Source organism: Amblyraja radiata, chromosome 10 (genome assembly GCF_010909765.2).
Source record: "Amblyraja radiata isolate CabotCenter1 chromosome 10, sAmbRad1.1.pri, whole genome shotgun sequence".
NCBI lineage: Eukaryota > Metazoa > Chordata > Chondrichthyes > Rajiformes > Rajidae > Amblyraja > Amblyraja radiata.
Genome location: NC_045965.1, coordinates 23,518,551 through 23,806,908, shown reverse-complemented (window position 1 = coordinate 23,806,908; position 288,358 = coordinate 23,518,551). Strand labels below are relative to the sequence as shown.

Sequence of the window (288,358 nt, the reverse complement as noted above, 5' to 3'; positions counted from 1 at the left end):
CAGTACGACAGAGACTGCGAGATACATTGCAGCAAGCATGGCTGTGAAAGCCTTTTATAAACACAATCTTTGTTGCATAATACTTCCCCCCCCCAGTTGCTAGCAATGGTTAACGATCATGGGGAGAATGATGGGATCCAAATAATACAAGACACCCAAACAGGGAAGAAAAAAAAATTGCTGCAGATTTAAACAAGCATTTTGACGTCGGCTTTGGCGAAAGCGGAGGTAAAAGGCAGACGACAGCTTTAATTTCTGTCAGGGACTCATTTATAAAAATTCCTGTGCAAAAAAAAAAAAAATGATTGACTGCAGGTGGAATCAGATAGGATTTTAACAGGTTATTCTCCTCAGTACTAACCCCTCCTGTCACCGCAGCTGTCAGCTAGTCGACGCTGATAATGAAAGGAAAAATATTATATTCAGATTTATTAATTGTAAATTAAGCGTGTCTGCCAAGTTGAGGACAGCTCCCTGCGATCTGTCAATGTTGAGGCACATGTTGTGGGCTTCAGGAGCCATTTGTCTTGTTGTGTCTGACAGCAGTGGCTTCTCTCCGCTACAAGCGCAGACTGTCCTGGGAGTTTACAGCTGGAATACACATCGATAGACAAGCCACACCATGGTTTAGCAATCCACAAGATCTCTGGCCGTGGTTGACGTGAAGGGGGTGCAGATCAAAGTGAGGAGGTTGTGAAGGGTGGGTAGTTTTCTGGCTAATCCTCATAGTCAGAGTCATACAGCGTGGAAACAGGCCCTTCAGCCCAACTTGCCCACACCAACAAACATGTCCCATCTACACTCGTCCCACCTGCCTGTGTTTGGCCCATATCCTTTTAATACAAATAATAATAAAATGTCTGAAGAAGGGTTTCGGCCCGAAACGTTGCCTATTTCCTTCGCTCCATAGATGCTGCTGCACCCGCTGAGTTTCTCCAGCTTTTTTATGTACCTTCCCCTTAATACACCTTTGTCCCATACACCCATCACCTTTGTGTGAAAAAGTTACCCCTCAGATTCCTATTAAATCTTTCTCCCTTCACCTTAACCCATGTCCTCTGGTTTTCGATTCCCCTACTCTGGGCAAAAGATTCTGCGCACTTACCCTATCTATTCCTCTCATGATCTTGTACACATCTACAAGATCACCCCTCATCCTCCTGTGCTCCAAGGAATAAAGTCGTAGCCTGCACAACCTCTCCCTACAGCACAAGCCCTAGAGTCCTGGCAACATTTGCATAAATCTTTTCTGCACCCTTTCCATCTTAACATCAATTTTCCTACAACAGGGTGATCAAAACTGAACACAATACTCTAAATATAGCCTCACCAATGTGTTGTACAACTTCAACATGACCTCCCAACTTCTGCACACAATACTCTGACTGATAAAGGCCAATGTGCTAAAAGCCTCTTTGACCACCCAATCTACCTCTGATGCCACCAGCAAGGATCTATGTATCTGCACTCCTAGATCCTTCTGCTCCACGCCACTCCCCAGAGCCCTACCATCTTCCTTGCTCACTTGAATCTACTTCCTCACACTCTGCTGCCAGTAACCATTCTCCAGATTCCTCGACCTCCAATGTATCTGCTCTGCTGGTGAGACTATCCACACAAGTATTGTGGAAATGTCTTCCAGAATCATGTCTTTCCTTGTAGCATAGTTGATACAGACCATGTCTGCATCTCACCTACTTTCCCCAGCTCAACCCTTCAGCTCCAGCATTCAGTGTTAACAAAGTTAATCTCCTGGACAATGCAGAAATCAAATGCAGATTGGCCGACTATTTTGCAGAATACCTATTTTCAGTTTGCAGGGCAGTCCCAAAATTCCCGGTGTCACTTACAATCCTCTTCGCACTCTGAACTATCAGAGTGTGGCCTCCTGCACTGTTACAATGAGGCCCAACACAAACGGTTGTTTTAATAAAGTCCTATGTTAACCTCATTTGGTGGTCTTAAATAATTGAAAATAAAACCTAGAACCTAGATACAGCATGGAGACAGGCCCTTCGGCCCACTGAGTCCATACTGACCAGCGATTCACATACACTGGCACTATCCTACATACTAGGGACAATTTACAATCTTTACCAAAACCAATTAACCTACAAACCTGTACGTCTCAGGAGTGTGGGATGAAACCGGGTCACCCAGAGAAAACCCACGGGGTCACGGGGAGAGTGTATGAACTCCGTACAGACAGCAGCCACAGTCAGGATCAATCCCGAGTCTCTGGCACTGTAAGGCAGCAACTCAACTGCTGCGCCACTGTGCCGCCCGCTAGAACAGTACGCAGGAACAGGTCTTCTGTGCTGATCAAGATACCAATTTAAACTGCACATCTACCTGCACAAGGTACAAACCCGTCCATCTCGTCCCAGTTTTAAAGCTTCTTAAACATTGTCCTCGAATCTGCTTCCACCTCCCCTGGCAGTGCATCCCAGACATCTTGTGTAAAAACCTGCCTTGCAAACCTCCTTCAAACTTTCCCCTTCTCACCTTAAATCTTTGGCACTCTAGTATTTGACTTTTTCCACTCTCGAGAAAAAAAAGACTGACTGACCTTATCTATGCCCCTCATCATGTATATACTTAATGAATAGTGAAAGATCTGAAGATGGCGAGTGTTAAGAGGATGTTTCCTCTAGTGGGAGAGCCCAGGACCAGAGGCCACAGCCACAGAATAAAAGGATGTACCTTTAGAATGGAGATGAGGAGGAATTACTTTAGCCAGAGGATGGTGAACCTATGGAATTCATTGCCACAGACGGCCATGGAGGTCAAGACAATGGATATTTTTAAGGTGGAAACTAACAGATTCTTGATTTAAATGGGAACCTAGGGTTATGGGGAGAAGGCAGGAGAACGGGGTTGAGAGGGAAAGATAGATCAGCCTATTAGGTCACCCTCAGCCTCCAATGCTCCCAGAGAAAGTGGTGGCACAAGTAGAACTTGTGAACTACTATTAGGTCGCCCCTCAGCCTCCAATGCTCCCAGAGAAAGTGGTGGCACAAGTAGACAGTGTGGTGGAGAAGGCTTATGGTTTGCTCGCCTTCAGTGGTCAGGACACTGAGTATAAGAGTCAAGATGTCATAATGCAGCTCAACAAGGCATTTGTTCGGCTTCATTGGGAATATTGCGTGCCCTCTGCTCACCCCATTACAGAATGGATGTGGAGGCTTTGGAGAGGGTGCAGGGTAGGTTTACCAGAACGCTACCTGTATTGGGGGTATTAGCTACACGGAGAAGATGGATTGTTTTAGTTCAATTTAGAGATACAATATGGAAACAGGCCCATCAGCCCGCACTGACCAACAATCGCCCATACACTAGTACTATCTTACATCCTAGGGACAATTTACAGAAGCCAATTAACCTACAAGCCTAGACGTCTTTGGACTGTGGGAGGAATGGAGCACCCAGACAAACCCCACACACACAGGGAGAATGTAGAAACTCCATTCAGACGTAATCAGGTTCGACACTGGGTCTCTGGCGCTGAGAGGCAGCAACTCTACCGCTGCACTGCCCCAGGTTTTCTCTCGAACACTGCAATTTGCGGTGAGACCTGATAGATGTATATATGAGAGATATTGACACGGCAGACAGAAGGTTTTTTTCCACAGGGTGGAAGTGTTAAAGACTAAAAGGCATAGTTTTAAGGTGGGAAGGACAAAGTTTAAAGGAGATGTATGGGGCAAGTTTTATCTTTACACAGAGGATGATGAGTGCCTGGAACACACTGCCGGAGGCAGGTAGGCACATTTAGATAGGCACATGCATATGCAGACAGTGGAGGGATGCATGCAGATAAGATTAGTTTAGCACAGACATTGTGGACCAAAGGGCCTGTTCCTGCTGCTAATTCATAAGGCAACACATTGAATTGAAGTGGAGAAACACTGCCAGTGAGGGAGGGGAGGAAGGAAAGGACTGCCCATCAGCAACCTTCTCCCACATTGACTGTAGACCAGAGGTAAGAGTGTCAGACACAAACTGGTGTAGCTGACAGCCAACCTGGGAACTTTGTGATGGGGTGAGCATTTTGAGAGGATTATGTTAATACGGCCCCAGCACTCAATGACTTGAAGCAAGTTCCATCTGAGACTGATTACATGTCGATCATTAAACGTGAAGGGAGCACACAGTTGACAGGTCTGATCTCTGTGACATATAATCGATGGCTCATTCAGATGGTTGTAGCCCCGTGTTGGAGCCCGGCACCTGACCATGCAGAATCTCACCAAGCCTGAGGTTAAACAGTTCTGCAATGGAAAGATCTTGCCACCCACTGCCAGGAACCTCAGAATGCAAGCACAGGTCGGACACCGAGCAGGCTCATCAAAAGCTGGAAAGGGTAAGGACATCCAGCTTTTAAACACTGTGTGAGCAGCCTGGTTATTTCTTTTAGACCAACATTTTCTTATCTGCGAAATATCGTGCCAAGATCCTAGGGTTGTCTAAAAAATTAAGTCTTTCCGAGCGAGAACCTCCAGACAAAGACAAGCTACCAAAAAATGCTACCTAATGTAAATGCATGACCGGGTAGTTCTTCAAAGTAGGAATTCGTGAGGAGTCCTTTCACAATATTAATTAATTAACTCTCTAGTGAAGACTTTACTTTATTAATGCTCTCCCTGGTGCCCCGTCCCATAGAACATGGAACAGTACAGCACGGGAACAGGCCCTTCTGCCCACAATGTCCACATAGAACATGATGCCAAGTTAAACTAATCTACCCTTCCTCCACATGATCAATATCTCTCCATGCCCATGTGAGCAGGAGTGGGAGATGGGGGTGGGATATGGTGGGGAGGAGATTTGGCGAACATTTCTAGGGAACCCTTCCAGATGCTGGCAGAAGAATGTAGTTTAGTTTTAGAGATACAGCATGGCCACAGACCTTCGGCCCATCCAATCGGCTCCGACCATCGATCACCGGTACCCTAGTTCAATATTATCCCACTTCCCCACCCTACACACTAGGGGCAATTTACAGAAGCCATTTAACCTACATGCCTACACATCTTTGGAATGTGGGAGGAAACTGGAGCACCCAAAGGAAATTCACATGGTCACAGGGAGAACGTGCAAACACCACACGGACAGTACTTGAGGTCAGGATTGAACCCGGTTCTCTGGCGCTGTGAGATAGCTGCTCTACCCGCAAAGACCTATCCAGGATGAACACACCAATGGAGAGACTGAAACAATGGATCAATGATGAACCATACCCAATATTAGCACATCAGTCAGGAGCCCTTCCCCACATTGACACAACTGAATACTCATCATTAACACAAGTAACAATATCAACAACTCGAGGGCCTGAGCAGGCTAGAACTTTATTCCTTGGAGCGCAGGACAATGAGGGAAGACCTTCTATAAAGGTATACAAAATCATGAGAGTAATATATAGGGTAAATACACAGTCTTTTACCCTGAGCAGGGGAATCATGAACCAGGGCACACTGGTTTAAGTTGAGGTGGGAAAGATTTAATAGGAACTTGTGGCGTAATTATTTTTACACAAAGAGTGGTGAGTATATGGAAAGAGCTGCCAGAGGAGGTAGTTGAGCCCAGGTACTATTACAACATATAAAAAACATGTGGACAGATACATAGATAGGATAGGTTTAGAGGGATATGAGACAAATGCAGGTAGGTGGGGCTAGTACAGATGGGGCACATTGGTTGGCGTGAGCAGGATGGGCCAAAGGGCCTGTTCCACTCTCAATGACTATTTATAATCACAGGATACTCGACCCAACATTGAAACATTAATGGCAAACCCTACCCAACAATGCTAAACTAAAGGGATCCAACATGTAACAAGGAATCCTCGCCAATGGGGCAACATTAAGCATTACTAGAACAACAAACTGAACATTGTCACACTACTAGGGAACCTTTCCCAATACTTGCTCTTTAATAAGAGCACTATCATTATCACCTTAATGGCAAGTCCTACCCTATATTGACACAGTAATGTGGAACCATACCCAAAGTAACACAATAATAGGAGCCCAGAACAATATCAATATCCTGACTGGAGCAATACCCGACATTGACAAACTTATGGGCAACCCAAAAAAAAGGATGGATCTATAAATGTTTAACTTTAATGTGGCCGACAATAACATACCATTGAGGCAACCTAGCCACAATTAATGGTTGAATGTTGAGTTCAAATACAATACACACAATAATAGAGCCCGAACACAAAATCAACAGATTAATGGTGAGTCCTACACAATACATCACAATAATAGAGAACTCTGTACAAATATCAGCTTATTGCAATCCTGCAAAATATCTTGTATTAATGGGAAGTACTGCACAACACATTGCACATCATGATGCAGACACAATATAACAATTGGTGGACACTAAACATCATCTCACATTAATGGAGATCCTTGCATGATAAGTCACACCAATGGTGAGGCCAGCATACTACATCACGTTATTGGATAGCCCTACACAATATTTTACATTTACAAGTAGTCCTGCATAGTTACCATGTTATTGGGTCAGCCTACACACAATACATCAGAATAATGGAGAGCCCTACACAATATGTATTATTTTATTCGTGAGCCCAGCATAACATAACATTAGTGGAGAATGGTACACAATATAACACATTATTGGGAAGCTTAACACAATAAGCCACATTATTTCAAAGCCATACACACAATATATATATATATATATATAATACCCACAAAACATATCACAATAATGCATAACCTCACAGAATTTATCTCATTAATGTGCAACCCTACAAATTAATATATCACATAAATCAGCACGTCTTAACATTTCAAAATATGGAACACTACATAATATATCACATTAATGTGGGGCCTTACACAAACTATCACATCATCAGGGGAGCTTTACACAATATAGTCCATTAATAGTGATCCATACGCAAGATTTCACGTTACCAGGTACCCTACATAATACATCACATTATTGGGGGAGCCCTGAGCAATACATCACATTAATGGTAAGCTGCATACAAAATAGACAAGCTATCACATTAACAGGTGGCCCCACACGATGTAACACATTATTGGGGAGAACATTCACACAATAATGTTGAGCTGATCCAATGTATCAAATTAATGGAGTCTCCTGCACGATGCATTATGGAATTGGGAAAAAGTTTATCACATCATTGTCAAGCCTTATAAAATGTATCACAATTATGGCGAGCCTTACACAATATATCACATGTTTTGGAAATGCTACAGAATATTAGCACATTGATGTGGCACCCAACCTTGCAACATAAATAAAGCACCCAGCCAAATTGTTGGGCCTACTCACCATTACAACTTGAATGTGGAGCCTTTGCCAATTTCAGCATATCAATGAGAGCCCACCCACTGGTATCATGTCATCATGGACCCACGCTCAACATGAACAAGTTAATCGGCAGCCCTACGAATAATAATAAGCCATGCAGAAAATTAACAGGGTTCCCATTATCTAGGCCTTATGAACCATTGTGTTAATGGGAACCCTGTCCAACATTACCGCAACAAATAGTGAGCCCAGCTTCATATTAACAGAGAAATGTAGAAACAAGGAACTGCAGATGCTGGTTCACAAAAGAAGATACAAAGTGCTGGAGTAACTCAGCAGGCCAGTCAGCGCATGTGAAGAACATGGATCGGGACCCTTCTTCAGAATGATTGTAGGCAGGGGAAAGAAAGCTGGAAGAGCGGAGGGGCAGGACAAAGCCTGGCAGTTAATAGGTTAATACAGGTGAGGTGATACAAATGAAACATATTAACAGATGAATGGTGACCCCAGACCAACATAACACACCAATGGAAGACCAATCAAACCTTAATGCACCGTAATTAAAATCTAAATTAGTAGAGCAATGGGGGTCGAGTCCAATGTTTGCACATTAGTTTGGAATTCTACCCAAGAGTAACAGACTAATTGGCAACTACTGAGTATAAACCCATTAATGTGTCTTAATGGATGCCCAATTCAACCTTAACACGTTAACAGGAAGACCAGCTAAAGGTACTTGATAAGGAAGGATCTCATACAGCCTGAACAAACTGATGTGGAGCCCTACACAACCTGAACAAACCGATGGATAACCTCAGCAAATGTTAAAGACTAATGGGGAGCTATGTCCAATTTGACAGATTAATGTGGAACCTGACCCACGGTTGATAAACAATTGAGGAATACTGCCTCTCACTGACATATTAATGAAAAGCCCTCTCTGAAATTGACAGATTAGTGGAAATATCTGCCCATTATTAACATATCGATGTGGAACATTACTGAGGAATTATTTTCAATATTATCACACTAAGAGGGCAACAGATTAATGGGGAACTGGGCAGTGTTAATAACGGGGAATTTATACCAAATATCTATACAACAATGAGCTTTGTATAATATTGATACATTAAGGGAGAGTTTTACCAAATATTAACAGGTTATTGTGAAACACGACCCAAGTTATTCTACTCAAAATTAATATTTGGTTTGGGAGCTCTACTGAATATTAGCACACCATGGAGTGCCTATGCAACCTGCACACACCAATGTAACATTGTCCTCAATATTAATACATTAATGGGAACCCAACTCCATGTTTACACATTAATGGGGAACTCAAGCCAGAATGATGAGTTTAATTGAGAACCCTACCAATATTTACACACCTTCTCAATATGAAGATATTAATGTGGTGCACTATCCAACAACACACGCCTCTGGGGCACTCCAGTGGACATTGGCATTAGTCCAAACATCCAAACAATAACAGACTGTCGGACTGCCCTGCCCAATGCTCCCAGGTTAATATGGAGCCCTTTTCAACATTAACATGGGTAAGCCAACCTCAACACATGAATGCAAACCCCTTTCCAAAATTCACATATTAATGAGGCTCCCGACCCAACATTAGCAGAGCAATGGGAACATCAATACATTATGCAAAGCCCCAACCAAAAACAGTTCATATAGCGTCTTCCTCAATATTGACATTTACTGGGATGTCCTTCCCATTATTAACATAATATGGTGGGGTTGAGGGGCCACCGAGAACAAAGGATGGACCCGGCGGGGGGGGGGGGGGGGGGGGGGGGGGGGGGGGGCGCCGAGAATGGGGGGGGGGGGGGGGCGCCGAGAATGAGAGGGGGGAAAGAGGACTGTTCGGTGAACTTTTGTAGCTTTGTCAGCACCAGAATGGTGGCAACTCTTGTGTACTGCCGACATGAGGTGGTGGTCGCTGAATAATATAGGACTCTGACAACATGCACTCTTTTCCAGCCACATTTTATTTACTCGCGTACAGGGAGGCCAGTACACTCACAAATACCACACTGCTCTGAATTTGACTTGAAGAATGTCAACCATTATACAGACGTTTAATCAATTGTAATCTTGTGCGCTACCTACTTTCTAATTCGCACTGTTCTGTCCGGGACGGTGTGGGATGATAGGAACAATTGGCACACCAGGGAGAACCTTCCATTCTTTGTTGACTGTCCCCTCTGAAAGATGACATCGCGTGTGGCCTGATCAGGGTCAGGGATGCACTCATCTCACAGTTTGCTGCTCACTGCCATCTCAAAGATGTCATCCACACATCATTCTCCAAGAGAGACTGTATGTACTCTTCCTTCAGCCCATAGGGGTGTGCAGAACAGACTAGCTCCTGCAAAGAGCAGGCAACACATGTCCTTTCACAGAACCCCCAGCAATCTCTTGCAGACATCCCACCTGTGAAGCAGTAAATGTTGGATACACTGAACAGCCCAGGCAGCAACCATGGGGGAGGAATGGTGGCCTCACCACAACCTGATTGGAATATATGGTTGACCAGGGACATTAACCCTGTCTCTCTCGCCACAGACTCTGGCTGACCTGCTGTTTGTTTTTGTAGAAAGAAGGAAATGGGTATACTGGTTAATACACAAAAGGGCACAAAGTGCTGGAGTAACTCAGCAGGTCAGACAACTTTTCTGAAGAACATGGTTAAGTTCCCGACCTGAACCTAGGGTCCCGACCTGAAACATCACCTATCCATGTTTGCCAGAGATGCTGCCTGATCAGCTAAGTTACTCATGAACTTTGTGTCCTCTGGTTTGTTTTTGTTTCGGACTCCTTAACAAATGCTTGAATAGTTCTGATCTTTCTCACTTTTTCCCTCTCAAGCTTGTCCATTATTTCTACCTATCTCAAAAGTGTAGAGCTAGCTTCTAACTCCATCCACAGTTGTCCAGCTTGCTGGTGGACCTCCAGGATTTAGGCAATGAAGGGGTGCAGTGTAATCAAGGCAATGGTCTAATCACCATTGTGAATATAAAGCTCCAGGTAGTCGGGTGTGTGTCCAACATGTGGATGAGTGTTGCTAACAACCCTGCCTATAATTCATAGAGTCATACAGCACAGAAGCAGGCCCTTCTGCCCAACTCATCCGATGCTCACCAAGATGCCCCATCTAAGCTAGTCCCATTTGCCCGCATTTGGTCCACATCTCTTTAACCTTTGCATTCCCAGGAATAAAGTCCACGCTTGCCCAACCTCTCCCTATATATACCTCAGGCCCTGGGGTCGTAGCAACATCTTCGTAGATCTTCTCTGCACTCTATCCAGCTTTATGACACCCTTCCCATAGCAGGGTGATGACATTCCATACAAAAATACGTCACAAGCAGAATGCTGATGAAAGTATTTGGAATTTGTTCCAGCCCTGTTCTCCGGAGGCTGTGTATGTGTGTCGGGAGGTCACCTCATCGTACCTTTCCTATCAGCTCCTACCTTCCCCTCACTCTGTCACTAAACGTGCCACCGCTTCAATTAAAACTCACCCCAACAGCTGCAGGCAACGGAAGTGCCAGGTAGCTCAGAGACGCAAGGCCACCACCATCTGGCTGATGGACTGTATCCCTTTTAGATTAGTTTAGAGACACAGCATGGAAACAGGCCCTTCAGCCCACCGACCATAGATCACCCGCTCATACTAGTTTTATGTTATCCCACTTTCACATCCACTCCGTACACACCGGGGGCAATGGACCAACAGACACTGACAGACACAAAGTACTGGAACAACTCAGCAGGTCAGGCAGCATCTCTGTAGAAAAAGGATAGGTGACGTTTCGGGTTCGAATCCTTCTTCGGCAGAGCTTAGTTTAGTTTAGTTTAGAGATACAGTGCAGAAACAGGCCATTAGGCCCACCGAGTCCACGCCGACCAGCAATTGCCCGTGCACTAGTTCTATCCTACACACTAGGGACAATTTACTGAAACCAATTAACCTACATACCTGTTCAAAAGGGAACTGCAGATGCTGGAATATCGAAGGTACACAAAATTGCTGGAGGAACTCAGCGGGTGCAGCAGCATCTATGGAGCGAAGGAAATAGGCGACGTTTCGGGCCAGAAGGGTTTCGGCCCGAAACGTCGCCTATTTCCTTCGCTCCATAGATGCTGCTGCACCCGCTGAGTTCCTCCAGCAATTTTGTGTAACCTACATACCTGCAAGTCTTTGGTGGCATGGTAGCCCAGTGATAGATTTGCTTCCATACAGTGCTGGGGACTCGTGTTCAATCCTGACTGCGCCCACACCAAGTCACAACTAATGCAGCCAATTAACCTTCCAGCACATTTTTTGGAATTTGGGAAGAAAACGGGGCAGCTAGAGGCAAAACACATAGTCACAAGGGAGAAGGTGCAAACGCTATGCGCACAAACACTCACACACTTTCGTCACACATTTAGATTTTTTTAGTTTAGAGATACAGTGCGGAAACAGGCCCTTTGGTCCACCGAGTTCGCACTGACCAGCGATCCCAGCACATTAACACTATCCTACACACACTCGGGACAATTTACACTTATACCAAGGCAATTAACCCGCAAAAATGTCCGTCTTTGGAGTATGGGAGGAAACCGAAGATTTGGAGAAAACCCACGCGGTCACTGGGAGATCGTAGTACATACTCTGTACAGACAGTGCCCGTAGTCAGATCTCTGGCACTGCAAGTGCTGTAAGGCAGCAACTCTACCACTGTGCCACCCTGTCACCCTGTGTGTAGAAAGGAACTGCAGATGCTGGTTTATACAGAAGATAGACACAAAGTGCTGGAGTAACTCAGCAGGTCAGGCAGCAACTCTGAAGAAAAAGGATGGGTAACGTTTCGGGTTGGGACCCTTCTTCAGAATGAAAATAGAGGGGTTGGGGGGGGGGGTGACTAGAGGCGAGAAAAGGCCAGAACAAAACAGGGCTGACCAGAAATGTCAGTCCAAAGAAGGATCCCGACTCAAAACGTCATCCATCCCTTTTCTCCAGAGTTGCTGCCTGACCCATTGAGTTACTCCAACACTTTGTGTTTATCTTCTGTGCCCACACATGGCCAGACTATGGTAAACTTGTCAAAACTGCAGTGTTTAGATTACCATTCATTCCTTTTAATAACTGATGGTCCCAGCCTAAAAAATAATGTGGTTTATGTGCAGAATCCATTCAAAAATCTGCAAAACAACAGGATAAAAGAATGAATTGTAGTATCATGTGTTCCCCGAGCCTCTTCACATTTATATACATCCAGCAGTGTTTTGCGAAAGAGGCTTACTAAATTAATATGTGATTAATTAGTGTCTTTATCTCATTAAGGCCAAAGTAATTTGCAGATAAAATTGTTTGGAATCCCTCTTACATAATTACACATTATGTTGGCGTGCATGGCCCTCATTACTGACTATTTAGTGGAGCGAGCAGGCAGTGTTTGAAGGGGGCTGAAGTTCATTGAGCAGAGTATGATTGATGCTCCCCACACCGCCTGCTGTCCCATCATTCAGCCACCAATGATACACACTGAACTTCCCCACCCCTGAGGGTTCTCGGGAATTACAACTATCGGTCTACGGCCATGCTAGCCTGAAAACGCATGATTTTGTCTGATCTCGGAAGCTAAGCAGTCTCAGACCTGGTTATTAGTTGGATGGGAGACCGCCTGGGAACACCAGGTGCCGTAGACATTTAAGGGTGGCACAGTGGCCCCTTACAGCTTACGCTGCTGTCTTACAGTGCCAGGGACTTGGTTCGATCCTGACTGCGGGTGCTGGCTTGTCTGTATGCACATTCACCCTGTGACCTGCCTGGGTTTTCTCCGGGTGCTCCGGTTTCCTCCCACACTCCAAGATGCTGCCTGTTCCGCTGAGTTACTCCAGCTTTTTGCGACTATCTTCCTGAGAAGAAATTGATTTGCACGGGTGTCAGGGATAGATGGGGAGAGTTATGCCCCTGTCCCAGTTAGGAAACCTGAACAGAAACCTCTGGAGACTCTGTGCCCCACCCAAGGCTTCCGTGCGGTTCCCGGAGGTTCCCGGAGGTTTTTGTCAGTCTCCCTACCTGCTTCCACTACCTGCAACCTCCGGCAACCACCTGCAACTTCCGGGAACTACCTGCAACCTCCGGGAACCACACGGAAACCTTGGGTGGGGCGCAAAGTCTCCAGAGGTTTCCGTTCAGGTTTCCTAAGTGGGACAGGGGCATTATTTTAGATCAGCCATGATTGAATGGTGGAGTAGACGATGGGCCAAATGGTCTAATTTTTCTATCACTTATGAAGACTCCTGTCAGCTGTGAAACACCCAGCCACACAGATCCCAGAGGGCAGTGCGGGGCTGAAACTCCCAGAGGGCTGAGGCCTAAAGGGGGAAGCACTGAGTCGGTCCCCCACAGCCGAATACAGCCCGGCAGACCACGGCCTGGAGGGGGGTGCCCACCGAGCCAGCCCTGCTCATCCCCTGAAGACCAGAGGATGGAGCCAGATGAAGGCGGATGTGATGGACAGGGAGCGGGGCCGGTAGGAGAGGAGAGGAGAGGTACCAGGGTCTAGCTACAGGAGACGCCCCCTGGGGAACAAAGATGGACGGATGAGGAGAGGGACGTTGGTTTGCTGGTCCATACGTCCAAGGAAGGTGATGGCTGGAGGCCCTGCAGCCTGGGACTTGCCTGGGACTGGCACCGCTCATAACAACTGGATAAAACATGGCACCTCTGGCACGCCGGGTAAGTGGACTATTTCTATACACTTGCTAATTAATGATATGCATGGGTATGGCAATACTCTACTGAACTGCAAGAAAATAATTTCACAGTGCGTTTGCACTTTACACATGTGACAATAACATCACCATTGGACATGTGCAGTGCTTTTGCAATGATCAGTCAGTGGAAGAATCTGGGGAACATTGATAGAAATATGTAGAGAATAAAAAAGTAGGATTCATGTTGGATTATTATCAAGAGATGGTAGATGATTCTGTGGTTTAATTGACTGCTGTAAATTGATAGTAGGGTGTGGGTGAGTGATAGAATATGGAGATGTGGTCGAAGGCTCTGTCTACTGTTATAAAAGGGAAGTCACAGTCCTGGAAGAAGCACGAGATTCCTGAAGTATCCTGTGTAGGAAGTCTCATCATTGGAACAAATGCAATGGAGAAAGAGATACTGATACTGATATTGGATTATAATTGTTTTTTTCAGTTTAGAGATACAGCAAGGAAACAGGCCCTTCGGCCCACCGAGTTCGCACCGACCAGCTATCCCCACACATTAACACTATCCTACACACACTAGGGATAATTTACACTTATACCAAGCCAATTAACACACAAACTTGTACGTCTTTGGAGTGTGGGAGGAAACCGAAGATCTTGGAGAGAGCCCATGTGGTCACGGGGAGAACGTACCGACAGCACCCATAATCAGGATCGAACCCGGGTCTACTGGCACTGTGAGGCAGCAACTCTACTGCTTTTCCACCGTGCCACCCTATTGTCTTGCGTGCTGAGACAAAGTGAAAACCTTTGTTTGTGTGCGACCCAATCCAATCAGATGATACAGTACCTGAATACAATCCAGCTGAGAGTGGAATGAAGTCCATGAAGTACATGGATAGCCAGTGAGGTCCATTTGTAAATGGTGCAGACATGAAAGGTAAGGCATTGCCTTCTTTATTCAAGGCTGCTTTTGTCAAACTTTCTATAAAAAGTGTTGCAGCCGAGAAAGCTATTAGTCACATGACACCATTCTCAAAGAAGTAACAAGCATAAATTTGGTGATTATTCATCTAAATCAACGTCATCGCGACCACAGGGCTTCATCAGTAGCTAACACAGCACGGGCTGGGAGCTGGAATATCGAGACAATTAGAGAGCAGATGGGATAAGAAATTTAGTGTTAATAAAAGATCTGCTACTATAAATAATGCAATATTCTTGGTTATTGTTCCGGCTAAGTATTGAGTGCTCCACAGTCGACTGAACAGATGGGATTTAAGCAGGCTGTTCTTCAAAAGCAACTACATTTTATATGTTAGGGCAACAAAATGTGAGTGAGTGGGTCAAAATGTAAATGGTCCCTAGATTTTTTTTGTTGTCCCATTCTGAGTTTATTGACAGTGAATGAGACGTGCATCTACTTGAAGTGGATAATTGTGTTCAGTCTTCTGCACTGTGGGCCAGGGAGGAGTGAAGGAGGAATGGAAGGAAGGGAAGAGACTCTCCTACGGAGGGATGGAGGGAGGGGAGGATGCAGGGAAGGGGGGTGTCTCACGTGAGGCGGGGGGGGGGGGGGGGGTGAGGGAGTGAAGCATCGTACCTGAGGGGAGAGTATTGGGGGAAGGGAGGGGTTTCAGACAAGATGAGACAGAGTGATAATGCTCACCTGAGGGGAGATGAGGAGCTCACCTGTTGCTCATCTACAGGTGTCGGGGTTATGGGGAGAAGGCAGTAGAATGGGGTTAGGAGGCAGAGATAGATCAAATGGTGGTAGACAACGGGCCGAATGGCCTCATTCTACTCCTATCCCTTATGACCATATGAGGGCGATGGGGTGAGGGGGAGAGGGAGATGCTCCTGATTGCAGTGTGGCATAGATATGTGAATGTTCGTGCCGGGGTGTGGTTGGGCCATCCTTGGGGGTCTCTCCTCCTATGGCTGGTGCTTGCGTTTTGAAGCCTGTCGATCTTCTTCATGGAGCGTGGCTCCATTGTGAACAGCGATTCTCCATATCGCTCTGTCCTGTGCCGAGTCCTCCCAGTTGGTGGCGCTGTTGGGGCACTTTTTGACATTCGGCAACCACCGCTGCCCCACTGTGCCGCCTCAACCATTGACCATTATTACTTTTTTCTCCTTGCAGTTCCCTGGGTATGAGCATGACTTGCTTCCACTTCAGGTGGTGTACTGGTGTTTGTTACTGGATGATTTTAGTCTGGAGTGGAGATATTAGTTACAATTACAGGTGTCTATATTAAACCATACCAGCTTTACCTTGCATACAGTTGTCTCCTGTCCCAAAGAAGAGTATGTTTGATATAGAAGGGGTGCAGCAAAGATTATCCAGACTGGTCTAGCACTCCTTCCCTACTGTATCGGAGCCATTAACAAATCCCTCTACTCTCCATCCAGCTTCAGTTACACTCACCCATTACAAACTTGCATTACACACCTTATGCTTAAAACCAGGATCCATTACATTCATCCCATGACCATTACTGTCTCCCATTACGTAGAAACATAGAAAATAGGTGCAGGAGGAGGCCATTCGGCCCTTCGAACCAGCATCGCCATCGATATGATCATGGCTGATCATCCAGAATCAGTACCTCATTCTGGCTTTTTCCCCATATCCCTTGATTCCTTTAGCCCTCTTGAAATCATCCAGTGATTTGGCCTCCACTGCCTTCTGTGGCAGAGAATTCCACAGATTCACAACTCTCTGTGTGAAAAGGTTTTTCCTCATCTCAGTCCTAAATGGCCAATCCCTTATTCTTAAACAGTATCATTCTATGACAATGACTCTAGGTGAGCCCCAGGACTCTCCCAACATCGGGAACATTTTTCCTGCATTTACCCTGTCCAATCCTCTAAGAATTTTATATATTTCTATTACAATTACAGTTTGCTAATTAAATCTATGCATTACAATTCCCATTAATTCACCCCATGTTCAATTTCAACACACATTGCATTCATTATTTGCTGTTTACCAGAAACCAAAACAATAATTCCAAATACATTACAAGCTTCCACTACACTCACCCCATTTCTATTATGCTCCCATTACACTCACATTATACCCATTATATATTACCAGCTTCTATAAAACCTGTCCATATTATCAAATCTCATTTCCATGAAGAAGGGTTCTGACCAGAAACGTTTTCTTCGGAGATACTGCTTGAACCGCTAAGTTACTCCATCATATTGTGTTTATCAAATCCCTCTACACTCACCATTCTCCCTATTATCTACTCTGTCTCCTCTGCCTATTCCTCATGACTTGTTACTCCCTTTCCCAGTACTAGCTCCAGTTACACTGTAGTGTCCTTTATTATCACCACTCTTCCCATCACCAACGTCTATCCCTCCTTCTTCCCAAGTATAGCTCTAAAGGTGTCCATCACATCTGCTAGTACCAACTCCCCTTTTCCCATTCCCCAATTTCCAAGGAGATACCAGCAAGGTGATACCAGCCATCTTCCAGAATTGGTTAACCTCAATGAAACAATGAAAGGAGCCTCCACTGCAGAACCTCTCAAGCAGTCCACTGGGGAAAAACAGTGAACCAAAATTCACCATGGTTTAATAGTTGCTCAATGATGCTTTATTCGTCACATGTGCAACTGCACAGTGGCATTATTTTTGCATATTTACGCATGTTCGTGCCATTTCCATAAATCTAAAGGCCAGTTCACCCACGCGCTTGTAGCAGTTCCATATCCAGGTAAGGGCGGCACGATGGCGCAGCAGTGGAGTTGCTGCCTCGCAGCGTCAGAGACCTGGGTTCGATCCTGACCTCGGGTGCTGTCTGCGAGGAATGTGCACCTTCTCCCCGTGACCGCATATGTTTCCTCCCACATCTCAAAGATGTGCGGGTTTGTGTGCACAAAATCATGAGAGGAATAGGTCGGGGGGATGCACAGAGTCTCTTGCCCAGAAACGGGGAATCAAGGACCAGAGGACATAGGTTCAAGGTGAAGGGGGAAAGATTTAATAGGGATCCGAGGGGTAACCTTTTCACACAAAGGGTGGTGGGTGTATGGAACAAGCATCCAGAGGAGGTAGTTGAGGCTGGGACTATCCTATCATTTAAGAAACAGTTAGACAGGTACATGGATAGGACAGGTTTAGAGGGATATGGACCAAGCACAGGCAAGTGGGGCTAGTGTAGCCGGGACATTGTTGGGACAGTGTGGGCAAGTTGGGCAGAAGGGCCTGTTTCCACACCGTATCATTCTATGACTCTAGGTGAGCCCCAGGCTCCTGCAGGGCCTTCCTCCCGACTGCTGAAAGACTCATCCATGCCTTCATCTCCTCCCGACTGGACTACTGCAACTCACTTCTCCTTGGCATCAGCTCCACCTACATCAACCGACTCCAACTGGTCCAGAACGCAGCTGCCCGACTCATCACCCACACCAAATCCTGGCATCACATCACTCCAGTCCTCAAACAACTTCACTGGCTTCCCATCTCCCACCGGATCACCTACAAAATCCTGGTCCTCACCTACAAAGCCCTCCACCATCTGGCCCCCCCATATCTCACTGACCTCCTCTCCCCGTACCAACCCTCACGGTCCCTCAGATCCACATCAGCCGGTCTCCTCTCCATCCACAAGTCCAACCTCTGCAGTTTTGGGGACAGAGCCTTCTCCAGGGCAGCTCCCAGGCTCTGGAACTCCCTCCCCCAACTGATCCGCAATTCCGTGTCCCTCACCATCTTCCAGTTCCGCCTCAAGACCCATCTCTTCACCTCTGCCTATCCTTAGCCCCACATCCCCCTCCCTTTTCATCTGTGCTTGAATTGCCTCATATTGTGTTTTGAACTGAATTTCTGTCTTTAATTTGTGTACTAGTCATGTCTCTACTATTTATTTCATTCCGCTTACATGTTTTTCCTCTACTTGCTAAATTTTTGTAAGGTGTCCTTGAGACTCTTGAAAGGCGCCCATAAATAAAATTTATTATTATTATTCCTCCGACGACTTCTGCTGGATCGGCCTGAAAACGAGGTCCATTCCTCGTTCGGCCATCTTATGCCCCGGAGGTTGCAGGTGGTTGCAGGTAGTGGAAGATCTTACCTTCCAAGACCTTCCACCACCTGCAACCTCCGGCAACCACCTTCAACTAGCATCGCAACCGGCTTCGACTGAAAAATTGCCGATTTTTTAGACGGCAACCTATTTTTAGTCGCGGCCAGTTTTTAATTTTTTGAAATTATCGCCGGAACATAGAAGAAGCGGAAACCACTTTCGACCATTAGGGAGACTGACAAAAACCTCCGGGAACCTCCGGGAACCGCACGGAAACCTTGGGTGGGGCGCAAAGTCTCCAGAGGTTTCTGTTCAGGTTTCCTAAGTGGGACAGGGGCATTAGTGTCCCGGGGCACCTCCCACGGCTGGTCTTGGAGGCACTGGAGTCATTAGCCCAGTTCACCCTCCTACCGGCTCCTGCTCCTCGCGTCCGATATCTCCAGCGGCTCCCTCCCAGTACCATGGTCCGATGAACCTTCAGGTCCTCTGGGCAGATTCCTAGTTCCTTGATCAGCTGAGCCTTCAGGCGGGTTCTGCAGCCCGCAGAGGGTTCAGGTCTCCCAGGAGGGCACCACGGAACCTCGAGAAGGCCTTTGCCACGCGGCACCTCGGGAAAACCGTGCATGAGTGCATGGAGCATGGGTGGGTTAATTCGCAGCAAATTCACTCCAAGCTGGTGTTTACTCATAGCTGCTGGTATTTGTTGATTTCTACATTGAAACTCATCGTAATTCCACACAGACTCCAAGACTTCCCATGCACAGCTGTCAAATCCACTCACCTTCCTGCAAGGTTTGCTTTCAAGTGAGATTAATCATCAACTTATGAAGATATTAAAAATTAATGCGGGCTTATACTTTATTTAAGTCTGTAACCTTCTCAGAATGAGTTTTGAGTTTGGCTGTTGGTTGCAAACAGGATTCCGAATCGGTGAGGCTAGGATTAGGCTTCAGTGAGCTTCACAATAGTGAAAGACAAGGGTTTTGTTGGTGTTTCTTCGCCTTCCTAATTGCAATGGAGGCAGCGCACACAAGCCAATCACCTGGACAAAAATGGGATTCATTCCTGATCACATCTTAGGAATATCTGTAGCAGGGAACAGGCACCTTCCCACTGATGGAATATTTAAGATCCGTTCAGCAATTTTCATGCTGAATTTTAACTCCTTAGTTGCATGCGGCCAATAAAACAATTGTTGCCAAACTCTTGGCTACCCAGCCACCTTATAAACAGGGAAACACCTACAGGTCTATCAGACTTCATCTCTCTCACCTCACCATGCATGTTTCCTCCCCACTAACTGGAAGGCAGAAAAACTCCTGTTACAACTCAAGACCTAGAAAAATTCCTGGTGATTAGGGGAAAATAATCTAGTGCATCATTCTCTGTTGGTCGGATTGAAAGGTTACTTAGCCACCATCAATTGGCTCAAGTGTGGATGAACAGGAGAGTTTTTTTTGGAGAATAAAGTGAGATTAGTGCAGGATTGGTGAGAATGGTGCTTACTGGCGTTCATGGTGGGCCGAAGGGCCTGTTGGCGTCTTGTATGACTCCATGCCTCCAATGGTCCTCACTTGCCCTGGGGATTAAAACTAGTCCAGGACTCCACTCTGCCTGAGAACGTGGTGCTGCACCCACCTCTGGTATGAGATGCAACTCATACTTGAAGGGATCCAATTAACAGTATCTGTTACAAGACCTGGTGAACGGTTCTTCAGGTTGACTTTGGCTTGCAAAGACCACCTCCTCACACCAAATCTAATGGCAATTTCACATTGTGCAATGTCAGAATCCAAGGCCAACCCAAACCTTACTTATGGCGGCACGGTGACACAGTGGTAGTGTCGATGCCGTATAGGGCCACAGACCCGGATTCGATCCTGGCTACGGGTGCTGTCTGTATGGAGTTTGTACGTTCTCCCTGTGACCTGCTCCGGTTTCCTCCCACACTCCAAAGATGTGTAAGTTAATTGGCTTGGTAAAATTATAAATTATAAATTGACCATAGTGTTTAGTTTAGTTTAGTTTACTTTAGAGATACAGCGCGGAAACAGGCTCTTCGGCCCACCGAGTCCGCACCGACAAGCGATCCCCGCACATTAACACTATCCTACACACACTAGGGACAATTTACACATACACCAAGCCAATGAACCTACAAACCTGTACGTCTTTGGAGTGTGGGAGGAAAACGAAGATCTCAGAGAAAACCTACGCCATCACAGGGAGAACGTACAAACTCCGTACAGACAGTACCCGTAGTCGGGATTGAACCCGGGTCTCCGGCACTGCAAGCGCTGTAAGGCAGCAACTCTACCGCTGCACCACCGTAGCTGCCCATGTGTGTAATATAGTGTTAGTGTATGAGGATCACTGGTCGCTGTGTGGAAACTTGTGTCTGCACTTTAGGACCACACAAGGCTCCATCATGTTAACAATACCAGGAATGCCCCCACTAAATGATAAGCTATCCGACCATCAGCTACCTCCCGCCCTGCATGAGAAAGGGTCTGTACCTCAGTACACATGACAATAAATAACCTAAACTAAACTAAACTAGCTAGTATTGGAATATCAACCATGACACCAGTTTCATCCAGTCCAATTTCACTGCTGGCACAACTTACACCAGCTAAAGGCAATCTTGTATTGCAGAGCAATGAGGAGTATTGAAGAATTGCACAGTGCCACCCAGGTTTGGGAGAATTACATTTTCTTTCAAAGGAGTGGTATAATGGACCATGTGAGGAAGAACGCACAAAACGTTATTCCCTTATCACGTATCCATACACTGTAAATGGCTCGATTGTAATCATGTATTGTCTTTCTGCTGACTGGATAGCACACAACAAAAGCTGCTTCATGGCAATAAACTAAATTGAACTGAACGGAGCTGAGAATGGTGTCCGTTATCACCAATTGTCCACTTTAACCGAGTAGGACATTACCACTGTATATGTAGCTAGCAGAAACAAGGAACTGCAGATGCTGGTTAATACAAAAATGGACTAAAAGTGCTGGAGTATGTCAGGCAAGCAGCATCTCCGGAGAACACGGAGAGGTGACATTTTGGCTCGAGACCTTTGTTCAGTCTCTCAGTCTGGAGCTGGGCCTGGAATCCATGTGTGTTACCGGCCCTGGGCTGCTGGCAACCGGGAGGGAGAGGTGAGGATGGGCAGGGGCACTGGTCGTGGCCTGAGGGTGGCCAGAGTGCAGGCAAGTGGCAATGGTGTCGCAGTCCTGCCTGGAAGCGGCCATGGAGGCAGACTGGTGGTGAAGGGCGGTGGGTCTGTCCACTATAACCAAAATCTGTTATAATGAGGTCCCTGATAACAAGGGTAGGCTCGATTTGACTCATGGTGACCTTCCATTAATTGAGAAGGATGTACTTTCCTTGCAGGAGTGTCAGCATTAGGCCAATTTCCTCATTTATCCAGAGGGATTAGTCTTGACAATGTTCACTAATTGACTGGTCAGTCCTTTAGGTTGGTCATTGACTTGTGCAAGGTTTGTAACCCAGGAGGATTACCAATTGATGAGTTAATCCAGGGAGATTTCTCTTCAAGGGTTGACTAATTGACCAGTTAAACTAGAGAGACTGCCTGTCAGGAGACTGATGAACTGCCTATGCAACGACTGAGAATGGAGTTACTATATCGGACCAGGGACTGCTTGGTCAGTGCACTTCTGGCACTGCAGGAAGGACGTCTTTCATCCCACTGAAGGGATGCTTGAAGCTGAACATCATAGAAAGGTCATAGAAAAACATAGAAAACATATAAAACATGGAAAAATAGGTGCAGGAGTAGGCCATTCGGCCCTTCGAGCCAGCTCCGCCATTCAATATGATCTTGGCTGATCATCTAAAATCAGTATCCCGTTCCTGCTTTTTCCCCATATCCCTTGATTCCTTTAGCCCTAAGAGCTATATCTAATTCTCTCTTGAAATCATCCAGTGAATTGGCCTCCACTGCCTTCTTTGGCAAAGAATCCCACAGATTCACAACTCTCTGGGTCATTTGGCTACCCCCTGTGGGGCTAGTTGAAATGCAAGCCTTTAAGTTTATTTGTTTCTGCTCAAACTGCATCTTCATGCACTGCAGCCAAACTCTCAAAGAGCATTAGGTTTCTTAGAAAAACATGGCGCATGGTGGCGCAGTGGTAGAGTTGTGCATAACAGAGCTACAGACCCGGGTTTGATCCTGACTACAGGTGTTATCTGTACGGAGTTTGTATGTTCTCCCTGTGACCTGCGTGGGTTTTCTCCAGACGCTCTGGTTTCCTCCCACACTCCAAAGACAAAATTGGCTTCTGCAAAATTGTAAATTGTCCCTAATGTGTGTAGGGTGATGTTAGTGTGCCAGGATCTCTGGTCAGCACAGACTCGGTGGGCTGAAGGGCCTGTTTCCACGCTGTATCTCTAAAACTAAAAAATAAATAAAGCATGGCCAAGAGTAAATAGAGATTGTGAGGCAGAGTTTTAGGACAGACATTAAAGGGAAATTAAAGCAAGGCAGCTGCAGCCTCAGCTGTCCCTAGTGGGGTAGTTTAAGACAGAGATGCTCAAGAGGACAGTATTGAAAATGCATGTGTATTACTTTAGTTTAGTTTAGTTTAGTTTAGTTTAGTTTAGTTTAGTTTAGTTTAGTTTAGTTTAGAGGCGCTGTCCTGTACGGCTGCCTGTCCTGCAGCTGTCCGTTTTTTTCACTTCTTTTTTATTATTTTTAGTACGTTAAAGTGTGTAGTCAGGGGGTCTAATCTTTTTATGTGTGGGGGGGAAGGGGGAAAACTGTTTTTTCAAGTCCCTACCTGGTCGGAGAGGCTGCCTTCCTCCGAGCAGCACCTTCGACCTGTCCTCGCGGCCTACAAGCGGGTCCTGGAGCGACGTTTCCTGAGGGGACCTGGCCAGAACCTCGGCTTTGGCGGCGGCGCAGCGCTGGAGCGCTATTGGGGAGCGGGCGATGCCTTTCCTGGGTCGCCGTGCTGGAACTCCAGGATGCTGGGACCGCCGATGAAAAACATTGTGGAGCCGCGGTTCTGTGGAGCGGCCAGCTGCGGCGCTGAACTTTACATCCCGGAGCCTGGGATCTCTTGCCGAGATCGCCAGTGTGTGGAGCTCCGTCAAACGCGGTCTGTTGGCTTGGAAGCCGCGGTCTCCGGTAAGAAGGCGGCCGTTCCTGGCACCCCAAGCCGCTGAGGGTTCTCCCGACGCCGGAGCACCATCACCCGGCGAGAACATCGGGCGCCGTGGCGGCAACTGTGGAGGCCTCAATAGGCCCGACTGGGTGGACAAGAGGATGGGGACTGGACTTTGTGCCTTCCAGTGGGAACCACTGTGGGGGGATGTTTTTGTGTTTTGGTGTTGAACTTCTTGAATGCTATGTTGTATTTTTATTAGTGTGCTGCAAGGACATCTGAATTTCCCCAGAATAAGGGGATTAATAAAGTAAATCTAAATCTAAATCTAGTTTAGAGATACAGTGCAGAAACAGGTTTGGCCCACCGAGTCCACACCGACCAGTGATTACCTCGTGCACTAGCACCATCCTACACACTAGGGACAATTTACAATCTTTACCCAAGCCAATCAACCCACAAACCTGCACACTCTGGATGTGGGAGAAAACCTGAGCACCTGGAGAAAACCCACGCAGGTCACGGGGAGAACGTACAAACCCCGTACAGATAGCATCTGTAGTCAGGATCGAACACGGGTCTCTGTGGCTGTAAGGCAGCAACTCTACAGCTGCACCACCGTGCTGCCCCAACTTTAGAATAAATATCCAAAGCACTGCTCGCCACGTTTTGTTGGGCGTATTGAAGTAGAGAGCATCGTTCCTCTTGGTATTTAAGGTGAGGACAATCAGTCAACATTCAAAGAGGCTAGAAGAGGTTACAGGAAGCTTGAAGGAATATAAACCCAAATATCTGCCACAGACTCCCAGCGGACAAGTGTCACTGCCAGCAGCAACTATTTATAAAGTTCACCGCCTTGCCAGTAATTTGAGTCAACAGCATAATCACACATTTCTTAATTACAACCTCTCTAATTATAAACCACCAGGAAGTCACAGAGTGCTTAGAAAGGGCTGTCTCGTTCGCCTGGAATCTGTGTCATGGAAGTAGTTAAATGTTTATCCCCTACGGTTAGATCTTCAGTTATTTTTATCAGGCAGCCGACTGTGGTGATAATTCACGACTAGAGCGAGGATATGCATGAGATGGACATGTGTGTTCAGTGTGGATTCCCCACAGCCTTTATTTCCAAACCCCATCCCCTCACACAACACGGCTCAAAGCTCCGTGAGGGCATGTGCAATGAACCCAAGAAATGAACAGAATCTCTTGTCACTTTTATGGTATCTTATATTCCCATATAATTATCCCTGCACTTGCAAAAGCTTTCTTGGAACTTCTGATTTGAATGGCATAGCCTCTTTATGTGAATAGCTTTGTCCTTGCCAAATGCCTAGTGTGAACTGCGAGCCTGAGAACAACAGATGCTGGATAAATCCCAACATAGCCAATTAGTAATTCTGAAGCTAAAGGACCTCAGGATAGCAGCATTGCAGATGATGGAATTTAAGCATTATGTCCTCCCGATGATATAACTCTGCTCCACCAACTCGGCCTTGGATCACAGTGTGAGTGTGAGCTATGCTGTGGACTAGCAGCCCCCAGAACAGGGAGCTGGAATCACAGGAAGCTTGGCCAAGCTAAACTTCGGCAAGTGGAAGACCAAATCCTCCAAACAGACTGGCCCAAACGTTTTTGTGTAGGGAGGAACTGCAGATGCTGGTTTACACTGAAGGTAGACACAAAATGTTGGAGTAACTCAGTGGGTCAGACAGCATCTCTGGAGAAAAGGAATAGGTGACGTTTCAGGTCGAGACCCTTCGTCAGACTAAAGACTGAGTTACCCGCTGAGTTACTGCAGCATTTTGTGTGTATCGTTGGCCCCCAAATTTTGGCTGAAGTGAAAAGGAGGAACTCAGCAGACCAGGCCGCATCTGTGGATGGAAATGGAGCGCAGGAGGATGAGGGGTGATCTTGAAACCTAGGGTCACTGTTTAAAAATAAGGGTCCGCCCATGTCAGACACAGATGGTGTGAATTTGTTTTCTTTCTCAAGTCAAGATCAGTGAAATTTTGTGACGAAACCAGCACTTCTAAAAAGTTGAAAACTACATTGATATACAGCAGCCAATAGAGGAACCAGACTGTTATGTGGCTATTGATATCCTGTCCACGCAAAAAAAACATCGCTCAAGGTAGTTTGTTTTTGGAACTCTCTTCCTCAAAGGATGGTGGAATGTTTTTAAGGAAGAAACATTTACATACAAGGAGGTAGGTGTGGTTGTGTGGTTGGGACTATCACCAGTATAACCCATGATCTGACTAAACAGTGGGCCAGTCCTGACCAACTCCTGCTTTTACCTCATGCTGGCTTTGCACACAAAGTGCTGCAGTACCTCAGCGGGTCAGGCACATCTCTGGAGAGCATGGATAGGTGACATTTCAGGTTAGACAATAGACAATAGGTGCAGGAGTAGGCCATTCGGCCCTTCGAGCAAGCACCCTGTTCCTGCCATCTCCCCATATCCCCTGATATCTTGAGACCGTTGATATCTAGGTTGAGACCGTTCTTCAGACTGATTGAGGATTGGGGGTGTGGCAATACCCTAGTGAATGGCCTATTCTGAACTTCAGGGCATCAGTACTTTGAAGTGAATGGTCAGGGTATTGGTCATTTGTCTCGAGTATATTCAATGACTTGCCTCCATAGCTTTCCAGAGCTGTAAACCCTGCCTCTGCATTTCCCAGGTGTCGAGAACATCCTCCTTGCATTGACTCTATTCAGTCCTTTTCAAGTTTCACAGGCTTCAGTTCTGCTAATTCTAAATCTCATGGAAACCAGACTGATCCACTCATTTTTCGGTCCTGCAATGTCAGCAATCAGTCTGGTGAACCTTCGCTGAACTCCCTCCAGGCCATGAACATCCCTCCTCAGTGCGGAGGGCATGTAGAGTCCTGACAATCCCTCACCAAGGCTCCTTTATGACTGAGCCAGACTTACCAGCTCCTGGACTCAAACCCTCTTGCAATGAAGGCCATGGACCATTTGCATTCCCCACTGCTTGCTGTTCCCACACACATACTTTCTTATTTCCCTCCCTCTCTCTGAACCCTTGGTTCCCTCATGTATCTGTAAGGTTATTTTCATCTGTGTTTGTGAAACCAGAACCAAAGCATGCGTTCACTTGTTCTGCCATTTCTTTATTTCCACTTATATGTTCCTCTGTCACTCGATCCCCCGTACCTATGTCTGTCCTCACTGACATTTGTCTTCTGACATATTTATGGAAACATTATGTATTCTGTGTTCCATGCAAGATATTCCCTTACTCCATCATGCCCCTTTTAATCACTTGTTGCCTTTTAAACTGAGATGAGGAGGAATTTCTATAGTCGGAGGGTGTTGAATCTGTGGAATTCATTGCCACAGATGGCTGTGGAGGCCAAGTCAATGGATATTTTTAAGTCGGGGAATGACAGATTCTTGATTAGTACGGGTTTCAGGGGTTATGAGGAGAAGACAGGAGAATGGGATTGAGAGGGAAAGATAGATCAGCCATAGATCAAATGGCGAAGCAGATTAGATAGGCCGAATGGCCTAATTCTGCTCCTAGAATTTATGAGCTTATGAACGGCTGCCGATGATCCGACCTGCTGCTTTTTCTGGCAAGTTTAGATTGAATACCATCACTAATTTATTTCAAGAGACACCCTTTGTCCTGACCCCACACGTGTCCCAGTCACAATTGAATAATCGCTGCTATTCATACATGTGCTCTTTAAATACATTACATTGCCTGTCGCCCAATACCACATTCAAAGAAGTTGCCCAATCACCCTCTTCCTTCCCTCCAAGTTCCTTTTATTCATTCTCTGGACCCTGGCTTTTGATTCAACAATTTCACTCTTGATTCAACACATTAATCGAACCCTCCAAGATTTACCGTAATATTATTAGTTTTGTTTTAGCTTTAGAGACACAGGGTGCAAACAGGCCTTTCGGACCACCAAGTCGACGTCACCCATAGACTACTTCTATCCTACTCACTAAAGATCATTTACAGAAGCCAATTAAACTACATACCTGCATGTCTTTGAAATGTGTGGATGAAACTGGAGCACCCGAAGAAAACCCACGCAGTCACGAGGAAAAAATGCAAACTCCGTACAGACAGCACCCGTAGTTAGGATTGAATCCAGGTCTCTGGTGCTGTAAGGCAGCAACTCTACCGCTGCACCACTGTGCCGCCCCCTATTAATCTGATCTGTCCAATTTACATTGACGACTGCTTTGGGGCTACCTCCTGCACCTACACACAACTGACTGACTTCATCCACTTCACCACCAACTTCCATCCGGCACTCCAATACACCTGGACGATTTCCGACACTTCCCTACCATTCCTTGACCTCACCATCTCCATCGCAGGGGACAGACTCCTGACCGACATACATTACAAACCCACTGACTCACATGGCTATCTGGACTACACGTCTTCCCACCCTGCCCCCTGTAAAGACTCCATCCCCTACTCCCAATTCCTCCGCCTACGCCGCATCTGTTCCCAGGATGAGACATTTCATACCAGGGCATCGGAAATGTCCTCGTTCTTCAGGGAACGGGGATTCCCCTCCGCCACCATAGATGAGGCTCACACCAGGGTCTCATCCATACCCCGTAACACTGCTCTCTCTCCCCATCCCCGCACTCGCAACAAAGGCAGAGTCCCTCTGGTCCTCACCTTTCACCCCACCAGCCGGCAAATACAACACATAATCCTCCGCCATTTCCGCCACCTCCAACGTGACCCCACCACTCGCCACATCTTCCCATCTCCCCCCATGTCTGCCTTCCGCAAAGACCACTCCCTCCGCAACTCCCTCGTCAATTCTTCCCTTCCCTCCCGCACCACCCCCTCCCCGGGCACTTTCCGTTGCAACCGCAAGAAATGCAACACCTGTCCCTTCACCTCCCCCCTCGACTCCATTCAAGGACCCAAGCAGTCGTTCCAGGTGCGACAAAGGTTCACCTGTATCTCCTCCAACCTCATCTACTGCATCCGCTGCTCTAGATGTCAGCTGATTTACATCGGGGAGACTAAGCGTAGGTTGGGCGATCGTTTCGCCGAACACCTCAGCTCAGTCCGCAATAACCTACCTGAACTCCCGGTGGCTCAGCACTTCAACTCCCCCTCCCATTCCCAATCAGACCTCTCTGTCCTGGGTCTCCTCCATTGCCAGAGTGAGCAACAGCGGAAATTGGAGGAACAGCACCTCATATTCCGTCTGGGGACCTTGCGTCCGTATGGCATCAACATTGAATTCTCCCAATTTTGCTAGCCCTTGCTGTCTCCTCCCCTTCCTTAACCCTCTAGCTGTCTCCTCCCACCCTCCCATCCGCCCGCCCTCGGGCTCCTCCTCCTCCTCCCCTTTTCCTTCTTTCTCCCCCCCCCACCCCCCATCAGTCTGAAGAAGGGTTTCGGCCCGAAACGTCGCCTATTTCCTTCGCTCCATAGATGCTGCTGCACCCGCTGAGTTTCCCCAGCAATTTTGTGTACCTGTCCAATTTACTGTATGTGTAGATTATTTGCACTTGCACCACATGGGTTTTCTCCGGGTGCACCTGTTTCCTCCACTCATTCCCCACCACCGGGTGGCGCCAGCTATGGCTGCCTCGCCAACAGTCTGTTTGGCCCTTTTAATAGTCTGTGTTAAATGTATGTTTTTAGTGTTCTTTAGCTTGTTTTATGTGGGAATTTTTTTCTAATCTCTTACCTCGACGGAGATGCGATTTCTTTCCGTATCATATCTCCATCCGCTCTGCGGCCTAACACCGAGGAGTTGGCGGCCTTTGCTGGAGACTGACTTTTGAGAGCCTATGGAACTTTAACATCGCGGAACCCACGATCCCTTTGCCAGGGATCGACCTTGGTGCTCCAGCCGTGGGTGCTTGCGGACTTAACATCACGGAACCCGCGTTCTCTGGTCAGAGACCGACTTCGGGAACTCCAAGCCGCGGAAGTTTCAACCCTCCCAACGCAGGAGTTTCGATCGCCCCGACACGGGAGTTTCGACCGCCCCGCCCCGATGGTTCGACTGCCCCGACACGGGAGAATAAAGAGGAAGAATATTGGACTTTTTTGCCTTCCATCACAGTGAGGAATGTGGGGAATCCACTGTGGTGGATATTTATGTTAACTTTTATGTAGTTGAGTGTCTTGTTGCTTTTTCTTTCGTATGGTGTATGGTAATTCGCATATCACTGTAGCTTAATTGGTACATGTGACAATAAAAGACCTTTGAAACCTTTGTTGCATTCATCTCTCATTCCCTGTTTAATTCCATAGCCTACATCACCACTACTTTTTGGGAGCCAGTTTAAAAAATTCCAGAAACAAGATAATTTCCTTGCAAAGTCACCATCAACTAACAGGGGAGAAGAAAAAAATTTCTATCAAGTTGGATGATGCTATAGTAATGAATGCCTCCAGGTAATTAATTAGATGCTGTGCTTAATGGCGACATTGTATTCATACAGCTTCCCTCATTACAGAAGAATAAGTGACATGCATTTGATTAAAGTGAGTCTTATATCAATCACAACAGATTGGGCCGACTGTTACAAAAACGCTCCAGAGATGAGTCACTCTGAAATAGCAGCCCTTAAACAAACCCTTCGACAAACGGAAACAAAAGCACTCTTAAAGGTGTCATGTAGCGAGTTTGCCAAATGTGTGAAAGACCAAAGCGATTTACTTAAAGACCGGATGGAACTCTATAAATCATTACATCATGTTCAGTCAAGGATGTTATTTTTACTTAAAAGGAATTTTGGCGTCATTCTCAATATTTGGAATGTTTGCCACAGCTTGTGTTTTGTGCAAAGCTACAAAACTGAGCAACCAAGAGCCCTGTGGCTCTGTTTTTCAAAGTGGTGAGTTGTCGGTGCCCTGAACAGCTCTTTCAGGCCGTGAATGCCACATTTTAAACGTTTCCAACACCACTCAAAATACTTCCAAAACTTCCAAAATTCCTTTCCAATAAAAATTGCCACCTTACTGATGTTAGTGATGTGTAGATGTAAAATTTCATAGAATGGGATTTCAAGCGCTTTAAAATCCCATCAAGGAAATTAGAGTTGAGCAACGTCATGCATTCCCTCATTACTCACATCTAGTTGAGCTGCAGCCTCACAGCTCCAGGAACACAAATTCAATACTAACCTCAGGTGCCGTCCGTGTGGAGTTTATACGTTCTCCCTGTAATCGCATGCCTCACCTCCGGGTGTTCCGGTTATCCTCCCACATCCCGAAGACATGCGGGTGTTCGTTTGTAGACACAAGGAACTGCAGATGCTGGTTTACACAAAAAAACACAAAGTCCTGTAGTAATCAGCAGGGTCAGACAGAATCTCTAGAGAACATGGATAGGTAATGTTTCTGATTGGGAGGCTTCTTTAGACACATCCGCTGATTACTCCAGCACTTTGTGTCCGCCAGGTGACTTGGCTGCTGTAAATTAATGGCAACAAGGGGATTTTATGGGCCTGTGAGAGAAAATAAATTGCAGGGGTACAAGGAATCAAAGGGGCGGATGGAGCTGATGGGATTGCTCCAGAAATCCAGCATGGACTCAATCGGCTGAATAACCTCCTTCTGTGACACACGAAGAGAAGGTAAACGGACATACCTTTAGAAAGATGAGGAGGAATTTATTTAGTCAGAGGTGGTGAATCCGTGGAATTCATTGCCACAGACGGCTGTGGAGGCCAAGTCAATAGATATTTTTAAGGTGGAGATTGACATATTCTAGTACGGGTGTCAGGGGTTATGGGGAGAAGGCCGGAGAATGGGGTTGAGAGGGAAAGATAGATCAGCCATGATTAACTGGCGGAGGACACTTGATGGGCCGAATGGCCTAATTCCGCTTCTATAACTTATGACTTTTGCCTCCATCACAGTGAGGAGGTGCCTGGTGAACTCACTGTGGTGGATGTTAATTTGTGTTTATTGTATGTTTCGTTATTTATTATTATATGTATGACTGCAGGCAACAACATTTCGTTCAGACCGAAAGGTCTGAATGACAATAAAGGAATCCAATGAAATTATGAATTTACGAAGATAAGTTTATTTAGAAATGGTGAGCATGCATCCACATGGCACGAGTGAAGCTGTGATTGCTGCCCCACCTATTCTAACTGTGTAATCATAATCTCTAAATGTGTAACATGGATCGCTCCTTCCCGCCATATCAGTTGCCCAGGTAGCTTTTCTATGCCTGTGGTGTGAGGTAAGGGCCTATCTCTAAGCTGTCTGACACAATGATTCTCTCTTTGACGCTAAGAATCAAAGAAACTGATCATTTACATTTCAAAACCCCGATGGCCTCTTTAGTCAAAACCCATTTGGGAACCAGTGGTCCTAGAAGGGGAGGCCAGGTATTGAAGGGGACCGCTGGAGATGACTTCACAAAGCAGTCACCCAACTTAAGTGAGCCTCGTACCCTCCTCACCCCATCTACGTCTACTATCCACCACAGTTGCCATGACAAACCTCGTCTGTGATGTTTGCGTCCTGTACAGAGGAACCAACATCCATCTCTGGTTTCAAAAGGTGGACAGACATGGTTCCGCTGGACTGAAAATGACAAAATTAGCAAAGATGGTGCTGGAGCAAGGCGACTCTTTGTGTGCTGGTCCCAGAGGGGATTACCTTCCTCACAGTCAACAACGGGCCATTGTGGGCTCCACCTTTCCTTGGTCATCGTTGCTTCTTGCATGTCTTTCATTCATTTGTTCACCCAGTACATCAGGATCATCCAACGCACTAGGGACAGTTTACAATTTTACCGAAGCTTTTTAGCCTACAAACCGGCATGTCTATGGAATGTGGGAGGAAACCGGAGCACTCGGAGAAAACCCACACGGTACAAACTCTGTACAGACAGCACCCATAGTCAGGATCCACCCCGGTACTCCGGCGCTGTAAGGCAGCAACTCTACCGCTACGCCACTGTGCCGCCTCCACCTATTGTATTTGAGTTTGGCGTGCCTGTGCTTATGTATAGTATTATCTGATTGGACTGGATAGCACACAAAAGAAAGCTCCCACTCAGCCGGAAGCACTCATTGGACCCAGGCCCCGGAATACTGCCTGGGAGCACAACCTGAGCCACCTTCCCTCAACACCTTTTATCGCTCTCCGATACACAGAATCAAAAGTGGGATAACATATAACTAGTGTAAAGAAAGAAACGGCAAATGCTGGTATATACCGAAGATAGACACAAAGTACTGGAGTAACTCATCAGGTCAGGCAGCATCTCTGGAGAAAAACAAAACTAACGACTGGGGTAGGTTTGGGTGGGTACAATTGCTGGCAAGGATATGGTGGGCTGAAGGGCCTTTTTCTAAGCTGGCTGACTCAATGATTCTATCTTTGACGCTGAGAATCAAAGAAGCAGATCATTTGCTTGGTGCAGATTGACAACATGGACCTTACCTTATGTCATGGGTGTTCCATTGTTAAATTACTCCACTCATTAAATCTTGCTATAAAAATCATTCAACATTAACAATCAACTGTCAGTCATAAAACCCCAACCATTAATAACTGTTAGAGACGAGTTCGGCAGCGATCCAAATAATCGCCATTCTAACATTGACTATGAGCAGTTGAGGGGAAATTACCAAAGAATTGTTTCGCACGCCACCCATCAACTTGATGCTGAAGTTTAAAGCTGTTTCATGGTCTTTGGGCCAGGTATGTGCACCCATCATCCAACAAAGAGACAAAGAAACACTCACAGTACATCCACTTTAGAGTCAGACAGGCAGAGTTACTCAGCAGGACAGGCAGCATCTCTGGAGAGAAGGAATGGGTGACGTTTCGGGTCGAGATCCTTCTGTAGGGGCTCGACCCGAAACATCACCCATTCCTTCTCTCCAGAGATGCTGCCTGTCCCGCTGAGTTACTCCAGCTTTTTGTGTATATCTTTGGTTTAAACCAACATTGGCAGTTCCTTCCTATACAGGCAGCGTTACTCATTCATTCATTCATCATCGTTGAAAACATTAGCGATGCAGTGGTGCTGGTTTCCGATGGGAACGGTGACGGAGGCACCACACATCTCTGTCCTCCAGTTCCTGCGGACTTCCGCCGCTGAAAGTATAGGATTTTGGTGTGTGTGCTTTATCATCATTCCTTACAATGCTATGTACGACAGTGACGGCAACTTCTACTGAAGTGTGGATGGCCGTTGCTCGCTAGAAGCTCATCCGCCCTTTGACAGGTCTTGTTTTTGGTCCCCACAGCCCCCTTCTCACCTGGCAAACTAGATGAGGGAGATGGTTTAGTTGCCGACTATCCGACCATGGAGCAGGTAGCACGGGATTGCATGGTACCCGTGGCGGGGTGGGGGGAACTCCCGGATTTGTGGGCTTTTAACTGCTGGTGTTGAAAGCCCACAGCTAACCAGTGGATAAAAGATGTGTAGGAAGGAACTGGGACAAGATCTATTCCTTTTCAACAGATGTGCCGCCTGACACGCTGTTACTCCAGCATTTTGTGTCTATCTGAGGTTTTATTTAATATGTCATAGGTCGGAGATGGAAACAATGATATTGAGAGCTGAGACTGACGTCAACATTGCCCAGTGCATGCCTCCCTCCCTCCCTTCCTCTCCTGCATCAAATACAATCACACCGTGATTCCATTTCCCTTGACCGTATCTCTGCTTTTTTTCTCCATGTGGTAGTGAGTTCTACATTCTCACCACAAATCCTTCTGAATTGCTGATTGATGGCCTTCTTGTGTTTATAGCCCTTAGGTTTACATTCTCGATATTGTCTCGCCATCAACCCCACCATAAAGTTAAAGAGATCAGCCACGTCACCGCTCAGCTACTTAAGAGCCAGGTTCACTTTTCACTGACAGCTCATCCTCATAAACTCACTGATTTAAGGAAGGATGTTAATACAGTGGCTGCAGTTCAGGGAAAGTTTACTCGGCTTAATACCCAGAAAAGCAATTGTCTTATAATGAAAGGTTGGTCAGGCTAGGCTTGTATCTGCTGGAGTCTAGAAGAATGAGAGGGAACGATGGGAACTGAAGATGCTGAGGCTGGATGTAGAGAGCAATATTTTTCCTTATGTGAGAATCTAAAACTAAGAGGGATTTTCGTTTCTCTCTCTGGGTTTTGACTTTATAAATCTCTTCATCTTAGGGCAATAAAAACAGATTCTGGAGGGCAGAGGGACGTAGGTTTGTCTTACGTACGGGGTGAAAGGTTTTCTGGGGTGGCAAACGCATTGCAGCCATGTCCAGACTGAGAGTCGAGCTGTTATGTTAAACAGCAGAGCAGGATCAAGGCACCGACTGATCTCCCCCTGCTCCTGATTTGTGTGTTCATAAAGCTATTCTACATGGACTGGTGCTTACATTTCTATTAAACTTGAACAGACCATCATACTCTACATCTCTTCACTGAGACTCTACACTGAGGCCCGGCCTGGGTAAAGACCCGTATTCATATTTACAGACTTCCATGGCAATTTTGTCCATAAATACACAAAAATCACTCAATATGGTAAATGTGCCTCCACAGTGTTGTAATGAACCGCATCAAAAGCATGTAAGACTGAGAAGAAATAACAGGTTCTAAAAGTAGAGGGATATCTTGCACTAAATGTTGTACCCTTTATCCTTTCTCTGCGCGCTGTGGAAGGCATGTGTATAGGAAGGAACTGCAGATGCTGGTTTATACCAAAGATAGACACAAAATGCTGGTGTAATTCATCTGGCCAGCCAGCATCTCTGGGGGAAAAAATAGGCGACGTTTTGATTCTGAACACTCGCAAAAGGCCTCTTCTACTGTACACCATTCTCCATTTGCAAATGTGTTAATGAGATGGTAATATTTATTTAAATATTCAGAATATATTATGTGATTATGCTTGTTTTCGCTCTTCTGGGACAAGATCTTTATCCAGTTAACGACTTGTTTTGTTTATTATCTTTGATCATTACACAGAGTATTGTAGATACACAAAGGAGGTACCATGCTTTCCCCAACCAGGTCCGATGAGAGAACGTAATATAATAGTAAGATTAAACGAGAACTTACCAGTTTGAAGTTTGATCTTTATTTTATGAGGAGTAACGTTGAGGGAATACGTGAAGAACCCCGCCAGGACGCATGCGTGTCATTCTTCAAAGCAGCGGTGTGAAATCACAGCTAACTGTAATGACTAAACATAGCAAGATTAGACAACAGATACCAGTTCAGACTATGATCAAGGGTGGGAGCGGAGGGCACATAGTCCCTCAACGTTCCTCCTCATAAAATATAGATCAAACTTCAAACTGGTAAGTTCTCGTTTAATCTTACTATTTTACTTCGGAGTCACGTGAGTGACTACGTGAAGATTTTAAAGCTCTGTGATTTAATGCCGTGGAAACGAGTCCATGCATCACATCTGCCTTGACTGTGGGAGGAATTGTGTTAACATAATTTGGACATGAATTTGACATTGAAATCATAAAATTTGTTAACACAAATTTATAACCCCTTTTCATGGGTTTAAATGAATTTACAGAACTTAAAATTGTTTCTGCATACGTTCCAGGTTTCATTACTGGTTTATTATAAAATAATTGGAATGTTTTCCCCTCCAGACCATCCTGCTGCCTTGAGGATTTGGTCCATTGGTACATCCAACTGTATTGCTGCCAATGTAGCTGCAGCCCTGGTGGAAAGAGATTTTAAAATATCCACCCCAGCCTGTGTTAGCACCTGTTTCAGCCAACTTGAGATGGTCTGGACCGTCACTCTTGGTGTGGTTGCTAGTGGCTGACCAAAATGTGCCTTTTCATTGCCTCTTAGGATATTCGTTTTCTCCATGTATAACGACAGATGTCTTACTATACACAGACGGTCATCTGTTGGGTATGACCCAATTGTATATTAAGGCCTGCTGATCCCTTTCTGTTCTGCTTACTAACTCATAAATATGAAACGTAATATTTTCTGGTGAGGAAGTCATGTTGTCCAGTCTAGTTTATGCAGTGACTGTATCCTCTGTGCCGTGACCAATACCATTAGCATGACTGTTTTAATGTCAGTCTGTGTAGGGACAGAACTGTTGCTGGAGACCAATTCCTGAGCATCTTCAGGATTATTCTAACATCCCATATTTGGGAGTATCTGGTTCTTGGGGATTGTATTAAAAAATTCCCCTCATAAGTTTTGTACCAGTGGGTGAGTCCCAACTGTGTAATGCTCTGTCCCCTGCCATAGGTAAGTCGATAGGGCACTTCTGGCGTAGTTGATGGCACTGTAACTGAGCCCCTCATCATAGTGGAGGCCTGCCAGATATTCCAGAACAGACGGGATGTTCATGTCTCTGATACCATGTTTGATACCACTGGGAACCATAGTTGTGTAGGTCAATTGGGTACTACCAATACCAGATGCAGAGTCTTGTTGTATTTCCTTAATACCCGACTGATGAGGCAGGAAAAGGAGGGAATGCGTAAATAAACAATTCCCCCCCCCCCCCCCCCCCCCCCATGCAGCGAAAATGCATCTGTCGCCGCTGCCCCAGGGTCTGGTTCCCATGAAACATAATTTGATAACTGGTGGTTAAGTCTGGATGCGAATAAATCGATATCTGGTGTTCCATATTTGCTGTGATATCAGCAAATACTATTTTATTCAACATCCATTTGGTGTTTTCATTAAATTTGCCTGACCTGGTGTCTGCCACTGAATTTAGTCTTCCTGGTAGGTAAGTGGCTGATATCCAAATATCTCTCTGGATACACCATTGCCAAATTGTATACCCAGATTGTCACATGATGTCGATTTGTTTCCACCCGATGTATGCTACCACGGTGGTATTGGTATTGGTGGCTCCCCACCCAAGTGCACTGGCATCAGTTTGTAGTACCATGGAAGGGTTACTGACAATGATTGGATTGGAACAAAGCCAGATGTTATCTATCCACCATTTTAGTTCCATTTTAGCTTGATTCACAGATCGGTCAAAGTGACCTGCATAATTTAGAGTGCTTGTATTTTGCTCTCTGTAAGTTTTGGTAATGTAGAGGTCCAAATTGTTTGGCTGGAAAGGCAGCCATCATTATGCCAATTATTTTTGCTACCAATCTGATGGATGGTTTGCTGATGTCAGTGAGGTTATTGCAAGCCTCTATTAAATCTCTAGCCTTTCCCTTAGGCAGAGTCACCGACATGTGAACTGAGTCAATGGTGAGACCCCAGATAGTCCATAGGCGTTAGTTTAGATTTAACTGGATGAAAAATGAATCCCAGTTTTCCAAATAACCTTTTTGTGGCTGTTACAGTTTGTTTGGCCAATTCCAAAGTTTTGCCCACAATGAGTATGTCATCTAAATATGCCATGACCATGTGTGTACATTTCTGTAGAAACGCTAGGGCTGGTTTCAAAATTTTTGTGAAACAGCCTGGGGCTGATGAGAACCCATTTGGCAGTGCTTTATACTGTCAGAGTTGTCCCATCCAGTTAAATTTTAAGTAACATCTGTGGTCACCTTGTATAGACACTGAATGGTAAGCATCTTTTAAATCGATGCTGGCCATTGAAGTAACCTTTGGAAATTAATTGTTAAGCAGTAACAAAGGTTTCCATTTTGTCAGATCTATGATGATGCGATAACCATCATCTTTTTTGTTTTTGATAAATATATTGGACACGAATTCTAATGGTTCGTGTTGAGTTTTCTCAATTACACCTTTTATGTAAAGCCGCTTCAGTTCAGCTTGCGCTTTTGATTTTCCTTTATCAGAAGGCACGAACATTCGGTTCAGTATATGTTGAACTGGAGGGCTGTACTTGTGTATAAACTCTATTGTATATCCCTGGATACTGCTTTAGATGTAAGTATCGGTTGTTATCATGCTCCATGCCTTCAGAAAAGAGTGTAATCTCTTGTTCCTGCACCCCCTGCACACTTGTCTTTCCTTCTGCGGACCCCTCTTCCAGATCAGCCCAGAACTGACCCGCAGTGCTCCCCTCTGATGAGATAGAAGCACTGTGCAGCCCTTCAAGAGGTACTGCTGTGGGTTTATCATAGGGCCCACAGTGACCCGACTCCATCTCCCGGAGTCTGTCACGTTGGAGCAAAGCTCCATACACCGCTCCATCCGGCTCCAGCGCTCTCGGGCGCTGGCCGCCCGCGGTTGTTCAAAGTCGGACTCCTCTGAGTCCACGACCTTGTTTGTTTTGTGTCTAGCCTTTCCGCCCGGCCGCGTGGATCTGGCCGGTGCGGAGGCGACATCGGGCACAGCTGATCCCACTATCGGTGATCCGAGTGCCCCTCCCGTGGAGTGGATATGGCCGGTGTGGAGGCGACATCGGGCACAGCTGATCCCATCTAGCCCACCAGCTTTGTCGCAGCCCGTTGGTTTCTCCACCTGCAATCAGCATGGTAAAAACATAAAAAGACCGCAGCTCTTACCTGCAGGTCCAGGTTAAAATTGTCGCTACGGGTGAACGTCGTTCCACCCCGTCTGCTGCCGTTATTGACTTCCCGCCGTCAATACCTTGAGCACGTTTTGGATTTTGAGATCAGTGTTGCGGATACCTGTCCCCATATGTCTCCAGATACACTGGTTAACACTAGGCACTTGCAATGCCTTGCAGTTACCTGGGGGTAAATGCCGTGCAATGGCGTCAGACATAGCCTGTGTCTGTAGTTTGTTACTAGACAAATAGTCCACACTGGCTGCAATTTTGGGCTCCAGGTCTTCCCCGGTTAGGTCTGGCTGGAAGAATTGGTTCACCATATCCAGCATGCCTTATTTCACTCCAGGGCTACTGGGGGTATGTGGTTCTGTGACCCGTTCAGAGTCTACCCAGAACAGATCCTCCGTGTTCTCCTCTGATGAGGAGGAGACACTATGCAGCCCCGCAAGGGGTACCGCTGTGGGGTTTATTGGGTGCCCACTGTGGCTAGCCTCCCTCTCCCGGAGTCTGCCACTTTGGAGGATCTCCTGGAGCAACCGCTCTAACCGGCCCCCGTGCTCACGGGCACTGGCCGCTCGCGGCTGCTCCTCATCATGCAGCCGGTCAAACCGGCCCCCGTGCTCTCAGGCACTAGCCGCTCCCGGCTGCTCGTACTGCCCCGTCCGCTCGAACCGGCCCCGGTGCTCACGGGCACTGGCCGCTCGCGGCTCCTCAAAGTCCGACTCATCTGAGTCCGGCATTCGTGGGGTCTTTCTCTTCGCTTTCCCGCCCGGCCGAGAAGTGGAGTTTGCCGTATCGGGAGCGAAAGTCGGGCACAGCTGTTCCCATTATCGGAGATTAGCGTGCCTTTGGTTGCTGCTGCCGGCTGCCCGCAAATCCGCGGTCCTCCCCAGCCAGCTTCACTAGCAGCACTTGTGGACACTACTTTGTCCAGCTTCCCCTCCTGTGAAAAAACCAGCGCGGGGAATATTAGTTTTGCTTCCCTCTCCCGCCCGGCCCGGTGCGGGAGTGAGTCGGGAGCGAAAGTCGGGCACAGCTGTTCCCATTACGGGAGATTAGCGTGCCTTTGGCTGCTGCTGCCGGTTGCCCGCGACTCCACGTTTCTCCCCCGCCAGCTCTCCCGCAGCCTTCATGGATCCGGTCCATGTCTCCACCTAAAAGGTGAGTGGAAGGAACGCAGAGTCTTCTTACCTGCTGTTCCCGACTTTCAAATTCTGGAACGCAGAGTCTCCTTACCTGCTGTTCCTGGCTTTCAAATTTTCCCTTGCTGTGACTTGTTGCAATGCGTGTAGCGATATGACACGCATGCGTCCTGGCGGGGTTCTTCACGTAGTCAATCACGTGACTCCGAAGTAAAATCTGGACTGACACATCAGTAGTGCCGTGTGTTACACAATGTTTGGGCATTCCAGAAAGGCTACAACGCTGTAATACTATATTCTGCACTCTGGTATTTTTTCTCTTTGCAGTACCAGTTGTACTTATGTATGGCTTGATTGTATTTGTGTATAGTATGATGCTGAAGAAGGGTCTCGACCTGAAATGTCACCTATTCCTTTTCTATAGGGATGCTGCTGAGTTACTCCACTATTTTGTGTCCATCAATGGTATAATTTGACTCAATAGCTCACAAACAAAGTATTTGCTATACCTCGGTACATGGGACAATGACAAACCAATAACCTGCTTATTGTTATTCCTCATGAGACTTGCTTGCTGTATTGGTGAATATATATAATTTATGTTGCTGTTGCCAGCCCTTTCAACACTCTCCACTCTCCCCTCTCCCCTCACCCCACTCACCATCAACAACACCACAGTCACATCTGTGGAGTCTTTCAAGTTCCTGGGAACCATCATCTCCAAGGACCTTAAGTGGGGGGCTACCATCGACTCCACAGTCAAAAAGGCACAACAGAGGATGTACTTACCATAGCAGCTGAGGAAGCACAATCTGCCACAGGCAATGATGGTCCAATTCTACACGGCCATCGTAGAGTCTGTTCTCACCTTCTCCATCGTGGTCTGCTTTGGCTCAGCCACCAAGCACGACACCTGGAGGCTGCAGCGAATCGTCCGATCAGCTGAGAAGGTTATTGGCTGCAACCTTCCCTCCATTGATGAACTGTACACTGCAAGGGCCAGGAAGCGAGCGGGCAAGATCATCTCTGACCCCTCTCACCCTGGCCACAAACTCTTTGAATCACTTCCCTCTGGAAGGCGACTCCGGACTGTCAAAGCTGCCACAGCCAGACATAAAATCAGTTTTTATCCACGGGTAGTTGCTCTACTCAACAGCCAAAAATCTGTAGCCTTCCTTTGGTATTTTGTTGGTCCACATGCTTGATGAATTGTGTTTTATCATTAATGTTTTATTATTATTAACGTTTAGTGTTTTCTGAGTCATTCGTAACTGTCACTGTATGTCATGTTGTTATTTGTGGGCGGAGCACCAAGGCAAATTCCTTGTATGTGAATACTTGGCCAATAAACTTACGTACTTACTTACTTACTTACTTACTTACTTACTTACTTAAGGGGGCGCCGTCCTGTACAGGTATGGCTGACCAGCCTGTAACTGTCCGTTTTTTCATCTCTTTTTTTATTTTTAGTTAGTTGAGTTTTTGTTTTTCGGAGTTCTAGTCTTTTCAGGGTCCCTACCTGGTCGGAGAGGCGGCTTTTCTCCGGGCTGCACCTTCGACCCGTCCTCGCGGCCTACCAGCGGGCCTGGAGCGGCGTTTCCTGAGGGGAATTATCATAATTATAATAGTACTTTATTAGCCAAGTATATTTTGCAACATACTAGGAATTTGATTTGCCATAGTCATACCAATAAAGAGCAACAAGACAGCCAAATATTTTTTTAACATGAACATCCATTTTGATCATGAACATAACATGAACGACTCCTCCACATTCCTCACTGTGATGGAAGGCAAAAAAAACTTCAATCTTCTTTCCTTCTTTGTTCTCCCGCAGTCGGGGCACTCGAGCCTTCCGTTGACGAAGCGATCTTGGCTCCCGCTACCAGCGGTCGAGCCCTCCACGTTGGAGCGATCAAGCTCCCGCATCGGGTGGATCTCAGCTCCTCACGCCGGGCGATCGGACCCCGGGTCAGGGCAGGCCGAACCTCCTGCTACTTTGGAGCTTCCCGAGATCAGTCTCTACCCAAGACAGCGAGCTCCTCGATGGTGAAATCCGCAGGCAGCGGTGGTAGCGTTGATCCCAAGTAATGGATCGCAGGTTCCAATGGTAAGTCCACGGCCCCGCGGTGGGGCTCAAAGTCAATCTCGAGCAAAGGCCTCCAGCACCATGATGTTAGGCTGCAGAGCGACCGGAGATACGATCCGGAAAACAATCGCAAAAACTACCAGCAAGGTAAGAAATTGAAAAAAGTTTCCCCGGACCCCCTCCCCACCCCCCACATAAAACAAACCAGAGAACATTAACACATACTTTTAAAACACACTAAAAATAACAAAAAAGACAGTGCAAAACTAGAACCCCAATGCCCCCAGGTCTATGTAGTTCAGAGCACATTTGGAGCTTGTAGTGTTTAATAGCCTGATGGCTGTCGGGAAGAAGCTGTTTCTGAACATGGATGTTACAGTTTTCAGGCTCCTATATCTTCTTCCCAATGGCAGGAGTGAAATGAGTGTGTGGTTGGGTGGAGCGGGTCTCTGATGATGCTGCCTACCTTTTTGAGGCAGTGACTCCTGTAAATCCCTTTGATTGTGGGTTCTACAGTGGAGAGTATTTTGACTAGTTGCATCATCGTCTGCTTTGATAAATTGAACACCCCAAAATGTAGGAGACTGCAGAAAGAGGTGGACGTTGCTCAGACCATTACAGGTAATGACCTTGCCTCCATCAAAGGGATCTACAGGAACTTATTAAGAAAGAACTGCAGATGCTGGAAAATCGAATAATTGCTGGAGAAACTTAGCGGGTGAGGCAGCATCTATGGAGCGAAGGAAATAGGCAACGTTTCGGGCCGAAACCTTTCTTCTGTGAGGGTGTGGGGGCGGGAAGAAGAAAGGAAGAGGAGCCAGAGGGCTAGAGGGAAAGCTGAGAAGGGGAGGAGACAGTAAGGACTACCTGAATTTAGTGAAGTCAATGTTAATACCGCTGGGGTACAAACTGCCCAAGTGAAATATGAGGAGCTGCTCCTCCAGTTTCTGGTGGTTCTCACTCTGGCCATGGAGGAGACCCAGGAGATCAGGTTGGTTAATGCGGACCGAGCGGTGGTGTTCGGCGAAGCAATCGCCAAGCCTACACTTGGTCTCTACAGGAAGATTTGCCTCAAGGAAGCAGTTAATATCATCAAAGATCTACACCTCCCTGGATGCACCCTCATCTCACTGTTACCATTGCGAAGAAGGAACAGAAGCCTGAGAACTGTTACCTCTAGATTCAAGAACAGCTTCTTCCCGTCAACCTTCATCAGGCTCTTTAAACACGCAACACAACCCTAACCACAACCCTACCTCACCCCCAAACTACAATGGATGGTGTTTAAAGGTTGAAGTAGATTCAAGATTCAAGAGAGTTTATTGTTATTTGTCCCAGATAGGATAATGAAATTCTTGCTTTGCTTCAGCACAACAGAACATAGAAGGTATGAATACAGAACACATCAGTGTGTCCATATACCATTATATAAATATATACAAACATGAATAAATAAAACAGATAAAGTGCAAATAAACAGATAATGGTCTATTAATGTTCAGAGTTTTGTTTGAGTTGAGTTCAATAGCCTGATGGCTGTGGGGAAGAAGCTGTTTCTGAACCTGGTCGTTGCAGTCTTCAGGCTCCTGTACCTTCTACCTGAAGGTTGCAGGGAGATGAGTGTATGGCCAGGATGGTGTGGGTCTTTGATGGTGCTGCCAGCCCTTTTGAGGCAGCGACTGTGATAGATCCCCTCGATGGAAGGGAGGTCAGAGCCGATAATGGACCGGGCAGTGTTTACTATATTTTATAGTCTTTTCCGCTCATGGGTGCTCAAGTTGCCGAACCAAGCCAGGATGCAACCGGTCAGCATGCTCTCTACTGTGCACCTGTAGAGGTTAGAGAGAGTCCTCCTTGACAAACCGACTCTGCGTAATCTTCTCAGGAAGTAGAGGCATTGATGTGCTTTCTTTATGATTGCATCAGTGTTCTTGGACCAGGAAAGATCTTCAGCGATGTGCACGCCCAGGAATTTGAAGCTCTTGACCCGTTGATATAAACGGGACTGTGGGTCCCCATCCTACGTCTTCCAAAGTCCACAATCAGTCCCTTGGATTTGCTGGTGTTGAGGGCCAGGTTATTGTGCAGGTTATTTGGTCAGTCGGTCGATCTCTCTTCTGTACTATAATAGTTTGCACTATTATGGTCTGGTTACCTAGAATAACTGATAATTGCTTGTTTTATTATTTATTACTATATACGTTTATTTGCTGTTTTGTTAGCATTGGTTTAGTTCTCTTTAGTTTAGAGATACTGCGTGGAAACAGGCCCTTCAGCCCACCGAGTTCACACTGACCAACGATCACCCATATACCAGTTCTATCCTAAACACTAGGGACTATTTACAGAAGCCAATTAATCAACAAACCTACACGTCTTCGGAATGTGGGAGGGAATGGGATCACCCAGAGAAAACGCACGCGGTCACAGGGAAAATGTACAAACTCTGGACAGACAGCACCCGTAGTCAGGATCAAACCCAGGTCTCTGGTGCTGTAAGGCAGAAACTCTACCTCTGCGCCACTGTGCTGCCCCCTGGTTAATGTACCTGTAAAAGCTGCAACAAGTAAGAATTTCATTGTTCCGTTTCCATTGCCTATGACAATTAAATACTCTTGACACTTGATCTCTGCATAGTTATAGCCTCCTGTCCCCATCAGATGTACCCCCATCCATCCTTTTAATGTGAACTCGAGCCATCTGACTACAACACATCCACAACTGTTAATTATGTTCCACTTGTACTCACGACCCAATTATATATTTACAGAAGGATTTTTTTTCCTTGCTGTGTGCGTAAAGTTTCTGCACTGAATTTAGTTCAGGATTAGTTCCGTAATTAGAAAAACCCAATCTTTCATTTAACCCACTGCCATCTGATTAACTTTCCAAATTTTGTAACGTCTGCGCATTGCACTTTTTTGCATTGTGTTCCTGTATCTGGCAGGAAGATTAATAGAGATGTATTATTCCCAGTGAGATATCTTGGTCCTCTCTCTCTCTCTCTACCCAGACCACAAACACTTCACCCCACCCTTACGACTTCACTTGAAAGATCCTGATCCCTCATTAGTTCCAGCTCCATTCCTCAATTGCCCCTGAATCCCCACAGCCTGAGATGGATTTATAGCCTTCTCTATTTTAAAGCCCTCTGAATATTAGAACATTGATCATGGAACAGTCGCTCTCTCAAGAAGGGTCCCGACATAAAAGGTCTTCAATCCATCTTCTCCTGTAAATGGAAAAGGACACAGTGTGAGAAATAACTCAGTGGGTCAGGAAAAATCTCCACAGAACATGGAGAATTGAAAATTGGGAAACTTCTTCAGACTTCTGCAATTTTTTGTTTCTACATTTTGACATCTTCAGTTCCTTTATTTCTATATTTTCATCTCCAGAGATGCTGCCTGACCTGCTGAGTTACTCCAGAATTTTGTGTCCTTTTCTATAAACCAGCATCCGTAGTTCCTTACTTCTGCATTGTCCGGTAAATAGGTTGCTTGACGGCCAGCATGGACTCTATGGGCGGTAGGGCCTGTTTCCACACCGTGTGATATTTGTCCTGGACTACAGACAGGCCTGGGTGAGCGTGTGAGAGGCACAGAGGGTCTGGGGATCCCAGGATTCTTGGGTTAACATATGATGAGCGTCTGATGGCACTGGGCCTGTATTCGATGGAGTTTAGAAGGAAGTGGGAGGACCGCATTCAAACTTATTAAATAGTGAAAGGCCTGGATAGAGTGGATGTGGAGAGGATGTTCTCACTAGTGGGAGATTCTAAGACCAGAGGGCGCAGCCTTGGAATAAAAGGACATCCTTTTTCGAAGGAGATGAGGAGGAATTTCTCTAGTCAGAGGGTGGTGAATCTGTGGAATTCATTGCCACAGACGCCTGTGGGGGCCAAGTCAATTGATATTTTTAAAACGGAAATTTACAGATTCTTGAATAGTAAGCGTATCAGGGGTTATGGGGAGAAGGCAGGAGAATGGTGTTGAGAGGGAAAGATAGATCAGCCATGAGTGAATTGCGGAGTGGACTTGATGGGCTGAATGGCCTAATTCTGCTCCTATGACTTATGAACCTATGACAGTGCCGCCTGTAGCCACCGTCTCTGACAATTCCCCCTCAGCTTTTCCTTGCATCAAATGTATCTGTCAAGTTGCCGAGTCACACGAGCGGGGAGCGGGGCTGATGGCGGCAGTCGCCGACAGGCACCTAGTTAAAGTTAACCAAGCTTGAAATTATGTTTTAAAAGGAATCGGGTCTGAGCTGAAAGGCGGGACGGACGGGGGGGATGTGGATACGGTTCTGTCCGTCTGAGAGAAGGATTGTGAGAGCTCACCTCATCCAGCAACGGACGGGGAGGGGGGAGAGAGGGGAGGTCGTATTAAACTCCCCCCGCCCCTCTGCATCAGGCGGATACGGGTCTGTAACGGCTTCCCAGTGTCCCGTCAGCATAGAGGCGCTCCACTGTGAGTGGGATGGGGGGGTCGCTCCACTGTGAGTGGGATGGGAGGGAGAGAGCTCGTCCCCTGGGCCGGTGGAAGTAGAGCATCAACTGGGGACGGGCAGGGGGGAGAGGATGAGGGGAGGAGAGGAGAGGATGAGGGGTTGGTGGGCGCGCCCGTGGGCTGCCCAGTGTCACTCTGCGGGGGAGGAGGAGAATGCAACCTCCGTGAGGTTCCCGGAGGTTGCAGGTGGTTGCCGGAGGTTGCAAGTAGTGGAAGCAGGTAGGGAGACTGACAAAAACCTTCGGGAACCGCACGGAAACCTTGGGTGGGGCGCAAAGTCTCCAGAGGTTTCCGTTCAGGTTTCCTAAGTGGGACAGGGGCATAACAGCGGCAGAGGCCCGGGTTCAATCCTGAGCACGGGTGATGTCTATACAGAGTTTGTACTTTCTACGGCTCGGTTAATTGGCTTTGCTAAGAATAGTCAATTGTCCCTAATGTGTACTATAATGCTAGTGTACAGGGATTGCTGGTCGACGAGGACTTGGTGTGCCAAAGAGCCTGTTTACGAGCGCTATCTATAAACATGAACTGAACTGAAATGACAGCTGAGAGCCAAACTCAAGGGTCAGGAGTCACGTCTTAATTAAATTAAACCTTACTTGATCTACCCCAGATGTGCAAGACTTTAATTAACCAGATGAATTTTGATGACATCCAATAATTTCATTTTATTGTTAATGAGATGAGACTTTGCAAACACTAGTTTTATTTCATTACTTGAAATCTTGCCAAAGCGAGATTTGAACTAATATGGATCAATCGTCTCAGCTTGCTGGCAGTCCAGTAATTTAACCACTATGCTATCACATCCCAACCTACATCTCCAACTCTCTATCTCTCTCTATCTCTCTGTCTCACTCTCTCTTTCCAATGTGTCTTCAGGGGCCTCAGGACAAACCAAAATAAACTGTGCCAAAGGTGGTGCAGCGGTGGGGCAGCTGCCTTAGAGCGCCAGAGACCAGGGTTCGATCCTGACCACGGGTGCTGTTTGTACATTCTCCCTGTGACCAAGTGGGTTTTCCCCGGGTGCTCCGGTTTCCTCCCACACTACAAAGACATGCAGGTTTGTGAGTTAATTGGCTTCAGGAAAAGATTGCAAATTGTCCCTAGTGTGTAGGATAACGCTAGTGTACAGGGTGATCACTGGTCAGCGCAGACACAGTGGGCTGAAGTGTCTGTTTCCACGCTGTATCTCTAAACCAAACTAAACTGAACTAGGCAGCCTGGCTGACTAATTGGCATTTCAATTTTATTTTTATTGTTGCCCGTGAAAACATATTAGGCAGAAAATGTGTAGATTAAATGCAGCGTTGATACTGCAATCATTGACATGTCTCGCTTCAGACAAGCCAAGGCTTCAGGCAATAGCAGCAGCCCTGCAAACCTATTGCATTGCTTGTTCCTCCGTGAGCTGGCTTGTGGTTGACTTCACCCTTTGGGTCAAACCCGAATCCATCCTGTCTGAACGGCAGAGAGTGAATGGCAATCTGTGAATAGAGTGAATAGAGCTCCTGCTTCATGACTCCAGCGACCCAAGTTCACTCCTCACCTCCAGTGCTGTCTGTGTGGAGTTTGCATGTGGGGTTGAACCAGCGGGCTCCTATTTAAATTCTTGGCTGCAATAGTCCCGAAAACACTCTTCTAATTCCCCCAGGTATGGTTAAGATCCAGACTCCCAGTACTGAGAGGAGGAGGGGAGGTGGGTTATGCATTGAGCAAATAATGAATACCTTGCCTCAACTTACTGTTGCAGCTGCACAGCTAACGTCACCAGTTTAACCCGTTAGTTGGTCACCTCTGCCCCTTCCGTGTGAGGCATACTGTTCTCCGGTTGCTCCAGTTTACTCCCCCAATCCAAAGACCTACAGGTTTGTACGTTAGTTGGCTTCTGTAAATTATCCCCAGTGTGTGGGGAGTGATGCAAAAGTGGGATAACATGGAACTAGTGTGCAGGTGATCCATGGTCGGCGTGGACTCGGTGGGCCCAAGGTCCTGTTTCCACGCTGAATCTTGATAACTCTGTACTGGAGCTGTGAGGGAGCTGCTCTGCCACCTAACTCTCTATGTTTCCCTCGTCTTTGTTAAGGGTTTGGACACGCTAGAGACAGGAAACAAGTTACCGATGTTGGGGGAGTCCAGAACCAGGGGCCACAGTTTAAGAATAAGGAGTAAGCCATTTAGAACGGAGACAAGGAAACACTTTTTCTCACAGAGAGTGGTGAGTCTGTGGAATTCTCTGCCTCAGAGGGCGGTGGAGGCAGGTTCTCTGGATGCTTTCAAGAGAGAGCTAGATAGGGCTCTTAAGAATAGTGGAGTCGGGGGATATGGGGAGAAGGCAGGAACGGGGTACTGATTGGGAATGATCAGCCTTGGTCACATTGAATGGCGGTGCTGACTCGAAGGGCCAAATGGCCCACTGCTGCACCTATTGTCTATTGTCTATTGTCTATTGTCTTCCACTATAACGTTACCAACTCTTCACTTGTTGTGTCCTCACTGACAGCCACCTCGGTGTTGGGTTGAAGTCTGAAGAAGGGTCTCGACTCGAAACGTCGCCGATTCCTTTTCTCCAGAGATGCTGTCTGACCCACTGAATTACTCCAGCATTCTGTGTCTATATTCAATGTTTATGCCATTGGGTTGTAAGCCACACAAGTGGAATATTAAGTGCCGTGTCTCCATTTCCCAGTATACCGTGTAGTTGTCAATGGATCTCAGTGCTTGCAATATATCACAGTGCAGTGGTTATTGGATCACAACCATTTAAATTATTACTCTATGCACAGTGGGGGCATCATTATCATTGCTACAGCAGATGAGAAGACATTTACTGGGGACAAGTGTAATAGGTTGCCTCCGTGCAGTCATTAATATACACGACAGACTAGTGTGTGTGGGTGCACTGAGTTTATAACCAACCATTTCTGAGGAAAGTGAGTTAAAATTTCATTACTGCAGATCGGATTTGAATTGAATTGTTAAAACACTGCCGTCCGTGAAATAATACACATCCTGTTAATTGTCCATAAAAGCCTGAACTGCTGCCTGATGTTTATTCAGTGGTTAGCCTGGGGAAACCTCCTGGTGTCCTGTAATTCCGTTTTGAAAGGGTCGCAGGAAGGCTTGCAGCTGGCCCATCGCTGGAGAGGAGGATAAGATGTTGCCGGGACTCCCAGCAAGGATGGTGGGGATGGAGAGATCCGTGATCCAGAGAATTTCCAGAGCTGCAGACCAAGGAATGCCAGCATCATTCCCTGGTCAGCACTGCCCTCTGCTGGTCAGTGGAAGGCAGGGAGTAGAGGAGGCGGGGGGGTGGAGATGCCCAGTGGGTCAAATCAGGGAATGGTTTTAATCACAATCCTGCTGAGGACTCTTGATGGGTGTCCTTGCCACTGGCATTTTACACTGGTTTAGTTTAGTTTAGTTTAGTTTAGATATAGAGCCGACCAGCAATCATCCAGAGATTAGTTCTATCACACACATTAGGGACAGTTTACAGAATCCAATTAACCTACAAACCTGCACATCTTTGGAATGTGAGAGGAAACCGGAGCACCCGGAGAAAACCCACAATGACAGGGAGAACAGACAAACTTGATACAGACAGCACCCATAGTCAGGATCGAACCCATGTCTCTGTGAGGCAGCAAATCTACCGCTGCACCACTACTACAGCATTTTGTGTCTTGTTTAACAGAAAATGCAGGGGGGATGTGGTTATCTCATGGAGATACATGAAACTGGTTTTATTTGGCCTCGTGATGTCACCCAGGCTCCGTATGTGTACAATCACCGATGCTGTCTGTTCACACAACCGTTTAGATTCTCACACTTCCTTACAACATGGACAATGCTCATTGTGTCTGTGCCAGCTCAAGGGTCTGTCCCACTTACGCGTCCTTGGCTCGTAAATTACGCAACCTTGTGGTCGCTTGAGGCGTACGGGCATCGTACGGCCACGCAGGGCCGGTCCCACTTAGAAGCGCGGGGGGGTATGGAGTTGTACGGGGCCGGTCCCGACATCGCGCGGGGCTCCGAAATTCTTGCAGTGAACGAAATCATCGCGCGCCTATGGCCTGTCGCGGAACTGACGGCCAAAGTGGGACAGGCCCAAGACCCTGGCACGACGCAACGTCTCACCTTCAACAGCAGCAGAAGCAGGCAAACGATCGCCGAGCTCGGCCTGGGGCTCACGGCCGTTGCGTTCCGGATCCGCCCCCACTCTACTCCCAGAGCGGGGCCAAGAAAATTGAAGATAGACACAAAATGAAGGAGTAACTCAGCAGGATCGGCAGCATCTCTGGAGAGAAACAATGGGTGACGTTTCGGGTCAAGACCCTTCTTTTCAGACTGAAGAAGAGTCTCAATACGAAACATCATCCATTGCTTCTCTCCAGAGATGCTGCCGGTCCCGCTGAGTTACTCCAGCTTTGTGTCCATCTTCAAATGACGTCACGCGATCCAGAAGGCTGTGTGGGCGCATGTAATCGCGCTCGACCTTCGCTCGACCGTCTCGGCTCAACGCGACCACGAGGTCGTGTAATTAGCGTGCCAAGGACATGCAAGTGGGACAGGCCCTTCACAGAGCAATTCATTCCCCCACTATATTGTCCTTGCCCCTATTCTCATCAGCTCTATCCTGGATACCACCACTCACCTGTATCTGGGACAATTAGCTGCGGCCAATTTCCCACCAACACGCATGTTTTATGGGTGTGGGAGGAAATTGGAGCACCCCGGGGAAACCCATGCAGACACGAAGGGAACGCACAAACTCCACACTACTTTCAAAGTGGCCGCTGTAATTTACGGAAACAGAATCTCACAAGCAGCAAGCAAATTGTAAAAGGGGAAAAAAGCATACGGCTGGAAGAACTCAGTGTCCAGAGCAGCATCTGTGGAGGCAAACGAATAGTCAATGTGGCCGATTGAGACCCTGCATCAGGGCTGATCTTGACATGAAATGTTGACCATTCCCTCCACCTCCACAGATGCCGCTTGACCTACTGAGTAAATACAGCAGTTGGGTTCTTGTTCCAGGTTCCGGCATCTGGAATCACACATCTAAAATTTAAAGGACTTACTTTTGTCTAATCTCATACAACAAGATGATTTAAGGAAAGCAAATGTAAAGGAAATATTCATCATGGTCAGGCAGCATCGGTGGGCGGCGCGACTCTCGTCAGCAGCGGCCTCTGCAGTCCGTCTGTGTTTTATTATTTTTTGTCTCGTTTTTATGTACTTTTTGTTATTTTTTTTGTTGGGATATGTGTGTGGGGGTGGGGGTGGTGCGGGTGGTGTGGGGGGGAGGGGGTAACTTTAAAATATTTCCCCTGCACGGGAGACCCAACCTTTTCTTTGTCGGGTCTCCGTTGTCGTTGGGGTTGCAACGTGGAGCGGCCTCCAACAGGAACGACCTGGGGTTCCAGCGGCGGAGCTGCCGACTACTCACCGTCACGGGGCTGGCCGAGTCCGGAGCGGGTGGAGCTGTGGTGGACGCTGCTGCCACCCGACCTCCGGAGATTCGGAGGCTGCAACTGCGGGTTTGGCGGACGGCGGCACCGGGAGCCCGCGGGTCCCTGCTGGGTGACCGCTTTTCGGGGCTTCCGCAACGGCGACTTCTCCTGCCCGAGTTGCGGGGTTGAAGATTACCTGAGCGGGGCCTTACACCATCGCCCCGCGCGGCTTGGAATGGCCGCGGGACTCTGCGAGCGCACGCCGGGGGCTCTAACACCAAGACCCGGTGTGCGACCTTGCATCACCCGGCGTGGCTTTAATGGCCGCGGGACAATCGCCATCGCCAGCCGGGGGCTTTGACTTTGACTCTGACTCTGACATGGGGGGGAAGAGTGCAGTGGAGAGATAAGTTTTTTTTGCCTTCCACACAGCGATGTGATGGATGTTTGTGTAAACTGTGTTGTGTCTCGGGTCTTTTTGTTTTGTAATGTATGGCTGCAGAAACGACATTTCGTTTGGACCTCAAGGGGTCCAAATGACAATAAATTGAATTGTATTGTATATTGTATCTGTGCATAATGAAGCCAAGGCATTGTTTCCGATTGATGACCTTTCATCAATTCCAAAATGCTCCTTGTTGCCAACTACCAAATAGGGCAACAATTCATGAGAAAACAGTTCACTGTTAATTATGAATGAATATGTTTATTGGCCAAGTATTCACATACAAGGAATTTGCCTTGGTGCTCTGCCCGCAAGTGACAACATGACAAGTGACAGTTAGGAATGATACATAAAACATTAAACATTAATAATGAGCTAACTAAATCAGTCTGAAGAAGGGTCCTGAAGAAATGTCGCCTACCCATGTTCTCCAGAGATGCTGAAGATAGATACTCAATAGGTCAGGCAATATCTCTGGGGAAAAAGCTTGGGTGACATTTCAGGTCGGGACCCTTCTTCAAACTGACCTTCCCCTGAGATGCTGCCTGACCTACTGAGTTACTCCAGCACTTTGTGTCCTTTTGTGTAAACCAGCATCTGCAGTTCCATGTTTCTAACTAAATAAGTGTGTTGGCCCAGGGAGTTGCATAGTCCTGCAGCAAGGGAACAGGCCCTTCAACCCATCAAGTCCATGCTGACCATCAACCAGCCACCTGCATTAATCCCATTGTATTCTTCCCACCTTCCCACCAATTTCTTCCCCCCGCCCTCCCATCAGATTCAACTTCTCTAGATTCTACCACTGACTCGGGGCAACTTACAGTGGCAAATATACAACCTGCACTTGCTTGGGAGGTGGGAGAGAGCAGCAACTGTGCCACACAATGCTCTCCTCAGAAATACAGGGGAAGGTTGGCAGGAACAAGTTGTGTCAATGTCCGGGGGTCTCATCCTGGAGGCAGATGGGCGAACTGTAGCTGTAGTCTAGTTTAGTTTACTTAGAGATACAGCGCAGATACAGGCCCTTCAGCCCCCGACCAGTGATCACCCCGTACACTGACACTATCCTACACACTAGGGACTATTTACAATTTTTATCGAAGCCAAACTAACCTACAAACCTGTACCCGGGTCTCTGGCGCTGTTAGGCAGCAACTCTACCACTGCGCCACCCCTGTAGTTTGAAGAAGGTCCTGTTCCCTCCACAGATGCTACCTGACCCGCTGAGTTCCTCCAGCAGTTTGTTCTTTGCTCATAAATCAGACACCGTTTAAGAACGACTAACTCGTGAGCCATTTAACTGCATCCATCTCCGCAATTAGAAGCAGTTTAATTAAAAGCAACTTATTTTCTCTGCAGGGTGATTGCACAGGCTGTCGGTGAATGAAAGGGTGATGTTTCTGAGTGTCATAAAGCTTTAATTGGCCATCGTTACATCCCACACAGTGGTTCCTCTCCAGTTTGAGCTGAAGGGCTGCGTGCATTCGAGGTATCTCATGTTCCATTATTCTTACAATGAACAGGATTATGTGAATCCAATTAAGCTTTTATCCAGTTCAATAATAAGGTGTAATCCCCATGCATGGCAAATGAAAGAATTAATGAGGGTATGAATAAGATGCTGGTAATTAGGTACATTTTAATGATCCCGAGCTAAATGATGTGTTCGGCCGTACTAATCATGGTATGCAGTGCGATGTGAAGTTGCTCCATCGATGTACAGGAACGCTATGAGTGGGCCTGAAGAGAGGTACAGCGTACCTTAGCTCAGCTCCACGTCACGGGTGAGTGAACACATTGGAGTCATCCTTTCACCCTCACCCAATGCATCCACCATGGTAACTAACAATCCATCGGCTCCATCCACCCTTGTTGCCTCCTGAGCAGACAGCTGAAGGAATATGGTACGAAGCATGTTACTGTGCCAGCTGGACCACCTCTTGGACACAGGCACTGGAGGTCCCATGCTCTGAAGGTCTCAATCCCTGAATATCTCAGTCTATGAATGTTTCAGTCTCTGAACGCCCAGTTTCTGAATATCAAGCTTCTGAAGTCTTCCAATTCCTAAAGGTCCCAGACCCTGAAGGTCCCAATTCCTGAAGATCCCAGTTCCCGAAGGATATGGTCCCCAAAGATCCTAGTCTCCAAAGGTCCTGGTGTCTGAAGGTCCCAGTCTCCGAAGGACCTTCTCCCTGAAGATCCCGGTATCTGAAGGTCCCAGGCACTGAAGATCCCAGTGTCTGAAGATCCCAGTCCTTCAGACCCTATCCCTTAAGATCCCAGTGCCTGAAGGTCCTAGTATTTGAAGGCTTCCAATCTGCACTCCATCTTTAGAGGCCGATCATTACTCTCTTGTCGTTCAATTCAGGTGTCACATTTACCAGCACAACACTCTCTCACTCTCAACTCTTTCTCCATAATTCTGCAACAGCCTCGCTCCCTGTTTATTGGATAGAAGAATATGTACTCTAGACAATTGATCCACTTACAACAATGCTGAGCCCAATTATGAATGACTGAAAACTCATCATTTGTAACAGGCTCCACGAGTAATCCGCACACGTTGGGGCTACTGTGCTAATGTTTTGCCAACTTCTCATTTATGTGCTATCAGTTAGTTCAAACTAACGGCATATACTGTATAGTTAAAGCAATCTCCTTGGTTTATCAAGTTAAACCAATGTTCAACCTCCTCTGTCTGCACGTGATCCATATCGTTCCATTCCCAGCATATCCATGTACCCATCTAAAAGCCACGGTGGCACAGCGGTAGAGTTGCTACCTTACAGCACCAGAGCCCCGGGTTCAATCCTGACCACGGGTGCTGTCTGTACGGAGTATGCACATTCACCCTGTGACCATGCGGATTCCCTCTGGATGTTCCAGTTTCCTCACACACTCCAAATCCATGCAGGATTGTAGGTTAATTGGCCCCTGTAAATTGCCCCTAGAGTGTAGGATAGAACTATTGTATGGGTGATCATTGGTCGATGCAGACTCGGTGAGCAGAAGGGCTTGTTTCCACACTGTTTCTCCAAACTAATCTAAACTAAAAGCCTCTCAAATGCCATTATCGTATTTACCTCCACCACCACCAGGCACCCACCATTCACTGTGTACAAAACCTGCCCTGTATATCTCCTTTAAATTTTGCCCTCTCATAGAAACATAGAAACATAGAAATTAGGTGCAGGAGTAGGCCATTCGGCCCTTCGAGCCTGCACCGCCATTCAATATGATCATGGCTGATCATCCAACTCAGTATCCCGTACCTGCCCTCTCTCCATACCCTCTGATCCCCTTAGCCACAAGGGCCACATCTAACTCCCTCTTAAATATAGCCAATGAACTGGCCTCGACTACCCTCTGTGGCAGGGAGTTCCAGAGATTCACCACTCTCTGTGTGAAAAAAGTTCTTCTCATCTCGGTTTTAAAGGATTTCCCCCTTATCCTTAAGCTGTGACCCCTTGTCCTGGACTTCCCCAACATCGGGAGCAATCTTCCTGCATCTAGCCTGTCCAACCCCTTAAGAATTTTGTAAGTTTCTATAAGATCCCCTCTCAATCTCCTAAATTCTAGAGAGTATAAACCAAGTCTATCCAGTCTTTCTTCATAAGACAGTCCTGACATCCCAGGAATCAGTCTGGTGAACCTTCTCTGCACTCCCTCTATGGCAATAATGTCCTTCCTCAGATTTGGAGACCAAAACTGTATGCAATACTCCAGGTGTGGTCTTACCAAGACCCTGTACAACTGCAGTAGAACCTCCCTGCTCCTATACTCAAATCCTTTTGCTATGAAAGCTAACATACCATTCGCTTTCTTCACTGCCTGCTGCACCTGCATGCCCACTTTCAATGACTGGTGTACCATGACACCCAGGTCTCGCTGCATCTCCCCTTTTCCTAGTCGGCCACCATTTAGATAATAGGTTCTCACCTTAAAGCTATTCCTTCCACTCTTTGACATCTGCACATTGACAAATGGTTCTGTCTGTCTACAGAGCACTCCAAATGCAGTCTAACCAACATCCTATTTCTGACTCTTATACTCAATTCTCTACCTATGAAGGCAAGCATACCATATGCCTTCATTACCACATAATCTACTTGTGTTGCCACTTTCAGGGCTTGGTTCTCAAGATCCCTCTGCACATCAATGCTGCGTTCCAGCACCATTTCAGATTAAACAAAAGCACAAGGTACAATGAAAATCTTGCTTGCGGCAGCATCACAAGCACATAGGCTCAGACAAGATACAATACATAAATTAAAGAAAAGTTATACAAAGTGCCAAGGAAAATGACTGCATTTACGTCAAACACAATTAGTTCACGGAAGTGCAAGGGATGGTTGGTACTGATTCGTTTCCGAGATAGGATTAGGGTTGGTTCAAGGCCCTGATGGTTGTGGGACAGTAGTTATTCCTGAAGCTGGAGGTGTGAGACTTGAAGCTTCTGTACCTCCTGCCTGGTGCTAGCAAGTGCAGAGTGAGTAAGAGCATGAGCATTGTCGATTTACGGGAGCAACCTTTTTGAGGCAGCACCTCATGTAGATGTTTTCGATGGGTGGGAAGGATTGTGCCCATGATGGTCTGGACTGTGTCCACCGCTATTGTAGATCTGTGCAGCCTCCCTCCTCTACCCGCCTTTGACCACGGGATCCATGATACCCCAGGGCTCGACTCCATAAAGCCATCTTTGGCAAGATCTTAGGATAACACAAACCAGCAAGTTACATTTACACAGCCCCCATTTCACAAGAAAGTGTCTCACAGAGGAAGGAGCATTATGATATAAAGTTTGACTCAAGGCCACTTAAGCAAAATGTTGGTAGTGACCCAACTTTGGTAGTTTAGTTTAGTTTAGTTTAGTGATGGAGCATGGAAACAGGCCCTTCGGCCCACCGAGTCCATGATGACCAGTGGTCCCACTACACTAGCACTATACTACACACTAGGGACAATTTACAATTCTTACCGAAGCCAATTAACCTACAAACATGTATGTCTTTGGAATGTGGGAGGAAACTGGAGCTCCTGGAGAAAACCCACACGGTCACAGAGGGAACGTACAAACCACACGCAGACAGCATTCGTAGTCAGGATCGACGGTTGTGTAGCGGTAGAGTTGTTGAACGCGTAGCTTTTCTCCGGGTGCACACACACTCACACTTACACACACACAAACACACGCACACACTCACCACAAGACATGCAACTTTGTAGGTTCATTGACTTTAGTAAAATTGTAAATTATCCCTAGTGTGTAGGATAGTGTTATGCCCCTGTCCCACTTAGGAAACCTGAACGGAAACCTCTGGAGACTTTGCGCCCCACCCAAGGTTTTCGTGCGGTTCCCGGAGGTCGCCGGAGGTTTTTGTCAGTCTTCCTACCTGCTTCCACTACCTGCAACCTCCGGCAACCACCTGCAACCTCCGGGAACCGCACGGAAACCTTGGGTGGGGCGCAAAGTCTCCAGAGGTTTACGTTCAGGTTTCCTAAGTGGGACAGGGGCATTAGTGTACAGGGTGATCGCTGGTCGGCGCAGACTCGGTTGTCTGAAGGACCTGTTTCCACGCTGTAGCTCTAAGCTCTGAAGCATCCGGCCTGCGTATTACTGGGCCACCCACTCCTGCAGGTCAGTCCCGTCAGTGGGATAAAATGTACTCGGGGATTGTCAAGGCTGACCTGACATATTTGAACAAGTTGACATATCCAGCATGCTCCTCATCCACAGCCATATCCCTAACGGAGCAGTGAAACCACAGAACTCCATTCTCCTCCCACCACAACCCTCTCTTATGAAAACCAGTTTCAGGAACATCTTCTTCCCAATAACCATTAGGCTATTGAACACTATGAAGTCCAAACTAAACTATGAACTAAGGTACACAATAATGCTGGAGAAACTCAGCGGGTGCAGCAGCATCAATGGAGCGGAGGAAATAGGCAAAGTTTCGTTTCGGCCCGAAACGTTGCCTATTTCCTTGGCTCCATAGATGCTGCTGCACCCGCTGAGTTTCTCCAGCATTTTTGTCTACCTTCGATTTTCCAGCATCTGCAGTTCTTTCTTAAACTATGAACTGCCTTGACTGCAATAGGGACTTTGGGCTTTGTTTTCCTTTTGCAATATATTTTTTTAATTTATTGAACATTTTTTTAATGTTTGTTGATTACATTATGCTGCTGCTGCAAGCAAGAATTCACTCTTCCATTACGGGACACTTGTCATTAAAACACTCTCAGCCCCTGTGGTGGATGGAGCGGAACACAGCCAACCGCAGTAACCTGAAGCCATCACAGGGTGGTGCTGCAACCCAGGTAATGCAACAGTAACCTGCAGCAAACTGGAACCATTTGCACGATTACTTGGATTTCATGTTCGTAAGTGATAGGAGAAGAATTAGGCCATTCGGCCCATCAAGTCTACTCTGCCATTCAATCATGGCTGACCTATGTTTCCCTCTCAACCCCATTCTCCTGCCTTCTCCCCATAACCCCTGACACCCGTACTAATCAAGAAACTGTCAATCCACCTTGAAAATATCCATTGACTTGGCCCCCACAGTCGCCTGTGGCAATGAATTCCACAGATTCACCACCCTCCGCCTAAAGAAATTCCTCCTCACCTCCTTACCAAAGACACGTCTTTTTATATTCTGAGGTCACGGCCTCCGGTTCTAGACTCTCCCACTATCGGAAACATCCTTTCCATATCCACTCTATCCAGGTATTCAATATTCGGTAAGTTTCAATGAGGTTCCCCCTTCAATATTTGCACTACCTTTGACAATTCCAACAAAGTTGCTAAAGGGAATGTAAAATTAATAAAAACACTGCAGATGCTGGATATTATCTGAGTTCATCAGAACAGGGATCCTTGCTGTTAACTATGACTCTCTCTCCACAGATGCTGCTTGACCTGTTGAGTGCTTTGAGCATATTATGTTTGAAATGTGTGGAGAGAGAAATATAATGAATAGCAAGAATCCCAGTCCTGATGAAGGAGCTGCCACCAGAGTTTGTAGGACCACCACCTTTAGATGGCACGGTGAAGTAGTGGTAAAGTTGGTGCTTTGCAGCGCCAGAGACCCTGGTTCGATCCTGACTACGGGTGCTGTAAGTTTGTACGTTCTCCCTGTGACCATGTGGGTTTTGCCCAGGTGCTCCGGTTTCCTCCCACACTCCAAAGATGTACAGGTTTGTAGGTTAATTTGCCTCGAGGTAATTGGCTTTGGTAAAATTAATTGTAAATTGTCCCTGGTGTCTAGGATCCTGCTAGTGTATGGGGTGATCGAAACTAAACTAAACTAAACTAAACTGAACTGAACAACTGGACAGTCAGCTTTTACTGAGATGGGATGGGGATAAGAAGGAGCTAGGTCACCATGGAGAGCTCCCACTTTCTCTGACATCTGCCCGCAATGATGAAGGGCTTATTCTTTGTGCCACCAGTGGAAGATGCTCAACCAGCAGGCCGGAACTCCCTCAGTGCAGCTCCACCCAGGCCTCGAGATCAAACTGATATCCTTTTCCATCTGGGAACTTGCTGTGTGCACCTTGGTTGCCGTGTTTCCTACCTTAAAGCTGTGACCCCACTGCTAAAGCACTCTAGTCAAAGTCAGGGGCTGGGACTTGCACTTTCTGACCTAAAGTTTTGGTTTAGTTTAGAGATACAGCGTGGAAACAGGCTGTTTGGCCCTCCAAGTCCGTGCTGACCAGATCACCCTCTACACCAGCACTATCCTACACACTAGGGGCAATTTTACAATTTTAGCAAAGCCAATTAAACTGCACGTCTTTGGAATGTGGGAGGGGACCGGAGCATCCAGAGAAAGCCCACGTGGTCACAGGGAAAACGTACAAACTCCATACAAACCACAGCAGTAATCAGGATCGAACCCGGGTCTTTGGAGCTGTGAGGCAGCAATTCTACTGCTGTGCCATCCATGCGACCTTCTATTTTGTCCTTGCTGTATATAAATTGCTTGTCTTCACGTTAAAGCAAGAACCACAGTGTGAAAGCAGTTCATTAGCTGCTGCCGCCGGTGAACTGAGATTGTGAAAAAATGCGGAAGAAATCCCCCATCTTAAACACCCGGACCAACCAGCCATGAAAACAGAAGATGCTGGAAGCACTCAGTGGATTTTCTGCTCTGTTAGCCCAGATCATTCTCCCTGTAGAATTCTACAGAGGTGGAGTGGCTGAGAACGAGTCTTCTTGAGATCTTGGTAATGACCTTGATGGGAGACGGGGCAGGTGCTGATGGGCCACAGGATTGAGCCCAGAGGGGAACTGATACCCTGCTTAATGCTGACTGGGACATTAGCTCTCATGGCATTCACACTAAGGGGGTTTATGATGGCACTCTACTGATTGATTGAAAGATACAACATGTAAACAGGCCCTTTAGCCCATGGAGTCCACGCCAGCCATCAATCGCCTGTTCACTGAAGTTCTATGTCATCCCTCTTTTGCACTAGGGACAATTTACAGAGGACAATTAACCTACAATCCTGTACGTCTTGGGAGGAAACCGGAGCACCCGGTGGAAACCCACACAGTCACAATCCGAGGCAAGGATTGAACCCTGACGCTGTGAGGCAGCAGCTCTACCAGCTGTGTCAATGTGCCACCCAGTGCAGGGACAGGGGAATTTTAAATGAATGGTCAGCAGACATCTTGTTTTCTTCTGGAATCACAGGAGAGGTGGGGAGAGTGTGTTGATGAAAGCAGGAGGATTTTCTTTTTCTCTGCTCCTTAATGCCCCTGTCCCACTTAGGAAACCTGAACGGAAATCTCTGGAGACTTTGCGTCCCACCCAAGGTTTCCGTGCGGTTCCTGGAGGTTGCAGGTGGTTGCCGGAGGTTGCAGGTAGTGGAAGCAGGTAGGGAGACTGACAAAAACCTCCGGGAACCTGCACGGAAACCTTCGGTGGGGCGCAAAGTCTCCAGAGGTTTCCGTTCAGGTTTCCTAAGTGGGACAGGGGCATTACACTCTCTCGCTCTCTCACCTCACCTCTCTCTCTTTCACACACACACAAACTCACTGCAAGCGTGCCCACACCGTGGTCTAAACACTCAGCACTTAACACAAGAACAATTGAGGCTGGATGGTCTGTGAGAGTGATTCACCTCCTGACACCCCAGAGTCTTCACTCGATGTACAAGGCCCAGGCAAGGGACGAGTCAGGAAACTCTGCACTGGGCGGCAACAAATAGCTTTAGGTTCATTATTATCACGTGCAACGAGGTCCAGTGAAAAGCATTGTCTTACATGTTATCCAATCATATCAGATAATAATATACAACACTACAATCAAGTTAAACTCAAGTATAATAAGTAGAGCAAAGTGCAAGATACGGAGAGCAGAATATCGTTGTCAGAACCATAGCGCATCAGTTCCACAGACAAGGTCCAATGTCCGCAATGGGGTAGAGGAGAATCGGTCAGCACCCTAGCTGTGGAAGGTCCAACTGTCAAGAAACTCAACGCACTCTCAGTGAAGATTGCTTGTCCAGCACTTTCTTGAGAGCAATTAGGGATGGACAACAAATGCAGGCCTTGCCAGGGATGCCTTGACGCTGAGATGTAAATGGTACACTTGTGCTGGAGAACAGTTCTTGTCTCAGAGCAGCAGTTGGGCGACACAGTGGCACAGCGGTAGAGTTGCTGCCTCACAGTGCCAGACATCCCTGTTCGATCCCGACTACGGGTGCTGTCTGTGCGGAGTATTACGTTCTCCCCTTGACCGCATGGGCTTTCTCCGGTTCCTCTGGTTTCCTCCCACACTCCAAAGACGTACAACGTTGTACATTAACTAGCTTTTGTAAATTGTCCCCAGTGTGCCAGGCAGTGTACGGGTCAGCATGGACTCAGTGGGCCGAAGGGCCTGTTTTCAGGCTGTATCTCTAAACTTCTGTTGTAATTGGAAGGAGCTCTGATGGATTGCAATGGCCCAGTGTGATGGGCTGTTGCTTATGAATTGAGTGCGGGGAGATAGTCGGCCTACGGCCATCATTGGCGTTGTAAGCAGGCTGCTCCGTAGGAGTGGCGGTGGATGGAGGGAGGATGTTGGGTCAGGGTAACCCAATGTCAACCACAGCTTTGTTTAAAGTGGCCTGCAGTGTGTTGAATCAAAGTGCACATGAGCTGAGCAGGCCAGCAAACCAGAGCAACAAGGGAGGATTGACCGAGCTGCCATCTCTGCTTGACGATCAGTGTTCCCTTGTGAACTCTTACACTGCGAGCTCAACAGAGAGATTCCTTCAGGGCTGATGGGGCCCTAATAGACCGTAACTCACTCCAAACTCATGACCGAGTCAACATAGATAGCAGGGCCTTTCATAAACTTCCTCAGCCCTGTGTTTGAAGCCGTATTATTTTCCCACTACTTGTGTGATACTCAGGCTTTAGAATTCCAGTCATTGGGAATCAGCAGAAGGGTTACTAATCTACTGGGATTGTCCACGGTTTTCCCAGAACTAATGCTTAGCCTTGCAATCATTGCCTTGAGCAGCTGTCCTGGAGAGAAATAACAGCAGCGTTGTACCACTGTCTACACTTCCTGACAACATATTGCCTTGTGTTGATGAGAATAATGGGAATAGAGGTTGTCCATGAGGGGAGGTTGAAAGTGGGGCGTCTTGCAGTGGGATTTCTCGGAACAGGTCCCATCAGGGGTGGCGCAGTGGCGCAGAAGTCGTGTTGCTGCCTCACAGCGGCAGAGATCCGAGTGTGATCCTGACTGTGGGTGCTGTCTGTACGGAGATTGTACGTTCTCCCCGTGACTGCGTGGGTTTTCCCTCAGGTGCTCCGGTTTCCTCCTACACTCAAAAGACGTAAGGTTTGTATGTTTATTGGCTTCTACAAATTGTAAATTGTCCCTGATGTGTCGTATAGTGTTAGTGTACGGGTGATTGCTGGTGAACAGATCAAAACCAGGGGCAAAATCTCAAGAGCTCAGAAAGCTCAGAAAGCTCAGAAAGAGCATTAATGAGATCAACTCCAAACAGGAAGGTGTTTTTCTATCGAAGATAGACACAATTTGCTGGAGTAACTCAGTGGGTCAGAAGAAAAGGAAAAGGTGACATTTCGAGTCAAGACCCTTCATCAGACAGTATTTTTCCATGTTGTCGTGCCAACATGTTGTAAATCGATTGAAACTTGCAAGTTTAGGTTTAGAGGTACAGCATGAACACAAGCCCTTCGACCCAACGAGTCCATACTGACCATCAATCCCCCGTTCACAGTAGTTCCCTTTTATCCCACTTTTGCATACTCATTCTAAGGGCATTCTGTTAGAGGCCAATTTACCTACAAACCTACAAGTCTTTGGGATGTGGGAGGAAACTGGAGCACCCGGAGAAAACCCACGCAGTCACAGGGAAAACGTGAAATGTCCAAACAGACAGTACCCGAGGCCAGGATCAAACCCGGGTCTCTGGTATTGTGAGGCAGCAGCACTGCCAACCTCGCCACCATGCCACGCATAGATTGGAATGTCTCAGGGTTATAAAGTATATGAATGTCAACGGCCATGAAGAACGTATGTCATATTCCATGAAGAACGTATGTCATATTCCATGGCTTGAAGAGCTCACATCCCACTTCCAGCCAAGACCCAATAACGTTAAACAATCTGGAGAGTCTAATATAGGCCAAGTACGAATAGAAGATTGAAATAAAAAGAGAAATGCGTGAAAAACTCAGGTCAGATCACATCATGGAGTTATGGAGCCACGGAACAGGCCGTTTGTCTGGTCAGTTCTGGCCACGATCCACCCCAAAGTACTGGCATTTCCTGGCATGTTTTGTGCGTGTGACCAACACCCCAGAAATTATTGATGGGTAGAAAGGTCAGGGTGTACAATCTTTGTATTTAACTCTCATTCAAACATGGGACAAGTCAGATTGGACGTGAGAAATGTGTGTGATTTAAAGGGACACCGTTCTCATATTTTATAAATCCACTCCTCATCATTTCACTCCCTTAAAACTCTTGCTGTCGGCAGCCCTGAGCCCAGCTTGAAGCATCGGGGCACTGGCATCGACAGCTCGTGGGACCTGCTGTACAATGCGGGTCCGTGCCCGATCAGGTCTCTCCACAGCTGAGGCAACTACACTGTCAAATCCCTCCCCCTCCCCCACAACACCTTGATCCCATCTGCCTTCCCTCTCCACCTTCCAGATCTGTGCCAACCCAGCATCTTACAGGGAGAAATATCAATAAGGTTTTCTTAAAAAACAGAGGATGCTTCAATTTCATGATTCTTTATTGGTGACCCCTGATTTGATGTTGAGGCCAAATGTCACACTCACTTTGCGCAGCAGAAATAGGTGAACTCAAGTTTCCAGACGCCTGCGTTTTCCAACATCCTGCCAGTGTTTAGGGTTAGAACGGAGATGAGGAAAGACTTTTTCATAGTTGTGAGTCTGTGGAATTCTCTGCCTCAGAGGGCGGTGGAGGCCAATTCTCTGGATACTTTCAAGAGAGAGCTAGATAGGGCTCTTAAAGATTGCGGAGTCAGGGGATATGGGGAGAAGGCAGGAACGGGGTACTGATTGGGGATGACCAGCCATGATCACATTGAATGGCGGTGCTGGCTCGAAGGGCTGAATGGCCTACTCCTGCACCTATTGTCTATTGTAGGAAGGTTTAATTCATGACTAACCCACCTGCCCCTGCCCTGAGACTGCACGGTGTGTGTGTAGAGGGAGCTTTACTCTGTATCGAACCCATCAGTGCCTGTATGGGGAAAGCTTATGAGGGAGCTTTATGTTGTATCAAACTCATGCCGACCCTGCCTTTCGTTTTCCTTAACAAGGAGCTTTTATTCAGTTAAACACAGATACAGAGTAATAACAAAATCAAGACTGCCATTGGCAGTTTACAGACAACAATCAAACAGTTATTAGATTAAAACGTTGTCAACTTTATCTACAATGCACTCTAGCCCCCGCGGCGACCAGCGTTCACGGAGGGCCTCCAGAGACCGCATGGACACCACGTGTCCCTGGAGAGGGACGCGCGGGCACGGACGTAGGCCCGGAAGAGGGGCAGGCAGTCGGCTTAGCCAGGACCCGCGACTGCCCACTGCCTGCCGGCCCTGCCCTGGGAGTGTGCATGAAGCAATGCAGAGGGAATTTTAATCTGTATCTAATCCATAATGTCCCTGCTCTGGGAACGTGTGATGGGAAATGAAGCAATGCAGAGAGAGCTTTAATCTGTATCTAATCCATAATGTCCCTGCTCTGGGAATGTGTGATGGGAAAGTGTCGATGGCTCTGTATCTAACCTGTGCTTTCCCTGTTTAGATTTTTAATTTAGTTTAGTTTAGAGATACAGCACGGAAACAGGCCCTTCGGCCCATCGAACCCACAACAACCAGCCACCCCCGGTTGCACACCAGCACTATCCTACGCACTAGGGACAATTTTACAGAAGCCAATTAATTTACAAACCTGTACGTCTTTGGAGTGTGGGAGGAAACTGGAGCACAGGGAGACTGTACAAACAGACAGCACCCAGTCAGGATTGAACCCAGTTTTCTGGCACTGTAAGACAGCAACTCTATCACTGCGCCACTGTGTCACCCTGTCTTGGGAGTGGGTGACAGTTTTATTTAGTTTAGTTGAGTTTATTATTGTTACCTATACAGAGTGAAAGCGTTTTTGCTACTCACTATGCAGTTAACAAAAAGACTAAACATGTTTACAATTATTCCGTCCACCGTGTGCGAATACAGGATGAATGATACATCATTTAGTACAAGATAAAGTCAGATAAAGTCCGATGAAAGATAGTTCAAAGGACACCACTAAGGTCAGGAGGTCAGGACCGCACTCTAGCTGAGAAGAGGAGGGTTCAGTAAAGCCCATGTCCCACTAAGGAGACCTAAACAGCAACCTCTGGTGACCTTGCCCACCACCCAAGGTTTCCATGAGGTCACCGGAGGATTTGGTCACTCTCCCTAATGGTCGAAAGTGGTTTCCACGTGGTCGAGGCTTCATCTAGGTTGCTGCTATTTTTTCATCATGATTAAAACCGGCCTCGACTAAAAATAGGTTGCCGTTTTAAAAATCGATAACTTTTTAGTCGCAGGTCTAGTCAAAGCCGGTTTTCTTCATTGTCATAGGAAGGTTTTCAACATATGCGTGGTAGGAGGTTGCAGGTCACCTCGACCTTGATTTGTTTTTGGGGGGCGGCCAAGGTCACCAGAGGTTGCAGTTTAGGTCTCCTAAGTAGGACAGGGGTATAACAGCTGGGAAGAAACTGTCCCTGAATCTGGAGGTGTGCGTTTTCAAACTTCTGTACTTCTTGCCTGATGGGAGAGGGGAGGAGAGGGAGTGACAGGGGTGAGACTTGTCCTTGATTAATAATAATAATAATAATACAAATTTATTGTCATTTGAGCCCCAGTGAGACTCAAACGAAATTTTGTTTCCACAGCCATACAAACAAAAACAATGTCCTACAGACATACACACAATTAAGTTCACACAAACATCCATCACAGTGAACCCACTGTGATGGAAGGCAAAGATGCTGGTGGCCTTGCTGAGGCAGCGCAAAGTATAGATGGAGCTCATGGTTGGGAGGTTGGTTTGTGTGATGTCTGGGTTGCGTGCAAACCTCTGCAATTTCTTGCTATCTTGGATGGAGCTGCTCCCAAACCCTGATAAAATGCTTTCTACGGGGCATCTGCAGAAGTTAGTGAGGGTTGTTGGGGACATGCTGAACTTCCTAAGAAATTTATGCATGGACAGGAGGGTGTTAGATTTGAATGTGCAGTTCAGTGTAATTGCGGAAAGGACATGAGCAAGTAAACAAGGTGTTGTTCAGTGCTGAGTCAAGCAACTAATGCCAGCACATGGCCAGGCTGAGTCTCAGCAGAAATGTGTTGTTGAGGATGCCTGTGAATCCAGCACTTGCCACTTGCTGAAGGGCTCACTTTGTAATCACACTGCTTATTACGAGGTGAAAAGGGTAACAGAGCATGGGGGTCACGGAAAAAAATTATTCGCCATAGCAACCTGAGACTTTGCAGACATCCAATCCTTCTCACTCGTGTCTTTCGTGAGGAACTGTAGAAAAGTTTAATAAGTGCATGAACAACAACTCTGTATTATAAAAGCCTTCACCATGCCTCGGGCTGTGTGAAGGAGCGTTGCAGACTGGCGTGTAAAAATCTGCACTCAGAGAACAGAACACCAAGCAGTTCTCACCGAACAAAGCTCCCATGAATGCTACTCCCAACACTTCCAGGGACATGCATTGGGAAAGTAAGTGATGAATTCCTAACTGCTGATGCACTCTTTAATTTATAAAGTTCATGTTTCACGTTACACTTGTTGAAAGCACCAGCAGAAATGTAATTATGAACGGGTTGAGTTGGATCAAGTGATCAAGTCCTCGTTCCTTTCCCACCATCCCCCCACTTCTCCATAAAGCCCCTGTCCCACTTAGGAGACCTAAACAGCAACCTCTGATGACCTTGCCCGCCACCCAAGGTTTCCATGAGGTCACCGGAGGTTTTGGTCACTCTCCCTAATGGTCGAAAGTGGTTTCCCCGTGGTCGAGGCACCATCTAGGTTACTGCTATTTTTTCATCATGATTAAAACCGGCCTCGACTAAAAATAGGTTGCCATTTTAAAAATCGATAATTTTTTAGTCGCAGGTCTAGTCGAAGCCGGTTTTCTTCATAGTCGAGAAAGGTTTTCAACATATGCGTGGGAGGTGGTAGGAGGTTGCAGGTCACCTCGACCTTGATTTTTTTTGGGTGGCGGGCAAGGTCACCAGAGGTTGCTGTTTGGGTCTCCTAAGTGGGACAGGGGCTTTATTTATCAGCTTCCATCTAAATTATTTATCAGCTTCCATCTAAATTCCCACACACCCCTTAGTTACTCCATCAACCTCAATCCCTCGACATAAGAAAAGTGTATGACTTCCAGTCACAAAGCTTTTAGTTAACAGTAACTGAAAGCTGTGGTGGTGTTGAGAGATGCGCTGGCCCATCAGGTTACAGATTGTGTAGGTGGGCATTTTTGGTCCAGGGCTGGGGTTTAGGCTTCGGGAACTCCAAGCCGCGGGAGTTTTGAACGCCCCCACGCTGGGTTTCGATCGCCCCGATGCGAGGGCTTCGACCGCCGGCTGCGGGAGCTTCCATCGCCCTGACGGTTCGACTGCCCCGACCGCGGGAGAATAAAGAGGAAGATTGGACTTTTTTGCCTTCCATTACAGTGAGGAATGTGGGGAATCCACTTGTGGTGGATGTTTATGTTAACTTTTATGTAGTTGTGTGTCTTGTTGCTTTTTTTTTGTCGTATGGCTGTATGGTAATTCGCATATCACTGTACATTAATCGGTACATGTGACAATAAAAGACCTTTAAAACCTTTGAAACCTTTGAAGAGTCGCCACACTTCTAACTGACAAAGTTACAAAAGATCATAGCACAGTCTTATCTTCTCTCAGCTACCCCTCATAAGCCGTGGACTGCACCTATTGGATTCAGACAGAATGGTTGACCCAGAAGATTAGCAGTGACCTTAAGTGACTGCAGAGGAGGCTGCTGCTTCTGTTTCTCCTGACATTCCGCTAAACCAAAGCGATGGGATTCCAAAATCAAACCAGAAGATGCTTCTTCTTCTTCTTGCGTATGGCGTGCACAGCCTAATGTTGTAGGACAACTTGTCCAGAAGATGCTCATACATACCCTTCCATCTGAAACATGAGCTCTGCTCCTCTCTTCACAGGAGCTGCCTGACCTGCTGAGCATTCCCTGTGTAGGTTGCTGTAACTGTGTGATTCTGCTGCATTCAGTTACACTGGGCATCTCACAATCCCCCCGGCCTTCCTGCGCTCCAACTCTGCCTCCTCATCCACACCCTCTCATTCCCTTTAGCTGCCAGACTCTGCTCATTTGCACATTCCCCTTTGCCAGAAACTCTAAGCCTGCTTGGCGGCAGAGTCTTCCCCCACTCCCTGAAGTTCCTATCCTCTGCCTTTTCCACAAAGAACGTCTGCCTTCTCATACGAGCCCTCGGTCATCACTTCCAGACTCCACCTCCCCCCCCCATTTGCTCTCGCCACTGTGATTAATGAAGAAGTCTGGGACATTTCACTGATGTTATAGTCCTTGACTAATGATAAATGTTCACGCCGTGTTCTCCATTTCGCTGCCTGATTGGTTCAAGTTACGAACTTGGAGCTTATGGGAATCTAATGATGCCTAGCTTTAGCACAAGAATGTGTGCCCTTATCTATCCAAAGACTGTCGCTGTTTCTTGCCCAGTGGCTTTTAATTTAGAAGAAGGGATGATCAGAGTTTCTTGGCATCAATCAATCGGTGCAGTGCTCGTGAGGACTGAATGTGCTGGAGAGAGTCTTTGACAGGGAGTGTCAGATTATAAGGCTGTAGCTAAGAATGAATTGGGCCCTCAACAGGTTTGGCTTTTCTCCTGGTGATAGCTAACAAGCCTGTTCTCCATCAAGTTGTTAAATACATTCTGTCTGAAGGAAGGAAGCTAAATTTTATTGAACATGACTGAAGAAAAGCACAACGGAACAGCCTAGACTTTTGCATGGGCAGCATAGGTTGGGCAGGGGCAATGGTATGGTTGCTCATTTCTCTAATTTCAAGTAATCCATGCATTCCCTCCCTCTCCACCCCTCCCCCACCATTGTTCATCCTGCCAGTTCCACTGTTCGCATCCATATATCCCTTCATTATCACCTCTTCCACAGCCAACAATTGGCCATTGTGGGCTCCAACCTCCCTTGGTCATCGGTGCCGGCATCTGTGGTCAGGATTAAACCTGGGGCCCTGACGCTGTAAGGCAGTAACTCTACCGCTGTGCCACCATGCCACCCCCCCTGCACTGTACGTGCACCATCGTTGAGTCAAAATCCTGGAACACCCTCGATAACAGCAGCGGGGGTATATCCACAGCAGCGGTTCGAGAGGGCAGCTCACCACCACCTTCTCAAGGGCAAGTTAAGGAGGGGCAAATAAATGTTGGCTCAACATTCGAAGCACACTTCCTTTGACAAAAAATAAAATAAAGCTGGCCAATAACCTGGAGTAAAATCTTAGCTAGTAATGCCAGGGTAGGAATCTGCTCTCCACACCTTGTCTGATCTGTACCTAACATCCGTCCACCAAAGATAGACACAAAGTGCTGGAATAACTCAGCGGGCCAGGCTGCATCTCTGGAGAAAAGGAATAGATGACGTTCCAGTTCGAGACCCTTCTTCAGACTGAGCATCATATGCTGTCTGACCTGTTGCGTTATTCCAGCAGTTTCTGTCTATCTTCGGTGTAAACCAGCACCTCCAGTTCCTTCCTATACATCCGATCCACCACTGTGGTTGACTCACAAGCTTAGAGGATGTATCGCAGAAACAAGCCCTTCGGCCCACTGAGTCGACCAGCGATCATCCCGTACACAAGCACTATCCTACACACTAGGGGCAATTTACTATTTTATCGCAGCCAATTAACTTACAAATCTGTACGTCTTCGGAATGTGGGAGGAAACCAGAGCACCCGGAGAAAACCCGCGCAGGTCACGGGAAGAACATACAATTTTGCGACAGGCAGCACCTGTAGTCAGGATCGAACCCATGTCTCTGGCGCAGTAAGGCAGCAACTCTACCGCTGCACCACTGTGCCGCCGCTAGCTGAAGTGACCGAGTGAGCAACTTTGATCAGGAATAAACTTGGGATGGGCAATTCATGTTGGGAACTTCCACATCCATATCTCAGGAACAAATGGCCAATTAAATAAATGCGTGCTGCAGTCCTGATGATACAAGCGACCAGTTCTGTCGAGAAGGAGGGTGGAGGGTATTTTTACATTTGAATGGAGCAGCTGGTATCTCTCAATCTAATCGGTTACATTTCAGCCCGAAGGGAGCTGAGGCAGTTCACAGCATGGAGCTGGAAATCAGCCTCTGGGTCAAGGCTGCTGATCGCTGCTGTCAGTGCTGTGCCACCATGCTGCTTGTGCCTCTGCTTCTGTGGGTCAGCTTAGTGACACCAGATCCTGATGAGTGCTTGCAGTAGACCTATCAAACCACCACTTAAGCAGATAAAGTGGAAATGAGATAGAGAGGATATGAGTAACAGCTATATGCCATGGATCTGTCCATTCATTAGATTCAGATTCAGATTCAGATTCAACTTTATTGTCATTGTGCAGTGTACAGTACAGAGACAACAAAATGCAGTTAGCATCTCCCTGGAAGAGCGACATAAATATGAGGTAGAGTGTTGAGTAGTGTAACAGCCGCAGGGAAGAAGCTGTTCCTGGACTTGCTGGTCCGGCAACGGAGAGGCCTGTAGCGCCTCCCGGATGGTAGGAGGGTAAACAGTCCATGGTTGGGGTGAGAGCAGTCCTTGGTGATGCTGAGCGCCCTTCGCAGACAACGCTTGCTATGGACAGACTCAATGGAGGGGAGCGAGGAACCGGTGATGCTTTGGGCAATTTTCACCACCCTCTGCAGTGCTTTCCGGTCGGAGACAGAGCGGTTGCCATACCATACTGTGATACAGTTGGTAAGGATGCTCTCGATGGTGGAGCGGCAGAAGTTCACCAGAATCTGAGGAGACAGATGGACCTTCTTCAGTCTCCTCAGGAAGAAGAGACGCTGGTGAGCCTTCTTGACCAGAGTTGAGATATTGTGGGTCCAAGAGAGGTCATCGGAGATGTTGACCCCCAGGAACCTGAAGCTGGAAACACGTTCCACCTCCGTCCTGTTGATGTGGATGGGGGTGTGCGTGCCGTCCCTAGACTTCCTGAAGTCTACAATGAGCTCCTTGGTCTTCTTGGAGTTAAGGGCCAGGTTGTTGTCAGCGCACCATGCTGCTAGGAGCTGGACCTCCTCCCTATAGGCCGACTCATCGTTGTTGCTGATGAGGCCAATCACCGTTGTATCATCTGCATACTTGATGATGGTGTTAGTCCCATGTACAGGTGTGCAGTCGTAGGTGAAGAGGGAGTGGAGGAGGGGGCTCAGCACACAGCCCTGTGGAACGCCGGTGTTCAGGGTGAGGGTTGAAGAGGTGTGCTTGTCTAACCTAACAGACGCAGAGTGAACATGAAGGTGGGACATAGGAAGGCCATTCGACCCCTCATGTCTTCTCCTACGTTCAATAATATCCTGGACAGTCTTCCACCTCAGAACCACTTCCTACACCCCAATATTCCATTTAATATCAAAAAGTCTCCTCGAAATCCTTTGGTTTCAGTGTGAAAATAAAATGCTCAGAAACTGATTAATACCCACAGGCTCTGGCTTCATCATAGTAATATTGCAGGGTTTATCTTGCTGCAATGGGCAGCCCAGTGGCCCAGCGGTAGAGTTGCTGCCTCACAACGCCAGAGATCCGGGTTCGATCTTGACTATGGGTGCAGTGTGTGCGCAGTTTGCATGTTCTCCCTGTGACTGTGTGGGTTTTCCCTGGGTGCTCCAGTTTCCTCACATCCCAAAGACGTGCCGGTTTGTAGGCAATTTGCAAATTACCCCTAGCGTGGAGGGTGCAAGAGTGGGATAACATAGAGCTAGAGTATGGGTGATGGACGGTTGACTTTGTCTCTGTGAAACGAAGGGCCTGTTTCCACACTGTATCTCCAAACTAAAACTCTAAGTCTGAATGGGAGACACAAAATGCTGGAGCAACTCAGCGGGACAGGTAGCATCTCTGGAGAGAAAGAATGGGTGACGTCTCGGGTCAAGAACCTTCTTCAGTCTTGTAGATGGAGTTAGAGACGAATTTGTCCGGATAGTTGTGAATGTATAGGGGAGTGCAGTATGGACTGAAGATGCATCCTTGCAGGGCACCGGAGTTGAGAATCATCATGGAGGTAAGACATGCAGCCAATCTCCTGGTACCAGCTACTTTATTTTAGTTTAGTTTATTTTAGTTTAGCTTATTGTCACATGAAAAGCTTTTTGTTGTGAGTTAACCAGTCAGCGGAAAGACTTCATGATTACAATCGAGCCACTCACTGTGCACAGATAAATGACAAAAGGAATAACGTTTAGTGCAAGATAAAGTCCAATAAAGTATGATTAAAATTAGTCCAAGGGTCTCCAATGAGGTAGATAGTAGCTCAGGACTGCTCTCTGGCAGGACGATTCAAGTTGCCTGATAACAACTGGGAAGAAACTGTCCCTGAATCTGGAGGTGTGCATTTTCACACTTCTGTACCTCTTGCCTGATGGGAGAAGGGAGAAGAGTGTCCTTGATTATGCTGGTGGCCTTGCAGAGGCAGCGTGAAGTGTAGATGGAGTCATCCTTAGAAGATCTTGGTCCTGTCGATGTTGTGCTCAGAGCTGTGCTCGGTGAATCTGCTCCCCACTGAGTCACTGAGAGAGAAAATTGTACACATTCCTCATTCCACAAGCCGACAGAAATTCCAGAGGAATGTTGCAGAGAGATCTCTCCAAGGTTAATTGTGAGAACTGCCCCTCTGTTCTGAGCAACGTTGTGGGAGAGAAGTATGAAGAACATTGCACAACTGTGTTTGCTATGACCATGTGCAGCTGGATACGCTGACAAGATCAGCAGCCTGTAACGTTCTGACCTACAGAACTTGCCCTGGCTCTTCTTCCACTTCCCAAGCAGTGCTGTGGGTGATCCCTCAGTGCTGAGCACACACACAGAGCAAACAGCTCCTTTCCAGCAGGCTTGGAGAGGATGGGGAGTGCTGGGGTCCATCCATGGATCGAGCACTTGCCCGATATGTAGGGATGAGACAGGCCCTCGAGTGGGTGTTGAACTTTCACCTACTTGACCTGGCCTGGAATGAGAGGTCAAAGATCATTCCCATGGTAGGTGCCACCAGTCGAATTGCCAAGTCCCACTGATCAAATCTCCTCCTCATATGGCCCAGAGTGGGAGGGCCACTGGACAGGGGGCAGCATAATTGCAAATAGTTCGCAATCCTCTTCCCTATTGTTGATGTCGGCTCTACATATAACTATGCTGTCCCTATCCAAGGAGTATGTGATCTTTACTCTGCATCCACCCCATGCTATCCTTGCCGTGTGAGTGTTGCCCTGGGAGAGTGCTTTATGGGCTTGTCCCACTTAGGCGATTTTTCAGCAGACTGCTGTCGAATGTCAAGTTGCCGGCAGTCGCCTGAAAAACCAGCAACTAGAATGGAGACTGTCAGAGTGGAACACACACACAAACAAACACATCGTAAAGGCAGTGGCGGGGGGAGCGCTGTCTGAAATTCACACGGTGCAAAGCCAAGGTGATACTGACACACACCGCAATGCACAGGAGGGTTGGCACTGTAATTAAGATGGCTAGCACAATGTACAGTAAATCCTTTAAAAGAGTGGGGGGGGGGGGAGGAGAGAATGGGGGAGAAGGAGGGAAAAGGAGTGGAGACAACATTTAAGCCAGAGATACACGGCTGTGAAGCTCGGCAGACATTTAACATTACCCGGTCAGTTATCCTTGGTTCTGAAAACTACTGCTTACGTTTTTTTACCCCAATGAGCCAATGAAATTCACTGGTCAGCACCGGCTACAACTTACGAGAACCTAAGGGAACCTTCGACCGGTGGCAACCCACTAGGACCTCCTCGTGACACATCTACTGCTCGAGAATTCTCGCTACTCTCCATGGCGGCCTTATTCTCGGCGACCATAATGAGGCCGCGACTAGCTCCCAGAATGTGGGAACACCGCATGACCATGAAGGCGACTACCCGGCAACCACCCGCAAACATGTGGCGACTGCAAAGTCTCCTGCAGTCACCTGAAGAGTCGCATATGTGGGACAGGCCAATTACTCTGTATCTACATCTAACCCGTGCTATATCTAACCCCTGACTTGGAAGTGTGTAATTAGACTTTGAGATATATTAAATCAATTTATCACTACTCCTGCTCTTTAATGGAGGGCCCTCTCCATTCACCCATATTCTGTTGTGAAAATGCTGCACTCATATCTGTACACACTGCTCACCCCCTCACCAGCCTTCTACTGGATTTGTATGCAGTACCTTCATCCCCTTGTCATTGTGCAGTGTCCCAACATATTTGTACATTAATCTCTGCCCCGATCCCGATCTCGTTCAGGAGTAGTTGGATTCACCTGACTCCTGGTTATGCTAACAGGTATCTATAGACATCTCACTCTAAGCTAGAACCAAATTTTCTCCAGGAAACCATCATCCAGTTGTAGACAAAAGTGCTGGAGAAACTCAGTGGGTGCAGCAGCATCTATGGAGCGAAGGAAATAGGCAACGTTTCAGGCCGAAACCCTTCTTCATCATCCAGTTATCTCCTTCAGCCACCGTGTCCATACTGACATTTGTGCCACCTGCACTAATCCAGATGCTCACTTAGCTCCATATTCTTCGAATAACTAGCGTAGTCACTTTTTAAATGCCTCTTAAACACATCTGATTCAACAACCTCCTCTGTCAGCGAATTGCCGATCTTAATGACTCTCTGTGGGAAAGAGACCTCTTTTACCCTTCAGATTCATTCTAAAATCCCTTCCTCTCACCTTAAGCCAATGCCCTCCTATTCTTGATATCCCTGCCGTAGAATAAAAGATTCAGATGATCCACCCAATCAGCCACCTCATCCAGTTTATTCAAATAATTAGATAAGCACGAGATTCGAGAAGAATTATTTTTGTTGCGGCAAGGTGTAATCTGCAATACACTTCCATTAATTATTCAGCTGTCTCTGACAAGATGGGCCGAACAGCCTCCATCTCCTGGTGGCAGGAGGGGGAAATGGGAATTATATATATATATATATTTTTTTTTTAAACAGAGAACTCACAAGATGAAGGAAGAATCATTGTTGGCAAGCTATCAGTCTCCTGCTGTACAGTCGAAACACATGGGCCGAGGAACTTGTCAGTCAGCCTTGTTTGTGAAGGGGCTGATTAACGATGATTCTCCTCTCTCTGAGCGTTGACTGATGGCATGTTGCCTCGCTCTTTGTTGTCAAGTGGCCGGCTCCCTCTCCTGATCAAAGGCCAGGAAGGGAAACACAGATGGAGGAAGCCAGTCACGTGGTGCCTGTCCTTTGATCACAGGCAGCCAAGTGGGAACACCTCCCCAGTAGACCACCAGCTGGCAACTGTAATGAAAATAAATGGGGAATCCCCACCTCATCACAAGGTCGTTACATCGCCGCACGTGTTATAAATTTCATATCAGCCAATTTCAGCTTCTTTTTGTTTAGTTGGGAGATACGGTGCGGAAACAGGTCCTTCAGTCCACCGAGTCTGCGCCAACCAGCAAATCTTGTACAGTAGCACTCTCCCACACACTAGGGACAATAGACAATAGGTGCAGGAGTAGGACATTCGGCCCTTCGAGCCAGCACCGCCATTCAATGTGATCATGGCTGATCATCCCCAATCAGTACCCCGTTCCTGCCTTCTCCCCATATCCCCTGACTCCGCAATCTTTAAGAGCCCTATCTAGCTCTCTCTTGAAAGCATCCAGAGAACCTGCCTCCACCGCCCTCTGAAGCAGAGAATTCCACAAAAGACAATTTACTATTTTTTACCCAAGCCAAGTCTTTGGAGTGTGAGAGGAAGCTTGAGCACCTGGAGAAAACCCCCCGATGCGGTCACGGGGAGAACGTACAAACTCCGTACAGACAGTACCCGTGGTCAGGATCAAACCCAGGTCTTTGGTGCTGAAAGGCAACAACTCCACCGCTGCACCACTGTGCCGCCCCTGACTGCAATTGGAATTTATGGGAATTTGCTTAGAATTGCAGATATTCTCTGTGTGAAGTGCTGGCTTGAAATGGAGTCACGCATAAAATTCAAAGAGGCATCCCGGGTTGCCTTTGTTCAGCACTCCTGTGGTTGAAGCCACAGGCTGTGGGGTCAAGTTCCACGCTCCAACCCTGTCCACAGATTCCATGCTGACATTGGCGCTCAGTACCACCAATGCAGAGTTGCATTGCCCTGGGGAAACATTAATCTGAGGGTTCTTTCCCTCAGCAGGTACGAGTCAAAGATCCCGCTGTAGCGACACCTGGTGGTGATTTTGGGTAGTCAAACCCTCGGATTGGCTGCACCGATCACGTGGGCGATATTCGCGCGCTTTTTACCGAGTTGTATCAGTCTAGCGCCACACTTGTGGAAGTAGCATCGTGTTTTTGGCAGTCTTACCGACCTGAGTTTATTCATTGTTTTACCATTGCAAAATAAAACAATTTAAATTCACTCACTGTCTCGACTCGCCAAAACCATTGCAGTTAACTGAAGGCTAGCAATAATCTTTCTAGATCCCCACTCCTCACCCAACCATGCTCTGCACAGCATTCCCAAAGTTTGCTGCTGACAGAATCATGATCTGTGCAATATGGCAACAGTTTTCATATGCCCAACACAGGCGGTTCAGCTATGGACGCCTCTCACCAAAACCTCAATCTTAGGGCTGCAAAAGAAACTGGAGGAATGGGGAACATAAGTAAAAACTCAGAGGAAAGTGGAGAGTGAAATTTACCGTTAAAGGCTGTGTGTCAGGTGCTTGGTCAAACAAGAAAGGAAAGGGCAGCACAGTGGCACAGCTGGTAGACTTGCTGTCTCTCAGCGTCAGAGACCCGGGTTTGATCCTGACCTCGGGTGCTGTCTGTATGGAGTTTGCATGTTTTCCATGTGACCAGGTGGGTTTCCTCTGGATGCTCTGGTTTCATCCCATGTCCCAAAGATGTGTGGGTTTGCAGGTTAATTGGCCACTGCCAATTGCCCCTAGTGTGTACGCAGTGATTGCAAAAGTGGGATAACATAGAACCAGTATGATCGGGTGATTGATGGACTAACAATCCATAGACCTGAGTTCAAGTCTGAAGTAGGATCCCGACCGGAAACATCACCCACCCTTTTTCTCCAGAGATACTGCCGGACCCGCTGAGTTACTCCAGCACTTTGTTCCTTGCAGTTCCTTGTTTCCACACTTTAAAGGTATCTCCCTGGTTGCAGAGATTTGCCGAGATTGGTAAAGTCAAAACCCTTTCTAAATTGTGCAATCCAAGCCCCTGCTCGCACAAATTCGGGGGGGGGGGGGGGGGGGGTGGTTGGAATCATTGCATTATCTCTCGGTCACAGCAAATCTGACAACAGCAGTCTCTGGCTGAAGTGTTACGTACTGGGCTGCATCTTCTGGTATCATTACACTGACACAAATGTCAGATAACTTCCCTCCCGCACAGCTGATAACAACCCAATGAAAGGGTTGGCTGAGATAAACGATTTATCTCCTGCTCTTAATCTCAAGCGTAAGTGATGACTCGGTTACTGTCCGCAGAATTACGTCCCAGTATATGATTCCTTCTGGATAAATCTTCCACACATGGACCTGCTAAACCCCTCGATCAGACTCCAACCTGTAACTTGCTCCTAGGTATCTGTTATTTTCTTGAATGCCTGAATTACATCCCAGTCTGCAACTCATTCTGTATATAAACCACTGAACCTCTGATGAATTTTGGTTGTTAACACACTCCCAGGATCTGTTACTCTATATATATACACCCTGACTCAATTAGATTCCAGTCTGCAACTCACTCCTCAGTATTTGTTATTCTATATATAAACGTCCAAACCCTTCAATTAGATTCTAACCTGTAATTCGAACCCCAGTATCTGTTATTCTGTATATAACCCCTGAATCCCTGTGAGATTCCAGTCTACAACTCACTCCCAGATATCTGTTGTTCTGTATATAAACCATCAAACCCCTTGATTAGATCGCAGCATTTAACTCAATGCCAGGGACCTGATATTCAGTCTGTGAACCAAGAGTGCTCGTCAAGAGGCCTCATCTATAGAGATGTATTAAATAATGTTTCTACACATGATATTTCATGAGCCAGGAAAATAGCAGACACACTTCAGATAGCAGTTCAGAAGCTGACATAGTGCTGGTAAATCTTTTTTTTTACTAGTCATTATTTATTGAAATTACTGATCATAAAAATGTGGAACTTGGTTTGTTCTGGCATAAACAGGGCACAGAGATTGTTTTTCTGCTTGGTAGACCGATGAGCCTGTGTGAGAAAGAACTGCAGATGCTGGATAAAATCGAAGGTAGACACAAAATGCTGGAGTAAATCAACGGGTGAGGCAGCATCTGTGGAGAGAAGGAATGGGTGACCCTTCTTCAGACCCATGAGCCTAATATTCCCAGATGCTGGTTAATATACAAAAGGACAAAGTGCTGGAGCAACCTAGCAGGTCAGGCAGCATCTCTGGAGAATATGGACGAAAAGGTGACGTTTTGGGTCGGGACCCTTCTTCAGTCTGATCCATGTTTTCCAGAGATGCTGCCTGACCTGCAGAGTTATTCTAGCCCTTGTGATCTTGTAAATTTTCTCTGCACACTTTCCAGCTCAATAGCACCTTTCTTACAGCAAGATGGCCAAAATACAATACTCTAAGTGCGACTACACCAATGTCTTCTCCAACTGTAACATCACGTCCCAACTTCTAACTGATGAAAGCCATTGTGCCAAAAGCCTTCTTCACCATCCTATATACCTGCAACGCCACTTACAGGGAACTGTATACTTCTACTTTGAGATCTCATTGCTCTCCAACACTCCTCAAGGCACATTTCCGTTGACTGTTAAGGTCCAGCCCTGATTTAACTTCCCAAAATGCAAAACCTCACACTTATCTGAATTAAACTTAATTTGCTATTCTTCATGCCAATTGCCCAACCGATCAAGATCCCACTGTGACTCGACGACCATCTTCACTTTCTGGGATAACACTTATTTTAGTCTCCAGTGTTGAGGCTCAGGGTGGAGGAAATGTCACGACCAATTCTAACCGAAAGTGGTCTGCTGGGCAGGTAGCCCAGAAGCCAGTTGCAGATGAAAGTCCCAAGGTCAAGGTTTAGAGGTTTATAGATGAGCTTACACAGTATTATGCCGTTATTTTCTTAGAAGGCTTAGGATGTTCGGCATGTTCCCAAAAACTCTCATTAACTTCTACAGATGGGCCGTGCATCATAGCACGGTTGGAAATAGTTCTATCCAAAATTACGAGAAATTGTAGAGAATCGTGGACGCAGGCCAGACATTGACGACATTAACTCCACTTACACTTCACACCACTTCGGCAAGGTCACCAGCACAATCAAGGACCAGTCTCACCCCGGTCACTCCCTCTTCTCCCCTCTCCATCAGGCAAGAGGTACAGAAGTATGAAAATGCACACCTCCAGATTCAGGGGCTGTTTCTTCCCAGTTGTTATCAGGCAACTAAACCATCCTATCAACAACTAGAGAGCAGCCCTGAGCTATTATCTACATCAATGGAGACCCTCGGGCTATCTTTAATCGGACTTTACTGGGGTTTCTCTTACACTAAACGTAATTCCCTTTATCGTGTAGATGTACACTGTGGATGTCTCCATTGTAATCATGCATAGTCTTTCCACTGACTGGTTAGCACATAACAAAAGCTTTTCACTATACCTCGGTACATGTGACAATAAAGTAAAATAATGTCAACTAAACTAAAAGAAGAGCTGAAGTCAATGAATAATCAACAAAACACATTAGAATCATATACAGCACATCTGCAACTGCAGCAAACCCTGCAGCAGAATATCCTCTGCCTAATGCTGGAACGAGACACACACTGGACTACCGCTTTAAGCTTCCCATCCCATCCCATGTATTTTGGCTGCAAGGAAGAGGGCCCTGGGCGAGGGTGATTGGCAGAGGCAGCTGATATGTTTGCTGGATGTCTCTCACCCAGCCTTCGTCACGGTCGTGGTGAGGGAGAAAGTCCTGACGCGGCTGAAAATGCTGGCCGCTTGCACTTCTGGTGCTGGAGTGGCAGCAAAATAGAAACCTCAACCTGCTTCCTAACAGCTCCCTCCACCCTCCGGGTTCGCCGGATAATTGGTTGACAGCTCGCGCAGAGCGGCAGACAAATTCCTCGGCTTCTCTACGGCAGGAGCAGGAGGCCCTTCAGCTGCTCTATACTGTAACCTCCAACCCTTGCCCTGTGGAAAGCCACCAAGGCTCAAGTGTGTTACAATGCCATGTGCCCACAAATGGAACAATTAAATACTTACTTGCAGCAGCACAACAGATATGTAAACATGTTACTCTGTAAGCACCATAATAATTACAATATATATATATATATATATATCTCATATGAAGTCTGATTTGAGTGGATAGCATGCTAAGAACATTTTTCACTGTCTCTCAGTGCACATGACAATAATAAAGCAACACCAAGATCAACACCAATGTTGCCCCGAACTCAACCTGTGTTTACCACATCGCCCAAGTCCCTGATATTCTAATTAATCCAATCCATGGTATGGCGAACAATGGCTCAGTGTTCTCACCTCTTTCCAAGGATTTGCAGCCTCTGGGAGGACATTTCTCCTTATCTCAATCTTAAATGAATAATAATAATAATAATAATAATGGATGGGATTTATATAGCGCCTTTCTAATACTCAAGGCGCTTTACATCGCATTATTCATTCACTCCTCAGTCACACTCGGTGGTGGTGAGCTACTTCTGTAGCCACAGCTGCCCTGGGGCAGACTGACGGAAGCGTGGCTGCCAATCTGCGCCTACGGCCCCTCCGACCACCACCAATCACTCACACACATTCACAGGTGGGTGAAGTGTCTTGCCCAAGGACACGACAGTATGCACTCCAAGCGGGATTCAAACCGGCTACCTTCCGGTTGCCAGCCGAACACTTAGCCCATTGTGCCATCTGCCGTGCCGAATGTCTCCTGTGGCTTTAAGCATGAGGTTGTTTACATACAACCAAGGCAAAAGATCCCAGAAACTTGATTTGCACTGCGATCCAGGGAACTCCAGGTCATGGGATAAAAAATATTGCTAATTACCAATGTGACTCCTAAATGCCCAAAGTCGTAATCCCCAATGTCATTGTTGTGTTACTAGTGGCTCTAGAACGTTTACTAACATACTCTATAATTAGAGGCAGCCAATGAATATTAATCTAGTCAGTGCTTCACAATGAACCTTGAAAATGTATTCCAAAAGTCAAAAGGTTAATATGGCATTCCTGACTGTGTGTGAGTGTGAGCGCGAGAGGGGGGGGGGGGGGGGGGGGGGAGAGAGAGAGAGGATGGGGAGGGAGAGAAAGAAAGAGAGAGGGAGAAAGTGAGCGACAGTAAAGGAGATTGCTTGCATCCTTCAAGAATAATTTATAGGCAACGCTGCAGAAGTGGACTTTTACGAAATAAAATATGTTCTTTAATGGAAATTAATGGGAAAGGTGCTCTATCTGCTCATTAAAGACAAAATCCTAACCAAGCACAAGTAAAGAATAAACGCTGGAGGAACTCAGCAGGTCAAGCAGCATCTGTGGAGGCAAAACGAATGGATGGTATTTCAGAGCGGCTCCCTGTTTCCAGAGTGAGATTGGAGAGGGAGTTAGCCAGTATAGGGGTGAGACAAGAGCTGACAGGTCATATGTGGAACCAGATGAGGTGACGGAGGAGGGGGGGTGATAGGGAGATGGAGCAAGGTGCGCGAGGCATAGGGAGGATATGTCAAAGGAGAGGAAACCCAAGTGGATTGGTGCATGAGTGATGGGCAGGTAGAACCAGGTGGGACGGTGACAAATCCAGGTAAAGAGGAATAGAAAAGGTGAATAAAAGAGAGAACCTGAGTGAAAGGGTTGGAGTTGGAAAGGAACACAGGGGATGGATTACCTGAAAAAGGAAAATTCAATGGTCTTACTATTGGGCTGTAACATACACATGTGGAACATTTATTTAACAAAACCTTTCTGTTCCTCGTCTCATGATTTACTCAAGCTGAGATAAAAAATAACTGCAACTAAAGTCATCCTGCATGCAGAATCTCCAGGGTCAAAACAGAAGTGACTTCTTGATTAATTTACCCATCTCCTGAGGTTGCAGAGGGAGATGACCACTTTGGTTTCTGAGGGGCCATATCCTCTCTCTAGGTACCCTCTTTCCCTTCATGTACTTACAAAATATTTTTGTAAATTCTTTAATATTACCGGCCAGAGCTATCTCCTGTCCCTTACTGCTGACCTGTGCGCGGCTGCCCAGCCAGCAGCTGTCTGTCTTTTCATCTTTTTTTTTATTTTTAGTTAGTTAAAGTGTTTTTGTTTCTGGAGTTCTAGACTTTTTTATGTCGGGGGGGGGGGAAGGGGGAAACTACCTTTCAGGGTCCCTACCTGGTCGGAGAGGCAGCTTTTCTCTGGGCTGCAGTTTCGACCCGTCCTCGCGGCCTACCAGCGGGCCTGGAGCGGTGTTTCCTGACGGGGACCGCCCAGAACCACGGCTTCGGCAGCGGCACAGCGCTGGAGCGCTATCGTGGAGTGGGCGATGCCTTGCCCTGGTCGCCGCGCTGGAGCTCCGGTGAGCTGAAGACCGCCGGGAACAACATCGCGGAGCTGCGGGTCTGAGGAGCGGCCAGCTGCGGGCGGCGGCGATGAACTGTACACCGGGAGCCTGGGATCTCGCGACGAGATCGCCAGTTGTGGAGCTCCAACCGGCGCGGCCTTGTTGGCTTTGGAAGCCGCGGCCTCCAGTACGGAAGCGGCCGTTCCAGGTGTCCCAAGCCGCTGTGAGGATTCTCCCGACGCCGGAGCACCATCACCCGGCGAGAACGGCCAGGAACATCGGGCCTCCGTAGAGGCAATTGTGGAGGCCTCAATTGGCTCGACTATGGGTGAACTGGGGTTGGGGACTGGACTTTGTGCCTTCCCTCATGGTGGGAGCCATTGTGGGGGGATGTTCTTTATGTTTAAATCTCTTATTAATGTTATGTCTGTATTCTTTCTTTATGTGCTGCATTGGCAAGAAGCATTTCACTACACCTAGGTGTATGTGACCAATAAATAACCTTTGAACCTCCTCACTTACCAAAACTCTTCCAGATATTTAGTTGATCACACTTGCCTATAACCATCCCATGCTTAATTCAATTTCAAGACCAGAGCCTCAATTTCTCTTGCCATCCAAGCTTCCTTACTCCTATCGGAGTTGCCCTTCACTCTAACAGGAACATGCATGCCCTGAAAACCACTTTGCGATGTTCCTTTGCCCTACGTAATTCTATTCAGTAGAAGTGAACGGGAAAATAATCCGTATTGTTTGAACGATTAAGAAAGGTTTGTTTCTAAGTGGGATTAATGAGAAAGGCCTTGGTTTTGACGGAATTGTATATGATGGGATGGAAAAAAGTTTGATAACAGCCACATTCAATGGGATGGGTTGGCTTCAGTGGAATTCTTTCATTGGGATGTGTCATGAAGGGATTGATTCTTACATCGAACTTCAATCTGAAAGGATGGCCCGATAGAATTCCAATGGGCACCACTGAGTTTGAGAAGGGATTGATTTTGATGAAATCCCATTGGGAAGAGATTGAGTTGAAGATAATTTTAGACAGTGGAATTGATTAGGAAGCGGTTTGAATCTGTAGTAATGGAATTGACTTAGAAGAAATTGGTTCTGGTGGGATCTCAAGCATCAGGATTAAATGGGGAGATAGTGATTTTGATAGAATTGTAAAATGGTTTGATTGGGACCAGAGAGGCTCTTATCTAATTTGGTGCAGTGGGATTGTGGGTGTGTGAGTGGCTGTTGATTATGTTGGCTGCTTTCGTAAGGCAAGGAGGGTGGCACAGTGGTAGAGGTGCTGCTTAAAGCGCCAGAGACCTGGGTTCCATCCTAGTGATAGTGATACAGCGGGAGGTGTATTTTCAGCATGTTGAAAATTTTTCAGCGAGTAAAAATTGGTCGGCATGGTTCTTTTTAACTCATAGTGCAGTGGAGTGGGGTTGCTATTTAGTTACTGGCAGTCGAGGGCAGCCGTAGGCAATTTCCTTCGCTGACTGGGCATTTTGATTGGTTCATTGGAGCTCCAGGACCAAGGAAAACTGACCGGTAGGTAAAATGCCCGCTAAACTTTATTAAACTTCTTAGAAGTTTATCAAATCCTTCCCCCCCCCCCCCTTCTCCCCCCCCCCTCTTTTCTCCCCTTCTCTCTCCCCCCCGCACTCTCTAAAGGACCTACCGTACACTGTGCAACCGTCTTTTTCCTTCCTCGTCATCGCGGGTGTGAATTTCAGACAGCACTCCCCCGCTTTCCCTGGCCCCCACCTTTGCAATGTGTGTGTGTGTGTGTGTGTGTGTGTGATTGTGTGTGTGTGTGTGATTGTGTGTGTGTGTGTGTGTGTGTGTGTGATTGTGTGTATGTATGTGTGCGGTCAGTTACGATAGAGGAAGGAATCTTCAGGTGGTGGCGTTCCCTACAGCTCATGGCTATTGTCCCATCTTGGGTCTGGGAGGTATGTAGGGAGTGGTGACTTCAGAATAACCTCAGTAGCATTTAGTCACCCAACAGTCATTGTGCAGCACTGATGGAGAGTGGGTGTTTAAGCTGGTGGACGGGGTGCCATGCTTTGCCCCAGATGGTATCGAAGTTTCTGACAGTTTCTGTAGCGGCACAGTGGTGCAGCGGTAGAGTTGCTGCCTTACAGTGCCAGAGACCCGGGTTCGATCCTGAATATGGGTGCTGTCTGTACGGAGTTTGTACGATCTCCCTGTGACCACGTGGGTTTCTCCGGGTGCTCGGTTTTTTTCCCACATTCCAAAGATATACAGGTTAATTAGCTTCTGGAAATTGCAAATTGTCCCTAGTGTGTAGGATTGTGCTAGTATAAATAGCTAGTCAATGCGGACTCTGTGGAATGAAGGGCCTATTTCCATGCTGTGTCTTTAAAGTCTAGTTGTTGAGTCGCACTCAGCCAAGTAGGTGAATAGTTTTCCACCACACCCCTGACTTGCCCCTTGTAGATGACGAGAGGCCTTTGGGCATCAGGTGGCCAGGCTCCCAGTGGAGGATACCGAGCCCCAACAGTTTTCTAAATCTTTCTTGTCGTGATGTTGTGTCTACTTCCAACAACCCTCCTACAGGATCGGAGCTAATCTACAGAGCTCATCAGATACTGCTCACCATGCAGCAACAACATTCCAGGACTAAGGTCACCCAAAGCTCAGCAGTTGAGCTGCGGAGTGCATGCGACGATTGTGTTTTCAAGTAGTCAGGGGCTGCGCTCCAGGACCTTGTCGGCTCTTTCACCAAAGCAAACGAGATGAGTCCCACCCTCAGCATCCACAGCACCACAGTCCTCCATCAGCCTCTGCCCACTGCACCACTCTGCCCCCTGACAGTGAAACCACATAAAACACTTCCCATGTCTCAGGGACCACCTTCCAGTGACGGCGAACATCGGTGATGAAATTCAATGTGCCAGCACAGTGGCACAGCAGTAGAGTTGCTCCCTTACAGGGCCAGAGGTTCGATCATGATCTCCGGTGCTGTCTGTGTGGAGCTTGCACGTCCAGGTTTGTAGGTTAATTAGTCTTTGGTAACATTGTAAGATATTCCCTAGTGTGTAGGTTAGTGCTAGTGTACGGGGTAATTGTTGGTCGGCACAGACACGGTGTTTCTGCGCTGTATCTCTAAAGTCTAAAGAGACTCCAAAAACAGACACCTTCTCCTCTTCTCCTGAGATTACTAGATGGACAGAGGAAAAATTCAGCTGTGTTCAAAGCCTCCTTGAAATATTCCACATCCCCACTAATTGTTGGGACTACCTGGGCCATGGCCATACATAGTGGGGAAGAAGCACTGGTGATGGTGTTGAGAACTGGGAGACTGCCCACCAGGGACCCAGAGGAACCTTACACAAGTGGCTGAAGTAGTGCACCACCCTGCCAAACAAAGATCCTATAGCAAGCAAGATAGATCACTCGACGAAAAAGACGTAGTATGGTCATGGGCAGATTCATGGGTAATTTTCGGCCCCATTTCCGTAACCGGCTACTGTCTCCGCACCAAAGATCCCACAGGACAATAATGCGGAGACGGAAGCCGGTTACGGAAACATACAATATATACAATACAATATACAATATTTATTACATGTTATTTGAACCTCAGTGAGGCTCAAACGAAACTCCGTTTCCACAGCCATACAAACAAAGACAATTTCTTACATACACACAATTCAATTTACAGAAACATCCATCACAGTGAACCCACTGTGATGGAAGGCAAAGTCTCTCCCCTGTTGTCCATTTCTCTCCCGATGTCGAAGCCCCAGGCGGGCGATGATAAGTCCCACGGCCATTTTAGGCCGTGCCGGGCAATGTACGGCCCCGCTCCCGGTCTAAATGTCACAAAGTTGGAGCCCCCGGCAGGCGTTCGAATGTCCCACGGCCATTAAGCCGCGCCGGGCGATGTACGGCCCCGCTCCGGGTCGTTCCAACCCTGCGACAGGGGCTGGAGAAGTCGCGTTACGGGAGCTCCGGAAAGCGGTCTCTCACCCGGACCCGCGAGCTCCTGATGTCCCAGTCCACTGGACCTGCGGCTGCAGCTGGAGCCTCCGAGCTACGTGGTCGGGCCGCAGCAGCGAGCCACCACCGCTCCCCACGCTCCGATGCCGGCCATGTATGGTATGTCCGCAGCTCCGCAGGCTCCGGGACTGGGCCCCAACGACAACGGAGACCCGACAGGAAAAAGGTCGGGTCTCCCATACCGGGAAGAGATTTTTTTAAAGTTTCCCCCTCCCCCCCCCCACATATACAGTTAGAAACACTATTAAAAAACATTAACTACATTTATCTAGATAAAGAAAAACAAAAAAGACAGACAGACTGCAACAGAGTCGCACCGCCACTACATCCTAGTAAAAATAAAAGTTCTTTGGTAAAAATCTTCACCTCATTTTTAGAATTATAATTTATTAAGACAAACTGTTCCCCCGCAACGTTGATTACACTGCGAGTCGGGTTACTGAAATGGATGAAAAGAAAGGCCCACGTTACGCTCCGCTGCGTACTACACATCAGCCCATTGCATTTAGCAGGAGTGGTCTATCTTGCTCCGCTATAAGATCTTTGCTGCCCCAAATACCCACCCTACAACCCCACCGGGCACTTCCTGCCCCTGCTGTGGGAGGGTCTGCGGTTCTTTCTCAGTCAGATCTGGAACGGGAGATCAGGACACACAGGCTCACATCCCTCCAGCCACAGAGGCGGCCTCTGGTCACAAGCAGATGCTTACACACACACCTCTGGTCACAGGCAGATGTTTGCACACACACACCTCTGGTCACAGGCAGATGTTTGCACACACACACCTCTGGTCACAGGCAGATGTTTGCACACACACACACACACCTCTGGTCACAGGTCGGTGTTTACACACACAGAACATTCAGCCTCAATTCTGGGGTCAGGTGTCCAGAATGAACGCTTGACTTTATTGTTGTGAAGCAAGACTGCAAACCTTGAGGCACAGTTGCTATGTGACCTGTGTGAGTTGACTGATGGACTGGGATTAGCTGAGGACAATGAGCAGAGCATCTGAAGCCCTCCGATCAGTGGGGGCTGGAGACTGACTCAAGCTTTAAACAACCCAGCTCCCCGAAACCCACCTGCAACTCACCCCTTTCTCCAATGGAGAAGTCAGCAAAGCAGTCCTATCCATTCCATCTGCAGATTCCACCTGACCCGTTGAGTTCCTCCAGCAATTTGTATTTTACTCACGATTCCAGCATCGGCTGTTTCTTGCGTCTGAAAAGGCAGTCCGTTCGATTGACTCCTCACTCATTTCTTTAACCTTTCGCTAGCTCCATCACTGGCGATGGTAGTGTGTACCACCCAAACAATTCACCGCAGTTACTCGCCCAGACAACTCCCAAACCCATGACCTCTAACAAAGACAAGGAGAGCAGGCACATTAGAACACCACTGCCTCCAAGTTCCCCTTGAAATCTCAAGCCATTCCAACTTGGAAATATATCACTGGTCCTTCATAGTGGTAGAGCTGCTGCCTCGCAGTGCCAGAGACCCGGGTTTGATCCTGACCATGGATGCTGTCTAAGTGAAGTTTGCATTTTCTCCCTGTGACCACGTGTGTTTTCTCCAGTAGCTCTGGTTTCCTCCCACATCCCAAAGATATGCAACCATGTACGTTAATTGGCTTCTGTAAATTGCCCCTGGTGTTCGATGGTTAGCGTGGATTCGATGGGCCAAAGGGCCTGTTTCCATGCTGTACCAATGAACTCCAGACCTAGAGAAAGCTATGACATGTGCCCAGATTCAACAGCACCCGATCTTCACAACCCTCACTGCCTTGTTCTTGCACCACTCTTCACGGTATCCTTAAAGCAACACACCATTCCCGAGAGAGGATCCCTTCTCCATCGAACTTGCCATCCACTGAACCCACCCCATTCAATTTACAAAGAACAGTTTGAGAAATTGCCAATGATGTGAACAGCCAGTACATCAGTAGCACGACCTGTCACCATAATCAGTAGCACGGCCTGTAACTGAAATTAATGTGTGATCTGTCACTAATTGGTAGCATCATCCATCACTCTAGTTTGTAGCACATCCTGTTACCAATATCAGTAATACAAACTGTTACTGGAACCCATTGCCAAAAACTTTCACTGTAATCTGCAGTATGATCTGTCAAAATCATCAGTGCTGCTATCCAACACTTGAACATTGACTGATCTGTCACTATAATAGTGTGACCCATCACTGCAGTCAGCGGTGTGACGTGTCAGTGTAATCAGTAGTGATCTGTCACTATAATCAGTAGAGTGATCACTGATTGAATGAATAATTTTATAGTCATGTGACAAGTCAGTGTTATTCTTTGTTTTGTACAGCCAAAGAGTGGCCACATAAAGTGCGTCGATGAAGTTACAAAGTATCCCGCACCAGGTCCTCCTTTGTTACCCCCCCCCCTCCCCTCCTTTGTTCCAGGTGGCATGTCCATCCTCCAGCACCCACGTGGTCCGTCCTTGACCACCAGCACCATCCTCGACATCGACCACCAACCCTGACGACTGGCGACCTCAATTATCGCGACCTCAACGAAAGCTGACCTCGATGACCGCGACTCCGACGACCATCACCCTCAACGACTGCCAACCTCGACCAACCACGACCGCCGACCTCGACCACCTCCGACCTCAACCCCGCCGACTGCCGACCTCAATGATTGCGACCTCGACCATCGACCTCCTCCGTCGACCTAAATGACCGCCATCCTCGACAGTCGACCTCGACGAGTACCGCCGACCGTGATCTCAACGAACGCCGACCTCGACAATACTATACAATAATACTTTATTAGCCAAGTATGTTTTGCAACATACGAGGAATTTCATTTGCCAAGTCAGTCATACAAATAAAAAGCAACAGAACACACAAAATACATTTTAACATAAACATCCACCACATTCCTCACTGTGATGGAAGGCGAAAACCCCCCATTTCTTCCCTTCTTTGTCCTCCCGCGGTCGGGGGTCTCGAGCCTTCCGTTAACGGGACAATCTTACTCCTGTAGCTGGCGCGGGGTCGGGGCTGGTCGAACCTCTGCGTCGGTGGAGCTCCCGACATCTGCTGTCTTTACCCAAGACTGCAAGCCCTTGATGTTAAAGTCCACAGGACGCGGCTGGAGTGAACCCAGGCAAGGGATCGGCTCCGATGGTAAGTCCACGTCCCCGCGGTGGGGCACAAAGTCAGTCCCAGCTCCATGATGTTAGACCACAGAGCGACCGGAGGTACGACCCGGAAAACAATCGCATCTCTGGCAAGGTAAGAGATTGAAAAAACAAGTTTCCCCCGCCCCCTCCCCCCACCACATAAAACAAACCAGAGAACATTTGCACAAACTTTTAAAACACACTAAAAATAACAAAAAAAAGACAAAAAAACAGACAGGCTGTTGACGAGGCTGCCAATCGTGCGTCGACCTCCACGACCGCCGACCTCGGCGACCATCAACCGCGACGATCAACAACCCCGACGACTGGCGACCTCAATTATCGCGACCTCCACGAAAGCTGACCTCGATGACCGTGACTCCGACGACCATCGACCTCAACGACTGCCAACCTCGACAGTTGACCTCGACGATGACCACCGACCACAATGTCAACAAACGCCGACCTCGACGACCGTTGGCCTCCACGACTGCTGACCTTGATGACCGCTGACCTCCACCCGCGACCTCGATGACCCCGACGATCTCTGACCTTGACGACCACCAACCTCAACGACTGTGACCCCGACGACCTCAACAAACGGCAACCTCGACCGCCAACCTCGCCATCAATGACCATCGACCTCCACAACCTCGATCACCAAACTCAACGACCAACCTCGACAGTTGACCTCGACGACAAGCCAATAACTAGCTCCTTCATCTTGCTGACATTTAGTGGAGGTTGTTGTCTTGAGGAACCGATGCCCTCAACGACAGCCATCCTTTACCGCCGGCGCCCTGATCAAACGCCGCACCGACCACCGCAAGGTCCACTCCTGACTACTCTCCGGCACTGTCCCAGAATCCATCTGCTGTTTGGTCTGTCACAGTAATCAGTAGAATGATCTATCAGTGAAATCAGTAGTGATCTGTTACTGAAATCAGTAATCTGTCTGAAATCAGTAGTGATCTGTCACTGAAATCAGTAATCTGTCTGTAACCAGCAGTGATTAGTCACTGCAGTTGGGGTGGGAGATTGCAACCATCACGTGGTCTGCCCTGTTTCGACGAATGCAATCAACCTGTTGTGCACAATCAAATAAGATCAAATAGAACAAGTTGTCCTAGAACTGTGCACGCCATACGCAAGAAGAAGAGTTACTGCAATCAGTAGTGATCAGTCACTGTAATCGGTAGTGATCTGTCACTGTAATCATTGGTGATCTGTCACTGAAATCAGCAGTGATCTGTTACTGTAATCCGTACTTCTACTCAGCCTGTCATTAATCCTCCTGCTAATCATGTGACACCTTACTGCCAACATAATCTTATCATTCAGGTGGATCTTTCATCTCAAGTTACTTTGCATTACAACAATCACCATATTTCAGAAGTATGCTCTCTTTCTATGCTTGCTTTCAACAAAGGTTAAACATCTCCAGCCACTCAGACAGCCTTGATCCTCTGCAGTTCACCTCTCAGTCCACAGCAGACACCAAGTTCCTGGCCCAACACTCAAAGCTGGGACACCTGGCTAACAAGGATATCTACATTAGACCCCTGTTTATTGACCATAGCACCGCCATCAACACCATAATCCCAGGCAAATTCACCTCCAAACATGATTATCACTATTGATAACTGTCAACACAAGTGCCCTGTAGGGATGTGTTCTCAGCCCCTTACTATGCTGCCAACACAACACGACCATGTTGCCCACTTCTGCTCTGACTCCTTACATGTTTGTAGGTGGCACCACAGAAGTGGACGGGATCTTGAACAATGCCAAAATGGAGTTTAGAAAGGAGATAGAGAGCTTAGTAGCAAAGTGCCTAAACATCAACCTCCACTAAATGTCAGCGAGATGAAGGAGCTAGTTATTGACTTCAGGCTCCAGTCAGCATCAACGGTGCTGAAGTGGAGATCGTCCTGAGCTTCAAGTTCATTGGCATAAATATTACTGACAGTCCGTCCTGGACTAACCACGTTAAAACGAGGGCCAAGAAAGCACAACAACATCTGCGTCCGCTGGACTGGAGGGCCAGAGCTTCCGCAGCTTCGACCACCCCGGGCCGCGGAGTTGAATCGGCCCGTTCGCGGAGCTCGGATTCAGCCGCGGGACTGACATTACTTACCATCGCCCGGCGGGGTCACAACATCTGAAGTCTGGATCGCCTCGGCGCAGAGGGAGAATAAGAAGGGAAGAGACAAAGACTTAAGCCTTCCTTCACAGTGAGGAGGTGCCTGGTAAACTCACTGTGGTGGATGTTAATTTGTGTTTTTTGTGTGTTTTTGTCATTTTGTACTATATGTAGGACTGCAAGGCAACAAAATTTCGTTCAGACCGCAAGGTCTGAATGACAATAAAGGCTACTTTGACTTTTGACTTTGACTACTTTGAGATTCTCCAGCATTTGTGTCTACCTTCGATTTTCCAGCATCTGCAGTTCCTTCTTAAGCATTGCAGACCTTGCACTTTTTTACCTTTACTTTCTCTGCCACTGTAATGCTATAACGTTGTCTCACTGTATTCTGCATTCTGGTATGTTTCTCTTTGCTCTACCTGTTGTACGTGTGTACGGCTTGATTGCACTCATGTAGAGTATGATTTGACTGGACAGTCTGCGAACAATATCGTCACTGTATCCTGGTACGCATGATAATAATAAACTGACAATAATACGAAGTAGTACATTGGCTCACGTCATGCTAATGTTTTGAAATAAATAAATGCAAGCTCCTTCCTTTGTCTGTAACTCAGGGTTCAGTGACTTATGATACCAACTCCGGTTCCTGGAGCTACCGACTCCAGCTGCCTGACATCACAATTATAGAGGCAGACAACAAGAAATAGGCCCTTTGACTCACCGAACCAATGCTAACCACATTTACTCTTCACCTACATGAATCCTACATTATTCCATTTTATTCTTCCCACGGCCCCATCAACCCCCCCCCATATGTTCTTACAGACTGGGACCAATTTACCATGGCCATTTAATCTATCAACCACCACAGGCAGAAACTGGAGCGCCCAGAGGAAACCCATATGGTCACAGGAAGAATGTTGAAATTCCACACAGACAACAGGTCAGGAACAAATCCAGTTCACCGTAGTAGATGGCAGGCAGTATCTTTCTGGAAATTTGAGGAAATCTCACAACTACAATTCAAAGAGACTGCATTTATATAGCACCGTAAACTACTTCTGTCGACAAATACGCTCTTTAACATCTACAGGTACACAATAGAGAGCATATTGACTGGTTGAATTATGGCCTGGTTTGACAACTCCAACGCCCAGGAATAAAGGAATTTACGGAAAAATGGTGGGTACTGCCCAGTCCATACTGTCCTCCCCACCATCGTAGGCATCTATTGGAGGCACTGCCGCAAAAAGCATCAGCAAAGATCCACAACACCCTCCCAATGGAAAGAAGGTGGAGGAGTCTGAAAACTGTGACCACCAGACTCAAGAACAGCTTCTTCCCAACACCCATCAGGCTTTTGAATGCTATAAAACACAAACTAAATTATGAACTATGTACTAACTCTGGTTGCACTAAGACTTTGGGGCTTTTTTGTAGTAATATTGGGGGTTATTCATTTGCTACTTTTTTGTTTATTTTATGTTATCTACATGAGTAATGTGTTTACAGGCCTGTGATGCTGCTGCAATGAAGAATTTCATTGATCCGTTGTTGTGACAATTAAACATGTGACAATTAAACACTTGATTCTTGAAATGTGGTGAGTGTTGTAAGGCAAATTGAGATTAAAGGGATTGCAATAGAGGGAAATTTGCAAAGGTTCACTAAATTGAGTATGCAGAGGGATAAGACTTCAGGAATTTTCTACAAAAATGAGAGAAAAAACTGACGTGGGGAGAATGTTTACAACAGTGGGAGAGTCTAGGTTCAAAGGGCACAGCCTCAAAGTAAAAGGATGTACCTTTAGAATGGAGATGTAGGAATTTCTTTAGCCAGAGGGTGGTGAACCTGTGGAATCATTGTCACAGATGGATGTGGAGGCCAAGTCATTGAGTATTTTAAAATGGAGATTAATAAATTCTTGATTAATAAGGGTGTGAAAGGTTACGGGGAGAAGGCGAGAATGAGGTTGAGATGGGAAAACAGATCAGCCATAATAGAATGGTGGAGCAGTCTCGATGGACTAATTCTATTCCTATGTCATGGTCTTATGATCTAATTTAAATATATAAAATTGTTACAGAGCTTGACAGATTAGATGTGAAGTTGATGTTTCCTTGGCAGGGAGCCTCGGAGTCACAGCCTCAGAATCGATGAATGACCATTCAGGTTGGATCAAAAAAGGAAATTTCTTCAACAATAATAAAAACAGAAAATACTGGAAACATTCAGCAAGTCAGACAGCATCTGTGGAGAGAGAACCAGGATCAATGTTCATAATTGGAGACTTTTGTGAAATATTTTCACCCTGAGGGTGGTGAATTTTGACAAAAGGGCTGTGGAAGCTCCTACGCAAGTGAATTAACACAATTGTATTTTTAGATATTAAATAAATCAATCGATTATGGGGTTGGTGCAGGAAAGCCATAACCTTAATAACAGAGCAGATGGGCTGAATAGCCTACGTGCGTGTGCGTGTTTGATGCCTCCTGAGTATCATGGTAGAGGATAATGGGAAACGCATTGAAGCCTACAGTTGGCCCAGGTAACTGGCCCACAAGTACAAGTCAATTAACAGGTGCCATGTGGATGCCATTATAGGTCTTTGTGCAGTGGAGATGGGGGCAGGGAATTGTGAGTTGAGAGCATAGAATGGTTGACAGTGAGCTTCCTTGCCAACCAGCACTGGGTGTGGGGACATGAGGAGACTCCAGGCAAACAAGGGAGTTAGCGGCTCTGAACCACAAGCAGTGTGGGTGGCAACTGTATTGTGAGCAGGGGTGGCAGGTATGCCAATGTCTGTTGCGGGGATATGGTGGGTGGGTCAGGCATCACTCTGCATGGAGAGAGGAGGATTAATACAACCATCCAAGCAAACACCAGCAGGGCCCAGCCCAATGCAAGACGACTCACACAGAACCACCTCTCTGCCCATGGCACTCACGGCAAAGGGAGGGGGGGCAACCGGGGAGGGGGCTCGCTTGCATTGGCCACGCTCCAGGATGCCGTGAGGCCGGCAGCATTTTCTGGGGCAGCAGAATTCAGAGGGGCCGAATGGCTTACTTCTACACCTCGGCATCCTCCCCTCCCCTCCCAAAATCTATGTTGAACGCAACAAAAAAAATCCCCTGCCTCCACACCCCAGCAACGAGGGTAAATGTTTGAAGACACTGTTCCCTTCCAAATATCCCGGCAGGCCGATTCATTAAAGGTCGGAGTCCTCCCGTAATCCCGGAGAGAGGGAGGAGGAAGAGGGGAGCTGGCCAACCTCTCTATTTCTCTCTCCGTGCACACACACTCTTTCTCTCCCGGCGCCCCCTCCCCCCTCTCAGGGCCCCTTCTGATTGAAGAGGCTGAGCGCGGAGTGAGCCAGCGGCTGCGAGAGAGACGCCAGGATCCAGCCAGCTATCCAGCTATCCAGCTGCAGTCGGGCCCTACCGCGGAGGGCCGCCGGCCAATGCTCCTTCCCAGCCCCGTGCGGGCGGCGGGGATACACTCGTACGCCATGGACGCGGCCACCTACCTTCACCTCAGTGAGTCTGCCTTGCTTATCTTTGATTTAAAAACAAAAAAATAGCGTTGTTGGGGGAGGGAGGGTTGGCGTGGACCCCTCCTCCCGCTTCTGTCGGGCTTGTAGTGGTATGTGGAGAATGCATGCAGCCCCGGCTCTGTGTGTGTGAGTGAGTGACTGTGTGTGAGGATGTGTGTGTCTATGATTAACTATGTGACTGTGTAGGTGACTGTGAGAGAGGCAGACTGTGTGTATGACTATGTGACTGTGTGGGTGAGACTGTGACCAGTCTGTGTGTGTGTGCACAGTCGCTCCCCCCCCCGGGGGACAGTCACAGGCGGGGCATTGCTGCCAGGTCACACACAACTGACACCTGAACTCCCGGCCGGTCGACCTGCCTGCCTGCCTCCCCCCAACACCTTCACTAGACGTCCCACGCTGCTCAGCACAGCCCTCCACCCCGGCGTTGATACCGCTCAGCTCTGTCGGGGAGAGGAGAAGGTGGCGAGGTAGCAGGGGTAAGGGCAGGTGATGAATGCTCCTCACGGGGCTGCGAAGGGGTTAAACAGTCCCACGCTCGTCCCTGACTGGAGGAAGAGAGACAGTGGGGAGCCGGAGCACACAGGCAGACCCGGGGCAGGGAGGGTGAATTGAGGCCGCCTGGCAGTGACTGGTCGGTGATCTAGTCTCAGCACTCTACCCCCCATCCCCTGCCCCCCATCCCCTGCCCATCGCCCTCCTGCCCTCCCTGCCCAGGCGAACATGGGAGCCTCTCTCTCCCTCCCCCCCTCTATTTATTTATAGGAATCTCTCCCAGCCAAACTGGGTGACAGAAATAAACTGGTTAGCTCTGCAGCAATGCTGGGGAAGGAGGAGGGGGTAGCTGTGCAGTTGGGATGGAGATTGTAATTTAGGACAGAGTGGAGAGAGAGAAGGACAGGAGAGGGCAAGAGTTGATGTGAATAAGAGAATGGAAGGGAGGAGGAATCAGGGGAAGGAGTGGAACCAGACAGCCCTGAGGTTGACCTTGTTTCACCTGAGGCTGTTCGCAGACAGCTCACACAGTGGGTGGGGGGGTGGGGGGGGAATGATGATATCCCTGGCCTGGGTTTCTCATCAGTAGGAGCAGGAGGCCAGTCAGCCCCATAGGCTGATCTAGTTACCTCCACTGTGTAACCTCCAACCCCGGCCCTGCAGAAGGCCCGCAGACTCAGTTTTAAGGTGTCCATCAGCCCCTGCCAGAGGGTTCAGATCGACACCTCCCTTCCTTGTCACCAGTGTCAACGATACGGGCAGACTCTGCAACCTGCAGAGGAGACAGTCTCTCACCACCCACCCTCAACATGCACTGACATTATTAAAAAAGCACCTCAATTAAATCGTCCAGTGATCTAAACTCAAGGCGACTCAGCGGTGGCACAGCTGGTAAGGCTACTGCCTCATAACTCCAGCAACCCAGGTTCAATCCTGACCTCGGGTGATATCTGTGTGGAGTTTACACATGACCTCGTGGGTTTCCTCCGGGTGCTCTGGTTTCATTTCACATCCCAATGACGTGCAGCTTGGCGGGTGAATTGGCAGCTGTAATTTCCCCCTGACACCTGAACTCCCTGCTGGCCTTCGTTCCATTCCCTGCTCTCTCCCTCACCACCCCCCATCTGCTCTACAGACCCCCGGCATCATTAAGGGCCTGTCCCACTTGAACGACCTAATCCGCGAGTTCTGGCGAGTTTGCCCTCGACTCGTACTCGCAGCATGGTTGACACGAGGTCGTAGGAGGTCTTCATAACTCTCCTTCATGCTCGAGAGTGGTCTCCGCGTACGCGAGGCCTCAGCTAGGTCGCGGCGTTTTCTTCAATATGTTAAAAAATGCCCGCAAGTAAAAAAAGGTCGCCATGGGAGAGAGTTGTTGGGAATGTGGGGCGAATGAGAAATGAGATTAATGTGGGATGTGTGTAAATGGGTGGTCGATGTTCGGCGTAGGCTCGGGTGTCGAAGAGTCTTTTTCCGTGCTGCATCTCTGTGATTCGAGAAGCCAGGTCTGTGAGGCTTTCCCTCTCCTCGCCCTCGACAACGTGGGCAGGGGTCTATGATTCGGCAGTATCTAAAGATCAAACGTGACTTGATGCTGTTCACACAACCGCGCCCCTTGTTCTCCTCGGATGCTCCCCATCTGAACCACCTCCGTCTGCCACCCACTGTTAGCCATTTACTCGATGGCCCCAGACAGCAAGTTTTAGTGAGGATCACAGGTAGAAGCCTTGCTCTATTTGTCAGTGCAGAATCTCAGTGCTCTAATGAGAGTGGGCTACACTGTTGAACAAGCTCACTTTGAGCTGGGATGTTAATCAGGGCTCTTGTCCTTTCTCTTGTGCTGTATTTGAAACCCACCCCCCCAAGCCAGGCAGTTGGGGCCAATGTTAATCCTGGACAATTGCAATTAATGTGCCTATCATCTGCCTGCTCAGTGTGGACAGGTGACTTTTTGTTTTACTCATTCAAGGGATCTGGGCTGAGCCAGCAATTAACTCACATCTATCAATTTCCTTGAGAAACTGGTGATGAGCTGCTTTTCTGTGTGGCTCTACCCACGATGCTATGAGGAAGAGAGTTCCATGATTGTGACAGTGGTGATGAAGGAACAACGCAATATTTCCCAGTCAGGGTGGTGGGTGGCTTGGAGGGCAAATTCCAGGTGGTATTTCCGCCCTTGTTTGGCTTTGGAAGGTGCTGACTGGATAGTCTTTTTGACTTGCCGTGGTGCATGCTGTAGATGGTACAAACTGCTGCCACTGCATTGGTGATGGTTGTACGTAGAAACATAAAAAACATTTAAAAAAAAAATAGGTGCAGGAGTAGGCCATTCGGCCCTTCGAGTCAGCACCGCCATTCAATATGATCATGGCTGATCATCTAAAATCAGTACCACCCCTCCCCCCGTTCCTGCTTTTTCCCCATATCCCTTGATTCCTTTAGCTCTAAGAGTGAAATCTAACTCCCTCTTAAAAGCATCCAGTGAATTGGCCTCCACTGCCCTCTGTGGCAGAGAATGCAGTGTATTTATCAAGCAGGCAGCTGTTTGATCTCGAGCTTCTTGAGTGTTGTTGAAGCCGCTCCCATCCAGGCGAGGGGAGAGTATTCCATCATACTCCAGTCTTGAACCTTGTGAATGGTGGGCAGATCCGAGAAGTCAGGAGGTGAGTTATCCGCCACAGGATTCCTGCTCTTGTAGCCACACTGTGTATTTGGCCATTCCAAGTCAACTTTTGGTCAATAGTCCATCACCAAAACTCCACAGTGATCACACTTCCAAGAGCACTTTCAGGGCTTTCAAGGTCACTCGTAAGCTATAAGCATGCTCTTTCCACGGAGCAGGAATAATAAAAGTGCAATTTAGAACTTTTTTTCACAACAACATCTCAAAGTAATTTTTCTTTACAAAAGGCAAAACTTTTCTGGTCTGTAATCACTTCTACAATAATCAACATCTGCAATGTTAAAATTATTTTGTTCTAGACAAGGACAACATATTGTAGAAACAAAGAGCTGCAGTTGCTGGATTATACCATATATAGACACAAAGTGTTGGAGTAACTCGGTGGGTCAGGCAACGTCTCTGGAGAAAAAGGATGGGTCGAGACCCTTCTTCAGCCTGAAGGAGGGTCCCGACTCGAAACAACATGTATTGCCCATCCCCATTAGCCCTGGACAAGAGGAAAATTAAAACTCAAATGCTGAAAATATCAAATAAAAACAGCAAGTGATGGAAATGCGCAACAGATCAGGCAGCAGCTATGTAGAGAGAACCAGTGTGAATGCATCAGACAGATGGCACTCCACCGGAATTGGGCTCTTCTATCTGAAACAACCACTGGTTCTATTTCCACAGGAGCTACCTGGTGCACTAAAGTGTGTCCAACAATTTCTGTATTTGGACCTTGACAAGGTGGCGGTGAACTGCCTGGTTGAAAGTGCTCCCTCGGTGCTATTGGGGAGAGACTCCAGGGTTCACACCCCATGACCATGGGGACCGGCAATAGATTTCTGATGAAGGGTCTCGACCCGAAGTGTCACCTGTTCTTCTGCAGTTGTATCGGGCTCTGGTGAGACCACATCTGGAGTATTGTGTACAGTTTTGGTCTCCTAATTCTCTCTTCAGCTTAAACCAGCATCTGCAGTTCCTTCTCACACAATGAGACCCAACAAGATGACTTTGCAGCTAGTACCACTCGGGTGGGGGAGGGACGGAGAAAGAGAGGGGATGTTAAAGAAATCGATATTCATACTCAATCGGGGAAATTAGTTGATAACTGTCTTTAAATTGATATTTTGTTCATCTTTAAATGTAAGTCATGGATTCATGTATCACGGGAACAAATAAGCAAAGGCAAGATGGTAAATATAAACTAAAAATTAACTTAAGAAAATGAAACTTGTAGAGATGAACTTTGCCCTTCACTTTACAAAGATTAACCTCGGGGATTATGCAGTAAATGCCAGTCAAATACTCTGCAACCTTGGGATTATATTGTTCATGTTCAAATCCGATAGGTAAGTCTTCATTTGTTCAATATTATAATTAATTCAAAGATATAGCGTGGAAACAGGCCCTTCGGCCCCTCGAGTCCGTGCCGGCCATCGATCACCCGTTCACACTGGTTCTATGTTATCCCACTTTCTCATCCGTTCCCTACACACTAGGGGGCAATTTACAGAGGGCCAATTAACCTACAAACCTGCACGTCTTTGGGATGTGGGAGGAAACCGGAGCACCCGGAGGAAACCCACGCGGTTACAGGGAGAACGTGCAAACTCCACACAGACAGCACCCGAGACCAGGATCGAACCTTGGTCTCCGACGCTGTGGGGCATTAATTGTAATGCTAATACTTGGGCCTCCGCTAACACGCTGGGATGATTACCCATTATTACTGATTATTAATCCATTGTATTATTGATTATATATGTTGCGTCGGATCCCCTTTATCTGTACATTGTGAACGGCTTGCTTGCACTTACCGGATGGCATGCAACAAAAGCTTTTCCCTGTACCTCGCTATAGGTGGCACTAGCAAACTAAATCTATCTATTTACATGTACCTGTTTGTTGTTTCTTTAACCGGCCTGTTAAGGTGCAGCAACTGAGAATGTCATTGTTCTGATGTCGCTGCACGTGACAACTAAACACTCTTGTCTTCATTCTACACTTGAAATCACCACAATGACATTTAAACGGCATTTGGACAGGTACACGTGTAGGAAGGAACTGCAGATGCTGGTTTAAACCAATAGACACAAAGTGCTGGAGTAACTCAGCGAGTCAGGCAGCATCTCTGGAGGGAAGGAATGGGTGACTTTTCGGGTCCAGACCCTTCTTCAGACTGAAGGTCTGGTTAATTGGCTTGGTATAAGTGTAAATTGTCCCTCGTGTGTGTGTGTAGGATAGTGTTAATGTGCGGGGATCGCTGACCGGTGCGGACTCGGTGGGCCGAAGGACCTGTTTCCTCGCTGTATCTCTAAACTGAACCCTGTCCGGCTAGCAGGGCTATGTAGGGCCGAGTGCCGGGACACGGCGACATCTGGCTCTGTTCTCCACAAAGCCAATCGCGTATCGAGCAGCGCCGCAGATCAATGGGCCTCTGGTGCTTGGAGTTGGTCCACAGACACAGAGGAAATTGGATGTTACTCCGGCTTTTTGTGTCTATCAGCGACTTGGAGAGTGGGCTGGACAATGAGTGACACAGCTCCCCTGATCTACGCTATTCACATGCACCTATGGGCCTGTCCCACTGAGGTGACTCTTTAGGCAACTGTCAGGGACTGGTTTTACTAGCATTCACCTACAACATCTCGCGACAGCCTGCGACAGCCTCTAACAGCAAATATTGTTGCCACTGTCGCTTGTAGTCGCCCAGAAGATCGCCTAAGTGGTTCAGGCCCTTCAGGCTGCACCTCGATGCATCCTGGAGGACAACCAGTGGCTGCTGGAAGTAGGTACCAAGCACCTAGAACAATGAGATATGTGTCAGGCTGTCTGTCACAACATACAGCCCCGATAACCCATTATTTCCTTCAGTTAACCCTTCTTCAGACTGATGTCAGGGGAGTGGGTGGGACAGAGATAGAATGTAGTCGGAGACAGTCAGACTAGTGGGAGAACTGGGAAGGGGATGGAGAAAGAGGGAAAGCAAGGGCTATTTGAAGACTTCTGCCTTCTCTAACTTCAAATAGCTCTTGCTTTCCCTCTCTCACCATCTTCCCCTTCCCAGCTCTCCCACCAGTCTTACTATCTCTGACTACATCCTATCTTTGTCCGGCCCACTCCCCTGACATCAGTTTGAAGCAGGGCCTCGGCCCGAAATGTCACCCATTCCTTCACTCCAGAGATGCTGCCCGTCCCGCTGAGTTACTCCAGCATTTTGGGTCTACCTTCGATTTAAATCAGGTCTTTCCTAAACAAGTAATGGGGCCTGTATGGATGAGCAGTGTAATAATTAATTGAGACTTTAACCTTCATGTCTATAGGTTGGAAAGTGCCATCAGAATAAATTCATGGAGTGCAGTAATGTTTCTAAGAGCTATACATTATGGATCTAACCAGGGAATGGGGTGTGCTGGATTTGGTAATGGGCAATGTTTCAGATTAAATAAATTGCCCCAGAGTAAAAGATGCCCAAGGAAGTGGTGATCACAGCATGATCGAATTTTACATTTATTTTGAGAGAGGAAAAACTTGGATTAGAAGCAAATGTAATAAAAGGGACTATAATGAAATGAGACAATTGGCATCAATGGATCAGGTGAATGGATTGGCTGTGAAAAGAGAGGCAGTCACTGTTTCATTTTGAACATCCTTCACCTGGTGAAAGGTTTAGTACAGAGATACATCGTGGAAACGGGCCCTTAGGTCCACTGAGTCTACACTGACCATCGATCACCCGTACACTAGTTCTATGTTATTCCACTTTAGCATCCTACACACTAGGGGGAATTTACAGGAGCCAATTAACCTACAAACTTGTACGTCTTTGGAGTGTGGGAGGAAACCGAAGCATCCGTAGAAAACCTATGTGGTTAATAGGGAGAACGTACAAACTCCATACAGACAGTACCCAGAGTCAGGATCGAACCCAGGACTCTGGCGCTGTGAGGCAGCTGCTCTACCGCTGTGCCACTGTTCCGCGTTGTGTCTCGGACCTAAAATATTAACCCTCTTTCTCCTTCCACTGATGCTGCCTGACCTACTGAGTGATGCCAGCATTTTTGTTTTCGCTCCACGTTTTCGGCATCCGCACTAGTGTTTTGCTTTTCAACGGACAAACAAAGCAGGTAAAACAGTCGGCAATCTGTGACAGACGTTTAAGGAGATAAGAAGGTAGACAAAAATGCTGGAGAAACTCAGCTTGTGAGGCAGCATCTATAGAGCGAAGGAAAGAGGCAACGTTTCGGGTCGAAACCCTTCTTCAGACTGATGTGAGGGTGGGGGGTGGGGGGGGGGCGGGAGGAAGAAAGGAAGAGGTGGAGCCAGAGGGCTAGAGGGAGAGCTGAGAAGGGGAGGAGAAAGTAAGGAATATCTGAAATTAGAGAAGTCAATGTTCATACCGCTGGGGTGCCAACTGCCCAAGCGAAATATGAGGTGCTGCTCCTCCAATTTCTGGTGTTCCTCACTCTGGCCATGGGGGGGGCTCAGGACTGAAAGGTCGGATTTGGAATGGGAGGGGGAGTTGAAGTGCTGAGCCACCGGGAGATCAGGTTGGTTATTGCGAACCAAGCGGAGGTGTTGGGCGAAGCGATGGCCAAGCCTATGCTTGGTCTCACCGATGTAGAGCAGCTGACACCTAGAGCAGCGGATGCAATAGATGAGGTTGGAGGAGGTGCAGGTGAATCTCTGCCGCACCTGGAAAGACTTCTTGGGTCCTTGAATGGAGTCAAGGGGGGAGGTAAGGCGACAAGTGTAGCATATCTAAGCATTGAGATAATTTGTGATTCCTAGTAAAAAAAATCACAAATTATCTCCTTGTTTGGGGTTGGAAGTGGTGTGAACAAACCAGGGCTAACCAAGGAAGTTAAGGAGGTGTTAGGTTGAAGGTATTAGAAGTTAATGGTACACCAAAAGACTGGGAAGAAATAAATTCAGAATCCTGTGAAGGAGGACTAAAACATCAAGAAGTAGAAGGTAAACTACGAGGGCAAACTGGTAGGAAATATAAGCAACTAACAATAAAAGCCAGGAGGACATAAAGGTTTCCTGGATAGAGTGGATGTGGAGAGGATATTTCCACTCAGGGGAGTTTAGGACCAGAGGGCATAGGTTCAGAATAAAAGGACATACCTTTACAGAGGAGATGAGGAATTTCTTTATTGAGAGGGTGGTGGATCTGTGGAGGCAGTCAATGGATTTTTATAAGGTGAACATTGACAGATTCTTGATTCTTACATGTGTCAGGGGTTATGTGGAGAAGGCAGGAGAATGAGGATGCGAGGGAAAGTTAGATCAGCCAGAATTGAATGGGGGACAAGCCTTGATGGGCCGAATGGCCTAATTCAGAACCTATGAATTCCAGATGTTGAAACCTGGAGCAAAAAGCAAACCATGAAGAACTCAATACAGAATCTGTGGAGGCAGAGGAATGGTTGAGACACTGCATCAGGACAATAAAATCAAAGATGGCGATGTGAATACTGGCCCCTTGGGGATGAAGTTTCGGGAAATAGTTAAGAGGAACAAGGAAATGGGAGACAAAATAATCAGTTACTTTGCATTATTCTTCATGAGGTAAATACTATGACTATCCCATTAATACTAAACACTATGGGGAGGAATAACGACCATCACCATCACTGGATATTTAAGATGAGGCAAACTAATGGGGCTGAAGGCTGAAATGTCTCCTGACTCCATAGCTTGCACCCTTGCATCCCAACAGAAGTGACAACTGATTCAGTGGATGCAGACTTTAGAGATACGGCACGTAATCAGGCCCTTTAGCTCTGTCCTAGGAACAATTCACAATGTTTACAAAAGCCAATTATAACCTATAAACCAATATGTCTTTGGAGTGTGGGAGGAAACCCACACAGTCACAGGGAGAATGAGCAAACTCCGTACAGACAGCACCTGTAGTCAGGATCGAACCCGAATCTCTGATGCTGTTAGGCAGCAACTCTACCAATGTGCCGCTCTTAATGATCCTTCCGCAAGTGATGTTTTGGGTCAGGACCCTTATAATATTTAATAATAGTGCTTATAATGTGTCAAAAATTCCTTAAATTCCAGAGAACTACTAGATCGGAAAACTCTGCCAGTGTTATGCCTGAATCCAAAATGGATGGGAAGCAAAAATTGGGATAAAAACTGCTGGAGGAACTCAGTGGGGTCAGGCAACATTTATGGAGAGAAATGAACAGATGATGTTTTGGCTTGGGACCTTTTTTCAGACCCATGAAGAAGGCTTCCGACTCGAAACGCCACCCATTCCTTTTCTCCAGAGATGCTGCCTGGCTGCCTGAGTTGCTGCAACATTTTGTGTCTATCTTCAGTATAAACCAGCATCTGCAATTCCTTCCTACACTAAAGCAGAATATGGTGGAGACACGTGGCAGGTGAGGTAGCATCTGCGGAGAGAGAAACCAAAGTAATGTTTCAAGTGGATAACTTTTCGTCAAAGTGGGAGGACATAGATCCAATATCTTTTGAGTTATAGAGAAGGGGAGCGAAGAGAGGGGATATCTATGATGGGTTGGAGACCAGGAAAGACTGAAGTTCGAATGCTGGTGGTGAACGCAAAGAGAAGATGTGGAGGTTGTATTAATCGTGGCTGATCTATCTGAAGGAGATGAATGAGGACAGAAATAAATGTAACAACTCATGAGAAAACCGGGAACAGAAACGGAAAGTTTCCATTTGCCCTGCCCCCTATCAGAGGCAGCACAGCTTCATTGAATCGTACAGCATGGAAACGGGTCCTTCGGCCCAACTTGTCCATTGCCTACCTGAGCTAATCCCATTCCCCTGCTTTAGCCCATATCACTCTAAACCTCCACTATCCATTTAAACAGACATCCATTCACCACCCAGAGATTGCAGACAAAAGTCGAGCTAAGGATACAATCCACACCCGGGAAATTTCAAAGACCCCATTGCCTACTCTGGGAGTTGTGAAGCAGAGAGGTTGTTGTGGTGCAGAAGGTGTACGGTTAATATGGACAGAGCGGGATGACGCAAGCCGTAAACTGCCAATGAGCATATCCTCTCTGATGTTAGTTTGTGGGCTAATGGTGGTTGGGACATAAGGAGTCTTGACTGCAATCAAAACCAAATAAATAATGTATAGATGAGCCCCTCAGAGATCAGGCGGACAGCTCTGCGGGTGGTGCCCAGCAGCGTTGGTGCTATACCTCTGTAATTAAAGGCAATGATCTCAACAACATAATTCTCTAACGTGCCCACTGTGTGCAATTGAATTACTTTAATGAACTTCTAACAGTCCCTCTCTTCCCGTCAGAGAGCCCAAATCCCACATGATCCATAAAGAGAGGCATACGTGGCAATATATCAGGTCGCTGCAGCGTGCTTGCTGCAGATGAACACTGGGCTAATGCAGCCCTGTATCACTGCAGGGAGCTGGGGAAGTTGCATTCCAGGCAGTATTTTGGGAGTTGAGTGAAGAGCAACACTGGCAGTGTATCTGGTTGAAAAACTCATCACCATGAGTGGAGACGCAAGAAAATTACTGAGCATGGTATTGGTTTATTATAGTCACGTGTACCAAGATACGGTGAAAAATGTTCCTTTACGTACTGTCCAGTCAAATTATGTCATCCATAATAAGTGCATTAAGGTCGTGCAAAAGAGAAAAAGAAACAGAATGCAAAATGCAGTAGAAAGGAACTGCAGGTGCTGGTATATACTGAAGATAGATACAAAATGCTGGAGATACTCAAAGGGACAGGCAGCATCTCTGGAGGAAATGGATGGGTGATGTTTTGGGTGGGGTCCTTTCTTCAGACAACTAGACCATCCGTGGTGGGAGAGTAGTTGGCTGGTCTCTCTGGACAATTTACCAAAGCCAATTAGACCTACAAACGTGCATGTCTATGGAGTGTGGGAGAAAAACAGAACACCCGGAGAAAGCTCACATAATCACAGGGAGTACGTACAAACTCCGTGTAGACAGCACCCATGGCCTCTGGTGCTGTAATGGGCCTGTCCCACTTAGGCGATTTTTTTAGGCAACTACAGGCGACTAGTTTGTCGCCACATGGTCGCCGGGAGTAGTCTCCTCAGTCGTGCAAAAAGTCGTAGCGTCTTTCTGGTCACCGATACATTTTCAGGATGTTGAAACATTTTCGGCGACAGTGGATTTGACACCAATGAGCGTGGCTTGACTTCTCCTGACGTAGGTGCTGTGGTAGGTTGTCGCCAGGATGACGTGAGTTGTCGCCGGTTTTCCGGATACCTGCTACTACTATGACAGTCACCGGCAGTTGCCTAAAAAATTGACAAGTGGGACAGGCCCATAAGTCAGCAATTCTTCCGCTGTGCCACTGTGCTGTTCTATGGTGCATTTCTATTTTGCATCTATAGAAAATGGTAAGAGTTATCGGAGAGATGCCGAATTTAAAGTAGAGGCGTTGGTATACTTTCTTGGCTGCAGTGTCAATGTAGTTGGATTTGGACAGACTACTGTGGATATTTACACGAGGCAACTTCAAGCTTTCAAGCATCTCCATTTCAGCACCATTTATAGATATGGGCATGTGCTTCACCCTCCTTCCTAAAGACGATAACTAGCTTCTTCATGTTGCTGACATTGAGAGAGCGGTTGTTGTCTTAACACCGTGTTACGGAGCTCTCTATCTCCTTCCTTGACTCCATCTTGTTGTTTGAGTAACGACTCACCACAGTGGTGTCATCTGCAAACTTGTAAATGGAGTTCGAGGACAATTTGGCTGCACAGTCGTGGGCAGTAAGTAGTGTGTTTAATAAGGGGCTGAATGCACAGCCTTGCTAATTGCAGTCTGTAGATCTAAGGCGGCACAGTGGCGTAGTGGTAGAGCTGCTGCCTACAGTGCCCGACACCCAGGATTGATCCTGACTACGGGTGCTGTCTGTACGAGTTTATACATTCTTCCCGTGACTGCGTGGGTTTTCTCCTCGTGCTCTGGTTTCCTCCCGGACTGCAATGACGTGCAGGTTTGTAGGTTAATTGCCTTCAGTAAAAAAATTAAATTGTCCGTAGTGTGTAGGATAGTGCTAGTAGATGGGGTGATCGCTGTTCAGCACGGACTCGGTGGGCCGAAGGGACTGTTTCTATACAGTATCTCTGAAGTCAAGGATCCAGGTGCAGCGAAGGTTGTTAAGTCCCAGGTCCAAGAGTTTGGTTGGAATTATGGTGTTGAAGGTGGAGCTATCGTGAATAATTTGTTTCGTTTTAGTTTATTGTCACGTGTACCGAGGTAAAGAGAAAAGTTTTTGTTACGTGCTAACCAGTCAGCAGAAAGACAATACATGATCACAATCAATTACAAAGGCGTCTGAGGTGGGTGTCCTTGTTATCCCGATGCTCCAAGGATGACTGCAGGGTGCAGCAGATGATGTCTGCTGTGGACATGTTGCCAATGTAGTTGTTCGACATACATTCCTCGTCCTCACCTCAGTCTCTGAAGTTCCATTACTTAAACAATGTTAATAAAAGGGGAAATCAATACTCTTGTGAGGAAAGATGTGTAGGAAGACATTGCAGATGCTGGTTTATACCGAATATAGACACAAAATGACGGAGTTACTCAGCGGGTCAGGCAGCATCTCTGGAGAAAAGGAATAGGTGACGTTGTGGGTCAGATCCCGTCAGGAGAAGATCAAGCACTTAGTGTCTATCTGCAATAATAAACTGATTCTTTCTCTGTGCATCTGCCATAGTGGGTTGACCAGAGGGATCTGCACCAGAGAGATCCCAGAGGCTTGGACTACTAATCGGGGGACCAGAGTTCAAATCCCACTGTGGCAGCTGGGAATTTAAATTCCTCTCGTAATCTGGAATTTGGGGAAACAAACACCAGCAGCTCTTAGCTGGTAGACCTGCATCCTCAGAGTGCCAGAGACTCAGGTTCGATCCTGACCTTGGGTGCTGTCTGTATGGAGTTCTCCCTGTGACCACCCGGGTTTCTACCAGGTGCTCCAGTTTCCTCCCATATAGAGGGAAAAAAATTGCCTCTAATGTCTAGGAAGTGGATGAGAAAGTGGGATAACATAGAACTGGTGTGGATAAGTGTTTGGACTTGGTGGGTCTGTATCTTCAATCGTATCTTCAAAACGAAACTAATGGTGACCAGGAAAAATAAAACTCCTGCTGGTTCACTGATGCTGTACAAGGGAAGGAATCTGCTGGCCGCACTCAGCCTTCCCTGTATGTGCTTCCAAATCCTCTCTGCCGTATCATTACAGCTACATTTAATCAGGGCAGGGGATTGCCAGGAGTACTTCAGTGGTTAAAAAAAACCTCCATGTACCTCCCTGTGCTTTGCTTAGATCCACAGTCAGTCTGCAGATGGATCAGCATCTGCGACCAATTTGAGTTGGCATCGGGAGCCAGAGTCTACCCCAGGAAGAGTGAGCCCAACTCGGGTACGTCGAACAATCCTTGTTCAATACGTACCAGGGCCCCATCCCCGACTTCTACCTCCGCTACATCGACGACAGCTTTGGTGCCACCTCCTGCATCCACACACAACGGACTGACTTCATCCACTTCACCACTAACTTCCATCCGGCACTCAAATACACCTGGACCATTTCCGACACTTCCCTACCATTCCTTGACCTCACTATCTCCATCACAGGTGATAGACTTCTGACCGACATCCACTATAAACCTACTGACTCCCATGGCTATCTGGACTACACTTCTTCCCACCCTGCTTCCTGTAAGGACTCCATCCCCTACTCCCAATTCCTCCGTCTACGCCGCATCTGCTCCCAGGATGAGGCGTTCCACACCAGGGCATCGGAAATGTCCTCATTCTTCAGGGAACGGGGGTTCCCTTCCTCCACCATAGATAAGGCTCGCACCAGGGTCTCTTCCATACCCCGCAACACTGCTCTCTCTCCCTATCCCCCCCACTCGCAACAAGGGCAGAGTCCCCCTAGTCCTCACCTTTCACCCCACCAGCCGTCACATACAACAAGTAATCCTCCGTCAGTTTCGCCACCTCCAACGTGACCCCACCACTCGCCACATCTTCCCATCTCCCCCAATGTCTGCCTTCCGCAAAGACCGCTCCCTCCGCAACTCCCTTGTCAATTCTTCCCTTCCCTCCCGTACCACCCCCTCCCCGGGCACTTTCCCATGCAACCGCAAGAGATGCAACACTTGTCCCTTTACCTCCCCCCTCGACTCCTTTCAAGGACCCAAGTAGTCGTTCCAGGTGCAACAGAGGTTCACCTGCATCTCCTCCAACCTCATCTATTGCATCCGCTGCTCTAGATGTCAGCTGATCTACATCGGTGAGACCAAGTCTCCTCCCATCCCTCAGCCTTCGGGCTCCTCCTCCTCCTTTTTCCTTTCTTCTCCCTGCCCCCCCCCCCCCCCTCCCCATCAGTCTGAAGAAGGGTTTTGCCCGAAACGTTGCCTATTTCCTTCGCTCCATAGATGCTGCTGCACCCGCTGAGTTTCTCCAGCATTTTTGTGTACCCCCAACTTCCTAACTTGCCAACTTGCCCGACCGATCTTCTGTCGCCTTCACCATCTGACTACCTGCTGGGGATCTGGTTTGGAGGGGATGAGGTGTGCAACAAAAATTGGCTGGAACGGATAGCCAAGGTCAAGCAAAAATTGAGACTGTGGAAAAAGCGTTCCCTCACGATAACTGGGATAAATGTGGTCATCAGGTGTGAGGGGTCATACCTGGCGCAGGTGTGGCCCGCGCCCTGGCAATCATGCAGGCTGTCCTTCGATTCATCTGGGGATCAAATATGGATTGGGTCCGACTAGCAATGATGCACAAATTGGCCAACGTGGGGGGGAGAAAAAGCATGCCCAACATCACCCGCACCTTGATGTCCATCTTCATGTGTGGCTGCATCAGGCTGTGCCTAGAGTCAAAGCACGTGGGCACTAAGTGTTATTACTCGCAGAGGTTCTACTTGCCCCATGTGTTGTGAAGGATGGGTCTGGCACTGCTGCCGTGCAACGTGCCGGTCAGCTGGGCATTGCCGCACCTCCTGCCTTTTGTGGAATAGTTCTTCCACACCAACACCTTTGACACACGTCCATTGGACAACAGGCAGCATGGAACATCCTGCAGTCACTACAGGCAAAGGCTCGCCGGCCGGATCCTGCAGCGTGGTTCCTTGAGCAGGCTGCCCAGCTTGGCTGGTGAAATACCTCATAGCCAGACCTCACCAACAAGCATCACGTCTGGTGGTGAGAGGGGCCCTCCCAGTCAGACCCTACCTCCACCATCAGTCTTTTACTATCAATGCACGGTCCTCAGGACGGCTGCTACAGAGAGTTGATGGTTTCCTCTTGTGGTTTGTCGATCCAGAGCGTGGATTTGCAAAGTGGATATGGAGAATAATACAAGGATCTCCATCACAATTCATCCCAGCCGGCTCCATAACTGAGGACTCTCTGATTTATGGGCTGTTCCCAGGGACACATTCCAAGCTGGACATTAAGTAATGCTGGAAGATCATCCACTCTGTGAAAAATGCTCTTTGGTCTGCCAGAAACTTTTTGGCCTCCCTGCAGAGCGAGATGACCATCAGAGAATTTTGCTGACTGGCCCGTTCCAGATTGCAGGAATACATGCCGAGGGACATGCAGAAGCTTGGTGTAGTCATGCCAAGGCTCTGGGCTCGGTCCACAGTCTAAGGTCCTTCCAGTGCTGGGCATTGAAGAACAGAGTCTGGTGGGGGCATCCCTCAGACAAGGGCAGGGATTTCACCTCAGTGGGGACATAAGAATCTTTCGTTCAAAGATAGGTGCAAATACTACTGAGTATGACACTGATGGATGCATAGACTACAAATACTAAGAAGTATGACACTAATGAAAGTATAAAAGCTGAGAATGTGTGAAAGGTTTTTGCAGTTACTGTTTAGTATATATTTTTCATTCTGAATAAAATTCATTTTTAGGAAAAAGATGGTGATCCACAGCCTAGGGTCCTTTCACTGCTGGACATTGAGGGACAGAGTCCAGTAGCAAGATGCCTTAAACAAGGAGAGAGATATCGCCTCGGGTGCCTCAAGAGTAGCAAGGGTGTTTTCTTTAAAGATAGGCTTCAACCCTACTAAGAACGACACTATTAAAAGTACAGATCCTGAGAATGTGTGAAAAATTTTTGTACATTTTTTATTATGCACATTTTTTAAGTCTACATAAAATATATATTTTGGGACAAAAGAAGGCACCTCACCACCACCATACCAGAGGGTACTTAGAGGTGGGCAACAAATGCTGGCCTTGTCAGATTCCAAGCATTGAATTATGCACAAACAGTGCTTCCTGTAGATTTCCCACAGTATTATGCTTTCCTTCCTCTAACGTGAACATGCTCAGGTTTCCCCTTGTTCCCATCCACATTCACCTCTCTGCTCATGTGCTTAGTCATAGAGTGATACAGCGTGGAAACATGCCCTTCGGCCCAACTTGCCCACACCAGCTAACATGTCCCAGCTACACTCGTCCCACCTGCCCGAGTTTGGTTCATATCCCTCCAAATCTGTCCTATCCATGTCGGACAGGTTTGGAGGGATGCTGTGCCAGAAACCCAGATTCAACCCTGACTATGGATGCTGTCTGTATGGAGTTCGCATGTTCTCCCTGTAATCGCGTGGGTTTTCTCCGGGTCCTCCGGTTTCCTCCCACACTCCATAGGTTAATTGGCTTTTGGTAAAATTGTAAATTGTCCCTAGTGTGTAGGATAGTGCTGGTGTGCGGAGTGACCACTGGTCAACATGGACACAGTTGGCCAAAGGGACTGTTTCCACGCTGAATCGCTAAAGTCTAAATGTCTACATTATAGATTGGTCTGAAAGCTGGCGTGGATGCATGGACCCAATGTCCTGCTGCTTTGTCGTTAGGATTCAGAAATGGTTTAGAAAGCAGAGGGTTGTGTTGGAAGGTACATATTGGGGCTAGAGGAGTGTGACCAGTGGAGTTGCGCTGGGACCTCTGCTGTTTGTGATATATGTAAAGACCCGGATGTAAATGTCAATGGGTTGGTGAGTATGTTTGCTGACAACACCAACATTGGCGGAGTTGCAGACTGTGAGGAAAGTTATCAGAATATACAGCGATATATACATTAGCTGCAGAATTGGGCAGAGAAATGGCAGATGGGGTTTAACTTGAGCAAGTGTGAGGTGTTGCACTTTGGGATGAATGTGAGGAGAGAATATACAGTTGATAGCAAGACCCTCATCTATTGCATCCGCTGATCTAGATGTCAGCAGATCTATATCGGTGAGACCAAGCGGAGGTTGGGCGATCGTTTCGCCGAACACCTCCGCTCGGTCCGCAATAACCAACCTGACCTCCCGGTGACTCAACACTTCAACTCCCCCTCCCACTCCGTATCCGACCTCTGTGTCCTGGGTCTCCTCCATGGCCGGAGCAGGCAGCACCGGAAGTTGGAGGAACAGCACCTCATATTCCGCTTGGGGAGTCTGCATCCTGGGGGCATGAACATTGAATTCTCCCAATTTTGTTCATCCTTGCTGTCTCCTCCCCTTCCTCAGCCCTCCTGCTGTCTCCTCCCATCCCCCAGCCTTTGAGCTCCTCCTTTTTCCTTTCTTCTCCCCGCCCCCCCACCCCCGATCAATCTGAAGAAGGGTTTCGGCCCGAAACGTTGCCTTTTTCCTTCGCTCCATAGATGCTGCTGCACCCGCTGAGTTTCTCCAGCTTTTTTGTGTACCTTCGATTTTCCAGCATCTGCAGTTCCTTCTTAAACCCCTCATCTCTATTGATGTGCAGATGGATCTTGGAATCCAAGTTCATAGGTTAACTGTGGCAGCACAACTGGATAGTGTGGTAGAGATGGCATATGGGATGTTTGCTTTCATTGCTCGGAGCATTGAGTATGAGTTAGAAAGTCATGATGCAACTCTATAGGACGTTGGTTAAGTTGCATTTGGAGCATTGTGTGCAGTACTAATTGCCCCATTACAGGAAACATGTGGAGACTTTGGAAAGAGTACAGAGGAGGTTTACCAGAATGCTGCCTGTATTAGAGGGTTTCAGCTACAAGAAGAGGTTGGATAGACTTGGATTGGTTTCTCTGGAACGTCAGACATTGAGGGGAGACTTGATAGAAGTACATACAATTATGAGAGGCATAGATAGGGTAGACAGTCAGAACCTTTTTCCCCAGGGTGGAAATGTCCCACACAGGGCATAGCTAAAAGATTAGAAGGGGAAAGTTTAATGCAGATGTGTGGGGCAAGTTTTTTACACAGAGAGTGGTGGGGAACTGGAACAGATATGACAGTGGTTTTTGAGAGGCTTTTAGATTAGCATATGGAAGTACAGGGAGTGGTGGAATGTGGATCATGTACGAGCAGATAAGATCAGTTTAACTTACCATCATGTTTGGCACAACCATTGTGGGCCAAAGGGACAATCCTGTGCTGTAAAGTTTTATGTTCTATTCCATGGACTTCACGCCTCCCCATTTGTTTTCAGTGTTCTGTACTATCGGCCTGATAAGTAATGTCCTGCAGGCATAACCATCCAGGCATTTGGAATGTTTCATGGAGACTTGAGTGTGATGAGCATTCCACACAACATACACGGATCCGGGTCAGCTGCGTGTTCGACACAACCTTCATGCATGTCTTGTACGATCCCTGGGTAGCAAACATGCCATGCAGTGGAATCTGCCCAGGTGCATATGGTACATAGTTTTCTGTGTAACCTGTGGCACCGTACATGTATACCAGCATTGTGTGTGTGTGCTTGGATCGGTCTTTTCACTACTTGTATTTATAGTGATGAATTATTGTGTACTCCTTCTTTATGGAGACTTTATACAGCTTCATAGTGCAGTAAAGTTGAATCTTTCTGGCTGAATTCTGCGTGCACATTGTTTGTGTGTGCTGATTGCTAGGCTGGGTCTTTAGCGGGAGAGCAGTTTTTGTGTGTTTTGTACTGATGTTCCTGAGCTGCTCATGCTGCCACCCAGTGCTGGAGCCCCACATTTTCCAGAGTCCGGGAGCCTCTCGCACAGTAGAACACAATCTCTGAGAAAGATTGGAATACAAGGATGGCACAGTAGCACAGCGGTGGAGTTGCTGCCTTGCAACGCCAGAGACCGTGGTTTTACCCTGACTACGGGTGCAAGCTGCATGGAGTTTGCCCGTTCTCCCTGTGACCATGTAGATTTTCCTCGGGAGCTCCGGTTCCCTCCCACATTCCAAAGAGGTGCAGGTTGTTTGGCTTCTGTAAATTGTCCCTAGTGTGTCAGATGCAATGTTGGAATAATAAAGAATTGGTTTACGGGTGATCATTGGTCAGCACGGACTCAGTGGGCCGAAGAGCCTGTTTCCGCACTGTATCTCTAAATTAAATGAGGAACAAAAAATACACAAAGTGCTGGAGCAACTCAGTGAATCAGACAGCATCTCTGGATAACATGGATACGTGACATTTGGGTCGGGAACCTTCTTCAGTCAGATGAAGGGCCTTGACCCAAAGCATCACCTATCCATATTCTCCAGAGATGCTGCCTGACCTGCTCAGTTACTCCAGAAATGTGTGCCTTTTTTTCCATTCTGAAGTACACTGCCATTCCAATCTGATGAGCACCGAGATCGGCCCATTATTGATTCTATCTCCTCCCTGTGGCAGATCCGGTCGGTTACAAGGTTGCTACTTGGGGCTTTGTGCATCTCAAGCCATCCCTTGCATCTTGTTGCTCTGGAGTCCCGAGTGAAGTAGTGTGGAAGCCTTAGACAAGGTTTGGGAGGTGGGCATCCTTTCCCAAGACCATCCATGTACCAGCTGGCTCCTGACGTCAACCAAGAGCTAAACTAGTTTTGTCTGCTGTGATCACCTCCCCTCGGCACCATTTATATCCCTGTGTTTGGGCTATTCACCAACAGACCTCCTATGGAGTTGGAAGCAATAGCAGTAGGCAGCAAAATGTCCATCTACCCGCATGAAACCCAATCCTGTCCAGTGTCCACTCTCCCACACCGAAAGGTAAACGCACATTTAGTTCATGGCTTCAGCACATGCCCAAGCTCCTTACAATGAGTGGATTAGTTATAAAGGTAGAAAAACCATGACTGGTTTTCTCACAGAGGGCAGGTGTAACAGTGGCCACCTGCCCTCACTGGTCAAGAGTCCACAGAACCAAACCACACTACACTGCCATGGAGCTACCAACCAGGGAGTGTTTCCAGGGGAAAAAAGACAAAGTGCTGGAGTAACTAAGCAGATCAGGCAGCATCTCTGGAGAACATGGATAGGTGATGTTTCAGATGGGAACCTTCTTCAGTCTGTTTGGCAGGGGTAGGGGGTGGAAAGAAAGCTGGGAGAGAGGAGTGGCATGACAAAAGCAGGCAGGTAGTAGGTGAACGCTGGCGATGGGAGTTTCCAGGGAACTGTCTTTGAGCTAAAGATCGGCACAAAGTGCTGCAGTAACTCAGCAGGCCAGGCAGCATCTCTGGAGAACATGAATAGGTAAAGTTTTGGGTTTGGAACCTTATTCAGATTGAAAGTAATGGGGGGGGCGGGAGAGGCGCGAAGAATAGGAGGCGAGAAAAGAGCAGGATAAATCGGGGCCAACAACAGATGACTTCAGGAAGGGTGGTTCTCCCTGACAGGCCAATTGTCGGCTCGGGAAGGTGTGGTCTCAAGACGGATTCATTGTTGTGAACAATGGAACTGGTTAAATTAATTCAATGCGGCTCAGTGGCGCAACGGTAGAGCTGCTGCCTTATAGCGCCAGAGAACCGGGTTCAGTCCTGACTATGGGTGCTGCTGTAGTGAGTTTGTACATTCTCTCTGGGACCACGTGGGTTTTCTCTGGGTGCCACGGTTTACTCCCACACTCCAAAGACGTACAGGTTTGTAGGTTAATTGGCTTCAGTAAATTGTAAAATTGTCCCTGGTGTGGGGTGATCGCTGTTCGGCGTGGACCGAAGGGCCTGTTTCCGCGTTGCTTGTCTAAAGACTAGGGTGGTGGTTAGCTAGATTAGTTGACAGTTAATTATCGACGGGGCTCCACCTGGTTAGTGCGACCAGTGGCATAGCTGGTGTATGAATAGTGCCACTACTTGCATCCACCGGGGAAGGACGATGAGCCAGTTTCACGTCCCTTCGAGACGTCATTAGCTTCAGTCAACCTTCGAGTCAGCGGGTGGACACTGAAACTGCTCCTTGCCGGGGATTAATCAGCTGTGCCAGCCCACCCTGATTCCAAATCCTTTAGACTACTTCCAGCAGGCAAGGGATTTCATTCAGCAGGCTTCTAGCATGACAAAGACTTTCTTTGATACGGACATTCCCTTGTCAGCAAAAGGCCATTAACTCTAGGCTGCAGGGTAAAGCCACGTGCAGCACAGTAATTAGTTCACAAGTTAATGGGGGCCCCCGTTATGGATTGTATCCATTGCTCCTTGGTAATTATTCAGCTGGGTCAGCAAGGACATGCAACCAGTAACGATGCCAATGAACCTCTCGTGTGGAGCAGTCGGCCGGTTTCTCCCTTGGAAGCCTGTTCTCCTTCCCTAGGCCGGTAGGATTAGCACCGGCCTGTCATATTTTAATTCAGCCTGTTCCAACGTGCACAGTTGTTGGGAGGTTGCTTTTCCCCTCGTCCAGGAAGTCCATTTGAAAGTCAGAAGAAAAGATCTCTGATTGCCAGTCCGATCTCAGCCAGATGATCCCAAGGCAGCTGGCAATTAGAGACTTAAGGAGAGAGCCTGGTTTGGAAAGGGGAATCTGCAAGGCGCCTCAGAGTCATACGATCTTACAGGAAACAGGCCCTTCAGCCCATTGAGACTGTACCTGCCCTCAAGCATCCATTCACACTAATCCTACATCATTCCTATTGTATTGTCCTTTGGGCAGCATGGTGGCTCAGCAGTAAAGACCTTGGGTGCTGTCTGTTCGGAGTTTATACATTTTCCCTGTGACCGAGTGGGTTTTCTCTGGGTGCTCCAGTGTGTATTCTATATTGGACCTATGGGGCGGCACAATGGCGCAGCGGTAGAGTTGCTGCCTTACAGCTTCAGAGACCTGGGTTTAATCCTGACTACAGCTGCTGTCTGTACGGAGTTTGTACGTTCTCTGGCAGCTCATTTCATACACGTACCACCCTTTGTGTGAAAAAGGTGCTCCCTCAGTTGTATTCTGTGGGAGATGCAGGATTTGGACCGGGTGGCATAAGTTTAGTGGTGTTTCTTTCACCTCTTCTTCTGTGCTCTTGAGGCAGAAGTTCTAAAGTCCAACTGACCTTGGAGGAAATGCGGTGTCATTCAGCTGATGGGGAACAGAGCACGGTCCTCGAGGGATCGCCTCCTGGATATTCTCTTCAGCATCAGTGGCATGTTTTGTACTGCCTTGGACATGGGCAGAGCTATTTACTGCAAGCCAGCAGTCAGAGGAGAATGTCAGGCCTGTCAATACAATCAGATTCACGGTGCTTGAGCCTGGTTTAGAGCTCACCTGTGAGCAGAAGTCGCTCATGCTTTAACTGCACACAAGCGTTTATTGATTGATCCTGTCAACTGAAGCCCCCCCCCCCAACCAATCCTGGCTGCAGTCAAGGTTACGGAGAGTCTTGCAAGGTTTTGCCAAGTGTTCTCAGATCTTTGACTGTTGTGCCATGATGCTCGGAGCTGAGATGGTTACATGCTCTCCCCTCGTTACTTTTTGCACCTCACCACCTGGGGGCTTGAAGCGTTCAGAGAAATGTGAGGGAGATACTTGATCAGAAATCAAGCTGCTGGAAGAACTCAGCAAGTCAAGCAGCATCTGTGGAGGCAAAGGGTGGGTGGACATTTCTAAGTGTAGAAACAAAGAACTGCAGATGCTGGTTAATACACAATAGCACCGCAAGTGCAGGAGTAATGCAGCGTATCAGCCAGCATCCTTGGAGAACAAGGATATGTGACGTTTCTAATCAATAGACAATAGGTGCAGTAGTAGGCCATTTGGCCCTTTGAGCCAGCACTGCCATTCAATGTGATCATGACAGATAATCCCCAATCGAGGGAGATAACTTCATAGGACAGCAAATATAATCCTGGAACTGTATTGAGATACCCTATCCGGACAGCAAGGAAAGATGAAGCATACATTAATTTCTCCACTTTCTCCAACGTAGGATATCGTAAAAATACTTCACAAATATTTGGTGAAGAATAGTGGCAGTTCACCTAAAGCCACCTGATGTCATTGGCATTCTGCATGGAATCAATCAAACTTTTTTGTGTTTCACGGTGTGGCAAATATCTGCGGGACATGTGCATTTAACGCCTATAATATGCAAGGGGACAGTGTGTTAATAGCTTCAAATTAAACCTACGGAAATTAAATGCGGAAACAGGTCCTTCGGCCCACTGAGTCTGCGTGACCATAGGAAACTCCACGGAGCACCCAGAGGAAACCCAGTCATGCAAACTCCACCCGGATAGGAATTGAGGTCGGGATCGAACCTGGGTCTCCGGCACTGCCAGGCTGTGGCTCTAACCACTGCACCAATGTGCTAAACCTAATAATTTAGAATTTCTGCTCAACACACTTATTGTAGCCAATGTTAGCCTGATGCCACCGAGTGCAGGTTATACAACTGGGCGCAGGGTCTCAGCCCGATACCTCAACCACCCCTCTGGCTCAAAGTGCTGCTTAACCTACTGAATTCCACCAGTGGATTGTTTTTTGCATATGCACTGAGTGTGTAGACTGGGACACCGAGACAATTAGAAGCCAATCAATTTGTAGTCGGCTGTGATTGCGTTTATTTGCCTGCTCTAGTGAGTGACCGTTCATTCATAAAGTGGTATCGGCCAGCGTTGTACAAAATGGGAATGCAAAGAGATTCCCGAGATAATCGTCCGCTGTACTTTAATTACACGTGCTAGCCATCAGCAATTAGACCGCTCTCCGCCCACTATTAATCCAGTCATTGTATTCTAAGGATGAGGGAGGGTATAAAGAGAAATCCATTTGGAAATAACTGGCGGCTGTGATATAACTAGTAATGGTAGCACTGTCTCCTTTATTCAATGGTGAAAGCAAAACTGTTCCCAATACACATTGCAAACACTTAAGTAATTTTATGAAACGCTGTAATTCCAAAACATTTTAACTGGACTGTTCAGACCATGTACCACACACATACATACATACTAACACTAGGAACGAACAGCACGAGAAGGCACACTGCTGCAAACCTGCTCCTCCATTCATTGTGATAATATAGATACAAGGAACTGCTTTACTAAAAAGAACATAATGCTGGAGTAACTCAGTAGGTGGCGTTTCAGGTTGGGACCCTAGTCTGAAGAAAGGTACTGACCTAGTACGCCACCTATCCATGTTATCCAGAGGTGCCTTTTTTTAAATCAAGATAAGCCTGATCTAATTGTGCCATTTTCCAGAATCATTCTCTTACCATCACAGACCACCACACAAATCCAACCTCCCTTCCATTGACTGCATCTACACCACGCTGCCTCGGACGAGTCTCACCCCTGTCACACCCTATTCTCCCCTCTCCCGTCAGGCAAGAGGTACAAATGTGTGAATATGCATGCACACCCCCAGATTCAGAGACAGTCTTCCCAGCTGTTATCAGGCAACTGAACCATCCTATCAACAACTAGAGAGCAGTCCTGAGCGACCATCTACCACATTGAAGACCCTCAGACAATCTTTAATCAGACTACTGGACCTGTTCTTGTATCTGTTACACAGTGGACGGCTTAATTGTGATGATGTTTAGAAAATACATAACATTTATAAAAATACATAGAAAATACAGAGGCACTGTGATGCACTGATAGAGTTGCTGCCAAACAGCACTAGAGACCTGGGTTCGATCCTGACTACAGGTGCTGAGTGTAGGGAGTTTGTATGTTCGCCCCGTGACTGTAGGGTTTTCTCCAGGTGCTCCGGTTTCCTCCCACACTGCAGACGCACAGGTTTGTAGATTAATTGGCTTTGGTAAAGATTGTAAATTGTCCCTGGTGTGCAGGATAGTGTTGGTGTACGGGAGATTACTGGTTGGCACGGACTGGGTGGGGCGAAGGGCCTGTTTACGCGCTGTATCTCTGAACTAAACTAGTCTTTCTGCAGGCTGGTTAGCATGCAACAAACAGCTTTTCACTGTACCTCGGTACACCGGACACAAACTAAACTAAACTTATCCCGCAGTTTCCTGAGCGTGCAGAGATTTGCGGCTCTCTGTTTTGCGTGAACACAGTGACAGCCATCTCGGGGAGAGAACTCCAAAGATTCATCACCCTCTGAGTGAAGAACTCTTTCTGCATCTTCTCTGCTCTGTGACTGTGCGCCCATCCCAGCCTCTTCTTCATCCTGGTCAAACATCGTTCCCTGCATCCACCCGGACGAGCGTGTGCGTTTTAAATCATGTGCCGGCGCTGCGCTCCCAGAACCGCGGTGTTATTGACCGAGCATCCGCTGTGCACTGCTGGTCACTGGCCAAGCATCCGGCTTTGTTACTCTGCTGGCTGCACCTCTCCTGAACTGGAGCTGTTTTGTAGCATTGACCGAAGGGATGTTGGTCCTGTCAGCCATGCGGAGACAGTAATTAGGCTGCAGCATCTGCTTACGCAGATAGTGCGCAGAGTCTTACCAGAAGATTAGTTTGTAGTTGGAGATAAGCTGGCCCGCTCTCCCCAGGGCCACACTCCCTCAGCACGGATTACGGAAATCTCGAGTGCAAGGCTTGGCATCCCAAGAGGGCTCTGTCCGGCTGCTTCCTATCACAGAGCTGTCACCTCCTGCTGCTCTTTGTTTCGTATATATTTCACCCTCGTGGCTGTAGTACTCATGAAGGATTGTGAGAGTTCCTACTGACTCTGTGGAAGGGTGTGGGTGTGCTTCAGAGGCTAAAACAGCTGTCTTCTGCCCTCTCACACACTGGTACACACACTCACTTATACACACTCACATTCATATACCCTCATGCACGTACATATATACGCTAACACACACACACTCACAGACATCATACGCACACTGCACACACACATACTCACATATACACACTCACATACCTCTATGCACATACACTACTCACTCACACACCCTCACGCGCATACATATGCGCATACACTCACTTATACACACTCGCATGCCTTCACATGTACACAAACACACACGCTCACAGATGCACTCACAAGCCTGCAAACACACCCCCCTCCACACATTCATTCTCTCACACACACATCCCTGCACATGCACAGACCACATACACTATCTCACACGCACCACTCCCCGCACACCGCCTCTCACACACCCTCCCCGCACACCCTCCATGCACCACACCCCATGCACCCTCCTAGTGCACCCTCCTAGCGCACCACTCCCCGCACACCACTACCATGCACACTCACCTCACGCACACCCTCCACGCACCACTCCTCACGCACCACTCCCTGCATGCAAGCACACACACATGCATGTCACACACAATCACACACATCACTTCCCACACACATCACTTCCCACACACATCCCAGATGCCTACAACCACATCTGAAGAAGATAAAAGACTAATGTTTAAACCTTTAATTGAGGTGATAGTGAACTGCTGTGGCTGGTAATCCTGCAGATAGCACAGGAGCCATTAAATACTCAAAGCAATTAGCATTTCCGCTCAATGCGGATCTTGTTTTCCCAGGAATTAGCTGCGGATGACACTAGTGTGGAGGGCCATAACCACACTGCTCAGCCGTACGTGGGTCCCTGCCCCTGTCACATGTATATCACCTCTTGCTTCTGCCTTCCCATCAGCCCAGACACACCTTCCGATAGATGGAAAGTGCTCATTCCATACACCTATCACCCTCTGTGTGAGAAAATTGCTCTTCAGATTCCTATTAAATCTTTCCTCCCTCACCTTAAACCTATGTCCTCTGATTCTCGATTCTCCTACTCTGGGTAAGAGCCTTTTTGCGTCTACCTGATCTATTCCTCTCATGATTTTGCACACACCCGTGATCTACTACCTGTAGCTTGGACGTGGTGAGAGTAGTTTAAATGTGTGTGAGAGAAAGTGCCACCCCCGACAGCTCAGTGCATCCTCTGTTCCACTCAAAGTATCCTGGACATGGAGCACAGATTGAAACCATGACATCCCAGCACAGAGGCACTGGTGCTGCCCGCAGGCCAGGGCTAGAGGCAATAAATGGAACCCTGCCCATTCCATAGCAGGGCTCTGGGAGCCACAGTGAAGCCTTGGCACTGTGTGCGTGCGTGCGTGTGTTCCCATAGGTGCGGGGATGTATGTGTCTGGCGCGTGAGTGTGAGTGAATGAGAGTGTGTGTGGAATTGTGTGAGTGTGTCTATCTGTGTTTGTGTGTCTGGTGTGTATGTGTATGTATGTGTGTGGGTCTATGTGTGGTTTATGTGTTTGCATGGCTGATCTATCTGGTGTGTGTGTTGGTGTTGTGTCTGTACATGTGTGTACATGTGTGTGCGGCTGTGTAAGTATATGTGTTTGCATGCACGTGTGGGTGTGAGTCCATGTTGGTGTGCATCTGTACATGTGTGTGTGTGTGAATGTGTGGGTGTGTGTTTTTTTGTTGGTTAGATTAGGCATCAGCGATTGTAATCCGGTCCCTTTGCTAATGGTTCCTTTAATGAGGCTTCAGACAATAAGCTGTGGATTTACAAGGAAAACGGCTTGTTCGTTCTGGGCACCCAGACTTTCAATAGGTTAAGCAACTGGAGATGCTTAGCGAAGGATTAGAGGATTTGGTGTCATTACTGATTAGACTCACAGCCTGACTCTCCGTCAGTGGATATACATTGCATTGGCTGTAACATCACGCTCCGTCTCCTCAACAAGTGTTTTTGCAGCTTTTCGACATTTGTTGTTTAAGTGCTTTTCATGTACATGGATAGGAAAGGTTTAGATGGATATGGGGCAAGATGTGGGCAAATAGGACTAGCTTAGAGGGCAGTGGAGGCCGGTTCTCTGGATACTTTCAAGAGAGAGCTAGATAGGGCTCTTAAAGATAGCGGAGTCGGGGGATATGGGGAGAAGGCAGGAACGGGATACTGATTGGGGATGATCAGTCATGACCACATTGAATGGCGGTGCTGGCTCGAAGGGCCGAAAGGCCTACTCCTGCACTTATTGTCTATTGTCTTAGTTGTGGTATCTCGGTGAGCATGGACGAGCTGGGCTGATGGGCCTGTTTTTGTGCTGTATGACTCTATGACTTGACACTGCTTCCTTCTCCATCCATCACCTCTAGTGATCAGTATTAATGAAGGGAAACAAAACAAAAATCATTTGTCTTCATTTATTTTCTATTGAGCCATGTACCCATTCCTCCCTTTCCCGTGAGCAGCCTGATGCTCCAAGATATGTACTCCAACAGATGCATGGATGCGTTATTATCCTTCCTCATCACCACTGCTCCGGGTGTGTGCCTTGCCCCGGCAATAGGCTGGGCAGGAGTACGCAGCATCACCAGGGATGTGAAAAGTGGCAGCGCTGCACACCATGCATAGCCTGGGAGTCTGCAAGTTTGGTGTTAAATGGGCCGGACATAATGGGAAGGAGAATGGATGTGGCTTGCAACCCGGAGCTGCAGCAGATCTGGCAGACAGAGCACAAGTATTGGACAAAGCAATCGCCTAGTCTATGTTTGGCTTCACCAATGAAGAGGAAGCCACATCAAGAGCCGCTAATGCATGGATACTGTCTTGATGCTGGCAAATGCGATTAGTGTAAATGGGCAAAAAGATCAGCATGGACGTGGTGGACCGAAGGGCCTGTTTCTATGTTGTGTAATTCTAAAATCCTGGCACCTTAAAGATTTGCACCTTTAAGATCAAAGGACATCAGAGGTTCATGGCAATGTGGCTACCTACTTCCTCACTTTGAACTCCTATGAGGTTCACACAGAGTGTTTGCATTCTGAGCCTGGTACATAGCTCTAGTGAGAAACGTTGACCCATCCAGGGCTCTAGGACACTGCTAGAATCCTTTAAACACCATTCAGAGAGCCGAATGTTGGAGCTCAGACATAAATCAGTGCCCAAGTAAAGACAGACACCCTCTGTAGCGACCAAAGGCAACGCACACCGATGATGTAATGTGACTTTCTTAACAGGACAATTGTTCCCTGCAAGTTATGTTCGGTGGTAATGTTTTCCAACCCATGAACTTTCTCTAACTACTCCCCTTGTGGTGTGGCATTGTTCTGGTTCTTGAGTCATCCACCAGACTGCAAAATCTGAAGGAAAGGGGGGATGAGATTACATTACTCACACGGCTAAAATCGGAGACCTGTCATTCATCTGCAATGGCAACTGTCGTGAATCCGTGGAATTCATTGCCACAGACGGCTGTGGAGGACAAGTCAATGGATATTTTTAAGGTGGATATTGACAGATTCTTGATTAGTCAGGGTGTCGGGGGTTATGGGGAATGGGGTTGAGAGGGGAAGATAGATCAGCCATGATTGAATGGCAGAGTAGACTTGATGGGCCGATTGGCCTAATTCAGTTCCTAGAACTTATGAATTTATGAACTCGTGCACAATCTCTCCCCCGGTAAATCTCACTGACCATTCAAGGATGTCCCACCCAAAATATTAATCTTTGAGTTTTGGGGATATTCAGTTTATCACTGTCTCCTCAAGTTAGCATCTCTGACAGAATGGCACCTCTTCTGATCTGCTCCGAGTTGCCAGCCTGGAATGAGATCAGGCCTCTGAAGAAGACATTGAACTTCTCAGCAGGAGCACAAGGAATTAACTGACCTTACCATGGAAATAGGGTGCTGTGCATTCACATTTGAATCTCAAAGTGGAGGAACATTTGAATGCTCCATTTACTTAACCTAGTCTAATCACAGAAGCAGAGGCTATTCAGCCCTTCAAAGCCATTCCTTCATGCAATACTATCATGATGGAACTTCTACTCAGGACCATTGCGGATCTCTGAATCGTCTAATCAGATCCCTGCAAGTGTAACCCCAATGTTCGAGGGGAGGCAGAGAGAAGCAAGGAATGGCAACAATGCTATCAGGATATTGTGATAGTACCCTATCCCTTGCATGTCGCTCTGATCCCTATCACTGGCTGACTGACCAGGACAGGCGAATCCCCAACATTATTGGTAACAGCTGGGCCTAAACATTCGGTATTGGTTGGCTACTTGATCCTTGTCAGTCTGCTCCTTATAAAAACCCAGCAAGAGGGGGGGGGGAAGATGAGAGAAGAAACAAAGTGGCGCGTCACGTCACCCTGATAGTTGTGTTCCCCTGTCGCAGGTTTGAGGAAGACTGAGCCACTGGGAAAAACCCAAGGCCACCAGTGCCACTGTGTCGTCAGGACTGGGCTGCCAGCAAGAAACCCTAGACACCCAGTGCCTCTGCTGAGAGTAAGATTGAGTGGCCAGTTCAAGCCACACACGATGAAAATGGGAAATTGCATATCTCCTTGGGCCAAGATCAGACAGATCAGAAACTTGAGACTTGAAAATTGCAAGACGCAGCAGAATGTGGCGACTCTTTGCACGCTGCCCCCAGAAGAGGATCCACATGCACTTGTTTCGCTCATTTACTTGTGTATGATTGTATTCATGTATAGTATGATTCAACTAGATATCATGCAAAACATGTTTTTCAATGCGTCTCGGTACATGTGACATACTACAACTAAACGGAATGAGTCAGGATTGAACTTGGTGTTGTGAGACGGCAGCTCATCAGCTGCATCACTGTGTTGCCCTGAGAGTGAAAATAAGGAGACCGCCAGTCAGGGCTGAGATGAGAAGAAATTTCTTCAGCTAAGACACAATGAATCTTTGGAATTCTCTCAACAAGGGACCACAGAGGCTCAATCTCTTAATATACTCGGGCGTTGGGAGATATTAAGGAAATTAAGGTGGCGCAGTGGCGAATCGGTAGAGCTGCTGCCTTACAGCGTCAGAGGCCCAGGGTTGATCCTGACTACGGGTACCAACAAATAATCCTCCGCCATTTCCGCCACATCCAACGTGACCCCACCACTCGCCACACCCTCCCATCTCCCCCCATGTCTGCCTTCCGCAAAGACCACTCCCTCCGCAACTCCCTTGTCAATTCTTCCCTTCCCTCCCGTACCACCCCCTCCCCGGGCACTTTCCGTTGCAACCGCAAGAAATGCAACACCTGTCCCTTCACCTCCCCCCTCGACTCCATTCAAGGACCCAAGCAGTCGTTCCAGGTGCGACAAAGGTTCACCTGTATCTCCTCCAACCTCATCTACTGCATCCGCTGCTCTAGATGTCAGCTGATTTACATCGGTGAGACTATGCGGAGGTTGGGCGATCGTTTCGCCGAACACCTCCGCTCAGTCCGCAATAACCTACCTGAACTCCTGGTGGCTCAGCACTTCAACTCCCCCTCCCATTCCCAATCCGACCTCTCTGTCCTGGGTCTCCTCCATTGCCAGAGTGAGCAACACCGGAAATTGGAGGAACAGCACCTCATATTCCGCCTGGGTTGCTTGCTTCCGGATGGCATGAACATTGAATTCTCCCAATTTTGCTAGCCCTTGCTGTCTCCTCTCCTCCCCTTCCTTAACCCTCAAGCTGTCTCCTCCTATCCCCCCCCGCCCTCGGGCTCCTCCTCCTCCCTTTTTCCTTCCTTCTCACCCCCACCCCCCATCAGTCTGAAGAAAGGTTTCGGCCCGAAACATCGCCTATTTCCTTCGCTCCATAGATGCTGCTGCACCCGCTGAGTTTCTCCAGCATTTTTGTGTATCTACGGGTGCTGATTGTATGGAGTTTGTATGTTCTCCCTGTGACTGCATGAGTTTTCTCCAGATGCTCCGGTTTCCTCCCACTCTGCAAAGATATACAGGTTAGTAGGTTAATTGCCTACGGTAAATCTGCCTATTGTACCTAGTGTGTGTAGGATAGCTAGTGTATGGTGATCACTGGTCACCCTGGACTCGGTAGGCTGAAGAGCCTGTTTCCACACTGTATCTATAAAGTGTAAAGTCTAAATAAATTAATGGATATGTGGTTAGAGCGGGAAAGTGGGACTGAGGTTAAAGGTCAGCTATGACCTCACAGCATGGTGGAGTGGGCATGATTGCCCAATTATCTAATTGCCTCTTTTATATTCTTTGATATTCTTGGTATCAAATGAGGTTTTATATTAAACCATTCTGGAGCATTTGCTTGCATTGTAAGTGTTACAGAAATGCGAGCTATTGTCACTCGTCAATAGTGGCCATTCCTCACCCACACTTCTCACACGTGCACTTGTATCTGGAAGTGGCTATTGCCCAGGTGAGCAGGGGTCACTGGTCTGTGGTGTGCCTTGCTTGAGTACACAATGTTGTCACCGATCAACAAGACCAAAAGTGGACTCCACATACTGGAGTAACTCCGCGGGTCAGGCAGCATCTCTGATGAAGGGTCTCGACCCGAAACGTCACCTGTTCCTTCTCTCCAGAGATGCTGCCTGACCCACTGAGTTACTCCAGCATTTTGTGTCTATCTTCGGTGTAAACCACATTTGTAGTTCTTTCTTGCAGAAGATTAAAAGTAGGATGCGATGAATATTAATGTGACTGCCCTTCAATATTACTGTGTGAAGTGCATACCCTCAATATTTCCCTGCCGGCTTCTCTCACCATGTTGTGCATCAGAGCACAGATGGGTTGTGCATCGGAGACAGAGGCCGCTCTGTTACAGTGGTTGGCACATTCAGAGAGCTTCACTGTGCATACAGTGGGAGTGCAGCTTCTGTATAACATCAGTGCTGACCTTTCAGAGGCTGGGAGTGATCAGCCTGCGATTCCCCCTTCTCTGGCATCCGCACAGTGCCTGGGTAAGAGCGTGGGTTTCCATTCATCTCCTGGACCGTCACCTGGTCCTTGCAGCCTGATCAAATCGTAGCAACGTGATGAAACATTGCACCTCAACTCCAAGAGTCCAACCCTCCTCTCATCCATTCCACCCTGTATCTGATCGCATCACCCTCTTCCCCAATCCCCCTCCACCTCTTCTCCAATCCCACTCCACCTCTTCCCCAATCCCACTCCACCCCCTTCCCCAATCCCATCCCACTCCCTTCCCAATCCCCCTCCACCCCCTTCCCAATCCCACTCCACCCCCTTCCCCAATCCCATCCCACCCCCTTCCCAATCCCCCTCCACCCCCTTCCCAATCCCACTCCACCCCCTTCCCCAATCCCATCCCACCCCCTTCCCAATCCCCCTCCACCCCCTTCCCAATCCCACTCCACCCCCTTCCCCAATCCCATCCCACCCCCTTCCCAATCCCACTCCACCTCTTCCCAATCCCCCTCCACCCCCTTCTCAATCCCACTCCACCTCTCCCCAATCCCACTCCACCTCTCCCCAATCCCCCTCCACCTCTTCCCAATCCCACTCCACCTCTTCCCAATCCCACTCCACCCCCTTCTCAATCCCACTCCATCCCCTTCCCCAATCCCATCCCACCCCCTTCCCAATCCCCCTCCACCCCCTTCCCCAATCCCATCCCACCCCTTCCCAATCCCCCTCCACCCCTTCCCAATCCCACTCCACCCCCTTCTCAATCCCATCCCATCCCTTCCCAATCCCCCTCCACCCCTTCCCAATCCCCCTCCACCCCCTTCCCAATCCCCCTCCACCCCCTTCCCAATCCCCCTCCACCTCTTCCCAATCCCACTCCACCTCTTCCCAATCCCCCTCCACCCCCTTCCCAATCCCACTCCACCTCTTCCCAATCCCACTCCACCTCTTCCCAATCCCACTCCACCTCTTCCCAATCCCCCTCCACCTCTTCCCCAATCCCCCTCCACCTCTTCCCCAATCCCACTCCACCCCTTCCCAATCCCACTCCACCCCTTCCCAATCCCACTCCACCCCCTTCCCAATCACACTCATAGGGCTCTTTTATTCCAGTCCAACAGAAACATTAAGCAAAACAAGGATAAAGCATGGAAACATGCCCTTCAACCCACCAAATCTGTGCCAACCATCAATTACCCATTTTTATTCATTCTACCCTAATATTTTATACTCTCTCCCAACTGGCATCAATCCCCCTAGATTCTACCACTTATCTGCATTCTATGGGGCAATTTGCAGTGATCAATTAACCTGTCTATGTAGTGTGGCTTTGTGTTCTGAGGTCGTGAAGGTATAGAGAGCTTTGCATTGTAACATGAGTAGTAGATGTAATTGTACATGTAATGTACATGTAAGCAGCTCAGCGTTGTAACCATAACAGCTACAGATTCCATTTTGACAACTAACTGCATCTATCCTACCCGCTGCAAAATAAACTATAATCTGTCTGTAGAACGGTGCAGACTCGAAACGTCACCTATCCTTTCTCTCCAGAGATGCTGCCTGACCTGTTGAGTTATTCCGGCACTTTGTGTCTATCTTTGGTATAACCTAGCATTTGCAGTTCCTTGTGTTTAAGAAGGAACTGCAGATGCTGGAAAATCGAAGGTACATAAAAATGCTGGAGAAACTCAGCGGGTGCAGCAGCATCTATGGAGCGAAGGAAATAGGCAACGTTTCAGGCCGAAACGCTCGGGTTTCGGCCCCGAAACATTGCCTATTTCCTTCGCTCCATAGATGCTGCTGCACCCGCTGAGTTTCTCCAGCATTTTTGTGTATCTGCAGTTCCTTCTTCCTCCAGTACATCTTGTAACTTTGCTTTAACCAAGTGATATGCTAGAATACAAAAAAAGACACAAAATGTTGGAGTAACTCACCGAGTCAGGCAGCATCTTTGAAAAACCTGGATAGATAACATTTTGGGTCAGGACCAGCCTGAAGAAGGATCCCGACCAGAAATGCCACCTATCAATGTTCTCTAGAGATGCTGCCAGACCTACTGAGTCGCTCCAGCATGTTGTGTCTTTTTTTGTAAATAATCAGCATCTGCAGTTCCTTGTATCTACATCCGATAGTCTAGAATGTCTGAACTGATAGGTTATCCTACTGTAGCACAAGTTGGTTTAAATTTGACAACTTGAACGTGTATGTGGATGTGGGAGGAAACCGGAACGCCATGGGGAAACCCACGCGGTCGCAGGGAGAACGTGCAAACTCCACACAGACAGCACCAGAGGTCAGGATTAAACTTGGGACTCCAGTGTAGCTGGTAGTGTCCTCGTGCTCGCAGTTATTGCAAAACAACCCTGTATGGCATTGGAAATTAGTTTCTCTTGGCATGGAATATCAATGCTTTGGATTTTAATCATTGTTGGAGATGTTAGGAAATGTTGTTAAAAGTTCCAGAAAGCCCGTGGAAGGATGAGCAGTGATACATAACCAGACCCAGCAGATGTGCACAGACAGATTTGAGAGAGAACAGCCGGTAAAGAGGGAATGGACAATAGAGGCACAGTCATGGAGTTGCAGAGCACAGAAATAGCCCCTTCACCCCACCATGCTTTGCTGACCAGACTCCTATTTCTCCTCCTCCTCACATTTAATTTTCAGTGGAGACTCTCAAACTATAGCCACTTACAATCTGATCCCAATAGACCCCCACTCGCTCATTGACTCCAGGAGTTCATGTTCATAAGTGATAGGAGCAGAATTAGGCCATTCGTCCCATCAAGTCTATTCTGCCATTCAATCATGGCTGATCCATCTCTCCCACTTAGCCCCTTCCTTCTTCCCATAAACCATGACACCCGCACTAATCAAGAATCTATCTATCTCTGACTTTAAAATATCCATTGCTTGGCCTCAATAGCCTTCTGCGGTAATGAATTCCACAGATTCACCACCCTCTGACTAAAGAAATTCCTCCTCATAAAGGAACATCCTTTAATTCTGAGGCTATGACCTCTGGTCCCAGACTCTCCCACTAGTAGAAACATCCTGTCCACATCCACTCTATCCAGGCTTTTCACTATTCAGTAAGTTTCCACGAGCCTTCCCCCCCCCCGCCATCCTTCTAAATTCCAGCGAGTACAGGCCCAGTGCAGTCAAGCACTCATCATATGTTAACTCATTCATTGCTGGGATCATTCTCGTAAACCTCCTCTGGACTCTCTCCAGCGCCGCCACATCCTTCCTCAGATATGGTGCCCAAAATTGCTCACAATATGGGTATTGGACAAGTTGTAGAAGCAGTGAGATTTTGCGGGAACAAGGAAGCGGACAAGTTCGATAACTTTCTGAGGGCGCCGACAGAAGCTGGATAAGGCAAACTGTGGGATAGGGTTCTCCATTCTGTTAGCAGAATCACCATGCACAAACTTGCCCTTGTACGAGGCGACAATTATGACAACAAATCTTTCACAAATCGCTCCCCTCCTCCACCCTTAAGCCATTCAGCCAGCTCAAATCTCATTTTGAAAGATTCCCTGAGTCCTGAGATCTAAGCATTTATATTACGCTTAATGTAATAAGATCTCGCAAATCTTTTTATAGTTTAAGCTACTTTAGCATGTGTTGTGCAGTGGAGGTGGGGGTAAGGGGAGGGGGTGGAGAAGGAGGAAGTGGGGTGAGAGGCAGTGGGTGTGAGAGAACGTGGAGTTTGGAATGTAAGTGTTATGGGGCGGCTGTTAAAATGCAAGGCTGTTTATGTACTCAGCACACATGTGTACTGTTTAATAATTGACCCGGCGGAGATAGGGAGTTTAATGTTCCAAGTGTGGGCTTTGATTTGTGGCAGCGGATAATGAATGGATTTATGAAGAGCTCTGACAGTCTGGATTGAGGGATACCATGTCAGCCCGCAGTTTCGTTTAACCCCGGGCATCATCTGATCTTCCTGAGGAAGGCTGGAGGAGGTGGAAGGGAAGCGGTGCCGTTCGCGTTTTCTCTGTACGCCCTGACCTTTGGTCAAATCTGTTCAGCCTGTGTGGAGTTGCTGGGATTGTACTTGCATGGGCAACGTATCCACCCAAGCTGTTGTCCATCCTTCTGCCATCCCGTTCCCTCCTGGAGAAGCGATTGAATGCGTGCCTAGCGGGCAGAACTGCCACCTTGCTGCCCCGTGACGCCCGTGTAGCCTCGTGGTGCGGCCTCCTCCCCCTGGCCCCCCCGTCCCCCTGGCCCCACAGCACCCAGATTCCCAGCACAACCCCTCGGTGGCGATGGAGGACTTCTGGACGCTTCGGCCCTTCTATGGTAAGATCAGCTCTGTTGAGGTTCGCTTGCAAGAAGCGGGGACCGGTGTCCTTACACGGGTTACCTGGTACGTATTCAACTCATGGTTAACTCACCACAAGGCGAAGCAGAGGTGAGCAGTGGAATTCACCTGATGCCGGGGTCAACACTAGGACAAACTGAAGTCTCTGGTCCACCGGGTCCTCCAACACGTGGCCGTCTCACTCCCTGTAGACCGTGGTCTGGAGTTGTGTTGGCATTGAGTGTATTCCCATTTGCCTTGGGTCTGGAGTTTGGTTGTTGCTCCCCATCCTGCATCCCCTCCCCATCCCTCTCTATGCCACCTGCATATTGAATGTGCCCCATCTCCTCAGTCCAGCCAAGCAGCCAATAGAACCGGCCCTACAGAGGAACCGGGGGTTCAGAGAAACTTCATCGAGGTCTTCACCATTTTTTCTGCATGGTCTTAATGGGCCGGAGGGCCTATGTCCATGCTGATTGACTGTGAGGATGTGGGTATCAGAGGCAAGGCCAGCATTTATCACCCATCCTTAATGGGCCCCAGTGCAGACTGGCTGACCACTGGTGAGTCACATAAAAGCTGCACTGGGTGAGCTTGGCCAATTTCCTCTTCCGAGAGAGATGTGAACCAGAAAGGTTTTTATAACAATTCAACAGTCTTCTGATATGAGAACCAGCTGTGTGTTCATTTTTAAATTCCAGGATTGTTCACAAAATCTAAAGCCCAAAAGATACCATGGTGGGACTTGAACTTGGGTTATTACCAAACCACTATCCTTATGAAAGTTTAACTAGAGTATAGGGTGGTCGGTGTGGACTCGGTAGGCCGAAGGGTCACCCTTTAGTGTAGTAACTTTAAAGTTACTGCCGAAAGCTGTTCTGGACAGGGTGGCGCAGTGGTAGAGTTGGTGCCTTACAGCGCCAGAGGCCCGGGTTCAATCCTGACTACTGATGCTGTCTGGATGGAGTTTGTACATTATCCCCGTGACCTGCATGAGTTTTCTCCGGGATCTCCATTTCCTCCCACACTCCAAAGACGTATGGGTTTGTTAATTGGCGTAGGAAAAGACTAAACTATCCCTAGTGTGTGTAGGATAGTGCTAGTATTCGGGGATGGCTGGTCTGCGTGGGCTCGGTGGCTGAAGTACCTGTTTCTGCGTTTATCTGAGTTTATCTGTAAACATAATTAAACTAGACAGCAGTGGTTCAAGGAGACAGCACACCAGCACTAAGGGCAACTAGGGATGGGCAATAATGGTTCAATGGTGTTTTTATTGTCATTTGCAAATGTTTAGTTTAGAGATACAGCGTGGAAACTGGCCCATCGGCTCATAGAGTCCATGCCGACCAACGGTCCCCGCACACCAGCACTATCCTACACACACCAGGGACAATTTACATTTAGAGCAAGCCAATTAACCTGCAAACCTGTACGCCTTTTGGAGTGTGGGAGGAAACCGAAGATCTCGGAGAAAACCCACGCAGGTCACGGGGAGAGCGTCCAAACTGTGTACAGACAGCACCCGTAGCCAGGATCGAACCTTTAGATCTCTGGCGCTGCAAGCTCTACCGCTGGGCCACCGTGCTGCCCGTCTAGCACATACAGTCTGGCACAGTATTGCCATACCTAAGCACATCCTTGATTAGCAAAGTGTACAGAAATAGTCTACAGAACCCGCATGTGAGAGGCGCCATGTCTTGTTGCCATTTCCACCAGTCCGCTCTCTAGTTCTTATGAGCGGAGCACGATCCAGGCAAGGTCTGGGCTGCTATGGGCCTCCAGCCAACGCCATCCATGGATGTGATGTCCCTCTCCTCGCCCATCCAGCTTTGTACCCTGGGGGCCTCTCCCACAGCCGACCTTGTGGGCGGGGTTCTCCACTAGGTCTTGGGTTCAGTCACAGGGATGAGTACAGGCCGGCTCAGCCGCCCTCTCCCTGTAGTCTCTGGTCCACCGGGTCCTCCAACACGTGGCCGTCTCACTCCCTGTAGACCGTGGTCTGCCTTGTGCTCCAACTAGTAGCCAGTTCACTCCCTGTAATCCGTGGCCCGCCGGGTCCTCTGACTAGTGGCCGGCTCGGCGGCTCGCTCTCTGCAGGCCACGGCATGATGGGAGCTGGTGTTATTAATCATAATAATAATAATCTTAATCATAGTTTATTAGCCAATTATGTTTTGCAACGTATGAGGAATTTAGTTTGCCATACAGTCATACCAAAAAAGCAACAAGACAAACAACAACATAAAAAATTGACATAAACATCCACCACAGCGGCTCCTCCACATTCCTCACTGTGATGGAAGGCAATAAAGTCTTACCTTCTTTCCTCCTTTTCTCCCGCGGTCGGGGGAGTCGAACCATCTGCAGTCGGGACTTTTGAAGCTCCCGCAGCCGACGATTGAAGCTCCCATGTTGGGGCGATTGAAGCTCCTGCGGCTTGGAGCTCCCGAAGTCGGTCCTTAACCAGGGACCGCGAGCACCATGTTGATAAAGTCCGCAGGCTACCGCGGTTGGAGCTTCCCAAAAATATGATGCAAGGAAAAGTGATTTTGGTTCAAAGTGTGCTTTGCTAGTATACATTTAAGTTACGACAAAGTGCCTTGCAAATATTAGTCTTATCTTCCCGGCCGCAATGCCGTAACTTTATGACCTTTTATGAGCAGGTGAGCTGGCATTTATCCAAAACTCATGGGGCGGGATTATTTAGAGGACCTTGCCCTTAACAAAGCTTCCTCCTCATTTAGTATCATTAGAAGTACGAGTTTCTCAGATTACTTTAACAGTAAATGCAGATGTGAGCAAGCAGGTTTGCAACTCCAATAGCACGATGGCAGGAGATTAGTTTACACTTCATTACCGCGATTTGAAATAGGCACAATTACATTTGGAAAACAAACCCATCGTTCCTAAGATTGTGAAGTGCCAGTTAAAGAGGTATCCCAGAAAGAAAAATTGTGTAGAATTGCTTAAAAGAAGTGAAAAGAATTTCAGTGAGGGACAGCAGAGATGGGGTCTGTGGGGAATGGGGTGTTGTTTGTTGTTTGCTAGGAAGGAGGCATATAATTGTTCAAAGATTTCTTTCATTTGCTGTTAAGACATGGGCAGTGGTGGCAAAGCTGATATTTACTGCCTCTCCAACGGGGCCACTCAGAAGGTAATGGTAGCGGTTTGAACTTTATATATTTTCAGCGTGAATAAGAGATAGTCCTGTAAATTTTTAATTCCTGTAATGTCCACCATTGCCGTGTTATAGTCTGGTGCTCTGGCACTTCATCTCAATCAGGGAAGTGAGACATTAATTTTATGACACTAATTGCTCATTAATATGGTGCTCTTCACAGACAAAACCCCAGCTACAAATCTGACCTAGCAGGTTTATGAATCTTGTTTAAGAATAGGGGGATAGATGGCGTGAATGCGCAGTGTCTTTTACCCAAAGTAGGGGAATCAAGAACCAGAGGACATAAGTTTAGAGGGTTCAAGAAGGAACTGCAGATGCTGGAGTTGGAGTGGGGAAAGGTTTAATAGGAACCGAGCAGGCAACTTTTTCCACACAAAGGGTGGTGGGTATATGGAACGAGTGTCCAGTGGAGGGAGTTAAGGCAGGTAGGATGTCAGCGTTTACAAGACTTACATGGAGAGGAAAGGCTTAGAGGGCTTTGGGCCAAACACAGGCAAGTGGGATTAGTGTAGATGGGGCATCTTGGCCGGCATGGGTAAGTTGGGCAGAAGGGCCTGTGTCCTTGCTGTATGACTCTGACTGAGATCTGGGCAAGCCTTCTACTTCCTTCTGCAGCCACTTCCATTGTTATACCTTGTCTCTGCTCTTTCCCATTCTAATCAGCAAGTTCCTATCAGCAGTAACTCCGGTTTCCTCCCACATTCCAAAGACGCACAGGTTTGTGGGTTACTTGGCTTCAGTAAAAATTGTAAAGTGTCCCTAGTGTGTAGGATAGTGGCCAAAGGGCATGTTTCCGTGCTGTATCTCTAAAGTAAAACGAAACTAAAAGCCTGATGACAGAGGGGTAGAGGCTGTTCATGAGCCTGGTGGTACGAGCCACCGTCACAGTTTGTCCCACACCTCCTGCTCCAGGTGAGTATGGACAATGCTGAATACTCCCAGCATCATTCACCAGAATGATCCCAGCAATGAGTGGGTTAACATATGATGAGCTTTTGATGGCACTGGGCTTGTACTCGCTGGAATTAGGAAGGATAAGGGGGTACCTCATTGAAGCTTTACAAAATGATGAAAGGCCTGGATAGAGTGGATGTGGAGAAGATGTTTCCCCTAGTGGGAGAGTTCTAGGACCAGAGGTCATAGGCTCAGAATAAATGGATGTGCTTTTCGAAAGGAGATGAGGAGGATTTGTTTCAGTCAGAGGGTGGTGAATCTGTGGAATTAATTCACACGACTGTGGAGGCCAAGTCAATGGATATGTTTAAGGCAGAGATTGATAGATTCTTGATTAGTACAGGTATCAGGGGTTATGGGGAGAAGGCAGAAGAATGGGGTTGAGAGGGAAAGATAGATCAGCCATGATTGAATGGTGGAGTGGACTTGATTGGCCCGAATGGTCTAATTCTGCTCCTAGAACTTATGAACATGATAAGGAGGAGATAGATGACCAGTTACCACTGATCTTCCCAGCGATGCCCAGTTCCCCAGAATGAGTCGGAAGATTTAGACTTCAGTGAGTCAGGATCAGAGTTCACTGCACTCTGTGATGGGGAGATTTTAATATTTCAGGGCCTGGCGAGGCTTGAAGGTGAGGCAGACACATTGCAATCATGTAACACAGGTTTTATAATTTGTTAATGAGGGCGAGTTGTTCACATTGCATGATATGATAGTTGAATCTACCAGGAGTTCGGATCTCGTTACCAGTGCTGGTCGTCCAAACCATAACAGCAACATAGTTGCTCCTTAAATAAATGCACTTGATTGCCTCACAGATGCCAACTGCGTTCTGTTGCACAGGGTGACCCTGAGCATGCTGAATTCATCAGACGCTTTGGTCTCTTGCCCCCCCCCCCATTTCCATATTCGGTCCCCCCCAGCTTCCAGTCACTTCAGCTTCCGTTCTCCTCTGGTTCCACCTCCCACCTGTTGTATTCACTGGGCCATTCTCACCAGCACCATGACTACAGGTGATGTTCTCCCACCTGGTCTTTCCCCTGTCTGTTCTCTTCTCTTTGCCCACCATCCCTATCGCAAAGCTCCACAGGTTTTTCCTGGTTTATCAGGTTGTGGCAAGAGCAGAAGGGACGCACGGTGGCACAGCGATAGAGCTGCTCCCTTACAGCGCCGGAGACACGAATTTGACCCTGACCTCGGGTGCTGTTTGTGTGGAGTTTGCACGTTCTCCCTGTGACCGAGCTCCAGTTTCCTCTCATTATTCCAAAGACGTGCAGGTTTGTAGGTTAATTGACCTGTAAATTGCCCCTGGTGTGTGGGGAGTGGATGCGGAAGTGGGATAACATAGAACTAGTGTGAATGGGATTAATGTTTGCTGTGGACACGGTGGGCCGAAGAACCTGTTTCCATGCTGTATCTTTCCATCAATCAATCAATCAATAAGATACAGTCAGAATAACAAGTGAGGTCTTCACATTGGCTGATACTAAATGCAAGGCTGTTTCCAGCACTTCTTCTTCCAGTTTTTTTGAACTGGAAGAGAAAGTGCTTCCTCTGAGTGTCTATTTCACTTCTCCCAAGAGCTCTCCAAACCACCACCCATAAATATTTTTTCCCCTAGAATTCTACAAAGAAGTTTTAAAAGTTCTGATCCACCTGAGATAATTTCTCCACATTCACATCCTCGCCCTCTTCCAAGTCACATTCCCTGTTTCCTAAACCCAGGTTACTGCCCGCCTTTGGTATTGGAGATGCAACCTCTGTTAGAGAGAGAGAGAGAGGAGAGACGGGGAGAGTGATGATGGGGAGAAAGAAGAGAGGGAGAGTCTGGAGAGGCAGGTGGAAGAGGGAAATGGACAGAGAGTAATGTGGAGAGACCAAATAAAAAAAGACTAAGATAGAGGGAAAGAAAAAGAAAGAGACACGAGAGTGGGGGTGAACTTGAGTGAGTCCACCTGATAGACACAAAGTGCAGGAGTAACTCAGTGGGTCAGGCAGCTTCTCTGGAGGAAAAGGATAGGTAGTGTATTAGGTCAGGACCCTTCTTCAGACTTTCCATCTGTGTGAGAGAGAGAGAGAGAGAGAGAGAGAGAATAAAAAGAGAGAGAGAGAGAGAATAAAAAAAGAGAGAGAGAGAATAAAAAGAGAGAGAGAGAGAGAATAAAAAGAGAGAAAATAAAAAGAGAGAGAGAGAGCTAAAGATAGAGAGCAGCGGATATACAAACAGAGCTAGAGAGAATAAAAAGCTGAGGAGGAGAGAAGCTCCACCCGAGAAGCGAGCGCGCAATCACCCCTCGAGCTCTCCCTCCCCCCGCCGCGACTCTCTCGCGCTCCCCGCAGCTTCGCGCGCGCCTCCCCCTCTCGCGCTCTCGCGCTCCCTCTCCCTCGCGCTCCCCGCGCCCCTCCCCACGCGCGCAAATATGTGCCCCCTCCATGATACGGGAGACAGAAGGGGAAAGAGCCCAGAACCTAACACGAGAGATAGGGAGGGAGGGGGAAGGAAGGAAGGAAATAGTGAAAGAGGGAGTGAGAAAAAGAGAGTGTGCGCGTCTGCACTGTAAGCTCATGCTTATCCAAGCACCAGGCAAGCCTGAAGTGACAGGTTCTGGAGGACAGCTTGTTCCATTTTAGGACGCGCAGTCTATCGAGCAAAACAATCTATTTTTGGATGTACTCATTCATATTTACTTTTGAGCCCAAATGCACAGTTCTAATTAATATTTTCATGGCTTTTACATTTGTCGTCTCTGCCCTTTCTGCAGGCACATGGCAGCAGATGTGCGTATGTTTTATGTATTGTGTTTTGGTTGCACACGGAGTCATGATGAAGAATGCTCAGTGCCTGAAGATAGACACAACGTGCTGGAGTAACTTGGTGGGGTGGGGGTCATGCAGCATCTCTCCCAGGAAATGGATGGGTGACGATTTGTGTCAGAATCCTTCCTCAGACTAAATGTAGTGGGGAGGGGGTAATGGAGATGGAAAAAGGCCTTTTCCTACTTTCAGTGCCCCCACCCCCCTTTTACTTTCACTGAGGGCAGAGACCCTGGTTCAATCCTGGGTCACAGTTTAAGGTCAATCCTGGGCGACCCTGGGTCACAGTTTAAGGATAAAGGGGAAATCTTTTAGGACCGAGATGAGAAAATCATTTTTTACACAGAGAGTGGTGAATCTGTGGAATTCTCTGCCACAGAAGGTAGTTGAAGCCAGTTCATTGGCTATATTTAAGAGGTAGTTAGATGTGGCCCTTGTGGCTAAAGGGATCAGGGGGTATGGAGAGAAGGCAGGGATGGGATACTGAGTTGGATGATCCGCCATGATCATATTGAATGGCGGTGCAGGCTTGAAGGGCCGAATGGCCTACTCCTGCACCTATTTTCTATGTTTCTATGTTTCTATGTAATCCTAACTGTATGGAGTTTGGGGCTGTAGGGTGCTGTCTGTATGGAGTTTGTTGTACGTTGTCCCTGTGACCACATGTGTTTTCTCCGGGTGCTCTGGTTTCCTCACACATGCCAAGGACGTACATGTTTGTAGCCTAATTGGCTTGGTAAGATTGTAAATTGCCCCGAGTATGTAGCATTGTGCTAGTGTGTGGGGGTTGCTTGTCGGCACAGACTCGGTGGCCGAAGAGCCTGTTTCCCCGCTATATCTCAAAAGTAACAAAACTAAACTGCTCAAATGAGTCACTGCTTCCCTCACCATCTCAGGCAAGAGTTGGAAGAGTAGTCACCATTGCAATGCACGGTGGTTTGTGTGGAACAAAGTACCAGAAACAGCAAGCTGATGAAGACCAGATAATCCATTGCAGTAATGTTGACTGAGGGGAAGTCATTGACTGGAAATAATTATCACTGCTCGTCTTTAAAGTGCTGCTCTGGAATTTCTTCTATCTTCTTTGAGGTTAGACAGTGCCTCAGACGAATGTTTCATCTGCAAGATGCACTGCAAAGCAGGAGCCTGCACTGTGTCTCAGGAATCCTCCACATTCTACATAAGGCTTACTGAGTTCCTTTGGGACCCACTGTTCAATGCAACCAGAGGCCAAGTGTTCCACGGGGAATCACAGCACCAGCGGCTGGGCTAATGGGATGGATGAGCAAAAAATGGAGGGGGGGGGGATTGCTTACAGGACCAGAGACGCGGATTCGATCCTGACTACGGGTGCTGTCTGCATTGAGTTTGTACATTCTCCCTGTGACCGCGTAGGTTTTCTCCGGGCGCTCCGGTGCTCCTCCCACATCCCAAAAACGGGCAGGTTTGTAGGTTAATTGGCTTCTGTAAATTGTCCCCAGTATGTGGGATAGAGCTAGTGTATGGGGTGATTGTTGGCCGGCATGGACTCGATGGGCCAAAGGGCCTGTTTCCACGCTGTATCTCCCAACTAAACTAAACTTTACAGCCACTGCCATGTGGTGACATTACTGCCAGACAACACTGGTTAGGGAGACACAAGGAACTGCAGATGCATTGGAGTAACTCAGCAGGTCAGGCAGCATCTGTGGAGGAAATAGATAGGCGATGTTTTGGGTCAGGACCCTTCTTCAGACTGATACATACTGATGAATGTGGACTTTAGGAGGAGAGGAACACCTCTGTCCCCTGTCTCCATCAAGGGTGTGGATGTGCAGTTTACCAAGGAGTACAAATACCTTGGAGTGTACCTGGACAGTAAACTGGACTGGTCCAGGATCGCTGAGGCCCTGTACAAGAAGGTACAGAGTCATCTGGACTTTATGAGGTGGCTCCGCTCCTTCAACATCTGCAGTAAGATGCTGCAGATGTTCTACCAATCGGTGATAGCCAGTGCCATCTTCTTCACTGTCATGTGCTGGGGTAACAGGGCGAAGGCTGCGGACGGCAATAGGATTAACAAACTCATCAGCAAGGCTGACTCTGTCCTGGGGGCGGAGTTGGATTCATGGGAGGTGATCTTGGAGGGGAGGATGCTCATCAAACTGCGGAGCATCCTGGGCTATACAGCTCACCCCCTCCATGACACACTGGTCAACCTGAGGAGTACCTTTAGCAACAGACTGGTTGCACCAAGATGCAGCACAGAACACCACAGGAGATCCTTCTTCCCTGTGGCGATCAAACTGTACAACTCCTTCCCCTACTGTCGTGGGGTAGACTGGTACAGCTGTGGAGGCAAAATCAATGGATATTTTTTCTAGGCAGAGATTGACAGATTCTTGATTAGTACGGGTGTCGGGGGTTATGGGGAGAAGGCAGGAGAATGGGGTTGGGAGAGAAAGGTAGATCAGCCACGATTGAATGGCGGAGTAGAGTTGATGGGCCAAATGACTCGAACTTAAACGTATGAAGAAATCTGATTCCCACACAACATCCGCCCTCTGCAGATGAGTGAGTGCTCTCCCACATTGAATAATAGTGTACGAAGCAAGAGTGAATGGAAGGGCAGACTATGTACACTGCTGCCTGGCTGAATTTTGATATTTTCCCTTTAGCCTCATGGCTTCTTTCTGCAATGTTAGAAACCTTTTCCTTTGATCCCAAAATATCTTTAACTTAAGTTAACCACAGTTGAACCACTATTCCGCCTGTGTTTTTGTGGTTTAAGGGATATTTATTTGTTGTAAACTTGGTAGTATTTCGTTAAATGTTGGCCATTGTTTGCCCACTGACATACCTTTCAATATAGTTTCCTGGCTCAGCAGAGCCAACTCACATCTCATACATTTGAGGTTAGCTTTGTTTAGTGTAAAGTCTCTGGTTTCTGACTGAACTAAATCCCTTTTGGTGTTCATATAAAATTCCATCATACATGCCCTCTCTGGTTACAAGCACCCAACTTTTGTCCAACCTGCATAGAGTACTGAGTGTTTGGGAGAATGACAGGATGGATTTGCCAGCTGCAGCAGGATTGCAGGCATCTTCTGCTCTCTGGGAGCTGGGCTTGCAATAATATCTGAAGGGCTGAGTTAAATGGCCTGCTTGAACAACACTTTGCCCTTTGATGGCCTATGTTTTTATTTAAATATATTTGCGAGGCGACTGCATTTCCGACGTGAACTATTCGAGTTACGTTCAGTTCCCTGTCTCAAATGAGCGAGAACCTGTATTATAACGACCTTTCCCTAAGGACCCCTTAACTACTGAATTATTAATTAACCCTTGGTCGTTGCAAGTACTCGATCTAAAATAAACTGTTCACTCACGATGCAGGTTCTCGACCCAAAATTCTGACAATTCCTTTGGGCCTCCCCCTCCAGAGATGCTGCTCGGTCCGATGAATTCCTTCAGCAGTTTGTTTTTTTGCTCCAGATTTCAGCATCTGCAGACTTATGCTCACACATGGGCTTTTTACCGTGATGATCTAAAGATTTGCCTTGAATTCCAGAAATTGCTAATTATGTTCCAATGATAATAGTAAGACTAAACGAGAACCTACCAGTTTGAAGTTTGATCTGTATTTTATGAGGAGTTACGATGAGGGATTACGTGAAGAACCCGTCCAGCGCGCAAGCGCGACATACTTCAAAGCAGCGGTGTGGAATCACAGAAAGACACAGTAATTGAAATAAATATAGTAAAGAAAAGGAGAGCTTAGATACCAGTTTGATCTCTATTATTGAGGGTGGGAGCGGAGGGCACGTAATCCCTCATCGTAACGCCTCATAAAATACAGATCAAACTTCAAACTGGTAAGTTCTCGTTTAATCTTACTATTTTACTTCGGAGTCACGTGAGTGACTACGTGAAGATTTTAAAGCTCTGTGATTTCAAACCGTGTAACAGTTCATACTTCACTCACTGCCGAAGTCATTTGAGGGAGGAAGTATGTTATCGTAATCAACCATGAATCTGTTTGTAAAAAACAATAATGGTGTTTATTAACAATAACAAAAAAACAAATTGCTCCCCCCCGGGCTAAATTATATATTTGCAGATTGTAATATTTTCTCTGCAAATGAAGCAGGTTCTGCCAACGGCTTATTATAAAAAGTTCGAAACGTTCTTTCCCCAGACCACCCCGCTGTAGCCAGGATGTGGTCTATTGGTACGTCCATTCTCTTGGCCGCTGACGTGGATGCTGCCCTGGTGGAGTGAGATTTATAAATGTTAGTATTTATACCAGCGGCTTTCAGCACCTGCTTGAGCCATCTTGAAATGGTTTGGCTCGTCACCCGACCATAAGGTTTCTTGTGGCTGACCCATAAGGCTTTTTCTCTCCCTCGATGGATTTTAGTTGTGTCAATATAGTTCAGTAAGTGGGTCATGGCACATAACCGTGGTTCTGGTGGGTAGGCCCGGAATTCCATGACTGGATTTGATGTTCCTGGCCTGCTCTGTTTGACCAGCCCCTGGATAGTAAATGAGACATGGCCTGGTGTTATGATCATGTTGTCCAGTCGTAATAGGTGAAGTGACTGGACTCTTTGTGCTGACACAAGTGCCATCAGCATGACCGTCTTCAGAGTTAATTTTTCCAGGGTCAGGGACCTGGCTGGTGACCATCCCCTGAGGTATGTCAGGACCACACTGACATCCCAGATATGGGTGTACCTTGGTCTAGGAGGGTTGGAGTTAAATATCCCCCTCATGAGTTTGACCACCAACAGGTGGGATCCCGTGGCCTGTTGTCCTGGTGCCTGTATTAAATAGGCAGACAGAGTACTTCTGGCTGTGTTAATGGCGCTGTAGCTGAGTCCTTCATTATGGTGAAGGCCTGCCAGGAACTCCAGTACATTGGTTACTGTTGTGGTTGAATAAGTGGTTCCTGTATTCGAACAGTATTTCTCCCACTTCTTGATACTTGACAAGTATTGTTTCCTTGTGGATACACGGTGGGATGCTGTCATGGTGTTGATGGTGGTTTCTGACAATCCCAGGCCCAGCAGAGGCCTTTTCAAAATCTGCAACCCAGGAGTTTAATTATATCGTGGCATGGGTGGCTTATGCCAGATACTGGGTGGGTTAGCAATTCTGGGCTACTGGGAAAAGTCATTGGGGTCTCGACGATCATGTCGAGGAGCACTGGGAATCATGGCTGTGTAGGCCAGTCGGATACTATCAAAATACCTGAAGCTGAGTCCATTTGTATTTTGCATAGTACCCGACTGATGAGGCAGAAGGGAGGAAATGCATAAAAGAAGAAATTTCCCCAATCCAGCGCGAACGCATCTACCGCTGCTGCCTCAGGGTCTGGTTCCCAAGCGACATACATAGGAACCTGGTGATTTAGTCTGGATGCAAATAGATCGATATCTGGCGCGCCATATTGCTTGGTAATTTTAGCAAATACTTTGGGATTTAACATCCATTCGGTGTTATCATTGAATTTGCATGACCTGGTGTCTGCCACTGTATTTAGCTTACCTGGCAGGTAAGTTGCTGATAGCCAAATATGTCTGTCGACACACCATTGCCAGATTGTGTTGACCAATTTGTCACATGATATCGATTTTATGCCGCCCATATGGTTAATATAGGCCACCACCGTAGTATTGTCTATTTGTAACCGAACATGCAAGTGATGCATATTTGTTGAATATGCTTTTAATCCATAAAATGCACCCAACATTTCTAGATAATTTATGCCCAGTGTAAGTAGTAACGATGATTCTAGGTTAGTCCATCTACCACCTGTGCTGGATATGGAATTAGTTGCTCCCCGGCCTTGAGCACTGGCATCTGTTTGAATAATTAACGTAGGGTTAATGATGATGATAGGGCTGGAACTATGCCAAATGTTCTCTACCCACCACTGTAACTCTGATATTGCTTCAGTGGGTAATTTCATGATCCGGTCAAAGTGACCTGCGTGTCGTTTTAGTGCCTGCACTTTTGCTCTTTGTAAGTTTTGATAGGGCAGAGGTCCAAATTGTGTAGCTGGAAATGCTGCTACCATCTTTCCAATTGCTTTCGCCACTTGTCGAATGGTTGGTCGATCGTTGACCATTAAATTGTTACATGTTTGTGCCGATTCTGCTGTTTTGTCTTTTGGCAACGTTACAGACATGTGGACTGAGTTAATTGTGAAGCCCAGATAGTCCATGGTTGTGGATGGCGTCAACTTAGATTTATCTGGATGTAAGACAAATCCCAAGGTTTCAAACAATTGTTTGGTAGCTGACACAGCTGATATAGCCAATTCCATGGTTTTGCCTACTATTAAGATATCATCAAGATATGCCATGACAATATGTTTTTGTTTTCTTAATATTGCCAAGGCTGGTTTTAGTATCTTGGTGAATAATCTTGGGGCTGATGTTAACCCGTAGGCAACACTTTAAACTGCCATTGTTGCCCCATCCAAGTAAATTTCAGGTATCTGCGATGTTCCTTATGAATGGGTACTGAATAGTAAGCATCTTTAAGGTCGATGATTGCCATGAAGTATCCTTTGGAAATCAGTTGTTTGGCAGTTACAAACGTTTCCATTTTGAAATGTATATACTTAACAAACATATTTATTGAAGTTAAGTCAATGATGATGCGACATCCACCATCTTTTTTGGTTTTAGTGAATATATTAGAGACAAATTCCAAGGGTTCATGTTTGTTTTTTTCAATGATACCCTTTGTAATTAGCCTCACCAGTTCAGCTTGTCCCTCTCGTTTTTCTTTAACTGAGAGGGAAAAGACCCTTTGGGGTGAGTGCTGAACTGGTGGCAAGTTTTCTAGAGTAAACTCTATTTTGTATCCACGAATGAGTATATACTTGTCATTCGTGATAGACTTCCATGCTTGCACAAACAGGTGTAATCTCCCCCCTGTTAGTATAGAACCCCCACTTTTTATATGCTGGTAGGAACCAGACCCTTCTGTTTCTTTGTCGGACGATGAGTCTTCTGATGTGTTGTCTGATGTGTTGCTGTTGGTTGGGGGTGGCGCATTTTCCATGGGGTCCGCTCTGGGCCTTGGCCTAAAAAAGGCTTCCGGTGGTGATGTGCGGACCCCGAGCTTTCACCAGTCCCATAGGGTTGACGTCGACTGGTGGATGCGGTGGGGTACTGCCGCTTGGGTTTAGTGGGTTTGCTCGTCCTGGGGCCTGTCCTCATGAGGCCAAATGTTTTGGACTCCTCCTCCATGTCTTTTACTTTCTTGGAGAGGTCCTTGCCGAAGAGTGGGATTTCTGGCTCTGTGGTCGGCGTTTTGCACAAACCCGCAAATTTCGGGTTGAGGGCAGGTCTTATAATCTCCTTACGGAGGTTGTTAATTTCGAACTGGGTATTGCACAGCAGTGCGAGTGTATCCTGCTGATTCGTGGTCATTTCCACCCCATCCACGGAACGAGCATATGAAGTGATGGCTGACGTCAGGAGCCTGAGGGTCCGCTGTAGTTTGAGCTCTTGATTGCGGATGTTTGGCCCAACGTGCCCCCAGATTTGGCTATTGACAGCCGGCACGTTGAGCGAGGCGCAATTTTCTGGGGCCGAATACAGCTCTAGGGCCTCATTAACTACCTGCTCCTGTAGGGGCTTGAAGGACAGGTAGTTAGTGCTGGCCGCCAGTTTTGGCTCTAAACGGCTGTCCTACCACACCCAGCAGCTCTTCCTGGTCCTGTACCCCAAGCGTACACCCGACCAGTGACCCCTCTTCTTGACCAGCCCAGCCCTGGTCGCCAAAGCTGCCCTCGGATGAGGGGGAAGCGATGGCCAGTGCATTGTGAGGCACTGTGGTGGGAGTGCCTGAACTCCCTTTGCGAGACTGCTCCTCTCGAAGCAAGTCTCGCTGGAGCATTTGCTCCATGAGCCGCTCCATGCGGCTCAGGCGGCTGTCTCTACCCCGTGCGGGCGGTGAGACGTCCCCGTCCGAAGAATCGGATACCACCGGCCGGTTGGTCTTCCGTGCTGCTTTACATCCAGCCTGCTGCTCAGGCTGCGCTAACGGGACTGGGCTCGGCACGGTGTCGGGGATGGCGGATCGCTGGGTTAGCGGTCCTACCGCCTCTTGCCCCCCACTGATGGAACGCTCCTCCGTTGGAGTCGAACGGGGGGCGGACTTCTTGGTTTGTCTTGTTTTGCTCATTGTTCCTGGTGAGACAGAACAAAACACTTCTTTTTCGGAAAAAACGACCTCAGAATAAACTTAACTGACGGTCCGTCTTTTTTAAGCTGTAGCGGGAGCGCCTGACTCCCGCTGCGTCGCTGTTGCGCTGCGTGCTGTGAACGCTCATGTCGCACATGCGTGCTGGACGGGTTCTTCACGTAGTCACTCACGTGACTCCGAAGTAAAATTGTGTTATTCTCTTTACATGTTCCGCTCATTTCCTGAGTTTTATTGTTCTTTGTGGTTCTACGTACAACTCCCTTCAATGTCTTCTGCAATTCATTTTTTTCTCTACCCAACCTGATCTGACCCAAAATGTCACCCATTCCTTCTCTCCAGAGATGCTGCGACCCATTCAGTTACTCCAGCATTTTGTGTCTATCTTCGATGTAAACCAGCATCTGCAGTTCCTTCCTACATACACTGATTCTACCTTGTTTTTCTTAAGTACCCTCGTATATTTAATTCTCAACATTGATCAATTTGCAACCTGTCTCTCAAATGGCTGAAACAAGGAACTGCAGATGCTGGTTTACTAAAAAAGACAAAGTGCTGGTGCAATTCAGCAGGTCTGAAGAAGGGTCCCAACCCGAACATCACCCATCCATGTTCTCCAGAGATTTTGCCTGACCCGCTGAGTTACTCCAGCACTTTGTGTCTTTTCCACTCTCTGTAATGTCTGTTGGATTGCATCAATCATACAGAAATAGCGTGGAAAAAGGCCTTGTAGCCCGTTGAGTCCATGGCAACCATCAACCACCCATTACACCAGTCCTTAATTAATCCTATTTTTTAAATCTGAGTCACAGAGTATAGAAACAAACACTTCAGCCCACCGTGTCTGTGCCAACCATAATAATCTCTCTACTTTCTTACCAACCCCCCCTCCTGATTCAGCTTTACACGAGGGATCATTTACAACAGCCAACTAACCTATCAACCCACATGTCTTGTGGATGTGTGTGGAAACCGGAGCACCCGGGGGAAAACCCATGTGATTCCAGGGGGAATGTGTAAATTCCAAACAGATAGCACCAGAGATCAGGATTGAACCCTGGTCTCTGGCAGTGTGAGGCAGTGGCTCTACCAGTCATGCCCCTGGGCATCCCGTTTGTGCCATCAATTTATCTATCTTGCAATAATAATTACTGCTTGCAGACAGATAAAGTGTCTTCAATTTAGCTTTTTTTTTCAAATTTTCCTTGCATTGACATTAATTGGAGGTGTGAATTATTGCTGTGTGCCTGGTCCCTTCTTGACACACGTTGATTATCGTTACTAACTCTTCTCTTCAACACCAGATCCACCACCCCACACTGTGCCCAATGATCAGGCTAAACCCTTATCTACATATTGGTATTGGTTTATTATTGTCTTGTGTGCTTAGATACAGTGAAAAACTATGTTTTGTGAACCAAACACGAGTACAACAAATAGTGCAAAAGAGATTGCAGAGTAAAGACTTGCAGTTGCAGAAAAAGCACAGTTTTTTTTTTAAGTGCAAGGGCTGCAACAAGATTGCTTGGAAGATTTGTAATTTGTCCTTGGCAAATGGGAGTTCAAGCGTCTGATAAAAGCGGGGAAGAGGCTGTTTTTTGTTTAATTCTTTTGCCATTCCCTTACTCCAGAATACACTGACTTGTTCACCACACTCCTCCTGCTAATCCTTTCCTTTTGACATGTCCACAATCTGATTTAATATTTCTTATATTCTACTCTCACATTCCATTTTCCTTTCCTTATACATTTGTTGAAAATTCTTTGGTGAATTCTCCATTCATTCCCAATGTTTTTCTGGCAACGTTGTAAGCCCTTTCTTCAATTTAAAACTGTTTTTGCCTCCTCCTTTAATCCATTGTCGGACCTCTTGTCATGTTTTTGTGCCTTGGAAGAATGTGTATTTTCTGCAATTGTACATTAGTTCTATAAATGTTAGCCAATGCCTGTCCGCAGGCATTCACTAAAATATAATTTTGCCGAATTACTGAGGCCAGATTGCCCCAAACTATTAGAGAGTTTTCCTTGTTTGGTTTGGAAACCTCGGTGTCCGATTAATTTACAGCACGTTTGATGTTGATGTAAAATTCTGTCACATTATTGTCATTCTTCCCTCAGGACACTTTAATAACATGAGCATTAATTAACCCTCTCTGGTTGCACAGACAAGATCTAAAACAACATGTTCCCCACTCAGTTCCTGGGCACCTTTACCTGGAAATCTGTCTTGTCTACAGTTCAACATTCATTCTCTACAATGTTGGTGCTGATATGATTTGACCAGTGTTTATGGTAAATTGAAACCGCTTGTGATTATTGTATTACTCTTGCCACATGCGCCTCCAATTTCCTCATTGACATTATGCCCAACAACCATTATTACATAGTGACAACAGAAACAAAGAACTGCAGATGCTGGTTAATACACAAAAGGACACTAAGTGCTGAGGTAACTCAACAGGTCAGGCAGCATCTCTGGAGAACAAGGATAGGTGATGTTTTGGGTCGGGTCCCATTGTGGGTGAGAACAGGAGAGCTTCTTCAAAGTTCGCATATCTTAAGACATGATTAGGGTGGAGCAATCAGTACCACCAGGGGGCGCCGCACGAGGGCAGCCTCGCCAACAACCTGTCTGTCTTTTCGTCTTTGTTTTGTTATTTTAGTGCGTTTTAAAAGTTTGTGTTAATGTTTTGTTTGTTTTATGTGGGGGGGATTGGGGACATTTTTTTTCAATCTCTTACCTTGCCGGAGATGCGATTGTTTTCTGGAATGTATCTCCGGTCGCTCTGCAGCCTAACATCATGGAGCTGGAGGCCTTGCTCGGGACTGACTTTGAGCCCAACCGTGGGGATGTGGACTTACCATCGGAGCTTACGATCCATTGCCTGGGATTGACGTTCCAACCGCGCATCGAGGAGCTCGCAGTCTCGGGTGGAGACCGATGTCGGGAAGCTCCAAACAACGCAGAAGGTTCGACCAGCCCCGACCCGGGGTCAACCGCCCAGCGCTGGGGAGCTGAGATTCCCCCCCCCCCCCCCGATGCAGGAGCTTGATCTCCCCGAAGCGGAGTGCTCAACTGCTGGCTACGGGAGCCAAGATCGTCCCGTCAACAGAAGGTTCGAGGCCCCCGTCCGCGGGAGAACAAAGAAGGGAAGAGATTGAACTATTTTTCGCCTGCCATCTCAGTGAGGAATGTGGAGGAGTCACTGTGGTGGATGTTCATGTTAAAATGTATTTTGTGTGTTTTGTTGCTTTTTAATGGCATGACTGTAAGGCAAATCAAATTCCTCGAATGTTGCAAAACATACTTGGCTAATAAAGTATGGTTATGATGCAGAAACAAAGAACTGCAGATGCTGGTTAATACACAAAAAGGATACAAAGTATTAGAGTAAATCAACAGGTCAAGCAGCATCTCTGGAGGCCTATGGTCCTCAGAGATGCTGCCTGACCTGCTGAGTTACTCCAGCACTTTGTGTCCTTTTATAATATAATGACTGCACATTTTTCCGCCTCTCTTTTTGACCTTGGCAACAGTGCCCATGGTGCCAGGCTTCCACAATGTATAATGCCCTGGTGAGTGCACACCCGGAATATTGTTCAGGTATTTAGGTTTTTATTGTCACGTGCACTGAGGTACAGTGAAAAGATTTATTTTGCATGCCATCCAATCCAAACAGATAATACTAGACATAAATACAATCAAGCCAAACTCATGTACAATAGGTAGAACAAAGGGAAAAATACAGAGTGCAGAATATGGTTCTCAGCGATGTAGCATAATAGTTCAAGAGACAACGTTAACATCTGTAATGAGTCTGTGGAGAATTGGACTGTATCCTAGTTTATGGAAGCCTGTTCAGAAGCCTGGTAACGCAGGAGAAGATAGATTTGGTCCCCTACCTGAGGGTGTGATTGTGGGATAAAGCAAAGGTTCATCAAAAATAGTACTAAGACTGAGGTGAATGTCGTAGGTGAGAGATTAAGAGAAAGGATCTCATACAATGATGAGGGCTTGACAGGATAGATGTAAAGATGATGTTTACCCACATTGCTATGTCTCAAAGGAGTGGCACAGCCTAAGAAATTGGTTATTCAGGACTGAGATTAAATGTTTTCACTCAGGGTCTTGGACCTTTGGAATTCTCTACTCTGATGACCCAATGATGCTCAGTATATTCAAGAATGAGATCAATAGATTTTTGAATGTTAAACCAATCAAGCAATATGGAGGACGTGCAGGAAAATGACCTGGTCCTGTTTCTATGTTTTGTGTTCATGTATTCTGACACGGGCACTAGTTTCTTGGGCAATCTGGTCATTATTTGCCACTTTCTCTGGGAGCTGTGCTAAACGTACACCTGTCTGCGGTTTTCCCAAGTTACAACAGTTTAGAAGACAGGGAAGGAGATAGTAATAGTTCCATAGTTACAAAACATTGCAGGTAGAGATGAGCATTTTCCTAATAAGAACACCGAACCTTGAAGAGAATTGATCACAGAACTCTGGCTGGGGCTGAGTGACCATGCATAATCCCACAATGGTGTTGGATTGGTTCATTATTGTATCATGATGCAGTGAAGCACTTTGTTTTATTCTGCTGTCCAGGCAACATGTCCATGCATGAGTACAATCAGCACTCAAAAGAGAAACAGAGAGTGTACAATGTAACGTTACAGCTACAGATAATGTGCAGATAAATATAGTGCATGGGCTGGAATGCATTCATAGCATATCAGACCATTAAAGAATCTGATAGCAGGGAAGAAACATAGAAACATAGAAACATAGAAATTAGGTGCAGGAGTAGGCCATTCGGCCCTTCGAGCCTGCACCGCCAGTCAATATGATCATGGCTGATCATCCAACTCAGTATCCCGTACTTGCCTTCTCTCCATACCCTCTGATCCCTTTAGCCACAAGGGCCACATCTAACTCCCTCTTAAATATAGCCAATGAACTGGCCTCAACTACCCTCTGTGGCAGAGAGTTCCAGAGATTCACCACTCTCTGTGTGAAAAAAGTTTTTCTCATCTCGGTTTTAAAGGATTTCCCCCTTATCCTTGAGCTGTGACCCCTTGTCCTGGACTTCCCCAACATCGGGAACAATCTTCCTGCATCTAGCCTGTCCAACCCCTTAAGAATGTTGTAAGTTTCTATAAGATCCCCTCTCAATCTCCTAAATCCTAGAGAGTATAAACCAAGTCTATCCAGTCTTTCTTCATAAGACAGTCCTGACATCCCAGGAATCAGTCTGGTGAACTTTCTCTGCACTCCCTCTATGGCAATAATGTCCTTCCTCAGATTTGGAGACCAAAACTGTACGTAATACTCCAGGTGTGGTCTCACCAAGACCCTGTACAACTGCAGTAGAACCTCCCTGCTCCTATACTCTATTATACTCTATTATTACTCTATTAGAAGCTATTATTGAATCTGGTGGTTCATTTTTTCAGGCTGTTGTATCTTCTGCCCAGTAGGAGAAGGGAGAAGCAAAAGTGAGTTGTTCTTGATCATGTTGCCTGATATTCTAATACCCCTGTCCCACTTAGGAAACCTGAACGGAAACCTTTGGAGACTTTGCGCCCCACCCAAGGTTTCCGTGCAGTTCCCGGAGGTTGCAGGTGGTTGCCAGAGGTTGCAGGTAGTGGAAGCAGGTAGGGAGACTGACAAAAACCTCCGGGAACCGCAAGGAAACCTTGGATGGGGCGCAAAGTCTCCAGAGGTTTCTGTTCAGGTTTCCTAAGTGGGACAGGGGCATGTGGAAGCATGAAGTGTAGATGGAGTCAGTGGGGGGGAGGTAAGTGATGGACTAGGCTGCTTTGCAAACTCCCTACAGAGTAATTGCTATACGAGCTGTGATGCATCCCGAAAGAATGCTTTCAATGGTGAATCGGCGGAAATTGGTAAGAATCATTGGAGACATCCTTAGTCCTTTGAGGAGAGAGTGGTGTTGAGGTGCTTTCCTGGTCATAGTGTCAATATGGTTCTACGGGGACAAATTGTTGGTAATATTTACACCTAGGAACCTGGAACTCTCAACCAACTCGACCATAAGAAATTGCAGGGAATTGTAGACGCAACCCAGACCACAACCAACCTCCCTTCCATTGACTCCATTTATGCCTCACGCTGCCTCAACCAAGGCCACCAACATTATCAAGGATGAGTCTCACCCCATCAGGCAAGCGGCATAAAAGTGTGAAAACGCACACCTCCAGATTCAGGGACAGTTTCTTCCCAGCTATTATCAGGCAACTGAACCTTCCTATCAACAACTGGAGGTCAGTCCTGGGCTACAGTCTATCTCATTGGAGACCTCGGACTATCTTTGATCAGACTTTACTGGAAGGCAGATTATTATCAGAATGGTGTCAGATTAGGAAAAGGGGAAGTGCAACGAGACCTGAGTGTGCTTGTACATCAGTCACTGAAAGTAAGCATGCAGGTACAGCAGGCAGTGAAAAAAGTAATGGCATGTTGGCCTTCATTGCAAGAGGATTTGAGTTTAGGAGCAAGGAGGTCCTACTGCAGTTGTACAGGGCCCCGGTGAGACCACACTTGGTGTGCAATTTTGGTTTCCTAATTTGAGGAAGGACATTATTGCTGTTGAGGTAGTGCAGCGTAGGTTCATCAGGTCAATTCCCAGGATGGCAGGACTGACATATGAAGAAAGAATGGGCCGACTGGGCTTTTATTCACTGGAATTTAGACGGATGAGAGGGGATCATTCTTAAAGGATTGGACAAGCAAAATGCAGAGAAAATGGTCCCGATGTTGGGGGAGTCCAGAACCAGTGGTCATAGTTTAAGAATAAGGGGTAGGCCATTTAGGACTGAGATGAGGAAAAAGAAAGTTCACCCAGAGAGTTGTGAATCTGTGGAATTCTCCACCACAGAAGGCAGTGGAGGCCAATTCACTGGATGTTTTTGAGAGAGTTAGATTTAGCTCTTGGGGCTAAAGGAATCAAGGGCTATGGGGAAAAAGCAAGAACGTGGTACTGATTTTAGGTGATTAGGCATGATCATATTGAATGGCGGTGCTGGTTCGAAGGGCCGAATGGCCTACTCCTGCATCTATTTGTCTATGTTTTGATGTTCTATGTTCTATGGTTGTCTTGCACTATGTTCTATGATTATCTTGACGTTATTCAAGTCATTCTCTATAATGTATTTGTACACTGTGGATGGTTCGATTATAATTATGTATTGTCTTTCCACTGACTGGATAGCATGCAACAAAAGATTTTCACTGTACCTCGTGACAATAAACTAAACTCAAACTCCTCTCCCCCACCCCCCCCCCCCCCCCCCCTCTCCCCCACCCTCTCTCCATCTCCCCCCCCACTCCCATCACCATTTCAGCACCAGTGATACAGACCGGGGTATATACTCCTCCATGCTTCCTGACGGCACGGCTAGCCCCTTCCTTTTGCTGACATTGAGGAACAACACGGCTGAGCTCTCTATCTCCCGTCTTGTTGTTTGAGGTGTGGCTTACTATGGTGTGGTGCTGTCGTAACCAAACTGGTCAATTGATTTTGAGCAGAATGTGGCCTCACCGTCAGGAGTGCATGGAGTAGAGGCATCTGGTTGCAGAGGGGTGCGCTGAGTCCTAGATCTAAGTTTGGAGATGTTTGGCTGGAATTATGTTGTTGAAGATGGAGTCAGTCTCCAAACAGGAGTCTGATCTAAAAATAGATGCAAAATGCTGGAGCAACAGGGGGCAGGCAGCATCCTTGGAGAACATGTATAGGTAACTTTAGGGTTGGGACCGCAACATGTTCCCCAGGGATGTTCTCCAGAGATGCTGCCTGACCTGCTGAGCTACTCCTGTAGGTCGACACAAAATGCTGGAGTAAGTCAGCGGGACAGGCAGCATCTCTGGAGAGAAGGAATGGGTGACATTTCGGGTCGAGACCCTTCTGTACTTCTGTACTTACTCCTGCACTTCGTGTAGTTGCTGCAGTTCCTAGTTTCTCCAGGAGTCTGATCTAGATGTCCTTGTGATCCAGATGTTCCAGGGATGAGTGTAGGTTCAGGGGGATGGTTTCTGCTGTGAACATGTGGCGGTATTAGGTCCACAGTGGAGGCCATCTGGCTGATTGCGTGGGTTATGTCTCATTTAAGTGAGGCTTCCAGCTGTTTAGTAGCTGAGGCAGTCAGGCCGAGGGGCTGAACGCCGGGCTCGGCTGCTGGTGCTGGTGCTGGTGCTGGTGCTGGTGCTGGTGCTGGTGCTGGTGCTGGTGCTGCCTTGTTCCTTTAAGAGAGCGGCGGTGCTCTGCGCTGCGGAGCGAGGTGTGCGGGCTCGCTGTCAGCGGCAGCGGCGGCTGGGAGACCGGGACGCCGGTGGATGTGTGGCAGCCGGGCGTGTTTAAAGCGGCCAGGAGCTCCTCGCATGTCCGGGAGCGGGCGAGCACCGTGCATTCGGCACCGTAGGACATGAGAGGCGGTCGCCGGCACCAAGTATGAAGCGCTAGTAGCAGCGAGGCAGCGACATGTACGGCCACTACCATCCCCTGGTGAAGCTCCCTGTCACCTACAGCCGTGAGTACAGCAGCCGCAGCTCCCCATCCACATCGCCCCGATAACCCTCTCCCCGCGATCTTTCCCTCCCTCTCTATCTCTCTTATTCTCATTCTCTTTCTGTCTCTCTTTCTCTCTCTTTCATTCTCTCATTCTTTTTTCTCTGTCATTCTCTCTCTCTCACTCTTTCTCTCTCACACACTTTCTTCCCCAACACTTTTTCTCTCTCTCACTTTCTCTATTTCCCTCTCCCTCTTTTACTCTCACTCTTTTTCTCTCTCTCACTTTTCACTCTCACTCTCCACCCCTCACTCTTTTTCTCCTCCCCCCCCCCCCCACTTTTTTCTTTTTTTTCCCTCGTTCTCTGCTCTCTTTCTCTTTTCCTTTCTCTTCTCTTTTTCTCTCTCTCTTTTCTCGCCTTCTCTCTTATTTGTCTCTCACCATTTCTTTCATCACTTTCATCCCCGTTATGCCGTTATCAAGTTTTATTAATTAAATCTTTCCTTCCACGTGTCTCCTCAGTAAAGGGGACATTTTTATCTTTTCCCATGTTCTTTTTCTGGGTGCATCTCTGGTCCCGGTACAAATGTTCCCTGAGATGGGACAGGGGATGGACACTGGGATTGGGTGGGGGTTTGGACAAGAAAGCTGTGGAATCTCCACTGCCAGGTTAGTGTTTGAGTCCTGGGATAGTTTGGTCGTTCTGCCTGAGGTGCTGGTCAAATTTGCAGTGAATAAAACTGGTGTTTCCTTTCCCAAGATCCCCTGCAGCATCTCCCCCTTCCCTAACCACCATTCCCCCTCCCACCCTGCTAGCACACATGTGTGATGGGATGGGGTGACCAGTCCCACCCACAAGAGGGACTTGGGACCAGCTCACCAGGCTTGTCATTGTGGTGTGTTCCTTGTTCCTTGTATATTCACCACAGACAGAGAACTCTACCAAGGCAGGATGATTGGCTACTCCCAGTGCTGGATCTGGAGCGAACATAGCGGGGGAACAGATCCTTCGACCCACAATGTCTGTACTGAACACAATGCCAAGACCAACTCTATCTGCCTGCACATGATCCACATTCCTCCATTCCTTGTATATCCATGTGCACCAAAAGCTTCTTAAATGCCACTATCGTATCAGCCTCCACCACCTCTGGCAGCAAGTTCCAGGCACCACCTTCTGTGAAAAATAAAAATTGCCCTGCACGTCTCCTTTAAACTTAGCAACATAGCGCAACTTCAACTAAATATTGATGTACAGCAGCCTCCATGGAGAACATTCTGGAACAAGCTACAGCACATACCCACCCCACTTCCTGTTGCTGCCATTTCTGGGCAGTAGCAACTCCTTTCATTGAAGGGCAGTTTGACCAGCAGGCAATATTCCCTCTCTGGGTTCTCTGAATTTGATGATGTTACAGCACACCATCTGTGTGATCACTACGTGCTCCTGAAAGTGCATTCTTTTAAATATCCCTATATCTGATGATCACTGATTTTTATTTTTCACTGTCCAGCAATATTCCGATAATCAGGCATGCTCTGGACCTTGATGCATTTATAACCATTTTTTTCTAGATTACTAGATGTTATTAATAGTCCTACACATTTAATTAGGTTTCTTGTTAGATGTTGCACAGTATTATACATTTCCAGTGTATTCACTAAGCTTCACTAAGGAAATGTGGGAAGCGGGGACCCAGTGCATTGCAGTGGAACGTGGGCTCCCGGTGAGTTTTCGGGCAGTTCGGGGCCCGGTGAGTTTTAGGGGTGCTGGGTTTCGGTGAGTTTTAGGGGTGCAGGGTCCCCGTGCAATGCAGGGGTGCGCAGAGCCGTGCTGTGTTTCAGGTGACATGCGGCCCTGGTGAATTACAAGGAAGTGCATCGTGTATCATCCAGTGAGCCAAACGCTGAACTATCAACATTTCCGAATGATCAGACAGCGGATTATCAGAGTTTAAATGTATTTCATGATGCGGCTTGTTACTATGAAGTACTTCAGGGCAAGGAGAGGATAAGTTAAATATAGTATAAATTGCCATCACCGTTAACCTGTAACATGTTGATGAGAATGAGTTACGGGCTGGAGCCGACTGCAGAGGTCTAGAGTGGTCGACCTTTTATTGCTCAATGGTTAATTGTTCAATGTGAATTCTCCCTCGCTTGTAAGGAAGTGAAAGAATGTGGGTGTGGATAGAATAAGATGGATTGATGTAACGCGGCTATTTGATGGCCAATGTGGACCCGGTGGTCTGAAGGACATGTTTCCATTCCGTCTGCTTCTTCATCCAATGTATCCAGGGTTCCCTGCCAAAATGTCAGGTGAAGTTCTTGGGGTGTCTATTCACACCGCTCTAGACTCTTGTGCTGCAAATTGAGTGGTAGTCCTCTTTGCGCATTGATTGTACCACGAGGACAACATTGCTTTCCAGGCAGAGTGGTGTTACACGATGTAGAAGTGGTCTATTCTACTGCAAAATTGCAGCTATGTGTAATTCAGTCTAAAGCCACAGGATGTAAATATTATGGAACCTTATGACCAACTAGAGTCCAATTAACTCTACAGTTAATTACTGCTCGCAGGACCTTTAATTGAAACCAATTTGTAAGTGGCTAGATACCGCTAAAGTCTAACATATAGCACATATCAGAAGTTTTAAACATTGACTCGCGTATCTGCAGTCCCACAGCTTGCGAGTTATGCTTGGAGTGGTGATAGTGAGGATTGCAAGACAGTTCAACAAGACTTTGCTGCCTGACGAGAGGCAGGTGAGACTTAATACTGAGGAGAGCAAGCACACATGTTTTGGTGGAACAAAAAAGGGAGACCATATGGGCCAAATAATATGGTTGTAATGTTTACTCTGGATTGGAGGGACTGAGGTACTAGAATCATAGTCATACAGCGTGGAAACAGGCCCTTTGGCCCAACTTGCCCAACATGTCCTATCTACACTAGTCCCACCTGTCTGTGTTCGGCCTTTATCCCTCTAAATCTGTCCTATCCATGTACCTGTCTAAATGTTTCTTAAACATTGTAATAGTCCCTGCCTCAATTATCTCTTTTAGCAGCTCATTCCATACACCCACCACCCTTTGTGAAAAAGTTACCCTTCAGATTCCTATTAAGCCTTTCCCCTTCACCTTAAACCTACATCCTCTGGTTCTCGATTCCCCTACTCTGGGCAAAAGACTGTGCATTGACCTGATTTATTCCTCTCATGATTTTACACACTTCTATAAATCACCCCTCATCCCCCTGCGCTCCAAGGAATAGAGTCTCAGCCTGCTCAACCCCTCTCTATAGCTCACGCCCATGATTCCTGGCAACATCCTCGTGAATCTTCTGTGTATCCTTTCCATCAATATCCATTTTTAAAAGTGGCAGAGCAAGTTGAGAGAGCAGAAGTAGAGCCCTATATATATGGAAATGATACAGAAACAGGCCCTTTGGCCCAACTTGTTCATGCTGACCAAGCTGACTACCTGATCTAGACCTATTTGCCTGTGCTTGGCCCACATCTCTCTAAACCTATTGAAATCCTTTCAAATGCTGTAATTGTACCTGCTTCGACTACATCCCCTGACAGCTCGTTCCATATACTCACATCATCCGTGTGGAAAAAGCCGTTCCTTAGGTCTCCTTTAAATCTTCCCCTCTCTGAAGGATCCTGACCCTTCACCAAAACGTTACCTACCCATATTCTCCAGGGATGCTCCCTGGCCCGCTGTGTTACTCCTGTACTTGGTGTCCTCTTTATTTAGTTCCGTGTTTCTACCTCTCATTTTAAACCTATGCCCTCTGGTTTTGGACTCCCTTACCTGGGGAAAAAGACAGATCATTCACTTTATCTGTGCTGCTTATGATATTACAAAGTTCTATAACCTTCAATGCTCCAGGCATAAGGAAGAGCATACTGGATAGTACATTGAACACGGTGGGAGTATTGCATCCAGTTCTTGTCACCACACTTCAGCAGCAAAGATCCTGGAGAAGCTGGGATTGCTCTCCAACATAATGGAGATTAGGCAGAGGTGTACAAGATCGTGTCGGGTTTGGACTCATTAGAGAGAAGCTGTTACCACCAGCACAGAGTTCAAGAAGGTATTGGTCTTTGCTGCAGACCAACAGCGAAGCGCATTCCTTAAACCCAGCTCAGGAGGTGAAATGTCTGATGACGGGTCACGACCCTAAATGTCGCCTATTCCTTTTCTCGGGGGATACTGCTTGAACCGCTGAGCTACTCCAGCATTTTGTGTCGATCTTCCTTCAGAGGAGATGAAAGGATTGAAGAGATGGATCTTAAACAATGGCTGGCAACGAGAACAGTTTTCGTAAGTTCATGTTATAGGAGCAGAATTAGGCCATCAGCCCATCAAATCAGCTCCGCCATTCAATCATGGCTGATCTATCTTTCCCTCTCAACCCCATTCTCCTGTCTTCTCCCCATAACCCCTAACACCCGTACTAATCAAGAATCTGTTCATCTCCACCTTAAAAATATCTATTGATTGGCCCTCCACAACAGTCTGTGGCAATGAAGTATAACGTTTTATTTTTATCTCCCCACATTCTCATCAACGTCTTCCCACACCACCTCCCCCACCAGACTCTATCTCTCATCTACACTAGTGGGAGTTTTCAGCAGCCAATTAACCTCCCAATGGACATATCTTTGGGATGCTGTCGGAAACTGGAGCACCCACAGGAAACCAACTGTGGGTGCATGCAAACTTCACGCAGACAGCACCCGAGGTCAAGCATTAAAGTGAACAAATGATCGAGGAGGGATGTATGGGATAAACATTGTTGCACAGTCTTTATGATGTGAACTTGCTGCCCTCAGGGATGGTGAAGCAGGCTTCTCAGAAAGAATTGAATTGATGTTCGAGATGCATTAATTAGCACGGCTGCAAGGAAACAGCCAAAGAATGAGACCGATGGGAGGCTCGACAAGGAACTACGGGCTGAACAATGTCCTAAAACAGAGCAGTTCATCACTAAACTAAATGAATACAAGGTTCCCTGAAATGCAAGTTACTGGCAGAGTTTGAGGAGGCACCTGATGTTACTGTTGGTTTTTCAGCTTATGTGATCATTTCTTATCGTGCAGTCTTGGTCAGCTTCTCTAAAGCAGACTACCTTGTGGCTGTGACATTACAGCTTTCGGAACTTGCTGTGACATTACAGCTTTTGGATCTTGCTGTGCGCAAACTGATTCCCTGCATTACTGCAGCAGCTAGGCATTGCGTAATAGAGCTGCATGTGAAGTGCTGCAGGAAGCTGGTGGTTGACGATGTAAGACTCAATGCAACCCCCTCTCTCTGCGTTTGGTAGAGTGGCGCATTTGCAACTGATAGCATTGTGATCCATGTTGATGCAAACGGCTCGCAGGCGCTGTGCATGGAAATATTACCAGCAATGTTTCTGACTTGTGTTGTGAATTCGCAGTCATCAGGCCTGACCTTCCCCAAGGGGCTGGTGTGTGCAGACAGTCACCAGTAGTTTGGACTAAATGTCATCCTTCAGAGCTCACTGCACATGCAGGATAAAGTCTGATGCTGGCAGCTGCGGCATCAATGGCACCACATTTAGGACCTCCTATAATGAGAGAGGACCTCCTATAACTGGACATTTTGGGTTAGGATTGGGGTAGGTGGAGATGGGGCCCCCACTGAGTGGAAACCCTGCAGAGGCAGACAGAGCTGTGCGCTCTTCTGAGCTATTAGTCCAAGAACCGCACTCTTCCTTCGCCTCCCAATTTCAGACTTTATAGATACAGCGCGTAATCAGACCCTCCAGCCCACCAAGTCCACGCCAACCACGATAATCACATATAGTCACACTTTCTTGCACGCTAGGGACAATGTGCAATTATACCTAAGCCCATTAATCAGCAAACCTGTATGCTGTTGGAGTGTGGGAGGAAACCGGAGCACCCGGAGAAAACCCACCCAGTCAGGGGGGTGAACGTGCAAACTCCGTACAGACAGCACCTGTAGATAGGATTGAACTAAGGTCTCTGACGCTGTAAGGCAGCAACTCTACTACTGGGCCACCGTGCCACCCCAGTTGCAGAATTGCTTAAATCCCAAGCTGAAAACCTACAGCAAAGTAAATTCCTTAAACCCAGCAGAGGAGGAGATGAAAGCTTGGGTGAAGAGATGGTTCTTAACTGAGAACTGGCAAAGCGAGCAGTTTTATTTTAATCTCCCCACATTCCCATCAATTCCCACCCATACCTTCACCTGATTATAAAGCTCATCTACACAAGAGGGAATTTTCAGCAGTCGATTGACCTCCCGATGGACACATCTTTGGGATGCATTAGGAAACTGGAGCGCCCATAGGTAACGGATGTGGTCACAGAGAGAACATGCAAACTTCACACTGACAGTACCCGAGCTCAGGATCAATTTTGGGTCCCCAGTGTTGTGGGGACTGATTCTTGATTAGTGCGGTTGTCAGTGGTTGTGGGGAGAAGGCAGTAGAATGGTGTTGAGAGGGAAAGATAGATCAGCCATGATTGAATGGCGAAGTCAACTTGATGGGCTGATTGCCCAATTCTGCTCCTTGAACATGAACTTATGAAAACTGATCTCGTTGCCAGCTCTTGTTTAAGATCTATCTCAACACTCCCCTCTTCAACTCTTTCATCTCCTCTGAAGGAAGATCGACACAAAGTGCTGGAGTAGCTCATCATCTCTGGAGGAAAAGGAATAGGTGACTTTTGGGTCGAGACCCTTCATCAGACATTTCACCTCCTGAGCTGGGTTTGAGGAACGTGCTTTGCTGTTGGTCTGCAGCAAAGACCAATACCTTCTTGAACTCTCTGCTGGTGGCAACAGCTTCCCACTACTGAGTCCAAACCCTTCATGATCTTGTACACCTCTGCCTAATCTCCATTGCATTAAGGAGAGCAACCTCAGCTTCTTCAGGGTCTTTGCTGCTGAAGAGTGGTGACAAGAACTGGATGCAATACTCCCACAGTGTTGACTTGATGGCCTAATGGCCTAATTCTACTCCTACAATTTGTGAACTGCACCACTGTGTCATCCTGCTGTACACAATGGTAAACTGCAAACAAGTCTACGTCAAAGGATGGAGGATCACCAGAGGGAGCAAATCATTTGGGTCTTTAGTCTTTGTGGGACTTTCGGGGATCTCGCAGACCTAAAGACTGACTGTGCACTATTATTTTATTAACTGTTGTGAACCCCTTTCATCTGCCCCACTTAATGTGAAGCAGAAACTGTGTAGCTTTTCTACCTGTACAGGATGACTGGTTTATGCTCCCTACCATCCTGACTAATAGTCGTCACTATCTCCAGCTCCCTCATGCAGTGGGACATCTTTCCCCGATGACTTGTTCCTCCATGTCGCTGCCGGCCGACCACAGTGGATGTGCATCCCTTGTTTTTGCAGAGGGAAGCTATTAGATCGCTGCTAACATTTTGAATGCGCTCCAAAAGAATTTAATTTTCTTTTGAAAGGGAACAATTTTCCTCATGCTTTCCACAGCTTCACAAAGCACTGTTCATTCAGCGAGGCGCTTTTGAAATGTAGTTGCTGCTGGAATGTAGGGAAAGCAGCGGCCAATTTGTACGCAAGTGTCTGCCAAACAATGAGACTATGGGCAGACAATCTGCTCTCAGTTATAATGATGGAGAGATTAGTTAATGGTCAAGATACTGAGGTACTCCGTGACGTACTCCGCTCAAGAGGAGGTAGACACGGCTTTAACATCTCGTCGGAAAGACCGCTCCTCTGATCCCGGAGGAATACTTTTTTTTGTACGCCTTACGATGTCAGCCGAGGATTTTCTGTCGAGTCCAGGGAGCAAGACGCATCAATCCTCTGACTCAGAAAATGTGGCCTTAACAATAGACCAGCCTTTATTTGCTGTTCACATTTCTGTTTTGCATGCGGTAGATTAGAAGAATGCCTCTTGGTATATGGTGCCTCCAATTTTAGGTAACCTCCAACAACCACCCCAAGCCTTCCTGATTCTCCCCCACCCCCACCCCCTTCCCCAATACCCCACCAGACTCACACAGATTTCTCCCCGCCCCCTCCACCTACATTCTTACCTCTGGCTTCAATCCTTTTGTCTCGCAACTTTTGTCATCTCTGACCATTGCCCAACTATCTGCCTGTCATCCCCCCCCCCCCCCCCCCACCTGTGTTCACCTATTACCTGCCAGGCTTTACCTTGTCCCTCCTCTCTTTTAGCTTTCTTTCCCCCAACCCCCTCCCTCATTCGCACCTACAATCAGTCTGAAGTAGGGTCCCAACCCAAAACATCATCTGTCCACGTTCTCCAGAGATGCTGCCTGTCCCGATCAGTTACTGCAGAATTTTGTGCCCATCTTCGGTATAAACAAGTATCCTACACATTTACTCAAGTCCTACACATTATGCCTGCTTAGTTACTCCAGCACTTTGTATCTTTTTTTTGTAAACCAGCATCTGCAGTTCCTTGTTTCTACATTAGGATAAGATAGCTGGATGATTTACATTTGAGCATGAAATTTGCACTCCCTCGCTGTTGTTCATAGAGGAGCAGAAACAGATCATCTGGCCCATCGAGTCTACTCTGCCATTTAATCATAGCTGATCTTTCTTTTCCCCCTCCAACCCCATTCTTCTGCCTTCACCCCATAACCCCCTGACATCCTTACTGACCAAGATTCTGCAATCAGTCTGAAGAAGGGTTTCGGCCCGAAACGTTGCCTATTTCCTTCGCTCCATAGATGCTGCTGCACCCGCTGAGTTTCTCCAGCATTTTTGTGTACCTAAGATTCTGCAAATCTCCACCTTAAAAATATCCATTAGCCTCCACAGCTGTTTGTGGCAATGAATTCCACAGATTCACCACACTCTGACTAAGGAAATTCTTCCTCATCTCCTTTCTAAAGGTACATCCTTTGATTCTGAGGCAAGACCCACTAGCTGTACACTGCTAACTGCACTGTCATCACATTGCATTGGCTTGGGATCATGTGTGTTGTGTTTTGAAGCATTGTGGGCAGTACAAGCTTGACAGTGACTAGCTGTGGCACTGTGCATATTTCCAGGACAATGATTTGTGGGTTAGTTAAGTCTGTCACAGGTATTGTTTATTGCTTAGCTCAGAGAGGTGAGTCATGCTTTTCCATAATTATGTCATTCGGGCAGCAGTCGACTTTGTACAGCGTGGAAACAGTAAGGCAGTAAGGCAGCAACACTACCACTGTGCCACCACCATGCACCACTCTGCTGAACCTTGTGCATTTCCTATGTCCCCCTCTCGCTCTTCCAAACTCCAATACGTCCAACTCAAGCCGTTCCTCATCAGAACAGCTGCCTGTTGCAGGTATTAGGCTGGTAGATCTCCAAAATATCTTTGCTTAAATAAGAAGACGTGTACGGTATACTGTACTTCAGATGTGGGCTCCCCAATCCCTTAAACAACTGAAGCATAACCCAATGTGCCATCTGGGCTGAGCAGGAGTGAACCATTTAGGTTTGTAATGTTGCGTTAGCTGCATCTGATAGCCGTGTTGTATAATTTTGTCGCAATGGATGGGAGTTCATGTTCCGTTGAGCCTACCATGCACCAAGCTTTCCAGATGACCTCTGCCGGGGAGCGGGTATTGTCCTCTTATTAGTGTGACTGCTGATGCCTCAACTGCTGTTCCTTTGGGTTATTTCTTGCCTGAGCATTGCAGGTCTGGTTTCATCGACTACCTCTTTGCATTTGTTGTGAATGCAGTAGTTTTGGGGTTAAAGGGTCATATGGTACAGAAACCATTGAGTCCCTGCTGACCAACCAACCTTTACACTAACCATACACTAAGCCCAAACTGCTATACAAACTCAATGGGATGAGCAGCATCTTTATGGGGGGGAGGGGAGGTGGTGGGGGTGGGGAGATTGGATTTATTGATTGAGGTTAAGAGTCTGTTTCATCCATCCGTAAAGAGTCATGATTCAAAACTTGGCAATTCCTTTCCCCTTACAGATGCTGTTCAACTCACTGAGTTCCTCCACCATCTGCAGTCTCTTTTGTCTCCATTCACTGAGCCCATGTTGTTCTCAACACATTCCTATCAACTGCCTCCAGTTTCTACCTCTCACCTAAACACTAGTGGCAACTCACAGCAGCCAATGAACCTGCCAACCCGCACAGCACAGGATTGTGGGGGTAAACCAGAGTAACCTGGCAGTCACATCGAGAATATGCAAACTCCATGTGGTCAGCATCAGAAATCAGGATTAATATCCAACTGACGAATCTTTGCAACAGCAAACACCGGCAGTGCACACAGCAAGAGGCACCTCGGGCAGCTGAATAGTGCTGGTTTCAAACACGATCCAGCGCCATGCAAATCACTCAATAAAGATCAGTCTAAGCCTGTTGTCAACCAGCCCTTATCATGGAATGGGATGATTTTGTATAAAAAGCTTTTAGTTTGTAATCTAATCTAGTTTGCTATGTCGTCAAATTCACTAACAGGGGCAGCACAGCTGTAGAGTTGCTGCCTTATAGCGCCAGATCCTGACCACGGGTGCTGTTTTTTAGGAGTTTATACCTTCTCCCCGTGACTGTGTGGGTTTTCTCCACGTGCTCCGGTTTCCTCCTCCTTCCAAAGATGTGCAGGTTTATAGGTTAATTTGCTTCGGTAACATTACCAAGTGTACAGGATAGTGTTAGTATATGGGGTGGTCGCTGGTTGGCATGGACTCAATGGGCTGAAGGGCCTGTTTCCATGCTATATCTCCAAAGTCTAACTTCATGATGTTGGATTCCAATTTGAAAATATCCATCGCTTCTGGAGACCATTTTGATTTATCAATGAATACCAAAACTGACTATTCAATGGAAATCACAAGCAAACAACTAGAGGAACTCAGCGAGTCAGGCAGCATCTGAGAAGGCAAAGGGATAGTTGATGTTTCAACCCAAACCATGGTCTATCCCGTTCCCTCTACAGATGCTGCACTCACTGAATTCCAGATTGTTTGCTCCAGATTTCAGCACCTGCAGTCTCCACTCAATTGAAGCCAACTTCTTGTTCTTTCATGTGATGTTGATGGTGTTGCCAATGGCAGCATTTATTGCTCATCCCCAATTGCCCTTTGACCCTCTGGCTCAATCCACTGAGATCTTTTTGATGAAGACCTTCCCGCAAATCCATTGGGGAGCGAGTTCCAGGATTTAGAATCGACAGCAGTGAAGATTTACTGAAACATTTCTATGTTGGAATGGTATTTGAGTTGGAGAGCCAGGTGCAGGTGGGGACGTTCCTTGTGCCTATTGTCTTATCCTTGTGTTAGCTGTTGTTGTTGAGGTACTTGACAGATAAGTTTAGTTTAGAGATACAGCACGGAAACAAGCCCAACAAGTCCACGTCAACCAGCGATTCCTGTACAGTAACACTATCCTACACGCACTAGGGACAATGTACAATTTTTACCAAAGCCATTTAACCTACAAACCTGTACGCCTTTGGAGTGTGGGAGGAATCCGGAGCACCCGGGGAAAACTCTCGTGATCACAGGGAGAACGTACAAACTCTGTACAGACAGCAACCATTGTCAGGATCAAAAGCGGGACTCTGGCGCTGTAAGGCAGCAACTCCACCGCTGCGCCTCCGTGCAGCCCTAATTTAGAGATACAGTATGGAAACAGGCACTTTGGCCCACCGAGTTCGCACCGACCAGCGATCCCCAAACATTAACACTACCCTACACAATGGGGACAATATACACTCATACCAAGCCAACTATTAACCTACAAACCTGTACGTCTGGTGTGGGAGGAAACAAAAGATATTGGAGAAAATCAACACAGGGAAAAGGTACAAACTCTGTGCAGCCAGCACCCTTATGGGCCTGTCCCACGTGGGCAACTGCAGGAGACTATGCAGTCGCCACATGTTCGGGGGTAGTTGCTGGGGTGTCGCCTTCATGGTCGTCAGGAGTTCCCGCATTCTGGGAACTAGTCGCGGCCTCATTATGGTTGCCGTAAAATTTCCAACATGTTGAAAAATTAGCGGCAACCAGAAAGAAGCCGCCATGGAGAATAGCGAGAATTCTCGTGCCATTAGTTTTTTGCAAATAGAACATCTTTGAACATAATTCCACTTCACTCACACCAGGAATGCCAGAGGCATGGTTATTCCTGGAGTACAAGACCTCATCACTGACCTCAGGATGTGGTCCATTCCAGAGTGCTCAGCTCCGAATGTTATACGGAATGAATCAAGTTGGCATCTGTGATGGTGAGAGAGGGAATGGATCATGAGCCCAAACCTTGCAGCTCAAGGTGCAGCCAAGTATGTCGGCTTCAGCCAGTGCATCAGCGTGTTGGGCTTCCCCATCACGATGGCTGGTGTGAAGGCTCTCTGTGATCACTGATCGCTGTGGGGACTCAAGTGCGTCGTGGATACATCTGACAAGATTGTAATCTGATGGTCAACATTTGCAAAGTGCATGAATAGCAATTGTGATTAATGCAGTACTTTGTAAACTGAATTTTGTAATTAAAAGCTCCTTGTTAAGGAAAAAAACAATCACTATGGCTGGGGGATGGCAATGGAGGCAGCTTCTGTTAAAATGTACGCCATCATCCACCATGTTGCAGTGGCACAGCGGTTGAGCTGCGCCAGGGACACAGGTTCGACCCTGACTAAGTGTGCCGTCTGTATGGAGTTTGTACGTTCTTCCTATGACCACGTGGGTTTTCTCCGGGTGCTCGGGTTTCCTCCCACACTCCAGAGACGTACAGGTTTTTTGGTGAATTGGTTTCTGTAAATTATAAATTGTCCTTAGTTGTCGAAAATGCTAGTGCACGGGGTGATCGCTGGGCGGCACGGACTCAGGGGACCAAAGTTCCTGTTTCAAATGTTGTATCTCTAAAGTCTAAGGTAAAGTCGAAATCTTACCCAATTGAAAACAAAAGTATGGAGCCATTGAAACAATTGAAAGATTTTTCCTTTCATGATGAGTGTTCCACAGAGAGAATCAACCAGCCAATACAAATCCTCATCTGGTTAAGGCAGTAGCTGTTGCCAGCTGTGGGTTTATGTTGAAAGAGACTCAGTCCGTGCAGGTGGTGCATGGGTTGTTTGACTGAAAGATATAATGTGAGCTGTGGATGAGTAGCATTTCTGCCCCAGAATTGGGAAGGCTTGTGCCCAGTGTAGGCTGCATGAGCACAATGCTAAATGAGAGGCCTTTTTTTGAAAGGTACTTAAGTTCATAAGTGGAATTAGGCCAATCGGCTCATCAAGTCTACTCCCCCATTCAATCATGGCTGGTCTATCTTTCCCTCTCAACCCCATTCTCCTGCCATCTCCCCATAACCCTGACACCTGTACTAATCAAGAATCTATCCATCTTGGCCTTAAAATATCCATTCACTTGGCCTCCACAGCCTTCTGCGGCCAACTTGTATGCCAATGGATTGAAGGAGTGTGGAGTTTGTGTAGTGACTGCATGGGTTGCCTCCGGGTGCTCCAGTTTCCTTCCCACGTCGCAAAGAAGTGCGGGATTGTAGGTTAATTGGCCTCTGTAAATTGCTCTAAGCGTGCACAGAGTTTATGAGTAAATGGGATAACGTGGAACTAGTGTGAATGGGTGAGCGATGGTCGCTGTGGCCTCGGTAGGCCCAAGGGTCTGTTTCCATGCTGTATCTCTAAAACTGAAAACAAAAAAACTAAAAACTAAAACATATAACTTTGCCTTAACTCACTCTGTTCTACAACACTGCCCGTTTACTGTGGGTGGACATGGTGGGCTGAGGATCCTGTTTCTAACAGACATGACATTTCCCCCTCTTACAGCAGCACATCCCTCCATACATGAAAGTAGACACACACTCAAGTTGAGGGAAGCGTAAACAGCTTGCAACATCAAATGCTCTTGTCCCAGCGAGAGATTCCCCAACGCTCCTTCAATCCTTTGCTTCTGAGGCTCCTCCCAACTCGACTCTTAGCAGGATGAGTCTCCGGAGAGCTGCCTTTAAATCGGATCTGTCCAAACCCTTAATCCTCACAGATGATGGCGTCTCCCATCTCCTCCACGGATTGAAAGGTTGGGGGCGGGAGTTCAATGGAACATTTTGCCATTGCTGATAGGACTTGCTTCAGGATTCTTCAGGTTGAACAGAATCCAACCATCAAAGGCTGGAGGCTGATGAAATAGGCTTACAGTGAGAAGTTCCTGTGCGTTATAGACAATAGACAATAGGTGCAGGAGTAGGCCATTTGGCCCTTCTAGCCAGTACTGCCATTCAATGTGATAATGGCTGATCATCCACAATCAGTACCCCGTTCCTGCCTTCTCCCCATATCCCTTGACTCCGCTATCTTTAAGAGCTCTGTTTAGCTCTCTCCTGAAAGCATCCAGAGAACCGGCCTCCACCGCCCTCTGAGGCAGAGAATTCCACAGACTCACAACTCTCTGTGTGAAAAAGGTTTTTCCTCATCTCCGTTCTAAATGGCTTACCCCTTATTCTTAAACTGTGGCCTCTGGTTCTGAACTCCCCCAACATCGGGAACATGTTTCCTGCCTCTAGCGTGTCCAAACCCTTAATAATCTTGTATGTTTCAATAAGATCCCCTCTCATCTTTCTAAATTCCAGTATACAAAGCCCAGCCGCTCCATTCTGTCAACATATGACAGTCCCGCCATCCCGGTAATTAACCTCGTGAACCAACCAAACAGCTCCAAAATATGTGGGGAATGTGTAGGAAGGAACTGCAGATGCTGGTCTTTACACCGAAAATATGCTCAGCGGGGCAGGCAGCATCTCTGGGGAGAAAGAATAGGTGACGTTTCGGGTCGAGATCCTTCTTCAGACTGTGGGGAATGTTGCGCTCTGGCCATGTAGCATGTGGAGATGTGGGCAGGCCTGCGATGCCCTCTGCCATAGTGCATGTGCCTGGGGCTGAGCAATGGGACCCGTGGCTCATCTCTGTAATCCTGTGCAAAGAGTGAAGGGCTTGTGGGTGAGTGGAGGACGTGGCTAACAGGGTCCGTTTGTGGTGACGAGGGGGGGCGTGGGCACATGTTTGCTCCAGCAGCAGACATGACAGTGAGGTGACAGAGCACAGAGTTCTCTTACCCACTGCCTCTACTCACATTGATCTTCATCGCCAGGTTGTGACGAAGGATATAGAGAGGCACAACACAAATCCTATCTCAGCAATGAAACACACACAGACGTCCTCTCTTGCATTACCATGGATTTGTTGTCTAATCGTGTTTTTGCACTAATGTCTTTTGCAGTCTTTTCCTTTTCACTGTACTGTAGAATTTGTAGTAATTATTTATGTTTTTGTGCATTGTCTGAGTCTATGTACCTGTGATTCTGCTGCAAGCAAAGATTTTATTGTACCTGTATCTCACCATATTTGTACATACGACAATAGACCTGACTTGTCTTGACCTTTCCAGATAACCCTTAAAATGCAACTCTTTCACCAGCCTCTGTAAAAGAGCTAACCTTTCTGTCTTGGGCCTCCTCCACTGTCAGAGTGAGGCCAGATGCAAATTGGAGGAACAGCACCACATATTTCGCTTGGGCAGCTTACAACCCAGCGGTATGAACGTTGATTTCTCTCATTTCAAGTACCGTATTTCTCGGCAATGAAGACGCACCAGCATCGAAGACGCACCCCCATTTTGAGTTGCTAAATTTTGAAAAAAGGCTGGCAGGACAGGGTCAAGGGTTTGGTTTAGTACAGGGGTTTCCAGATCGCGTGCGTGCCCCGGGAAGGCTGCAGTTCCCAGATCCCTCGCATCCCCAGGACTGGCTGCAATTCCCAGGTTGCCTCTGAGCCCCGGGACTGGCTGCAATTCCCAGGTCGCCTGCATGCCACGGGACTAACCCTCGGCCTCCAAGACGCAGATAAATTTTCAGGCCTTCTTTTAGGGTAAAAAGTAATGTCTTTATTGCCGGGAAATACGGTAACTCCGCATTTCTTTCAACTCCTCTGCCCCTCCCCCACACTAGTCATCCCACTAATTCCACTGTAGATAAAAATGCTGGAGAAACTCAGCGGGTGAGGCAGCATCTATGGAGCATCTATGGAGCATCTATGGAGCATCTATGGAGCGAAGGAATAGGTGATGTTTCGGGTCGAGACCCTTCTTCGGACTAATTCCACTGTTCACATCCTTGTGTCCCTGTCGTTATCAATTCTTCCCCAACCAACAATGGGCCATTATGAACTCCACCCTTCCTGAGGTCATCTGTTGCTGGCCCTGTTTTGTTCTAGCCTTTCAGCCTGAAGAAGGGTCTCGACCCGAAGCGTCACCTATGTCTTTTTTCCAGAGATGCTGCCTGACCCGCTGAGTTACTCCAGCATTTTGTGACTACCTTCTGGAAAGCAGCAACTAGTCGTAGTGGCAATGAGTGCAGTGTCGTGAAAGCCCATTGGGTTCACTCAGGCCCCACGGAGGAGGAATTATTGCTTGTCCACCTCATCTGGCCCATGTGAGACTCCACATCCACCCTGAGCTGTTGGTTCTTAAAAGCTGTGAAAAATGGCTCAGGGGTGCGACCTCGTCCAATAAAGGGGATGGGGCTCGTCGGCAGCACTCAAATCCCGATAACACACACTTAAACAAAGAAAAGACACAGAGGAGTGCCAGAGGAGCAGCTTAGCGGGTCAGGCAGCATCTCTGGTGAAAAAGGATGGGTGACACTTTGGGTCAGGACCCTTCTTCAGATTGAGTGTAGGATGGGTGTGGGGTGGGGTTGGGGGGAGATCATGAAGTAGGAAAAGGCCAGAACAAATCAGGGCCACCCACATTTGTTCTTGCCTTTTCTTACCTCTAGTTTCCCCCATCCCCCCCCCCCGCCCTACTTTAAGTCAGTCCTTTTCCTATCTCGTGTGTGTCCCCGTCTTCTTTCAGTCTGAAGAAGGGTTCCAACCCGAAATGTCACCCATCGTTTTTCTGCGGGGCCCTGACCCGCTGAGTTACTCTGGCACTTTGTGTCTATCTTCGGCATTTTCCAGCATCCAGTTCCTGCACATTTAACAAAAACTAGCTCTCCTGGCTGTGTGGCATCTTGAAGTCAGCTCTGTTAAAGACACAATGAAAAAGTGAGGTGGTGGCTGGCTGTTGTTGGTGTGGAGGGCAAGAGGTCAGGCAGAGGTCCCATCGCATGGTGAACCTCCCTCTGTGTAAAGATAATTCATTGATAACCTGACGTCTTAAAAGCAGACAACAATCATTATCCCAGTGTGGCTGCAGTCAAGTTAGGGGCAGATCAGCTCCAATTTGTAAGTATCCTCGTGATTGGTGCCGGCCTTAATGGTGTGGATTAGGAGTGAGCAGGTGCCTGACTTGCCTTGTAATCCAATCACTGCTCTTTTAATACCTGATGATGTTATTTTTGGTTGCTTTATTGGCCTCAGCAGACGACAAAAGTGGACCCTTCCTTTGTCACACTAGAAGCCGGGCTGATGCCGAGTTTAGTTTAGTTTATTATCACGTGTACTGAGGTACAGTGAAAAGCTTTTGTTGCGTGCTAACCAGTCAGCGTAGAGATTATACATGATTACAATCGAGCCATCCACAGTGTACAGTTACATGATAATGGAAATAACGGCTAGTGCAAGGTAAAGTCCAATTAAAGATATTCCAAGGGTCTCCAAAGAGGTCGATAGCAGCTCAGAACTGTTCTCTAATTGTTGAGAGGACGGTTCAGTTGCCTGATAAGTTCTGAGAAGAAACTGTCGCTGAATCTGGAGGTGTGCATTTTCACACTTCTGTACCCCTTGCCTGATTTGAGAGGGGAGAAGAGGGAGTGACCGAGGTGAGACCAGTTCTTGAATATGCTGGTGGTCTTGCCGTGGCAGCGTGAGGTGTAAATGGTGTGATTGGAGAGGAGGTTGGTTTGTGTGATAGTCTGGGCTGCGTCCATAATTCTCTACCATTTCTCACGGTTTTGGATGGAGCGGTTCCTGAACCATGCTGTAATGCTTCCCGATGAAATACTTCCTGGGCGTATCTGTGGAAGTTGGTGAGAGTTGTTGGGGACATGCCGAACAAACTTCCTCACCTTCTCCGGAAATAGAGGCGTTGGTGTGGAAAAGTGTTTGCAGAGCGTGGTCCCAAACCAGGAACTCATGCACCAGCAGAATCGGGTCCCTGTATACACACGCGCACACACACATGTACACACATGCGCGCGCACACACGCACGCTAGCTCACTCGCATGTGACAAGTGTGTGGGTCAGTTTGGTAAGATTTTGATCCAATAACTTGGTCAGGTGGATTGCACTTGTGATTCAGATGTGAGCACAATGGTGTGTGCTGGCACACTGGAGTGTGACGTGTGTGTGGGTCGGTTAGTTAAGATTTTACTGCAGATCACACACACCGAGCGATCTGACCGATTGTACTCTGGGATTCAGAAAGTGTTGATGTGATGAAATGGTCAATTCTTTAACTAGTTGCCGTTGTCGTGGTAACTGCATGAATTGGCCTCGTCTGTCAGACCATCTGACTGTGTCTTGTGTCACTGGTTTGCCCGTTATAAATATATCAAAAGCTGTCTTGAGATGCATGCCAGTTTTCTGGATCTCGGCAAACAATACTGTCCTTCTTGTGTGTAGTAGCTGATCTCCTCAGGCAGTGCACGTGAAGCAGCCAAGAGCGGGTAATATTGAGGCAGAGCGGAACATCGGGACGCATGTCAAATGATCCAGAGCATGTATGCACAATTCAGTTGCCTGTCCAAAACATGGGTATTCTGGCATTTAGTTTGTGTAGGAAGGAACTGCAAAAGCTGGTTTACACTGAAGATAGACACAGAAAGCTGGAGTAACTCAATATGTCGAGATCCCAAAACATCACCTATTCCTTTTCTCCAGAGATGCTGCCTGACCCGCTGAGTTACTCCAGCTTTTTCTGGCATTTTGTTTGCTCTTTAATTCTCTAGTGATGCTTCTGCAGGTTTCCTTAAATTTGGAAGTGTGGTGAACAATCAAATAACACACGCATGTTTTTGTAAATCCCTGTGAGACATGATGGAGTTTCCAATCCTGGAAAGCCTTAAGTTTGTGGTCAGTTTGGTTCCTGAACCTCCTAGTCATCGGCATCACGTTAGTCCTGGTGTTATCCGGTACCAAATCCACAGATGCCGATTTGCGTGCAGTGCAGGTGATGTGGACACTGGCTCCTGTTGCTTGTAAGTCATGATACTGTCTGTGAGGAGGCCAGTGATCCAAGTGGAGCTTCTTTTGCGGGTCCTTAGGATCTTCAACACAGATTTTTCTCATCTCTATTGCCATCATTGTTTGAGGAAAAGAAGCAGATAGATAAAGTAATGATCGATCTAGCAGATGTAGGTACTTGTCATGATGGGAATGTTCTTGGGTCTCTCACATGCACTTGGGGGCGGCACAGTGGTGCAGAGGTAGAGTTGCTGCCTTACAGTGCTAGAGACCCAGGTTCGATCCTGACCTCGAGTCCTTTCTGTACGTAGTTTGTACTTTCTCCCAGTGCTGGGTTTCTCCAGGTGCTCTGGTTTCCTTCCACACTCCAAAGATGTACAAGTTTGTAGGTTACTTGGCTTCTGTAAATTGTCACCAGTGTGTAGGAGAGAACTAGTGTATGGATGATTGCTGGTCGGTGCGGACTCGGTGGGCCAAAGGGCCTGTTTCCATGCTGTATCTCTAAACCAAACTAAACTAAACATGCCTGACAATGTACTATAGCAAGTTCCCATGCCATGAGGTGATGTCTCTCTGCAGTATTAGGGTGGATACTCTAAACCCCCACAAACAGCACCGTGGTGAACAACCAAATCATTTGCTTCAGTGACAATCATTAAGCCCATTTTACTCTCAGATCTTTTGTAAGCAGCTGTGAGGATATGGAGTTTAATCTTTCAGCCGCGTGATATACCCTCCAATGCTGTAACACTTCTTCTGTGCTGCTTGCCAAGGTCTCGAACTGTTTGGGTGGAACATTTGTGTTGCATTTTGAAACCTGGACCTTGCTGATGTAGGTGGCACAGTGGTGCAGCAGCGGAGACCCAGGTTTGATCCTGAGCTCGGGTGCAGTCTGTGTTGGGTTTACTCGTTCTCCCTGTGACCGCATAGTTTTCCAATGGGTGCTCCTGTTTCCTTCTACATCCAAAGATGTGCGGATTTGTAAGTTTATTGGCCACTGTAAATTGTCCCGAGTGTGAAGGGAGTGGATGCAAAAGTAGGATATTAGTGTGAAGGGGTGTTTGGTTTAGAGTTACAGCATGGAAATAGGCCCTTTGGCCCACTGAGTCCATGGCTAACAGCGATTCACCTACACCACCTCTATCCTACACACTAGAAACAATTTACAGTTTTTACTGAAGCCGATTAACCTACAAACCTTTACGTCTTTGGAGTGTGGAAGGAAATCGGAGCACCCAGAAAAAACCCACACCATCACATGGAGAGCGTACAAACTCCGTACGGGCAGCACCTGTAGTCAGCATCGAATCCGAGTCTCTGGCGCTGTAACGCAGGAACTCTATTGCTGCACCATCGTGCCATTCTATGGTGATCGATGGTCGGCATGGACTCGGTGGGCCAAAGGGCCTTTTTTCCAGGATGTACCTTTCAATCTATTGCATCGCATTGGTGCCTGCTGGCAGTCCCGCAGTCGAGCAGCATTTCTGCTGCAGAAAACCACGGGGCCTTTGAGACTTCATTCAAGTTTTCCAACCCAGGTATTATCTGTAAGTGTCATGAGGATCAAGTGAATTGGAGCAGACAGCAGCGCTGCGTCAGTAAGCTTCATCGCAGGAAATGAGGAGGGATTTGCTGTGGGATTTATTGCGTTTATTTCACAGATGTTGCCCTAAAACCGTGCTAGATTTTAATGCTGCCAGTCTTTTATGGCCTCAAACATGTTTCAAATATTTCACCGGGACTTGCAAGAGAAATAAGTCTGCTTGTGAAGTGGATCTTTTCAAAAAGACAGAAGCAGGGTGTTTTTGTTAATGGGGATGTTGTAATCCATTTCTTCTGGATCACTATGTCACTGGCCTTGCCAGTGTTTATTGCACTCTCCTCGATACCCCATGAACAGAATGGAGATATGAGATGCTGCCTGACACGCTGGGTTACTCCGGCACTTTGTGTCTGTCTTCGGCTTAACACATGAAAAGAATAACGTGTTTGCCCATGTCAGAAGAGAAACAGTAGTGGGTCTGGAATCACAAACTGGGCCAGACTTGGTGAGGATGGCAGGTTCGGGGGCGGGTGGGGGGATGTTCAGTGCATGTATGAGAGAGAACAAGTCACACAGACAAGTTATATACATGTGGGAATGGGATTGCTCTGGGGGCTAGAATCAGTGCAATGGGCCGATTGGACTTGTGCACTGTAACAATACAAAAATTATTCTCCAAGAACATTAGTGAACCAGATGGGGTTTTAAGCAATACAGTTGTTTAGGTATTGTGTCGTTAGTAATAGCTGGAGTCAGGATGTTTAGGCATTAAAAAACTCTGAAATGGGCAGGCAAAAAGGCATAATAAAATTACGAAAAAGGCATTTATTGACACAAAAAAAGGCATAAAAACACATGTTTTTCCACCAACAAAATATGGTTAAAAATGATAATCTAAAGGTATACTACATTAAATGACTAAAGTTGCCTGGTCGCACATAATTACTAGCATTTTTTTTCAAATTATCTGGTGTTAAACTATGCCGTCTGTCAGACAGATTATGCTTCAGTTGTGAAAAACTTATTTCTACCTCAGCTGAGGTCACTAGTGCATACCTGAAACGAGCTACAGACTCTATATTCATGTCGATATCTTGTGCATTACTATTACCTTTGAGAATTTTAGCTATGTTTTGTGTTTCTTCAAGATCTTTGTTACCTAAAATCACTCTCTCACATTTTCCTTGTATGTCTTTACCTACATCGCCAGGAATTTTACGAATATCGTCAGTTACTTTGTTAAAAACCTGCACATTATTCACTAATGTTTGCCACGTTTCTCAAGGGAAGTAATAGCTTGTGGGAAGTTTGACTTCCCCATACTTCCAATGTCAACAAATACTCCTTTGATGGTTGACCTGCCTCCAGTGTACCGATGACCATATTGGCAACATATCTCCCCACATTGGTTGTCTCGTCTATTGCGATCCATATTTTGTTGCATGCAACTTCATCTCTAATTTTCTGCACAACAATGTTGAAGTTGCTGTCAACATAATTCTTCCATAATGACGACTCCCTTGATATATGTTGTGTTTTTCTCTAAAAAACCTTTGAGAGATTTGTTTTCCAATTTCCATAATGGAATTCCAGCATCAATGAATGCCTTGCACAGATCACTCAAACTCAGATTTGCGACTGGAGCCAATAGTGAGGAGAAAGCTTGGGTATTTCGCTTGGGTAGTCTAAACCCCAGCCGTATCAACATTGACTAATTTTAGATAGCCCTTGCCTTTTTCCAACTCCACTTCCCCCTTCCCAGCTCTCCTTCTAGTCCTACTGTCTCCTCCTCTTCCTTTCTTTTTCCGCGCCCCTCCCACATCAGTCTGAAGAAGGGTCTCGACCGGAAACGTCGCCTATTCCTTCTCTCCATGGATGCTGCCTCACCCGCTGAGTTTCTCCAGCATTTTTTGTCTACCTTCACTTTTCCCAGCATCTGCAGTTCTTTCTTAAATAGATCTTGGAGAAGACTGAACCAGCGGGCAGCGGCACAAAGAAATGAACGAATGAACGACCGACGCCCCCGGTTTTGCCCCGGTGGTGGTGGACATTTTCTTGTAAGTTATACTATGTTAACACGTTAATAATAACATTAATATTAACGTGTTAACATAGAAAACATCATTGTAATCACGGTACAACGAGAGAAAATAGCACAACCTTTTAGCAAAATGGCAAAAAAAGTGATTTCGGCACTCGATCGTGAAAAAGGTGAAATCATCAAAAAAGGCATGAAAAGGCATATGGCACTTATGGCAAAATCCTGGCTCTAGTAATAACCATTTGACAAAATAGTGATATGAGCCCAGGTGGGGCATAGGGGAGGGGTGAAAGAAGAGGGGGGAGAAGGGGGGAGGGGGAGGGTTGTTAGAGATTACCCAAAAGTGAATTCAATGTTCATACCGCTGGGTTGTAAGTTACCCAAGCGGACAGAATATGAGGTGCTGTTCCTCAGTTTGTGTGTGACCTCACTCTGGCAAAGGGGGAGGCCCAGGATAGAAAGGTCAGTATGGGAATGGGAAGGAAGTTAAATAGTTAGCAACCAGGAGATCTAGTAGGCCCAAGCAGACTGAGGGCAAGTGTTCAGTGAAATGGAATTGGACACAATGTGAGTTAGTGGTAAGAGTTTAATTAATTTGGAATGGTATATTGAAGGGAATGAATGGAAGGGCAAGGATTTATTTCACTGGAATCCACTGTGGCCAACGTTAGTGCGAAAATGTTGGTACCAGGTGGCATGGTGGCGCAGCGGTAGAGTTGCTGCCTTAAAGGGCTTTCTCACGGTGCGACCTGACGCAAGACTTAATAAGAGTTTAACATCGTGGGAACCTCCTGCGATAACAGTACGGCATTCGTGGACCACCGAGGACCTCCGTGGCGCTAACGGCAGGTAGTCGTGTAACTTTGTAAGGTCGGGAGAAAATTCAAACATTTTTGAATTTCTCCAAGAGTGACTTGAGCACTTTTTGGTGAGCGTTGCAACATTGTATGAACGCAGATGCCAGTGCGATATCCGTAATGACTCTTGCGGGTACCGTGGGAACTCCTGCGAACGATAAACCCGGAAGCTTGACAGAGGGGACATAAGGTGAGTAAAAAAGGTGGTCTCAATATCGCCAATGGACCATGTGTCCATCGAGGACGTCCCACCTAATTGTCATTGTTTGAGAATATTTTTCACAGTAAGACTTGCAGATATGCCTCTCAGAAAAGCGCAAAGAAAGGGGTCAAAGAAAGTCAGAAAGTTTTTAGCCATGCAGGTAAATGAGGAGGAGACTCAGCAAGAGAGACAGGTGGAGAGGCAAGAGGAGATGCCAGAGATACCACTGCCTGTGGGCTCCTTGGAGCAGGGAGAGGGTGATCAAGGTGGATTTGAGATTGCCTCCCCAGTAGCTGTTGCCTCCCCAATAGCCTCAGCAGACGATAACATAAAGGGAAGATGGCAGAGGGTAAGGCCATATAACTTCAACAGGGAACAAGAGGGGGAACTGGTGGAGTGGTACCAATGCAATGAGATTCTCTATGACAAATCCAGAGAGGATTATAGAAATAGGGAGAGAAAGCGCAACCTGCTGGAGACGAAGGCTGCAGAGTATCCCGGGTGCTCATTTGGTATCCCGGGTGCACACCCATTTGGTGTGACATCTATAGTCCTTTGTAAATGTCTGTATGTTAATTTATGTGTCCTTTACTCTTGTGCATTTTTTTTTTCTGTTGGTGGCTCCGCATTTTATTATATCCTGAAGTGTGATAAAGCTTTTACCTCAGCATTTTGATTGTCATTGCTTGTTTACCTCACTGCTAAATAAATTTATTTTTTACTATCAGCTTGATGTCTGCAAATCGTCATTAATACATCACTACAAGATGAATGTCTCTAATGTTATAATCCCTCTCATGCTGAAACACAAAATACCTTAATGGAGGTGATATAATCACACTTTCACTCATTTACATTTTTGAGTGTGCAGGACCCTGAAATGTTCAGCTATTTAAACGTGTTCTTCACCTCTTGGTAGAAAATGAAATAAGACAATCAGCACGGTAAATGTGATACAAAGTCTTTATTCCTATTTGACAATATAAGAAGACGAATTCTGTCACATATTGAGAGGAGATGCATCACACAAAACATTTGTCTGTAAAAGGGCCTCGCAAACACGAAATACAACAAATGAGGCACGCGAGATTATTTAAAACACATTATATCCATCAACCTCCGCTACAAGCGTGAACTCAGGCATTTAAAGGGACAATGCAATGTTCTAAACGGCAGGTTTTGCGGACGAACACCTTATAGGAAGCACTTTTCAGAGGACAACACTAGGAAGTCAGCTTATAACATGCAGTAGTGTTCCTGTGGTCGGCTACCCATCAATATAGCTGTCCTGCCACGGCACACTCCCCAATTGTGAATTGTAGTAAGCGCAGAGATGGTCTCTTTGCTCTTTCACACTGGATGTGCCCGAGTTACCTTTCAAACGCTGCAGTGAGACCATTTTCAACTTGTTCGCACCACTTCTCCAAGCACCTAGTGTTACTTCCCCTGTGTCACTGTCCACAATGTCACCGTCCTGGATGGATGTTGCTGATCCAGCAGCTGCACCTCTCATTCGGATCAGGTTGTGCAGAACACATGCTGCATATACTATACTCTCCACATTCTTGGGCCTCTGCTCCATTGTCTTGAGCAAGCATCTAAATCTGTTTGCCAAGATGCCAAAATAATTTTCTACTACCCTCCTGGTCCTTGACAGCCTGTAATTGAAGATCCTCTGTTCCCTAGTTAGATTCCTCTGTGGATATGGCTTCATAATCCAGGACCGTAGTGCAAAGGCTTCATCAGCAACCATCGCATATGGGATGTCCGGGCTGTCTTCTCCTGACAGAGGTTCTGGATCAGGCATGCCTGCTGTTCCACCTTCCATTTTCTTTCCAAGCCAGGTTTCTTTCCAAATCCGGCCATCACCAACACTTCCAGGTGTGCCCACATCCACATACAGGAAGTTGTAGTTATAATCAACCACCGCCATGAGTACAATTGAGTGGAATTGCTTGTAATTGAATTAATTTGAACCACCTCCGGGTGGTTTACGAATTGCCACATGCTTGCCATCCAAAGCCCCACATGTGTGAGCAAAGTTCCACCTGTTTTCAAACCCCAGTGCAACTCTCTTCCACGCATCTGGTGTACTGGGGCATTCCATCACTTCAGCTGAATAAAATTGGATGATCGCCTCACAGGTTTCTCGGACAATACCACAGATGCTGTTGGTGGCGACAAGAAAGTTGTAAGATAGACTTTTATAAGAATCGCCTGAGGCCAAGTAGCGGAGGGTGATTGCTATGCGCAACCCTGGTTCCAGTGCCTTTCTCATTACAGTGTCAGTCTTCTTCAGCAGAGGTCCCAAATTATTCTTTCTCATTAAAGAGCTCGGGTGAAATTCTGACAAAGTTTTTGAATGCACTTTTATCCTCTTCGCACAGCACATATTGCTCATATTGTCCAAATTGAGGTCTCCGTTGAAACATGGGCTTAACCCAGTGAGACTTCCTCTTAATTCTCTTTTTAATTAATCTCACCCTTCTGCCTTCACGCAAGCGTTTTCGATGCACATGTTGCGCTAATGCATACAGCGCGTCAATGAAAATAACAACCAGCCTGTACTCGAACCAACTTTGTATAGGCATGTCTGCAAATGAGCCAATTCTACGAACGGAGGATATTTATATAGTGTGTGAAAAAAAAGTGACATCATTTGTGCCACGTGATTAACTACACTACAGTCCACGATGTTCATTCACGATTAACGGGAAAGATCGGGAGACGGACAAGTCACTCGCACAAATGACAGAATTGCCGAGTACCGTGGGAACTCTTTATCTACCCCCCGTTATATCGTGCGGAACTCGTGCTGGACCACGACCACTTCACTCGGGTGACATCTTGCGTCAGGTCGCACCGTGAGAACCGGCCATTACAGCGCCAGAGTCTCGGGTTCGATGGGTGCTGCCTGTATGGAGTTTGTACGTTGTCCCCGTGTACTCGGTGGGCCGAAGGGCCTGTTTGTGTGCTGTATCTTTAAACAATGGTAGATAGACACAAAATGCTGGAGTAGTTCAACGGGCCAGGCAGCATCTCTGGAGAGAAGGAATAGGTGATATTTTTGGGCGAGAAAAAGAGGGTCTTGACCTGAAACATCACCAATTCCTTCTCTCCAGCGAAGCTGCCTGACCTGCTGAGTTACTCCAGCATTTTGTGTCTAGCTTTGATGTAAACCAGCATGTGCAGATCCTTCCCACACATCCTTACCAAGGGTATAATTCCACTAATTAGGGTACATCTTATGATGTCTTTGGTGTTTCAGTCTCCCATATCCTAGTGATGTGCTGGTAGGAAAGACACAAATGCTGGAGTAACTCAGTGGGTCAGGCAGGATCCCTGGAGAACATGGATAGGTGACGTTTTGGGTCAGTTTGAAGATGGATCCAGACACGAAACATCACCTATCCACGATCTCCAGAGATACTGCCTGATCCAATGAGTTACTCTGGCATTTTGTGTCTTTTTGTTGTAACCCAGCATCTGCAGTTCCTTATCTCGACATTTTGATGTGCTGGTAGGTTGACTGGTCAACGTAAATTGCCCCAATGTGGGAAAGTGGCAAAAGCATCAAAGGGCAGTTGTTAGCATGTGGGAGAGACTGGGTTACAGAGCTGCAGGAGAGATGGGGGAAGGACACTGACGAGATTATTCCACTGGGAAACGGCACAGAGCGATGGTCCTCTCCTGTGTGTAGGGAAGGAAAGTTGTGACTCCAGCCCCCACATTGCAGCTGCGAATGTTTGTGTCGATCGCTTTCCCTTCTCTCCACCACCGGCCCAGTCACCGGGAGGGAGTTTGCAGCTGGGATCTCTGACGCCCATGGCTGCAGCTGCCTGCATCAGCTCTGCCTGAGCAACCGTGTTAAGCACCACCCTGGCTCCTGGTGCAAGAGGTGGGGTGTGGGGGGGGGGGGGCAGCCTAGAGAGCACACCGTCAGCAAGATGGGGATGGGGGACAGTGCAGCCGATGGAGGAGAGAATCGTCTGTATCCGTCCAACTACCAGCTACTGTGGGGTGGAATTAGCAGCCCTTGTTAAGTTGACTTGCCTTCCTCTCGACATTGATGAAGTGCTCGCTGGGACGAGCTCTTCAGACCCACTTCAGAGTGGCTTTTGATAAATGCCTCCCTGCCAAGGCAGCAGTGGAATATCTCATTTTCTGTCTTACAATCTAATCACGGCATGAATAATTCATGTTCCGTGGCTCTCAATATTAAACACATTTGCAGTAATGTCCATACTTTTCGCCATAAATCATTGGTGATTGATTTGATTTGAGCTGCTTCGAGGGGCCTCAGAATCTGGCTGATTAGCATATGTTAAATGGGAAAAATCCTGTCACCGTTCCCTCTTAATTCTGACCCCAAGATAAACATCTCAGCTGAAATAGGTTTACTTAAAGGTCTTCAGTTGGAGCCCCTGGGGCTTCTGTATCAATGCCTCTTCTTCATTCACTGCAGATGTGTGAGATATGCATTGTCCCGGGCCTTCTGTAAATACTGGCACACTCCTTGGTCTCTCCTGCTCGCTCGCATGCTGACAACTCTCCCTAGGAATCGTTTGCTAAATTTTACGATGGATCCGTAGATAGAGTCATGAAGTCATACAGCGTGGAAACGGGCATTTCAGCCCAACTCGCCCACAATGGCCAACATGTCCCATCTACATTAGTCCCACCTGCCTACATTCAGACCATATCCCTCCAAACCTGTTTTATCCATGTACCTGTCTAAATTTTTCTTAAACATTGCTATAGTACCAGCCTGAACTAATTCCTCAGGCAGCCTGTTCTATATACCCACCACCCTTTGTGTGAAAAAGTTACCCCTCACTTTCCTATTAAATCCTTCCCCCCCTCACCTTAAACTTATGTCCTCTGGGACTGATGACAGAAGTGGTTTGCACATGAGGCCGGAATATAGGGGTGAGCTCTCCTGCTCCCTTGGACAGTCGAACGAATTGTAGAGCCAGCACTTCGATACGTGCTGCCCCATGAGGAGAGGGCAGCAGGGCTGGGGGGGGGGGGGGGGGGGGGGGGGGGGCGTGAGGGCAGTCAAGGCTGAAAACGTCAGACCTAATCCTCTTGTTCAATCTAATTCCACGCACCAACAGACTCAGGAACAGCTTCTTGCCCCCCTATTATCAAACTTTTGTAATGTCCTTCCATAGGCTTGGGGTACAGTCCCGATTCTCCAACCCTACCTCATGTTGACTTTGGACTTTTTCCACTGAGACGGTTAGACTTTGCTGAGAACTGTATCTCTCCCTTCACTCTACTTTTTGCACTTGTATTTGGCTTGATTGTATTTATGTATAGGATTGTCTGATTTAATTGGGTAGCACACAAACAAACGTTTTCACTGTACTTCAGCACTCGTGACAATAATAAACCTTAAAACTAAGTGAGCGGTCTCATGGCCCTTCGTTTCTTCCTCCAACAGAACCCGGATCAATTTCCCTCTACTAACACTCTCCTCTGTCTGGGAGAACTTGTCCTCACCCTCAACAACATCTCCTTTGGCTCCTCTCACTTCCTACAAGTTAAAGGAGTAGCCATGGACACTTGCATGGGTCTCAGCTATGCCTGCCTTTTTATTGGTTACATCGAACAGTCCTTGTTTCAGGCGTACACTGGCCCTGAACCCTAACTTTCCCCCCGCTACCTCAGTGACTGCATCAGGGCTGCCATCGTGCGGAATTCGTGGATTTCATTAACTGGCAATTCACATTGTCACCTTTCCGTGTCTGCTAGAGATGCTGTCTGACCTGCTGAGTAGCCCCAGCACATTGTGTCCTTTTGTGCAGTATAGATTTGGTGTGTTGAAGTCCGTAACCTTTGGAGAGTCATTTTGGTTCCTGCCCGACCACTTACAGGGGTCAACAACGCTCTCAAATTAAACCGTTGCAAAGATAAAGTCCATCAAAAATGTTGCCTGGCACCATCAGTAGACCATTCATGTTGGGATTTCCAACTTATTTAAAAAAACAAAACAATATTCTCAACAATTTTACACCAGTATTTTCTTTGTGGATTAGGATGGGGGTGTTCCCACTATTTTGAAAAGAAAAGGAAGATGGTGATTTTGCTGATGCTGTCGGCTGCAAGTGGTTTCCTTGGAGACGAGTTATTGCTGTTAAGTGACTAAGGGGCAAGACATGAAGGCCGGCTACACCGTTGGTCGATCTCTGATTGGTCCCGCTGCACGATGACGAGACGTCACTAATGAGCACACGTCTAATTTTAACCTTCAGCCCTACAAGGAACGACTGGTAAAAAATACAATCTGGCATCTTGTTTACACTGTGCTAAAACCCTGCATCTAATGAATGGCTCTGAGGTGCCGCTCTCTGTTGCAAGGGTAGATGGAGTTGTCACTCTGAGCTCAGCAGGCAGGCAGGCAGGCAGCACAGCCAGTAACTGGTTAACTGGCCAGTTAGTCGGATGTTTGCAGTGAAGAGGAGAATTGGATTGGAAATGGGAGTGATCTTTCATATCCAGTTGGAACCCTGATCATACTTAGTTTTCATTTAGTTTGGTTTAAAGCTACGGTTTGGAAACAGGTTCTTCGTCCCACCAAGTCCATGCTGACCATCGATCACTCATTCACACCAGTTCCCTGTTATCCCACTTTCGCATCCACTCCCTGCACATTTGGGGCGATTTTTACCTACAAATTGGGCCAATTAACCTGCCGTGTCTTTGGGACGTGGGAGGAAACCAGAGCCACCCGATGGAACCCCACAGGGGGTTTGTGCAAACTCCACTCAGACAGCGCCTGAGGTCAGGATCGAACCCGGGTGCCTGGAGGTGTGTGGCAACTGCATGGAGGTTCTCCCTGTGTCCCACATGGTTTTTCCTGAGTGCTCCGGTTTCCACCCACACTCCAAAGACGTGCAAGTTTGTAGATTGAATTGGCTTTGCTAAAAAAAATTGTAAATTTCCCCCAGCGTGTAGAATAGTGTTAGCGTACGTGGCGATCGCTGGTCGCAACGGACTCGGTGGGCCAAAGGGCCTGTTTCCTGAATCTAAAGTCTAAACCTCAGTATCTACTCTGGCACGTGCACTCGGGAACTTGAACGTTCCAATAAGATCATCAGAAATTTGGAAGCTCTGTCTTTCCACTCCCTTAAACCTCACAGCCCCTCCATCCCCCCCCCCCCCCCCCCCCCCCCCCCCCCCCCGGCGAGACACCCCCACCCTCCCACAGCCCTGCTGCAACCCCACGCTCCTCTGATGTGAAGGTGAACATTGAGGGGCTATCAGAGGTCTCTAGGTTAGGTTGTGGTTTTACACTGAATGTGTAAAGTCCCTGCTTCTGAGTATTCAGTGAAATCAGATGGATCGCTTTAAATCCTTGAGTTTTCCTCATGGCTAATTTACATTGTAATTGCTGGTGATGAATGTATCCTCCCACGGTTTGGAATCAATATTCTGTCACTGGGTGTATTTAGCGGAACATTTGAACAACTGCTGGATCTAGCCAGGGGCACAAGCAGCTGGGGAATGTGAAGGAGGGGCTGGGGGTGGGGTGGGGTGGGGTAGGGGGAGGAAGGGCTGTGGAACCAGAGAGGGCGAGTGCAAGAAGGGGAGCAGGGACAGACTGGTGAGTAGGTGAAGTGGGAGCGGGGGGCCTCAAGATGCATGGAGTGGGGAACGAGCCTGGTGGCAGTTTAGGAGCAAGACCCAGAGTGGGGCTGAGTGTAGAATGGTGCGGCACAGGGTGTGCAAAATGGGAGGCGGCAAGTGGAAGATAGGAAGCAGAGCACCGGAGACAGAGGAGGGTGCGAGTGCAAGAGGAGGGCATGACGTATAAATGCAATGAAAGTTTAGTGAAACCATCAGCGGTTTTGCCTCTTGTCCTAACTGTTAGGAGAGTTAGGACTCTCCTTGCACTGCAAGTCCTGCAGACGTGAACAAAAAATCAGACATTATATCAAAGGCCGGACTTTGAGTACGAAGGTAAGCAAAATGGAATTAGGGGAATCCAGGGATATGGGGATGGTGCAGGAAAATGACACTGATGTCAAAACAAAACATAAAGTGCTGCAGGACCTCAACAGATCAGGCAGCATCTGTGGAGGGAATCGACAGGCCGGGACCCTTCTTCACACTGGGGATATAAGATCAGCCATGATTAAACTCAGGAACAGAGCAGGCTTGAGGCGCTGAATGGCCTACCTCTGTGTCTTTTATTCCTATGTAATCAGGAGTTGACCACTCAGCCACTTGGCCCTGTGGAGTTATTAGAGTCATAGAGTCTTACAATGTGCCCACCCCTGGATTAGAGTCATAAATACAGTGTGGAAGCAGGCCCTTCGGCCCTACCTGCCCAGACCAACATGCCCCATCTACACTAGTCTCACTTGCCTGCATTTGGCCCTTATCCCTCTAAACATGTCCTATCCATGTACCTGTCTAATTGCTTCTTCAATTTTACGATAGTCCCTGCCTCAACTACCTCTTCCGGTAGCTCGTTCCATATACCCACCACCCTTTGTGTGAAAAAGTTACTCCGTAGATTCCTATTAAATCTTTCCCCCTTCACCTTAAATCTATGCTCTTTGATTCTCAATTGCTACTTTGGGCAAGAGACACTGTGTCTACCCAATCTATCCCTCTCATGGTTTTGTACATCTCCATAAGATCACCCCACATCCTCCTGCGCTCCAAGGAATAGAGTCCCAGCCTGCTCAACCTCTCCCTATAACTCAGGCCCTCGAATCCTGGCAACATCCTTGTAAAACTTCTCCGCGCCCTTTCCAGCTTGACAACGTCTTTCCTATAACATGGTGCCCAGAACTGAACATAATACTCTAAATGCTGACTCACCAACGATTTATATGAATGCAAAATGACCTCCCAAGTTTCTACACTCAATACTCTGACTGATGAAGGCCAATGTGCCAAAAGCCTTCTTGACCACGCTATCTACCTGCGTTGCTACCTTCAACAATCTCCTTGATCCGTCTGCTCTACAGCACCCCAGAGTCCTACCTTTTACTGTGTAGGTCCTGACTGTGTTAGTCTTCCCAAAAGGCAACACTTCACGTTTCTCTGTATTTCCTGACTCCTAGCTGGGTGGATTGTTTACATCTGAAGCATTTCCAGAAGCCACCTGTGGGTTGTGCTATGAAGGCCACATGTTTGGTGTTGGCTGAAGCCTACTGTTTCTCACTGGCTTTGTGACATTCTGGTGTCTCATCCCATCAGTGTCAGAGAGAACCCAGATGACCGATTCAATAGAGGTTAATGTTCCACTGAAGGCAGTCCCTCAGAGCGCTGACGAGGCAGGCACTGTTAAGTCACACAATGGAGCTGATGTGGACCAGGCCTTTGCAAACACTGGATCCAATTGGACTAAAACCTGAAGCGTTCGATTTTAATTTCAATTTCCGTCCAATTGCACATAAATAACGGTGCTGCGGCGTAAATTCACATCACCGCTTGAGGAATTGTACGCTGTTACATGGTGTGCCACAGTAAAAAAACATCCATCAAGTGAAAATATACAATTGAGGGGTTATGGGGAGAAGTCAGGAGAATGGGGTTGAAAGGTAATGATAGATCAGCCATGATTGAGTGGTGGGGTAGACCTGATGGGCTGAATGGCCCGATTCTGCTCCATGAACATATGAATCCAGCTCGAATTCTAGTTGACTATTGCATAAGATGTATGCACAGCAAGATCCCACTCCCACGTCTGTGTCTGATGGGACCCAAACTTTACGTCCAGAGGGAGTATCAAGAACACAATTATTTCTGGAGTTTGGAATGGTGCTGCCTGAGTTGTGTTTTAATTGTGCACTGGGGTTCTATGTACTTGCACTACTGGTCCTGTGCCATGTTATAAGAGTGTTGCCGTTATTACCTGATATCAAGAGACTCAAGAGAGTTTATTGTCATGTGTCCCTGATAGGACAATGAAATTCTTGCTTTGCTTCAGCACAACAGAACATAGTAGGCATTTACTACAAAACAGATCAGTGTGTCCATATACCATTGTATAAATATATACTCGCATAAATAAATAAACTGATAAAGTGCAAATAAACAGATTATGGGCTATTAATGTTCAGAGTTTGTCCGAGCCAAGTTTAATAGCCTGATGGCTGTGGGGAAGTAGTTATTCCTGAACCTGGTCGTTGCAGTCTTCAGGCTCCTGTATCTTCTACCTGAAGGTAGCGGGGAGATGAGTGTATGGCCAGGATGTTGTGGGTCCTTGATGATGCTGCCAGCCTTTTTGAGGCAGCGACTGTGATAGATCCCCTCGATGGACGGGAGGTCAGAGTCGATGATGGACTGGGCAGTGTTTACTAGTTTTTGTAGTCTTCTTTTGTTGGGGCTTTTTGTCGCTCCAGGCCCTTTGATTAGTGTGCGTGTCAGAGGTTATGGGGAGAAGGTGTCTGATCCCTAGGAGTGTCAAGGGAGGGGAGCGGAGGGATTGATCACTAGGGGGAGTCCGGGCAGAGGGGAGGGGCAGAGGGGAGGTGTCTCATCCCTAGGAGTGTTAGAGGAAGGGGGCAGAAGTGATTGATCCCTGTGTGGGTGTCTGGGGAGAGGGAAGGCGGCCGATCACTAGGGAGAGTCGAGGCAAGGGGGGGGGGAGGGGGGGGGGAATGGAGGGGAGGTGAGTGAGCCCCAGTGGAAACCAAGAGAGGCTGTACCTCCTGGGCGGTGCTCATACTAAGAGAAATGTGAACTGCACTTGACGCAATGAAATCCAATAAGCCACCTGATCAATGGGGTCGGGGCTGCACCCTGCGGTGTAGGGAGGAGAGCTGCCCCAGTGCTGTTAAACCATCAGTGAAAGCAGAGATGAATGATGCTGAGAGCAGTCTGTGATTGATGGGACAGGTGGGGGTTATGGAGGCTACTGTGACAGACCTCGTCCGTCCGTGACTCGCTGTCGTTTTCCCTTGGGACAGTGGTCAGCTCTGGCAGGGTTTGCCTCCAATTCCCAGCACAGCTGGAGGGGAGGGGGGTGGGTGGGTTAGAGGCATCATTGGCCCAGGCCCAGACCCAGCTGTGGTCAAAGCTGTCCGCAGGCTCACTGCCTCCCCCTGCTGTCTGGGTATGGTAATGCTTGCGTCACCTTGGCCTGCAAGTCCCCAAGCACTTCACAACTGGGAACTACAGTACTCCCAAAGCAAAAAGGACATAGAGTGCGGGAGTAACGTAGCTGCTCATTCAGCATCTTTGGAGAACGTGGATAGGTGACGTTTTGGATCGAGACTTCTTTGGACTCAATCTTGGAAAGGCACACAGCAAGATTCTATGAACATGGGCCTGATCATTTCATAAGTTCTAACAGCAGAATTAGGCCATTTGGCCCATTGAGTCTACTCCACCATTCAATCATGGCTGATCTATCTTTCCCTCTCCAGGAAGGAGGATAGCCCTGCAGATAGTCACAGATTCATACAGTGTGGAAACAGGCCCTTCTGCCCAATGTACCTCCACACCAGCCAACATGTCCCATCTACACTAGTCTCGCCTGCCTGCGTTTGGCCCATTTCCCTCTAAACCTGTCCTATCCATTAAATCTTTGAACAGCAACTCAGGTTCTTGGCAGGTGGGTATTGACTTTAAATGACACTGCCTCCACTGACAGATTCATGATTAGTAAGGATGTCAAAGGTTATGGGAAGAAGGCAGGAGAATGTGGTTGAGGGGGAAATATAGATCAGCCATGATTGAATGGCGGAGCAGACGATGGAAGAATGACCCAACTCGGCCTTTGGTAATTACTGATGAACATGGAGCAGTATCAGTGCAGCCCAGGTTAAGAACACAGAACGCAGTGTTGCTGCCTCACAGCCCCAGAGACCCGGGTTCGATCCTGACCTCAGGTGCTGTCATAGAAACATAGAAATGGCAGGAGGAGGCCATTCGGCCCTTCGAGCCAGCACCACCATTCATTGTGATCATGGCTGATCGTCCCCTATCAATAACCCGTGCCTGCCTTCTCCCCATATCCCCTGACTCTGCTAGCCCCTAAAGCTCTATCTAACTCTCTCTTAAATCCGTATGTATGGAGTTTGTACGTTCTCTCTGTGATGATGTGGGTTTTCCCTGGATTTCTCTGCTTGCCTCCCACAATCTAAACACGTACAGGCTTGTAGGCTAATTTGCTTCAGAAAAAGATTCTAAATATTCCGTAGAGTGTGTAGGATAGTGTTGGTGTATGGGGGTGATTGCCGGTTGGTGCAGACTCAGTGGGCCAAAAGGCCTGTTTCCGCACTATATCTTTAAACTAAACTAAACTAAAACAAGACATCACAGAAATAGGTCCTTCACCCCACAATGTCTGTGCCAGACATAATGTCAAGATGAACTATAATAGTAAGATTAAACGAGAACTTACCAGTTTGAAGTTTGATCTGTATTTTATGAGGAGTTACGATGAGGGATTACGTGAAGAACCCGCTCAGTGCGCAGGCGCGGCATACTTCCAAGCAGCGGTGTGGAATCACAGATAGACACAGTTATTTGAAGTAAACATAGTAAAGATAAGGAGACATCAATTTATTAGTTTGATCCATATAATGAGGGTGGGAGCGGAGGGCACGTAATCCCTCATCGTAACTCCTCATAAAATACAGATCAAACTTCAAACTGGTAAGTTCTCGATTAATCTTACTATTTTACTTCGGAGTCACGTGAGTGACTACGTGAAGATTTCAAAGCTCTGTGATTTCAAACCGTGTAACAGTTTCATTTCACTCACTGCCGAAGTTCTTGAGGGAGGAAGTGTTATCGTAATCAACCAATTTGTAGAAAAACACAATGGTATTTTTTAAACAATAACAACAAAGAATTAAGTTGCTCCCCTGGGCTTAAATTAAATATTTGCAGTTCGTAAATCTTTACTGCAAATAAACCAGGTTTTGCCAACGGCTTATTATAAAATTTCTGAACGGTCTTTCCCCCCCACCATCCTGCTGCAGCCAGGATGTGGTCTATAGGCATGTCCATTCTTTAGCCGTCGACATGGATGCTGTCCTGGTGGAATAAAATTTGTACATGTTAGTGTTTATCCCAGCAGTTTCTAGCACCTGCTTGAGCCATCTCGCAATGGTTTGGCTCGTCACCCGACCATAAGGTTTTTGTGACTGACCCACAAGGCTTTTCATCTCCCTCGAATATTTTGGTTGTGTCTATGTAGGATAGTAGGTGGGTCATGGCACATAACCGTGGTTCTGGTGGGTAAGCCACGACTGGATTAGGTGTTCCTGGTCTGCTCTGTTTGATCAGTCGCTGGATAACGACAGATCTGGTCTGGAGCTGTGACCATGTTGTCCAGTCGCAATAGGTGTAGTGACTGGACCCTCTGAGCGGATACAAGTGCCATCAACATGAGCGTCTTTAGTGTAGCTTGCTCGAGGCCGGGGGATCTGGCTGGTGGCCATTCCCTGAGATATGTCAGGACCACACTGATATCCCAAATATGGGTATACCTGGGCTTAGGGCTTGATATTGTAAATGCCCTTCATCAGTTTTACCACCAGTGGATGGGATCCCATCGCCTGTTGTCCTGGCGCTGGTTTGAGATAAGCAGAAAGAGCACTCTGCGCTGTGTTGATGGCACTGTAGCTGATCCCTACATCGTGGTGTAGATAGGCCAGGAACTCCAGTATGTTGGTGGCTGTAGCTGTTGCGTATGTTGTCCCTGTTTCCTGGCAGTACTTCTCCCTTTTTTGATGCTGGTTAAGTACTGCCTCTTGGTGGATGTTCGAAGGGATGCCGACATGGTGATGGTTTGTTTGGACAATCCCAGTTCCAGGTAAGGTCTGTTCAAATTTGCAACCCAGGCGTTTAATTTTCTCATGGCATGGGTGTTTAGCTTACCTGGTAGGTAAGTAGCTGATAGCCAAATATGTCTTTCGACACACCATTGCCAAATCATGTTGACCAATTTGTCGCATGATAATGATTTTATGCCACCCATATGGTTAATATAAGCCATCACCGTAGTATTTATCAATTTGTACCCGAACATGCAAGTGCTGCATATTAGATACATATGCTTTTAAACCATAAAAGGCACCCAACATCTCTAGATAGTTAATGCCCAGTGTAAGTAGTAATGATGACTCTAGGTTAGTCCTTCTACCACCTGTGCTGGATATGGAGTTAGTCCCTCCCCAGCCTTGAGCACTGGCATCTGTTTGAGTAACTAAAGTAGGGTTAGTGATAAAGATAGGGCTGAAACTGCCAAACGTTTTCTGCCCACCACTGTAGCTCTGATATTGCTTCAGTGGGTAAGTTCATGACACGATCATAGTGACCTGTATGTCGTTTTATTGCCTGTACCTTTGCTCTCAGTAAATTTTTTGATAGTGCAAAGGTCCGAATTGTGTAGCCGGAAATGCTGCTACCATTTCCCCAATTACTCTTGCTACTTGTCGAATAGTTGGTCGCTCGTTGACCATTAAATTGTTGCATGATTATGCTAATTCAACCATTTTTGCCTTTGGCAAGGTAACAGTCATCTGGACTGAGTTAATTGTGAAGCCCAGGTAGTCCATGATAGTGGATGGCTTCAACTTAGATTTATCTGGATGTAGGACGAACCCCAGAGTTTTGAGGAGCTGTTTTGTAACTGATACTGCTGCCACAGCCAATTCCATCATTTTCCCTACTATCAGAATATCATCCAGATATGCCATGACAATATGTTTTGTTTTCTTAGTATTGCCATGGCTGGGTTCAATATTTTGGTGAATAATCTTGGGGCTGAAGTTAGCCCATAGGGCAATGCTTTGTACCATCCAGATAAATTTTAGGTATCTGCGATGATCCTTGTATATGGGTACTAGATAGTAATCATCTTTAAGATAAATGCTTGCCATGAAGTGTCCTTTGGAATTCAGTTGTTTGGCAGTAACATATGTCTTCATTTTGAAATGTATATACTTAACAAATTTGTTTAGTGATGTTAAGTCAATGATGATGCGACAGCCACCATCTTTTTTGGTTTTAGTGAATATATTCGATACAAATTCCAAAGGTTCATGTTTGGTCTTTTCGATGACCCCCTTTGTGATAAGTCTCACCAGTTCAGCTTGTCCCTCACGTTCTCTTTGACGGAGGGAGAAATACCCTTTTTCAAATTCCAAGGGTTCATGTTTTGCTTTTTCAATTATACCCTTTGTAACTAGTCTCATCAGTTCAACTTGTCCTTCTCGTCTCTCTTTTACTGAGAGGGAGAATACCCTTTGGGGTAAATGCTGAACTGGTGGCAAGTTACCTGATATAAACTGTATTTTGTATCCACTAATGCCATTGAGTATATACTGATCACTCGTGATAGACTCCCATGCTGCTTTAAACTGGTGCAATCTACCTCCTGTTAGTATTAAGCCTCCACCTCCCAAAAGTTGATAGGAACCAGACCCACCTACCTCCATGGTTACGGGTATTTCCTCTGATTCCCTTTGGTCGGACGAGGCTTGTGAGGTGTCTGATGTGGCGTGTTTGTTGGGGGTTGGCGCATTTTCCATGGGGTCCGCTCTGGGCCCTGGTCTAAAAAAGACTTACGGTGAAAGTAAGCGGACCCCGAGCTTTCACCAGTGTTGAATGGCGGATGTTTACTGGTGGATGCGGCGGGGTGCTGCCACTTGGTGGTGTGTGTTTTCAGTTTGCTCGTTTTATACCCTGCCTTCATGAGGCCTTGCCATGTCCTTCATGCGTTTAGGTAGGTCTTTCCCGAAGAGCAGCCTGTCTGGCTCATCGGCTGGTGTTTTACACAGCCCGGCAAATCGAGGATTGATGGCAGGTTTGATTATTTCTTTCCGCAGATTTATTCATTTCAAACTGCATGTTACACAACAACGCGAGTGTATCCTGTTGATTGGTGGTCATCTCGGTGTTGTTTATAGAACGAGCAAACGAAGCGATGCCTGCTGTCAATAGTCGGAGTATCCGCTGCAGCTTTAGCTCGTGGTGCCGGATGGTTGCCCCAATGTGTCCCCAGATTTGGCTGTTCACCGCTGGTACTTTTAGAGATTCACAGTTCTCCGGCGCCGTATAGGTATCTAAAGCTTCATTAATCACCTGCTCCTGCAGAGCTCTGTTGGAAAGGTGATTGATACTTGCCGCTAGTTTGGCCTCTAGCGGTTCCCCTGCACGGGGTTTTGACACGTAGCGGCCCACTACACCAAGCAGCTGTTCCTGCTCCTGCACCCCCTGCATACTCCCGAAATCTTCAGCCATAACCCCTTGTTCTGGACCAGCCCAGTCCTGGTCCCCAAAGCTATCCTCTGGAAAGGAGGATGCAATGGACAGTGCAGGAGGCACTGTAGAGGGAGTGCCTGACCTCCCTCTGCAAGAGCTCCCTTCCCGGGGTGCACCTTGCTGGAGCACCTGCTCCAAGAGCCGCTCCATGCGGCTCAGGCGGCTGTCCCTCCCCCTCCTGGGTGGAGAGACGTCCCCGTCCGACGAGTCGGATGCCACCGGCCGGTTGCTCTTCCGTTTGGCTTTGCCTCCAGCCCGCTGTTCAGGCGTTAGCGGGGCTGGACTCGGCTCGGTGTCGGGGATAGCGGAGCGCCCGGATAGCACTCCTACCGCCTGTTGCTGCCCCCCCTTCTCCTCTTGCGGAGTTGGACGGGGGCAGATTTCTTCGAAAGTCTTGTCTTGAGTGTGGACATTCTGCAAGAGAAGACAGCCGGCTCTTCTTCGGTAAGGAAAGCCGACTTCTGTTCACTTACCTGACGGTCCGTCTTTGAAATTGCAGCGGGAGCTGTTTGACTTCCGCTGCTGCTGCTGTTGCACTGCTGGCGTAATGCCGCGCCTGCGCACTGAGCGGGTTCTTCACGTAGTCACTCACGTGACTCCGAAGTAAAATCACATTACTTGCAATAATAGAATCAATTGAAGATATCACAAACGCTATTGACAATAAACTATATGCAGCTGGGATATTTATTGATATAAAGAAAGCATTTGATACGATCAATCATGATATTTTATTTAAAAAATTAGAAAGGTATGGCATCAGAGGTCTAGTACTGGATTGGATAAAAAGCTATTTAAGTAACAGGCAACAGTTTGTGAAGCTGGGCAGCTACAGTTCTACATGTGTTCAAAAGGGAACTGCAGATGCTGGAATATCGAAGGTACACAAAATTGCTGGGGAAACTCAGCGGGTGCAGCAGCATCTATGGAGCGAAGGAAATAGGCGACGTTTCGGGCCGAAACCCTTCTTCAAACTGATGGGGGGGTGGGGGGGGGAGAAAGAAGAAAAAGGGGAGGAGGAGGAGTCCGAGGGCGGGCGGATGGGAGGGTGGGAGGAGACAGCTAGAGGGTTAAGGAAGGGGAGGAGACAGCAAGGGCTAGCAAAATTGGGAGAATTCAATGTTAATGCCATACGGACGCAAGGTCCCCAGACGGAATATGAGGTGCTGTTCTACATGCTTGGACATTGCTTGTGGTGTCCCCCAGGGGTCAGTGTTGGGTCCAAAACTATTCACCTTGTATATAAACGACATTTGTAATGTGTCCAATGCCTTGAGGCTGGTCTTGTTTGCAGATGACACAAATATTTTTTGTTCTGGGGAGAATTTAAAACAATTACTGGATAAAATAACAAAAGAAATAGGCAAACTGAAAACATGGTTTGACAGGAACAAAATATCATTAAACTTGAGCAAAACCAAAATAATGTTATTTGGTAATTGCAGAACAAATACACAAGCAAATATAAAGATAAATGGGGTTGAAATTGAACGAGTTCATGAAAATAAATTTCTTGGGGTTATAATGGATGATAGAATCAGCTGGAAATCACACATTAAACATGTACAATCCAAACTGTCAAAAAGCATTTCTGTATTACACAAAGTTAAGCAGGTTCTGGATCACAAATCACTCCGCATTCTCTACTGTTCACTAATCTTACCCTATTTAAATTACTGTGCAGAAGTCTGGGGCAATAACTATAAAAGTTCGCTACATTCATTAACTATTCTGCAAAAAAGAGCAATACGTATTATTCACAATGTCAGGTATCTGGATCACACTAATCCATTATTCTTACAGTCAAAATTATTAAAATGAGCAGATTTGGTTGCATTTAAAACAGCACAGATAATGTTTAGGGCCAAAAATAAAAACTTACCTGGAAATATACAAAAATTATTCAATGAGCAAGTGGGGGGTTATAATTTAAGAAGAATATTTAATTTTAAGGTACAAAGAGTCCGCATGACCAGAAAAACATTTTGTATTTCGGTCGGTGGAGTAGGATTGTGGAACAGTTTGAATGTGGAGTTAAAGCAATGTCCAAACATGAACCAGTTCAAAATGACATACAAAAAACTTTTTTACACAAGGTACAGGGATGAAGGGGTTGGTGTTTGTTTATTATTTTGTTTATTATTTATTTATGTTTTTTGGTTGCTTCATACATATTACTTGTATGTGTATATCAGTTGTATGTATATATATGTCTGTATGCATCTCTAAAAATTGTCTGGGTATTATTATTATAAATTAATTAATTATTAAATATGGAAGAAGGGTTTAGGGAGAAGGGGTGAGATTAAATAAGTTATTCTTCTCACTCCTTTTCGAGCTTGTAAAGAAAAAGTGTTGGACATTTAAATTTTGCTTTATGCTTTTCATTGCTTTGCAAATATTGCCTGGAATGTCCAATTGTTTGACTATTTCGATTTTGTTGTTGTTATTTATTCCTATTTATGTCTTTACTTGTTCGGAACAAATAAACAAATAAATAAATAAATAAATCTGTCCTCACATGATCCATACCCCTCCATTCCCTGCATATCCATGTGTCTAAGTATAAAACCTCTTAAATGGCACTGCACCATCTGCCTGCACCATCACCCCTGACAACGGGTTCCAAGCACCCATTTTTCTATGTAAAAAAAAATGGCACATCTACGTTAAACTTTACTGCTCTCATCTTAAAGCTCTGCTCTCCGGTCTGTGACATTCCCACCCTGGGGAGAAAGGGTTGGGACTCTCCATCCCATTTATGCCTCTAATAAATGTATATACTCCTGTCAGGTCTCCCCTCAGCCTCTGCCACTGCCGACAGCCATCCAGCATCATTCGGATAACACTAAAAGTTGGCAACGTGTTCAGCACAGACATTGTGGGCCGAAGGGCCTGTTCTTGTGCTATATTGTTCTAAACCTGTCGGTGCCAGGTTTGTGTATGAAGGAACTGCAGATGCTGGTTTAAACTAAAGATAGACACAAAATGCTGGAGTAACTCAGCGTGACAGGCAGCATCTCTGGAGAGAAGGAATGGGTGACGTTTCAGGTCGAGCCCCTTCTTCAGACTGACGTCAGGGGGGGTGGAGGGGGAGAGATAGATTAGGAAGTGTGAAGGGTGCCAGGTTTGTCTCTGGGATGGAGCGGTGGAGCTGACGTCCGTATCTGGGCACAGACAGCGCTGCTGCAATTAACCTGGTCAAGAAGGCAACGGCCATATTGTAACAGTCGGTTCATAATAAAATGCACCCTTCGGATATTTTACTGACTGCCATTCTCTCGAATTGTCCGGGCAGTTTGCCAGTCGTGAGTGTGAACTGTGATCCAGGATATTCCTGGATTTTGAGACTTGCAGGGGAATTAAGGTGAAGTGTGTTCCCAATGCCGCATCAGGAGGGCTGCCTGCAGCTGTGAGCATCGCTGGGGGAGTTTCCAGTCGGCTCCCACACAGAGCGTGCCACGCTGGAACAGAACGGGAAACCTGGCAAAGCAGGGATACAGGCCACCTGGGCTGACGAGTGTACAGCACGCCACCAGTCTGCCAAGGGTGGCACAGCGGTAGAACTGCTGCCTTACAATGGGCAGCATTCTCAGCAAGGGAAGTGGCGGCACAATGGCATAGCAGTGGAGTTTCTGCCTTACAGCGCCAGAGAGCCAGGTTCGATCCTGACTACGGGTTCCCAGAGAAAACACGCGCAGTCACAGGGAGAACATGCAAACTCCGCGCAGACAGAGGGACCCTGCCTCAGTGGGTGGTGGAGGTGGGTTCTCTGGATACTTTCAAGAGAGAGCTAGATAGGGCTCTTAAAGATAGCGGAGTCAGGGGATATGGGGAGAAGGCAGGAGCGGGGTACTGATTGGGGATGATCAGCCATGATCACATTGAATAGCGGTGCTGGCTCGAATGGCCGAATGGCCTACTCCTGCACCTATTGTCTATTGTCTATTGACAGCGCCTGTAGTCAGGAATGAGCCCGAGTCGCTGGCGCTGTAAGGCAGCAGCTTTACCGCTGTGCCTATATGCAGCCCACCGACCTCAGCTGGGAACGTTGCCCATTGTAAAGGCACCGAGCTCAGTGTAAGTCAGTGGCTGGTACCAATCAGCTTCCTGTGCCTATGTTCACTCCACCAAACGGATGCCTTGATGCTGAGCAAGGGGGACAGTTGGAGGTCATTGAGCAGTAAGAAAAGATTAAACCAAGCTGACGTGCGCCAAGTAACATTAGCGGAGGGCCCACATCTCCCTGCCTTCACTGAAGCTGACAGAGTGATTACGTCCACTGATCGCGATTGTTAACCTTGATGGGGACAGCGACCGTGCTCACTCTGCAGACGTGGTGAATGGAGGCCAGCCTGAGAACATTCCCCCCTGATGACCCTGACATCAAGCAGGCCAAGAGCTCCAAGCACCCTGCCTGGGGTAAAACCCTGATATCATTGACCCACATCTCCACAAGTCTGCGAGAAGTCTCTTGGAGAACACCTTGGATAGGTGACGTTTCAGATTGGGGCCTTTCTTCAAATTGACCCGCTGAGACACCCCAGCACTTTATGCCTTTTTTGGTGATCCAGCAACTGCAGTTCCTTGTGTCTATACTTTCCAGGGATTCAGCTTGCTACCAGTTTCGATACAGGACTGTTCAGATTCTTGAAGCAGTCTGATTCTGAGCCAGGACGTGGGAGAGGTTAAATCACAATTATGGTCAGTAGTGGCAACACTTCCTCTATTTTTACTTTACTTAAAACCTTTGTTACCACTCCCCCCTCACTAGCTGACCAGTTAACTAATCCAGTTGCCCAAGGCAAATTGATGTTAACTACACGAGTTCAGTTCAGTGATTCTCTCTGATAGTAGGTAGGGATTTCAATCTGCTCTTCCGTTTACCTGAATTGAGCTCAATTTCTGTGCAAGAACTTTCAAGCCCCTAACCAATGCTTCCAACCCTGGCTGTGACTTGGGGAATGATACAAAGGCATGGGACAAAGAAATGCCAAATTTTTGCCAGTTTATTGACTCGTTTGGTGGCACGGTGGCGCAGCGCCAGAGACCTGGGTTCAATCCTGACTACGGGTGCTGTCTGCACAGAGTTTGTACGTTCTCCCCATGACCGCGTAGGTTTTCTCCGGGTGCTCCAGTTTCCTCCCACATTTCAAAGACGTACAGGTTTGTAGGTTAATTGGCTTTGGCAAAAATTGTAAATTCTCCCTAGTGTGTAGGATAGTGCTTGTGTGCGGTGTGATCGCTGGTTGGCGCGGAGTCAGTGGCCTGTTTTCACACTGTATTACTAAACTAAACTAAACTAAACTAAATATCTGCAAACAAAAAGATGTTGAGTTCACTATTAACACTATAATATTACAACATTACATTCTGTTTAGTAGAAAATGGGCCAAACACGGGCAGGGGGGACTAGTTTGTCTTCTTTGTCATCGCGGGCAGGTTGGGCTAAAGGGCCTGTTTCCATGCTGCATGACTCTATAATTCCATAACACAATGTAACAAGAGTATTTAATCACATTATAATTGGAGCTGAAGGGATTTTTTTTATTAAGTAATTGTGTTTAATCATTCAATTGGGAAAAAAACAATTGTGAGTTAATTGCATTGTAAAACGAAAATAGAATACTAATATATCTGAAGAGTTTTCCCAACCCACCCCAGTGCCAATTTATTGAAGTTCTTTGAAGAAGCACTAAGCTTGAATAAAGCGGAACTGATGAATTACAAGGATTTCCAAAAAGCTTAGGTGCTGTATCAAACGCGATTGCCGAAACTAAAAGCTCGTGGTGTAGATGAGGTAATGGCATTGTTAGAAGATAGGCTGGCTAACTGGAAACAGATTGTAGGCATGAATGGATCTTTTGCTAGTTGGCAAAATGGAACAAGTGATGTAGCAAAAGGATCAGTCCTGGGTTCGCCACCATTTTGCAATTTACAGAAGTGATTTGGATAAAGACATTGAAGATGTACTTGTGTAGGAAGGAACTGCAGATGCTGGTTTATAGCAAAGATAGCCACAAAGTGCTGGAGTCACTCAGTGGGTCAGGCAGCATCTCCAGAGAACATGGATAGATGACGTTTCAGGTCTGGACCATTCTGTCTGAAGAGGGTCAGGCAACGTCACTGGAGAACATGGATAGGTGGCGTTTCGGGTCGGGACCCTTCTTCAGACTAAAGAACGTCAAACGTCACCTTGCCCTTGGGTTCCAAAACGTCACCCATCCTTTTTCTCCAGAGATGCTGCCTGACCGGCTGAGTTACTCGAGCTCTGTGTTTATCTGAGGATGTACTTGTTCCATTTGCTGAAGATTCAAAACCAGGCAGGAAAGTCAGTTGTGAAAATAGATCAGGTGCTATAGAGAGATACAAATAGGCCAGATGAGTGGACAGGTGGACTAAAAAATGACAAATAGGAAACTATCCAAATTGGCAAGAAAAATGTAAAAGAATTTTGCATAAATTTGGGTGACTCTTTAGAAGTCTAAAACGCAAGAGGATCTGTGTGTCCCAATGCATGATTCACAAAACATGCAGAGAATATTTAGGGACGGGGGATGCGAATGCAAAAGTGGAGATGTTGTACCTCACATTATTTAGGGGATTAGATGATATCACATCTGCAGTACTGTGTATAATTTCAGGCTAACACCAGGTTGTCTTTTGAGGAAAGATTGGACACCCTGGGCTTGTGTCCGCTGGAGTTCAGAAGAGGGAGTAGATGCTTAATTAAAACCAATAAAGCATGTGGGGCCTTGTCACGTTGGATGTTTTTAAGGCAGAGGCAGAGAGATGCATGATCGAAGGGATGAATGAAATTCTTCCTGACCACCATCCAAATGGATGAGCTTATCCCGTGACCATGGACATGGTTGTAGACTTTCCATATCCGAGGGAAACGGCCTCTGTGTCAAGCTCCATCAGACCCTGCCTGTCGTGGAGCAAGACTCTCCACCTCCATGCAACAGATGACAACTGCAGCCTGCCATGCCCTGCCTGCTCTGCGGCCATGTACAGCTTGCAGTTCAACACCCGGTTCTGGATGCAAGGTAGTCTGGCCTCCGTGTCGCTGGAATGCGGAGATGGGCAGATCGATGAGAGGCTGTCACAAAAGGAAGAGTGTTTCTGAGACGGCACAGGGAGCTTGTAACATATCACAGCCAGAGCCAGCTCCCCACAATAGTGGCTGCAGGAGCTCCCACTTTGGGCTGGGAGGTACGTTACAGTCAACCGGTTGAGATCTGTTGACTTTGGGTGGGTCTGGGCAGAGACGGGGCAGCAGAGGACATGGGATGGATGAGACCAGCAGAAGGCTGGAGCGAACTGGTCTGTGACAACATCTGGGGCAGCGGTAGAGATGTTGCCTTACAGCGCCAGAATTCCAGGTTCGATCCTGACTACAGGTGCTGTCTGAATGGAATTTGTACGTTCTCCCTGTGACCATGTGGGTTTTCCCTGGGTAGTCTGGTTTCCTCCCACACTAAATAGACGTACATGTTTGTAGATTAATTGGCTTCGGTAAAATTGTCCCCAGTGTTTTCGACAGTGCTAGTGTATGGGATCGCTGGTCGATGCAGACCTGATGGTCTCGCTAAACTAAACTAAATTGTCTGAAGAAGGGTCTCGACCCAAAACGTTACCTATTCTTTTTATTCAGAGATGCTGCCTGACCCGTTGAGTTACTCCAGCATTTTGTGTCTATCTTCAAAACTAAATTAAACTCTGCTGCTGGACGTCCTCTCAAAACCCGTGCATGAAAAACGCATGATGTGCTGATAGGAATACATTGACTTGTGCCCCAGTGTAGAGTGGGCCATGGATAATTTGGTAGATCAGAGGCATGAACGCCCCAGGTTGCTCACTATGTTGTTGTGTCTCTGCAGACTCGGCCATACAAGTGAACTCCACGTCGATGAGCTCGTCTCCACACTCGACTGTGAACTCAGTGGTCAGCCATCACTCGATGATCGGATCCTCGATAAACGCTTCGCGCTCTCTCGCCTCCTCCATGGGAAACTTGGGCTCTCCGGTCAACGGGCTGGGATCGCCCTATCCCGTCATCACCTCGTCCATAGGTTCTCCCTCGGTCTCCTTGCTGTCTACCCCAGGCATCGGCTATGGACCGCTCGGCAGTCCCCAGGTAAAACCTCAGCTAGGGCAAAGGTTGCCGTTTTGGGGGTTATCTCAAATTAATGAACGGAACAAGGGTGATGTTATAGAGCCACTGCCTCTCTGTCACAGACACCCGGGTTGAACCGCCACCTCGAGTGCTCTCTGTGTGGAGTTTGCATGTTCTCCTTGTGGGTTTTCTCCAGGTACTCTGGCTTCCTCCCTCATCCCAAAGACTAGTGGATGGGCAGAAATTGGCCCCTTAGCCCACTGAGACTGCGCTGACCAGATATCCCCGTACATTAGCACTATCCTACTCGCTAGAGACAACTTTGCCAAATCCAATTAACCTACAAATCTGCACATCTTTGGAATATGGGAGGAAAACCGGAGCACCCGGAGAAAACCCATGCAGTCACAGGGAGAACATGCAAACAGCATCCAAGGTCAGGATCGAAACCGTGTCCCCGGAGGTGCGAGGCAGCAGCACTACTTCCTGCAGCACCATGCCGACATGCTGGCGGGCTTGCTCTGTTTGCCTGGTGTGGGTAGCTGTTTGTGATTAACACAGGCAGAGCAGTCCACACTGCACAAGACATCAGCTGCATGTAGCAAGACAAAAACACTCATTGCAAAAGGCTTAACGCATACTTTAGAGAGCCTTCTCACTGAGACATGTTCCTCATTGAGCAGTTGTTCTCTCAGCTGGACAGCAAAATTACTGGGAGAGGTGGGAGGGGGACAAAGCCTGTCCTTTACCCAGTGAGTGGCGCATTCTCAAAGCTCACAGATGTGTGCAGGGGTGAGGAAACAGCATGGATGTGTTTAAGAAGTAGCAAGGCAAGTGAACGTGGGAGCAGGAATGGGGTGTGATGACTGCGGGAGATGAAGTGACACAGGAGACAGTTCCTGTGGAGCATAAACACTGGCACAAAACTGTTCAACCCAATGGTTCTTTCTCTGGTATTAAATTCTGCACAATCCCTGAAACACTTCATGAAGAGTTTAAAAACTGCCTATGCTGGAAATCTGAAATAAACCACATAAAAGCAGTGGAAACACTCAGCAGGTCAGGCAGCATCTGTGGAGAAACAGTTTGAGTTTAGTTTATTGTCACGTGTACCAAGGTACAGTGAAAAGCTTTTGTTGTGTGCTAACCAGTCAGCGTAAAGACAATACATGGTTACAATCTAGCCATCCACAGTGTACAGATACATGATAAAGGGAATAATGTACAAGAATAATGTTTAGAGCAAGATGTACGAGAATAATGTTTAAAGTCCAGTTAGGTCAGAACAAAGATAATCCGAGGGTCTCCAATGAGATAGCTAGTAGCTCCGGACTGCTCCCTAGATGTTGCTAGCGTGGTTCAGTTGCTTGATAACAGCTAAGAAGAAACTGTCCCTGAATCTGGAGGTGTGTGTTATCACACTTTTATACCTTTTGCCCGATGGGGGAGGGAAGAAGAGGGAGTGACTGGGGTGAGACTCGTCCTTGATTATGCTGGTGGCCTTGCCGAGGCAGCGTGAGGTGTGAATAGAGTTTGCATGATGGTCCGCTCTGCGTCCACAATTTCTACAATTTCTTGAGGTCTTGGATGGAGCTGTTCCCAAGCCAAACAGAGTTAAACTTTCAGGTCCAACATCAAACACCTTCCCTACAACTTAAAACCCCTTGAAAAAATATATTTTACTCTTGAAATAGAGACACAAAGAACTGCAGTTGCTGATTCATTGTGGAGGTCATTTTGGCTGTAATAGTGAGATATGTAGGATTTTAAACAGGAACGATTCTGATAACAAGAGTTCCCCATCTCTGATCACTCAATGCACAGTCCTGGAGATGCCTCACATTCCTCACCGCTTTGTCCCTATACAGGGCCAAAGTAATTTGTGTCCTTCCCGGGACTGGATGTAGTCACAGCTGCTGTATAAATGATGCAGAGGAGCCCCCGGCATGGCTGGTGTCTCTCTGTAATTTAACGTGAGCTGATGTCGGCTCACGTGAGCACATTATATAACAGTCACTCTGCTGCAGGCCACTTGGCAATGATCCCAGCCAGCTGAAGCCCCAGTAAATCTGTCCGACAAACACAATATTGCCCATCACCCAGAATCCAGATACACACAATGTCCCACTAACTCGCCACCTCTGTGCTCCACATCAATGCTGGCTCCCTGTTTGATTGTGCCTCAATTTTCAAGCTCTGCGATTGGCATTGCTATCTCGTTCCTTTCCCTGCCTCCAGCCCTGCACCCACCCAGGTCTCTGTGTCCCTGTCTCTGTAGAAAGCATTCTTTCAGGAGGCATTGCAGCCTGGTTTGGGAACAGCTCCAACCAAGACCACGAGAAACTGCAGAGAGTTGTGGATCTGTATCTAACCTGTGCTGTCCCTGCTTTGGGATTGCGTGATGGGACAGTGTATTCTGTATATGAACCTCTGTCCTTGCTCTGGGACTGTGCGATGGGGTAGTGCAGAGGGATCTTCATTCTGTATCTAGGAGTGTGATGAGAGTGTAGTAAAGTTCACTCCCTGCCCTGTGAGTGTGATGGGACAGCGTTGAGGTAACTTTCCTCTTTATCCAAGCCGTGCTGTCCCTGCCCTGGGAATTTGTGCTGGGAGTGATAGAAACATAGAAACATAGAAAATAGGTGCAGGAGTAGGCCATTCGGCCCTTCGAGCCTGCACCGCCATTCAATATGATCATGGCTGATCATCCAACTCAGTATCCTATAACTGCCTCCTCTCCATAGCCCCTGATCCCTTTAGCCACAAGGGCCACATCTAACTCCCTCTTAAATATAGCCAATGAACTGGCCTCAACTACCTTCTGTGGCAGAGAATTCCTCAGATTCACCACTCTCTGTGTAAAAAATGATTTTCTCATCTCAGTCCTAAAAGATTTCCCCCTTATCCTTAAACTGTGAACCCTTGTTCTGGACTTCCCCAACATCGGGAACAATCTTCCTGCATCTAGCCTGTCCAACCCCTTAAGAATTTTGTACGTTTCTATAAGATCCCCCCTCAATCTTCTAAATTCTAGCGAGTGATGTGAGGTAATAGAGCTCTTTGCTTATCCAGCAGTGAAAGGCACCAACAGTTTGGTTCCCGAGAGTTGATGGGGAACTGAGAGGCATGAAAGATCCCTTCTATCATTAATTTTCGCCTCTGCCCCTGATTCTGCCTCAGTATATGGGACAGCACCCATTTCGCACACAGCCTCCTGTGCATCGCAGAATGAGCTGCAGCAGGTAGAGACACTGCCTCGCAGCGCCAGGGACTCGGGTGCAATATCAACTTCCGATGCTCTCCGTGTGGAGTTTGCACGTTCGCCCTGTGGGTTTCTTCCGAGTACTTCGGTTTCCCCCCACATCCCGAAGACGGATCAAAGGGTTCATTGGCTCTACATTTGTTACTGTTTTTTTAGACTTTTAGAGAAACAGGCCCTTCGGCCACTGAGTCTGCGCCGACCAGCAATCCCCACACAGTATCACTATGCTACATACTAGGGACAATTTACACATTTACCAAGCCAATTAACCTACAAACTTGTACGTCTTTGGAGTGTGGGAGGAAACCAGAGCACCCAGAGAAAACCCATGCAATCACAGGGAGAACATATAAACTCCATACAGACAGCACCCAGAGAAAGGATTGAATCTGAGTCTCTGGCGCTGTAAGTCGGCAACTCTACCGCTGAGCCAATGTGTCACCTGTGTAATATGTATGTGTGTGTGTGTGGTAGAATGTATGGGAGGGAGTTGATGGCTTTTGGGGAGAATAATAGTGATGTATGGGTGTAAATAGAGGTTGATGGTCAGTGTGGACTTGATGGGCCGAAGGGCCTGTTACTGAGCTGTAATTCTTTATAAGGTGAGCAGTATATTCCGTTATAAAGTGCCCACCCAGTGTGCAGTGAGGTCTGAGCAGGCTGTGCTGAGCTGTGAATTATATCCCCGAGCAGTGCAATCCATTCTCCCTCGGCCCAGGCTGTCAACTGCCTGTTCGGGCTGCTGGTTCAGTACAATGTTACAGCTGCAAGGGTTTGGCAGGCAGACAGCATCATGGAGTGGCCGCCACGTTGCTCACTCACCCCAGGCTTCCAGCCCCTCTCCACCTCCCTCCTGCTTTCAGCCCAGCACAGCTTGGCGCTCAGCTCAGCGGAGATGATTGCATTGTGGAGCCCGGGAGCTGTCCACCCATTCCAGGAGATCCACTGGCATGGGTGTGGTGTGTGAGTGCAGCCCCTCTGAAAGTGCCCAGGGCACATGTTCTGACTCCAGGCAGCGACAAGGCCTTCATCGGTAAGAATAACGAGTATAGAAGTTGGGTGGTCATGTTACAGTTATATAAGATGTTGGTGAGGCCACATTGTTGATAGACACAAAATGCTGGAGTAACTCAGTGGGACAGGCAGCATCTCAGGAGGGAAGGAATGGGTGACGTTTCGGGTCGAGACCCTTTTGTATTGTGTTCAGTTTTGGGCACCGTGTTATTAGAACGATGTTGTCAAACTGGAAAGGGTGCAGAGAAGGGTCACAAGGATGTTGCAAGGACTCGACGGCCAGAGCTATTGGGAGAGGTTGAGCAGACTAGGTGGATCAGGGGTGATCATACAGAAATGTACAAAATCATGGGAGGAATTGATCTCTTGAGTTTCTTGCCCAGAGTAAGGAAATCGAGAACCAGAGGACATAGGTTTAAGGCAAGGGGAAGAAAGATTTAATAGGAACCTGAGGGATAACTTTTTACGCAAAGGGTGGTGGGTGTATTGAACAAGCTGCCCAAAGAGGTGTTGAGGCAGGTACTATCACAGCGTTTAAGAGACATTTGGATGGGTATATGGATAGGATGGGTTTAGATGGGTATGGGCCAAACGCTGGCAGGTGGGAATAGTGTAGATGGAGCATGTTGGTTGGTGTGGGCATGTTGGGCCAAAGGGCCTGTTTCCACATTGTATGACTCTATGATTCTAATGACTCCACAGGGCCAAGGAGCTGACTGGTCGACTACGGATTACATACGAAAGAAAGACACAGAGGTAGGCCATTCAGCCCTTCAAGCCCGCTCCGCCCTTGAGTATAATCATGGCTGATCTTATATCCCCAGTGTGAAGAAGGGTCACGGCCTGATTCCCTCCACAGTTGCTGCCTGATCTGTTGAGGTCGTGTTGTGTTTTGACCTCAGTGTCAGTTTCCCGCACCATCCCCATATCCCTGGATTCCCCTAATTCCATTTTGCTTATGTTCGTATTCAAAGACCGGCCTGTGATATAATGTTTGATTTTCAGAGGGGGGGGGGGCAGCGGCAATTGGCATGCAGATGCCCGCAGAAGGTAGGAGATACGTTGAAGAGGATTCCTGTAACCGGCCTATGGGTGTAGGAGGTGCTATCACCAAAGTAAGCACCTGCCTGAGGCATTTGCCAATTTGTGCCATGCTGTTACATTGGCACGACTCAGCCACCCAGTACCTGTACCCATGCCTCCTAGTCCGCCACCCTGCACAGGTTGGTACTGCCATGTGGGGTGGCTCCACCGCCAGGGGTGCAGCCTTGCAGGCGATCCATTCCCAGTGGCTACGTGCAGCTCTTTAATCAGCATTAGCACCAGTGCTGCCACACATCCACATGCAAAGTGGTTGTGTTGTTTCTGGAGCTTGCCGTACCTGGCTGCGATGATGTTTTCCACTGTCTTGCAGAATGTACGTATAATCTATGTGTTGCTTTCAGTCTGCGCGTCTGTGGCTGCTGCAAACAAGATATTCATTGATTGAATTGAAAGATACAGCATGAAAACAGGCTCTTCGACCCATCTAGTCCACGCCTACCATCAATCGCCCTTCACAACAGTTCTATCCCACTTTCGTTATCCACACCCTTCCCACTTGGGGCAATTTATAAAAGCGAATTAATCTACAAACCTGCACATCTGTGGGATGTTGGAGGAAACCGGAGCACCAGGAGGAAACCCACGTGGGCACAAGGAGAATGTGCAAACTCCTCACAGACAGCACCCGAGGTCAGGATGGAATCTGGGTCTGCGGCGCTGTGAGGCAGCAGCACCACTGTGCCATGCATTGCACCCGTACCTCATTGTGTACCCTTGTGTAGATGACAGTAAACTCAACTGGACTTGGTTGGCTGTCTTGGAATGACCATAAAACACCTCCCGCTTCCCAAACAGTCCCGAGGCACTTGGGAACATCCCAAGGAGATGGAGAGAGGCTCCATGTGTGGTGCTTAAGCAGTGCTGCGTCTCAGAGAGATGTTGCTCCTGTGGTACTTAAACAGAGTTGCGTCTCTCTGGAGGTTGTTAAATGGCACTGAGCTTTACACTGCTTACTTGAGGCAGCAGCACCACAAGCAGAGAGGGCTGGACAGGGTGGAGCTGGCTTTACTGGCAACGCAGTGTAATTCCATTAGTGAGTGATGACAAATGCAGCCAGTCCCCGCAGTGCACTGCGCTGCTCCATCCCAGGGCTAACATTAATTGCCATCCCTCATCTTCATTTGGCAAGAAATCAATAGTTAATGTGGAAACTGTCACAGAGGGTTTTTTTTTAAATCTGACAACACTAGTTATTGCTGTAAATATTTATTAACCCCCCCCGCTCCCCTCCCCCCAGTTTTCCTGTATGCAATGCGGCCCTTGCCTTGCACAGTACTGCAGGACTGGGCGGGAAGTCTCAATGCCATGAAGAGGTTAAATGTCCCCAGCCAGAGTTTGCACTGCTCCTCCATAATAGCTCTGGGAATTGAACATTAATCTCCAACATCCTAATGCAAGCATAAAAAAATTAGAGGGCAATTCATCCATATGACAAACAATATTTGTTGTTTTTATGCTTTTATTTATTGCTGATTAATAATGCAAATACCGATCAAATAAGACTGACAGGTGAGCATTATTCAGTTTGGGGATGAAGAAGGCGGCACAGTGACACAGCAGTGGCATTGCTGCCTTCCAGCACCAAGGACCCGGGTTTGATCCTGACTACGGGTGCTGTCTGTACGTAGTTTGCACCTTCTCCCTGTGACCGAGTGGGTTTTCTCCGGGTGCTCCGGTTTCCTCCCACATTCCAAAGACGTGCAGTTTTGTAGCTTAATTGGCCTCTGTGGTAAGTTGGCCTTAGTGTGTAGGATAGAACCAGCCTGCGGGTGATCGTTGGTCAGCGCGGACTTGGTGAGCCGAAAGGTCTGTTTCCATGCTGTTTCTCTAAACTAAATTAAACCTGTCTGCTCCCTGTTTGTCTAGGAGGCAACCAATGGTGGGACAGTGAGGAAAGGGTGGTCAGTGGGAAAGTGGTAAAAACCTCCAATAATTCGCCCAATCACCAGGGTTAATCCATGGGCACGGTCGGTATAACCCTATACGTTTTAACATAGTTATGGATCAGGGTGAGAATGGAATTTGGTGAAGTGGTGGACACACAAGTGACTGCAGATGCTGGAATCTGGAGCAACAAACAATTTGCTGGGGGAACTCAGCTGGCTGACCCCTTGTGCTCTTCCAGCAGAATGTCTGTTGAAGGAGATGTACATGGTGGATCGTGAAATCTGGGAGGTATATGGTGAGATTCTAGGTGACATGTCAATATTAAGAATGAGGGTGCGCTGGGTCTCTTGGAAGAGCATTAGAGTGGATAGGTCCCTGGGGCCTGATGGGAGCTATCCCAGGTTATTGAAAGAGGCAAGTGAGGAGAGCTTGGGCCTTGATAGAGATATTTAGCCACAGAGGCGGCCCAAGAGGACTGGGAATAATGAATATTGTTTCTCTGTTTAAGAAAGGCAATAGGGACAAACCAGGAAATTAGGGGATGGTGAGAATTGTATCAGTGGTAGGGAAAATATCAGAGAAGTTTCTTACAGATAGGTTCTATTGTCACGTCTGGAAGCTATTTTCACATCTGGAAAAGCATAGACATATTAGGGGTATCAAAGACATATCTTTGTAAGGGGGAGATCATATCCTACAAAAGTTTTGATGAGGGAGGGCAGTTACTGATGCCTGGATAGAACATAGAACAGTACAGCACAGAAACGGGCTCCTCGGCCTGTAATGTTTATGCCGAGCATGACACCTAGTCAGACTGAACTCATCTGCCTGTACATGATCATAACCCTTTATTCCCTGCACTTCCACATGCCTAGCTAAAAGCCTCTTAAATGCAACTATTGCATCTGCCTCCACCACCACCCTTGGCAACGCGTTCCAGGCCCCCTCTGCACTCTGTGTAAAAAAAAACCCATGCCCCGTGTATCTCCATTATACTTTCTCCCACTCACCTTATAGCTATGCCCTCTAGTGTTGGATGTCTCCACCTTACTACATGGCCTTTAGTAAAGCATTTGGCCAGGTCCTTCATGGAAGACTGATCTAAAAGTTTAAAGCACATAGGATCCACAGAGATTTAGTGGATTGGTTTCAAAATTGTCTAGGCATAGAAAACAGAGGATAGGAGTAGAGAGGTTTTAATCTGATTGATAGGCAAGTAAAAATGGGTGGAGTTGTGGTTGGTAAGGAAGGTTGCCAAAGCATTGAGCAGGCTATGGTTCAGTGGAAATAGATCGAGAAAAGGCAGATGGAGTTTAATCTGGACAATTGTCAGATGTTGCATTTTAAGAGGTCAAATGTAAAAAGAAAGTATAAAGAAAATGCCAGAACGCTTTGGAGCATTAATGTGCAGAGGGATTTTGGGGTGTAAGTGCCTAGATCCCTGAAAGTGGCACCACAAGTGGATAGGATGGTAAAGAAGGTGCATGGCACACAGTCAGGCCATTGAGTACAAAGCCAGGAAGTCATGTTGTGGCTGTATAAAACTTTGGGCAGGCCACATTTTATTTCAAAGGTAAATGTGTGTACAAGTACAAAATGACAATTAGAGCACTATTCTAAGGAGACGTCAATCCAAAAAAGAAAAGAATAGACATACAAGTATCAAAGCAAAACATTATTACTCTCATCTAAGATGCCCTAATGTGGCTGGGCCACAATTGGAGCACTTTAGTGCAGTTCTGGTTGGCATGTTATCTGGAGGATGTGGAGGCTTTGTAGAGGGTGCAGGAGGTTCACCAGGATGTTGCCTGGATTACAGAATAATAGCATTATTTAGGGGTTGGACTAAGTTGGAGCATTGAAGTCTGAGGGGCAACCTGATTCAAATATATAAAGTGATGAGAGACACAGATATGTACGTATTCAGGCCTTTCCCCAGAATGGAAACCTCAAACACTAGAGGACATAGCTTTAAGGTGAGAGGGGGGAATTTTATTTACAAGGCACCTTATTTTACACGGGGTGTGGAATGTAATGTCTGTGGCGGTGGTGGAAGCAGATACAATAGCAAAGCTTAAGTGGCATTTAGACAGGCGGGCGAACAGGCGGAGCATGGAGGGATATAGACCAGTGCACGCTGAAGGATTTAGTTTAAATTGGCATCATTTGACATTCTTGCCATAGAGGGAGTACAGAGACATTCTTGCCATAGAGGGAGTACAGAGAAGGTTCTCCAGACTGATTCCTGGGATGTCAGGACTTTCATATGAAGAAAGACTGGATAGACTCGGTTTGTACTCGCTAGAATTTAGAAGATTGAGGGGGGATCTTATAGAAACATACAAAATTCTTAAGGGGTTGGACAGGCTAGATACAGGAAGATTGTTCCCGATGTTGGGGAAGTCCAGAACAAGGGGTCTCAGTTTAAGGATAAGGGGGAAATCTTTTAGTACCGAGATGAGGAAAACATTTTTCACACAGAGAGTGGTGAATCTCTGGAGTTCTCTGCCACAGAAGGTAGTTGAGGCCAGTTCATTGGCTATATTTAAGAGGGAGTTAGATGTGGCCCTTGTGGCTAAAGGGATCAGGGGGTATGGAGAGAAGGCAGGTACAGGGTACTGAGTTGGATGATCAGCCATGATCATATTGAATGGCGGTGCAGGCTCGAAGGGCCGAATGGCCTACTCCTGCACCTATTTTCTATGTCTCTATGTTTCTATCATAGTTGACACAGATGTGGTAAGTCCAGGGCCTCTTCCAGTGCTGTACTGCCCTCGGTTTCTAAAGCTAACCAAATGACGACATACTCAGTCCAATCTCAGTGGAACAAGAGAAGGTTGCATCGTGAATTGGACAGCACTGGGGCAGATTGCATCTTAGCCCGTTCTTGGCACTAAGCCACAAAAGGACTATTCAAACATAGGAGGCAATGCTAAAAGGCTGATTGGGTTCTCAGTTAATTAGAGAGGCTGGGTGGATGAAGACACTTCCACCAAGGAAAAAATGCTCAATGTGAGATGTGAGGTTGTCATGGCTACGGAGGGAGTGGGCATGGAACTCACCTGTAAATGTAGCTATTGGTCATTCTTCACACACGCAGTGATCAGCTCTTGGGTATTATGGGCCAACACCCTAGAATGTTTCCAGAGCTGATTAACAGTGGTGCATATGAGCATCTCCTTGGTCGGACTGAACAGGATGGGCTGAATGGCCACCTTTGGTGATGAGGGCGGCGCGATCATGAGAACTGGTCAGGAGACTGCTCCGGGTCAGTTGTCAGCTGGCAGGTTCCTCCATTTCTCCCAAATCCAGCCACTTCCCTGGGCATTGCCTTCTGCACAAGGAGCGAGGGATTTAAACTCCCTGCTGCCGCCGGTGTTGGCATAGCATCGATGGAGTCAGCAGGAAGGAGAGCATCACCTTCTATTTTTAGGGAGTGCCGAGGTGTTGCAGTGACAGGATGGGATGCTCAGAGGGCTCCCCAGCTGTCTGAGTAATGTAGTGTGACACCACTGGCCTTTGGGAGTCAGTGCCTGTGCTGCTAATGGATCCAGATCCTGGCCCCACTCCCATCACACGAGGATCCAGCTCACCAGAAGCTCCACATTAACTCCTGCACCTCTGCCTTCAGTGGCCACACAAGCTTTCCTTCCGCACTTGCCCGCCATCACTCACCCCTCCCGGAAGTCACTCCCTCTTTCAATGTCCTCTTACTGATGTCCACACCCTGTCTGTTTAACCACATAGACCATCACAGCCAAGTCATCGCTCATCTCAACCAATAAACAAACACAAAGTGCTGGAGTAACTCAACGGGTTAGGCAGCTTCCTGGGGGGCATGGATGGACGACATTTAGGGTGAAGACCCTTCTTCAGACTTCTCCTCCCGAGATGCTGCCTGACCTGCTGCGTTACTCGAGCACTTTGTGTGTGGTTTTTTTTTGTAAATTGGCATCTGCACTTCCTTGTTTCCTATTATAAAGTGAACATTTTTAATTTTTCACAAGGTACCACATTTTCCAGATCTGTGCCCACTCATTTTACATATTTATAGCCCACTGTAACCTCCTTATATCCACCATAAATTTTTTCCGACCTGTTCTGCACATCGTTGATAAATTTAGCAATTGTACATTCCATGTCTTCAAAGATATATAAAAATCATAAATAATTGAGGCCCTAACATCAATCTCTATAATACACCACTCATTACATTACATCTCACCTGCCAGAAAAATAAACATTTATCTTTACCCTTCGTTTCCTGTTAGCCATCCTCTCTTTAACCCTATCTTGGAACAGTACCGCACAGGAACAGGCCTCTCGGCCGATAATACCAGTGCCTAACATGGTGCCAAGACAAACTGGTAGCTGCCTGCACATGGTCCTTATCCCTCAATACCCTGCACATTTCCTTTAAGCTTTGCCCTTGCACCTTAATGCTATACCATCTAGTATATGTTATATCCATCCTGGGCAAAAGCTTCTGACTGTCTACCCTATCTATGCCTCTCATAATATTAAATATTTACATAGATACATAGATACATAGAAAATAGGTGCAGGAGTAGGCCATTCGGCCCTTCGAGCCTGCACCACCATTTAATTTGATCATGGCTGATCATCCGACTCAGTATCCCGTACCTGCCTTCTCTCCATACCCCCTGATCCCTTTAGCCACAAGGGCCACATCTAACTCCCTCTTAAATATAGCCAATGAACTGGCCTCAACTACCTTCTATGGCAGAGAATTCCAGAGATTCACCACTCTCTGTGTGAAAAATGTTTTTCTCATCTCAGTCTTAAAGGATTTCCCCCTTATCCTTAAGCTGTGACCCCTTGTCCTGGACTTCCCCAACATCGGGAACAATCTTCCTGCATCTAGCCTGTCCAACCCCTTAAGAATTTTGTAAGTTTCTATAAGATCCCCCCTCAATCTCCTAAATTCTAGCGAGTATAAGCCGAGTCTATCCAGTCTTTCTTCATATGAAAGTCCTGACATCCCAGGAATCAGTCTGGTGAACCTTCTCTGCACTCCCTCTATGGCAATAATGTCCTTCCTCAGATTTGGAAACCAAAACTGTACGCAATACTCCAGGTGTGGTCTCACCAAGACCCTGTACAACCGCAGTAGAACCTCCCTGCTCCTATACTCGTTCTATCAGGTCTCCCCCTCAACTTCTAGCATTCCAGAGAAAACAAACCAAATCTGTCCAACCTCTCCTGGTAGCTAATAGCCTCAAATCCAAGCATTAATACACTACCTCCTGCGTCATCTTACATTTTCCACAGCTATCGTTGGTGTAACTGCATATCAAATGCCCTTTTAGAATCTAAATATCATACATTTGCCAGTTCCCTTTTATCCTCAGCTACTGTAACTTCTTCAATAAACTCATATTCAATGGACAAACGTGATTTGCTCTCTACTAAACCATGTTGACTTTGCTTGACTCATTCATGTACTTGCCATGATGCCTTGGGGTCTCGTGCAGGACAGAAGCACGTGAGAGGCTAGAAGTTGGTATGGAGGGTGGTGTGGGAAAGGTTAGTGGGCAGAATAGGCAGGTGAAAGGCGGAGAGCGAGGAAGGAGGGTTGGTTAAAACTGCACGTATTTTAATGCAAGGGGCCTGATGGAAGAGGCAGATGAGCTTAAGACATGGATAGGTACGAGCGACTGGGACGTTGTAGACATGACTGAAACCTGGTTAACGGACGGCAGGTCTGGCAGCTCAATGTTCCGGGGTATAGGAGCTTCAAGAGAGACAGGGGTGAGGGAAGAAGAGGAGGGGGGGTTGCATTGTTGGTTAAGGAGGATGTCACGGCTGTGTTCAGAGGTGGCATTATGGACAGTTCGTCTAGTGAGACTATATGGGTGGAGCTGAGGACCAAGAAAGGGATGATCACCTTGTTGGGGATGTACTACCGACCCCGAATAGTCAATGGGAATTAGAAGAACAAATATGCCAGGAGATTGCAGACAGCTGCAGGTCAAGTAAGGTTGTTATAGTAGGGGATTTTAACTTTCCCAATATAGACTTGGGGAAATCATAGCGTGAAGGGTTTAGATGGGGTGCAATTCCTCAAAAGTGTTCAGGAGAGTTATCTTAAGCAGTATGTGGAGGCTAGGCACATGGCGTGAGTAATTACTCAGGGTAGGCAGTCAATCGGCTATTAAAAAATCTTAAACCGTGCATGCGCAGATTGTTCTCTCCGTAAACTGACAGTCGACTTTTATAAAGCAATTTGTCTTCAAAAGCCATATCTCTTAATAAAGTACTGTATTTCCTGGCAATGAAGGCGCACCTGCGTCAAAGACGCACCCCCATTTTGAGTTGCTACATTTTGAAAGAAGGCTGGCAGGACATAGAATTTTATTGCTCAAAAAAAAATAAAAAAATAACAATTCAATTTGCCCAAGGCTTCCATATCTCCTTCATTCTGAATTACTGAATGGGTAGGGGTTGGAGGGTGACAGCAGGTGGAGAGATGGTGGGAAAGACGGGAGCAAACCGGGACAAGTTGAATCAGTTGTGATCTTATTGAATGACAATACTAGTTTAAGGGACCAATTGGGGGGAGAGTTCCTTTCAGAGCGTATGGAGTCTGGCCAGGGGTAAAGTTGCGGGGAGGGCAGGAGCATTGAGAAGGAGGGGGTCGGGGATCATGCCAGTAACTCACTCACCGCTGCCGTGGCGTTCCGGGCGCGGAGCCACCGCATTGCAGCGAGGGAGGGAAGTAGTTCGGGTGGCTGCGAGCGGCCGCCAGGACCGGACAGCGGAACCAGCCGCCACCTCACCACCTTCTGCCAGCCCGCTCACCTCTTACAGATAACAGGACAGCGGGCCGTGGAGCTTACTGCTGTGTCAGCGCGATCAAGGGACCAATTGAGGTTACTCGCGCTAACACAGGCGTGAGCTCCACTGCCCGCTGTCCTGTTATCCGTCGCCCACTGATCCGCTCTTGAGCTTGTCCCCTCACTGTCCGGTCTACATTGAAAGAGTGAATGCTATGCAGTGTCACCCAGCGCAGCAAGTGAAGCCATGTCCTGCTCCCGGCGACAGTCGGAATTTAAGAATTTGCGGGAAGCGGCTGACATGAGCGAGGCCGGCGAGCAACAGGAGAGAGGTGTTCAGACGGAGAGCACTGCCAGAGGTGAGCGGGCCGGCAGATGGCGCTGAGGTGACGGCCGGTTCCGCTGTCCGGTCCCGGCAGCCGCTCGCAGCCACCCGAGCCACTTCCCTCCCCGGCCACAATGCGGGGACTCCTCGCCTGGAGCGCCGCGGCAGTGGTGAGTGAGTGAGTGAGTTACTAGCATGATCCCCGACCCCCTCCTTCTCAACACTCCTGCCCTCCCCACAACTTTACCCCAGACCAGACTCGCCACATGCTGTGAAAGGAACTATTCCTCCCCCCCACCCCCAGTGGCACTGTCCTTTTACAGCCGCTCCCATCAGCTGCCAGCAATTGTTCTTGATGTTGCTGTACTGAGGGATGGCCAAGTCTATCTTTCTTGGCAAACATCCTAACCTTCAGCCTCCAAGACACAGGTAAATTTTCATGCCTTATTTTTGGGTAAAAAATAGTGTCTTCATTGCAGAGAAATACGGTATTTAAAAACATATAGCTCAAAGAAATCTACTTACCACATTATTTGTACACAATCTCCATTCTTCTCTCTTTGTTTCTTAAGATACTCTTAAGATAAGTACAATCCATGTTTGAAAAACCTGCCAAGAAACTTGCGCTGCGCATGTGCAGTACGCAGTCTATGGTGCAAAGGCAGACTTTCAGCTGCCTTCAGCTACCCTTGTCATTGAAGGTTTGAAGCAGTGTCTATGGAACAAGCTGCCAGAGGAGGTAGTTGTGGCTGGGACTATCCCCCTTTAAGAAACAGTTAGACAGATACATGGATAGGACAGGTTTGGAGGGATATGGACCGAGCGCACGCAAGTGGGACTAGCGTAGCTGGGACATTGTTGGTGGTGTGGGCGAGTTGGGCCGAAGGGCCTGTTTCCACACTGTATCACTCTATGACTCTCTGACATATGAAGTTAATGAGTCTGCAGTTTCCTACTTTTTGTTGCCCGCCCTTTCTGAACAAACAAGCTACATTGACTATTTTCCAATCCAGGTTCAGGAACACCTTCTTCCCTTCAACCATCAGGCTATTAACCACCACAACCTCCAAGTAAGCTCCAAATTGTTTGTTCCCAGGGCTGGGGATGGGCATGTTCATGGAGCCTCCACGTCCAGTTGCATGTGTAGTAATCCACTACCATTCATGTCATTTTTCCTGGCAATCCTGAAGAAGGGTCCCAACCCAGAACATCACCTATCCATTTTCTCCAGAATTGCTGCTTGACCCGCAGTGTCACTACAGCATTTTTTTATCTCTCTTTTGTATAAACAAGCAATTGCAGTTCCTTTTCATTACATTATACCATTCATGACCAAATGCGTTAGGACTTAAGAGCTTCAATCTGATTCATTAGGTTGTGAGGATGTTTAGCTCAGTCTATTGCATGTAATTTTTGCTTTTGACAACACAAGCAGCCCTGTGTTATTTCACCTTGTTTGCCCTTCAGCACACTTCATTGAAGCAGTGTTGATGGCGTTTTAGTTATGGTAGAGTGAGGGATATTATAAGCGACAAGGCTACAGACTAAGGTTCTGTACTTAGCCTATTTATACCTCCAATGCTGGTTCAAAACTGCTGCATAGATTCTGAATCTATCCTTTATAAGACCAGTATCATTCCCATGCATAAGAAACGGGGTGGCACGGTGATGCAGCAGTAGACTTGCTATCTTACAGCGCCAGGGACCTGGGTTCGATCCTGACTACGGGTGCTGTCTGTGCGTAGTTTGTATGTTTCCCCTGTGACCACGTGGGTTTTCTCCGGGTATTCTGGTTTCCTCGCACATTCCAAAGACATACAGGTTTGTAGGTTGATTGGCTTTGGTAAAATTGTAAATTGTCCCCAGTGTGTAGAAAAGTGCTAGCATATGGGGTGATCGATGGTCACCTTGGGCCAAAGGGCCTGTTTCTGCACTGTATCTCTAAAGTCTAAAGTAACAGAGGAAACAAGAGCGGAAGGACAGAATGCCCCTGGAACCAGCTCTGTTATTTTATAAGATCACAACTGGTTTGCCCTTGGGTCCAGGCCCTGCCTGGTCCTTTGAATTCCCTTATAGAATTAATATCTGTCCATCTCCACATTGAATGTGGAAGGTAGACACAAAATGCTGGAGTAACTCAGCGGGACAGGCAGCATCTCTGGAGAGAAGCAATGGGTGACATTTCGGGTCGAGACCCTTCTTCAGAAACAAAGAATGTGTTCATTGATTCCACAGCTCTCTAGAGTAGAGAATTCCAAAGATGTGTAAAATCCTCTGGAAAAAGCCAGAGCTGAACATACTTCTCGGCACCTGCATACAATGGTATCTATCTTGTCCCTTCCTGTGTGTGGTGGTAGAAAGATTGGTGGAAACAGGGCTGTGACGTGAAGCCTCTTTCCTTGACCCCCTCGTGTCTGTTGTAAAATGGCAATGCCTTATTCTGAAACAATCCCCTTATTTCAAGATTGTTCCACAAGGGACTCAGTATTCACCCTGTTAATTCCCCTCAAAATCCTATATATAAATTTTTTTAAATTATATATATATTATTATTTTTTAAATTATTTTAATTAGAAGCAATTGTACAAGAATAAAACATTCGGCATATAAAATTATATAATCATTGTACAGCTTCAATTTTAACCTTTTAACGAAAATAAGGGAAAAGAAAAAGGAAAGAACAAGAAAGAGAAAAATTGAAAGGTGAAAAGATAGTACCCCTCGACTACCAAAGTAGTGTGGCCAAAAAATCCTATATATTTTAGTGAGACTACTTCTCCAAGGCTCCAATCATTCTTCCCACGGCAACTCCTTCATCCCAGAAATCGAGGCAGTGAATCCAATCGGACCTGCCTCTAATGCCAAAATTTCCTTTCAGAAGTAAGGAGACCACAATTGAGTGCAGTCACCATTGCCCTACAGATTGCATATTCCAACCTCCTTTGCAACAACACCCGGCTCTATTTGCTTTTCCGATTACGTGTTGCAGTTGTGTTTACATTCCTCAGTTTCATGTGCCAGGACCTTGAGACCCAGTGAGCTACGATGTTCTGTCGTCTCCCTTCACTCAAGTAGGGCGGCCACGGTGGCCCAGCGGGTAGAGCTGCAGACTCACAGCGCCAGAGACCCGGGTTCAACCCTGACCTCCGTCTGGAGCTTGCACACTCTCCCTCTCCTTGCGTGGGATTTCCCCGGGTGCTCTGGTTTCTTCCCCAATCCCAAAGACGTGCAGGTTTATAGATTAATTTGCCTCTGTAAATTCCCCCTGGTGTGTAGAGAGTGGATGAGAATGTGGGATAAGATTGAACTAGTGTGAACGGGTGATTGATGGTTAGCATGGAGATGGTGGATTGAAGGGCCTGTTTCCATGCTGTACCTCTAAAACAAAATACTCTGCTTCTCTATTCCTCATCCACATTGTGTAACCACAACTTCCTGTGTATGTATTTAATGTTCCAAATTGTTGCTCTCTTGCTTGTCCTATCCACATCCCCAGGCAGGTTTTGTGTCCTTGTAAGCCACTTATCCATCTGCCTAAGTATCATCTTCGGATTTGGCCACAGTGCACTCCAACCTTTCATCCAAGTTATCTGATCGTTAGCCAATTCTTTGTCCACACTGGTAATTTACCCTCTGTACTATCACCTCATGCAGTAAAATGCTTTTGGTATCACCTTCACTTTAGACTTTAGAGATACAGCGTGGAAGCAGGCCCTTCAGCCCACCAAGTCCGTGCTGACCAGCAATCACCCCGTGCACTAGCTCTATCCTACACACACTAGGAACAATGTACAATGTTCAGAAGCCAATTAACCTACAAACCTGCATGTCTTTGGAGTTTGGGAGGAAACCAGAGCACCCGGAGAAAACCCACGCAGTCGCAGAGAGAACGTACAAACTTTGTACAAGCAGCACCGTAGTCAGGATCAAACTTGGGTCTCTGTAAGGCAGCAACTCTACCACTGTGCCACCCCAAAGGCATTGCAAAGGCATTGGGGTGGGTGGGCTTTGTAATCAGAGAGAGACACAGGGAGTAGACAAAGATTAAAAGGATTCTGGTAAACGGAAGATGGCAAAATCACAAATTCTCTTGTGCCTTTCATGCTTTCTCTCAGATTAATGCAGTGAACGATGTCAGCAGCAGGGAGGATATTAAGCCACCCCCTGGCTTGGGCGGACATGGAAACTTCAACCCTTACAGCCCCAACTCAATGGCCAAGCATATCTGCGCAATATGTGGAGACAGATCCTCAGGTAATGCATACACGACTCTGAGGCTCAGTATTGGGGGCTGATGCTCCAGTCATTTCATGAGCCCTCTCACATTCTGGTTGTTAGGGTCCCCATTTCTCTTCAGCCATCATTATGAATGTAGACACAAAGTGCTGGAGTAACTCAGCGGGTCAAGCAGCAACTCTGGAGAAAAAGAATAGGTGACGTTTCGGGTCGGGACCCTCCTTCAGACTCATCATCCTCCCCAAGTGAAGATGGACAAAAATGTTTTATCTTATTGCATCCCACCTACTGTATGTCCAAGACACCCCACGCGCACTTTGACTCTTTAATGACTTTCAGTTTCCAGTCGCTCTGCACCTCCAACCCCCGCAGGGAAGGCTTCTGTCTTCCTCGCCCATCAGACCCAGCCAATTTCCCTCTAAGAATAATCTCCTCCACCTAGTGGACCTGCAAAAAAAACATTATTGCACCCATCCTTTTTCTCCAGAGATGCTGCCTGACCCACTGAGTTACTCCATATTTAGTCTATATTCGGTATAAACCAGCATCTGCAGTTCCTTGCTACACACTGTTATAAATATGTTCTGCCCGTTGCCCATTCTGGACACAGTGTCGAGGAAAGATCGAAATACAGGGCTAACATCCCAGAAAGGGATCATCTGGTAACCTGCATCCAGTACATTCTTACAGGAAGAACAGTGAACCACGGCGAGAGGGGGGAAAGGCAGTCTGCTTGGAGCTGGGGGGTGTGAAGTGAACAGGGTGGTACAGTGGTGCTTGATGGATCTGTGCAGTCGGTCCATATAATGATGGGTGGCTGAGAGATGGCTCTCTGCTGATTTTAATTATAGTGTGGCACAGGACTTCATAAGTTCTAGGAACAGAATTAGGCCATTCGGCCCATCAACTCTACTCCACCATTCAATAATGGCTGACCTATCTTTCCCTCTCAACACCATTCTCCTGCCTTCTCCCCATAACCCCTGACAACTGTACTAGTCAAGAATCTATTAATCGCCGCCTTAAAAATATCCATTAACTTGGCCGCAATTAATTCCACAGATTCACCGCCCTCTGATTAAAGAATTTCCTCCTCATCTCAGTTTAAAGGGCAAGAAGTGCTGCACTGTGGAAGGGGCAATACTGCTTCACTGTGGCAGGGTGATGCCCAGTGTTAAGGCATTGCTATGCCTGCTATGTTCAGGCACTGCACTCCCTCAACACCATGCCACCTGACATATCAACAGGGAATACTGTACTGGAAATACATCGCTGGTCAGGCAGCATCTTTAGTTTGCGGGTCTCATCCTGGTCAGGAGCTGCCCGAATCTGCCCAGAGAGGCATGGGGTTTACAATATCTACACCCTCTACACTGTCCCATCACACACAGGGCTGGGACAGCACAGATTAGATATACAGTATCAGTAAGCAGTCAGGACTGATCAACAGATAGAACAGAAAAACCGGGGAGCAGCAAACTGCTGGGGATGGGGAGCAGTCAGGGTCAGTGGAGAGAGACTTTTCTAGCATCTTTAGTTTTAGTTTTGTAGATACTGCACGAAAACAGGCCTTTTGGCCCACCGAGTCCACGCCGACCAGCGGTCCTACACACTAGGGACAATTTCTAGTCTTTACCGAAGCCAATTAACCTACAAACTTGTATGTCTTTGGAGGAAACCAGCACACCCGGAAAAACCCCACACCGTCACCGGGAGAACGTACAAACTGTACAGACAGCACCCATAGTCAGGATCGAACCCTGGTTTCTTGCCCCATGAGGTAGCAACTCTACCGCTGCGCCTCTGTGCCACCGTCTCTGTGGAGAGGGATACAGCATTAATACAGTCAGAGGTGTTGCCTTCCCCATACCACATTAAGCTGAGATACGGTCTCCCTGCGGGCTGTCTGGAGTAAACCCCATGGGCAGATTCGGGCAGCTCCTGACCAGTAGGATCCTCCTGTGCAGAAACCAACCGCCTGCCCAGTTTTAAGGCGAACAGGAGAGGCTGCGCCTGGGAATTGTTGGCCTTACTGCAGAGAGTCGTCGAGCCCGCTGAAGCTACGGACCCACAGCAGAAATTCAACCTATTCCATTCTCTTTTAATATAAATGAGAGCACTAGAGCTTTGAAATGTTTAAATCTTTGATGACCCCAGCAATTACATTCAAACGTGCTGCATTATGGATGTTTTAATTAGGGCGCTCTGCATTTGTGAGTGGAGTAGTTAGTAGCCGGCACCGGGTGCTCTGATTGATCCCATGAGGGCAAGGGGATGCCCGATGTAATGAGCAGCACGGGTGGCACGGTGGTGGCGCAGTGGTACAGTTGCTGCCTCATCTCAGTGTAACCTGTAACCTCAGTGTAATCCTGGCACCGCTGGCCCTCTCTTCACCACACTGGTTCTGACTACTTGCCTCACTCTGTGCAGGGAAGCACTACGGGGTGTACAGTTGTGAGGGCTGCAAAGGCTTCTTTAAACGGACTGTGCGTAAGGACCTCACCTACACGTGCCGGGACACCAAGGACTGCATGATCGACAAGCGCCAACGCAACCGCTGCCAATACTGCCGCTACCAGAAGTGCCTGGCCACAGGCATGAAGAGAGAAGGTAAGTCTCACCACAGCAGCAAGAACACCGCCAACAAGAGGCAGGGCAGAGTAATGCTCCTTCCTTCACTGTCCCAACACACTCTCACAGGGCAGGGATAGAGGGTGGGAGACAGAGTAACGCTCCCTCTACACTGTCCCATCACGGACTTCCCAGAGCAGTAAGAGAAGGTTCGATACAGCATTGGGCCTGTCCCACTTAGGCGACTGCCAGGGACTAATTTTAATGGGATTCACCTATGACACCTGGCGACAACCTACGACAGCACCTATGTCAACCTACAACAACAAACATTCTCCCCAATGTCGCCGAAAATTTTTCAACATGTTGAAAAGTTTGCGGCAGTCTCCTATAGTCGCCCAAAAAATCACTTAAGTGGGACAGGCCCATTAAGCTCCCTCATCACTTCTCCATCACATATTGCTGGGGCAGGGATAGCACGGGTTAGATACAGAGTAGAGTATCAGTAAGCAGACAGGACTGACCACCAGATCGAAGAGAGAAGCAAGAGAGCCACAAACTGGGAGCAGCCAGGGTGATTGTAGAGAGGCCTCCATTTTCTAGGCACTACAGGCATGTGAGATGAATACACGCCTGCTCTCCAAAGGCTTGTCCTGCCTCCCTGTGAGTTGTTTATGGGATGACCTGGACCCTCAGTGTTGGCAGAAGGACAATGTACGAGGAATGGGAGCAGGAGGGAGCTGGCAAGTGTGGGGAGAAGGGGGTGAGAGCTGCAGGGCGGCTGGAGACGGTGGGTGGGCGAGCATTGGCGCTCGGTGTGATTGCTCTTCAGTGTCAGTCCTGTTTCCCTTCCACAGCCGTGCAGGAGGAGCGGCAGCGGGGGAAGGAGAGGAGTGACAACGAGCTGGAGCCCAGCAGCAGCATCAATGACGACATGCCCGTGGAGAAGATTCTAGAAGCCGAGCTGGCTGTGGAGCCAAAGACGGAGACGTATGTGGAGGCCAGTCCGGGAAATTCGGTGTGTAGTACAGAATCCCTTCCACCTCTCTTTCTGCTTAACTTCAGGACAGGTGGATATTTGTGCCATTTAATTGTTATGCGTTTTATTCAGACTCTCCTCCTCTGTCTGGGCGGTCTCCTGTCTACCACCATCTTCGCCTGCCTCAGCCGGTGCCAGCACTCACTGCCGGGCACGATGCCCGTCACCCTATGTCGGATGGAGGGCTGACCCATCACTGCCTCTATCTCCAGCCCAGCAACCGCTAGCCAAATGACCCTGACCTCTGACCTGTGCCATGTGCATTGATGCCCTGACGTGATTCTCATAAGTTCATAAATTCTAGGAGCAGGATTGGGCCATTCGGCCTATCAAGTCTATTCCACCATTCAATCATGGCTGATCTATCTTTCCCCTCACAACCCCAAACTCCTGGCCTCTCCCCATATCTCCTGACACCCTTGCTAATCAAGAATCTATCAATTTCTGCCTTAGAAATATCCATAGACCTGGCCTCCACAGCAATGAATTCCACAGATTCACCACCCACTGACTGAAGAAATTCCTCTTCTAAAGATATGTCCTGTTATCTGAGGCTATGGCCTCTGGTCCTAGACTCTCCCACAAGTGGAGACATCCTCTCCATGTTCACTCTATCCAGGCCTTTCACTCTATTCCGACAATCAAATGCAGAGTGGCCGCTGACCTCGGTGGGAAATCACCCAGCACCTGGAGTGGTGACATCTCTGTGTTATGTAAACTGAGCGTCCTCCATCACTGCTTCGCTAGATTCATGCACTGAACACAAGGTCACCTCAGTGCTACTGTGGAGAGACATCCTGCTATGTGGGCCTGTTGGCCGGGGCAGGTAGGGGAAGCTTTTGTTTTATCCCAGCCACAAGGGACTGCAGATTGTGGAATCTTGAGCAAAACACAAAGTGCTGGGGGAAATCTTAAATGTTTAAGAAACATTTAGGTATGTGTAAGAAGGAACCGAGGATGCTGGTTTACACCGAAGATAGACACAAAATGCTGGAGATACTCAGCGGGTCAGGCAGCTTCTCTGGAGAAAAGGAATGGGTGACATTTCGGGTCGAGAACCTTCTTCAGACTGAAAGTCAGGGGAGAGGGAAACTAACAGTTTGAACAAAAGCTCAGAACAAATCAGTGCCGGCACTGATGGCCAAGGAAAGGTGGAGCCCACAATGGTCCATTGTTGGCTCTGGCAGAGGTGATAACAAAGGGATAAATGGATGTGAACGGTGGAACTATCAGAATGACTAGGGCGGTGGGGGGGGGGGGGGGGGGGGGGGGAATGGTATGTACCTATCCATGTACATTAGACAGGTACATGGATAGGACGGGTTTAGAGGGATATAGGCCAAACGCAGGCAAGTGGGACTATATTTACTGTTCAAAATGCTTATGATCGCACAATGGCAGAGAGAGTGGTAGAGAGTGTGTGTGTGTGTGTGTGTGTGTGTGTGTGTGTGTGCGTGTGTGCACAGATCAGCATGTCGCTGCCCTCTGGTGGTTATTTACAAACTGCCGATCCATCGCACTGAAGTTTGCAGGGATAGGAGGGAGACTTCCCCAGTGTCGTGGTTCAAGGTTGAGTTAAACCGTTCACAGTCTGCTCCAGCCCCTGCTTGCAATCCTGTGCACACAGTGTTCAGCGTTGATACATCATGCAGAGTTCATTGAGTGTGTAAACTGCTGGTACATAAACTAGAGGTCTCTGATTTGTGCATGAAAGTCTCAACTAATGTTCAGTCTGCTCGACCTCAGTATATATTAAAGAAGGAAGTTGCCTTGGTATCATTCCTCTGAAAATCCCAGAGAACTTAACAGCCAATGAGGTCCTCCCTTAGGAGCGTTGCAATGTAAGAAATGCAACGCAAGCTGCCAAATACTGCAATTAGATTTTTAAAAGTCTAGAATCATAAGTGTGTAATTGTCATATTCACCAGGATACTTGTTGCAGCATTACAGGCACAATGTACACAACAACACAACAAAAATAAAGGCAACAGCACACTTATAAACCCGGGCTAAACTCGCGACTCTGGCTAAACCAGATGGCAATTATGCAAGCCAAAGTACATCAATGCAGTCAAGTCAAGTTTATTTGTCACATACACATACAAGATGTGCAGTGAAATGAAAGTGGCAATGCCTGCGGATTGTGCAAAAGCTATAGAACAGAATCAGTATTTACATGTTAGAAAAAAAACAATTTTAAAAAGACACAACACAACAGTAAATTAGTCCCTGGTGAGATAAGAGTTTACAGTCCTAATGGCCTGTGGGAAGAAACTCCATCTCATCCTCTCTGTTTTCACAGCATGACAGTGGAGGCGTTTGCCTGACCGGAGCAGCTGGAACAGTCCGTTGCTGGGGTGGTAGGGGTCCCCCATAATGTTGCTGGCTCTGGACCTGCACCTTCTGATGTATAGGTCCTGCAGGGGGGTGAGTGTAGTTCCCATAGTGCGTTCGGCCGAACGCACTACTCTCTGCAGAGCCTTCCTGCCCTGGGCAGAGCAGTTACCGAACCTGATAGTGATCTTTAGTAGCCCAAAGTATAGTTTAATTTATTGTTACGTGTACCGCAGTACAGTGAAAAGCTTTTTTGCTGTTTATCCGGTCCGGGAAATGACTATACATGCTTACAATCAAGCTGTCCAATACAGGATAAATAACACAGTTAGAGTAAGAAATGCTGTAGTTCAAATAAAGATTTAAAAGAGTGGAGTGATTGTAATGAACAATTGCAGATCCACTTCTGGGACGAATATGCAAAGATTCACCTGGCTAAGGCACCAGATGGTGGCAGGACTTTGATGCTGAGGTAGAGTTATGATTACGGTGGTGCAGGGGGACTCAAAAATCTGCCGGTTGATGGGAAGAAGCTGCTCTAGAAGCTGGAGGTCACGATTCTCAGGCTCCTGTACTTTCTTCCCGATGGTAGCAGAGAGATGCTGCTGACTAGATTTTCTACTAGTCAGAGAGTCTAGAACCAGAGGTCAGAGCCTCAGAATAAAACATTGTACCTTTAGGAAGATGAGGAGGAATTTCTTTCATCAGAGGGTGTTGAATATGGAATTAATTGCCACAGAAGGCTGTGGAGGTCGACAATTAATATTTTTAAGGCAGAGATTGATAGATTCTTGATTAGAACGGGCGTCAGGTATTATGGGGAGAAGGCGGGGGAATGGGGTTGAGAAGGAAAGAGAGTTCAGCCATGATTAAATGGAGTCGACTTGATGGGCCGAATGGCCTAAGTCTGCTCCTATCACTTAAGAACTTATGAACTTCCCCTGCCTTTTGTCAGACCACCTTCAGACCCAGAAGGGACTCGGCAGTGGGGCTACCTGCGCTATTAAAGGAGGGCGAGAAAATGAGTCTGAGGAAGGGTCCATGGCTTTGTTTTAGCTTGTGTGATCTGTGGTAACATTGACTAAAACCGCTGTCTGTACCTTCTCCCCGGTCTTCCAGTCCAACGACCCAGTCACCAACATCTGTCAGGCGGCAGACAAGCAGCTGTTCACGCTGGTGGAGTGGGCCAAGAGGATCCCTCACTTCTCCGACCTCCCCCTCGACGATCAGGTCATCCTTCTTCGGGCAGGTGAGTGGAAGCTCCGAATCCTCGACCAGGCCCAGCCTCGCCTAGTGTGAAAGCATATATTCGTGAGTCATAGGAGCAAAAATTAGGCCATTCAGCCCATCGTCTACTCCACCATTCAATCGTGGCTGATCTATCTTTCCCTCTCAACCCCATTCTCCTGCCTTCTCCCCATAACCCCTGACACCCTTACTGATCAAGAACCTATCAATCTGCATCTTAAAAATATCCATTGACTTGGTTTCCACAGCCGTCTATGGCAATGAATTCAACAGATTCACCACCCTCTGGCTAAAGAAATCCCTCTTCATCTCCTTTCTAAAGGTACATCCTGTAGCAGGAGTTCAAAGCACAAAGGGGGCAGGGAGGAAAGGGGATTGGGAGACGGGTATGTGTAGCGGCTAAAGAAACAGATTGGAGTTTAATGGTTGAGGCTCTGGTTAACAGAGGGCAGGCGGGAAGAGTTGGCCAGGGGTGCAGAGGGAAGGAAAATTAACAAGAGACTGCAGATGCTGGAATCTTGAGCAAGAACCTGTGACAGAGGTTCACATGCACCTCCTCCAACCTCATCTACTACATTCGGTGCTCCCAATGTGGCCACCTTTATATCAGCGAGATCAAACATAGACTACTTTATTATAGTTTAGAGATACAGCACGGAAACAGGCCCTTCGGCCCACCAAAGATAGGCACAAAATGCTGGACAGGCAGGACAGGCAGCATCACTGGAGATCAACACCCTTCTTCAGAATCGATAGTAGGATTAGGTGAGAAGAAGGGTCTCGACCCGAAACATCACCCATTCCTCTCCAGTGATGCTGCCTGCTCCACAGAGTCACATCAGAATGTTGTGTCTATCTTCAGTGTAAACCAGCATCTGCAGTTCCTTCTTGCACCTTCGGCCTACTGTACACTAACAGTGTCCTACACACTAGGGACAATTTACAATTTTTACCAAAGCCAATCAGCCTACAAACCCGCACGTCTTTGGAATGTGGGAGGAAACCAGAGCATCGGTGGAAAACCCACGTGGTCACAGGGGGAATGCACAAACTGCGTACAGATAGCACCCACAGTTAGGATCGAACCCGGGTCTCTGCCGCTGTAAGGCAGTAACTTTACCGCTGCACCACCTTGCGCCAAATACTTTGTTGGGTCTGCCAAGGCCTGCTAGATCACCCGGGTTGCTAACCATTTCAACTCCGCTTCCCGTTCCCACACTGACCTTCCTGACCTGAGCATCCTCCATGGCCGGAATGAGGCCACACCAAACTGGAGGAAAGGAACCTCCGATTCCGCTTGGGTAGCTGACAACCCACTGGTATGAACATTGAATCCTCCAATTTTAAGTAACACCTGTCCATTTTCTCCCCCATCTCTTTCCTGCACAACCATCCACCCTGGTGGGCACCCATTACCCTCTCCCAGAGTGGGCCGAAGGGCCTGTTTCATAAGTTCTAGAAGCAGAATTAGGCAATTTGGCCCAGCAAGTCTACGCTGCCATTCAGTCATGGCTGATCTATCGTTCCTTCTCAACCCCATTCTCCTGCCTTCTCCGCATAACCCCAGACACCCGTACAAATCAAGAAACTGTCGATCTCCACTGTAAAAATATCCATGACTTGGCCTCCACAGCTATCTGTGGTTTCCATGTTGTGTCTCTAAACTAAAACTAAAAGGTGTGTCTGCTGTGGATTGGAGGCTCACCCTGTGTGTCTGCCCTGCAGGCTGGAACGAGCTGCTCATCGCCTCTTTCTCGCATCGTTCCATCTCGGTGAAGGATGGCATCCTCCTGGCCACCGGGCTGCACGTGCACCGCAGCAGTGCCCACAGTGCCGGCGTCGGCTCCATCTTCGACAGGTAGGGGAACCGCTGGCCGCGCTCCAGTGCCCTTCCTCCTCTCTCCCTCCTCCCTACGGCTCCCCGCCAGTCGCAGTCAGTGCGTTGGGAGACGATGCTTTACCCACCCTTCCGCACCACCCCGTACCCGACCCGCCGCCTCCCCCACCCTCACCCCTCACCCCTCAGGCCCATTCTGGAGTGCTGGTGCCCTGTGACACCTCCAGTGAGAGGGCAGTTGTTCGGGTCGGGTTCCCTTCACTGTGTGAATTCGCCCTGGTGTAGGGCAGCGGAAACAAGTGGCCGAGTGTGGGAGAGAGGAACGGGGAGGTCATTAGTGGGACTGATGGGCCTGCTCCACTGGGGGCTGGCAGGGAGTCGATGAGCTGAATGTCCTCAGAAGACTTGGTTACTTCAATTAATGGGTTTTTTATTCGTTCAGCCCATGTCTCTCCCTCAGGACACGTGACCCTGCTGTGTACCGTGTCTCTACACACGTGACCCTGCTGTGTACCGTGTCTCCACACACGTGACCCTGCTGTGTACCATGTCTCCACACACGTGACCCTGCTGTGTACCGTGTCTCTACACACGTGACCCTGCTGTGTACCGTGTCTCTACACACGTGACCCTGCTGTGTACTGTGTCTCCACACACATGACCCTGCTGTGTACTGTGTCTCTACACACGTGACCCTGCTGTGTACCGTGTCTCTACACACGTGACCCTGCTGTGTACTGTGTCTCTACACACGTGACCCTGTTGTGTACCGTGTCTCCACACACGTGACCCTGCTGTGTACCGTGTCTCCACACACGTGACCCTGCTGTGTATGGTGTCTCCACACACGTGACCCTGCTGTGTATGGTGTCTCCACACACGTGACCCTGCTGTGTACCATGTCTCCACACACGTGACCCTGCTGTGCCCTGTGTCAGGCACACTGGGTCCACTGGTGACCCTGCATCGGGACATTGGTGCCACCACACACTTTGCTTCACACTTCATTTCCGTGCATCAGGGAGACCAGAGCCCACCCTGACAATGGTGTTATGGAGGGCTCGACAGAGGCTGGGTCCGCCCTACATCACTCCCTTCCCTGATGACCCATGTAATCCCATCGCATGCTACACTTACCCTGACCACAGCGCAGCGCCCATCAGCATCTGGCAGCAGCTTAGTCGGGTAAGGGAGAGGCACCGAACCATCACACGATGACCTATGTACATTCAGGCCAGCACTTGGTTGATGAGTTTATTTTTCAGGGGACCTGTTGGAGGAGGGAGAGGGGGAGAGGAGGTTGCGGCGGAGGTAGCAGAAAGCTGGTGGTCTGAGGTGACAAGATGCCAGGGTGGGATGAGTGCAGGGATTTTGGATGGTTTTGGTGTTGAGGGGTTAGACAGAGTCCTGGAGAGGAGAGGGATTTGCCACAGAGTAACCATTTTATAAATTTAGTTTTGTTTATTGTCACGTGTACCGAGGTACAATGAATAGCTTTTTTGTTGTGTGCTATCCTGTCAGTGGAAAGACAATACATGATTGCAATCAATCCGGCCACAGTGTACAGATACAGGATAAAAGGAATAACGTTTCGTGCCAGATAAAGACCAGTAAAGTCCGATTGAAGATAGTCTGAGGGTCTCCAATGAGACAGATAGACTGCTCTCTAGTTGGTGATGGGATGGTTCATTTACCTGATAACAACTGGAAGAATCTGGCCCTGAATCTGAGCGTGTGTGTTTTCACACTTTTATACCTCTTGCCTGATGGGAGAGGAGAGAATAGGGAACAAAAAACGTAGCCCATTTTGAAATTGAACATTGGGAGTCAAAATGGCTAAATAATATATGAGATCACATACAAATGCAGCTCTGTAACTGATCCTTCTAACATCTCTACTAGGGTTTTGACCGAATTGGTTTCCAAGATGAAAGACATGCAGATGGACAAGACAGAGCTGGGATGCCTGAGAGCCATTGTTCTCTTCAATCCAGGTATGGCCTGCACCAACACTTTCACAGCGACGGATGAGGAAGGACCACGTGGGTGTGAGGACATCGCTGCCGAGGGGGGGAACAATGGGAACCCGATGTGGGGGGGCCACTGTGACGGAGGGGGGGAAGAACAATGGACAATGGAGGACCCAGCATGGGGGGACTGCTGTGAGGGAGGGGGAGGGGTAGAGAACAAAGGGAGACCTGGCGGGGGGTGTACTTTGTAACTTTGTAAGCACCCTCTATGTGGCGACTATTTGCATACCTTGGATATGCAAGCAAAGAAGTTCACTGATTTGTCACGTGTGTCAATAAAGTATTCATTCATTCAGCTAAGGATAGTGTTAGCGCGCAGGCTGATCGCTGGTCGGCACAGATGCTGGGTCCAGGGGCCTATTTTCACGCTGTATCTCAAAAGAGTAAAGTCTGACAAGACAGGCGGTTCTTCAGGGCAGGATGAATCAGGAAGGGGTTTGGCCGACATAAGTGAGAAGGATGGAGTGAGAAGGATGGCTTTTTTGGTGGAATGGTGTGTAGTGAGTGAATACGATGATAGTGCTGGTGAAATGTTTGTATCTGGCCTATTCTGTATGCCTGTATTTTAACTAACGTGAATATTTTCAATATGCTTTTTAGATGCTAAAGGCTTATCGAACCCAGGTGAGGTGGAATCTTTGAGGGAGAAGGTCTATGCATCACTAGAAGCTTTTACAAAGCACAAGTACCCAGAGCAGCCAGGCCGGTAAGAAACTCCACACATCTCTGCTCCTCTGTTGCTGTCATAGCTTCTGTGTAGGGCTGTATTCCCTTGTTCTTAACGTCTCCGCCGATCCTGTCCACAACACTGGCATCTACCCCACAGTGCGGAACATGGAAAAATGCCCAGGTATGCAGGGAAAATCCAATCTGACTGATTACTGCTCAATCAGTCACATCTCAATCTTCAGCAGGGTTGGAAGGTCTAGTTAATAGTGTGATCAGTGACACTTGCTCACCAATAATCTACTCATTGATAATAAGAGCAGAAAATGCTGGAAGCTCTCAGCAGTCTGGCAGAAACAGAAACAGTTAATGTTTCAAATGAATATAGACACAATATGCTGGAGTAACTCAACGGGTCAGACAGCATCTCTCGGGAGAAGGAATAGGTGACATTTCGGGTTGAGACTGAAGAACGGTGTCGCCCCCAAACGTCACACATTCCTTCCCTCCAGAAATGTTGCCTGTTCCGCAAAGTTACTCCAGCATTTTGTGTCTACCTTCGGTCTATCTGCAGTTCCTTCCTGCACAGCTAATGTTTCCGTTCTATGAAGGGTCCTGAACATGAAAAGTAAACTGTTTCTCTCTCCACAGATGCTGCCTCACCTGCTGAATGTTTTGAGCATTTTCTGGTTTTATTCCATATTTTCAGCATCTGCAGTTGTCTAATTGTCTAATTCCTTGTCCAAGAGAAGATGGTTGTGGCTGTGGGACATTAGTTATCCCGCCCCTAAGATATCACAGTGTGAACGCTTCAGGGCATTGTTCAAGGCCTCATCATCTTTAGCTGCTTCATCCACGACCTTCAGTACCATGCCAGGTATTGGTCACCTCCAACTAAAGAGAGTCTAACCACCTACCTTGATACTCAAAGATGTTACCATCATAGAGTCAGCCACTGTCAATATCCAGAGGATGTGTTTAGGACCAGGGATTCACTGCATCAAAATAACGGGTTGGCCATTCAGGACAGCAGGGCTGCAGGAATTCAAGGTGGAGGCTGGAGGATTTTTAGATATTAAGGGGACCAAGAATATCAGGAAGATGTGCTTATCTGGCGGTGTTTAAGATCACACTGAGTGATAGAACAGGTACGAGGGGCTGAATGATCTCCTGCTTCTACTTCATCAGTAGTCCCAGGTTAACAATGTTGCCTAATCAGTCGGCCGCTTTCGATGAATTTCAGATTGACTCGGATGTCAGGAAGAGACGCATCCTTGGTATTTAGAGTGTGACAAATTATTTCACAAGCCTCGACCCAAAAAAGTTACGTTCAGACAGCAATTGTTGTGATTTGAATTCAAATGGATTAAAAGCACCTGGTTTTATCCCTCGCTTTGGGAGCGGCTGCAGACATTACGTGGGCTCTCCACCACTATCTCCTCCATCAGTCTTGTCACACCAGCTACTGACGAGAACCTTCCCTCTGCCTCCCCAGGTTCGCCAAGCTGCTGCTCCGACTGCCGGCCCTGCGATCCATCGGCCTCAAGTGCCTCGAGCACCTGTTCTTCTTCAAGCTGATCGGCGACACCCCCATCGACACCTTCCTGATGGAGATGCTGGAGGCTCCTCATCAAATGACGTGAATCCATTTCCCGCGTTCCCCCCCCCCGCCCACCCTCCCTTAATGTCAAAATCTGTAAATATGTTCACTAATTGTGTGAATAGAACCAAGATAATGCCATCCGTCTAACTTGTAAAACAACACGTATTTTGTACCTTGAACAAGCACGGCCTAGCAATTATTTGATAGTTTGTTACAGGGATTTTAAAAGACAAAGTTCTATTTGGAGACGATTGAATCAGGTTGACAAATCGGTACCTCTCACGCTTCAGTCCGCACTGTCAGCTAGCTCCCCACTGCCTGGGTTCATGTTGCCTTGGGGCCCTAACTCACAACCTGAACCTGCAGCACATTCTCCACCACTGTTATCCACGGATGGTTTAAGCTGCAGGGCTCCCCCCCCACTTCACCACACAGCGGGCCAGCTCCCATTCAGAAAGCACCCTTGCAACCCAGTCCTGCTTCACTGAACCCTCTCCTGTTCGTTACTCCCATGCTCAAGATGTTGTCAAGGCTCCCCAGACACCAGCGAGCCACCTTCTTCTACCTGGCACTGTTTCAGGTTCAGCTGCCCCTACTCTCAGGTTCAGGGTCAAGTCTTTGAGCTGCTTATTAATCATGAAAGCAGCTTCAATCCCCTGCTGTGTTTGATTCTCCAGTGGCCCCGTGTACTGGGAACAGACTGGGGTCACTCTGGAATCAGTCGGGTGCAGGCAATCGGTAGCAGGATGGAGGGAGCTTGACAAGATGCTTGCATCCATTAGAGGATGGGCTAGGTGAATGGGAATGGGCAAGGGATGGGAGCTGGAATAAGCAGCATAAGTGGGAGGATGTAACCCCTTCACCGAGACTGTGTGCTGAGCTGCACCTCAATGTCCCGAGCACCTTTACGTATCCTGTCTTTGCACGCAGGCCCATTGCCTTTTCCCCATCCCTTGTCGCCCTGAGTGTGCGGATAAAACTCAGGAGCTTTTCACTTTGTCACAAAACTAGGAATTACCAGCGTGGGGAGTCAGGTTCAACATGTTGCTAAAGGTTTTCTATAGGGACTAGTGAACCAGTTGGATGTTTGTGTCAATCTAACCCTCAGTTACAGCTGTTGTCAGGGTTCTTCACAGTTCATGCTGCCCTGGTTAGATTGAACATCACCTTCCCGGTTTATTAAATGCACGTCAGCAGTGCGGAAATCAGTTGTCATCTCAGTAACATCTCCCAAATGCTCAAAGTAACAAACTCTTCTAGTTTTGTAACATTTAAAGTGATATTTTGGACTGCAGCCTCGTGAGCGTTTATTATGTCCCTGTGGGATCATCAGGCACCGTGTTTTATTTCCAATCGGTTTATCTTCATCCCACCCTTTAGGTGCTGTCCAAACTTCACTGACAACTCACTACCTACATCAGTGCTTTCCCCAGTGAAGACTAGCTAGATTGCTCCCGATGTCCCTGGCTCCCTCCCCTTCCCACTCCGCTGTCTGGTCCAGCTTATCCCTACACTGCCAGCTCTCAGTCCCCACTCTCATCAAATCTTCCTTTAAAACCCACTGCTTTGACCAGGGTTTGCGCCCCTCTCACCAACCACCTCCACCAAATGTACAACTATGGATGTTAAAACCAGCACTGCTAAGGCCTTTCAGCCCATCAAATTAGTCCTAATGCTTTGTAGAGCAACCCACGTTCAATCAGTCCCACTTTCCTACTGACAATGTTCCCCCCAGTGTCCATCCTAGTCCCTTTCAGAAGCCCTGACCGACAGCTCTCACCACCTGTACATGCAGCGATCTCTGGATCATGGCAATGCTGCTTTACCTCGCCTCACCGTACTGCCCTTTGGCCAGATAACGTATCTATCTGCCTGTTGCCACAAGTGGTGGGGTTTGCAAAACCCCACCTGGTGCTGCCACATCTTGCCTGAATCCCCTACCTCCATTTGCAAAGCACAGCTTGGACTTGGAGGCAATCTTATTCCCATGCCAACACATGTACAACCCCAGGTGGACTCCAATTACTGCTGGGTAGCACTGTGGTGCAGTGGGTAGATCCACTGTGTCATAGTACCAACAAACTGGGTCCAATGCTGACCTCTGGTGCTGTCTGTGTGGAGTTTGCATGTTGTCCCTTTAGACTTCAGGGATACACCGTGGGAACAGGCCCTTCAGCTCACCGAGTCTGTGCCGACCAGCGATCACCCCATGCACTAACATTATCCTACACACTAGCGACAATTTTGCATCTTACTGAAGCCAATTAATCTACAAACCTGTCCGTCTTTGGAATGTGGGAGGAAACTGTCACAGGGAGAACGTAAAAATTCCCTGCAGACAGCACCCGTAGTCAGGATCGAACCCGGGTCTCTGGCGCTGTAAGGCAGCAATTCCAACGCTGCTCCACCATGCCGCCCTGTAGCCATTCTCTCCTGCATGCTCCAGTTTCCCTCTACATCCCAAAGACGTGCGGGTTGTTAGGTTACTTGGCCACTGTCAATTGCCCCTGGTGTGCAGAAGTGATGAATCACCCTGAAGATTCAGGGTAGTGGGGGTGTTGTTGATAGGAATATGGACAGAATAGATTGCAGGGAGTATTCATGGAGATGCAGGACTGATGCGCTTGCTCTCTGAGCCCAACAAAATGAGTCCAATGTGTAGGAAGGAACTGCAGATGCTGGTTTACATCCAACATAGCCACAAAATGCTTTTCGAGTCGGGACTCTTCTTCAGACTCAGGAGTCAAATTACCTCATTGTTTGAAGTATGTAAAAATGAAATGCAGGAACACAAAATGTAGTGGCCCTCACTGTAAAGACAAATTGAAAAACTTGCTAAACAGTAAGGGATGTGACACTGTCAGGGGAGAAGGCAGGAGAATGGGGTTGAGAGGGAGAGATAGATCAGCCATGATTGAATGGTGGAGTAGACTAATGGGCCTAATGGCCTAATTCTGCTCCTATCACTTATGAAAACATTGTGAAAGATAACATACAGGCAGAAATATCTAATATACGCCTGGCCTTGATCCCAAGGAGGCTTGAATATAAAGGGAAGATCCATTTAAAGTGTAGAGAATGTTGGTCAGGTCCCACCAGGATTGGTGTAGTGGGGCCATACACCAGGGAAACGGGTCCCTTTAGCCCATCATGTCCACTCCAGCCACCAGTTACCCAATCCAGTTTCCAGTATCAGCGTGTGGCCTTTTATACAATGTTTTAGGTGGTCATCCAGATAATTGTCCAACATTGTGCCTGTTCCTGCCTCCATTAGCCCCCTGGGGTTGCAGATCAGAGAGTTGCCTGCCACAATGAAGGAAGATGCTTCAAAGGTTGAGAATGGTTTGCCTGAAGTTATATTCTTCTGAGTGTGAGTATTTGAGGGGTGATCGCAGTGAGGTGTTTAGGGTAACTAATGTGCTAGATTCCAAGAACTGATTTCCTATGTGGTGGTTTTAAAATGGGCTGGGGAACAAAGTGAAGGACAGGGGAAAGCAGGAATCAGCTGTTCATCCAAGTTTGAGAAACCAGGATAACTTCCTCCCCACCTCCCACAGAAAACTGAAAAGCAGTTGTAGTGTGCTGAATGTATGTAGTGTGTGTGCCGAGCCATGGGATACACAGCAAAGGTAGGGAAATGAAGAAGATGCATCGCAGCATCGGGGCCAGAGCTCCCTTCATTTTGAGCCCAGCCATTTTGTCCACGTCATGAGCTGTTTTTGGACACCGGATGTTAGCTTTTAACAATGAACAGCATTTATGTGGCACCTCTGATGCTGGAGCACTGCAAAGTACATCACAAGACCGTTATCAAATTAATTGCCTAACCGTTTATAGGGGAAATGACAGATCCTTGATCAGAGGGAGGTTTATTAGAGTGGCAACTGAATGCTCTTCTGCCTTTTCTCTTTGCCCTTTCCCTTAGATGACACCTGGACTCCCCAGTCCCTTTACCCCACATTTACAGTGGGTCAGAGAGGCAGGTGGGATCGCCGGAGTCTGAGGGTTGACACTGCAGCCCGTTTATGCCTGCCATGCACACTGTGCGTTACGTGGAACCAGACATACTCTGTCCCCAGCCATGCACACCCTGACTACAACCCACGCACTGCAGCAGAACACACGGTCACTCCACACTGTGTGCCCAACTGCTATTGTTGGTAGGTAGACAAAAGTGCTGGAGAAACTCAGCGGGTGCGGCAGCATCTATGGAGCGAAGGAGATAGGCAACGTTTCCCGAAACGTTGCCTGTCACCTTCGCTCCATAGATGCTGCCGCACCCGCTGAGTTTCTCCAGCACTTTTGTCTACCTTTTGATTTTCCAGCATCTGCAGTTCCTTCTTAAACATGCTATTGTTGGTAATTGTGCTATTGTTCTGCCTGTATATTTTATATATAATACATATAGTGTCTAGTTTATTATTCATGATTGAAAAGTCATCTCAAAAATAGCCCATTGCACCATGTGGCGTGCACCTTTGGGTCTGAAGTCTGCATTACACATCTTGCTTCCATTACCACATCTTTATTGCAAGCATCAAAATCACAGCCAGTAACACAAATTGAGAAGTTAATTGACAAAGAAATAAACTATGCACTGTATACGTGTGTGTGTGTATGTGTACACTTATTGTATACATATACATGCCTGTATACATACATATATACCCGCTTTGTTTATATTTATGTAGTATAAGTATGAAATAAATTGGCTGTGAGTGGAAGCTACTCTTATTCCAGACCGGGAGAGTCAGGCCTTCATCCAATGCTTGTCCCAGCTTGTATTCTTTCTGTTGTACTGCCACTGTACAGATTGTCCAAGAATAACTTTCAAAGAAAGGGCGACAGTTGCAGAGATTTGACATCCATTTTCCTTTCACCTGAACAAATGCTTATATTTTTGTACTGTACAAATCGGAGATAATGAGCCACTTGCTGCAAATTAGCTCCAAGACACTGCCCCAAGCAGCAGGCACGAGGTTTAACATGAAGCTTGACATCACTATATGTCTGTTTGGAGGAGTTTATTCTGTACCTGTCTGTCTTTGGACTGCTCTGCAGCATCTTTACAGCTTTGGTATAAACTCTCTTTTAGCAACAACAACAATTTAACTATTTTGTCTGTAATTGTTTGCTTTGTAAATACACTGTTTAAATTCTGCCCTGTTGTTTGGTGTGTGATTGCTTCTTCCTTCGGCAGTCTGAGTGAGGGGTTATCACTGACTACAAACAATCAAGTCTTTCCACCCACTTACCATGTAACTGGGGGCAGCACAGTGGAGCAGCGGTAGATTTGCTGCCTTACAGCACCAGAGACTCGATCCTGACTATGGGTGCTGCCTGTGTGTCACACCACATGGACCCAGATAAACATAGACTCACACAAACCGTCAGTGTTGTGAATGGGAATATTACCCTCTGCACCCGGACCGAACTCTTCTTGGGAGGAGGTGGGGGAATTGTGAGCTCTGGTTATTTAAATCTACACACAGATCGGCAACGTTGCACAACCTCATTGGCTTTCTGCGGCTGAACGAGAAAGATAGCATGTCTTTCCTATCCCTGACACGATGCTTCTGCCACAAAGTACTTTTGAAGAAAGGTAGCCTTGCTCTATCGATTATACTTGAGTTTGATGATTGTATTCACGTACAGTATTATCTGACCTGATTGGATAGCGTTAAAAACAAATCTTTACACTACCTCGTGACATGTGATAATAATAAACCGACACCCAAACCCAGGTGTTGCACGGTGGCGCAGCGGTAGAGTTGCTGCCTTACAGCGCCAGAGACCCAGGTTCAATCCTGACTACGGGTGCTGTCTGTGAGGAGTTTGTACGTTTTCCCTGCGACCACATGGGATTTCCCCGGGTGCTCTGGTTTCCTCCCACACTCCAAAGGCATTGGTTTCAGTTTAAAAAAAAATCTAAATTGGTTGATCTGAGAGATTAATGCTGGTTGATCGTGAGAATTGATGCGAGTTGATCTGGAGGATTAATGCTAGTTGATCTAGAGAATTGATGCTGGTTGATCTAGAGGATTAATGCTAGTTGATCTGGAGTATTAATGCCAGTTGATCTGGAGTATTAATGCTAGTTGATCTGGAGTATTAATGCTGGTTGATCTAGAGGATTAATGCTAGTTGATCTGGACAATTAATGCTGGTTGATCTAGAGGATTAATGCTAGTTGATCTGGAGTATTAATGCTAGTTGATGTGGAGTATTAATGCTAGTTGATCTGGACTATTAATGCGAGATGATCTGGAGGATTGATGCTGGATGTCAGTTTAGGTCCATGGTACATTCATACCAAGCATCAGGACCATGAGTGACAGTGGATGCGCCAAGCAGGGTGAAGCCTGCCTTGGCGTAGAGGGGCAGGAGTTGCAGGTGGCAGATGAGACAGATCCTCCTGGCGGTGGGGCGGGAATGTCGTACGACCTCCACAAAGTGCCGGAGCAGGCTCAGGGCGATCCCACGGCGCCGCCACGCCTGGTCAACACACACGGAGTGAATGCAGATGGTTGTCCCTGCAGATTCATGGACTTCCATGGACCTCTGGGTGAGGTGGTCTGCGACCGATCGAGTCCCACAAATAAATCCCACCAGCTTTCCGTTGATAAAATTACCTTGAAAGAAATTTAAATAGTTACTTTCAGATCACCGTCCCCATCCCCAACCGTGGATATTTCGGGAGGCACGGTGGCGCAGGTGAAGTTGCTGCCTTACAGCGCCAGAGATCCTGGTTCGATCCTGACTACGGGTACTTTCTGCATGGAGTTTGCACTTTCTTCCTGTTACTGCGTGGGTTTTCTTCGGGTGCTCCGGTTTCCTCCCACATTTAAAAGATGTGCAGGTTTATAGATTAATTGGCTTTGGTAAACATTGTAAAATTGTCACTAGTGTGTAGGATAGTGTAGTGTATGGGGTGAGCACCCGGAGAAAACTCACGTGGTCACAGGGAGAATGTGCAATCTACGTACAGACGGGATCACACCCGGGTCTCTCATGCTGTAAGGCAGCAACTCTACCGCTGTGCCGCCCATGAATGAGAGAATCTGGAGAGGGAAATGATGGACGGGACTGTGGTGAGAATAAGTTGTAGATGAATGCACAAGTTCACAAGTTATAGGAGTAGAATTAGGTCGTTCGGCCCATCGAGTCTATTCCGCCATTCAATCATGGCTGATCTCTGCCTCCTAACCCTATTTTCCTGCCTCCTCCCCAAAACCCCTGACACCCGTACTAATTAAGAATCTGGCAATCTCTGCCTTAAAAATATCCACTGACTTGGCCTCCATAGCCCACTCTGGCATTGAGTTCCACAGATTAACTACCCTCTGATTCAAGAAGTTTCTCCTCACCTCCTTTCTAAAAGAGTGCCCTTTAATTCTGTATGACCACTGGTCCTAGACTCTCCCACATCCACTCTATCCACATCCACTCTATCTATGCCTTTCATTATTCTGTAAGTTTCAATGAGGTTCCCCCCTCAACCTTCTAAACTCCAGCGAGTACAGGCCCAGTGCTGTCAAATTCTCATCATATGCCAACCCACTCATTCCTGGAATAATTCCTGTAAACCTTCTCTGGGCCTTATTCAGAGCCAGCACATCCTTCCTAATCTATGGGGCCCAATTTATCTTACAGTACTCCAAATGCGACCTGACCCGCGTTTATAGAGTCTCAGTATTACTTCTCTGTTTTTTGTATTCCAGTCCTCTTGCTATAAATGTTAGCATTGAATTTGCCTTCCTCCCTACGGCTATGACTTGCAAATTAACTTTTTGGGAGTCCTGCACCAGCACTCCCATGCCTCTTTGCATCGATTTATGTATTATCTTTCCATTTATAAAATAATCCACGCCTTTATTCTTATTACCAAAATGCATGACCCCGCACTTCACAGAATTTCATCTGCCACTTCTCAGCTCACTCTCCTAACCCGTCCAAGTCCTTCTTGATCAGAGGGATCTCAGAGTACAAGGAGCAGGTGGACATTGTAGTGACGAAGGCTTTTGGCACGTTGTCCTCCATTCAGTCAATTAATTAAGAACAGAACTTGGGACGTTATGTAAGAGTTACACAAGACGATGGTAAGGCTGCACTTGGAGTACACATTGTGTTCAGTTCAGGTCAGCCAACTCCAGAAAAGTTGCCTGCTCCGAATCAGACACTTTTTGTTGGAGGGGTCGTTGATAAGTGTGCGCAGAGGGTCGTGCAATTTCTCTCTCATCTGACAGTTTTCCAATTAAGATCCTGACAAATTCTGCATTGCTAACATTGCACGGCGGCCACGGGATTCAATCCGCCGGCTGGCCGCACACGCTGACGCAAGGTATTAGTAGTGGCCGTATACTTGCAATGGACAGAATGCAACAGCGCACACAAATCCCCGAGTTGCAATTAAAGCCCAGTCTCTCTCACCCAGGAATAACTCGCCACCTTCCCTCTGCCTGTATTGCAGCGTTCTTAAACTGGCCGCTTCCTCCGGCGGAAACGCGGACACTTCCAGAGCCAAGGCGGGGGCTACCTCCTCTGCCGACAAGCTGCGAATCTCTCCCTCCGATTGCATTTTACCGCCGCCCGCCTGACCTCTTCGCCAAACCTCTGGCTGCGCTAAAGTTCTCGATCTATTAAAAGAGAGGGCGGTGCCTGCGGTCACCTGCACTCCCACATGTACGCCCACAGTTTACCCTGGACGCTCCCCCGTGTGTACACAGCACCCCTTGGGTGTCCCCCACTCCACTCTACCCCGCTCTCTATTCCGCCTTGTACCAAGTGCTGGAGTAACTCAGCAGGTCAGGCAGCGTCTGTGGGGAACGTGGATCAGTGAACTGTCGGGTCATGCCCTCAATCCGCCGGCACGCTGCTCTTTCGCAAGTCAGTGAGCAGCAGTGATTTTGGCGGCCTTCTCTCACGGTTACTCCTATTTCCACAATTTTTTACAGCGCAAAAATTGAGTTTTTAACAGGTAAGAACGTACGTGTTGCATGCGTTTACTAGTGTATGCCGAAAGCTGCCTTGTACTCCAGAAGGATTGTGCTGCTCCGTGCGACACGCCCTTTGACCTGATTATCTTACGTGCAACCTCATACCCAGGATACTTCCTCGTATGAACCACAGTATTCTCTGGGTTCCCTATTGTACACAACATGGCCTGTAGTAGTGCACTCCACAATATTCCCTTGGGAATATCCCTTTGAACAGTCAACAGAATTCCCAGCACTCCTCCGTGAACACTCCAGGTTTAATTTACTTTAGTTTAGAGATACAGCATGGAAACAGGCCCTTCAGCTCACCGAGTCTATATCGACCGTGGATCACCAGTTCACACTAGTTCTACATTATCCCACTTTCCCATCCACTCCCTATACACTTGGGGCAATTTAACTATAAACCCAAACCCGTACAGATATCTTGTGGGATTTATTGGGATGTATTTGGCAAGCTTTTATTCCATACACCCCCCCCCCCCAGCAGTAATCCCTAAATTCATTTTATGCACTGCACCACATCTCCCATTCACTCCCTTCCTCGCTGTATTCCCTGGGAAATCCCTGTAGTCCATCAGAACTCCTCACTGCACACCCCAGTCATTCCTGAGCCCCCCCCCCCCCCCCCCCCACCCCTCGTGCACTCCACGGTATTCTCTGGGTACTAATACATGCCATAATATTTGCAGGATATTTACCCTTACACACCCTCCAGTGTTCCCTAAGTTTCCCACAGACACACCACAGTATTCCCCACACTCTCCCATAAACACTGCAATATTCCAACTTCTATGCTCTATCTAAATACCTGGGCAATCGTTGCCTTGGTCCCACATTTCTTTTCAACACAAATTATTCACCAGTCTCAGAGCAACCAAATCAATCTCATTCACCCACCAAGATTCCTGTAACCTTTTCTCTCCCTGTCAATTCTCACACCAGCCACCTACACTGGGGGATAAATCCCTGATGTCCACCACGTCTTTGAGATGTGGGACTAAACCAGAGAACCCACACAAACACTTATCAGTTTGAGACTGGGTTACAGGAGCAGTGAGGGAACAACTGGGTCTTGGCTTCATATTCAGCACAGATGTTGTGGGCTGAAGGGCCTGTTTCTGTGCTATACTGTTCAATGTACTAGCTGCATCAGTGTGCCTTATATAATTCCCATCACCACTGCTTATACACCCAGTGGTGTTTCTCTTGGAAACATTTATCTAAATTAATGTCATTTGTAAAAATCTCTCACAGGAGGTTGAAGCATGTTTCCTTAGACTTTACTTTAGACTTGAGAAATATAGCACAGAAACAGGCCCTTTGGCCCACCGAGTGTGCGCTAATCAGCAATCACCCCATACATTACAACTACCCTACACACGAGGGACAATTTACAATTGTAAGCCGATTAACCTAGCAACCTGTACGTATTTGGAGTGTGGGAGAAAAGCAGAGCATCCGGAGAAAACCCACGAGGTCACAGGGAGAACATACAAACTCCATGCAGACAGTACGCGTAGTCCGGATCACACCCAGGACTCTGGCGCTGTAGGGCAACTCTACCGCTACGCCACTTCCCATCCCTTAAGGTTTTAAGCTTTGCACATCAGTAACCCATGTTGCTTTTGGCTAAACCTTTCACAATTTAACTCCCCACCTAAGGCCCGCTGTAATTGGATTTGCCAAGAGAAACATAGAAACATAGAAAATAGGTGCAGGAGTAGGCCATTCGGCCCTTCGAGCCTGCACCGCCATTCAATATGATCATGGCTGATCATCCAACTCAGTATCCTGTACCTGCCTTCTCTCCATACCCCCTGATCTCTCTTTTCCTATTTCTGCAGGCAGGAAAAAACAGTTCCCTGTTTCATTGTCTGTCCCTTCCACGAGTTAAAATAACAACTGGAAAATATTAGATTAAAAAAATGATGGGATTGATTTAAGAGGTAGGGTTCACCAGGCACCAAGTCACAAGAAGCAAGATGCTGCCAAGTGAACTTTTCGAACAATTCTAAATGCACTGATTTGAGTTCTAATTGATCAATAAACCATTCAGAGGGACCAAGATGATGAAAGCTTTTTATAGACAAACATTAAAACATAATTGCCCAGTCGTAAGAGTTGCCCATTGAAGCTGAAAGCTTCCTTCAGATCAATGAACTGAGCTGGGGACTTTGCTGAAAATGTCAATTTAGATGACTAGAAGCTCTATAGGGCAGAGAATTACTGAGCTGAAGGGACATCCAGACAGTCACTGTGGAATTAGTGTGAAAAGGAGCGGAAGAACACCAGGAAAGAAACCAAAGACTTATCTTAAATTGTGATAAACAGGTTTGAAAATTGGGCCACAGAAGGCAAGCAAATCATGGGGACATATTTTCAGTGACTGAACTGGAAAACAAATTACTCTGAATTTGTATTTAACCAAAAGCAGACCTAAAGCACATTTGAGTAATGTGTACATTGTTTATTTTCTTAAAAGACCAAAACAAGTAGAGAAGTATTAGAGAAGGCACACGATGGAACCACATGTGCCTTCTCTAATTGTGTTTCACAGTGTTCACAAACTCTGCATTCGATCCAGACTTTCCAGAAAGGATGCACTTTCCCATGCAAAAGGTGGCAGTAATGTTGAATATACTTCTGCAAATAGCAGTTGATATTGGGTTATTGTAATTTTAACTCTGATTTTTATTAAGCATGACTGAAAATGGGACAAGGGCATACTGATCTTCCCCATGCGGTCCAGAGGCAGGAGGACTGTCCATGTACCTGGTCCCATTTTCCCCCAATACCTGATATCCCACATCATTGGAGCTACAAGGATGTACGGTAACCCTGACACCCTCTGTTCCTTTTTTCTGATCCACCCAGGTCCTCTCACACGCATTTCCTTCCAAACCACCACCCAACCCTTTTCAACCTGGATCCATTCGCCTATCACCCACATAATCTAATGGATCCTCTTTTCCCTTCCCGTACATGTCCCATCTGCCTACCATCCTTCCTTCCTTCCTTCCTTCCTTACTGAGCTCTACTTATCAACTTCTGCTTTCTTCACTCATCCCACTCCCCCACTGCCCATCAACCCCTCCTCATCTGCATCCAGCGTGCCCGCTTTTTATCCCACATCATCTACCAAATCTCTTCTGTACTCCTTCCAGGAGTTTGGCATCCTTCCTACAACTGTTTGTGGGATAACTGTGCAGATGTCCTGGTAATGTGAAAGCTACTTCGGACATGAACCAGGCACTTTCCATTAACTGTCTCCAAAATGTGGTTCAGTCAAACATCTTAGAGTTGACGTGTTACTGAAAGCACTCTTTCACATTGAGGGGCTGTACTTGGGGTGGGAGATTGCAACCTTCACGTGGTCCGCCCTGTTTCGACGAATGCAATCAACCTGGCGTGCACAATCAAATAGAACAAGTTGTCCTACAAATTTAGACTGTGCATGCCATACGCAAGAAGAAGAGGGGCTGTACTGAAATCACCCACCTGTACTATGAACGGAATGGAGGCAAAACTCCACACCACTAATATATTATATGGTCCGAGAGGGTATCAAGTGCTCCAGTGAGTCACCAGGGAAAACAAACATCATTCCGTGCCTTCAGTAGGAATAATAGATATGACCAGCAATCAGAGAAACAGGAAAACAAGCAACGTTCCGAGGTTGGCCAATCATCCGTCTGCAATAAAAGCTGACAGAGATAAACTGGGGAAGAGGTGGTGAACAGACTTTTAAAAAAAGTAATCAAATTATAAAAGCAAGCAGATTGCCAGTGTTCTTGGACCAAGCTTTATTTGAGTTCCATTAATGTATGTCCTGGGGTCAAGGAAAGAGCATTCATGTCGTGGCCCTCTTTCCACCAATCTTACCACCACCACGCACAAGAAGCGCAAGACAGACACCATTGTGCAGATGCCGAGAAGTGTGTTCAGCTCTGGCTGAACAACTTCTAATCTTGTGTGTGGACTCGATAAGAAGCATGTAAGTCCTATCTCTATTTGAGCATTACAGAATACTTACCTGTACACTGGTCAAAGAGCAGCAGGGAAAGATAGGTGGGCACAATAAAACTTGGATGTTCAAGGGAGATTTTTAGTGTTCATGCAGCAATATGGCAAATACAGCATGATAAGGACCATAGCAAATGTATCTCTTCAAGTGCAAGGGGTGTTATAGTTAAAATGGTATTGTTCCCCCCACAGCACAACTTGATAGTTTTCTATGAAAATAATATCATTTACTCATAGTTCCAACATTAGAGTTTAGTCATCTTTTAATCATTTAAATAATGTGGGGTCTTAAACCCAGTTGCATACACCTTTTTCCAAGTACTGATGCATAAAAAAACATGAGATTCTGACAAGGAATTACTCCAGAGTCTGGTGTACAGAGCAGGAACACTTCAAAACCGGACAAATTAAAACCAAATAAAACTCACACCGTGTTTTTCATAAGTTGGGCAGAGGTAAAAGAGAAACATTAGAACATCATTGTTTTCCCCCCTCAGTGAAAAAGTTTACTACACTGGTGTTTCAGGGAAGGAAGAGGCTATTTACGATCAGTCTTCGAAGCACTGCCCCTGTTCTTGTCCTTTTCACTTCAAGGGAGAAGGTTTGGAGTAAGAAAGGCATTGCTCATATTCCATCAAGAAAGGCATTTTTTAAAACAACATATTTTATAACAATATGAAACCCCAAACACTGTAGAGCCTGTGAAGTATTCTTGAGATGCACTTGCTGCTGCATGTTATGGCAGTAATTCAGCTTGCAGCCCACTCTCCGGCTCCAGAAACAGTCAGTGCAGTTACGGTGGCTCCAGTGATCAGGTGCCCATTGCTGAGGTCCCACGGGCAGGCTGCTCGAGCCAAACCCTGCCAAACCAGTGGCACCTACCACATGGCGCGCTGGATCCCGGACATCTGGTTGTGGTCAGCGAGGTGACGGAACATGATCCGGCTGAGGCGCCATCTGCGCTTGACCCCTCGCGGACGCGAGGTGAGGACGCAGCGATTATGGATCCGGACGGGACAGCTGTCCCTTGGCAGAGCTGCAATCTCCTGGTCGGCAACCTCCTGTGGGAACACACCACCAGATTGAGTAAAGTGCACAGAATCACTGACCCTCACAGCAACCTACAGCAAGGTCACACCACTGGCCTGGATTCAGTGCAAAATATTTGTGCTGGAATGTCATCTCTCCCTGTACGACCTAACTATCCCCAGCCTACAATCCTCCTGATCTTCCTTCTACTGGTCTCTGGCCTTTTTCTGCAATAGCGACACAGTGGCGTAGCAGGAAGAGCCGCTGCCTCACGACATCAGAGACCCAGGTTCAATCCTGACCTCGGGTGCGGTCTGTGTAGAGTTTGCACATTCTTCCTGTCACCATATGAGGTTCCTCCGAGTGCTATGGTTTCCTACTAAAGATGTGTGGGTGCGTAGGGTAATTGCCCACTGTAAATTGCCCCTAGTATGTAGGGAGTGCATAGAAAGTGGAATAACATAGAACTAGTATGAATGGGTGATCAATATTCAGCATGGACTTGGTGGGCTGATGGGGCCCGTTTCCATAATTCCTTCATCCCATTAGCCTCGGTGTCCTATCCCCAGAGCTCTTGGGCCTGAGCCTGTTTCCATTTCCCCTTTAAGATTCTCCTTTACCTCCTACCTCTACCTCAGCTAAGCTTTTGATCACGTGCTGTAATATCTTGCGTCAATGTGTCAAACTGTGACAACCTTTTGCTAGGTAACGCTCCTGTGAAATATCTTGACAGGTTTTATGCAAACCTGCTACTTAAAAGCAAGTTGTTGTTGTAAAAATTAGAAAGTATAAGGTAAGTCTGTTGAAGCGCTCCTCATGTGAAAAGCCACCTTCTTTACAGAGATCGATCTGCTGAACCTTCCATGAACTTCATCTACTGCAAGTAGATCCTTCCTCAGGAAGAGAGATGTAGGGTGGTGGTACCTAATTTCAGCAGCCACTGGTTGTCCTCCAGGATGCACCGAGCTACAGCCTGGTCCATGCCGGCACAGAGACTCTTACGGCAGCGGTGCAACGCTTCCGACGGCCCGGGACTCTTGCACTGAGGCTGCTCCATGGCCGGAGCTGCAGCGAGCGACTCGCAAGCCGGCAAACACTCGCCAGCCCCGGCTCTCCGTCCGCATCAGCCCCCGCCGCTGCTTCTGCTTCCATCCCTCCCTCCGCCCCGGCTCTCCAACACCCGCGGCCCATGCAGTTGATATTAGTTTTGAAATTCTCGTTGATCACAGAATTTCTCACGACAGAGCGTGAGAAATTCTGTGATCAGCGTGAGAAATGGGCGAAATGCGTGAGTCTCACGTTCAATGCGTGAGAGTTGGCAGCTCTACTCAAAATGACCCATTTATTTCTACAAAAGAAGGCCCCTTCCTGACTTTAAACCTGAAGGGCCAAGACCTAATTTTAAGCTCATGTTGTTTTGTTGTGGAATCCTCCACCATAAGAAACAGCTTGAATCAGTTCAACGATGGAAATATTTTTTACTGACATCTCATTTTGCCTTCAATATTTTCTCATTTCAGATTTTTCAGTACAAGAGTTAATGATGCATCATGTGGCTTCATTCGATAAATACTGACCTCTTCTGGTTCTGATCTGCAGTTAAACAAAAGACAAATGGTAGATCTCTTCAATTGTTATGGTGTATAAATGCTGTCAGCCGAATAGAGCAGCTTCCATTGTAGGTCAGGCTACCTGCATACAGCCAATAGACAATTGAAGATGTAACTTGGAGGTTAGGTACAAGGCCACATATTAAAGGCCAGGATTCGCTGTCCACATAACTGAAACGCAGTGGACTGGACTGTTTCTCGGCCTCCTTCTAACCCTTTCGGTTACTTTTGAGGTTTTGTTCCAAGGTGATCATGTGCTGGGAATTGATACTGATGTGAAGAAAATCAAGGGATTATGGGGCATGTAGGAAAATACCAATGAGGTAATAGCTCAGCTATGGCCTGCCTACAAAGCATTTCTGCATGTGCCAGAACAATGACGAAAAAAGGGATTTTAAAGAACATGGAAATAAAATCATGAGTTTTAACAGTCTGCTTGCTAATTAGTGCATTAACTCTAACCACACACATGGGCAGCAATGGTTCTATTTTTATACAGCTCATAAACAACTTTATAAAAACTATTCAAATTTGGCAACACTCAGGAGTTTTCACAATACAGATCTGAACAGTGAATTTTCATTTTCTAACATGTCCTGACCTATGCCATCTTTGCTACCGTGAACAAGACAACATCGAACGTGTGAATGGGTGACTGATATGTGTAGGTATGTTACAAAACTTACCTTCAGCGGTGCTGCAGTTCTGCCGCTGCCCATGTGCGCGACCTTTGGCGCCTTTGAGAGGGGGGCGGGTTTAAAATGCGATTTTTCTGCAGCCTATTCAAATCGATCTCTGTTAGGCTGTTTAGTTGCTAAAGAAAAATCGTTCCGACTGCCGTTTTATTAAGTTTATTAAAATTAGCGCTGGATAATTTAATTGTTAGAGTAAATTAAAAATCATCTTCTAAATCCGTAACATTTTTAATACTGAAGATATGAAAGTGAATTAGATGTCAAATTAAACTTCTTTTTATGCTTTATCTGATGGGATAAATTGCAGACTTGATTTTAAAAATCTCAACATTTTGTAACATTGCTAATATGTGCACTCTGTGGGCCAAAGAGCTAAATCTCTGAGGAACAAACTCATGGATCCACACAACCCACAAGAGACACGCATTCATCTTTCCTCAATCTCGCTGCTCAAGAATCTTGGAACTTCTAACAGCAGTGTAGAAGGAGCTCTGATACAAAGAGCATCACACACCACCCTCGCAGAGTAAGTCAGGATGGGCAATCAAAGTCAACCTTGCTTCCTGCATCAGACGTGTAATGGTCAAATAGGTCTAATGGATGTGTGGTGGGAAAAAAAGGCCTGCTTCTATGCTACAGGATCTCTGAAGAGACTGCCATTTTGACCTGGGACTGTGTTAGGTGCATTATTAAAGCATTATTTCGATCCAACTTAATTCACCGCTTCTCCAAACTCCAGCCAGAAAATCAAAACAGAAACTCAGCAAAACAGTTAACAGTCCCTTGATATGTAATACACATTTCAGTATACCCCACTATCTGTGTTTGATCAGACCTGCAGTTCCTTTGGTAAGATAGTGTTTTTCCGAATTGCATTGAGTCGCCGCCTCTCATCTGCAAAGTCAAAAGCCATCTTCCTCCTTTTCACATCCCTCAGCATTCGCCAATCCACATAGTAATTCCGAACCGGTCCCGTGTTTCCTCCGGGAATCAATGCCAACAACTACAAAGGAAGAAATATTAGCATTATGTAACTGAAAATTATTCTGCCACATGTGCTACAACAATAGGAAAATAAGCTTTAATCCAAATTCTAATGCATTCGCTTCAGAGATGGAAGACTCCACTGCACAAGCTTGCCTGTGATTTTCAAACAAATATGTCATGCTTAAGATGTATGTGCACATGAAAAAAAAACTACAGATCGGTGAGGAAAGAGTGGAGCGGTTGGTAAACTCCAAGGAAGAAAAACTACCCCAGGCTATGGCATTCTGTTACTGAGTACTGTTCAAAACCCAGACAGTTTGCAAGTCAAAAATGTATCCGTCTGGCAATATCTACATACTATTAAAAGTCTCGTCTTTTGTTTCTACGAGTGTGTCTATGATGGTATCTACGCCAAAACGGTACACTGGAGCGCTAAAACTTATGTAGAACCGTACTCAGCTTTTTCCCGTCGTCGCCCTTATCAAGTTTCCTTCAGATTTGATGTTATATCAAAGTTATTGATATTTAAAGGTTTAAAAAAGCCAACTTAAAAAAATATTTTTACTGCTAAATCATTGCAGCCCCACCTTACAACAAACTTCCATATAAAGTTGCAATCCAGGAACACTCTGTGCTGCCACCAAATTTTAATCTGAATGGAATCTCAGTCCCCTGACATTTGCAACAATGTTGCCATCATACATTTACTCCTGCTCCTGCCAGCACAGGAGGGGAGGGGCCAGGGGAAGTGGAAGTGTAATTGGAAGTGTTGGGGGAGGCAGGGGAAGTGCAGTTGGAATTTGTTTAAGTCCAGTACTGGGGGAGGCAGGGGAGTGGTGAAATCTTATGTAACTGAACGGGTTGCAATGGGGGAACCAGGCCTCCCATGGGGGCTATGGGTGAGTGGTGGAATATTGCGATGGGGGAATGGGTTGCGTTGGGGGACCAGGCTCCCGCTTGACAGGGACACAACGGGTCCCACTTACTCCAATATTTAAATAAAAAGATGAGCCAACCGAGAAGGCTGCAGCCCTGCAAATCCATCCCGTTGGGCTCCCAAATTCTCGGACTTGTGTACGGGCTGTACAGAGGTTGGGTGTTCATACCTGGGGAGGGCCAACACATCCAATGTCAGCAAGCTTCAGAGGTTGGGAGGGTGAGGAGAAAGAGATGAAATCCAGCACTGGACAGGAGGAACAAACCCAGGGGGGAAGGTCAGGGGACTGTGGGATATCCGGAGGCTGGGAGGAAGGGAAACCTGGGTGGGAGATTAGGTGGCAAGGAGACCCTGGGCAGGAGGTCAGGGTGCAAAGAGACCTTGGTTAGCAGACCAAGGACCACGGAGACCCTTGGTGCGTGCTACATCAGGGGATGGGTGGCCCTGGGTAGGAAGCCTGGGGGTGAGGAGACATTAGGTGAGTCAAGAAGCAAGGAGAGATTGGTTAGGAGGTGAGGGGTGGAGGAGACTCTGCGTGGGGAGTGAGGGAGACTCTCTGTTGGTCAGGGTGCGAGGAGACCCTGGGTAAGAGATTAGGAAGCGAGGAAAGTCTGGTTGGGAGGTGAGGGGTTCGAGCAGACTCTGGTTGGAAAATGAGGAGACCCCGTGTGGGTCAGGAGGAGATGAGACTGGGTTGGAGGAGAGGGGACCCTGGTTGGTTTCCCCACGTGGCCAATGAAAAGAAACAGCACACCCCTCAGTGCTGGTTGGGAGGTGAGATCTGGTTGGGGGGTCAGGAGATCTGGTTGAGGGGTGAGGAGATCTGGTTGGGGGGTAAGGAGATCCTGGTTGGGAGGTGAGGAGATCCTGGTTGGGAAGTGAGGAGATCTGGTTGGGAGGTGAGGAGATCTGGGTGTGAGGTGAGGAGATCTGGTTGGGGGGATTTAAGATCTGGTTGGGAAGTGAGGAAATCTGGTTGGGGGAGGTGAGGAGATCTAGTTGGGGGGTGAGGAGATCTGGTTGGGGGTGAGGAGATCCTGGTTGGGGAATGAGGAGATCTGGTTGGGGAAGTGAGGAGATCCTGGTTGGGGAAGTGAGGAGATCTGATTGGGGAGGTGAGGAGATCTGATTGGGGAGGTGAGGAGATCTGGTTGGGGGTGAGGAGATCTGGTTGGGGAAGTGAGGAGATCTGGTTGGGGGGGGGGGTGAGGAGATCTGATTGGGAAGTGAGGAGATCCTGGTTGGGGGATGAGGAGATCTGGTTGAGGGGTGAGGAGATCTAGTTGAGGGGTGAGGAGGTCTGGTTGGGGGGGGGTGAGGAGATCTGGTTGGGGGGTGAGATCTGATTGGGGGGGTGAGGAGATCGTGGTTGAAGGTCAGGGGGTAGAAGTGTGTATCAGTGGCGGCCCGGGATCAGCACAGAAGCCCCGTCCTCCCCCCTGCCCCGGCCCCGCGGCCCCGCGCCCCGCTTGCTCAGTCACCTGGCGCCCGGCGCTGTGGATGAGGCCCAGGGCTCGGCTCCACGCCGCCATGTCCGCGTCCGCTGCGCGTCCCCGCTCCAGAGAGCAGAGCAAAGCAAAGCGAAGCGCGTCCGGGACCGCCTTCCCCAGGCGGCCAATGAGAAAAACACCAACAGCCCGCAGAGCCAAGATACTAGAGGAGCCGAGCAGCTGCAATCCCGGCGTGGATGAGACCGGAGCCCGTGGCCACGGGGATCTGCCGGCCGGTGTTACTTGTCCGGATCTAGCGCACAGAGTGAGGGAGCGGACTGGACTGCAGGTTACTGTGTCCTGTGCCAAACGTCTGCAGCAGCAGCAGCCCGTGGTAAATGTGCGTTGCAAAAGAAAAACTGGCCTGCATTTATTCAAAACATCGCCACAGAGCGTCCTTTGCAGCACAAGACTGGTCCATGTTTAGTCATATCCTTGTTTGTCCCATTTCCGCGCCTCCAACCTCCTGAAACGTCCACTCCATTCCAACCCCTTGTCCTTTAACTCCAGTCTCCTACTTCTCAGTCCATTCCTGCCCCCCATCCCATTGAGAGTCCCAGTCTGCTGCCCTTCCAAACAGCTGACTCCTGGTCCATCAGAACCTGATCTCCGTTACGGTGCTCTGTCCTTTCCCTGGTTAAATCCTCTGACCCTGGCTTCACTAATCCTTGTGTTAAAAAACAAACTGCAGTTGGAACTCAGCAGTGTCTGTGGAGGGATCAGCCACGATTGAATGGCGGGCTAGACTTGATGGAACGAATGGCCTAATTCTGCTCTTAGAATTTATGGACGATGTTTCAAGTTGATCCCCTTCATACTACCCCCACAGTAGCTGCGACCTCACTGGATCTCCACAATGCGCTGGGCAACTTGGAACAGAAATGTCAGGCAGTTCTTCATCAACTACAGCTCGGCATTGAACACCATCATCAGTTTATGTTTAGTTTATCAGTTTTAGTTTATCGTCACCTGTCATCTATTTAAACTTATCAAACTTAATCAACTGGGTCTCTGCTCGTCCCTATGCAACTTTACTGGATCCTTGGTTTCTCATTGGCAGACCTCAAACTGTACGAATTTGCAACCACACCTCTTTGTTGATTATAATCATAAGGACACTTCATGGTTGCGTCTTCAGTCCTCTGACCAGAGGGCATAGCCTCAGAGTAAAAAGGACGCACCATTAGAAAGAAGATGAGGAGTTTAGTCAGAGGGTGGTGACTCTGTAGAATCTGGAATTCACGGCCACAGAAGGCTGCGGAGGCCGTGATTGGGTATTTTTAAGGCAAATTTTTGATTAGTATGAGTGTCAAGGGTTAGGGGGAGTCGGCAGGAGAATGGAATTGAGAGTGAAAGATAGATCAGCATTGATTGAATGGCAGAGTAGACTCGATGGGCCGAATGGCCAACTTCTGTTCCGCTGACTTATGAACTAAACCTAAATAGTAACTTACTTTACTTACTTGTGCAATCAAAGTCAAATGTAATGTTGTCCACTTATCTTTATGGCCAGTGGCAAGCTGACAAAAGTCGATCGAAGAATAGTACACATGAGGTTGGCTTGGCGGCGCAGTGGTAGAGTTGCTGCCTTACAGTGCCAGAGATCCGGGTTCGATCCTGACTAAGGGTGCTGTACGGGGTTTGTACGTTCTTCCTGTGACCTGCGTGGATTTTCTCCTGGAGCTCCGGTTTCCTCCCAGGTTTGTAGGCTAATTAGCTTTGATACAATTGTAAATTGTCCCTAGTGTGTAGTGTAGGATAATGTTAGTGTGTGAGGATTGCTGGTCAGTGTGGGCTCAGTAGGCTGAGGGCCCTGTTCCGCACTGTATCTCTTCACTAAAATAAAGAGAGATAACTTCAGACTCGTGGCTTTACAAAATGCATAATTAAGGTCCATTCTAAATTGGCAGCAACGGTTTATTTCCGGGGGTTTTGCTCACTATCCATGGTCTGACCAGTGAAGGGGACAATGCAACACTCTGCCTACCTTGACATCATAATCACCACTACATTGCATCACTGGTAATACCAGGTCAGCCTGCAAGGAGTAACCGGCAACATCATGAATTGCTCTGTGTGATCCCGCATGCCTGACATGGAACCCAGCACCCTGCCGACTGTGGAGATCATGTCCCCAGTGAAGATGAGCCTGGTGGATGTCAGCAAGATCTTCTCCAAGCTGCAGCCCAGAAATCAGGACGACAATGCAGAAATAAATCAAATCAACCAGGCCGTGACCAGAAACGATGCCAGCCTTTTGGATGACCTCTTGTCTCAGGAGCGTTACGGTCGTCTGATCAATAACCGGAGTGGCTGGGGTGTCCCGGGTACTCCCCTCCGTTTGGCCGCCTCGAAAGGTCACCTAGGCTGCCTGGAGGTGCTCCTGAGGCATGGTGCCGAGGTGGACAGTCTAGATGTTAAGGCTCAGACCCCTCTCTTCACGGCCGTCAGTGGCAGGCACTTGCATTGCGTCATAGCTTTGCTCAGGGCAGGGGCTAACCCAAACGGAAGCATCTACAACAACTGCTCGCCTGTACTCACCGCAGCCCGAGAGGGGGACATTGGGATCTTGAAAGCCCTGCTGGAGCACGGAGCTGAAGTCAACGTGCGCTCCAAGGTGCCAGACTGGGCTTCCAATGCTTGTGCTTGCAGTGGCCCTCTCTACCTTGCTTCAGTATACAGGCACTACGACTGCTTCAGGCAACTGCTCCTCTACGGTGCAGACCCCAACTACAACTGTACAGAGCAGAGGGTTTTGGCAAGGATCAAGCAACCAAAAACAGTTCTGGAAATGTGTCTCAGGTATGGCTGTGGGCCTCAGTATATCCAACTGCTCATAGACTTTGGGGCAAACCTTTACCTGCCTGGCCACGCTCCGGTCAAAAACACACAACAAAACAAAGCTGCCGAACTTCTGGTCCGAGCTACAGGTAAGAGCCACTTTCCCAGGAACTGCTGCAGTGAATGTGAACACCATTTAAACAGTGTTGTGGTTCATCCTACCGTTACTCTTAAAAGTCCCATCAAGATTGCGTCCCTTGTGAAGAGGCTGTCTGTATCCACACTGTATCTCTAAAGTCTAAAGTCAAATTGTTTTCTGTAGATTTCCCAGCTAGACAGAGAGGCTGGCTACCTCGGTCTGTGGAGAACAAGCAGCTCCAAGGGAGTGATCAGGGTCTGGTCACAGAGTGGGGATGGATTTGTTCTGATAGCCGAGGGGGGGGGGGGGGGGGGGTCGGAGGATTCTGATCTTACTGAGAACAAATGGTTTTGTGAGAAACTTTCAGGAATGATGAGAATTCAGAGCACCCCCTCAAAAAATCAAACGTCATCGTGGCATGTATAAAGGTCAATGTTTTAAAATTTCAAAACAGAGATTGATGAACTTTTATTAAGGTTATTGAAACATATAAGATTATTAAGGGATTGGACCCGCTAGAGGCAGGAAACATGTTCCAGATGTTGGGGGAGTCCAGAACCAGGGGCCACAGTTTAAGAATAAGGAGTAGGCCATTTAGAACGGAGATGAGGAAAAAAAATTTAACCCAAAGAATTGTGAATCTGTGGAATTCTCTGCCTCATACGGCAAGGGATATGGGGAGAAGGCAGGAACGGGGCACTGATTGTGGATGATCAGCCATGATCACATTGAATGGCGGTGCTGGCTCGAAGGGCCGAATGTCCTACTCCTGCACCTATTGTCTATTGTATGGAATCAAGGTGGTTGGATTGAATTATATTCCATTTAAATGGAGGAACAGGATTGGAGGGTTTAATGGCCTCAACTGTCCAGCAAATAGGATGGAATAATTGAATGCTGTACCTTATGTTAAGGAAGGAAAATTAATTATCATGTGATCCTCTTCTGATTACACTGCCCGTGCCCATTAAAACACCACTTGTGTATGTAAGCCAATTGACTGCAAACATGTGAGGAAGAGTTATCATGGTCAGGCCAGCTGGGAGGGATAATCTTCATGGAATATGTGCTGCCCTGATCAGTGCGGAGACTGCATTGAGTCACTCTCTCCGACATTACAGTTTGCTTCAATTCATTCGCTTTAGATTTCACATAGCTGACTCAAGGCAGAACTGTACAGTAGGTGATGTCACTGTCAAATAGGAATAGGAATAGGTGATGTCACTGTCAAATAGGAACTGCAGATGCTGGTATATACGGAAGACAGACACAAAGTGCTGGAGTAACTCAGCGGGTCAGGAAGCATCTATAGGGAAAAAGGACGGGTGGCGTTTCGGGTCGGGACCCATCTTCAGAGGGTAAAGGGGAGGGAACTGGAGGTAAGAAACAGCCAGAACAAAGTAGGACTGGCAACAGGGTAGGGTGGAGCCCATAATGGCCTATTGTTGGCTGGGGAAGATGTGACAATGAAGAGACACAAGGGTGCGAACAGTGGAACTAGTAGGACAACTAGAGTTGGGGTGGGGGAGAAGGGGGAGAGGGAATGTAAGAATTACTTGAAATTAGATAAATCAACATTCATACCGCTGGGTTGTAAGCTGTCCAAGTGAAATATGAGGTGCCGTTCCTCCCATTTGCATGTGGCCTAACTCTGACAGTGGAGGAGGCCCAGGACAGAAAGGTCAGTGGGAATGGGAAGGGGAGTTAAAATGTTTGGCAACCAGGAGATCACAAAGGCCAAGGCGGACTGAGCATAAGTGTTCGGCTAAACGATCGCTCAGTCTACGCTTGGTCTTGTCAATATATAGACATGCCCCGTGGACAAGTAATCTCTCGATGCATAACCAATTTACCACTGTGTCATTGGTTTCCAGCTCAGCCGAGACCCTTGATGTCACTAACCAGACTGGCCATTCGCAAGCACCTCAAAGTCATCGGCAGACTGCATTCCATTGACCAACTGGACATACCATCAATCCTGAGGAAATACTTGGACCATCAAACCTGAGAGGATTAGTGTAGTTCCATGCATCCTGGAAGCTGTGTGCACTCACTCACTACCTGCCTTACTGAGAGAAGGGGGGGGGGGGGGGGGGGGGGGGGGGGAGAAATCAACCCTACTTACACCAGGGTTCCTTGTCTCCCAACCCTTTTGTAGCTTGTAGCTTGGTTGTAATTGCCCCAGCCATCTGATTACAAGTAGAATTCCTTGAATCCATTCTATGTAGTAAGTTATTCTATAAGTTATAGTAAAATAATATATTTAAAGCAAGAGATACTTTCCATGTAAATTTCATAAGGCTTTGAAAGATTAGTGATAAAGAGTAAATTCTCTGACATTGGTCAGGGTCTGTGCATGAGCCTGTTTTATTTTGAAACACAAGTTGGCTACAAAGCAAAATCCAGTCTGGAAATTAGAATGTAACTATTCCACCACTCTAAAACATTGTGCTTAGTGCCAGAGCTAAATCAGGTCCCTCCAAGTCATTTCAAAACGAGCTGGCAATAATGTACAGTGGCAATAATAGACACAAAGTGCTGAAGTAACTCAACGGGGGTCAGGTAACATCACTGGAGGATATGGATAGGCACATTTAGGGTTGGGACCCTTCTTCAGACTGATTCTTGGGGTGGTGGGGAACAAGCTGGAAGAAAGGAGGGGCAGAACGAAGCTTAGCAGGATAGAGGTGATGGGGGAGGGGTATGTTGGACAGATGGTTGGACAAAGGCCAAAGATGAAAAGACGAGGTGTGAGAATTGTCAAGCTAGAGGAAGGAATATAGGTGTGAGGAGGGGGGGAAGGTATAAATAGTTGCAAATCTAGGTGGGGCACAGAGGAGGGGGGGGGGGGGGGGGGGGGGAAGGCGAGGGTAGACGGTTGAGAGAGGTGTAGCGCCAGTGTTAGGCAAAACGGTCGCCTAGTCTACACTTGGTCTCACCCACATCAGCTACACCGGATGCAGTAGATGATATTAGAGGAGGTGCACATGAACATTCACCTGGTGGAGTTCAGGGCTTCTGAGGGGACGTCAAAGAAGCTTTGCCAATGTGCTATTGTCATTTTGTGAATGGCCACAGTTTAGCACTAAAGTGAAGAGTGAATGCTCAGACGGGGTGCATCGGGTGCAGGTCAAGCAGGCTGCCCAGGCTTGGACGGTTCTGAGTTCTATTGGAGCTGCACTCATCCAGACAGGTGGAGAGGATTCCTTCACATTGCTGACTTGTGCCCTGTAAATTGTGAAGAGGTTTTGGGGAGGGTGAATCACTTGCCGCAGAATGTCCACCCAATGACTTGTGCCTGCAGCCACAGTATTGATATAGTTCTCAATTCCTTCAGTACCTGAGCCTTGGTGAGTTTGCTCAAGTTCTACACCAGAAGTGAAGATCAATTCCTCTTCTTCATCAAAGCATAAACCAGAGGCATCCAGAGACAAGGGCTGCGTTATGGGGGACTGAGCAAATTATCACAAAGTGACGAGGTGGGGGAAAGGGAACGTACATTGGCGCAAAGGGCGGCGCAATGGTAGCGTTGCTGCCTTCCAGCGCCTGACACCCTGGTTCGATCCCAACTACAGCTGCTATCTGTACGGAGTTTGCACGTTCCCCCTGTGACCATGTGGGGTTTCTCCCGGAACTTTGGTTTCCTCCCACAATCCAAAGACGTGCAGGTTTATAGGTTAATTGGCTTCTATAAATTGTAAATTGTCCCTAGTGCGTAGGATAGCGCTAGAGTACAGGGTGGTTGCTGGTCGGTGTGGACTCGATGGGCTTGTTTCCACGCTCTATCTCTTTTGTCCAAATCCTAAAGAGGAGGAAAGGATGGAAGGGAAGAGAGAGAGGGAGAGAGAGAGAGAGAGAGAGAGAGAGAAAGAGGGGGGAGAGAGAGATACTCCGTAGAATGTCCTTCACAGTGATCTAGGTATTGAACGCTTTACTCAGTCCATTATTAGTCTCCACACAACATAAGTGGATCTGCTCTTGAACATGCAACATGGTAGCTAGTAATGTAGTGGACACTGCTGATCGCTGCAACAAAAATGAGTTGCGAGGACTCGGCGGGTTTCTGGCATTCCCCTTTTGTTTAGGTTCACACACAGTTTGGACCGTCAAGGGTAGAATTCCACATTAACTGAACTCTCAATAAGCGAGTTCGGTATTACAACTGCGCATGTCCAGGTCATGTGTCATTCGGGATAAACATTCTCGCCAGCTGAGCTACTGTGTGTGTACGGACCTGCATATTCATTTTAATAGATTTATAAATAAATGTATCCGTCAAATATGTCAGCAGTAGGCCTGCAGGCTGCACAAATCCACAATTTTATCAATTAAAATTATTGACTCAATACAGCATCAGCCTTGAAAACGCAAGAATGTCTGGAATGAACCTGTCAATTATCAAATCCCTGGCATTAGCCTGAGTCACAGCCATTCAAATTCGATATTGATTTACACGAATTACAAGTTGTGGTCAACCAATTTGAGACAGTCCTTACATTACTATCTAAACAACCTTCCTGGATTGAAGGAAATTAGGAAAATGTGCTGTGTGGGGAAGGTTGGAAAGTTCAGATTGGATTCGAACAAGCTGGATAAACTTTCGAGGTGGATTGGCTTAAATAAAGATTATGTCGCTTTAACCTCTGGGGTTGGTTCCCAGTCTGTCAGGGCACACAGTTGGGAGCCGGGTCCTGGTGACCGGGCGGTGATAATGATGAGGATTTGCAGCCATTTGAACCGCAGCCAAACTAGAGGCTTCACTCAGGAGTGGGTCGCAGCTCCCCAGCTGACGGGACCTGTTCTCGCTGTCTTTGAAGGAGGTGCTGCCCGCCCCAGCGAGTGGGCAAACGCGGGGCCAACCCGTAATATGAGTGGGAGCATTTTCTCAGTCAGACATTGTCGACAGTTGGGGTGGGAGACCTGGGAGAGAGAGAGAGCTGGCGATGCCGCACAGATGGAACAGTTTAATAACGACCCATTAAAATCCGCCCTTCGGCCACTCGGCAACCTGGGCTGATCTGATCTGACAGCCCTCTCGCTGGCTCGCTGTGTGCCCGATCCTAACGCAGAACATCCACAAAAACTTTGGGTTTCGGGTAACACCTGCACAACGAGCCTCTGCTAACAAGGGCTGGCGAACTGTGCTGGTCAACATGCACTGGGTGAAATGGCTGGGGAAACGCACTGCAATCACCGCAGACTTGGATTGGCTGCTCCTTCACTGGGCCTACCCTGTACTCAGTTTTCCTCGGAGATGAATCTTTGCCTTAACGGTACATTCACACCGCCTGTAGGTGAAGCATCAGCCCACATCACACTGATACAGTCGCTGCCTGCCTCAGATTAAATATATTTTTACACATTATGAATCATGACAACCATGATTCCTTGCGTTTATCGATATACTGAATTCGCTTCTGCACCATGTGTGCAACCTATCTTCCCTGCAGCATGAGGAGTCCTGCATTAGTAGTGATGCCCTATGCTCCTCCTATAGGGGAAGGAGCCTCCTTGTGTACAAGCTCCCTATCCTGTGTGCATTGCCTCTGGTTCCAGACAGAGGGGAGCCAGGGGCAGCATGTTATGCAGACACATGCTCTCCAACTGCAGCTCTATCTGTAGTCCGTGGCTTATACCCACTTCCTCCAGGCTGTCTCTGCAGGCGTTACTCCTCCAAGAGGTGCTACGTGGACAGGTAGATTAGCACTTCCAGGCCAGAACCTGATCCTGCTGCCTCCTTGGCTGATGGGCCTGTTATCTACACTCTCCTTAACTGCTGGAGGCCCAGTGCAATACACAACAAACCAGCACCTTTTAGCAATAAAAGAGATCGCCGAGATGCTGCAAACACACAGCCACCGCATTCTGTGCACTGATAACAAAGGACTTAACTTTTTGTTGCCTTTCCCACAGTAGAACATTTAGATTCTGTTGTGGGAAGGACGTTCTTGTTGAATTCTATAATGTGTTGTGTCATTTTTCTGATTTTTAATTTTTCTATGGATGTACAGAAACTTTATTATTTCTTTTATTATTTATTTTATGTAAAGCTCTTTGGTTTCAACGTGTTGATTTAAACGTGCTATATAAATAAAATTTACTTACTATTCACTCACTAAATGTCCTTTAGTCATTCTCAAAGGTTCTCTGTGAAGGAGCTTCCTAATGCAGCCAAACACCAGGTTCCCCTCTGCCAACTAGGACCCAATTGGTATCGATTCAGAATGTATGGTCATACAGCAGGGAAACTAGCCCTTCAGATGAATTCATCCATGCCGACCAAGATGACCCATCTAAGATAGTCTCATTTGCTTGCATTTGGCCCATATCCCCTCAATATTTCCTATCCATGTATTTGTCTAAATATCATTTAAATGTTGTTATTGCACCGACCTCAACTACCTCCTTTCGGTTTGTTCCGCATACCCACCATCCTCAAGGAACTCAGCAGGTCAGGCAACATCTGTGGAGTGAATCGGACTGATCTTTTGGGTCGAGCTCCTTATTTAGAATGATTGGAGAAAGCTGGACATTAAAGTTAGGGATGGGACACAGTCTGGCAAGTGATAGGTGGATGCGAGTATGGGGGTTGATTGGCAGATGTATGGAGTAAGTGGCAAAGGGTAGAAGTAAAAAAGAGACAAAAGGGGGTGTCAGACAGGGAAAGAAGAGGAGGAATGAAATCTAAAGCCAGACAGAGGAATATGGCGGAAGGGGACGGAGAGGGGAAAGAGGGAGGATAAAAGGGAAACATGGGGCTGAGGGATGGAGATGAGCATATGAAAGATGGGGAAGGTGTATGGTAAAGGTTAGGGATGGGACAAGTGTGGCAAGTGATGGGTGGAGTAAATGACAAAAGTTCTTAATTTTTTATTCTTTCCCCTCCCATCTTAAACCTACGCCCTTTAGTTCCTGATTCCCCTAATCTGGGGGAAATGACCCTATCTATTCCCCTCATGATTTTGTACTCCTTCATAACATCACCCCTCATCCTCCTGCGCTGCATAGAATAAAGTCCCAGCCTGCCCAACCTCTCCCTATAGCTCAGGCTCTCAAATCCTGGCAACATCCTTGTAAATCTTCTCTGCACCCATCCCAGCTTAATGGCATCGTTACTGCAGTAGGGTGACCGAAAATCAAATTTTCAACAGGATGGATGTCACCATGTGGCTGCTCAACGTGCATCCAGTGTAGGCGCCGGTCACAGATTGCAAAAATGTGCACTCTGTATCAAAACTGGCAGCAAATCCATGCCCAGAGTTTCGAATAAACTGGCACCGACGTGATTTCGTCCTGGGAATCTTAAATAAAAGGTAAACAATGGGGATTACAGTGACAACAGCAGACACTAGATGTCAGCCTTGTTGCACCGATAGTCCACACGATCGCACTCACTTTACATTATAATTCCCTCCAAAAACCTTCCAGGTTAGTAATGTGCTTTATTCAATCTGGACCCAGGCCTCAGTCGATGTTCATATGAAACTGTACACTAGTCACACATATCAATTACTGGGAAAATGCGCACAGTTTCAACAATAAATGGTAGAATCGGAAGGAACTGAGAATGCTGGAATCTTGAGCAAGAACAAAAATGCTGGAGGAACTCAGCGGACCAGGCCGTATCTGTGGAGGGAAGTGGACAGATGATATTTCAGGTCAGGATCCTTCTACAGACAGAATGGAGGGGAGAAAGCTGGAAAAGAAAGGTAGGGATGGGCCAAGTAATAGACACAAAGTGCTGGAGTAACTGAGCAGGCCAAGCAGCATCAGTGGAGAAAATTGATGGGTGATGTTTTGGGTCAGGACCCTTCTTCAGGAATTCAAAGTTCAGACTTTAAACTTGTTTCTACAAGTGATAGGTGGACGCAGGTATGGGAGAGTTGATTGGCAGATGTGTGCAGTAAGTGACAACGGGTAGAAGTAAAAAGGAGACAAAAGGGTGTCAGACAAGGAAAGAAGAGGAGAAGTGAAATATAAATCCAGAGGGAGGAATATGAGCAGATGGGGACAGGGAGAGGGGGGAAAAGGGAGGATAAAATGGAAATATGGGGATGGAGAGGAGAATTCGAAGCAGGGTGACATTTCATGGGAGATGGTGGGAGAAATGTGTGCGCACTGGAGTGGAGGTTTGGGCAGGGGAAAGGGAGTGTATTAATTGAAATTAGAAAAATCAATGTTCAACCAGTTATGTTGTAAGCTACCCAATTGGAATTAGAGCAGTTCTTTCTGTTGGCGTGTGGCAATCAGGCAATGGACAACAATAAATAGTGGAATTCCAATGATTACATTGTATAATTATTAATGCAGTCATGGGTGTATAAAGCATGCAAAAATATGATGAAAGGTTGTTGACCTAAAACTCCAAATCTGTTTCTCTCTCCACACACTTCCTGACCTGCTGAGTGTTTCCAATATGTTCTGTTTTGTTGAACAAAACAGTCTGAGTGACAAGATGTAAGAGAATTCGGTGGAGGAAGACGTGGCCTCTGTTAAAACTGGCCTGGTGCAACGTTAGAAAATTGAGTTTCAAATAATTTTACCAGCTGAGAAAAAAAAGTCCTTTCTATTTTAAGCAATTCTTAGTTGTTTTTCTCCCCACTGTACTTCCTGGAATGACTAAGTTGCTGCTGTTGGGTGGTGACAGGCAGTTTCTTGAGTGGAAGTGTTGTTAGTCTGTATTATGTCAGCAGAAGTGAGGTTGTGAGTGTAATTTTAATGGTTTTTCTGTGAGAAAACACATTCTCCCCTTCCTCATCTCTCCCTTTCCCAGATGATGTCAACAATAACACTGTGTGCAATTCTGGGTGACAATTCATTTAATTAATTCATTTGGATGAATTAAATCACATATTGTGGATGTAAGTCAAGTGTCCATGAATCTAAGTGTCCATTTAATTCAATAGACAATAGACAATAGGTGCAGGAGCAGGCCATTTGGCCCTTCGAGCGCCGCCATTCAATGTGATCATGGCTGATCATCCCCAATCAGTAACCCCTTCCTGCCTTCTCCCCATATCCCCTGACTCCGCTATCTTTAAGAGCCCCATCTAGCTCTCTCTTGAAAGTATCCAGAGAACCGGTCTCCACCGCCCTCTGAGGCAGAGAATCCCACAGACTCACAACTCTCTGTGTAAAAAAGTATTTCCTCATCTCCGTTCTAAATGGCTTACCCCTTATTCTTAAACTGTGGCCCCTGGTTCTGGGCTCCCCCCAACATCGGGAACATGTTTCCTGCCTCTAGCGTGTCCAAACCCTTAATAATTTTATATGTTTCAATAAAATCCCCTTTCAATAAGATCCACACTTCCCTCCACTGAAAAACAGCTCTTCACTATTTACTAGCTAAAGGATGCAGCATCAACAGAAATGGGGTCAGAACAAGAGCTTGAATACTTAAAACAGAAGTGAGAAGGAATTTCTTCTCAGAAAGCTACGAGTCTCTGCAATTCATAACCCTCGAGTGCTGTTGAGGCAGAATATTGCATATATTCAAGGCAATGAACAAACCACTGGAGGAACTGAATGGGTCAAGGAGCATCCGTGAAGGGAAATGGATGGACGGACGACATTCAAGGCAATGATTGATAAAACAATTTGTCGACAGGAGAGAAGGTGGCTGCAGGGAAAGACATGAAATTGGAGCTGAGACCAAGGTCAGATCAGCTGAATGATGTACAATGTACTCGAGTGGCCACATAGCAACTTCTACAACCCCATTCCCACATCCTGACCAAAGATCTTTGATCCTGACCCTGGCTTCCCATGGCCTGCACCACCACACCCGGAGCTCTTGGTTGGGAGTTTTTTCACACTTGCATTTGCTGAAGCTAACCTAATAAAACTGGTCTGGCAACAATTCTTGGTAAATGAGAAGCAGCTCCCTGCAACAGGAAGCAAAAAGCTGAGCTGCACTGCTGATATCTCCCTTCACGCCCCAACCGTACCAAATAGTGGAGTGAATGTTGAGAGGATTTTTCCACGAGTGGGAGAGTCTTGGACCATAGGCCATCGCCTCGGAATAAAAGGACATGCCTTTAGAAAGAAGATGAGGAGGAATATCTTTAGTCGGAGAGTGGTGAATTCATTGCCACGGACAGTTGTGCAGGTCAAGCTAATGGATATTTTTCAGGCAGAAATGGACAGATTCTTGATTAGTAAGGATGTCAGGGGTTATGGGATGAAGGCAAGAGAATGGGGTTGAGAGAGAAAGATAGATCAATTTTAATTGAATGGCAGAGTAGACTTGATGGGCCGAATGGCCTAATTCTGCTCCTATTACTTATGAACTTTTTCCAATAATGCCACCCAAACAGGACGCTGCCAATGATTAACTAATGAATCCTATTACCAACAGAGAGTGGTCCTGACCTTTTACCTCATTGGAGATCTTTGGACGATCTTTAATTAGACTTTACTGGACTTTATATTGCGCTAAACGTTAATCCCTTTATCCTGTATCGGTGCACTGTGAACGGCTTGGTTGTAATCACGTATAATCTTTTCGCCGACTGGAACAATAAACTAAATGAAAACTAAACTAAACCAATCGGGATGGCAGTAGAGGAGACACCTCTAATTAGTCACATAACTCCACAATATGTCAAATGTAGGTTATGGCCACAATTCCCCATCACTGGCAACATCATCATAATTTTCAGTACCCTCCTTAAAGCCATCACATAGAGTAGTGATGTTACAAAACTTACCATCAACGGCGCTGTAGATCTGCCACTGCCTGTGTGGGCGATTCCGGAGGCTGGGGGGGGGGGGGGGAGATTAAAATGCAGGTTTGTATTGATTTCCTCGGGCTGCTAGCTGATGAAAACGGATGGAAGCTGCATACCAAATCTCATTGCGCTTATGTGCAATGACAATAAAATATATTATTATTATTATTATTAGGTTGTACGTCATGTTTCTTAAGTTTGCAGATGACAGTAAACATATGATATCATAGACAGTGAAGATGGTTATCAAAAATTACAGTGGGATCTTGGTTACAGCTAGGCAAGTAGACTGAGGAATGCCTAATGGAGTTTAATTTAGTGTGAGGTGTTGAATTTTGGGAAACTAAACCAGAATAGGACTTTGACAGTGAATGGTAGGGCATGGGGGAGTGTTGTAGAACAGAGGGATCCAGAGGTACAAGTTCCCTGAAAGTGGCATCACGGAGAAATAGGGTGATGAATAAATCTTTCGGCAAGCTGGTCTTCATCAGTCAAGGAAATTAGTACATAAATCAGGACATTATGTTAGTTGTACAAGCCATTGGTGAAGCCACATTTGGAGTGTTCACTTTTGGACACCCTGCTATATAAAGATACCTTCAAGCAGGAAACAGTGCATGAAATATTTACTAGGATGTTTCCAGGACTCGGGAACCTGACCTCCAGGGAGAAGTTGGACATATTAGGACTTTCTTCCTTGGAGTGCAGGAGGCTAAGTGGTAATCTTATAGATGTGTGTAAAATGATGAGGAGAATAGATCGGGTAAGAGCACAGACTCTTTTTGCCAAGGTAAGGGTTTGAAGAACTACAGGATTTGAGGTGTGAGGGCAAGGATTTCATAGGAACCTGAGGAACAATTTTTTCACACAGAGGGTGGTGGATATATGGAACGATCTGCCATTTGAAGTAATTCAGGCAGTTTCAATAACAACATTTAAAAGACATTTGGACAGATACATGGAAAGGAAAGTTTGAGAGAGATATGGACCAGGCACGGGGACATGGCACTGGCATGGATGCGCATCCTGATTGGCATGGATAAGTTAGGTTGAAGGGCCTGTTTTTGTGCTGTATGTTCTCTTTAATTCATGTAAACTTTCTTTGTTCAGGCTGTGCATCTCTAAATGCTGTCTTTCAAACATTTTACCAATAGTTTTTCCACCTCAAATGTTGAGTTTGTGAGCTATTCAATGTTTTTTTAATGTTATCAATGCAGGTGTTACGTTAGTTATCTGGCAGTCCTGTAGCCAAAACAAGTAGGGCAGTTTATGTCACTATTTTGTCTAAATGTCCAACTATTTTATCTGGGCCATATTTTATCTGGACCTGGTGATTTATTCTCTTTAACAAATGCTAATTGCCTTAATATGTCCCTCTCCCTATGTTCATCAATTCCAAGATGTCAATTCCAAGGTCAATAATTGTGCCATCTCCTCTTTGAGTCATAGAATCATGCAGCACAGAAACAGGCCCTTCGGCCCAACACGTCCATGCCAACCAAGATGCTCCATCTAAGCTTGTCCCATTTGCCTGCATTTTGTCCATATTCCTCTAAACCTTTCCTATTCATGCACCTGTTTAAGTGTCTTTCAAATGTTTCTATTGTGCCTGCCTCAACCACCTCCTCTATGTACACGATGGCAAGAATATTTATTTGGAACAGTACACCTCTCCCACCTCCAACTCACACCTGTTTAGGACTAACATTTTCCCTTTTTATAATACTCTTTCCTATAATGTAGTTATTAAAAATCCTAAGGCATTCCTTGATTTCCTCAGGCAATATATTTTCATACCTCATGCCACCTCTAGGCTTTTTTGACTTCATCTTTGCATATTCTAAGCTCCTCCAGGCTTTCTGCACTGTTGAATTCTCAGTATGTGTCATAAGATTCCCTGCTTTTCATATTGTATGTTTGCTTCTTGCAACACAGACGGCTTGATTTAGGAGTTTCCCTATCTGTTTATTGGGAACTCATTTGGTCTCAACCTTCATGGTCTCTTTAAGTGTCTCAAACAGCTGAAATACTGATTTATCAAAGTTGCTTTTTAAGTCCTCTTTTGGGAAGACTCGCCAACCTATTGTCCAATCTCTGACTTCAAGGCCAACTTCATCAGTTTCTACATGTGGTCATCTATCCATTCAGGATGCTGGACGATGGAGTACAGCATGATATTAAATCCACTTAGCGTAAATTCAAGTAGCAAATAGCCCACGGCTCAAGGAACCTCCGGTGCTGTCTGATTAGAGTTTGCACGTTCTACTTTCAGGCACTTCTGTTTCCTACCACATTCCAAAGACATGTGGGTCGGGTCGATAGATCAAATTGGCCGCTGTAACTTGCCTCTGGTGTTCAGGTGGGTGCTAAAATCTAGGGAGAATCGATGGGCACTTGAGGAGAATAAAATGGGATTTAGAGTCATAGATTTAAACTGCAAGGAAACGGGCCCTAGGTCCCTACATACAAACTAACCAAGATGCCCCATCTAAGCTAGTCCCATTGACCACATTTGGCTCGAATTCTTCCAAACCCTTCCTATCATTGCACCTGCCCAAGTGTGTATGATTAGTATGGTTGATGGTCAGTATGAGCTTCGAGGGCTGAAGGGCCAGCTTCCATGCTGTTTGAGTCTTTGACTCTCTATAATTGGGCAATCATATCGATCTTGGATCAGGAAAGGGTGAGAAGTTGATTAGGGCTTGAGGAGGCACATGGATTTTTAAATACTCAAAGCCATCTCAGAGTGTCTCAGGAACCAGCTAAAGGCACAGTTAGTAATTTGGCAAAAGGGACATTGTAAAATATCTCCACTTCTTAGAGAGGGATGTAGAAATTTTGCAGTATGCTTCCAGGGATGAAAGATTTCAGTTATTGGGTTTGACCGGAAGACCTGGGATGGCTTTTGTCTGATCAACAAGGGTTGAGAGAAGATTTGATGTTGGTGAACGTGATCACAATGAGATTCGATAGAGGGAAGCTCTTCTCAATGGTAGAGAGCTCAAGGATCATGGAATGTAGCATTAAACTGACAGGGAAATGTCTTGCTGGGGAGAATGGTAGTGTCTGAACATGTCAGGGTGGTGGAAACAGAACTAATCAGGGATTCCAAAAGGGAGGTGATGGGAAATAATCTTCTAGGAAAGAGTGAATGGAGTGAATAGGCAGATCTACTAGGAGTGGGCATGGACTCTAGAAACACAGAACAGCAGAAGCTAGCTTATATCAAAGGGAGACCCAAAGTGCTGGAGTAAATCAGCGGGTCAGGCAGCTTCTCTGGAGTAAAAGGATGGGCGCATTTTGGGTTGCGACCCTTCTTCAGTCTGAAGAGTCCCGACCCGAAATGTCGCCCATCCATTTTCTCCAGATGCTGCCTGATCCCGCTGAGTTACTCCAGCACTTTGTATCTATCATTGGCACAGGCTTGATGGGCTGAATGTCCTAATGTCTCCATGATGGTGTGATTGTTGATGATCCAGTGCCTGGGTTAGTGAGCTTGACTGCACCACTCTCGAGTGCCGTGTGAAATCTGACCGTTGCCTTTCCCTCCACAGAGTGAACTCCTGCACCAGTTTACCCACTAGTGGGAGCCGTTCAGCATCAAGCTCAACACGTGACGTGTGGTTCTGGAGCCCAGAGAGCCTTGCTCACTTCCCCCTCCATTCTCATCCCTGATTCAACCTTAGCCTTCCTGACTCACGGTGAGGCCTAAATAACAAATAATTCAGTTCCCTCATCCCGGAAAGAAAGAACCTGCCTATAAGAGGTGCTTCACATGATCACGAGACATTCAAAATATTTTACGAGTGATGAACCACATTCTTTTTTAATCATACAGGTACCAGCGCATCTGGCAGAACTGCTAAATCACATCGCTAGGTTCGATCCTGGCCTCGGATGCTGTGTGGGGTTTGCACATTCTCCCTGTGTCCATGTGGGTTTCCACTGGGTGCTCCGGCTTCCTCCCACATCCCTAGGACGTGGGGTTTGTAGGTTAAATGGCCATCTGTAAAATTGCCTGTAATGTTTAGTGAGTAGGTGAGAAAGTGGAATAACATAGAACGAGTGTGAATGAGTGATTGACAGGGCATGGACTTGGTGGGCCTGTTTACATGCTGAAATTCGAAACTAAACTATTGTGATAAAGGAGATGTTGTAGTGAACCCGTGTAGGACAAGCTCTTTCAAACAGCAGTGTGAAACTGAGGAGATAATCAGTGGCAACAAGGTGCCGCATAGGCAGGAAGGATTCATTGGCTGCCAATCACACATCCATGGAGACACATGCAAACTGCAGACGCTGGAATCTTGAGGGGGAAAAACAAAGTGCTGGAGGAACTCAGTGGATCAGAAAACATCTGCGGTGAGAAATGGGCAGACAACATTCCAGTTCTGAAGAAGGATCCCAATCGGAAATGGTGTCTATCTATTTCCTTCACAGATGCTGCCTGACCTGTTGATTTATCCCAGAACTTTGTGTTTGGCTTAATCATAGAATCAATGAGCGTCATAGAGACATCCAGCACGAAAACAGGCTCTTTGGCCAAACTTTCCCCATGGTGACCAAGATGCCCCATCTACACTAATCCCACCTGCTTATGTTTGGTCAATATCCCTCCAAACCTTTCCTATCCATTCCATTAACTGTCCCAATATCCCCAGTCTTCATGTTTTTCTCCATGTTAAAAACAGAGGAGAAATACTGTTCATTCATTCATCATTCATCCATTCTAGCCCTTGAATCCTGCGTAAGTGCAGGAGAACTGGAGAGCGGGTATGAGTGTGTCCGACTTCCCTTTCTGGCACCAAACCCACCACTGAGCCCAGTGGTGGAGCAGTAACATGCTGGCCACTTGGCATCCAACCCTCAACATTGCACCATGTGTGTATGTATGTATCTATATTATTCTCTCTCGTTTTGTCATATTGCAGAGAGACAGATCGAGACCGAGACAGAGACAGAGACAGAGACAGAGACAGAGACAGAGAGAGACAGAGACAGAGACAGAGACAGAGACAGATCGAGACCGAGACCGAGACAGAGACAGATCGAGACCGAGACAGAGACAGATCGAGACCGAGACAGAGACAGAGACAGATCGAGACAGAGACAGAGACAGAAGGAGACGGAGACAGATCGAGAAGATGACAGATCGAGGCGGAGACAGAGACAGATCGAGACAGAGACAGAGACAGATCGAGACAGAGACAGAGACAGATCGAGACAGAGACAGAGACAGATCGAGACAGAGACAGAGACAGATCGAGACAGAGACAGAGACAGAGACAGATCGAGACAGAGACAGAGACAGAGACAGAGACAGAGACAGAGACAGATCCAGAGACAGAGACAGAGACAGAGACAGAGACAGAGACAGAGACAGAGACAGAGACAGAGACAGAGACAGAGACAGATCGAGACCGAGACCGAGACCGAGACCGAGACCGAGACAGAAGGAGACGGAGACAGATCGAGAAGATGACAGATCGAGGCGGAGACAGAGACAGAGACAGAGACAGATCGAGATCGAGACCGAGACCGAGACCGAGACAGAGACAGAAGGAGACGGAGACGGAGACGGAGACAGATCGAGAAGATGACAGATCGAGGCGGAGACAGAGACAGATCGAGGCGGAGACAGAGACAGATCGTGGGCGGAGACAGAGACAGATCGAGGCGGAGAGACAGACCCGGAGAGAGACGGGGAGAGAGACGGGGAGAGAGACGGAGAGAGAGACGGAGAGAGAGACGGAGAGAGAGACGGGGAGAGAGACGGGGAGAGAGACGGGGAGAGAGACGGGGAGAGAGACGGGGAGAGAGACGGGGAGAGAGACGGGGAGAGAGACGGGGAGAGAGACGGGGAGAGAGACGGGGAGAGAGACGGGGAGAGAGACGGGGAGAGAGACGGGGAGAGAGACGGGGAGAGAGACGGAGAGAGAGACGGAGAGAGAGACGGAGAGAGAGACGGAGAGAGAGACGGAGAGAGAGACGGAGAGAGAGACGGAGAGAGAGAGAGACCTGCTAGTATAGCATGAGAGAAGGAGAGGAAAAAAGAAACACAGAGAAAGAGAGAGACAGATGATGAAGAAACAAAGATCAGTCAGTAAAAGAAATGAAAGGCTGAAAGGAGGTATAACATCCAGCAGTTGAGGGAGGGAGTGATCAGACATTCAGCAGAAATCCCTGTGGTGATCCTCAATGGAAAGAATTCTTCAGCAGGAAGCTGAGGTATTACTAATTAGGAAGAGCCCTGCCACTCGGGGTGAATCACACCCACTCTGGGTCCTTCCTGGCCTATTTCCCACACTGATGGAGCACACAGCTGCCTACCATTGGATTGATGAGATTTCAATCTTTGTCTGTTCTCCCTGTGGGGTGGGGGAGGCGACAGGGGTCCAGGACTTATGTTGTGGAGCAGGGTTGGGGGGGGGGGGGGATGATGCAGATCAGGAGAGCTTTTCCTGATGGAATATCTGACCATTTCGAGCGGGAGAGGTGGAGAAACGGTTATGAGAGTTTGGGCTTTACACTGGCCCTAACTATGTACCTCCAGGATACCCGAGTACCCGTACAAGTACACGACAATAATACTCAGCCTTAGTGTAGCTTTCCAACTTTTTTAAATCCCTAAGACTGCCAGAATCTCCCAGCACTAAAGATTAATTTCCAGGACACCTGCTAAGTGTAAGTAACCCAGAAAAACAAAATCAGTATCTTGTTTTCATTTTCTTTAGATTAGCTGTTATCGAGAGTGGAGAAATTGAGCAAAAACGGTGGCTTTGTACTGAAGAATCACCCATCTCGGTGATAAAGAGTTTTGTTTCTCTACAGTTGGTGCGGATCGGCTGGGTTGCAGTGGAATGGGCTAGGCTGATGGTTGGCCACCTGGTGAGGGAGCCACCTCACCTCACAATGGGGTTACAATGGCTGCATGTTAATTCAACTTCCCTTCCCACTCCCATACCGACCTATCTATCCTTGACCTTCTCCACCGCCGTGGTGAGGTCAAACGCAAACTAGAGGAACAGCATATTCAACTTGGGTAGCCTGAAGCCTAATGTTATGACTTATGAACATCGAATTTTCCAATGTCATATAACCCACACCCCCAGTATTCCTTTCCCACTCCTACTGGTTCACCTTTTCCATTCACACCAGCCCAATCCCACTCATGTTTTGTAGATGTGTTACACCCCCCCCCATTTGGTATAACCTCCCCATCATCCCTCCCTTATCTGGTTCCATTCATCACCTTCCATCCTCAACCTTCCCTCCTCTGCAACTTGGCTCCATCTGCTCGCCTTTCGTCACCTCATATTTCTACCTATTGTGTGCAAGCCCCTTGTCCCACCCCAACCCCTCCCCCTCTTTATTGTGACTATCTCCCCTCTACACTCAGTGCTGCTGCAGGGTCTCAGTCATTCACTCTCCCCTCTACACTCTCAATCCCCATGCAGCAAGGTCTTAACCAGAAACACACAGGCTGCAGGAGGGGAGTCAGGACACAAAGATGGCTGGGTGTGGAGAGGAGAAGGAAGTTGTTTCATGGGGACTACTCCGGTACATCAAGCGAGCGGCCCAAACAGACTTTGAATGACGGCACCATAAATGGTGGTGCCAGCATGTGTAAGATATGCAAAAAGAATTTCCCTGTGCAGTTGCATATGTGACAAATGAAGCACTATTGAACGACTGAACCCTCCACAGGGAGGAAGCTGCGGCTGCTGGAACAGACAGGGCAGTTGAATGACTCTTTCTGCACAACATGTGTGAGGGTGAGCTGGGATTGGGTGGATTTAACACAGAGAGGAAATTCAGAAGTGGGAGGGTGACCTATTCCGGTAGAAACCTGCCTGACCACTTCCATTCAGATGAGTGAGAGGAAATTGTGTGGCTGCAGAAAGAGGCGTTGGCTTCCGAAGAGGATCTCACGTTTGCCGATGGTGTACGAGTGGGGTAGTGTGAGTGCGGTGGGTGAGTGTGGGAATCATGATGGGGCCAGCCAACACAACTGCATGTTTGAGAGAGAGAGAGAGAGAGAGAGAGAGAGAGAGAGAGAGAGAGAGTGAGCCATGGGCTAAGGTTTTCCTGATTCATGACTCATGTACTCAGCAACATGCCTGGCTTCTTCTAACTCTGACCTTTTCCCACCACGAATAGCCATGATGCAGCTCATTGTTAAGCCTGGTCTAATTTAACTCCTGAGAATAACCTATAGATTTATGAGTTTCTATACAGATGCTGCTCTCTGTGGGGCAATTTAATTTAGTTTAGTTTAATTTAGAGATACGGACCGCATCCGAGCCGACCAGCGACCACCGTACACTAACACTATCCTACACACTCTAGGGACAATTTACAGTTTTACCAAGCCAATCAGTCTACAAACCTGTACATCACTGGAGCGTGGTAGGAAACCAAAGATCCCAGAGAAAACCCACACAGCTCACGGGGAGAATGTACAAACTCCACACAGACAGCACCTGTGGGTCAGGATCGAACTCGGGTCTCTGGCACTGTAAAGCAGCAACTCTATCACTGCGACACTGTGCCGCTCAATTCTTGTTCCTCTGCCCAGAGTGAAACACACAGCGGTAAATAAAAAACATCTAATCGGGGTGGGGATGAGATAGCATTTGTGTGCAACAAACCATGCCAAGACTAATCATATTGGAATATAAATATTGTAAGAATAGAACAGGGATTTAGAAACAGATGCAGATGGTGTAATTACTTTAATAATATCTTCTGCTCAGTTATCACTACTTGCATTCCTCACAGATAAACAATGCTGATAGAAGGAAGATTGAACAGCATTTCCAATTTGAACACAATCGACAGCAACTTACATTTGACTTGAATCTCAGCATCAAACACATATTCCCTCCCCCTCCAATATATGGCACTCCAGAAATTCATCTCTCTCCCCCTCACACAGACAGCGCACCAAATCATCTCACACACACCCAAAACCCCCCTCACTCACTCACTCACTCCCCATGAAACCACCGAGCACACCTGTAAATCACCTCCCCCTCACGCACACATACTCACCCCAACAACTCCTTTCACATACACATGCCGTCTTTTTAAAACTCTCCACATCCAAGTTCAAGCACGCTCCCTTTTTTTTCTTTTCAGGTCAAATGTCTTTACTTCTCCCACTGCCATCTCTTTCATTCTTGTTTTTCTCTCACCTAATTCACTTCTGTCTTCATCCTCTTGATTTTCACACTTGCTTTGCTTTCTCCGTTTGGATAATGCTCTCCATATCTATAAAACCTCTCTGCTGCCTTGTGCCCGTCTCTGTTGTTCATTGGTTTTCACCTCCCTTCACTCTTTATCTACTGGCTTTCCGAGTCTTTGCTCTCTCTCTCTCTCTCACACATTCACCACACATTTCCATCACAGCTATCTTCCACATCTCCTCCGGTCTACCGCTCTCTCCTCCAATTACTATTTATCACATCTATCTTTTCCTCTCTCTGTGCCATACTTCCTACTTGTTGCTTCTTGTTCTATCTTTGCTTCCCTCCCACCATTTTTCCATGGCAACCATTCTCTCGTCTTTCAGTCTTCCTTGTTCTCACCATTTTCTCTCACTTGCAATCCCTGTTCCTACAATTGTAGACTTTTTCCTCTCACTTGTTGCCAACTATCTGTCCACGTATCTCTTCAACTTCCCCAGGTTTTCTCTCTATCCTGAGCACTCACTAACAAACTCTGTGCTGCAGACTATAGGTTAAGTCCTTTAGAATTGCCCACCTTAAGCCTGTCCTTCTCTGAATGCGAGCCAGTCTTGGCTCTTGTGTTTATAACGCTGCCAAAAATATGAACTGGAGCCCACCCATTTCCTTTCTCACTTCATTGAGCAGTTTGTGATATTACCCTTCATGCTCTCTGGAAACACAGCTTACTGTTAAGATAGTATGTTCCACTGACGTGCAGGATAAGGGACGCAGGATACTGGGCACTTTAGTTCAGAAGTTTTTTCAATTGTGCTTTAGACCTGCCTGCCTCCAGCCTCAAACTCGTAGCAGAAAGCACCATCCGGTTATCAGATGTAAAGTTGGGCACTCTTATCCTGATGTAGCCATGGGAAACTGTCAGGATTGGGTGGAGCACGTGCAGTATGCCCAGTCTGATAATACAAGTTGTTCAGAAAGATAAGGAAGGTGGGTTGCCAGAACTGAGTAAGGACATTACTACAGTGCTGTAAGGAGAGGTCAGGGACAGAATTCACTGAGTTTGATTCAGGAAACAAGCAGGGGGCATTGTGTATTCCTTTAAATAGTGAGAGTGACAGAGGAACAAGTCTCCCAGAAAAGTACAGAAGTGTGTGACAGCTACAGGGAAGTGATACAGGGGGGATTTCAGTTGAGCTAACATTGATTAGAATAGAGTCCATCTTCTTTGGCATTCGCACAAACCAAGAGCGATTGTTTCCATTCGAGCTCTGTTGGTTCGAAGATGGCAGAAGAAGCCATTATAGACAATAGACAATAGGTGCAGGAGTAGGCCATTCAGCCCTTCGAGCCAGCACCGCCATTCAATGTGATCATGGCTGATCATCCCCAATCAGTACCCCGTTCCTGCCTTCTCCCCATATCTGCTACCCTCTTCGAACTCTTAATCTGAAGAAAGGTCTCGATCCAAAACATCACTTATTCCTTTCCTCCAGAGATGCTGCCAGACCTGCTGAGTTACTCCTGCTTTTAATGTCTATCTTCAGTTTCACTTAGATTTAGTTTAATTTTCGTTTAGAGATATAGCATGGAAACAAGCCCTTCGGCCTACCGAGTCTGCGCCGACCAGCAATCACCCATACACTATAATAATAATAATACATTTTATTTGTGGGTGCCTTTCAAAAGTCTCAAGGACACCTTACAGAGATTAACAAGAATAATAAAACATATAATCGGAATAAAATAAATAATAAAGACATCACCAATACACAAATTAAAAACAGAATTCGATCCAAAGACAAAAAATCGAAAACACAATGTGAAGAGAGAGCAGCGGCAGCCAAACCGCGCCAGCGTACACTCTCCCTTCCGACAGCCATCTTGGACACAGACTAACATATTTACTTACACACAAAAAAATCATCCCCCCACAATGGTTACCACTGTTGGGGAAGGCACAATGTCCAGTCCCCATCCCCAGTTCACCCAAAGTCAGGCCTATTGAGGCCTCCGCTATTGCCTCTACTGAGGCCCGATGTTCCTATCCGTTCTCGCCGGGTGCTGTTTCCCCGGCGTCGGGAGAGTCCTCTCAGCGGCTGGGCCACCTGGAACGGCCGATTCCTAGCTAGCTCCACTAGTTCTATCCTATACTCTGGGGATAATTTTACAGAGGCCAACTATCCTACACATCTTTGAAATGAGAGAGGAAGCCTGAACACCCAGATGGGAAACCGGAACATCCAGAGGGGAGAACGTACAAACTCTGTACAGACAGCACCAGAGGTCAGGATTAAACCAGCGCTGTAAGGTAGCAACTCTATCACTGCGCCACTGGGCTCCCCTTGTACCTAATGAAGAAACTCAAGGTTTCTTCTGAACTGCTAATACCATCCTAAATGCCCCTTCACCGTTCTGAGCAGTCATGGCCAAGGATTCGTTTGAGGATATTACACAATCCTCCAGATTGCACCTGAACTGGACAGGGACCAATATCTTAGTGGGAATATTTGCTAGTGCATCTGGGGCGAGTTTAAACTACATTTGGTGGGGCATGGCGCATGGGAACCAAGGAAGTAATGAAGCAGTTGACAAGATTGAAGTTGATGCAAAGGCCAATGACAGCAAGTTCAGTAGACAAGTGCGAGGTATTGCATTTTGGGAAATCAAACCAAGATATGCCATGCAGACAAATCTGCCACACTGCCCTCATCAGTCTACTTGGCCACCTCTTCAAAAAAAATCTCCATCGAATCTTTGAGACCAGCTAAGTGTGAGTGTGAGCAGACCACTGATGGTAACTCTAGGCGGCGGCAGCACCCAGCACCATCTGCCAGCAAAATCAAAACATATCTGATTTCTCAAGTGAAGTAAAAGATCTCATGATACTATTTCCCAGAGGGGCAGGGAAGTGTTCCCAGCTGTCTCAGTTAATATCTGTCCCTCACCCACACCCGAAACACAATAACTAGTCTTTATCACCTACTGTTTGTAGTTGCTTCCTTTTTAAAGTTGGGGGCTGTGTCTCCAATATTTAGTTTAGTTTAGAGATACAGCGTGGAAACAGGTCCTTTGGCCCACCGAAACTGTGCTGTACACTAGCCAACCCGCACACTAGTTCTATCCGACTAGTGACAATTTACAGAAGCTAATTAACCTACAAAGCCGCATGTCTTTGGAATGTGGGAGGAAACCGGAGCACCCGGAGAAAACCCATGTGGTCATAGGAAGAATGTGCAAACTCTGTAGAGACAGCACCCGCAGTCAGGATCGAACCCAGGTTTCTGGCGCTGTAATGCAGCATTCTACCATTGTGCCACCGTATTATAGTATTGACTGCACTTCAATAAGTAGTCCATTGGTTGTAAATAGTTTGGGGAAGCCAAATAAGCATTTTTCCTTCTTTCTGTGGTTGGAGTGATAACAGCTTGGAGTGTTGATGTACAGCTGATTATTATTGCATGGCAGCTGTATGTGTCAATGCATAGTTGGCACAGCTTCCGTTTGTAAAGACAATCGAGAAAGACAGTCATGGTCTGTGCCCTTGGCTCACTCTCTTTTATTCAATCCAACTGAGGCTGTAATCTTTTGCAAATTGAGTTATTTCTGAGGCATTACTTATATCTAATCTGTTTCATTCAGCTGGTTCCATTGAGATTAGGAGCCACCATCTGGACTAGTTATCTATCTCAATGAAGGAAGTTCCCTCTATCTGCAACTGTTGGTGTGAGAGACTGTGGGCCAGCCAGGCTGGCATTGCTCATTGCTCCCCGTGTCCTTCTGAACAACACTGGCACAGATCCTCACTTAGAACCAACTGGTGCTAATGCAAACATTCGAATTACAACAATTTTCACTAAAGCAGGAGAAGGAAAAGAATGCATGTGCTCTGACCCAAAGATCTTATAGCTCTGCTATAAGATCTTTGCTCTGACCTCTCTGTAGCTCTGCTATGGGCTATAACTGTGAATGCTTATTTCATATTTCAGGTCATATCCTGTGATACAATTAGGTTCTATACAGGTCGAAACAAGAAATTCTCCTATTAGATACCACCTGATAATTCTCCTACCCATTCCCATACTGGCCTTTCTGTCCTGCCCCCCCCCCCCTCCACTGTCAGAGGCCACACGCAAATCAGATGTATTCTACATTTTCTTTGAACTTCGTCCCTTATGATGTCTCGTTTTCACACCTTACCCTTCGATATCCGCGACTCTCAATCAAAGGAAGGGTCTCGACCCGAAACATCACTCATTCCTTCTATGCAGAGATGCTGCCTGTCCCACTGAGTTACACCAGTATTTTGTCTATCTTCAGTATGAACATTGATTTCTCTAATTTCAGGGAACTCCTGCAATTCTTCCCCCTCCCCTCCTCACCGCCCCTCCCCCACCCTAGTCGTCCTACTAGTTCCACTGTTCGCATCCTTGTCAGTGGCACATCTTTCCCAGCCAACATTGGGCCATTATGGACTCCCCCCACATTGCCAGTGCTGTTCTGGCCTTCTTTATCTTTCAGTCTGAGGGCGAGTTCCTACCCGAAACATCATCTATTCCTTTTCTCAAGAGATGTTACCAGACCAGCTGAGTTATTCCAGCATTTTGTGTCCACCACCTGATTTCTGTTGGTTCGATAAGCAATGACCTCGGCTACTGTACAAAGAATGGTAATCCAGAAAAGCAACAGAGATTATAAACCCAATTGGGGGAGTGACGGGATGAGACGGTTATCGGGTAAGGAAATCCAGAATTGATCTCCCTCAAGAAGCTGGGAACTCAAGAAGCTGGGAACCTACCCAGCCCAGATGTTGCACTAGGCTTCAACTGGGAAGCAGTTAGGAGCAGAAGGAGAATGATATTCAGCATGGGATGCCTCAGGAGAAGGATGATTCTGTGGAGATGGACTGGAGAGAAGTCATGAATCAAGGAAGTGTCCTCAATGTAGAGAGATTAAAGGGGGAGCAAAAATCTTGGAGGAGAACAGAGTGATGAGAAAAAAAGGAGGCGATCTTGGAGATGCTGTAGATTGGTAGAGAAGGCAAGTAGTTTGCCAGGCATCGTGAATCAAGAGGGGAAAATCGCAGGGAGCGGGAAGGATGGCAAGAAAGGAAAATATTATGGGAGAAGAAAGATTGAAGAAAGGTTGGAGAGGGTCATGGGGAGGCCACAGAGCACAAATGAGAAGCTGCAGGAAGATAGCAAGGGCCTTAAGGATGTTGGGAGGGCACCAAATTGTGGAAGGGAGGTCCATCACTGGGTGGGTTCTTGCTGGTGGCAAGTGGTCCCACCTCTGGTCCACAAGAATTCCAGATAACAAACCCCATTTCTCTTTCACTACTGAGATTTCTGCAGCCCCTTCTATAGAAGCCAGATCTCCCAGTGGAAATCCTGGACCCTATTAGGACCCTACAATCTCCCATTAGAAACATACAAAACCCATAAAACCTCACATCAATGCAGTTGAAACGCAGAGAGCCCTACATCAGAATGCATTCTCCTCATTTGGAACTTATTAAAATTCCATTTGTAACCTGTAGTTCTTAATTAGATGCACCAATTACTATTATAAGCCTACAGCACCCACCCCAAACCCCATTTGAATCTACAACTTTATTTAAAGTTGAGTACCTCAAAGCTGTGGAGAGCTATGAGATTTGATGAAATGTCTCCATTCCCTATAGATTAATACTCAAAGATTCCTGTATCGGGACCAAATATTTTTTCCTCTCTGGTTCAAAGACTTTCTGCTCCTCGGCGCTGACAAATCATCAGGCTGAGCATTTCCGACGACTGTAAGAACATAAGCAGTATCTCCATGGCAACAGGCCCAACATTCCAGCTACTCCCAATTGTTGCTGGCCTGGTCTCCCCTAGCAACCAAGGAAATATTGTACCTGGAGATCAGACCAATCTGCAGTTTGGTAGCTGTTGTTTCTTCCTATTCTCAACACTCAGTGTTTCTAATGTTATTTATCTTCACCCTTTCCAAGAAGTTGTCTAGAGAGCTGTGTACACTGTAAGTGAGGCCAAGATTTACTACAAGCTTTGACAACGAACGCCCTGATTATACCACTCAACCTGTCAAGATGAAAATCAGGAAAAAATATACAGCAGCAGGTGTTGTGTGTGTGTGTGTGTGTGTGTGTGTGTGTGTGTGTGTGTGAGACGTGATTTTTAAATTACTTACAGATGAACTCAGCAAATACTGCTGAACACTGGGGTTTTCACCCTTCCAGGACATGCGCTGCAGTCCTCAGGATACTGTAGCAAGTACAAAACAACTTTATTTATTAGTTATACAATTACTTGAGGCAGGGCATGTGGATGTAAGTAACTTGACTGATGGTGAAGATACATCCATTTGGATTTGTAACTGCCTATCTGTTTTCCTATCTTATTTGAGAACATTGTGTTTCAGTAACCTGGATTTAGCAATCTAACTGAGCAAAGATATTTAATTTAAATTAGTATATATCTAAAAGTATATAATGTGTGAATTCCACCTTTGTTATTCTGGTCAGATTTCTGCAGGTTAGGGCTATTCCATGTGGGCTTGGTTTAAATCTCTGCTTTAACAATCACCTTCAACTTATCACACAGTCTTTGTTTAAAATAACAAGTAACATCTATTACTAAAAATAACTTGATAATGTTGTTGGCTTTTGGTTGAATGCAGTTTTTGTCAACAATGCTGGAAACACTCAGCAGGTCAAGCCACATGTACAGAAAGAGAAACGGAATTAATGTTTCAGGTCAATGGTCCATCATTGGTTTTGATTGTCATTCTTGGAAGAGTTCTGATGAAGGTTCTTCAACCCGAATCGTTAACTCTACTTGCAGCAGCATCACAGACATTACCATGCAGACATCATACATATTCTATAGGGAAGGACCACAGTCTAGTCATGTTGCTACTGAAGGCCTGACCATGTATAACAGCCTCTCAATCAGTTCACTGACACAAGGTTTAAAGAGAAAACACGGTGCCATTGACAAATAGTAAATAAATGTATTGAATGGCTTGGTGTAGTCACGGAGTA

The 288,358-nt window shown here is 47.2% G+C and overlaps 3 protein-coding genes and 1 pseudogene across 5 annotated transcripts; 3 read left to right on the top strand and 1 right to left on the bottom strand.

Moving 5' to 3' along the window:
- Positions 1 to 12,919: 12,919 nt before the first annotated feature.
- Positions 12,920 to 13,038, top strand: LOC116978160 (annotated as a pseudogene).
- An 84,158-nt stretch (positions 13,039 to 97,196) lies between these two features.
- Positions 97,197 to 240,965, top strand: LOC116977687 (retinoic acid receptor RXR-gamma-A-like). 3 transcript variants are annotated; one of them, XM_033028361.1, is made up of 11 exons: positions 97,296 to 97,592; positions 206,523 to 206,779; positions 211,737 to 211,790; positions 225,263 to 225,401; positions 227,814 to 227,993; positions 228,812 to 228,972; positions 232,447 to 232,576; positions 234,301 to 234,433; positions 236,315 to 236,406; positions 237,043 to 237,148; positions 238,604 to 240,965. In XM_033028361.1, the coding sequence occupies exons 1-11, from the start codon at positions 97,517 to 97,519 to the stop codon at positions 238,749 to 238,751; spliced, it is 1,476 nt and encodes a 491-aa protein (XP_032884252.1). In that variant the 5' UTR covers positions 97,296 to 97,516; the 3' UTR covers positions 238,752 to 240,965. The 3 variants fall into 3 exon arrangements, with proteins under 3 accessions (XP_032884251.1, XP_032884252.1, XP_032884250.1); XM_033028359.1 differs by lacking the exon at positions 97,296 to 97,592 and adding an exon at positions 158,109 to 158,598 and having other exon boundaries at positions 238,604 to 240,964; XM_033028360.1 differs by lacking the exon at positions 211,737 to 211,790 and having other exon boundaries at positions 97,197 to 97,592.
- Positions 240,966 to 251,978: 11,013 nt separating this feature from the next.
- On the bottom strand, positions 251,979 to 259,110 carry mrps14 (mitochondrial ribosomal protein S14). Its single transcript, XM_033028358.1, has 3 exons — positions 258,473 to 259,110; positions 255,903 to 256,070; positions 251,979 to 252,794 (listed from the first exon to the last, which is right to left on the bottom strand). The coding sequence occupies exons 1-3, from the start codon at positions 258,521 to 258,523 to the stop codon at positions 252,612 to 252,614; spliced, it is 402 nt and encodes a 133-aa protein (XP_032884249.1). The 5' UTR covers positions 258,524 to 259,110; the 3' UTR covers positions 251,979 to 252,611.
- Positions 259,111 to 259,777: 667 nt separating this feature from the next.
- Positions 259,778 to 263,615, top strand: LOC116977684 (ankyrin repeat and SOCS box protein 12-like). The gene is made up of 2 exons (XM_033028357.1): positions 259,778 to 261,411; positions 263,276 to 263,615. Exons 1-2 carry the CDS (start codon positions 260,568 to 260,570, stop codon positions 263,407 to 263,409), a joined length of 978 nt encoding a protein of 325 aa, XP_032884248.1. The 5' UTR covers positions 259,778 to 260,567; the 3' UTR covers positions 263,410 to 263,615.
- Positions 263,616 to 288,358: the final 24,743 nt, after the last annotated feature.

What these genes read in the sequence shown, in the direction of transcription:
- LOC116977687 (XM_033028361.1), top strand. Translation starts at nt 97,517, where the DNA reads ATGCTCCTTCCCAGCCCCGTGCGGGCGGCGGGGATACACTCGTACGCC. An exon ending in ATGTGGAGACAGATCCTCAG is followed by an intron (nt 225,402 to 227,813) that starts GTAATGCATACA and finishes CACTCTGTGCAG; the next exon opens with GGAAGCACTACGGGGTGTAC. An exon ending in GGTCATCCTTCTTCGGGCAG is followed by an intron (nt 232,577 to 234,300) that starts GTGAGTGGAAGC and finishes TCTGCCCTGCAG; the next exon opens with GCTGGAACGAGCTGCTCATC.
- LOC116977684 (XM_033028357.1), top strand. Translation starts at nt 260,568, where the DNA reads ATGCCTGACATGGAACCCAGCACCCTGCCGACTGTGGAGATCATGTCC. An exon ending in ACTTCTGGTCCGAGCTACAG is followed by an intron (nt 261,412 to 263,275) that starts GTAAGAGCCACT and finishes ATTGGTTTCCAG; the next exon opens with CTCAGCCGAGACCCTTGATG.
- mrps14 (XM_033028358.1), bottom strand. Translation starts at nt 258,523, where the DNA reads ATGGCGGCGTGGAGCCGAGCCCTGGGCCTCATCCACAGCGCCGGGCGC. An exon ending in TCCACAGCGCCGGGCGCCAG is followed by an intron (nt 256,071 to 258,472) that starts GTGACTGAGCAA and finishes CTTCCTTTGTAG; the next exon opens with TTGTTGGCATTGATTCCCGG. An exon ending in TCTTACCAAAGGAACTGCAG is followed by an intron (nt 252,795 to 255,902) that starts GTCTGATCAAAC and finishes GTGTTCCCACAG; the next exon opens with GAGGTTGCCGACCAGGAGAT.